The 280,553-nt window shown below is 40.2% G+C and overlaps 5 protein-coding genes and 2 long non-coding RNA genes across 27 annotated transcripts; 4 read left to right on the top strand and 3 right to left on the bottom strand.

The window, feature by feature from the left end:
- Window positions 1-53,572: 53,572 nt before the first annotated feature.
- LOC148219801 (uncharacterized) lies at window positions 53,573-66,863 on the bottom strand. 2 transcript variants are annotated; one of them, XR_015799268.1, is made up of 4 exons: window positions 66,472-66,863; window positions 62,277-62,451; window positions 58,576-58,763; window positions 53,573-57,217 (listed from the first exon to the last, which is right to left on the bottom strand). It is a non-coding gene; the product is annotated as an uncharacterized LOC148219801 (long non-coding RNA). The 2 variants fall into 2 exon arrangements; XR_015799269.1 differs by lacking the exons at window positions 53,573-57,217; window positions 58,576-58,763 and adding an exon at window positions 60,838-61,528.
- A 14,129-nt stretch (window positions 66,864-80,992) lies between these two features.
- Window positions 80,993-92,898, bottom strand: POFUT3 (protein O-fucosyltransferase 3). 3 transcript variants are annotated; one of them, XM_088156582.1, is made up of 6 exons: window positions 92,653-92,812; window positions 92,054-92,116; window positions 90,496-90,702; window positions 89,522-89,807; window positions 83,363-84,198; window positions 80,993-82,073 (listed from the first exon to the last, which is right to left on the bottom strand). In XM_088156582.1, the coding sequence occupies exons 3-6, from the start codon at window positions 90,574-90,576 to the stop codon at window positions 81,849-81,851; spliced, it is 1,428 nt and encodes a 475-aa protein (XP_088012708.1). In that variant the 5' UTR covers window positions 90,577-90,702; window positions 92,054-92,116; window positions 92,653-92,812; the 3' UTR covers window positions 80,993-81,848. The 3 variants fall into 3 exon arrangements, with proteins under 3 accessions (XP_088012708.1, XP_088012709.1, XP_088012707.1); XM_088156583.1 differs by lacking the exon at window positions 92,054-92,116 and having other exon boundaries at window positions 92,653-92,898; XM_088156581.1 differs by lacking the exon at window positions 92,054-92,116 and having other exon boundaries at window positions 90,496-90,699; window positions 92,653-92,898.
- A 3,689-nt stretch (window positions 92,899-96,587) lies between these two features.
- Window positions 96,588-105,882, top strand: FNTA (farnesyltransferase, CAAX box, subunit alpha). Its single transcript, XM_014882402.2, has 9 exons — window positions 96,588-96,756; window positions 97,455-97,540; window positions 98,099-98,213; window positions 99,061-99,165; window positions 99,834-99,960; window positions 100,295-100,443; window positions 102,911-102,973; window positions 103,480-103,651; window positions 105,177-105,882. Exons 1-9 carry the CDS (start codon window positions 96,611-96,613, stop codon window positions 105,306-105,308), a joined length of 1,095 nt encoding a protein of 364 aa, XP_014737888.1. The 5' UTR covers window positions 96,588-96,610; the 3' UTR covers window positions 105,309-105,882.
- A 12,694-nt stretch (window positions 105,883-118,576) lies between these two features.
- On the top strand, window positions 118,577-161,769 carry KCMF1 (potassium channel modulatory factor 1). 4 transcript variants are annotated; one of them, XM_088156631.1, is made up of 9 exons: window positions 119,236-120,264; window positions 121,581-121,718; window positions 126,836-126,932; window positions 140,097-140,264; window positions 147,253-147,392; window positions 153,820-153,921; window positions 157,764-157,938; window positions 159,926-160,208; window positions 161,129-161,769. In XM_088156631.1, exons 4-9 carry the CDS (start codon window positions 140,234-140,236, stop codon window positions 161,388-161,390), a joined length of 993 nt encoding a protein of 330 aa, XP_088012757.1. In that variant the 5' UTR covers window positions 119,236-120,264; window positions 121,581-121,718; window positions 126,836-126,932; window positions 140,097-140,233; the 3' UTR covers window positions 161,391-161,769. The 4 variants fall into 4 exon arrangements, with proteins under 4 accessions (XP_014737880.1, XP_088012759.1, XP_088012760.1 ...); XM_088156633.1 differs by lacking the exons at window positions 119,236-120,264; window positions 121,581-121,718 and adding an exon at window positions 118,644-118,886; XM_088156634.1 differs by lacking the exon at window positions 126,836-126,932 and having other exon boundaries at window positions 119,230-120,264.
- A 3,898-nt stretch (window positions 161,770-165,667) lies between these two features.
- Window positions 165,668-169,183, top strand: LOC148219800 (uncharacterized). Its single transcript, XR_015799517.1, has 3 exons — window positions 165,668-165,946; window positions 166,834-167,046; window positions 167,767-169,183. It is a non-coding gene; the product is annotated as an uncharacterized LOC148219800 (long non-coding RNA).
- Window positions 167,960-252,597, bottom strand: HOOK3 (hook microtubule tethering protein 3). 6 transcript variants are annotated; one of them, XM_014882359.2, is made up of 24 exons: window positions 252,446-252,597; window positions 238,918-239,003; window positions 229,987-230,059; window positions 221,835-221,885; window positions 218,663-218,795; window positions 216,826-216,893; window positions 210,086-210,148; window positions 208,809-208,892; window positions 207,640-207,803; window positions 205,408-205,548; window positions 203,716-203,917; window positions 200,298-200,408; window positions 197,671-197,758; window positions 197,042-197,111; window positions 191,545-191,685; window positions 189,264-189,351; window positions 184,895-184,972; window positions 184,166-184,200; window positions 183,268-183,350; window positions 181,846-181,946; window positions 180,696-180,800; window positions 180,519-180,590; window positions 178,944-179,080; window positions 167,960-170,832 (listed from the first exon to the last, which is right to left on the bottom strand). In XM_014882359.2, the coding sequence occupies exons 1-24, from the start codon at window positions 252,500-252,502 to the stop codon at window positions 170,817-170,819; spliced, it is 2,247 nt and encodes a 748-aa protein (XP_014737845.1). In that variant the 5' UTR covers window positions 252,503-252,597; the 3' UTR covers window positions 167,960-170,816. The 6 variants fall into 6 exon arrangements, with proteins under 6 accessions (XP_014737845.1, XP_088012754.1, XP_014737848.1 ...); XM_088156628.1 differs by lacking the exon at window positions 200,298-200,408; XM_014882362.2 differs by lacking the exon at window positions 184,895-184,972 and having other exon boundaries at window positions 252,446-252,596.
- A 46-nt stretch (window positions 252,598-252,643) lies between these two features.
- Window positions 252,644-277,065, top strand: RNF170 (ring finger protein 170). Of its 10 annotated transcripts, none has more exons than XM_088156621.1 (8): window positions 252,644-252,723; window positions 255,332-255,389; window positions 262,242-262,385; window positions 267,213-267,288; window positions 268,595-268,703; window positions 269,717-269,790; window positions 271,624-271,728; window positions 273,448-277,065. In XM_088156621.1, the coding sequence occupies exons 3-8, from the start codon at window positions 262,249-262,251 to the stop codon at window positions 273,715-273,717; spliced, it is 771 nt and encodes a 256-aa protein (XP_088012747.1). In that variant the 5' UTR covers window positions 252,644-252,723; window positions 255,332-255,389; window positions 262,242-262,248; the 3' UTR covers window positions 273,718-277,065. The 10 variants fall into 10 exon arrangements, with proteins under 10 accessions (XP_088012747.1, XP_088012745.1, XP_088012749.1 ...); XM_088156619.1 differs by having other exon boundaries at window positions 268,592-268,703; window positions 273,448-274,214; XM_088156620.1 differs by lacking the exon at window positions 252,644-252,723 and adding an exon at window positions 254,443-254,590 and having other exon boundaries at window positions 268,592-268,703; window positions 273,448-274,214.
- The last annotated feature ends 3,488 nt before the right edge of the window (window positions 277,066-280,553 follow it).

Below are 280,553 nucleotides of genomic sequence, written 5' to 3'. Positions count from 1 at the left end.
GAGAATAAAGAGACAAGCCCTTCACCTCTGTTCACTAACGTGCCATAGATGAGTTTCCAGTTCGACAAGTATAGCAAGGTGTGGTGCCTGCGAGAGGCAAGCAGTGCAGTACCTTCCTAACAAGAAGTCTCTTAGGCTTGATAATCATGTCAGACTTTTGGTCCCTGAAAAGAGCAAGAATATGTTCTGCCCCAACTTGCCCTGCCATCTCTTTCTACAGATGGGGAGAAGACTCCTGCGAGATGGCAAACAAAATAGCTGCTACAAAATTACATGGTACATAGCCATGAAGAATTAGCCACGGTTACATGTTTGAGAAGATGTAATAGGGTGATGTTTTATTTCCCCCTGTGCGTTGCTGCACAGCATTGCCGTGGACAAACAAGATTTTTCACTCTGAGGAGGCAGAGGGAGATCTTGTTCAGGCTGTTATGTATGTCAGGAAGAAGCTTAATCACCAGTAGGGTTGCTTTCTTGCCTGAGACCATTGCCTTATCTTTTAGGAATCATCAATGTTCCACTTAGGAAATATTTTTGCCTCTAGTGATTTGTATGTGTGTGTTAGCTATCTAGCAAAAGATGGCATGACTAAATAATCCAACAAGTGTTTTATCAGCTTGTGTTTGCTCCCGATTCAAAGACAATGCCCCCCAAACAGTCATTACCCAGGAATGCAGATCTTAGAGCTTTGGCATTAGATTTCACTTAATGGAATTTGCTGCGCAGATAAAACACAAAAAACAGCTAGTCCTGACTCTGAGGACATTTCCTGTGATAACAAACAGTTGACATAGGAAAAAATATAATTTATCCACTGGTTTTTCTGAGGTCAATGATTTAAAAAAACAAAGGGGGTGTTTTGAGGGATTTTTCCTTCATTCAGACAAGCACCCTAGAAGAATGGATTTCAAATTGATGAGGTATTTTATCCTGATTTTCAAGTCATATGAGCTCACTTGTTGCTGGACAAGCTCTAGAGGACTAGCACTAGAAACTGCAGAGGAACTGTGTTGCCATTTCAGCAGCCAGAAGTAACCATGCTTCAGAGGCAGTGCCCTAAGAGCCCTGTGGACCACTAGGTGTGACTGGTATCTGCCCCTGGCCAGGACAGTGGCAATGAGTGTTACACATATTTTAGGTGTCTTAGGAACATCCACAGACATGTTGTTCCCGATGGCTTTCTGGTCTGATGTCTGCCAGGGCAGTCATGGGGAACCTTTCTCTCATACGCCACTGTGCTCTGCCAATCTGGAGATTGAACATGCTGGTGAAAACTCAGGGAAAACTGGAAAAGGCCTTTGACTTTCCATAGTACATTTTCTTTTATACAGGCAGCTGTCTCTGTAAATTTTGCTATCATGTGTTCTTTCCATCCTATGTCAGGGGCCTCTGTCCCTTCCTTCTTGGATTCAGCTGGCTGCAATGGATATGGAAGGGAACTGGGAAGGGTCGTAATGCATTTTAAAACCCTGGCACATTAAAAATTTGTGTGATGTGCAATTGCCTTTATTACTTCCTGGGCAGCCAAGGTTCCAGAAAAACTAACTAAAGCATCAGGCAGAGATCATGTAGTCGGAGAGGTATACTGTCCAGCCGCCAGTCTCTCAAAAGATACAGTCCCTGCTTTTGCCTTCTTCATGCTCCCTCCTCTCATGGCCCTCCTGTCTGCATTTGTGAAGGTTCACCTCTGTTACACCATGGAATGATTTATTTCTTTATGCAAAGCAAAGGCCTGAGCTGTTCCACAGGGCCAGGTAAAGCATAAACTATCTGGCATGGCTCCCTTTGTAGGCAGAGAATCACTCTGCACAGAACAATATGCACACTGGAGTATGAAAAGGAGCATTCTTCTCAGTTCCTGTGTTTTGTTTGTCTCCCTCAATGACTGTCCTGAAATTAAGGAGTGTGATGCATTTGCCATCTCTGGTAAAAAAGAAAACAACACTTCAGCCCTGGAGGGTATTACAAAGAGACACTGAGTGGCTTGACATTTGCTATAAGAAATAGCATAGTACATGTTATTTTCAAGAGTAGATTTCAGTCCCCAGGTGAGGCATTTTTAATAACAGTGTACCTGGATAGGAACAAGCTTTCTCAGGGAGAAAAGAATAGAGGAATAACCCAGTGTTTTGAGCAGGCAGACTTCCCTGTCCTACTCTAAGAGGATGGGTATTGCAAGGGTATGTATTGTAGATACATTTGTAAAGTAAAAGTGTGCTATGGGGTTCCCTGGTTTGTTAAAGCCTCAGAGTCATCTAAGGAAGCCAGCTGGTGGTAGAGAAAACCACTTCCTCCATTTTCAATAATTTTCTGTGTGTTTCTAGAATTCAAGTCTGCCCATCCAGTATCAGAATTCCTGAAGTAAAAGGGAAGATATGGCAAGGGAATTATCAGCCATGAAGGATTACATCATGACTGGCATCTAACAGCATCCAGGAGCCTGTTCCCATCAGGAGCTAGGTAACTGTCCTCTCCAATGCTTTGCACCCATAATAGGCTGACAGTGACAAATGTCACCTGGAGCAGAGCTCTTTCTATTTAACTCACCTTCACAATAACCAAGTACTAAGAAGCACTGCATTCTTGATTCTGGGAACTCTGCAGACTTCCAGCTAGTTCTGGAGTTTGGAGGGCAAACGAAGATGACAGCAGGCAAGAGAGGTTATTTGTAGAGTGAGTTGGAAAATTGATTTGTTCCAACCATAAAGTAGTATGGCTGAGAATAAAAATAGAAACCCTTAGTCAGAAATTTCTGCATTCGCTATCCATACTTACAGCATTTGTTGCAGTGTGGACGTGAGACCTTTGAGAGCACTGAAATTTACTTTTGCTTATCTCCTCTCTGTTCTTAAATATTTTCACTTGTCAAAATTCTTAAGTATCAGAAAATGGATCTTTCAATAAATAACTGCATTCTCAAAAAACACCCTGATCTGATATTCATCAAGAATTGGGATGTAAAAATATGCAGTTTGCTTGCCATCACTCTGTTCTATAATAGTCATTAAAGGTATTCACCAGTATCTCAGAGAATTACATTTCCACATGTTTTGTGAAGGCTAAAACTTGGGTAGATAATCCATTGTAAAAGGGACTGTGATTTAAGTTCACCAGGTGGCCTGTGGGCTGCCTTGTTAGCTTGTGTCACCTGCCCAGCTGGCAGCTGAGGGCCAGCTGAAGGGACAAAACAGTGTATAAGGACAAAATGGGGAAGAGTAGCAGTGCTATGTAGAGTGAAATCCTGTAGAATCTTCTTCAGAGAGTGAACTGGAGTTGTGAAAAAATTGCCTTCATTAGTGTTTCTGCTAGTTTGATAGACTTTCTGAGAGGATTTAAATGCCCCAATTCTCTTTATTCTCTTCTCCAGAATAAGAAAAACAAGTGGACAAATTGCCTTTTCATCTAATTCATTGCTGCTCTGAGTAAACAAATGCAGAAATCCAGCTGTTTCCATTGCCTCTGTGGTCCCAAGCTGAAGGACACGTCTGCAACTCTTTTGGTGGGCAGTGGAGGTGTCACCTTGAATTAGGCACTTGGGACAAAAGACAGAAATATGTATTTCAGCCCAGAAAGGCATTATAAGGTCCTAGCAATATCACAGACTGTGCTTCATTACCCTTTGAGAACTTGAGCGATAACATGCTAAGAATACAAATCTTGCAGGCACACAACTTTTTTTCTCCCAGCCACTAACAGAGTATGATGGAAGAACAGTTAAGTCATCTAGGTCTCTATAAAGGATCAAATCAGCTGAGATTTGCTTGCTCTGTGTTAAAGCTGAAATTGTATTCCCATTGATGCATTTACTAATGACAATTTGCTGCCTCGACTATCAGCTCATCAGTCTCTCATGGACTTTGTCCATAGTTAGTGGTGATCTAAAGCTCCACCACTTCTCAGGAGTTTCCTTAAGCCTGTGATCTGCAATAGCACAGCTGTGGGTTGTTAGGAAAACAAAGATGCTATGGTGCAACTTCCTTCAAAATGCTTGCAGACTCATTTTAGAAGATCTTTCACTGATACTGGGGGCTCGAATTAAAATTATAAGGAGGCTATTTTAACTGTTGATTCCAGCCTTCATTAAATCCGTCTGTCCTTGAATGGATGCAATTAAATCCTTTCTTGACTCCACAAACATAGTACCTGGCAAATGTAGTTACATCTGTGTCTAACAGAATGAAAGAAATACTTAGGTTTGTGAATAAGTTTTGACATTTTTCCTTTGGTTCTTTGACCTTTTCTATATGCAGCCATTGTGCTAATTCAACTAAAATGGACCCTTTGTGCAAATTTGACTGTAAAAACTCTTTCAGTGGTTTTGCTAAATTCCGTGGTTTGCACCTCTAAACAAATCAATTTAAGTTAACCCAGGATAAGCCATTTTCTCTGGGGGAGCTTTTAAAAACATTTTTAGGGCTCTGACAAGTGAATTTCAGTGAGTCAGCTACAGCAATTTAAGGATTTTTAAGACGTTCCTTGATCCTGGTTTTTGCTAATGCTACAACAGAAGTAATCACGCTGGTTCCCTTAGAAGTGCAGGGGAGATGGGTTGTAAGCAGCAGAAGCCAAGCTTCTGCTGCTCATGGGGTGGGAATTACTCTGCTGTGCAGGACCCTGTGCAGGCACTCTCCAAAATACTGCTTTCAGGTTTGCTGTCTGAATTGCCTTTATGGCTTGGCACAACTGGGCCTTCAAAGATTCATTTGTGAAATAGATTCAGCGATCAAAAATGCCATGGAGCTGGAAGAATCTCCACTGGCCCACAGTTTTGGCATTATGTGAATTCATATTGGTTTGATGTGGCTTACTTAGCAGTGTAGTGACGTGAATCAGCCTGAAACTGTCAGCAGGCTCTGTGCCATTTACACAGGCAGCCCAAATTTGCTTTCTGCTTTGCTTCTAAGCATGTCAGAGGGCTTGCTGAAGATGCTAAAGTCCTGAAATGCTAAATCACTATCCAGGTTTGATTCAAAAGTGTTGACCATTTCTTTCAGCAGATAGCCTGTCTCAGGTCCACAAAAAATTGCATGACCTTAGCCTGTAGATAACACCAGAAAATATCACAGAATTACAGAATATGCTGAGTTGGAAGGGACCCACAAGGATCACCAATTCCAACTCCTGGCCTGGCATCTGACCATCCTATCAGTTTCGGCAGGCAGAGTTTCATGGCTAAAAGTGGACAAGGCATATCTGGGCTAGTTCTTGGCTATAGGACTGGTTATGCCATCATCTTAAGGACCTATTGGAAGGAAGGGTCTGGGAAAATTTTGATAAAGTCTCTTCTATCTGATATGAAGATTCAAAGGCTGCCTTATTCCTTTCCTAGGGTATATTCAGTGACATGGGTCATTTGACATCAGACTCAAGAAAGGGCCACTGCAGCACTATTTGTCTCCTAACAGGATGGTGAACTTTGGCTTGCACACTGGATGCCCTCTAAAACAACCACTGTAATGACTGGATATTGGATTTTCTTCCATCTCCTGGCTGGACCTCTCAGTTACATTTGCTATACTCAAGGAATCAACTGGTAGATGATAGCCAGCAGCTGGTGGTTTTTGTTGTTGCTGCATTTTTAATGAGATTATTGTCTACCATAAATGTCCCTTTTGAAACTAGACATGTATGTAAAATCCAGGCTACCAGAGGAGGTGGTAAGTTTCATATTTATCTAGTGTGTCTGTTCCTAGATGATCGTTTACTCCACTTAATTCAAACACAGTAGTTTCTCATTCTTATTTTTCCTTTCCAGACTCCATTTTGAGGTTGGTATGTGATTCAACTAATTTACAATGTGGTCATACCCTAAATGGAGGAATTTTATGGAATTTTATGTCATACTTGTATTTCCTTGTGGAGGAATTGTACCTGTGGAGGAATTAAACCTCTTCATTCTGGTGATACACTCAAACTGTAATATATGTTAGACTTCCTTTTCTTGCTTCATGGATTTGTTTTGCTGTGGGTTTTTTTTAGTAATTTAGTACCTTTTTCTTACAACTTTCCCATCCCACAGGTCTCTCTGGAATAACAGACATTAAGACTTCCTGAATTTCGTGGTACCTGCTAAACAAAATATCCGAAAGTCATTTTTGAGAACAGAGATTGAACTCTGACTTTGTGTGTCTTGTTTACATGGGACTTGGCCTATCCCACGTGTTTACTGGCTGAGAAAGGCACAGCAAGAAATCTGCCTGAGTCTCATGCCTTCCCTTTTTTTCTCCTCTCCAAAACTTAACATACTTCTGCTTTACTTCTTCTTTGGAAACCTTTGTCTGCTGGACTCTCCCCACACTATGGCAAGGGAGGTCACAGGCTGGATGGCATGCTGTCTATAAAAATAGTTCTGTAGGGAGACTGAAGATGTTTGGAGGTGTGGTCTCAAGAGAAGAGCTACAATTCTGGCTTCCAAGGGAGAGAAGGTGATGTCCTGCATTTGCATGAGTCACAGCCCAGAACAGCACCAAAACGAAAAGAAAAACATACGTGCTGCATGACTAGTTTTACATAGTCTGATGAAAACAAGTAAAGAGAAAATAGCTCTTATCTCTCTGGGTTTCCTCTGATACCTTCTTTATTCAATATGTTTATGGTTAGAGAGAGGGCATAGAGGAAACACTATTGATTCCAGCTTAATTCTTAATCACTTTTCACAAGGCCAAGTCTCCAAATGAGGATTTTTCTGGCCATTTTCATCCTGAGTCTTAGCAGTTATGATCATGCTCTAAGAATTTGTGCTATCAGTAAGTCTGCCCCCTCAGAGACTGGTCATGCAGCAAGTCCACACAACTGGGTCATCAGATACCTCAGAGCAAGATGCAGCTGTAGCCCTGTGTACCCTGTCAAGTGCCAATCTAATAAGCTTTTTAAGGCCTTCCGTTTTGGGTACTCCTTTTTAAATTGAATTAATGTCTTTTAGGCTATCAGTCTTTGCATTTAGGTACAGATCCCTTCTGGAGGCCTGGCTTTGATGCAGGAAATTACCATCCCCGTTGTGCAGCTCAAGTGTATTCACTTAGCAGTTTCTCCTGTTTGCTGAGATTATTTTGACTGTTGAACCTCCCTGGCTACAGTTTATGCACTGCCTCTTTCCATTTTGCAAGCTCAATGAAATATAAGCCATGGCTATTTAAAGGCAGAATGAAGTGCTACTGAAGAGATGATGGTCATGTCCAGAGAAGGGCAAAAAAGGTGAATGGTTTAGATACAGCACAAGTCTTATGAGACTGAGGGACAGCTGAAAGAACTTGGGTTGTTTAGCCTGGGGAAAAGGAGGCTCAGAGGAAACCTTATCACTCTCTACAGGTACCAGAAGGGAGGTTACAACATCAGTCTCTAATTCAGAAGCAATAGGACAAGAGGAAATGGCCTCAAGCTGCACTAGTGGAGGTTTAGATTGGATGGTAGGAGAAATTTCTTCTGCAGAAAGATTCTCAAGCATTGGAACAGACTGTGGAGGAGTCACCATCCCTGAAGGTCATTGAAAGACATGCAAATGTGGCACTTAGGGACATGGTTTCAAGGTAGACTTGGCAGTGTTGAGTCAATGGTTGCACTTGATGATATTTAAACATCTTTTCCAACCTTAAGATCCTATAATCACAGAGTCACTTAGGTTGGGAAAGACCTCCAAAATCATTGAGTCCAGCCTTTGACCAATCACTACCTTGTCAACCTGACCACAGCACTGTCTGCCACGTGCAGTCACTTCTTGAATGCCTGCAGGGTTGGTGACTCCACCATGGGTAGTCCATTCCAATGCTTAATAACCCTTTCCATGAAATTCCTTCTGATGTCCAGCCTTACCAGCACATCACTAACAACTTCTTCCTGGATTGCAGGGAGTCTGTCCTGCTCCCTATCCCTGTCTACTCTCAGCTACTACTCCATAGCTGAGGGGACTGGTTGCCCTGGGGATGTCACGTCTTAGTGTTAAAGACCAAGGCAAAGAAGGCATTAAATAGCTCAGTCTTTTCCTTATCCTTAGCTACAATATTCCCCTCTTTGCATCCAAGAAGGGTAGAGATGTCCTTGACCCTCTTTTTGTTGTTGATCTATTATAAAAACACTTTTATAACCTTTCACAGCAGTGGCCAGATTGACTTCTAGTTGAGCTTTTGCCTTTCTAAGTTTTCTCTTTACATGACCAAACAACATCTTTGTACTCTTCCTGTGTTTTCTGCCCCTTCTTTCAAAGGTAATGAACCCTCTTTTTCCATGAGTTCCTGCAAAAGCTTTCTGTTCAGTCAGGCCAGTCTTCCTCCCCAGTGGCTCATGTTTTGGCACATAGAGACAGCCTTTTTCTGTGTCTTTAAGATTTCCTTCTTGAAGTGTGTGCAGGACTCCTCTGTTTATTAAGGACAATATTGTCCTTAATTCTATAATTCTGTAATTCTTAATGCTATAATTCTAAAACTATATTATCCTGAATATATGTAAGTGTGTGTGTATGTGTACAAATTATAGTACTCTGGAATAATACTATAATTCCATGGTCCACCTGATGAAAATTAGCATCAGTTATAAATTCAGGCCAGCTCCAGCCCAACACTGACAACCTTGTAGATTTATGTGAGGATCAAGAACATGCCCCCAGCAGCCTTTTCCATGTCCAGCAGAGACACCAGCCCCACAAACATCACTAGATCCAACTTGTGCTAGCACAAAATTGTTTTTAACATATTGATGGGCTTCATATTATGGGGGTTTATCCTAGAATGTCAAATTTTATAAGCATTCCTTACTCTTTTGCAATTTCTTTCTGTTCTGAGCTTTGCACTTTTTCTTATTGCTCACACCATCAGAAAAAGGGGCCCTTCTATTTCACATTATGGGTTTTTAACACAGATCAAAATTCTGCTTCTACTTTCAAAAGCTGAATTGATTCATGTAATAGACATGCTGCTTTAATGATGGGAAAAGAGTGGAGAGGTAAAGAAGTCTGGTTAAAGAAACATGAAATGGAGGAGTGCTAAAGCAGAAGGTCCAGAATTAATAAGATGAAGTAATGAATTTCAGGCACCCTCGAATAAAGTGTCTTTCAGCTAGGATACCTGGCAATCCAAGGAACGTCATAGCATAGTCAAAACTGAGATGGATGATGTGGAAGATGGATTGTGTGGAGAAGTTAGGGTGATGGAGATGAGGACCACTCTGCTGCAAAAAGAAAAGATCATTCAGTTGTACTGAATTCAAAAATAAGAGAATTGGATGGTTAGGGGGATGGAAGAGGCTGGTGGGGGGGACATATGGAGAGAGGGATATACAAAATATTATTTGTGGGCTGCATGGGCATCTTTTGTTATTAAACATTTCCTAAATTTTGAAAAATGAGAGGCTGTGATTTTATTATTGTAAATTACTTCCTTGACTGTCCACAGTACCCATCCTTAATGTCACTCATGCTTAGCATCTTGGCCTTCTTGATCCCTGTGAGAGGCTACTTGGAACAGAGGCTAGACTATGTTAAAGGAATAAAGTAGATATTTATTAAAAGGCCTTCAAGGACTACACCTTGGGCAGTACAAGAGCCGTGGCTCCACCCAGGATGGACAGCATGTCATGAGTTTTCACATTTTTGTAAGTTTTGGTCCATCCACACATTGGGGTTAATTTGGGTTAATCCAATTACAGCTTCAGGTTATGAAGTCCCATCCTCCCAGTTTACTCTCCTCAATCTGCTGTTGTTTACACTTTTTGGACCTGAAGCTGCAACGGTGTCCTTGGTTCTCAGGCTGGAAAAGGATTGTTTTGTCCAACTAAACTATGAAGAGAACTTGCTAACACTTTATATGAAGTTCAGAGTTACATACTAAAGCAGTACAAAATCTGAAAAATATAAAATCTAAAACTTAAGGCATGATCCTCAATACCTACAACAAGGAGAAATTACTGTAGAACATTGCAAGGCTGCCCTTCTTTTCTATGTCTGTGCAGCATCTGGCACAGTGAGAGGCCATTTCCAAATGCTGCCACTCAGATGATAGCGAGTATGAGATCTGGCAGTTCAGCACAATTTGTTCAAGGTCTTTATATCAGTCTGGTGCTTGTTTAGAAGCAAGGAAAAAATTATGAGAAAACTCTGCTGAAGAATGTGTCAGTCTCAGAAGCGTGTTTCCTGTGAAATGTGTGTCCCTGCAACAGTGCATGTTGACTTTCAGGGATAGTTTGTCCTCAGCAGCTGGAGACAGATTCCTTAGAAACTTCTTTCACTCCTCTTTCATTGCCCTCATCTCTATTCTCCATATAGAGCCAAGTAAGTTAAAGTTCTGCAAGAAGAAAGCTCAGATTCAAAGCAAGTTCTGGCAGCTCAGAAATTCCAAACAGATTTCCCTCTCATGGGATCCATTCCTACTGCTGCTGCACTAAAAAATTTACTTCCCTGGAGTTTGGACATCACACATCATGGTGAGCACGAACTCTAGCATATTCACCTTCAGCCAGCTTTTCTCAGGAAGAAGAGCTCTGCTTATATTTAATCACTCTACATGCGGCAGCCTCTCCACACCCCACTCATTCCCATGGTGCTCCTTTGGCTCCACAAAATTCTTCTGTGATGAATGTGTTAGAGTTGGTATTCAAGATACAGATATCTTAGGCACATATGGATTAACACAGTAAGATAGCCTGTTCTGTTGTCTTCCCATCTACTAACTTTTAACATTAGTTCCGTCTTGTATTTTTACTGTTTACTGAACAAATGTTTCTGCAGACCAACCAACAGTCATACAATAATCTGTTTTTTAGGGAAACTGTAGAATTCACAATTCACCACTTTGCATGCAGCGTTGACACGGCTGTTGCCACAAGGCGACTGCTTTGTATTAAATACCAGAGTTTAATCTACAACTTTTTCTTACATTATTTTTCTTCTTGAGACTTTTTTTCAGCCCTTCTCAACACCATTTGTTTTACTACCGCAACTCAGTGTGCTTGCCATAGTTGATTGCCTCATTAGGCTACTATCCCTTCTAATAGTCATCTGTAAACAAGCTGTGCAACATGCATTTCTGTATAGATCTGCTTAATTTGCAACCTGTATATTGTAAATTCTGACTTTAGTCACTTTCATTTTCCTTTATTTTATCCTGTTCTTTAAGTAGGCAATACATTTTTTTGCTTGTAGTATATCAAAGCTTAGGTTCTCCAAAATCCTGTAGAGAATCATAGAATTTATGAATGCAACAAATACAGTCAAGAAGAGTCCTTAGGTTCTAAGAAAACCTGGATCTTCCTCACAAAGAAATTCAGTGGCTCCCCAAAATAACCCTCACAGATCAATGAAACATTACTTCCTTCCACAAAAACCAAGCACTCTTCTCTTATATGTTGTATCAATTCTATCTTGTAAATTCCATCTTGTATTGCTCAGCATGGACAGCAGAATTTCTAACCTGCACTGCCCACATCTGCCTCCACAGGTCTTTTAAAACATACCTTACTTGCCACCCACCATTCCTCCATTGGGGTTGTACATGGTGGCACTCACACCACAGTAACTGGTGTGGGAATTTCATACTTGGGCTCCTTTTGAAGTTTTGGATGAATGGCATCATTCATAGAGACTTCTTCATTCTTTATTTTAAGAGGTTTTTCTATAGGTTTATTCAGACAGAGATCCTCCAGCATATCCCAAGAGAAAATTAACTGAGAACCTCAGAGAGCACATTCTGAATTAATATAAACATGACAAATGTATTTAGTTTTCTGCTGTGGCCTTATCTTTTCACCTTGACCTCTGGAACCATCTACAACTTTTACACAGCCTATGAAGAGCATCCTTTTCCTGATGAGTGGAGTAAAAAGATATGCCCTTGGCATGTTGCTTCTCCAAGGTTTTTGTCCTGCGTGCTCATAACTGACTAACCAGAAAGATTCTTGTTGTCCTCATTTGGTCCCCATTGGAACTTATTTCCTCTTCCTGATAGCATCTTTTACCCTGTTTAATCCTTAATCAGCCTTTCTCTTTTGAACTGAGTCTTGCATATTTCTTGTGGCCAAGTAGTCACCTGCTGTGACATTTCAGCACTCTATTAATTATCACTCTTCTACCAAGTTTCTGCTACAGTCTGTTTATTAATAGTTTCATTTAAAACTATGTTTTCAGTTTCCACACATTTCTAAGATGACTAATATTTGACAACAATATGTGTGTATATTTATGTATGTGTATGTATGTACATACCTCTATCCTATGATATAATTTCCTATTGCCCAGAATATATCCAGAGAATGGATATCTTTCCAAATGTCTCCTTTCCTTTTCCATGAGCTTCTACTCTATCCTTTTTCTGAGGGTGCAGTTTCTCTCACTTCACCCTTACAGACACAACATTCCAAGGAGTACCTTTGTTTAACTTCATTGTTTTTTCTACTTTTTAATTTTCTGATTTGCTGTTTGACAGATCAGCCCACTTCCATGCTGAATTAGCTGAACACATTCCACTCCAAAAGTCAATCCTTTAAGTGTTTATGATGAAATTGAACGTTTTCCCCTCACACCTTCTTTATGGCATCTACTCAGCTATTCATTAAGGCTCTGCTTTTCCACATCTTTGACTGGCCCTTAATATGCTCCTGAAGGACTTCCAAAGATACTGTCAAAAGCCATAAACTTTACATAAAGAATCTTCTTTCTTACCCACCCCTTTTTCAGCCACAAATGAATGTCTATCACTATCACCTCCTTTCCAGCTGTTCCTAAAAAGCTTGTCTAGACACAGAGAGCAATTTACTACCTTTGCATCATCTGCCAAGCAGGTTTTCACGTGGTCTTCTCCAATATCCTGAGCAGATACTTATACACATGTTATTTATATACAGACACTGTAGTTGCCTGCAACTTACTCTCTGTTGGGATACCTATTATCCTTTGTGCAATGCAATATATGTGCCCTTTCATTTCTCTCCTTTTTCAGTTAGCTGGTAGTTGGATTCATCCTTTTTTCAGGTGCAGAGCACTATTAAAGCTGCATTGGACTGCCCTGACCTGTCCAAGAAATGTCATGATAAACGCCTCTTTCTCACTGAGTTGTTCCAGATCAGTCTCTCGAGTAAGTAGACTGTACATGGGAGCTGGGAAGTGGTCCGCCTGCCCAGCAAGCAGTGACATGAGCCATGAACAGGTACATGTCTTGCCCTCCTCTGCCTTGCAGGCATTCCTGGAGAGGAGAATAAAATTTCTTTGCTACTCTTGCATTAATTTATTCTTTGGTTTAGACAGGTTACTTGGTTTCCACGTGTGGTTGATTTGTCCAAAAGAGTCAGGACAGGCTCTCTGTTACACAGCTGGCTGCGTGTTGGGGCTTGTTTTGGCTACAAATCCTACAAAAACCTACATACACAGACTCTGTGTGCCTCAAATCTTAAAAGTAGATATTCTTCCAAACGTATTTTTTTAGAATGAAAGCCTTTCCTGGATCCTCAGCATGCTTGAAAGGTTCCATTTCAATTGCCTTCTCTCCAAAAAGGACTTATCCACAGCACAAGAAAGCAAATTCTGCCTGCATGAACATCATACCCAGAGTTATGTGCAGCTAAAGACAAATAATTTGTGGGTAAGAGGTACACTGCTCTGCCAGCTCATACATAGCATTCATAAACATTCTGTCCATGAAGGAAGACTGGATGATCTCGAAAGCACTAAGCTGGATAATAACACATTTTCCTCCTAGCATCCTTTTAAAAACAGAGATGTGGGTATAGCCCTGGAACTCTGGCAGTAACTCTGGACACCGGGCATAATGCGCTGCTCCCTAGTGGTAATCAACAACCACTACCAGTAAGATGGCAAGACCCCCTGTAGAACCTGTAAACCTTGTAGGGGTTTGAAGATGTAAAGCACAGCATCTCTGAAATAACGGTAGTATTTTTCATACTTCTATTTTCTTGGACGGCAAACAACTGTGGTAGGAAATAGTAGGGAAAAAACCCACTATGAAATGCTATGTTGTCAGCACCATGGTATACATCAATTCCCCAGGCTGCCAGGGCCAGAATGAATGCACTTTCCCAAATGAATAAGGTTTCCATTTTGTTCTAAAGTACCTCTTGCTTAAAATAAGCAAGGTCTAGGAATCAATAAGTCCTGTTAAATGGATTAAAAATGGACCAAAAAATAGATCTCAGAAGGTAATTGTTCAAGTGGACCAGTGTGTGAATGCAGATGATATTGGTTGTAACCCTGAAGGACGGATTTCAGTCCAAGGGCTGGTCAATATTTTAATCAATAATCTGGAAGGAAACAGGAAAATCATTGCTGATAAAATTTGCAGAAGAAACAGGAATACATAGAATAACGGATGACTAAGGAAGGGTTCCTCAGGGAAATTCAGATTCTGAACTGTGTGCTGCCCGTTATGTAGGCCTTTGTGTTTGGCTAATAGAAAAATCAGTAAGAAGCAGCCTGTGGTGAGAGAAAGGACAGTTTTGGAAAGCAGGGCCTCTGACAGGCTTACATGATGTGTATTTTACGTTAGAGGCTCCAGCTGTAAGGGTTAACACAGTCCCTCTGTACAGGGGCTGTGAACAAGGAGGAGAGACAGGGAGCTGTAGATTGTTGGCTTCAGCTGTGGTGACACCATCCCTACCCACTTTGTTCAGTTTGGTGTCATTGGTATGGAGAGGATGCTGGAGGAGGGCAAAGAGATTAAATGGGACAGCAGAGGGCTCAGAATACAGATGTATAAGTCTTGCAAGGTCTGAAAATGCTGCCTTGAAGTAACAACTTCAGGCACCTTGGTTTATTTAGTGGAAGAAGGATGGAATATTGATCACTTTAAAAGCAGTTGTTTTCATCTTGTGGTTACTGATGCACTGACAAGGAACCATCCAAGGGAACTGTGTACTATTGAAAGTTCAAAATTTGCTGTCCTAAAAATCATCTTTTGTATGGAGAAATGCCCAGGAATATGTAAATTTAAAAGCCTTGAAAAGAGAAGTTTGCAAATAACAAGATAATAATAGTACTGTTTTGTTATTTGCGAACAGTACTAGAGGGAAAAATCCTTCTAAATCCAGGAGCTGCAAAGACAAAAGAGAATGGAAATGGTTGTCAGGTAGAGTACTTGCTGGAGCGGTGGATCATTGTTTCATTGAAAGCTACACATATTCCTGCAGAGTGGGGAATGCTAACTTACCAGCCACAAGTGGCTTGCAGCAGATCAAATGAGGACGGAGGCCTAACAGGGCACGTAACAGGCATAGCATCTCCCTGACTGAGAATTAAAATGCTTCTGGAGCCTGTGCTCTGTGGACTTGCAGAAAGGTCACACTGCGGAAATTTATTTCAGGTACTAGTTTCACTTGACACTAGCAGCTACCACAGATGAGCTACTTCCCATGGAAAGAATTAATTTTTGGGAGGCAAACTCAGAAACAGGGTACAAAGGCACTTCTGATTCCCTGAGAAGTTCTGATCTGTGAAAGGGCATACATGAAAGGTTTTACAGCAATTATTGAAGTGTAAGGTCTATTTCTAATATCAGTTAAAGTCTGAATGGAAGAATTCTTAGCACCCAAAGCTTCTCAACCCAATTTGGTTGCCTGACAAGTATCCTGATCTCAGTGTACCAGATGGCATAGTCTCCTAGAGGGATGGAGCTGTGCGGATGTGATGAAGATAGCTGCAGGTTTCAATTTCAGTCCCAGACTAATTTTCTCTAGTCATTGATGCAAAATATTGATTTTGAGACAGATTTTAAAGTGCTACTAATCCACAGGGGAATGACAGTATATATTTAAATCCCATGTGTTGCTTAGAGCAGTCAAAGGTCTTATATGTAATTAACAGTGTGTTTTTGAATACATTTACTTTCCAGTTCTGTACAGAACAATCTTCAAGATGAGGGATAGAAAAATAAATAAGATAGCAAGAGTGTAGGAATAGAGCATTATGAGAAATGCAATAAACTGCCCCAGATACATAGTCTCAGGTGCAAATGGTGGGTTCCTTCCTTGCTCACTGAACTTAGTGGCTTCACGTCCATTGCATGAGAATGTCAGTTTAAAAGGGGAGAGCTCCAATGTTATAAGGCTTTTGCAGAGTCTTGACTGTTGTGTGGTTCCCTTATTCCAACACCTTTTATGAAAGTTTCCTGGCCACTAGAAGAGCTCAGTGTAGGACTCATTGAGTCCCTCAGTTGGACTTTCCCAAGCAGTATAACTACCAATTCTCATTATCTCTTTTTGGTACTATTCTCCCCTCAGTGCTGTTTTCTTCCTTCGTGCTCTTGCAGGCATGTGGCCCAATCCTTTACAGCAGCCAGCTCTACTTTGGGTAAAGAAGCTCTGATCCTTCATGGTAATTCAGACTCTCCTCTATTTCTTGATTTATTTTTTTGTTTTGTTTTTTTATCTGTTGTAATATTTTGGTGTTAAGTGGAAAAAGTGTGTCAACACAAACCAATACCAAGTGTTTTTGGAGCAAGGAACTCCTAGACCTTGCATTAGGCCTTGAGTTTCTAAGTCTCTTAGGTGTATTGGAAACTAATTGCTAAGTATCTTATTGGAGTTGATTGAAATGTTCTGACTGGACACCTGTCCATACACCGAATGCCTTTTTGATTAGATTGGAACATTCTGCAGGAACGTGAACTTTTTTTTTTTAATTTTTAATGAAAATTATTGAAGTATTTTATTTCTGCCAAGCTGGAGCTTTTGGTATGATGAATTTGGTACACTGGAATAGCATGATGATATGCAAAATGGCAACACTGAGGTGAAGAATTGGAGCCTTTACTGAGGCATTGCATTTTGATACAATTATTTTTGTTACACTTCAAAAATTAATTTTAAAGAGAGGTGGGGGGGGGACAGCTTTGTAGAGAATTGATAAAAGCAAGGCTTATCAAAAAGACATCTTGTGCTTTCAAGCTACCTGTCTTTAAAAAGCTCCAGATTCTGGGCAGCCTGCTCTTCAAATACACCATTATGTACCCTTCCCACATCAGCAGCTGATTTCAGCCACGCTGCCACCTGCCCTACTGGGTGATTTCCCTTCCTTCCAGCAAGAAGCCTCTCCTTGAGACAGGTGTCTTCTCAGGTTCTGCTAAGGATCTGATCCAGATCTGTCTTTATCAGGGGAAATTCAGGGAAAGACTCTCATGACAGATACCCAGGAAAATTTGGCCCTAGGGGGAGGAAAAGGTGTGAAATTCCTGAACAGCCACTTTTCTGCTGAAAATATGGAAAGGAACATTGAAGAGTTTGGATGGGGTGCTGCAGAGGGTGCCAGGATGCACAGGGAATTCCACAGGGAATAGGTGCTGAGTGTGCATCTCCAAGATGAAACCATTGAGACTCATCCTGCAAGGGAAAAAAGCAAGCTGTGCACCCATGGGTATTTACCTGTGCACCCTGGGAGAAGAGGGCAGGTGGTGGAGTCAAAAGGCAGACAACCATAGGCTGATGGGGAATTCCCCTTGCACAAAGACTAATTAAATTTGTGCTGCCATGCAGAGAAGCAGATTTGTCAGTAAGACTTCCGAAAAGGGATTAGATGCCTTAAATGGGTACAATCGGCATTTGTAATTACACTGCTTAGGATAACATTTCTGTGAGGTACTTAGCCTTGTTGTTTGGGGAATATACTGATCTGCAGCAGGGCTTGAGACAGGAGTTCCCTTGTGCTGAGGAGTCTTGCAACAAAAGGAAAATTATACATGTTTTATTGCTTACTCCAAAACATTTGGTTGCCAGCCACTGCTCTAGGCAGTCCCTGGACTAGACTGACCATCAGTATGTGTATGTGTATATGTATGTATATGTGTATGTGTATCTCTGGAGCACTTCTAATGTCGCTTCATTATATTACATTAGTGTGATACAGGCAATTCTGCTCTGCAAAGCTGGAACCTTAGGAAGCACTGCAGTATTAGTGTAGTTTTCTGTTACCCAATCTGTTGTTGGGAAGAAATACAAGGAAATATAAGTAATCTCTGACTTGCTTTCATGGGAGATGTGTTGTTTTCTGGGAGCCCAGATCAAGAGACAGTCCCAAGTCTAGTTAAACCCACTGATTATTACCCACTATTAGTGTGCATTGTGGGTGCTGGTGAAATATATATTGAACAGCAGTCTGGGAAGCACTAGGAGGGACTACAGAGGCCTGGGTACAATGGGGACCACTCCAGAGATAAAGAAAACTGCCTGTATGGGCACACACACAGAGTTATGATTAACAGCTCATTGTCCACCTGGAGACCAATGACCAGTGGTGTCCCTTCAGGATCAGTACTGGGGCCAACACTGCTCAGCATCTCTGTTGGTGACAGGGACAGTGAGATCAAGGGCACCCTCAGCAACTTTTCCACCAACACCAAGCTCTGTGAAATAGTCAACATGCTGGAGAGAAGGAATACCATCCAGAGGGAACTGGACAGGCTGGAGAGGTGGGGCTGTGCAAACCCCATGAAGTTCAACAAGGTCAAGTGCAAGGTCCTGTACCTGAGTTGTGGCAATCCCAGACAGAGCTACAAGTTGAGTGGAAAATTGACAGCAGCCCTGAGGAGAAGGACTTGGGGGTGATGGTTGATGAAAAAGGCAACATGACCCAGCCATGGGCACTCCCAGCCCTGAAAGGCATTGGGATCCTGGGCTGCATCCAAAGCAGTGTGGGCAGCAGGGGAAGGAGGGGATTCTGCCCCTCTGCTCTGCTCTGCTCTGGTGAGACCCCAGCTGGAACCCTGCATCCAGCTCTGGGTTCCTCAGCATAAGAAGGACTTTGGAACTGCTGGAGTGAGTCCAGAGGAGGCCACATTAGTAAGAGGACTGGACCACCTCCCCTATGAAGACAGACTGTGTCTGTTCATCCTGGAGAAGAGAAGGCTGGCTGTATGGAGAACTCATAGCAGCCTCTGAGTATCTGAACAGTCCTACAAGGATGTCAGAGAAGGACACTTTGTCAGAAATTGTAGTGGTAGAACAAGGAGACTAATGGATGCAAACTGACAGAGGGGAAATTTAGGCTAGATGTTTGGAAGAAATTCTTCACCATGAAGGTGTTGAGACACTGGACCAGGTTGCCCAGGAAGGTTGTGGATGCCGACCCCCCCAAGAAGTGTTCAAGGTCAGTGGATAAAGTATTGAGCAACCCAGTCTAATGAAAGATGTCCCTGTCCATGGCAAGGGTGTTGGCACCAGGTGATATTTCAGGTCCGTTCCAATCTAGGTCATGATTACCAAAAAAACAACAAGCATGAGACATGTAGACAAACCTTTGGGTAACGTGAGGCTGTTGGATACCAATTTATCACTGCTTGTACTGAGCAGTGTATCTTTCTGATGTGACATTGGAGGCTTAAATGATTGAAAAGCAACAATGGTTTCTCTCTTTCGACTGTGGAAGAAAATAGCACCTTCAAATAGAAATTAAAGCCTTCAAATATGATGAAGACATAAGCAGCCTTTATGGGCCACCCACTCTGTAACTCATGACTGAAGGGAAAGGTAAATGGAAATGCTTAATCCCAGAAGAGTGACAGAAATAACACTTGGGATTAAACTACAAACTTTTCAGAAGCATGGAGTGGGCCACAGGGGAAATTCTAGAGAAGATCAAGGGGATAAAGACAGTCTTTTATATTGTTTAAACTTCTACACAGGGAAATACAGGATTTCGTTGACTGAATGAACAATGACGCTTAGGTTTGTCCATCTGGGATATGGAAGACAAATGCATAAATTTACAGCATATATGCATTGTACCTCTGGTGATTATACAGTTTATGATGCTGTTCCTTCAAAGTTATGTATGCATTTGTAAGCAGAATCCTGTCAACGATCCCGTTAATCCCAGTGCAATTACTTCTGATTAAAAAATTAAACACAGATGTAAATCTTTTGGAACTCTTCAGCATTAATTCCTGAAGAAGTAAATGGCCAGTATTAAGGAAATGTTTTTTTTCTTTTCTGCGTTCCTAGTATTTTTTCTGCAATCTGAGTTCCAATCACCCCAAAAAGTCAGGTGTGAACTGTCTGATGGCTACCGAATCATGACACTGCTCTGAGAAATTGACAGGTCTTGTACCATGTGGGAGGTTGGACAACCTTAGAATGGAGCACACCTGCACCATGGTTAAGGGCCCTTGGTTTTTTACTCGGAGACATTAAAAAACCTCCAACCATCTCCAAACAGATCATAAGGCATTTTCCCGGGCCATTGAAATCCAAAACATTCAGAGAGAAGTTTTGTTATCCTTGTTACTTTTGTAGGCCCCTGCTATCAGGATGCCTAGTTAAGTGAGCTACATTTCAGGGCTGGAGAATTTTCTCCCACCTGAGGAGTTTAAGAGAGCGTGTGTAAACAATATATATTCACATATGTTTAAACCACCATGACTTATTTTTAGAAAGTATTACTACTGACACTGACATGATAATTACCCTGTTAAGGAGTTTGATACTTTTGGTTTCTTTCTTGGAGGGTCTGGACCTTTGGCTAGGATCTTTGTCTGCTGTGTGAGAACTTCAGCAACTCAAGATGCGCCCTAAGGGCACCAGAGATGGCCTAGAGGACTGAAATATTTGGAAACAGATATGCACATGTAATGAAAAGCTCATGTGTTCACTGAGTGTGTCCCACTGCTCACAAGTGGAATTACCATTGTTCTGGCTTCTGCTCAGGTCTCAGGGTGGTTTGGCAAGACAAATGATCAAGAAAACAAAAGGCCGCAGAGTCAGCTGATGATAGAGGATATCTGTGTAAGAAACGGTAAGATATTGGGGATACTGTGTCAAATGAGTGGTGCAGAAGACTTCAGCAGGAGGGTTATGCTTTAGCTACGGAACATGAAGCCATGGGAACATGGGCTCCATAGTGACAGAGAGTGGTCCATGGTCCAATTACTGCCAGCTGTAACAGCAGTAATTCTACTCACAGTGCTGCCTGTTTATCTCTGACAGAGCATGTGCCCACCCAGAAGAAGACATTAAGGGATTGTAGTCCCTGGCAGGTTTCATCCCCTTTATTGCTGTTCTGGATGACTAATGCAGCACACATACTCTCTCATCAGACAAGTCACTTGATGTCTTCTTTCAGCTCCTGAAGCAGCCACATAGCAGATGGATCTTCCTAGTAAACCTGGCCAGTGATTTCTGAAATCATAGTGTGAAATCTTTGCAAGCAAACATGTATGTAAGTATACAACACTTCACATTTACAGAGTAGCATATCCAGAGCTTGATCCCTCTGGCTCTTGTGATGGCTTTGACTTACACAAACTTCAGTCCACCATCAATAGGGGCATCCGTTGTCTCCTGACCTTTGCATGCTGGTTTCCAAGTAGGCCGTCTTACTTTCATACTGTCTTACTTTCCTCTTCTGCCACAATGACAGAGCTTCTTCTCCCAGCTGTTAAAACCTTTCCTCCAACATGATCTTCTTGCCAGGCATTTCCCTTATGAGATGTGGCTGAGTCATCCAGAGGTCAACTGCTCTGACATATTACTGGAAATGTGACAAGGCAGGGGAGCTCACAACAGCTCCTCCCATTGCTTTTCAGGCCGGCTTAGCTCACCAGAGGCCAATCTCTAGCTGCCTGCAGGACGAAACAGGAGGATTATGTTGGCAATTTGGCACCTAGCACTGAACATATTGGTTTCCCAGTTGCAGGCTGTTTCCTGGAAACCAAATAATCTCTGTGGCCAGCACCATCCCCTATTATTCTTTATTAAGAATTTAGCTCAATGCTTCAAACTGGCCACAGACACATCTCAATTAATTGGCCTCCTCGGTAGATTTGCTGCTCTGATGTAAACAATGAGACTCCCTTGGGACAGCAGAGCTTAACGAGACCAGACTTGCTTTCCAAGAGGAAAGTGCAGAGAGGATGTATGTGTTGAATGACAGAGGGAGCTGCACATAGTGCTGAAGTCTAGCAAGCATGAATGGTGTGTGCTCATCCAACTCACGGCTCACACAAGCACAAAACCGCAGAAGAGCTCCAGGCTCTGGAGAATGGTTGAGGGAAAACATGAATGCCTTGGAAAAGGGCTGCTCCAACACTTGTTGCTGAGCAAAGATACCAGGTCATGATTGCTGGACAATGCAGATGTTTCAGCAAGCAGAAGCCCCTTTTGTTGCTCATGGAATGGCACTTACATATTTTCATCACATCCACATGGCTCTCTGGAAGGTGCAGCCCTGCTGAATGCTGAGACTGCTGTCTCAGCACTATTGCTCCTTAGGTTCACAGGGCAGAGCCAGGGTTGGGATTTCCAGTTTGGGAAGAGCTGTGTCTCCAAGTGTTTAATGCTGCTTGGCATTTCCTTCACACTCATTTCTCCATTCTTGGTCAAGTCCACTGAAACATCCTAAATTTGTCCCTGGGTGACAGACTTCCTTGAAGCTCTCTGCTGTGTACTCATGCATTTCACCTCCTTTTCTGCACTTTTCTCCAAGTGCTTCCACTAGAGCTAGTACAGAGTCTGGCACATTTCCCGAGAAGCACTACTATGCAGCAGCCAGTGATGTCCTAGCCATAGAACACTTTAGAAAACTCCAGCCAGATCAAGAGGGGCCAAAATGTGCCGGAGTCCCTGGCAGCAGAGCAGTATCTTGAAGGCTACGTAGGGCTTAGCCAGGTCTTACCAGGGATGAGTAGCTATGCTCAGATATGTCACAGGGTGTCTGTAGGTGGGGATGCACCAAACCTGCAATCTGTGTAGGCACTTTGAATCATTCTTGCTTAGGGTGATCTCTGGACCAGCCGCAGCTGTTATAGCAGTGGCGTGAATGCTTCTATGATACTCAGACCTACTTCTGCAGCCCAAACAGGACTTTTCTGCAAATTGCTTGATTTATTTTTACTGTTAACATTACCTGAGGAATCACAACGTCTTTGTACAGAACTTGTATTTCAGCAGAAGTGAAACAGACTTTTTTTACATAAATGGAAGTATATTTAAACTGTTCTAAATATTTGTCTTTTTCTAAACAAAAAATATGTACAGAAAATAAAAGCACCACTTTGTTTAGAAAGAATTAACCAAGTTTAACAATTTATCAATAGTTTTCTTGAGAAATAAAACTTTATTCTTAACAACATTGAAAACAGAAAAAGGACAAAAAGACAACAAATTATAGCCATCTTTGTTTCAAAAGACTTTTAAAACATGTCAGTTTCTTAGTTGAGTTGGAGTTCACCATCAGATGTTTAAATCAGAAAACACAACCATACCTTTCCTTAAATGTGAAAATATTGGAAGAAAATTGTTAGATAGAAGAAATAATTGAAAACCTACTGCGTCCTTTGTTTAGAAATCTGTTTGCTGTCTCATAGGCATTTTTTGTCTGACACAGAGAAAGAAACAAGGTGTGTCAAAAATCCGAAAATACTACCGTAAAGACCAAACTACCACTTATAATTCATTACTCAGATGTTGTTTTCCTCTTAGAGATACAGCTTTCTAGGATGTGTCCAAGTGAACTTCATCCCAGTGTCACCATGAAAAGCAGTCACCTCTCTCTTGTCATTGTTCCCTGCTCATTCAGCACTCACTACTCTGCAGACCCCGGAGTTGTGTGATTTGCAAATTCTGCTGCAGTCTCAGAGGTGATGTGACCTGCTGCAAACTGCTGCATTTCCAGCAGATTTGCATACAAATGGCTATGAAACCACATGCTTTCAGTGGTGAAACTGGCTGACCATTTTTTCAGAATGAAATGTGCTACAGGCATATAAAAGCTATGGGCTGATGCAGAGGTAATTGAATGAAGCCTGTGTGCTTTACCGGATGCTGTCCTAAATGAGATAATGGTCCCTACTGACCTTTAAATCTATGAAATGCTGACTCTTGGACTGCTTGATCATGGACTTTTCTGACAGAAATTCTCCTGTTTGGTTTTTAGATTGGACCACAACATAGGATCCAGACATTTTCACACAGAAATACCTGCAACAGGGACACCCTTCAATAAGTTCACAGAACATCACTGGTCTTCTCCAATACTTCTGCTTCTTTTTTAATGTTAAAAACTACTTTTGTTTGGGAGAAGGGGTAGAGCGGTGTAGGTTCTTCAGGAGCAAGTTGCAGATCCTTTTTCAGTTTCTGAATATTGGATGTCCGCTGTGAATTTTTTGTGAAGGGTTGACAGGAGCTATTTTTTTGCCAGAGAAGGAGAGTGTCAGTGCTGTGAGAGTGAAGACACCTCTATAAAATGCAAGGGCTTAGACATATGGCTGGCACACACCAGCAGATCCACAGTAAGTGTGCTGTATTCACTGCTATCTCATGCATTTTTCCCACCTACTTTTTTTGTTGGCATCGAAGCCCCTTCCTGCCAGAGAGCTGTGCAGGTAGAGCAATATTCAAACCTGCTCACCTGCTTGCTGAAGTGAGAATGAGGCAACTACTGTCTAGGAAAATGCTGGAAAAGCTACAACCAGTGGTGTCCTGTATAACCCAGAATTGCCCTCACAGAGGAAACATCAAAGGAGGTAGAAAAAATATCACAGTCAAAAAAACCCTTGAAAACAAGAAAACTTCAGTCCACCAAACATCCAAAAACTGTTCTACCAGGGAGGTTGATTTTGGAAAAAGAAAGCAGAAAATTAAATCAAACTTCTAGCCTCAGTCTCTTGATCATTTAATCAAAATTAATAGTATTGTGACAAAAAGTGTTCAACACATCAGCTTTTTGGCTCCAGAGTGATCCTGGCAGGACTAGAGAAAGGGCAGAATCATGAAATTAAGAAAGGTAAACTGTTGAACTGAGACCATGAATTTACAGTATAGGGAAAAATGTCCTCTCACTCCCTTGTGGAAGAAAAAACTAGTCATTAATTAATATGCTACTTTCATTTCTAAATTTTATAGGAATCTGTCAAGTTAATTGATGTTTTATGAAGAGGGAAGGTGCAATACATGCCCTTTGTAAGTAACCTAAATCCACAGAAATATTCCTCATAATAGATGCACAGAACCATAGAAGGATTGCAAAGTAACTTTTAAAGATCATATAGCTCCAACCTTTGTCATGGGCAGGGATACCTTGCACTAGACCCAGTTTCTCAGGGCCCCATCCAACCTAGTCTTGAACATTTCCAGGGAGGAAGCATCCACAACCACTATGGAAAACTTGTTCAGTGCCTGAGCACCCTCTGAGTAAAGAATTTCTTCCTAGCATCTATCCTAAACTACTCTTTTCAGTTAAGAGCCATTGCCCCTTGTCCTGTCTCTACATGCTCTTATAGTCTTTATTCTTCCTTTCTATAAGCCCCCTTAAGGACCTAGAAGGCTGCAATAATGTCTCCTTGAAGCCTTCTCCAGGTTGAACTGTCCCAGTTCTCTCAGCCTGTCTCCATGAGAGGGGTACTCCAGCTCTACAATCATTTTTGTATCCTCCTCTGGGACTCGCTCCAACGGGTCCACATCTTTCCTGTGCTAAGGACCCCGGAGCTGGACAGAGCACTCCCAATGAGGTCTCACAGGGGCAAAGTAGAGGCAGAAAATCATCCCTCCTTCTACCTGCTGGCCGCTTTTCTTTTGCTGAAGTGAGGATGCAGATGGCTTTCTATGCATGGCTCATGTCCAACCTTTCATCTGCAAGAGCCCCCAAGCACTTCTCAGCAGGGTTGCTTCTCCCACTTTTCACTCCTGTCTGGGATTGCTGAATCAGGTGCAGCACCTGGCACTTGGGCTTGTTGAACTTCATGAAGTTCTCTTGGGCCCAGTTCTCAAGTTCATCCAGGTCCCTCTGGATGGCATCCCATCCTTCTGTTGTGTCAGCTGCACTGTTCAGCTTTGTGTCATCTCCAAACCTGCTGGGGATGCACTCAGTGCCACTGTGTCACTGATGAGGGTATTGAAGAGCATCAGTCCCAGCAAAGAGCCCTGGCAAACATCACTTGTCACCAGCTTGCACATGGACATAGTGCCACATCCATCCAGCCAATTCCTTATCCACTGAATAGTCCATGTATCAAATCCATGTCTCTCCAGTTTGGACATCGGGATGTGATGTGGGACTGTATCAAAATTCTTACAGAAATCTAGGTAGGTAGCATCTGTCACTCTTTCCCTGTTGACCATTGCCATCACTCCAGAGGTCACCAGATTGATTAGACACGCTTTGCCCTTAGTAAAGCTGTGCTGGCTGCCTTGAATCACCCCATCATCTCTTAATGTGCCATAGCATACTTTCTGGGAAGGTCTGCTCCATGATCTTCCCAGGCATAGAGGTGAGGCTTGCCAGTCTGTAGTTCTCCATTGTCCTTTTCCTTCCTTTTTCCCCTTTTTAAAATTAGGAGCAACAATTCACATTCCACATTCACATTCATGGCTGTCATGAGCTTTCAAATATGATGGAGAGTGGTTTGGCAACAACGTGAGCCAGCTCCTCCAGAACCCTATGATGTATCTCATCAGGTCCCAGAGACTTGTGGCTATTTAGCTTCATCAAGTGATCCCGCACCTGCATTTTGCTTACAGTGAAATGGACTTCACTTCCCCACACCTACCCATAGGGTGGGGGTCTTGAAAAAAAGTGGGAAACCTGACTGCCAGTGAAGACTCCGGAAAATAAGTCAATGAGTACCTCCGCCTGCTCAGTATCCATTGTTACCAGGAAATCCTTCTTAAGTATCAGAGGAGTACAGTCTCCTCAGCACTCACAGGTTTTCAGACAAGGTTTCTCTTGGTCCCTCACAGTCTGGGATTGAGAATGGGTCCAGCACAAATGGTGAATGTGGGGATAGAGACAGAATGTCTCTTCTTAAATCTTTTCTGTTCACTCTGATTATTGCAATCTCATCACAAGGCTGGACCAACATACACGTCCTAGACAAGTGAGATAGATTTCCTGAAATGCTGGCATACCTACCAGCCTAAAACATTTTTCTCTGAGGGAAGTCAGGGTTCAAAGTCTCTCTATTGAGGGTATGCAGTGCTTGTATCTCACTGAGATGTTCTCCACCTCCATCTGCTAACTGGGATCTCACAGTTATACTGGAAGAAAGGACAGAGATGAAACCACACAAAGGTGTCCTTTCTCCTAACTTGCATTGCCCAAATCAGTGCTAGGCCTTGTCAGAGGTGAGGAAAATGGTAGGATAGATTTTCTGTACACTGATAATTAGAAGCAGAGACAATTGCTTAGGCAGTTCCATAGATACTATGACTATTGTGCATCTTCTTTAATATCCTTTACGTCTTACTACAGCACTTAAGCACATACCTCACAGGCCTTTCTATTTGTTGTAGCTGTGTAACAGGCTAAGAGATTCAATCATTTTGCCTTAATCTCTTTTCTAGTTATGATGTTTGCTGAATGTAGCAGTTATTCCCTAGATTGTCTCCTTGAATTCAGCCTCATTATTTTATCATTTTGACAATGAACTGCATTTCCCATCTGCCAGCTCCAATTCTCAATATAATCCAAATCCCTTGGAATCTGTTTACGCTGTTCCTTGGTATTTGTTCATCCTCTGCATCATCTGTAAACTCTGAGCTCTCAGCGTTTTGAGCTCTCAGAGTCAGACTGTGCTCTCCATCTAGGGTAAATCTGGATCTTCTCCACTAAGGTCTGTGGAATTACTCCAGAGTGAGCAAACGGAAACTAGAGCTGGATATTGCTTAGGTTTTCAACACCCTCATCCAAGTAATTTTATATTTATATATAGACACATGTTATGAACAACAGATGTCCTAAAACTGACCTTGAGGACATTTTTCATCTATTCTGTTCCTATGCCATTTTTCTAGTCGACACCCATTTTTTCTCAGTCCTGTGTGTTTGTTTGAAGTTAATTCAACATCAATAAACATGTTCTTACTGTTATGAATGAGGTTTTGGCAAAGCGAATATACTTTCAGGTTGTGTTTACACTCTTTTTTCCCTTTAATTTCTTCCATTTTTAAATTCCTTTTTCTCACTTTTCTTTTCTTTACTACAGAGAAAAAGGGTTATTGTGTAGCAGGCCACTAGACATGCCCAGGGAGAGTAGTTTTATTGTGCTCCCTGGAATAAATAATAAAAAACTTGCAAAATGGATGAATGCATGGAGTTTGACACTCCACACCAATGTGAAGCACAAACCTAGTAGAACTGCTGACCTGTCACATAACTCTGCAATTTAGTTTTATGATATTCCCTTTCCTTTCCCACACCTCTGGAACACCAGTGTGCAGCAGAAAGAAAAATACGTTTTGTCTCTATGACTCTTTCCCTTCTGTTCTATTTTTCCCATGCTGGTGAATCTTACTGCTGGTCGTAATTACAATTTCAGCATAAAATCCCAAGGGCAGACCAGACCACACGGGAATAGTATGAAGGCAGATGAAATCTTTTATCAGGACGTTTATGCCAAACATTGCCACACCCTTGAAGGTGTTACATCTCCACCAGATGATTTTCTTGCTTACACCTGTTGCCAAACTACCCTATTCCTCACAGTTTGCTGTTTTGCATTTTACCCCCTCTTTCTGTCGCAGGAGGGATATAGAATCAAGCTTTCCCTCCAGTTTACAGCACCTAGTATTGTCTGACCTGTGGAAACAGAAGTAATGTGATCCTGTAAGTAGAGACTGTTTCATAATGTGCACACACAAGGGAGTTCAAGTGTTTTTGGCATTACCTAACTCCCAAGTACTCAACTTCTACCTCTTATGTTCTCTTGGCAACATGTGGTGCAGTATATATATATATATATATGTATATATGCAGTTTCCTAGGTTTTTAACACAAGAAGATACAAAACTGCCACATGCAAATAAAACAGCCCACCCACGTGATCCATCAGGATTTGAAATATAGGAATCAGCACACACTGCTGGTGATTGGGTTAAAGGTCTAAGGTCACCAGCTAGCTGCTCTGTTGGATGGTTTGGCTTTGCAGACAAGCCTTGGAGAAGACAGGCACCACACTGAATCATAAATCAAACAAGATGGGAGAAGAAGTATGCATTTCATGCATGTTTAAATATATAGGTTTAGGAGATGTGGCTTGAAAGTGAGCCTGAGAAATCACAAATTACATCTCTCCCTACATCATGCTCCACCTGGATCACCAGTGATCCTACTCTTCCACTGGGGTAAAAGAGGTGAGTGGACTCTTGCCTTCCAGTTTAGATGCTGATTCTTCACTCCTTACAATGTTGTAAGAAATACAGGACGAGCACCTCCCACAGGGAGGTTAAATGTGGAATAATCTGAGGATCAGGTAAAGCACCTTGTCTGAAGACAGAAGTTACTTAGAGACAAAAAAGAGAAAAAGTCGTCTATTTCTGTGTCCCACAGAACAGCATAGAGAAAGATCAGAGTAGCATGAAAAGCTGGTGAGTAAAGAGTCACAGAGGAACATGAATATTTTCTCAGCTTCAGGATTAATTTCCTACTCATCTGCAGAAAAAGTTACTGGAGACCTTTAAAGTAATCGTAGCTGAGTTAATGATGATAAAAGGTTCTTCAGAGTGACACAGCAAGTGTTTTCTTGAGGCTTTGCACTCTCTGCCTGGCCTTCCCTTGTCCAAAATACTTCTTCAATAGGGGTTTAAACCCTTATTGAAAGCAGCCAATACTATGGCTCTTATTTCTGCACCACTCCTCAGGAGAGTAGAAACACAAAGACACCTTCTAAATTCTTCAAGTGATAGAGACCCATTAATTACACTGCTAATAGGCTGGATCTCAGGCTCGCCTAGCCCTCAGCCTTCTCTGTGCAAGTACTGGTGGTGAGGAAAATAGCAACAAAAGCATTGTCCCTCTCACTCTCCTGGTGTGAAGCCATTCTATCACCTGGGCATCTTAACTCTCACCAGATCAAGTTCCCATGATGTGCAGAGCTGTTCTACTACCATGAAATGCAATGAAAGTCCAGTATTATCTTCTTTGGTCAATGGCAACCCACTGAATGTAAATAATAACTGACAGTTTTTGCACCTGTATTTCAAACAATGGTTCTACAATAGCATCCAACATCTGTGAAATCTACATACCATGTGCTGGAGAGGAAGGAGCAGAGGGCACAGTGATAATGGGACTCCAATGCATTTTATGCCACAGGAAGGGAAGGATACACCATGTTTTGCCCTTGTCTGGCTTTATCTGTACTCCTTTTCCTCCTGTTTCCTTTCCATTTGTTTTCATAGGATGAGGTATCTCCAGTGTGCAAAGATGATGAAATGGTAGGTGCAGCTCAGAGCTCTAAACTCACTCGATCTGCCTCCAAAAACAGGGCTCAGAAACAGGTTGCTGTGATCTGCCTTGTGCAGCTTCTCCTTACAGGGAGAGCATACTCCCCAGGTTTCCCAGGCTGAGCAACTCAGTTCTGCTGGGGGCCTTATCAGCCCTGCACTCTGAGCCATAACATGTGCAGAGTACCAGTGGAAAAAGCATTCAGAATATGTTTTCTGCAGTGACTGCTGCTGAAGGGGAATTTAGCAAGGTAGGGAGTTGTCGTAGTCCATTGAGCAGCTGCATGGAACCACATCAGACACAAGGCAAAGCCAGAGGACAAAACCAGGTGACACCTTATTCATGCACCTGAAATTATCTCCCCTGTCAAAAAAGCCTCCTGTGAATTTAAGGACTTACTGGGGTTTCTGATAAAACTGTCACCTCTGACTTCAGTAAGTTTGCTTACTGTTTTAATCCAAACATGAAAACAATTGTTGTCATGGCAATTCTAAAGCACCATAAGTAGCAGATATGTGAGGGCAGAGCTTTTGCTGTTGCAAAATGTGCCATGGAGCACCTGCCAAGAAGAGTGGGACTCCACACAAAGTCAAGGAACAAGGAAACCAGAGGTGCTATGTGAGTTTAAAGTTGAAGAGGAGTGATAATTCAACATAGAAACTGGGACAGTCAGTGGAAAGCTGCAAAATGTGCACTCAATTGCAACATCAGCTAGCTGCTGTGAAGAGTGCTTTTTAGTTTGGAAGTCTCTTCCTTTCAATTCCAGCAGCTACCTCTCTGATAGAAGCTTGGAGATTTTTTATTCGCATTAATCAATACATACCATAATTTCCCAGCCATATTGTCTTTTCAGGTTCACATGTAACAAGTTCCACTGCTATGCAGTAATTTTAAAAGGACTTATAGCAATAGCTACCAGAATATATTTAAAATACATTGAATATATATTTTCATTGAAATATATTAATATAGTGAAAAATTACTAGTAGCAGCTTAATTGAAATATTGACAACCTTCCACTTCATCTCATAAATTTGTCAGCAGAATAATCCAGCATTCCCATGAACTTCGTGAAGGATGCTATGCAAGTTGTAATCCTGAACATAAATTTGCAGAGAGCATGCCTATGTACCTTATGGACCTAAGATCAGGAAGAAGCCATGGTTTGATAAAATCAGATCAAAATCATGTCTTTCTCAGGTCTGTACACAGATAGAGTGCTAATTCTCACAATATGTGCAGTCTGATATCTAAAAGTATTAGAGATGCACTAATTTGGTTAAAGCCAGCATAAGGTAATTGTAGTACAGAAGAAGACTTAGGAAAAAAAGCAGAATAATTTATGTCTATTTCAATTCCACATGGTATGGCTTCTCTCACTGGTGTTTGATTTAGAGTCTGTTGAGTTGCCCATTGAGAAAACTAACCTTTAACTTCTTCTATAATAGCTATTCTGGGCTCTTATATTCCCAACAGCAAAATTTATTTCCCACTCTCAGGCCAAAGAAAACTGTTCCAAAGAATGTAGCTGAGACATGCTGATGTCTGCATTCTCTATATGTGCACACACACATATCTGTGCATGCATGTCTATGCATGTTCCTTGCTAAGGACACACTTTTGGTAGCATAACACTGATGCTAAAATCTTAAACTAATGCCACTGTTAACCTCAACAACGTTTCTCCGAATTTATTCCCTTCTAAAAGGAGCAGAATCTCACCCACTCCCTTGACTGATTAGAAATGTCATTGATCCCGATGTCATACCTGGTCTGTGTTTACAGTCCCTGAACTACATAAATTCATCTCACATCATTTTCATATTGAGAGATTTTTGTTAATTTAATTAAAGTTAGTTTTCTTAAATTTGCTGGCGAACGAGTTTTTGGGTTGGATATTTTTAATCTGTATGTGTACTTTTAAAAGATATTTAAAGTCAGATTGTTACTGGTAAAATTGATTTTCATAAAACAATCTATGATATCTACATATTCTACCATAAAATTTGACTGTAAACATTTTGATTGAAACTATTTTTAAGAAACACAAGTTCTGTTCCACTACATCTGTTAAAATTCTGTCTTATTCTGTTTTCTTTTTTTTAAAATTGCCTTCCTGAATAGAGGAGATTATTTATATGTCTAGTTATGTATGTGTACAGTATTTCCTGGGAAAATGCCTTCGGAAATTCATTGATCTAAAAAGGAGTTTCTTTTCCTCCTTAGGAACCTAATTCTCCAAATCAAAACTGCATGCCTGCATTGAGTTACACAAGAATAGTTCTTGTTCTTTAGATCTTCATTGTCAAGCAGAAAGAAGTTTTAATTGAGTTCAGCATGAGCTTAAATAAAAGAAATACAGGAATTACTTTAGAAAAGCAGTGCAGCACCCTCTAGCGTGGACACAATTACATTAGTAAATAACACAGCTTTATGAATACCTGATTAACTTGATGCTGACCCACTAGACAGCCCAATGTCTGATTCAGACTCTGTTACTAAACTTCCCATTGGCCTTGGGTAACTTAGTTCACTTTGTCTCTTTTTCTTCACCTGTAAAAAAACCCCAGAGAAAAATTACCTTTTTTAAAGCACGTTACACTGTCCTAATGGCAAGATCCTCCTGTACAAAAGCAGAACAGTTACCCTAATCATAACCAAATGATGATGGCCAGATTGTCCTCTCTACCTGCAGAAAATGCACTGTGCAGTGCCAGGGCTAGGCGAGCTCTCTTGTGTGGTGCTGCACATCATCCATCAGGAAAGAACTTTGGTTTTTTCACGGTGCGATTTGCACCACCAAAGCCGTGCTTTATGTAGTGGGATCATAGTCTCTACTGTCAGGTTTTCAAAACTCATCAGTAGGGGCACTTCTACCCTTTGGAATGTTTGCTGCACATTGGCTCATGTAGCCTGCAGTACCACTCTCTTACATTAATAGATTCCGTTATTTTGCACCTTATTTGGGGACTTAGTTAAAGGATGGAACTTACTCGGGGAAATTGAGTGAAAAAGAAGAGATTTAGTCCCTGTATGATTATATTTTCTAATGATGTAAATAGATATTCAAAATGTCTGAGCTCTTTACAGAGGCAACGTTAAGCTATAAAAGAGACCATGTGAGGAGCTGATCTTTCACTTCTGCTGTGTATTACCCTTTGTCATTTTTCACCATTCCTGTTGGTGATTACTGAACATAGGTATTTCTAAAAGCTGAAGATTATTATATGTGCCAGAGGAAGAATGTTCCAGCAGTTTTAGTACACTGGAAGTGATGGGAAGGGGTGGGAAAAAAAGATTAGTGTTCAGAACTCTTTCCTTAGAGTGGTCTGCCTGGAGTTTGTCTGGGACTGTGCTCATCCTGCATATATGTGTGATATACTCATACAGGAGTATATATTCTTTTTGAGCCATATTGCCATTTCGATGCATAGCCAGATACATAAATCCCAGGTGGAGTTAGGTAGGATACCTTCCTGTTGACACTGTATTGAGGGGACTGTGTTGCAGGACTGGACCTGCAGTGTAATAACCAAAAACTTCTTTGCTAGAACTTGCTGGGTACAAACCACCAAATTCCGAATGTCTCTGACTCACGTATAAAGTGACAAAATAATAAATTAAGGACCTGTCTAGGCTGGACAAATACAGAGCAGACAAGGAAGCAAGTGCCAACATACTCAGGCTCAGATGTACTGCTGTCATCTCGATAGTTGGTTTTCCCACTTCTTACACTCGTGCAAAAAGACCAGGTCCAGGCCATCCTCTTTCTAGTTAACCATGTATTTTATTATTTTGGGAGGTGGTATCAACCTTTCTTCCTGTTTCCCAGTCAGGTTCTTCTCTCCTTGCAGCCACCAGTTATATCTGTCAAAAGGCCCTTCCCTTCTTCAGTCCTTTTTAGCCCTGTGAGAAAAAAAATTTACCTATCAAAAGTAGACCAGGGAGGATAGCAGCCTTCTTCTGTTTTCACTCTGCAATAAGATCCAAGGCATAAAGTCAGGAGAGAGATGTTTCTTCACCTGCAAAAGACAGGAACTGGAATGTACTAAATCTCCAGGTTTTTCTTAGCAGTACCTCCTGCTTTTGGGTCTGCAGTGATCATACTTCAAATCAGAAATCTGTGGTTTCCAAAAAAGATAGGAAAAGAGACTTTCTCTGTCTTATAACCAGCAGTCTTCAAAGCCAAAATTCAGATTTTCAGCAAGATTAAGTTAACACATGCTGATATCCAACAGGCAGAGAGGAGGAAAAAAATTGTGAAAAGTAGTAAGATTAGAGATGTGCTGTAAGGAGAGAGAACATTCTAGAGGTTCATAAACAATTGGATTTGATACCAGTTACATATTTCTTCTTTGGTTTAAAATCATGTTCTTGGAGCATCAGTTTTACTGGGATCAAATCTTTCAGTGATGAGACCAGTGTTTGGACATCTCTGCACTACTGGCAGAAAAGTGGCCAAAATGTCTTATGCATGTGGCATAGGAGGATACTTTTTTACACATAACCCCTTCCCTTAAGAAATTTTTAACTGTTATTAGCTCTGTCTTCCAGTATCATGCTGCTCAGTATAGCTGCACCTAATTTGTGGATTAGGTCTCCTGATTTACACCATGTGCAGAAAAAAGAGGATGTATGTACTCTCCAGCTGTCATAAAGCTGGATACCATTATTGTTCTGTCTATGTCCATCAGCTGGGATCTTCCTGAGCCCTTCCTGAGCGACATAAGGAGGCTAAGGCCACATATAGTCTAGGATTTAACTAAAGGATTTTATCTCCTTCAAGATAATTGATGTATTTCATAAAGCTAGATGAAGAAAGCTACTTGGACATGACATTGTGCTTATTTCAGCTTCAACAGAAAAGCTTGGCAAGTCCAAGTGACTCTTAGCTAGAATTTTAGGAGGCTCTTACTGCACTATGGCTTTTTAAAGCCAAGGCCATGCATCTAATAGGATGGAAAACAGGTTTTTTTTCTAGTGTAATTGTGGGGACAATGCAGCAGCAGTTAAATGCTGCTCTGTATGCACCAAACAACAGAACTGGGGGAAAAAAAGCTTCAGAGAATCTGAAATTAAACCAACAAAAAGCATATTGAATAGTTGGTAATTCACAGGAGTATTTTTCCTATACAGAGCAAAGTGAATATTTTCCTGTGTTTGCTTCATGATACGCCTAACACAGAGAGGGAAATACCAGGTAGGGATGTGTCTGTGCTTCTGTTGCACAGAACTGAACCACAGATATGTCTAGGTGAATCAAGTCCAGCATGTGCTGTTTCTTTTGCTGATGCAAGGATAATAGCCTGCTAGCTTAGTATGCCTGTGCTTGGATGATGCTTGAGAAAGTTTTCTTCCAGTCTGTGCTCATCTGCTTCTCATACAGCTGTGCCCACATCAGCCCACAGCTGGGTCCCTCTGTGGAGCTTGAGAACCTCAACCAAGAGTTGAGAACTGGGCAGGAGCATCCCAAAGGAGGATGGAGCACAGAAACAGTGATACAATGTTGGACATCACTCCCCTGAGGCAAAGAAATACATACTCTGATGGATGGCAAGACAAGGAAATGTCAGAAATTTCATCATCTGTGCTAGCAGGATTTTCATACATTTCTAGCTTTGAGACACATTTTCGGGAGGACACCAGAGGCTGACCAGATGGCACTGAGGATATGAAACACACACAAGGCAGATGCTTTCAACAGCCCTGATCCTTGTTATGCTCTCAGAGCAGATCTCAGAATGATTCTATGTACTGCTATCACTCAGAGCAAGGGCTGGGATAGTAAGGCACCAGCTGCACCTCTTTTCTGGGTATTCTCCACATTTGGGCTTTTCCACCATCATTTACATCTTGTATGAGCCAGATTCAGAGGGAGATTTCACAATTTTCTGAAAGCTATGTGCTTACTGAACAGCACTGTGTTAGCAGTCTTAAAAAAAGTGCTGTTTCTGATTGTGAGAAACTGGGAAAGTTTCACAGAAACATCTCTTTGGAATGCTGTCAAATCATTTCTCTACCAAAGTTTATCAAATCACCTAGACTGGCAGAACAACATTCCTCATGGTGCTCTCTCAGTGAGATAGGATGTGATATTTGCAAGCTATCTTTCACTGCCGTCCACAGACAGATTACACAGGAAATGCAGAGTGATCAGTAGTAATTGGCATTATTGGTTTTAAAATACTTACAGTTGAAAATCAGAATGAGACCTGATTTCACACACAACATACCCACAGTGGAACCTAAATGAAATTTCAGGAGCAAACTTCATTCTATGCAGTACCTCAGCAATACCCATTACACAGGAGCAATGTGGGAGACAAAGAAGATATCACTATTAAATCACACATGCAAGCACTAACTCATAGTGAAACCATGTAGCTCGTGGGCTGTTCCCAGTGATATAGGTATATCAAGATATTACTGCAAAATTTTCTCCTTGTGATAAACTTGTGTAGGCAAATTCTGTGTTATGGATAGGTGAACTGGTGCAAGATTCTCTTGATTCTTTCACATGTCTAAAATTTCTTCTTAAACTGAAAGCATAAAAGAACGAACAGAGTAGTATCATGAAATGATAAAATGTTCTGCTCTCTGCTCACTCTAGATTTTTCTCACCTACAATTCCATCAATATAATGTTTTAGTACTCTGCAGGTAGCAATTAATCTTTAGTCAACAGGCTCATTTATCACATTAGGTTTCCCAGGAAAGCAGTCCAGATACAGAAGGATCCATTTTACTGTTCATTATTTCCTCACTCAGGCAGGGCTGAGATTTTGGGAGGGTTTAAGAATTTGCTTATATTTCATCAACAGCAAGGAGAAAGTTCTGTCACACCATAAATAGTACCAGCAGCAGAAAATAACACAATACTGACAGCAAGAATTTCCTTATTGAATTAGTTTCTCTCTAGTTTGAGGTGCATTTTGTCAGTTTCATCACCATGTCTACTTGTTCCCTCTCCTTCTCTGATCCACAGAACCACGTTGTTCCATGGGGCTGGAGTCCCTGTGTCTCACCTGAAACATCTGTAGCCTTATGTCTAAACCAGCCACGGCATCTGATGCCTGTCTACCTGGTAGGACAACTCCAGCCTGCAAGTCATCCAAAAGTAAGTTGACTAAGATGAGTGGACTGTGTAGGAGGTGCCTCTCTTTCCTGACCAGTGCAAGCCATATGGAGACAGCACTCAGACTGTTTGATTTATATTTTGGTTGTTATTTTGAAGAGCGAGAGCTCCATGCCTCAGTGAGGTTCTTCCTGCAGCACCTGTCCATGTAGTGCTATGCATAGTGGCAATGCTATGAGATCCCTGCTGGAATTGGGATCCCAGTGTGTCGCACACCCTGCAAATAAATCTGAACCTTTCCTAGAGAGACACATGAAGTGATGGGACAAAAGAAAAGTGCATAGAGGCAAAGTGGTTCCCTGAGATCATACAGCAGGTGAGTGGCAAAGTGTGGAGAAAATAAGGCACCTTTACTCCCAAGTGAATACCACATGCATCAAATCGCACACTTCTTCACTTTAAACTTTTTATTTTTATCTGTCCTTTGGATCAGAAAGGTTGCGCTGTCTTTCTCCAGCTAGAATGTCATCCTAGCAAAGTAAAGTTGGGTTTGACAAAATTAAATAGGGGGGAAAGCATAATTCTGTCTTCTTGGGTGAAAAATAATGTGTGGACTACATTTTTGCCAGAGATGTGCCTGATTCAGATAGGTTTCTGAAGACTGGTCAGTTAGCATGGCATATGTTTTTCTGAACATCACAATCTTTGAGTTATAATAAAAGGAGAGAGAAAAAATTATCAAGACTCTGTGCAAAAGAAGGGACAGGATATGTTTTCCATTAAATTATTTCAGTAGCATCCTGGCTAAGTGAATGGTTTCTTCTTCAGTTATAAACTGGAGAGAGACTTTATTTGGCCAGGTCATCCTTTTTGGTCGTTCTTGTGCTGAGTGTTTTCTGATGCACTTTCTTTAGATTAATTCCTTGATTCCTCCCTGTTTCTCATCTTCAGAGACATGAAGATTTTATTTTTTTTTAAATGTCCCAGCAACACACTAAACTTGCTGCATGGTGTTTCCCAGTCTGATAAGCTCTGAAGACAAGCCAGAGAAAAATGGCTCTGCATTAAAATGCCAGCCTTTGTTCCACTGGAAAAAGAATGTCTAATGCACTGTCAGACAGAGTCTTTATACTAATGATGTCAGCTGTGAAAATTCAGTGCCCACATGCAAAAGCACTTCCTTTCCATGGGGGTATAAGAGTTCAAACTTTGGCATTTCTGCCCTGATGTGTGACCATCTCCCTGAAAGAAGAGATGATTGCTAGGCAAAGAGCCAGACCTCCCTACATGGCAAGGCATGTCTTCCTACACATTCTGGAGATGGGAACTTGGGATCTTGCACCCACGCAACTCCTGCCTCCTGCATACTGAGGCATCTCTGTGCTCTGCCCTTGCCTTGGTGCATCCCAGTCTACAGAAAACTCCCTGCAGCTGGCAAAAGAATTGACGCGGTGACTGTTACCCCTCTTCTCTACTGCTCAGACTGGGAGAGGGGAGAAAGAAGAAGGCTGTGTCTCATTTTCTGAGTTACTACTCTAACATCACTAGTTGCTATGGTGTCCCAGTGACACCTGTGCATGCAGTGACACCTGTACAGGCAGTGACAGCTACAGGGGGCTGTTAGTTCCTGGCTTATCTCAGCTCAGTTTTGGAGCAGAAACTCATCAAGAACAAAACAGTCTAGATGAAGTACTATACTAAAAGAGAAAGGTATAAAGTAGGCACTGATTGAGATAAGAAGACTACAATTTTGCAAGCCCCCTTAGCAGAGCTGTCACCAAGCACTCAAACCTCCCTAACACCTTACTGCTCTATTCTTCACAGCCATAAGCCACCTATCTCTATTTGGAGGGCCAAGTACAGCCATTTGCTGCAGCAGTGAAAAGCTGTCTGTGTATGCTGAGCTGTCTGACTGCTGGGCACTCCTGGCACTGGTGAGCTTGGCTGTTCTGTTCTGGTCCTGGCAGCCTTATATGCTACAGTGGATGCTGAAGGAAATGCAAGCTAATACCCTGAAGAGGAGCAAAATGCTGCCTCGTCACAGACCTTTGATCTCAACCTGTGTTTTATTCACCTCAAAGCTATTTCTGGATTAGATGTGGGCACTGAAGCCTCGCTTTTTAAATTAAACATTCTTCTTTGTCCCTTCTTTTTTTTTTTTTTTTTAAGGAGAGAGACATTTAATTTCTTATATTAATTTCTGCAATAAAGCACACAGTATTTGTTGGATGATTAAAAGCTGTACTGCTCTTTGGCAGACAGTACTGTTCTGTAATTCCAACCTATTCACATCCCTCAGCTCTCCTTTGAAAATGCCAAGATTTCCCTTCCTTGCCAAATGATGAGAGGGATCTGCCAGCTGAGAGGGGGTTTTAAAATAATTGTGAGTACAAAAATGGCAAGTAGAAAAAACTTGTTGGGCAGAAAAACCACCTGTCACTACTGCAGCACCATATATACCCCAGAAGAGCCCTTGCTGGTTTTGGACCTGTTTTAACTGATTCACCTGGTGACTTCTAACGTTCAGCTGTGACACAGTGAAAGCGACACACTACTTCAGCTCTCAGAGTTGCACAAAACAGAGCTTTTTGCAACAGTATTTGGATAAGAGAGTGGTGATGGCATTCTGGGTGGGGCATGATGAATATCATCCATCCTGTAAGGCTCCCCACTAGTGCTGCTCCCCTCAAGGGAGCTAAAAGGTGGCGTAGTACAGACAGCAGTCATGTCAAACAGGTTTCCTGTGGTACACAAAGGTTTGTGACAGTCCCTGTCTGAAGGAAGAAAAAGTATGTCATTTGTCTTATACTTAACCCCCATGGGTTCTGGTTTAACTTTGTCTACGTATTCTTAATCTTTATTGCTACTTTGCTTCCCAAACCTAGCAAGGTTTTCTGATGACCTTCCTGGCTTCAATATTTCCTCTCTAAACATGGAAATACAGCAGGATAGCATCAGGTGTCAGATATGAAGGGCTGTCTCTTCAACAGCCCTCTCTGTGGCATAAACAAAAAAGAATACATCTGTTGTAGACAAAATAGAATGAGTTGCTGGGACACCTCACTCACCCTGACACAGAGCACAAGGACTTTCTACTGAAAAGTGAAAATGAGAGAATGGACAGTGGAAAAAGCTACAGACTAGAACTGTATGCCAGTGGAGACTAACTATCTGATCAGCTGGACCTTTCTCCAAGCATCACATTGTGTGTACCTGGACATCCATCTATTGCAGCAACATCCAACCTACATCCCTTCTCCTGCTCCAGCTTTCAAAAGGGAGGCAGAAAATGGGGGCATCTTATTGGAGTTCCCTTGTCATGCACATGGTGAGGAGAAGGACTTTCCCCTCCACGACCCCAGTAACAGGGTGCTCAGAGGAGAAAAAAAATAGTCTCTCAAAAATCTGAAGTAGGGATCACTACATTCCACATTTCCCTCAGAGACTTGATTGATTTGACTCTCATGGCAGGTGGCAGCAGAGACCTGGCCTTACCAGAAACATGGTTTATCACTCACACTATCAATCTTATGCTTGGTTTATCAGCATTACAGTGCATCCAGATCATCAACCAGCTGGCTGAGGGTAGCCTAAATAAGGGCATCAGCAGGGTCCAAAGCTGTTTTTTAATTTCAATAATGCGATATCTATTTTATAATAAGATGTTTTATTATAAACTTCCTGGTTTCAGACCCCGTTATTACTCTTGTGTACTTAAATAATATTTAACTTCAAGGGTAGTCTCAGTCATCTGCTCCAAATATATTGACATACAAGTAAATATCAAGCAATAAATGCCACTGTCAATGAAAAAAAAAGTGAGAATAAGAGGAATATATCTGCAAACTTGAGATGACAGTCCAGAATAAATGTGAAGAATATATGAGCAGCCATAACAAAAAGATACCAAATGCTTTTTTCTTTATTTCCTCCCCCATCCCACCCTCCAAAAGGCTACATTAAAATAGGCATTTTCTAGCAAAGTGTTTGGGTTTTTCCAGCACACTGGGATCAATACTTCCTCTCCAAATACTTGGAAAATGAGTCACTGATCAAATGTCAGCCACAATTTATTCATTGTGCAATGTTCTAATCTCAATGCAAAGCCTGCACTGTGAATATTTCTGGACTTACTAAGAGCCTATTCTGGTATTCTCCCTCTCTAAATTGCTTTTGTTCTTGAATGTCACCAGAGCATCTTAGTGGACACATGCAGTCAAAGCAGTTTTCTTTAGACAGCCAATTGTTTACTAAATAATTCATCAGCTACACAAAAGCCATAAAAGGGGCAGAAAAGCTCCAGAAAGAAACACCACTTTATGCAAATCAATGTTGCTCATACCCTTCAGTTTCTGGAGGCAAGTGGTGCTTTGCACAGAGCTGGCAGAGCACAGTGTGTTCAGTGCGGGCATACAAGGCAGGCTGGAGGGACACGTTGGTGTTTGCAGCCAAGTGAGTGGCCCAGCTGGTGGTGGGTGAGCCGCAGACCTCCTTGCCACGGGATGGGATATCAGTTGCTAAATGTCGATGTGCTTTCCACATCCCTGGTGGCTCTGCCCCAGCATCCCTTCCCCTCAACACACTTTGCAGAGCTCTCACCCCACTGTCCCACCCCAATTTGTTGCTACAACAGTACAGCACTTCGAAGTTCTGAGGGCAAGGAATCATTTTCTCCCCTGGGGACAGTAAAATGCAAATTTTCTACGGATGATAAGTGCCTTGGTTCCTCTTCCTTGGCCAACTCTCTTTGGCCAGGGTGGAAGAAGTGGAATGAGCTGTGCCAGGAAAAGAGCTTTCCAGGTGAAGAAGTGGAGACTGATTGAAAATCCTCAATGGCTGACAATACTTCCATGTTCTCTCACAAGCTGGACACATCTGGGAACATCTGGTTGTCTGCTTCTGGAAAACCAAGCTGTTCCTTCAGCAATGGAGAGAGCAAAGAACATATTCCAGTGTGTCTCCTGTGTAGGTTCAGTTACACTTTACATAAGCCCTCTCCTCAGCAGGAGAGTGGGTCAAGACTTCTCAACCTCTCTCCTAGGACTGGGTAATGTCATTATTACTGAGATCTCTCCTCCTCTTTAAACTGGGTTGTAACTGACCAACATATTCAAAACATGTTTGAACTGCTGGGACACACACATTGTTACTGCATAACATTCATTTTCTGAAGAAATTGGTCTGAAAATATCTGCTTCTAAGCAAGCAGAATGTGCCTGTCTCCCTTTCTTCACCTTCATGGTCATATCCGGGTGTGCAATTTTTCATTTGGTTTATTTAGTTTGCTACTCTGGATTTAATTTAAAGAATTAGTGTTGCTAAAATTACATACATGGTGATATTTGCTGTAATTTCATTAATAGAATGTGCAATTTTCTGTCGCAAGGGATGAGGATGTGGGAGTGGAGGGAGAGCAAGACCACTCCAAAGATTACCAGTAGTAGAAGTAAACCTGGCTTTGATTTAGCCAGTATCAGCCTGATGTATTTATAGATTTTCAATTACATATATCATAGCAGGCAATACATTCCTAATACTAATTGGAAACTTAAATCACTTCCTTAGTGCTTTTCCTTATCTGTTTCAAGTCTGAGCACTTTTTAAAAAAGAAGAAAAAGAGAGAGAGAGACTAGGTAATGGTTTGTCCCGAAGAAGGAGATACCAATTTTCTGTGCTATTGAATTGCAGAGGTAACAAAGGACTGCCATTCAACACATTAAGGAATTAAATTTGGACTGGCAGTTTGGAATGGATTTTTCTGCAGCACTCAGCATTTTCCTATACCAGGATTTCTTCTGGAACAGCTACCCCTGATGGTGCACTCTACAAAAACAGTTGCTCCAGAGCAGATTAGATTAGTGTATTAGGCCAGCATGAGAACCCCTCATGCACAGGGAGTGAATCACAAATCACTCTTTTTCTTTATGTTAATCCCATAACATTAACCAAATTAATGTCCCTTTGCAGACAAACATTTGTTCTTTGTCAGCACAGGAACATTTGAGGAAATGAATTCAGAATATCTTTGAAAAGGGATTTGTTAAATTCCTCTAAGGCCCTATGACCTCAGTTTAGTTTAATTGGGCATTAATTCGTTTAACTCAATTCTTGTCCTAAGTCAATTAAACTCAGCACAATTGTGACCGTTTTTCTGAAGGAGAATGCCCACACTGTGCTCTCAGCAGCTCTATTACAGCAGTGGAAATGCACGCCTTTTGTTTAATTTGGATCATTTTTCTTCAGTGTGGTGCGCTGACAAGTAGTCCATGATGCCCCAATAAGATCCAAGTCCTCTTGACTTGCAAAGGTCATAAGGATTTGACCTCAGATCTTTGGCTCCTACCCCTGCTACTTGCTATCCACTGCTCCAGCCTTCCTCCCAGTACTGTCTCTAATACCACGGTGCACTTGGGGATGGAGTCAGTAATCATTGTTATTTGTATAGATATTAAACCTCTCTGAGATTGCATATACAGAAAACTCTGTAGGGTTATTTTTGCCCTGGATACATCAGCTTCTGCCATCAGCAGACCCTTTTTGTCCAGGCAGCCCTTTTGCACTGTTTGAGCAGCTAATTGAGTGCTTTGCACAGAAAGGGTCTTGATGGCCTCTTCATGCATCCTTGTTTGCTATAGTTGCACGGCTGATTTTACTACTGTCCACATGTGGCAGGCCACAGAAACAGAACCTTGATTTAGGGAGCCTCTATGAGACTAGGCCATAACAACACAGTAGATGGGAGCCCAAGAGTCAGTAGTAGCTGTAAAAGAATGAAAATGAGCCAAATAACATCACAAAAGGAAAATAGAGGTTTTCCTGTCATTGACGTGAGATATTATAAAAGTGTCTCTCTTTTGAATGCTCAAGAGAAGATACATTTCTTTGCAAGGCACATTTCAACCCTGTAAAATGACCAGGACACAAGGATGTGAGATAGAGAAGTTTTGCAGCTGTGCTGTACTTTGCCTGTGTGACATTTTTGGTGTCCATAAATGCGCATACTCACAAGATAAAGCTGAACCATTGCATGGGGTTTGCAAGGCAAGGTTTTGCTAGTGGAGGAGCTACAGAAGTGGCTCTTGTGAGAATGCTTCCTCTACGTTCAACAGAGGCAGTGCCAGCTGGCTCCAGGATGGAGCTACCACTGGCCAAGGCTGAGCCCATCAGCAGCAGTGGTAGTGCCTCAGGGATAATGTATCTAAGAAGGAAGGGAGATGGGGGAGTGAAACAACTGGGCAACAGCAATTGCAGATGGAGGGAGGACTGAGAGTATGTGAGAGAAACAACCCTGAAGACACAAGGCCAGTGGAGAAGGAGGGGCAGAAAATGTTCCAGGCACCAGAACAGATGTTCCTCTGCAGCCTGGAATAAAGGCCATGGTGAGGCAGCTGTACCCCTGCAGCACATGGGGTCCACAGTAGAGCAGGGATCACCTGCAGTCTGTAGAGAACCCCATGCTGGAGCACATGAAGAAGGAGACTGTGAGCCCCTCAGGAAGCCCACAGTGGAAGAAGATTGCTGGCAGGATTTGCAACCCCACAGAGGACCCATACTGGAGCAATTAATGAAGAACTGCAGCCTGAGGGAAGGGCCTACACTGAAGAAGTTCATGGAAGATTGTGTCCCATGGGAGACACCTCATGCTGGAACAGGCAAGGAGAGTGAGAAGTTCTTCCTCTGAGAAGGAAGGTGCTGCACAAACATTATGAACTGGTCACAGCCACCATCCCTGTGGTGTGGAGGATGTAGAGAATTTGTGAGTTAAGCTGAGCCTGGGAAAATGGGAGGGGTGGGGGGAAGTTTTAAGATTTGGTTTTATTTCTCATTGCACTACTCTGATATGATTGGTAGTAAATTAACCTGATTTCCCCAAGTCTGTTCTGCCCATGACAGTAATAGATGAATGATGTCTCCCTGTCCTTATCTTGACCCTGAGTTTTCCATTATATTTTCTCTCCCCTATCCAGCTGGGGGGGGGGGGGGGGGTGGTTAGAGCTTCTGACAGAACAGCTTTGGTGGGTCCCTGGCATCCATCCACAATCAGCCCACCACTACCCCACTATAAACAGCAGTTCCACAAATGTGGAGAGACACAAAGCACACACGTTACACAGAACAGCTGAGCCAAACAAAGAGTCAGCAGTTAAAATAGCTCCTTTTCTATCTGTTCCCAATGCTTTTTTTCCTTCAGAACCCTGTGGAAGTTTGGCAGCTTTGCAGTAGAGCTAGGAAAACTAGGAGATAAAAGGCAGCATAGGCATTTTGTTAAGAGTTTCATATAAAATTCTCATTAATCAACCAGCAATTCTGCATTTAAAAGTCAGCCAGCAAAATGTCTGCCCTTTTTTTGTCTCAAGATGAAAGACAGAGAATAGTAATACTCTTTCTTCTTTCCAGAAAGGAAATGGGAGGAGGGTTGGCATAGATGCATGCAAGAGAACAGTGGCTGGTGCAATATGTGACAGTGACCTCCACAGAAGTAAAAAAATGTAATTTTCCTGATGTCTGTCAAAGAGAGTAACCAGACCAGCAGCTGTATTGGTAAACAGATCTAAAGAGGGCAAGGTCTTGCATAAACTGGTGACACTCCTATGCTTGCATGGCAGTTTCAAGGCTTGTGTAATTAAAGGGAAGCATATTCTAATGAATATACAACAATGGTAACAATGTCCAGATGGTACCATGCACTTTCGGCTCAGACAAGACAGAGTTTTGCCACTTCAAGCTATCCTGTAGGCATGTCCCTGCCCCTTAGTGTTCTCCATCAGCTTGGTCTTACATGGCATTTGAACATGATCAGCATGTACACAGCAACTCTGTCTGGCTTGTAGATTTCACTGCAAGGTGGAGGGTGCAACAGAATTGGATGGATGGAAATCAATAGAGGATAGCACCAAAAGTCTGGGTATGAATCAGCCTGACAGACATTCAGGAGTTTAAGGAGTATAAAGGATTACATATGGGGGCTCCTCTTGTGTACTTGAGAAGAGGCAATCTGGATATCTACAGACTCTTGAAAGAGCTGAAATATCCTGACCCAGGTTAGCTGCAGCCTGCTTAGGTCTTTAGAAAATTTACCTCTTCCTGCATGTGACACTGTGTGTGTGAAGTGAGCTGGTAACATCTGAGGCGACATGCTGGGAGAATGCAGTCATTCATCAGTCCATTACCTATCACATATAGTTGTCCTGCCAGTCTCACCTGTATTTTCAAGACCGTTTCCCCACTCCTTCCTTGCCTCTGCTGCTTCTCCAGGATCTTGGCTGTTGTTTGCTTTCCTTCTTACAATTTGGTGTTCTCATGCAATTACATATGGTTTTCCTCCAACCATAAAAGATAGTGCCACTTCCAGCACTGAGAATGTCTGAGAAGCAGGAGGCAATAAATAGCAGAGTGCAAAGGTCCCCTTTTCTTAAACTGACAGATCAGAAATTTGAGCTGAATCGAGTTTCTGCCAGGTTTACAAGCAAGGCAATCAGCCCAAGAACAATAATTGCTTTAGATGTGTATCTCCAAAGAACAACAAACCCAAATAAGAAATTATCCCTCTGACAGAGCATATAAGCCCAGGACTCTATAGCAACAAGTTCATTGAGATTCAAGTTGTATTTTCCTCAGTTTACTTTATTCCTGCATTTTGCTACTGCAGATAAATTTCTTCTTCTCAATCAGTGATGACTTTCCCAAGAGCAGATTTAAGATCTCATGGAAAGCCATAAGCACACTTTGAAAATCTGGCCCTTATCAAGCTTATCCTCCCAACATATGCTCACTTGGTTACCTTTGGTGGAAAGTCAACCTGATAGTGCTAAGTCTGAATCTTCAGGGCATATTTTCAGCAATACACCTCTGTGACTTCTCCAGCTGCTGGCAACAGGTAGTCAAGACCACAGGACAGAAGCAACTGAAATCCTGAATGTCGTTTCTGAGTTTGGTCCTTGCAATATGTAGTCTTGAAAGAGTACACTTACACATGTCTATGTGTCCCAGGGCCTATCCAAGGCTGTCTCATCTTGCAGCTGTTCTTCTGAGGGCCCTGCAGAGGGACATGGACAGGTTGGATAGATGGGGCAAAACTCACAACAATATGAATTTTAACGAGTCCAGGTGCCATGTCCTGCCCTTGAGTCACAACAACTTCTGCAGCACTACAGGCTGGGGACAGTGGCTGGACAGTGCCCAGGCAGAAAGGGACCTGGGGGTACTGGTTGGCAGCTGACTGAATATGAGCAGTGTGCCCTGGTGGCCAAGAAGGCCAATGGCATCTTGGCCTGTATCATCAATAGTGTGACCAGCAGGACAAGGGAGGTCATTCTCCCCCTCTACTCAGCATTGGTAAGACCACACCTTGAGTGCTCTGTCCATTTCTGGGCCCCTCAGTTTAGGGAGAGCATTGAGATGCTCAAACGTATCTAGAGGATGGCAACAAGGCCGGTGAAGGGCATGAAACGCAAGCCCTATAGAGGCAACTGAGGCTGTTTAGCCTGGAATAAAGGATGTTCAGAGGAGTCCTTATCACTCTCCACAACTGCCTGAAAGGTGGTTGTAGCCAGTGGGAGTTGGCCTCTTCTCCCAGTCAACAACGAGAGGACACAGTCTTAAGTTGTGCCAGAGGAAGTTTAGGTTAGACATTGGAAAAGATTATTCTCTGGAAGAGTGATTGAGCACTGGAATCATCTGCCCAGGAGGGTGGTGAAGCCACTGCTCCTGGAGGAATTTAAAGAAAGACTGGATGTGGCACTGGATGTGGCACTCAGTGCTGTGGTTTCATGGATGAGGAGGTGTCAGACCATAGATTGGATTTTATGACCTCAAAAGGTTTTTTCCAACCTAGTTCATTTTGTGATTCTGTGATTCTTGACTCTGGGTGTGCTCAAGCCTATACAAAAAAAATGTACTCTGTAGTTAATAGCACATCACACAAGGAGATGTGTTCAAATTCCCAGTTTTCCTGGAGATACCTGAATGTGCAACCTGCCCTGTCCAAGGAGCGTATTTTCCCAACACAGAATCATGAGGGTTGGAAAGGACCTCCCTGATTGAATCCAACCTTTGGCTGAACGCCATGATGTCAACTAAACTCTAGTTCTAAGTGCCACATCCAGTTGTTTCTTGAACACTCCCAGGCATGGTGATTCCTTTACTTTTCTGGGCAGCACATTCCAATGCTTAGCTACCCTTTCAGTGAAGAAATTCAGTGGTGTTTCCAACGTCCAACCTGAACCTCTCCTTGCAGTTTGAGGCCATTTCCTCTTGTTCCATCACTGAGAGGAGAGACTGACCCCACCTGGCTACAACCTCTTTCCAGGTAGCTGTAGAGAATCATAATTCTCCCTTTTCTCCATGATAAACAACCCCAGCTCCTTCAGCTGTTCCTCAAATGACTTTCATCACGACTTAACATCTTCTCTCTGCCTACCTTCATGTGGTTGGTTTAAATTCTGAGTGATATAGGAAGACAGTGTTCTAAACAGTGAGAAAGTGAACAGAAAATGGTATACCATGCCTAGTGTCCCTCCTTCTTACTATGTAATATCCTTATTTCCCCAATCATCCCTTTCCTTCTGAAGGAAAGGTCTCACCTGATTGCAAGGTCAGCAAGAACGTTCTTGCAAGGGTAGCGTAAAAACAACATTTATGACTCCTCAGGAACAGTGCACCTTCCTTGAAGACTTCATGGCATCTCTTACCAACTGATCCCAGCACTCTGTATTCAAGTGTGCTGGATTTCATGAATAATAATCTTAATTACCTACCTATCCTTATCCATCAGAGGCAGTTTGACTCTAAGGCATCCAAAGGAGAGATAAGTTCCCACATTTTCCTCCCTCTACCACTTGTAGCATCTACTATAATGGCCATTCCTCTGCTCTGTACAAAACGATGAATTTTCAAACGTCTGAAGTCATCAGCCCCAAGGAATTCTCCTGGGTTGCGGATTTCCCATTCTCACCACATGTGTTTCAAAAAGAGCTGCCTTGAACTTGTTTTGAACATTCACTCCACATATTTGCAGTGGAAAGATACACTGCAGATGTGAACGCATATTATACATAATAGCTGTATCTGTAGATAGATAGATAGATGGGTATGTATATTAGCATTATTTAGAATTATGTAGATAAATATACATTTTTCTGTATCCTCTTGCCCTTGAACTGAAAGCTGATTGTTATTTTCTGGCAAACCTCTGATTATATTTTTCTCATCTAAATTTTGTCTTCCTAGCTGAAATCTGCATCAATCTCTGAAGATTAATAAAACAAAGAGGCAGTACTGGAGGCTGCTGGAGGATATTTTTCTTTTAAGTTCTGATAAACTTAAGTGCTGGTCATTAATTTTTGTGTCCCAGGGGAGTGCCTGGAGCCTCCAGAATAATTTCATTCCAACAACTTGCATAAAATTTTGCACTGCACTTTGGATCCAAGCCAGGTTGTCAGGATTGTTATTTATTGCAACTAGTAAAAATGATTCTCAGCTGTTATAATTTGGAGACATTAGAATGACTTTGGAGGAGCAGTGCTCATTTGGCTTGGCAGCCCAATGAATACCCTGTAATAAGAACTAACAATGCTGACATATCAGCTACCGTCACAGCAGTTACCAGTGGATTTTTAATTACTCAGGGGAGGAAGGGCAAAAAGGAGAAGGCAGCCTTCTTACAAAGACATTGTGAGTTAACTGCCTGGCTCAAGACTCCGATGTTTTAAGTCTCCACTTTCAAGTGCTTTCATGCTCACACGCTCCCTTTATTTTTTTTCCAGTTTTTCATGTAATCCATTAATCAACCCATAGCCACCTGTATTGATTAAACCCATCTTCCTTCTATGGGGAGCTAAGGCCCTCTTTGGGTCCTAGCAAAGCCAAGAGACAGTTATCCAAGAGAGAAGGTGCAGTCGATGAAGGGGAACAGGGCGTGGTAAGGTGGTGATCCTAACAAGCCGCATCAGCCACCGTTGTTATTAATGGTCATTGGTTTGAGGCTGAGAGGAAACCTGCAGGGGCAGGCTATCATGCCCTGCTGTGCAAATGCTTCAGGCCACCTTAGACTGTCGTCTGACATGAGAACTTATGAAAATTCAATCTCTTCAAGCACATTGTATCTGCTCTACTATAAAACTGCCAAAGGGAAGCAGAAAGCTCTGAAAATTTTTGATAACGTGTCCAGGTTCTTCCCAAGGCAACTGAGTCTTCATCTCAGCCACTGTCTACTTGAAGAAGCAGAACTTAATATTCACACTGTTCCTGGAGAAACACAAGCTAAGGGTTGACCTAAGCTACAACCTTCATCTCCTTGCTTCCTGGAGCATTTGCTTTTAGGATTGTCAGCTGGCAGACTGGCTGGCAGACTCTGAGCACTACCAGTCAACCTACACCTGAGCTGTATGAGCATGAGAGATCGAACTTGTCTTCTTCCTACATGTGCTTAACTCAGATCTAAGTGAAGAAAAGCTGACAACTGTGTCTTTCTAACTGATATGGAATAGGTGGCTGACTCCATGATTTTTCTGTAATGATGTCTCCACATAAAACCTTTCTAGCTGACATAGCTAGGCAATGATGTCATTCTTCCCCTCAAATAAGCAGAGTTCCAAGCTCTTAAAATCAAAGGTAATATCTCCTACTATTCCCCCTGCACTAGATCCCAATATCTTTGCTGACTGCATATTTGTACCCCCTGTTATTTTTGCTTGATTTTTAATGTGTAGCATTTGATTTTATGTTTCCCTATTTATCCTGGCCACCTGAACAATGTGTTAAATAATCACACAGAATCACAGAATATGCTGAGTTGGAAGGATCATCAAGTTCAGCTCCTGGCCCTGCACAGCACCATCTTCAAGAATCACACCATGTGCCTGAGAGCATTGTCTGAACACTACTTGAACTCTGTCAGGCTCATGCTGTGATCACTTCTGTGGAGAGCCTGTTCCAGTGCCCAGCCACACTCTGAGGGAAGAGCCTTTTCCTAATATCCAACCTAAACCTCCCCTGACACAAGTTCAGGCCTTCAGGTCCTGTTGCTGTCACCACAGAGCAGAGATCAGTGCCTGCCCCTCCTCTCTCATTGAAAAGGAAGTTGTACCGGCAGTGAGGTATCCCCTAAGTCTCCTCCAGGCTGAACAGACCAAGTGACCTCAGCTGCTCCTCATAAGGCTTCCCCTCAAGACCCTTCACTTCCCCTGAAGACCTTTCACCATCTTGGCTGCCCTCCTTTGGACACTTTCTAAGAGCTTAATATCTTTCTTATATTGAGGAACCCAAAATTTCACACAACATTCCAGGTGAGACCACAGCAGTGCCGAGCAGTAGAAAACTTGAGGTGGCACACCCCTGCAGAAAGTCAGACATGTTAATATGACAAACTTTTTTGTTCTCTATGGTTTCTGTTGCAGTGGCTGTAAGTTATGGCATTCAGTTTGGCCATTTATTGCTCTTGAAGTCTCTGCGGCCATCGTGGACAAAAGCTTAACTGGGGTAGTAGCTCAATGTGGCTCCACTGACTTCAGTTAAGCAACACAAATTTCTGCATACTGAAATTCTGGTTCTGGATCTTTTTCTCTTTTGCCTTCTCCACAGAATCTCTGTAAGGATGAAGGAGAATGAGATTTTCAAACCTGCTGAAGTGCATGGGGTGATGAGCTCTCATCAACACTAATGGGAGCAAGACAGCAAAAGTCTTATTTGCTTTGCAGATTTAAACTTTAATGTTTCATAAGTTAAATAGATTAGTTCCCATGGTGCAGTTACAGAGTGATCCAGGACCATCTGAAGTCAAGATAGTTTTTCATTGATCAGGCAAGTTCATGACTATCATGAAAAGCTCATCCTAGCTTAATGACTTCTGCAGGTCTTTATGCAGCATCTACAGAGCTGCCTGGCCTCTCACTTACTCTCTCTTTAGTATGAATCTGACATGCTGGGTGCTATAGACCTGACTCAGCAGCTACCAAGTGTTTTATTCTCTTTCTCTTTTTTTAAATGTTAAAAAAACAAACAATTGATTGTAGCTCATGTTTCCACCTTTTATTTCACTCCTTGAGGTCAATACCACTCTTACTGGAAGAGCACATTGCAGAGCCTGCATTTCTCTTCTGGTGTTATTTTTATATACCACTTTTGATCTCAGGGAATCTTTTCATCCTTGCTTCACTGATGTTTAGTTACATTTTAAATGAATGTACTCAGTGAATATGTCCCCACTCTATTCTTAAGCATATGCTGTCTTTGTGGAAAGAGGGGAGGGTAGTGAGGGTGGAGAGAACACAGGTCATGGCAGAAATCAGGATTTGAGGTGAATCTCACATGTGTATTGGCAGAATCATAGGCAGATGAGGAGAAACATAAAAAACTAGTGCATCAAACCATCAGGCTTACAGAGCTTCAGATGGGTAGCAAGTAAATTAACTCCCAAAATCCTAGCTGAGGTTTACCTCTGCTGGTTGAACAAGTACTGTCAGCATGGACCTAGAGATTCCTGTACCAGCTTGTGTTTGTGATCACACATGAAATAATGTCCCATGTGCTTTCCATGTTACTACATAAGTTCAGAACTATGCAGCTTCTTTCCGTATTCTTAGCATTTAAGCAGGCAAATAATAAGAAGGGAAATAAAGTGACAGACCCAGAAAAATCTGAAAAATGCACTCAGAAACACCTAGTGTCACTCTAGTATATTTCTGGTAGAGAAAAATTATCCATTATTCGTTAGACTCAAAAGCAGTCAGACCTCTGTTGGTGTCTCCTCTCTACTGGGCAATGGTGACATTAACCCTAAAGTGAGAGAAATGCTCCTTTAAAGGGCCATGGTCGGGTTTATTACTCATATGAAACAAAACAGATGACACTGCTCTTGGTCTCCAAAAACAATGCACTGTTTCCTGGGGCATCTCCAAGCAGCACAACTGGCAGGCAGAGGGGCCTGCCAAACACAGGCATAAAATGTTCCACCTGTAGCTGGAATCATGGATGTGACATGGTTGGATGTGCATTGGGAGAGGGACAAAGGACCTCTCCACCTCAACTCCAGCAGTCTCAGGGAGGGGCAGCAATTCCTCCCTTGTACCCAGTGCTGGTGGGGGGATGCAAAAGGCCATAGCGACATCAGGCAGCCAGCCAGCCTGCCAAGGGGATGTTCATCTTGTGAAGCTTGGCTCAGCTTTGAGCAGCAAGGAGAAACAGTGTCACCATTTCCCAGAAGTTTAGCTGACAACAGTGGTGATTGCAAATGCTAAGCCAAGTGCTTTTTGTCACATTTTGCTAACAAAGCAGGGGTGAGGTCCTTTCTGTCTGTTGAGATATAAATATCCTAATTAGATCTTTGAAAAAGAAAAAGAAGAAAATCTAAAAGCCTGGAAGGTATTTTATTATTTCTTTTTTATTTTTAGTATTAAAAGTATCACTCAAGTAGTGCTGGCACCAGGATGCATAATCCACTTACCAGGGCAGAAAGGGCTCTGAAGCTGCACCACAAATGCATCATTTGATAACAGTAATGAAAAAGACACCAATCTATATCTGCAAATAGCATTAGAGCTGACTTGGTTTGAGGACCAAAGGAAGCTGATGCTGAATTTATGAGGCTGACATCTCAAACATTTGAGAGCAGTGCTTCTTTCCTCCTCTGTTTTGTTTCATCCTCCCTTACTTTTTTATTTTTAATAACTTGACCCTTTTTTTGGGTCAGCTCTTAGCCCCATAATGAAAGCAATTTAGTCAGGAAAGGTCACAGACTGAAGTGGACCTGCCTTGTCCCAGGGGCTGAGTGGGACCAGCCGGCGCGTGCTCATGCACCCTGCCCTGCAGACCTTGCTCCAGCACTCCATGGTGCACAGGCTTTGGGATGCCCACACCACATCTATCCATGTCTGCAGTGCAGTGCGGGGCTGGAAAGGCTGCAGAGCCACATGGGAGACACCCCATCCATCTAGGGACCAGATAGGATCTTGTCCAATACAGGTGTCCCATCCCATCTGACACAGTCCATCACACAGCTGCTCGAAGGAGCCTCCTAAAGGAGGAGTGAGCTGCTGGAGAAAATATGTGAGATCAGGAGTGAGCAGACATGGTGAAGAGAGAAAACAAATACACTACTGCTGCTGCACAGCACTTCTTTCAGCTAATACCATGTCTCCAGCTGTAGCAGCAAAAAATGCTGCATCAGCAAAAGGTACAAGCTCATTCCCTTACATGAGTTTCTCCAGTTCTTTGTGAGACAGTCTGCTGTCACAACCTCCTATGCCAGCAAGTTCCAAAAAAATCCCTTCCCCTCTGTATATCCTTCTGTATAGAACAGTTTCTTTTCTGTTTTAAACCATCTCCTTGGATCCAGTGTTGCAGGATTTGATGAGCTATGGTTCTACTTTAAGCTTGTGCTCTTCTTTACTGATTTTTCATGTGCCTGTCTCATATCCTTCAGTTCAGTCCCAGACTAATAGCTCCTACCTTTTTAGTGTCCTTTGAAAGTAACTTTTTCATCTCCACAGACATTTTAATTGCTCTTTTCTTTCCATTCTGTGCTTTCTTGGAGACAAGACCTGCATTCTCTGCTCAAAATGCATTAAATTTTCTCATTCCCATCATTATCCAGCATTTTGATGGACATGCTGAATAAACTGGTGATAGCACTTGTTTCTGAAGGACCTTCCACGAAGACCCATCAGGCAAATGGGACAGCACACAGCTTTACAAAACCATGCCTTTTTTCTCAATATACTGTGTTTAGCCATGTGCTCTGTGATTTTATTCTTGCCTGTAGACTTTTATCATCTTCTCAGGAGTGTAAGTCACTTTCTGTTTGGTAGCTCCAGCAGCCACCTGACACCCCTGCTGTTTGCAATGACAGCTTATGCACCTCAGGTAGCAGATCAGTGGGTTCACACCTGAGCTCCCACTCAGTTCTCCAGTGAATGCCATCTGGTCATAGATGTCATTGTTAATATCTTAGTACCCATGGAGCCAAACACTCTTCAGGCTTTCAGGCTCCTGGCATTGATGCAGACTGGCACTTGTAAAATTTGCCCTTGATCTGTCTCCTGGCACACACCAAGCAGCTGGAATTGAAGGTAAGCCATTTTTCAGTGTGACCATGCTCTCGATTTCTCCACTGACGCTTAGACACACCAAGGGTTAGTGAAATCCTCCTTGTAGGCCACGCCAATCTGAGCAAAATGCTTCCTCCCAGCTCAGAGATTACGTACTCCTCTACAACTTTTCTCATTTCCTGTGACAGCAGAAAAGTTCCATTATAATGAGCGACAGCCAATCCTTTCTGCGTGGGTTCCTCTTCTCCAAAAAGGTGTCCTGGATTCTTACCATCTACTTCTTATTAACCTCACCTACCAAAATGTGAGTGTCTAAATTTTTCTGCTGGCTCCTCAGCCCCACACAAGACATGACTTCAGGCAGTGCTAACAGAGAGATCACAGCCTCCAGTCTCCATTTGCAGCACTGAAGTAGTAAAGCTCACCTCCCAAGGCAGAAGTAGCTTAGAGAAACTATGCTTCACAGGCAAGGCCCACTGCTGCAGAGGGGTCTGCCTTATGATCAGTGAGTGTTAGGGATGGCCCAGGTACCCAGGAACCTCCTGATTATTCTTGATCTGACCCTGGCAATGGGGGTCTGGCCTAAAAGATAATCTTTCCATTCAGGTCTTTGCATGTCCAAGCAGATTTCTTCAAGCGTGCTGTAAGACGTGTTGTCGGACGTGTTTGTGACAGCAGCTTGAAGGGCACTTGGAGATTTTTGCACTACGTGAAGGCTCCCAGAAAAATGACTACTGGCCGCTTTAGCACCATAGCTCTTAAATCATGGATCATTTTAACAGGATTTCTAACAAACCGTAGGAGACCACTTTGATCTGAAAGGGGTCAGGCAGTGGAGTAGGACCTAGCTCAATTTGTCTGTTTTAAAGAACACTGGGTGCTGGCAGGACCCTCAAGGCTCTTGAAAAATAATATGGGGACAAAGTAGAGGTAGTTTTTAAGAAAACACACCTAAATATCAAGCCTGACACTTGTGCTTATTTCTGTGAGATCTTTGTTATTCTCTCACAATAAGCTACAGGAGGAAATTTTATGTCCAGAAAGTTGGCTGAGCTGCACATGCTATACAGTGTAGCTAAGGAGCTCCCAGGGTTATGGAGGAAAAGTCATTCAGCAGATTAGTGCTGTAGGGACACAGGAGAGCTGGCAAAAGAAGGTACAACCATGAATAAACAGCAAAAAAAGACTATTCCCAGGAAGGCAAAGCAACTGCATCAGTATTTCTGATTGGCAGATGGAACTGATCTGTTTTACCCTAGGACTTTGTAAGATATGATCTTTTTGATTAATATAGTCTAAAGCTGGGTTGCTTTTTCTTTATTTCTGCTGATTTAGTTTTTTTCTGGTTTGCTAATGGAGAGCTTACTTCTTTTACTAAACTTATGCCAGGTTTTCATGCTAAGCAGCTGCTGACTCTCTTACATGGAGGAGGGCTGCCTGTGGTTCTACACAGTCTTGCAAAAAGCACGAGCTGACCCAACGCTGACTGTGGAGTTACAGAGCTACAAGCTTGAATTCATCAGAGAGGTAGAGGAGAGGTGGAGCTCCTAACAGGAACAGCTAGACATGTGCAAATCAGCTGGAATAAACAGCAGCATTTACTTGCAAGTCCTAAGGTGTTGAGAAAGAAGTAATCTGGTACTTAATTGGTTTTACTAAAAACATGGAAAAGGAATGATCCGTCTCTACAGTACCTGGTATGCAGCAGTTTACTCAGTTACTGTAAGGTGTCAAGAGCTCCAGCTGGTCTCCATCGTTCTCTTGGGAGGAGCTCAATAATAGCATCCATTCATTTATGCTCGTGAAAAGGGATGCAGCGACCCAGACAGAGCTCGCTAAAAAACACACAGATGTCCAGGCATCAGGCTATAAGGAATGCCTAAGCTTTCCACAGGGTTGTAGCAGAGGTAGCAGTTGTGTCAGATGTGGTCAGGTAGATAACCTTCTCAGACTGGTAGCAGAGCTGCAGGATGAAGTAGAAAGGTTAAGGAGTATTACAGCAACAGAAAGGGTGGAACGGAGCTCTGGCCTCCATGACACAGGAGCCACCACCAGAAATAATACCAGATCAAGGGAATCCTCTATCCATCCTTCAGCAGTAGGTAGTAGTTGTAAAGAAAGGAGCAAAAGGAGCATAGTCTGTGCTTGGGGTGCATGCAAAATCCTTCTTCGCCTACCTCACTCCCTCAGTGAGGTGCATCTGCACAAAAATTATGAGCTTTGTACATGGAAGACCGGGCAAAGGATGAAGAGGATGGAAGTTTGGTAACACCAGAGGTGTCACAGCAATTAGAAATACATACTTCCTCATATTACAACAGCTTCCAAGAGGAGTAAAGCAAGGGTTATGGTTGTAGGTGATTCCCTTCCAAATGGGAACAGAGAACCCAATATGCTGACTGGACCCAACCCCAGGAGAGTGTCTGATGGGTTAAGGACATCAGCAGGACACTTCCTAGCCTGGCGAGGCCCCCAGACTACTACTGGTGCAGGACATCTCACCTCCAACAAGAGCTTATCTGTTGTTTGTTTTCTGGTCAGCTCAAACAGGGCAAGCTGTCTTGCAGTGAGTTATTTTGGTTATATATGGGGTTAACACTGGTCTGGCATCTCCCAGCTGCCAATAAACATCACACTGCTAACATGAGATCTGGATAAACTGGATTTCCAGCAAACAGACACCTCCCTTTACAATTATAAAAGTAACACCAAACTTCCATAAAGCAGAAATCTTCTACATGTTTCCCTAGTAATGTGTGGAGTTTCTCCCATGAGTAGAGATGCTTACTTCCCGGTTACTCGCCAGGGGTTAAGTGAAAGGAATCTGTGTACATTATTGTCATTACAGTGGTAAGTTACATTTGACTCTTAATCAATACTCTTTCTTTTGCTGGCTTTAATATAGTTACCTTGATATAATGCACTGTGTTATGTTATGCTGTAATCTACTAGTAGCTCTTTTTAGTTTCATATTGTGTAGTAAGTAAGTCTGATTAAGTCTGTTATCTCTTGTCTATTTAATAAATAATTCATTTCTTAAATAGGCATGATTTGCCAGTCTTAAAACTTGTGGGACAGAGTAATTTCTTATATTTAAACTGCTGCCAAAATCTGAGGCTAAGGCAAGGCTTGTCTGAAGCTCACACTTGTCCCATGATGACTACTCACACTTGTCCCATGATGACTACTCAAAACTGATCTTCCTCATTGGGTCGATGAAGTGGCAACATAGAGTTTGAGGGCAATCAAAAATATCTTTGGGGTCTTGAGACATTTAGTAAGGAAATATGAGACACAAGTTATATTTTCCTCTATACTTACAGTTGAAGGCAGCAGCATTGGATGTGTCCATTAATACAGGGTTCCGCAGCTGGCATCACTTCCAAAATTTTGGTGGTTTTGAAAATCAAAGGCCTGTGTAGCACTAGGCATGATGAGACTCATCCCCACAATTTGTCAGTGAGGGATCCCTGCTCAGGAGCTAGTAGTGCTGATTTGTCCCTGGCAAGCTGTGGGATGAGATGCAAAGGTTAGAGGGACAGGGTGCTAGTGAGAGAGGTCTGCCGGTGACTCTGAGCTGTGAGATACACAACAGCACACTTGCAGTCTTACAGAGACAAGCCAGGGACCCCTGAGGTAACAGAAGCCAACAGGGAAACGCCAAAGAAGTATTTCAAAGGAATTCAGAGGTGTTCCTCTAGGAAGGTGACGTGGCTGACAGACCTGCTGAAGTTCCTCTACACGAATGCACACAGCATTGGGCAGCAAACTGGAATTGCAATTGGAAGCCTCCAACTGGAAAGTTGGTGCTGGAAAGTTGCAACCTTGTTGCCATCACTGAAACTTGGTGGTATGAAACCCGTGACTGGATTGCAACTATCAATGGCTACTACTCTACTGCTCAGAAGAGACAAGAAAGAAAGGAGAGGTGGAGGGATTGCTCTCTACACCGAGAGTTGGATGGAGTGTGAAGAGCCGTCTCTGAAGAACAGCCACGAGCAGGTGGAAAGCTGATCTGTCAGGATCAGAGACCGAGGTAACAATGGGAACCTCATCACTGGTGTCTACTAGAGACTGCCTGATCAAAGTGGACTTTGCAGCCATGAGGAATATGGGTAAAGTGAGGAGCAAATTACACCCTTGAACTTCAGGAAAGCAAACTAACAACTCTTTAAGGATACAGTCAATGGGAACACCTGGGAGACTGCCCCTCCCAGGAACAAGAGAGCAGAACAGAGCTGGCAGATCTTTAAAGACACCTTCCACAGAGTACAAGGAGGGGCAAGACATCCAGCAAAGAAGACAAGAGACTGGGATGGGAGGGAACAGCTGATTAAACTAAAGAGAAAGAAGGCAATCTATAGGCAACAGCCACAAGCATAGATAACCTTGGATAAGTGTAGAGATGACATTTGGATGTACAGGGATGAGCCAAGGCAAAGCTGGAACTGAACCTGGCAAGGGAAGAGAAAAATAAGAGGAAGGGCTTTTACGTGTATAGTAGCCAGAAAAGGAAGGTAAAAGAAGGTGTATCCTCCCTGATGAACAGTGCTGGAAAACTGGTAATAAGGGATGAAGAGAAGGCTGAGGTACTTAGTAACTTTTTTACTTCAGTCTTCAATGGCAGTCTTTTTCCCACAGTTCTTGAGTGGATGAACTGCAAGAGAAGAACTGCGGAAGTCAAGTGCTTCCCACTTGACTCTTAAGTAAAGAGCCCACTCCCACTCTTAAGTAAAGACCAGGCATATGACCACCTGAGGAACCTGAACATACATAAGTCTGTGGGACTCTATGAGGTGCATCCCAGAGTCCTGAGGGAATTGGCTGATGCACTTGCCAAGCCACTCTCCATAGTATTTGGGCTCCAAAGTCCTGGCAGTCAGGGGAAGTCCCAGCTGACTGGTAGAGAGGAAATATTGTACCCATCTTTTAAAAGGGTGGGAAGGAGAACCCTGGCAAGCAGGGACCTCCCAGCCTCACCATGTGCCTGGGAATATCATGGTACAGATCCTTCTAGAAGCTAAGGCACATGGGGACAGGGAGGTGACTCAAGACAGCCAGCACAGCTTCACCAAGGGCAAGTCCTGCCTGACCAACCCAGTGGCCTTGAATGATGGAGTGACCATGTTAGTGGACAAAGGAAGGGCTACACATGTAATTTTTCTGGATTTCTGTAAAGCTCTTCACACCATCCTCCACAACTCTAAATAGCAGAGATTTGGATTTTGTGCGTGGACTGTTCAGTGGATGAGAAATTGGTTGGGTGGTCACATCCAGAGGAACGTGGCCAATGGCTCAGTGTCCTCACGGACACTGATGACAAGTGGCCCTCAGAGGTTCAAATGGGAACCAGCGCTATTTAATATCTTCATTAATGATGCAGAGGAAAGGACTGAGTGCACCCTAAGCAAATTTACAGATTACACCAAGCACAGTACTGTGGTTGACACACCTGAAGGATGGGATGCCATCCAGAGAGACAAGATAGAAAAGAGGACCCATGGGAACCTCATGATTTTTAACATGTGCAAGGTGCTGCACCTGGTCAACCAGAGTCAACACAGGCTGGGGAATAAAGGGATGGAGACCAGACCTGATGAGAAGGGCTTGGGTGTTACGTTGTTTCTGTTGTTTCAGCCCTTGGGCCGCTGGCAGGTGCTGGGTCCCAGACAAAGTCACGACACTGTTAGTTCACTGTAACAAGGCTTAAACTTTTTTATTCACTCGTGAGCAGGCTTAAATAGGCCGCTCAATCTTTCCCAGGCTCACACAGGTGTTGGTTACAATTTCTGTCATTAACTTTCTCGACATTAGCTCTTAAGGTCCAATAGATGAGCTGGAATTTTCACCCAGGTACCTGCCTGCTTAACAGGCTGGCTAGGTTTCAAATCGTATCTTTTAGAAAAGTTGCAATATTCACTGCCACACTTGGGGTGCTGGTGGATGAGAGGCTGGACATGACCCAGCCATGGGCACTCCCAGCCCAGAAAGCCAAGCGTGTCCTGGGCTGCATCCAAAGCAGCGTGGGCAGCAGGGGAGGGAGGGGATTCTGCCCCTCTGCTCTGCTCTGGTAAGACCCCACCCGGAGCCCTGCATCCCAGCACAGGAAGGATATGGAACTGCTGGAGTGAGTCCAGAACAGGGACAACAAGATGATTAGAGGGATGGACCACGTTTCATGTGAAGACAGGCTGAGAGAATTGGGATTGTTCAGCCTGGAAAACAGAAGGCTTAATGGTGACGTAATTGTGGCCTTCCAGTCCCTGAAGGAAGCCTGCAAGAAAAATGGTGAGAGGCTTTTTACAAAGGCATGTTTGTGACAGATCAGTGGGGAATGGCTTCAAACTGAAAGAGTACATTTAGATTAGAGATTGAGAAGAAATTCTTTCAGAGTGGTGACACTGAAACAGAAATTCCCCACAGGAGCTGTGGATGCCTCATTCTGGAAGTGTCTCAAAGACAGGTTGGATGGGGCTCTGAGCAACTTGATCTAGTGAAAGGTGTCCCTGCCCATAGCAAGGGGGTTGAAACTAGATGGTCTTTAAGGTTAATTCCAACCCAAGCCATTCTATGATTCTCTGTACTAAGTTTCTCTTGCTTCCTTTCAATAAACTCATGTTTCATAATCCAAATATGTTGAAGGGAAAAATTAGGTCTCTGGGTACCAAATAAACATTTTCTGTTTAAGTCTGACATTCTTTTAATAAGACCACTAAAATTTAAAAGCAGTTATTGCTGCTGCAGTGAAGTACTGGTGAAAAGTTTCCTATATGTTCTACACGTGACCCTCAGCTGAAGTTAAACTACATGTTTCTGTTCAAGTAAGTGGAGAAATTGCTTTTCTCAGCCTCAGCTGCTGAAAATAACTCACTGCTTTTCTGAAAATGCATGTGTTTTCTCTGCCTGGGAGAAGGAAAGACCATACCACAGAGGAGGTCATGTTTCCTTTCCAAGTGAATGTTCTCGAAAGCTTCACTTAAAAATAAAAATAAACAAAAGAAAACCTGGTGTTCTACCCTTACCTTGTGACTCCAGGAGCTGGGACATTGGCTCACATCTTGTGGCAGTACTGAGCTGGATTATGAACTCCTCATCCATCAGCCCAGGAACAGGTCATGGTAGGCAGTCAGTACCACTTCCCATTTCACATTAAGGTTTCAGATTTTCATTAAGGTTTGGGACAGGAAGGTGAGATCTCTGCCAGAAAAGCACACAGAGGCATATTACTTGTGGGCAGTACAACGAATGTTTCTGGGCTTCAGAGGGCCATAGCCACTGTCTTTACCATGCTGTTGTGGCTGTGTGCCATGGAAATCACCTGCCCTGCAGCAGTTCTAAAGTCCTGCACACTCAGAGCATTTTGATGACTTGGAGCATACTAGGTTTGCCTTATATGGGGACTGCTTCACCTGGAGCATGTCCAGGGCTGTCAGGGGTGACACCACAGAGGGCTCCTCATGGCCAAGCTGCCTCCACATTACATGCCACCATCACTGCTTCATGCTGCTTCCCTTCTGCCATGAGGGCAGCAGCTGGTTATCGCTCAGGTTGCACACGGGCTGGAAGGAAAAACTTATCTGCCTCTCTGGGAGAGCTCATTTGCAGGAAACACCAGTCCTTCCTTCTCTCTACCAGCAGGTAGAAAATATATTGACTTACCTTTTTTTCATTTAGTACATGAAAATATGAGTAATTTCTCTTTATATCAACTTAAGTGAGTCTAGTTTAAAAAACTAGAGCTGATGTTGGAAGAGAAAAGGGAACCCTGAGCCAGTGGAAATCCTTAACTATGCCCTGGGGAAAGGGGTGTTTGAAAGGTGAAGTGAGTTTGGGAGACCAGTCACTTTCAAAAGAACAGAGATAATATTTTCCTCATTCAGGATCATTTATTTGTCTGTTCAGAGCTGAGAACTGGAAGACAAAAGGAAGGGCAGAAAATTTCAATTTTCCTCTTCTAATCTATGAATGTAAGCAAGACGTAAAATGAGATTTATTACTGTTAAAATCTTGAGGGTCATTCTGACCAGGAGCTAAATTCAAATAACTGGCTAAGGATCATATTACTTTTCTTTAACAAATCACTTAGTTTTAAATGTTTGATATGTTTTGATAAACTTTCCCTTTTGCATTATTCACTCTATGAAAATACAAAAGTAAAAAGAAGAAATTAGGTACCATTCTTCACACATACAAAACCCCAGCTAAAATGCTGCTTGGAGGCTAACTAAATCCCAGTTCTCTCCCAGAGGTTTAATCAAGCTCACAAGAACAACTAACCAGGAAAAGCAAATGGGCCTTCATCAGCCTCCAGAACCATAAAGAAAGTATGAACATGTTAAACCTTGCAAATGAATGAATAGCTGTGGGTCTTGAGTGTATCCCTATCTCAGTCAAAAGATCTGCTGGATTTTATCTGCAAATGAGAGTCAGACTTTCTTGGAGGAAAAAAAATGAAAGTCTACACATAGCAAAGTTTTGTAAGCAATAATTTAAACTCAAGCTCTCTGCTTTTTGATTTAAATCATGATTAAACATGATGCTTTAAATCTTCATGATAAATTAATTTCCCCTCTTAGCAGGACTCTCCTTGTTAAACTGAGACATCTAAATTCTCCATCAGAAAGGCTCAGCTATTAGTCAACACAAGTCCTCTTGATGAAGTGGAGCAGGGTGGAAAGTTTATTCCTGCTTTCCCATCCCCCTTTTTTCCATTTAATTCCACTTTCTTCTATTTGTTCTATTATTATCACGGATTCATAGCTTCTTTGTCATAAGGAGTGCCACCTGCAGTTAAAATCATGGCAAGCAGAATAGAGATTGCCCAGAGCATGTGGTAAAGATGTCTATCAAGCAAATGCAGATGGTCATATTTCCCCTGGTTTTCTTTTAGGATCTTTTAGGATGTGTCCATGTGAAACATTCTCCCACTCAGCTTTGCTTTCCAGGCTTCTATTTCATGGTGCTCAGACCAAACAAGACCCAATATATTTGTCCAGATAGACTTGTGGCAGATGATTCCCTGTGTAGCCTCGTTCCTTCCAGAGTTACCCAGCAGGTCCCTGGTGTAGCAGAAGAGAACTACTGCCCCTCAGCTCATGTCATCACTACTTTGCACACCCTTTGTTTGAGCAAAGGCTGTCAGTTCCTTGAGAGCTGGGGAGAAAGCAGACTTGCTTTCTCCAATAGCCACTTCAGCAGTCAAGGGTATCCTGACCCTCTCTGGCTGATTTTGAGCACCACTACACCTGGGCAGAGTCAGCTTACAGCACAACACAATCTGCTTATCTGAGGACCCAGGCCCAGCTGCATGGCAGCAACAAAACCTGCCTCTCCATGGAAGTGGGAATGGCTGCAGTGGCACTCCCATGCCCACACATTCCCTATGTCTCTGGGCATATTGCTAAACCTACAGGAATTTATATTAATGCAATATTGCCATGGGCTTTGAGGGGCCACTGCAGGAAGCCCTTCCCCACCCCAACCCTATTTAGTTGAAACACGGCTCTCCTGAGAACAGGTTCATAAACACTGTGAAGTGTGCTTCACTCATCTTAGGCAATTCTTTTGAATGATTTTATATATACACCTGTTAGAAACCAAATGAGGAGAGAAATGGCAAATTTTTTACTAAAACACTTTTTCCTTCAGTAATCTCTAATGGTCCATTTGTTCATTGTGTTTTATCATGCAGCTTCTGGCATCTTATTTTATTTCTAGAGGGTCCATTATACTGGGGTTTTACCGCTTTTAGGTAACAACTAAGAAAAACCATACGAAGAATCCCCAGTAGATAGCAGGCTTCTTCCATCACACGTATGGCAGCAGACACACAGTAGTAGGGCAGAAGGGTGATTGCCAGTGAGAACTGTGCAGGTGACAATGGCAGACAAGCAACTCCCAGACCCAGTAACTGAATTGATTGTGGTAAAGTGAAACCAATGGTTTTGTCACCAACCAGGACACCATGCAGATGTCAGGGAAGACAGTCCAGAACTTACTGATTTAATGGCACAATCTTATCTTCTGCTGTAGGTAGTATTTTAACACAAATTATAGTTTGGAAATGCTGGATAAGGGTCAGTCGCTTTTCAGTTTGATCCTGGGTGGAATACTAATCTGAATATGAGAACATTAATAATGACCTGAGGGTTCTACTTGTGAGAAGACAAGAAAAGTCACACAACATTAAATGCTTGCAAAACACCACTTACCCATTTTCTTAATTTGTGTAAATAAACTGCATTACTATATACAGATCGCTATTAATTTAGTATTCCTAAATAAAACTACGAATGGGGTATTATTAAAATGGTCAATAAACTGCAGATAACTACTGCTCCAGAGTGAGCTCAGATGTTTGGAAATATGGCCTCTCACAATAGAATGTGTTACTGTGTTGTATGGATTTAATATTTTCATTTTCCTCCTTTTGTGCTTCATGGCTGTCATTGATATTGTCATTTTGCAGCTAGCTTATCATGCTTGCATCCCAAGGAACCTGCAGTGGACTGAAAAGGAATTCGTTGCTATCTCTTGGACCATAATGCTTTTTTGGATGGTAAGGGGAGGGCCACATTCATAGGATTTTGCATGCCACAAGTGCTGTTGAACTCAGTCCTCTGCTGTTCTAGGCAATGCAGAGTAGTGTACATCACAGACAGGACTTGTCTGTGACTGTCTATGCCACATACCCTCCATGTTCCTCAAAAAGGTTCCAGGCACAGCCTACGGGTCATATGGGCTATTTATACGGTCACAGAATACTGCCCTGGATCCAAGAGATACAGCAGCATCAGTTGATCACAAAAACACTGCATTGTACAGAGCAGAAAAAGCATAAATATCTCTCTATAAATCTGTCCTGAAGGGAGAACTGCCTTCTGAATCCAGTCCAAAGTTTTGTATTAGGTATCACTGTGCTGTGCCACAGGCATCCACATCAGTGGAAGGCTCATGCCACGGAAATCTTCTCATGATTATGATCAGTTACAGGAGTGGTGCTGTGGAATGGTGACATTCTTCACATCTGTCTTTTCAAATAGCATTTAAATAACACACAGTTTGGTGTGAATTTGTAAATAAACCATTGAATGGCTCATGAGCTAACAATTCATGCTTTCTTGAACATAACACAATGGCAGTTTTTGCCTTTGTTGTACAAAGAGGATTGTGAAGAGACAACAGTCCATAAATGCAACATAACTGAAAGCAACTCACCTGTGCTCACATTCGCCGGATCTTGCTTCTTCTAGAAATCTGAAGAGTTAACTCACTTCTTGTCCTCACAAGTATTTGGACACATCATTTCCATGACTACCTGTCAGGAGGAAATAAATAGTGCTTTGAGTACTTCCTTCAAAGCATACTAGAGAACACTTGTGTTTTATGCAAACAATCTTGAAGGATTCCCTGGGCTGACAGGGCAGGAACCACAACTGACTATGCCGGAAGATGTTTCTCGTATGAAGACCATGTATTTTAATTTTCCTGCCCAAGATCTCAGCTGAGATACCACCCAAGTGAGGCCTGGTTCCTCTTTCTTTACACCTAGATAAGATGCAGAGCTCATACATTGCTTTAAGAGAGGTTCTCTCTGTTTCAGAAGAGTGCAAGCTACCGAAGTGGCCAACAGCCCCAAGAGGAAGAACCGCGAGGCACATGGCAGCAGGACAGGGGGACACTGCAGTGGGACAGTGCCTGCCCTGCAGTGGGACAGTGCCTGCCCTGCAGAGGGACAGTGCCTGCCCTGCAAAGGGACAGTGCCCGCTCTGCAGTGGACAGTGCCTGCCCTGCAGTGGCACCTGGTGGCCCCGCAGGACACCTACACCCGCGCCAGCAGCACGGGAGAGCGCTTCCCACCCGCGGGGATTTGCCAGGATATTTTTTGCTGCTCGAGTAGCGGGTGGAAGGTGGGGCGGGGGGCAGCAGGGAATGGATGTTGTTAAGTATTGATATTGATTCTGAGGATGCGGTTGGCTGAGGCATCGTGGATGTGAATTCAGGCTAATCCACAGAGGATGTATTGACCGTGAAATGCATCCGCAGGGCTGAGTCAGTCCCGGCATCTCTCAAGGTTATCTTGCCTCATCTGCTACTGCGTGTCTGGGACAACTTTACAGTCAGTCCTGTTGCTGTCTGGGACAATGGGATGTTGCTGCACAGTACATCGTTTTGGGTACCCACAGTTGTCCCTGGTACCTGTGGCAGACTAAAGGACAGACCTATTTGGCCACATTAGGCAGTTCATCCACCCATCCACCCCCGATATCCTCAATGCACCACTGTAGCCATCCAGCTATGTCAGGGCAGATCTCAGGGCTTCCTCTGAAGACAGCAGGACATATCAGAGGACATATCTGCAGGTGAAATCTAAAGTTTGGTCCCTTTACAGAAGTCAGCTTCTCAAAACTGGACTTTTTAAAGTGGCAGAGTATTCAGATAATTCCAGGTGTTGAATTAGTTAGCCTCTTCTCGAAAGACATCCCTAGCAAAGGATACTCCAGCAGGACAACTGTCTGAGACTGCAAAGAGACTGGAAAGAAATGCTGATAAGGATAATGTCCTCTGGCATCGTAGCAGTACATTAGGTCATGAGCAGAGAAAAAGCCCATCAGGAAGCTGAGTGCTTCCATAGAAATGAGAAACCTCTCTCTGATGGCTTTTGCCCGGAGTACAGGTAGGAGTATTTTCAAATAGCAGCTTGTGAAAAGGTACAGAGCACAGTACAGCCTCTGGCTGCTCTCCTCTGAGTATACTTCAAAGGCAAAATACAGCCTAGAAGGATGAAAAGGCAAAGAGTCAAACACACACACACCTTAGTCTGGCTTTAGAGAGCTGTATCTGATTCTCCATAAGTAGAAACATTTCTATTGTCTTGCAGCTTTCTATAGCACCCAAATCATGGCTGCTGCTGCTCCTGTAGTGCTCACCAGCACCTCCTGAGTTGGTTTCTGGCCCTGAAAACTAATTTGTTGCTCTAGAGCCCTAATGTCAGGTTGGAGGCATGCCTTTCGGACAGGTGGGAAAGCGAATGCTGGAACTGCTGAAGCACGTGGTCATAGATACATCCCAGTAACCCCTCGTAAAAAGACTGAGTGGCTCTGTAGTCACCACCATTCTCCCACAATGCCACCCAGCATTCACATTATCTACAATCCTCTGTGTCCTGGAGCTCTCACCAGCTCCTACACTGTGGGCTGGTGTTCCAAGGGTTAACCTTTACCATGTGTTTACATTTATACTACTCTGATGATGTACAGCAACTCCTCAGTAGGATTACATTACACTTAGTGTAAACCCCTTTGTAACGCCTTAGCAGAATAAAAACGATCCAGTGACTCATGTTTCCTTCATGATTGGTTCTCTGTCACCAGGTTATTGGATAAATTTGCTGAGGATGAAGCTTTAATCAGTTTTGATTAGCAACCCTAGAGCAGATGACACAACCCAGGTTGCAACAGCAAAACTAAGTTTTGTATTTGTGTGAATAAAGTAACACTGTATCCAGAGGAGGGGATAGTGCATATACAGTCTCCCACTCAGTGTAGGGATGGGGTAATAGCAATTTCCACCACACCTGAGAGTTTTGAGAGCTCTTCCTACAGTAGCAGGAAAAGTCTAATTGTTCCCTTAAAAAAGAATTCTGAAAAACCCAACAATAATAACAAGTTGTGTAGACATCATCTTCCATCACCTCTGAGCTGGGTAAGCCCCAAAAATATGAGGTTTTGTTCTCAAGTGCTTGCACCTGTTTGCTTCTTTCACACCCTAAAATTAAATTTAGGTTATCTATATAATGGCATTTCCTATCCACCACAAGTAGGGCCCTGTTGGACACATTGATCCAGGAGGCTGAGGAGGGGCAGAACTGGGGGCTATCAATTAAAATGTTTCACAGCAAGAGGACAGAGATTCACTTTTTCTTTGGCCCAGTTCTGGCTGCTTCGGGTGATACTTCAAACTTTGCTTCTTACTTTGAAAGAGTAGAGCCCAGTGACCAAGAAGCACTACTGAGAATGGAGAGGAACCCTCCCTCAGTGACAATGGTTCCAGCAAAGCTGACCTGTTCCCCATGCCTCAATACCTCAAGGGTCTGGGACCAAATTCTCTGTGGCAGAGACTAATTTGAAACTGGAGCAAGGCTGTTCAACCAAACTAAGCTTTGAAGACACAGCCTCAAGCTGCACTAGAAGCAGTTCAGGTTGAAGATTAGGAGTGTTGGGGTTTGAATTTTTCCCTTTTCTTTCTGTGGAATTTTTCCCATTGTTATGCTAAGTATTTTTTGGCTACACCCTAGATAGTAACAGTTTCTCTCAAAGGGGATGGGGAAAAATGGGGAACACCGGAAAAGGAGGGGTGGGACAGGGGCTGCTCTCTGGGGCCCTGGCTCTCTCTTACCCGCCTGGCTCGGAGAAGGAGGGCCGCTAGAAACTCCGCTCTGCCATCCCGACACGGCGGAGCTGCTTTCCTTGGCTGTGGGATCCCACTGCCTCCCTGCTCGGACGCTCCTGCATCTCCTGCCAACCTCAGCATATCCTTTTGGAGCATCGGGATCCGTGAGCAGCGTCTCCCCTCCGCCCTTCCCATGTGGGACACAGGCGCCGTTCAACGCAGCGTCCCTCCAGCCCCGCGGGATCCCCGCATCTCCTCCCTGCTCACCGGGGGCTGGCAGGCAGCGCCAGAGCGGAGACTGCACCGCAGGGGAAAGGTGTCCACAGCCGGAGAACTGCTCACTGGGCTGCCTGCTCTGCTGCTGTTATCTCGCAGTTATTGCTGTTGTGTTTTGTTTCTCTTGTTACATATATATATATATATATATATCAGTAAAGAACTGTTATTCATTCCTACCGCCATATCTTCGCCTGAGAGCCCTTTAATTTCAAAATCATAGTAAAGTGAAGGGGGCGGTTATACTCTCCTTTTCAAAAAAGAGGCCCCTGTCTCTTTTAGTAGAAAGCTGTCTTTCAAACCAAGACAAGGAGGAATTTCTTCACAGGAAGGATGAATAGACCTCAGAATAGGCTGCCCAGGGAGGTGGTGGAGTCATGGCTGAAGGTATTTAAGGAAAGACTGGACATGGCACATGGTGCCATGGTGTGGTTGACAGGGTGGTGTTCAGTCATAGGTGAAACTTTATGAACTCAGAGATCTTTCTCAACTTATTGGTTCTGTGACTGTAAAAGTGCAGTCCCTCTGTCACACTACCCTCTGAGTCACTCAAAACCAAAAGTGACAATCAAGATGTCCCTCTGGTCACTGCCTACTGCCTGGATTCCTGGTCATATTTTGACTGTGGGCTTTGATTTTAGTCATCAGACCAGACCGTCCAATTCTGACATCTCGGACAGGAGAAAAATTTTTCTAAGATTAAGTATTTCAGGGCGATGAAGGGTCCCAGAGTCTAAATCTAATTCCATTATTACTGGGTTTCACTGTGTACTGCTCTCACCCCCAGAATTAATCATCTTGGGTTTCTGTGGTCTTTGTACAAAACACATGGCATGGAGGGAAAGGATGTATTTTTGCTGACTCTGGGAAAATGGTACACAACCAAATGCATTTGTCAGGAACAGGGACTAATAGCTTCAAATGCAAACAACTGTTAGCAGCACATTTTAGTGCATTAATAATTCACATTCCACAGAAAGTTTAATTTATGCAAAGTGAGAGTTTTGTGGTGTAGTTACTAAAGGCACACATGATTCTGGGGATAACAAATCTATAGCGAGCCTGTGACTGCCAGGACTCTTGGTTCCATCACAGTTTTTGCATACAGTTTGCAGTGTTTCTCAGCACGCCAATGTCTCTTACTGAGTCCAGTCACATCCATATTTTAAAAAAGTCTTCTGGGGTTTACCCAGGCTAAAGAAGTACCCAAAATGCCAAAATGTGCACAGCAAAATATTCAGAAAGGTTGCCAACAAAAAGAAAAAAACATATTAATGCCTTCCAGCCTCATGACTCTGAACCAGTAATAACTGATTAATTTTTCTCCAGCTGCTGCATCTCAAGCTGCTGCAGATCCAGCCCTGCTCCAAGGACTCCCACAGCCAGTATCCACTGGATGCCTGAGGATACCCTACCATCCAGTAGACACATGCCATTTTTCCAAAAGGAGATGGCTTCTCTGCTGACAACATACAGCCTTGAAAAGGAGACTGGGAAAGCTCCCAAGCTTTCAGAACTTGCAACAAAAACCATCAAACACAAATCACTTTCCTTAAGCTTCCTCAAACATGCTATATGCAACACATTTTAGTCCTCTGAGCCTACTGCCCCATTCACTCGTCCCAGGCCAGGGAGCCATACAACCACATTTCTGCATACCAAAGAGACCCAGAGCCCAGAAAGGCTGTTCTCTGTTGAAAACTATCAGAAAGGAACATGCAACCTCTTCCCAGACTTGCATCACACCTGGGCTGAAGGATAAAACTTCTGGTTAAGTCTCTTTTGATTGTGCTTTTCCCAGACTCTCATCTAACTCCAGGTTCAGGATGGAGAGCAAATGAAGTTGAAGGAGAAGGTAATTAACTTGGTGTGCCTGTTTAGTTTTGGTATGGAATGGAGAAAGCAAAATTAACTGGGATTCATGGACTTGATGGTGTCCCAACTTAATGTTTCAGGGGAAAAATCCTGGATTTAAAAAGACCAGTTATGCAAATGTTTTTCATTCTACTTTGCCTTGCAACCTTAAGCAGTCTTCAGGTTAGTTTTTTCCTGCAAAATATATGTACATATATTAAACATGATTGATTTCAAGACATTTGATTCATCAGATGCAAAATAATGTCTCCTTCCAAGGCCAGAGAGTAAAGAGATGAGCAAATGTCTGTTGGTTTTTAATAATTGATTCACTAACCCTGAGTTTAGAAGACTAACTAAAAACAAGGTCGGCACATGCAGCTTCAATAACTATGGTTTAAAAACACTTAAGGGGAATGTCAGGACACAGCAGCATATGTCCATACCACCCCACCCTACCTAGCCTTCCATCCCTTGTACTCTGCAGAAAGTACACCTGAGAAGAGTAGTTCACGAGTTCTCTCTTTGCATTAATTACAGAGCCTGGCTTTAACCCTGGTCTGGTTTGTGAACAGTCCCCACGGAGCTGTGCAGCATGGCCCTACAGTGTCAGTCATGCGGGACCTCCCCACCGCCACCTCATGCATACACAGCAGTGACACACTTTTCTACAGAAGCACACCGCCGTCCTCATTGTATTTCATGTCAGGCTGACACCACGCTGCTGACAAAACAGAGCATCACGTGTTCGGCAAATGTGCACTACCAGCACCGAGATCTTTGCTTTTCTTTAATGCCTGCCACAAGCAAGCATTTGTCTTTGTTTCTCCGTAAATGCTGCATGAGGGAGGAAAGCTGGGATTTGGCCTCTGAAGGCCACAATGCACAGTTGTGCGTCCATAGCATAGGATCAAGGTTTGTCTTGCACTGAAATAAACACAGTGAAAGTCCTCCTCATGTTTTTTAATCACTTCTTCAGTCTTCAGCTTGCTGTTCATTTTCTAGGGTAAATACTCCATTGTGCCTTTAATGTATTCCAAGCACACCAATCTCATATGATCTGCTGTGTTAACACTCCCACCCCACCAGGCCCTTCCAAAGTGTCAGCTAGCGTCAACATTAAGGAGATTTTTGAAAAGCTAATAAAATACAAAATTGAACCAATACAGGAAAAGCAGGTCAAGTGACCAGAGTTCAGAGGAGAGAAATTTCAAACCTCAATTCTATGCATACTTGGGATCGAAGTAATGTGGCAAGAGAGCCCCAGCACTGGAGTGCAGCAGGAGGGCACAGAGGAGGCAGAGCACTGTAGGCAAGGGACAGCCCAGCTGCACAGCACTCTGCCATGAGACAGGGCACTGTTAAAGGCTCATGGCTAATGCCCAGGGGGTGGCCAAACACAAGGGGTCATATAGGACATCTGCTGCAGACAACCTCAAAAACAGGTAAAGCAACTCTTAGGAAATTAGAGGAAGCTTCAGGAATGGCAGAGTGTTGGGGGTTGAATTGTTCCCTTCTCTTTCGGTGAAATTTTTCCCATTGTTATGCTAAGTATTTGTGGCTACACCTTAGTAGCAATAGTTTTCTCTTGCAGGGGGGTGGGGGATAGGGGAGACCGGAAAAGGAAAAGTAGGACAGGGGCCTGGGGTCTCATTCTCTCACTCGCTCATGGAGTCGGAGGAAGACAGCCAGGGCCCCAATCTAGCATCTTCCCTGCCATCCCAGTGCCAGGAGCCACATTCCCTGCCACTGGACATTGCTCTGCTGCTCTCCCACTTCACCCTGCTACCTCCGGACACTCTGCCGAGCACCACGACCGGCACCGTGAGGGGGGAGTCACTTTCCCCATCCCTCTCACCCCTGGGCCGCTGCCGCCATCACCCAGCCCTCTTCAACTGCGCGGGACCTGCCCTGCCCCCACAGCACCGGGAACTGAGCGCAGGGAGAGAGGGCCTTGGCCAAAGGGACTGGAACTGAGCTACACTGTTCTGTTCTGTTGTCAATTTTTATAGCTGTTGTTGTTTCTGCTATTTTGCCTTGTTAGATATCAGTAAAGAACTGTTATTCCTATCCCCATATCTCCTGCCTGACAGCCTCTGATTTGAAACTAAAATAATTAAAAGGGAGGGGGTTGCACTCTGCATCTCAGGAAAGGGGTTCTTGCCTTTCCTTAGACCATACCTGTCTTTCAAACCAAGAGAGATTTTGGTGCCCAATGTGGGGCATTGCCTGAGGGCATTGAGAGAAGGATAGAAAAGGGCATAACAGTTCTTGAATTACCCAAGCTTGTGGTAGGTGACACCATGCTGTCCAGCTTACCCTGGATTGGCCTCCATGTGGTCACTGCTATATCTCTCCCATTTGCAAGCCCTTTTTTAAACATGAGTCTCATAACCAAGGTTACTGTGGCTATTATCCGGTTCATTTTGTGGGTTGATCAGTTGAGGAATTAATGGATTTTTAATTTTCTCTGGAAAATGGCCACATGGATTCAGAGCTATTGCACTCTAAGTGTGTGTTTCTGGAGCTACTTCAATAATGGTATTTACTGTGAAGAAGAGACAGCAGGTGAAATTTTCTCCCAACCCTTTACACGGATTTTGAAGTTCACCCCACCAGTCTTCAAGGGGTTCAAATCCGCTCTAAATGCTAATGACATTATACTGTGGCTAGTGTTGCTGATATCCCTGTTAAACCTGTTCTATCTAACAATTCAGAGATAAGGGGAGATTAACTTGGATAACAACCCTGATATCTACCCCAGGAAACAGTGATGCTGCCCCAGAGCCCGATCCTGTCCAAGAGACTAGGAAAGTTACCCCAGAGCCTGATCCTGTCCCAGAGACTAGGGATGTTACCCCAGAGCCTGACCCTGTTCCAGAGACTAGGGATATTAACCCAGAGTTTGACCCTACCCCACAGCCCACCTCGGAAAGGAACCACCCAGAATGGGTGGGGGTGCTAGCAAAGGAGATACGTGAGATGGGCCAGATGCTGAAGGAGTACCTCTCCCCAGCTGGTGAGAAACCCTCCCCCTGCCTTAAAGAGGGAGACTCTGATGGTGCAGCAGTGGGACCCACAGATGTTACATCTGTCCAGGTTCCAGCTGAACTGCAAGGGCACTCACAGCCAGCAGCAGTTGCCCCTGTGGAAACTAGGAAGTCTAAGATGAAAACAAGGCACCTAGATAATAAGGGTCAGGAAGGGGGCCCCTCACAACCAGCAGGGGAGCCAGAAGTTGAGATCATCACCGAGTCCCTGTCATACGAGTGTCTCCGTAACCTGCGAAAAGACATTGTACGACGGGGCCATGAGGCTTTTACAACCTGGTTACTGCGGGTCTGGGACCTTATGGGTACAGGTGTGCAACTGGATGGTACCGAGGCAAGGAATTTGGGAGCCTTGACCCAGGACTCAGGTGTGGACCAGGTATTTGTAAGGGAGCCAGGCCTCCTTTCCCTTTGGGAGTGACTTTTAATGAGTGTGAGAGAGAGATTTGTCCACAGGGAAAGAATGCAGGAGCACCACCAGAGACTGAATTGGAATACCCTTGAGGAAGGGATCCAACAGCTGAGAGAAGTGGCAGTACTGGAGGTGCTCTTTGGGAGGGATGGACAGCATGACAATGACCCTGACAAGGTCAGATGCACAGGGCAGAGGTTGTGGAATCTGGCAAACCTGGGCCCATCTCAATATACCCCCTTTATTGCAATGATTGATGCTGATACCAACCAAGTGACAGTGGGTTCTGTTGCCAACAGGCTCAGGAATTATCAGAGTATGATGGCTGGCCCAGTGCAGGCTCATGTCTCTGCTGTGGTTAAGGACCTCAGAGAGGAGTTTAAGGAGGAGGTGAAGGAGATAAGGGAAGAGGTGAGGAAGATCAGTGCAGCACCAGTGAGAGTCATGGACCCCAAAAGTAGAGCCCAACGCCCCCAGCTAGGGAGAGAGGGTACACCCCACGTGTTGACCTGTGGTTTTTTTCTACGTGACCACGGGGAAGACATGAGAAGGTGGGATGGGAAACCCACTTCTGTCCTGGCAGCACGGGTGCGCCAACTCAGGGAGGGGAACACCAACAGAGGGAACTCCACTAAAGTGAGGGTAGCCTCAGCCTCCCATGGAGGTGCAGGGTATTACAGAAGGGAGGATGATCTGTCAGATCCCCTTGAAGGAACCTCCAGTATGTATGCCCAGGGCTAGAGGGGCCTTGCCTCGAGCCAGGTAGAGGCACGGGAAAATCAGATCTTTTGGACGGTGTGGATCCGATAGCCTGGCACATCAGAGCCACAGGAACACAGAGCATTGGTTGACACTGGTTCACAATGTACATTAATACCATCGGGACATGTCGGGGAGGAACCTGTTTCAATTGCTGGGGTTATGGGGGGACCTCAGGAATTGACTTTGCTGGAGGCTGAGGTGAGCCTGACTGGGAAAGAGTGGCAGAAACATCCAGTTGTGACTGGCCCAGAGGCACCATGTATCCTAGGCATAGACTTCCTCAGGAACGGCTATTACAAAGACCTAAAGGGACTCAGGTGGGCTTTTGGAATAGCTGCTGTGGCAGCAGAGGGCATTAAGCAGTTGAACACCCTGCCTGGGCTATCAGAAAACCCATCTGCAGTGGGACTCCTCAGGGTGAAAGAGCAACAGGTGCCAATTGCTACCTTGACAGTGCACCACCGGCAGTACCGGACGAATCGAGATGCCGTGATCCCCATCCACAAGATGATCCGTGAGCTGGAGAGCCAAGGGGTGGTCAGCAAAACCCACTCACCCTTCAACAGCCCCATCTGGCCTGTGCGTAAATCTGAAGGAGAATGGAGATTGACAGTGGACTATCATGCATTGAATGAAATGACTCCACCACTGAGCGCTGCCGTGCCGGACATGCTGGAACTGCAGTACGAGCTGGAGTCCAAGGCAGCAAAGTGGTACGCCACCATTGACATCGCCAATGCATTCTTCTCCATTCCTCTGGCAGCAGAGTGCAGGCCTCAGTTTGCTTTCACATGGAGGGGTGTGCAGTACACCTGGAACCGACTGCCCTAGGGGTGGAAACACAGCCCCACCATCTGGCATGGATTGATCCAGGCTACACTGGAGAAGGGTGGAGGTCCAGAACATCTGCAGTACATTGATGACATCATTGTGTGGGGGGATACGGCAATGGAAGTATTTCAGAAAGGAGAAAAGATCATTCAGATTCTGCTGGGAGCTGGCTTTGCCATTAAAAAGAGCAAAGTCAAAGGGCCTTCCCAAGAGATCCAGTTCCTGGGAGTAAAGTGGCAAGATGGACAGCACCAGATTCCCAGTGAGGTCATCAATAAGATCACTGCAATATCTCCACCAACCAGCAAGAAGGAAACACAAGCTTTCCTAGGTGCCATAGGTTTTTGGAGGATGCACATTCCTGAGTACAGCCAGATTGTGAGCCCTCTTTACCTGGTCACCCGCAAGAACGATTTCCACTGGGGCCCTGAGCAGCAGCAAGCCTTTGCCCAGATCAAGCAGGAGATTGCTCATGCGGTAGCCCTTGGCCCAGTCAGGACGGGACCAGATGTGAAGAACGTGCTCTACTCTGCAGCCGGAAACCATGGTCTGTCCTGGAGCCTTTGGCAGAAGGTGCCTGGTGAGATGCGAGGCCGACCACTGGGATTCTGGAGCAGAAGCTACAGAGGGTCTGAGGCCAACTACACTCCAACAAAGAAGGAGATCTTGGCCGCCTAAGAAGGGGTCCAAGCTGCCTCAGAGGTGGTTGGCACGGAAACACAACTCCTCCTGGCACCCTGACTGCCAGTGCTGGGGTGGATGCTTAAAGGAAAGGTTCCCTCAACCCACCGTGCCACTGACGCCACATGGAGTAAATGGATTGCCCTCATCACGCAACGCGCCCGTATTGGAAACCCGAATCGCCCTGGGATTTTGGAGATAATTACCAACTGGCTGGAAGGGGAAGACTTTGGTCTGGCCGACGAAGAGGAACAGGAACAAGTGACCTGGACCGAAGAAGCCCCACCATATAACCAACTGCCAGCAGATGAAACAAGCTATGCTCTTTTCACTGATGGTTCCTGCTGCATCGTGGGGATGAACCGGAGGTGGAAAGCAGCCGTATGGAGCCCCACACGACAGGTCGCACAAGCTACCGAAGGAGAAGGTGGATCCAGTCAACTTGCTGAACTCAAAGCTGTTCAGCTGGCCCTGGACATTGCTGAAAGAGAGAAGTGGCCAAAGCTCTACCTTTACACTGATTCATGGATGGTAGCCAATGCTCTGTGGGGTTGGCTGGAAAGGTGGAAAAAGGTTGACTGGCAACGTAGGGGAAAACCAATCTGGGCTGCTGATGAATGGAAAGACATTGTCACGCGGTAGAGAAGGTGCCTGTGAAAGTCCGTCACGTAGATGCCCATGTCCCCAAGAGTCGGGCTAATGAGGAACACCGACACAATGAGCAGGTAGATCAGGCGGCACAGGTAGAGGTGTCGAAGATAGATTTAGACTGGCAGCACAAGGGAGAGTTGTTCCTGGCTCGATGGGCCCATGATGCCTCAGGCCACCAGGGCAGAGATGCCACCTATAAGTGGGCACGAGACCGAGGGGTGGATCTAACCATGGACAGTATTTCTCAGGTTATCCATGACTGTGAGACGTGTGCTGCCATCAAGCAAGCCAAGCGGGTGAAGCCCCTCTGGTATAGGGGGCGATGGGCCAAATATAAGTATGGAGAGGCCTGGCAGATTGACTACATCACACTGCCCCAGACACGCCAAGGCAAGCGCTATGTACTGACCATGGGGGAAGCCACCACTGGATGGTTGGAGACCTACCCTGTGTCTCATGCCACTGCTCGGAACACCATCCTGGGACTGGAAAAACAAGTTCTTTGGAGGCATGGTACTCCTGAGAGAATTGAGTCAGACAATGGGACTCATTTCAAGAACAGCCTTATAAACACCTGGGCTAGACAACACAGGTGTACCATATCCCCTACCACGCACCAGCTGCAGTTGAACGGTGCAATGGCCTGCTTAAAACCACCTTGAAGGCACTGGGTGGGGGAACTTTCAAGAACTGGGAGATTAATCTACCAAAGGCCACCTGGTTAGTGAACACCCAAGGTTTCACTAACTGAGCAGGCCCTGCCCAATCTGAGCCCTTGGGAATATCAGATGGAGATAAGGTTCCAGTGGTACACATGAGAAGTATGCTAGGAAAAACTGTTTGGGTGAATCCTGCCTCCAGCAAAGACAATCCCATCCAGGGAGTTGTATTTGCTCAGGGACCAGGTTGCACCTGGTGGGTGATGCAAAAGGATGGAGAGACCAGATGCATACCCCAAGGAGACCTTGTTTTAGGGTGAAATACCTCTGGTACTGTGCCTGTATCTTTAACTGCATGTATGTATATATAATGTAACAGTTTAATTTGATATAGCATATTAGTATGGGAAAAATTCAGGGGTGGGTAATGTTGGGGGTTGAATTGTTCCCTTTTCTTTCTGTGGAATTTCTCCCATTGTTATTGTATTTGTGGCTACACCTTAGTAACTATAATGTTCTCTCGAAGAGGGGTGGGTAGATGGGGGAGACCAGAAAAGGAAAGGTGGGACAGGGGTCTGGGGTGGGCTCTCGCTCTCGCTTGGCTTGTGGAGTGGAAGGAGGACAGCCCGTGCTCCGATCTAGCATCTCCCCTGCCATCCCAGCGCCAAGATTCACACTCCCTGCCACTGGACATTGCTCTGCTGCTCTCCCACTTCACCCTGCTACCTCCGGACACTCTGCCGAGCACCACGACCGACACCGTGAGGGGGGAGTCGCTCCCCCATCCCTCTCACCCCTGGGCCGCTGCCGCCATCACCCAGCCCTCTTCAACTGCGCGGGACCTGCCCTGCCCCCACAGCACCGGGAACTGAGCGCAGGGAGAGAGGGCCTTGGCCAAAGGGACTGGAACTGAGCTACACTGTTCTGTTCTGTTGTCAATTTTTATAGCTGTTGTTGTTTCTGCTATTTTGCCTTGTTAGATATCAGTAAAGAACTGTTATTCCTATCCCCATATCTCCTGCCTGACAGCCTCTGATTTGAAACTAAAATAATTAAAAGGGAGGGGGTTGCACTCTGCATCTCGCCTTTCCTTAGAAAAAACCTGTCTTTCAAACCAAGACACACAGCTTGAAATTTTTGCCAAGAGGACAGCAGAACATCCCAAACCAAAAAAAAATATAACGATAACAGAAAGTAGTTAGTCCTTCATGTTTCTGTATCATGCTAGGAAGTGAAACAGAGGTTCACGACAGCAGTTGGACATTCAGCAGTTTCCATTGCAAATGTTTTGGCGTTTATGTCCAGCTTTCAGTCCTGATCTAGGGAACCCTGTAAGTCCAGTATAAGTCACTTTCCTGAAGAGCTTCATTTGTGGAGCCTAAACATCATTTGCACTGCAGACCACTGGAGAAAGTGTTTCAGATATGCCCAAAAGATGCTGTGTGTCACACTAGCAAAACACTAGTCGTGAGAAATTTCAGTGGGAATATTTTGCTTAATGAAAACTAAATATATTCTCATAGAAACAATGACTGATACTAATGACCAGTACTCTGCTGTTCATGGCCACAAAACTCATCTTTCCTTTGACAGTTTTAAAACTAATTAAAAATTCACCAGCTATTGTTGAGGAAATTTCTGGTGAGGAAACTTTTCCAAGAGAAGTAAATCTTGCAGCCGAATTTCTTGGTGCAAATGCTATTATGTCCTTCTCCATTGCCACTATTTGGCTACCTCTTCACAAACAGCCAGGCATTTGGCAGAAATTTTAAAATAGCCAAGTGTAAGGAACAATTCCATGGAAATTATCACACAGGTGAAAATCTGCCTTTCTAGCAATGTGAAGAACCCTGGATTAGTAATTCCATTTGCCTGTGACATCATACATGGCCCTGTGTATGAATGAGTGTCACTCATCTGAATGGCTCCAGTTACTGCTATTTTGCAGATCCTGTGAAAGTTGACTCCTCCACAGATTGAGGTTAAAAGAATTTGGGAAGAAAACTGCAACAGTCTAAATACCAGGGCAAAGGTGTGTCTTTTGGCAAGTGATGACTAAGATCATCAAGTTTGAGTCTCTGTCAGATTAAGTAATTTGAGATTTTGTGTGTTATAACATGAAGGCTGCCTACTTCTCCTTGGGCCTACTGAAGACTTCACCACCAATGGACTCTGTATTATTCCTGCCATTTTAATAATCTAATTTCATGTTTATACATGATACAAATACTATCATCAGAATACAAAGGCATCATCAGAAAGGCAAGAAGATAAGTCAGATCGAAGCCAACCCTATTTCTGGGGAGTAGAGATACTCATGTGCTCTGCTTATTTTTAGCAAAAGATGGTGGGTAAATCTGAACTAGCACGTTTTTCATTCAATCTGTTCTTGGACACTAACAGATGGTGCTTCCTCGTGCCAACCACTAATGTACATTACATTGGCACTCAGTGTCAGGACACAAAGCCCGCCAAGTCCCTGCTTAAATCTGCTGATGCCAGGAAATTTGATAATAAACAGCTAGCTAGGGACACAGTCCCAAGCTTTTAGTCTACCTCCAAAGCAGCAGAAAAGCTGTACCTGTGCAATGGTGACAGCTGCTCTGCACCTTGTGGCTATCAATACAGCAAAGGAGGGCTCTGGGAAAAAGCAGTCTTGAGACCAAGCAGGTTTGCATCTAAAGATGGAGGGAGAGCCATCTGCTTCAGGGTAATTAGCTGTGTGCTTAAATCTGGGCTTTACTAATCCTGACAACCAGGGTCTTAATGTTCAAACATTTGAACAAATAACAATTAATATAAATCATTCTAAATAGAAATACATGCATATATATGTGCATATATTACCTGGTAGAATGATTTTACTGTTTAGCATTTCTTACTGCTCCTTGAGCACTGAACATACTAAATTCAGTCTCAAGGGTCTACTTCCCATGGCTACTAATACTAAATGATAAGGTCACCCACAAAAGAAAGTTCCACAGAACTCCTCTGAGGAGCTCACTCTGTTTTACAGGTCCATTGTGTTTATTCTTTGAATACAAGCATCCAGAATTCTTCAGCTGTAAAATTCTTGTTTCTTTCCACCAGATGCCTCAGTGCCAAGGCTTCTTTCTTGGATTGCTCAAAGCTTGGTATCCACATCTTTTGGAGAGAAATCCAGCCAGGGTTTGAGGATGAGAACCAGAATGCCTCTGGTTTGGGGCAGCTCAGATGATTAACCTGAGCCTCCCACCTCTGGGGCATCCATCCCTGGCAATGAAGACAAAAAAAGGGGTTATTCAGGGATCCAGGCAAACGGAGAAGAAAAGGGCTACACCATTAGTAAACTGTCAAATCAGGTCAGTTACACTTTCCTTTCTGCTGCAGGCTCTACCCATGTCCCTGTAGAAGGCCTCCTCTAAGTGTCTGGGACAAGATCACTCATGCTGACGAGTCATGCTAAGTCTCAGATAAGGTTTGGCTGCAAATGAGCAGCACCAGCCTACACAAAATGAAATTATAAGGCAAGGAGTTATATTTTCATCATTATATTCTGTTTTCATCTTAAATATGCACACACTTACTGAGATTCTTTTTCTAAGGGAAAAAAAGCAAGATATGAATCTGGCCAGGAGAGTAGACAGTCTTCATAATTTTATTGACTAGAGAGCCACAAAAGCATGGGGAAGGAATATCTGCACCTATCTATTCTCTACCTTTCCAAGGTTGTATTCCTAACTCAAAGAGAGGACATATGTCCAGATTTCCACCAGTCTCACACAGCAAAGTCTGGTTAATGTAATGCCTGCCAGTTTATAATTCTCATCACTTCAGCTCACCTTAATAACGTCAGAAGTTTTCTCTGTCTCCCTTCTACTGGCTGACTATTTAATGTATTGTTCAGCTGGTGATCAGCTAAAATACAGCTTCTCACAAACACACAGCCTGGCTTAATAATGGTTTAAGTTTTTAGTCACCAAATGTGGCTGCAGACAATGGCATATTGTCACTACAGGCTGAATGTACCAACATATATATAGAACCTGACAGTCATAGAGTTCTTAAAACAGATCAAAAGACAGGGATTTCTAGTTCAGTTCCCTATTCCAAACAGGTGTAATCATATCTAATTGCCTAGGGAAAAATTGAGTTCGGTCTTAAAATATCTCCAAGGATAGAGATCCCACCAACTTTCTGGGCAACTTCTTTCCAAATGCTCCAGGTCATCTGAAGAAGGTCAACATCTTAGGCTACTTTCTGCAACATGAAAAAAATCTCCTCCCTGAACAACTCAAGCCTTTGGCTGAAAATGACCACCAGCTCAGTGGTCAATGTCATGTGCTCACACACTGCACTGCAGCATTATGAGGAGCACATGCTCTGGTCGTGCACCTGCACCTTCTGCCAGCACCTGTTTACATGACAATGTACAACTCAATGGCATGGAATAGCGTGGCTGTCAGCTAGCTGGAAGTCTGGTAACCAAACTTCCTGGGACAAATCTGACCCTAGTGCCATTTTAAAGCCTCTCTGAGACACAAACACAAATTCACACATACCTTTTCTTTCCGTCTGATGTTTTCCCACACTCTGTTACAAACCATGCACTCAAAAGTGTCAATGTAATTGTCCTGGGTGGTATCTTGCACTCCCCACTTGCGTTCCTTCATTGCTCTAATCAGTCTTGGGTTGGAAATGTCCCCTTTCAGTTTCCATTGTAGGTAGGACTCATATTCTTCATCATTTCTATCCAGTGTTTTGATATAGCGGGCCAGATCCCGAGGGTGTGAAAAACTGGATACCAGGATTGCACTCTTGTTACTAGGAAGCCAGTCTACAATGCTGGGAGACCCAAAGTACACTGGCACCACTCCCAACTTCAGTGGCCGCCAGAGTTTTTCAGTGATGTAATCTTCACAAACAGCATTTTCAAAAGCAAGAATGAACTTATACTGTGCCAGTATTTTTAAAAAGTTTCCATCATCCATGGCAGCTGGATTTCTGAGATGCTGAGGAAGGTCTCTATTATGCAAACACTCCCCATAAGAGTCTACTTCAATGTGGCACATCAGCTCACGCACATAGCTGTCCCGGTCAGAAGGGGGGTTGCAGTCAGACTGCACGTACACAAGTGGTGCAAGCCTTCTCCTCAGGCTGTTTTTCATTCTCAGTGGAATCATGAACCTCAATGACTTCAGGACCTCTACACCCTCAAGGTACTGAGTGGTCAGTGGCAGGTGAGAGTGACGGCTAAATGTCGCAGTGTGGTTAAATAAGGTGATGGTTGCTTCGTGGAAGAGTTTGTAGTTGTTTTTTGGTGACTCTTCATGGAAAAGAGCCCAGTCATGATATTCTTTACGAGGGAGAGGTAAACTGTCTATACTGAAGTCAGTACCTAAGCAAACAGAGCAAAAAAAGCAAACAGTGTTCATCCTGCTCTTACCTGTCATGTGACACTAACTAGAATGACACAGAAGTCTAATTTTAATTTAGTATCAGCTCTACAACCATCACATTTCTGACACTATAAGGCAGTTATTTCAAAGAATGCAATTAATGCTAAGGCACAACAGCATTACAGATATAGCTGAATTTCACAGCAGAGGAATCTAGAAAAGTGGGATCAGTAGTTAATATTAGAAGTGGTTTCTTTTCATGTCATATTAGTTTAAAGGCCTCTAATTTCAAAGGATCACTAAGAATTTCATATTTTAATGCACTGAAATGAGACTAGTAAGATGTTTAATAATCCCCTGGTTCTCTAAATAGGGGAACAGATGGTATTTCCTCTGTGATTTGAGGAAAATGGTTACAGCAGAACTCAATTAGTTTCTAGTAATAAAACAACCAAAAGGATGCTGAAATCCTGGACATGATTAAGGTGAAAAAAATAATTACTTCAAGTCTTGAAAAGACATTGTACTGTAGAGACTTAGGAAAACCAAGCTATTAACTTTTCAAAAAGAAAATTAAGAGGTGATGTATCACAGCTGTCTACCAGATACATAAAGAAGTAGTTTCTGGCAGAAGACAGCTCCTCAAAGTAATGCCAATAGTAGAAGAAGAATCATGCTAAACTCTAAAAACAGTTAACTGCAGAAATGGGGAAAACTGTGGTAGAAGCCTTAGGACAAACCCAGATAACTTTTCTCCAAGGCTAAGTAAGTTGAAAGTACCAGGACACTAACGCAACCCTTGCTCTCCCTTCACTACTACTGCACTATACTCTTACGACCAGCCTTACTGCACATTACATGCAAACTTACCCCTTTTCTGTCAAGGTACTTCCTCACTGTCTTAGAACTGTATCTGTTTTTTACTTAAGTAAAGGCACTGATGATACAAAACTTTTAGCCAATATTGTCAAGCAAGAGAGGTTCAAAAACTGAAACTAACACTGAAGAGCTGGTTTAGAAAACATCACCAATTCTTATCCTCAGATAAACTACTGTCTGTAGCAACCTAACCTTTATGTAGCAAACTCCACGGCTGATTGCATCTAGGAGAATTGGGAATATAATGTCTTAAACAAGTTGTGTTCAAACCAACTAAGGGGAATGGCTGGTAAGCAGCAGATTCTGTAGAGGCAGGATAATGCTTTCTCCATGCCAACTTCCCTCTTTCACCCTAAGACAGAGGTGCACAGTCACAAGAAACAGGGTCAAACAGTGGTCATTTCTCTACAGGGGGCTATGGACCACAAAAACCACAGGGAACCCCAAGTCTTATCAGGAACTCTCCATCAGAAGACTGCACATGCCTTGTACTGTTGCATCAGACACAAAAAATTCCCACCCTGGAAAGGGATCTTAGGTTTTCCCATGCCAATTTAAACGCGTATAAACCAGCACATTCCTTGTTTTGCAGCCCCCACCCTCAATGAATGAAGACTGCAACCTATACTACTATCATGGACATCAACATTGCAATGATCAAGAATCATCACTGGATCCATCAGAGGTGGTATTTTTCCTCTTCACTATCTACTTCCTTCCTGTTATGCCTTCATCCTCTTTCTCTCTTTCTTCTCCTTACATATTTTTTTCATGAGATTTTTATACTTCTATATGAAAGAATCAGAGGAGACTCATACCTCCTTTCCACTGCAATGAAATAGTTTTGAAATAAACCTGGCTGATATATACGCACCAGTCATTCAGAGTTGTTTCACTCTAATTCACCCAAGGGATCTAGTAACAGGAACCTCAGTTACCATCCCTCAGAGGTGGGTCATAACACCATTTCACTCACACTTACAACTTTTCATTCTCCATCCTACCCCCGATCTCAAACCACTGATGGCAAAAAGAAGGAGGTGCTAGCAGAAGTCTTACACAGAATACTGATCTAAAAACTAAGATAAAAAGAAGATTTAAGAAAAATGCCCCGGTCCTTGCAGCTGTATGAGCCTGCCAAATTGATTCCAGGACGACCTTATAAAACTAATATGAGACTTCGTTACTGCAGCAGAGATAGAAGTCAGCTGACAGTAATATAAAAACCTCCTCTACAGCAAGATCCTTCAGGAGCATCAGGTGGAGTTTCTTAAGGCCACCAAACATCAACCTGCTGTTTTCTACTCAGGTCCTAAGTCCTCAGCACTAAAAAGATGAAAGGCTATGCCACTCCATGAAAAATGCTATTTGCTTCTTCTGTTTTTGACATGTTATCTTTTTTGATGTGTTACTTTGTGACAGAAGAAGATGACGAAAACTGAAAGTGAATAAAATTCTCCTGGAGAAATTCATAAAGTCTATCTGGCTTTGAAAACACTTTGTTCTAAGTGATGCCAAGAAGAGAAATAACAGTGCATACCTACAATAATGAAATGCTGTGGATCGAAATCACAGCACTGCAGCTCAATCTCTTACAAGGGTGCTCCCTCCTTCAGGTAGTATTGCAGAGAAAAGGGGATGGAAACACAGGCAAGAATGAGAAAAGACAAAAAGGCAACATATAAAACCAAACTAGGAGACAGTGAACTCAGGCAATGAGAGACTTAAAGAAAAATGCACTGTAAAATCACAGAATCTCAGAATCATTTAGGCTGGAAAAGACCTCCAAGATCAAGTCCAACCTTTGACAAATCACCACGTTGTCAACTAGACCACAGCATTTAATGCCATGACCAGTGGTTTCTTGAACAACCCCAGGGATGGTGACTCCATTATCACCCTGGGCAATCCATTCCAATATTTAACAACCCTTTCCATGAAAAGTTTTCTCCTGATCTCCAACCTGAACCTTCCCTGGTCTAGCTTGAGGCTGTCTCCTCTCATCCTGTCACTGGTTGCCTGGGAGAAGATGCCAACCCTCACCTGGCTACAGCTGCTTGTCAGGGAGTTGTAGACAGTGCTAAGGTCACCCCTGAGCCTCCTTTTCTCCAGGCTGAACAACCCCAGCTCCCTCAGCCACTCCTCTTTGGACTTTCTCTCCAAACCCTTCCCCAGCTTTGATGCCCTTCTCCAGACACGCTCCAGTACCTCAATGTCTTTCTTGAAATAAGGGGCCCAAAACTGGACACAGTACAGATCAGAGCACATCAGAATAACTGAATTTAATACAACACTTAAATCAATCTCAGTCCAGCAAGAAGACAAGAAGGATTAATGGGAAGATAACATCAGCATACTCCCACCCTACGAGATGAAGGAAATAAGGATGTAGATGATGGAATAAAAAAAGCACCATGAGATTAGAATTATGAGCAATTTAATTTCCTCACTATTAATCTGGAAAACTTAAGATCTGCAGAAGACAAAGATACATGCTTCTAGGAGGAAGTTACGCATTTTAGAAGACATCTTTCATTCAGAAATCATACTCCAAGGACGTAATGCTCCTATACAGAACAGCTGGACTTCCTCCTCTCTTAGAAACAACACCTCTGAGGCTCCGACAGACCCAGCTCACACTGACTCAGTCACACTGGCAGCTCATGCTATCTATGAATTGTGTGACACTACAAAGGTGGAGTTGGGAATCCCTCCCAAAAGTAAAGTCTAGCAAGGGGATGCCATATCTCATTTTATAGCAGAATATGGTGACACTTGACAAAGTTATCACCTACACTGAGGGGCTCCCCAGGCCAGGACAGTGAGTTGGGATAAGCTGCAGAAAAACTGGTGTTCCTAACAAAGCAGTAGTGCTGGAAAACATCTACACCCTGTATTTTTGTACATTGCTTTCCTTAATGTTTGGATCATTCTTCTCTTGACTAGCTTACTGACTAAGTACTGGAGAAATAACTGCATTTTCTTTGGAAGGTGAAACTGTGCTATGATCCAGCCTTAGCATGGAAATTCAGATATTCAAGTTTTCATTCAGCAGGCTCTTTAGAGGGAAAATCTGTAAAAGTAAAATACACCTTTTTGCAGACTCACAGCTCACTGCATCGTGGCAGGGGGGAGAGAGGGAGAGAAAGAGAGAATGAGAGAAAAACTCTCTGTTTTGGCATTGTGAGATCATTTACTGTGGTTTAAAAATAAGTAATAATTTTGCATATTTTGACACTTGTCTTTACAAATTTCATAGCCAGCATCACTAGAAAAAGAAAAGAAAGGAGGAGGAGTCTTATTACAGGGAGTCTTATTCCCAGCAATTTTTAAAAATATGAGAGCAAACTATGTCCACAAGCCTGCTAAAAATGAAAAGTAACAATCCTTCTAATGCTGAAAAAGACAAATGAAATTACTACCAGAAACCAAAACCACCAGAGTTTACAGCTTTCCAGTGATGCAATCCAGCTTCTTTGTTTATAATTGGGTCAGCTTCTCATTCCTTTGCTGTTATTCCTTTGCTTTCATGCTTAACCACTATATTATCTGACAAAGATGACCTACTTGGAGATGTAAAAAGATTAGTGATGAGAAGGTTTTTTTCACTGCTAACAGTCAAGTTTAAGGCCCTTCTTTCCTGTATTTTTAGTTCACCTGCATTCGGATTGAGTGAATGAGATTCAGTATCCTGATTTATTTTATTTCCAGACAAAAGATCTGAACATACCAGCCACAGAAAAGCATTTGAATCCAGTTTTCCACCTAAAACTCAGGTTTTCTTTCAAAAACAACTGCGTGGGGAAAAAGAACAAAGTTGATGAAGTAATGTCTACCTTTAAATGATGCATCTTTCATGTTTTGTAGACTCACAGTGTATGTAATGGGAAGTCTCTGGCAGAGCCAGAGCAGCTCAGAACGTTGCACTAGCTGCTGCTCTCTATATGGAATCAATAGGTTTCTTTCACTACTTTTCATTTAGAGTCTGCTAGCAATTTCTTGGCACATGAGGCAGGGGAGTTGCAGTGTTACCAGAGAGCACATTATTTTTAGATAAAAGACTTGCACAAGTGCAACAAAGGCCTTGCAGAACCTCTGCTAGGGGTGACAAGCCAGAAAACTGGAAAAAGTTGGCTTGATCTCAGACTGTCTTTAAATGCCTTGGCAATGACACGAAATTTTGTTTTCTCCCATGAACAGGGAGCACATGTGATTGGAAAGCAGCACAAGACAAGGCATCAGTCATACCACAGATGTGCATGGTCACTTTTCAGAGTACTTTTACAGAACACTCGTAATGGTATTCAGCACCAGGCAAAATTTAGCCCAATGAGCTGCCTAAATTTCCTGTTCTAGTCATTGCCACCTAGAATATTTAATCTCTGTAGGAAAAGAACTAAGTTGGAGGAAAAGCTACTTCTTTAAAAGCAAATAGATTCTTACCGTAGAACAGAAATGCTCTTGTCATCTGATTGTGCTGGTAGGTTTTGTTTATAGTAAAGAAGCAAATGTCCTCTCCACACTGACTGAATCTCCCTGTCTCTCCAGTCAGAGGAGACCACCAGAGCAGAACAGGATAGTGATTTACATCAGATTCTGTCTTGAAGCTGCTGTGAAATTCCTGCTTCTTAAAGTGAAAAGCATGTCTCTCCCCAGGCTTTACTGGGCTGCTGTGTAAACTGGAGATTATTGACACCTCATTCTCTGAATTGCCCAGTTCGGTGATAACCTTCAGGGAAACAAACACATATATCACAACATGTCACTGTCATTAGCCAGGACATCTGCTTGCAAGCCAGAATTTAAGTATCAAGCATTAAGTCGGCATGTTATGTTTCTGTCATTCAAATTGGATGCATTTCACTGACAGTAGACATCAGATCATCTTAGTCAGAACACCAAAAGCTTTAATCCAAAATTGTAAGGAGAAGGCAGGAAGTACATTTCTGTACTGAGATATGAACACATCACGTGTGACTTATCAACACAATTTCTGATTTATCCTTGGAAAATGCACAGGACAGAGAACAGCCCTTCAGTAGCCAGGTTTCTACTGAAAATAAGCTGACAACAAACCCATAGTTTCCCATGGATCCAGCCTTGCCCCCCAGCCTAATGATTTCAGCCATATGAAAAGAGGAGGCAATGCTGGATAGAGACAACACAACAAGGCATGGTTATGTTGCAACATTCCTGGGAAACTCCTTCAGGAGCTGAGGATGTATACAAGAAAGGTATTCTCTGGGTTACGTTACTTCCAGAGCCAGCTATCACCACAAGGCCAACTCTGCTAACAGAGTAACTCCTGGTGAAGCACAGACTAGTATGGAAAATCTCTGTCACCTCTCTCATGTGACAGAGCTCTGTCCTGCTTCGGCAGCAATCTAATACATACCCCCACCCCCTTGCTCCTGTACCTGGACTGTCAGCACAAGGAAAAAGGCAGCTGCAAAGCAGAAGCAAGATGCCCAAAGTATCTTCCTCCTCATCCTAATCATGCTGCACTACCAGGCCCACCAGAGCAGTTACATCTAGGCATTAGGAAGGTCAGCTTGTCCAAAGTCTTCACTCTTTGCTGCTGGGCTTTCCCACTTTATCCTTATTGTTCTTCATGGTGACTGCTGCTGAAAAAGAGTAGAGCATCAACACAGACAGCTCCTTCAAAGCTCAGTGGTTAGTTTCATGTGCTTTCTGTGCGTGTCAGAGTCACAGTTTCAGACAGGTATCCAGAATGCAGCCTGCACAAGACAGCACTCTCGCTCACAAAGCCCTGGGCACCTATTCTCTCTGTAGTCATCTTGGACATCCTCTTATCCTTGTAGTCATGTAAGGAATGCCGATGATACTGGCTCAGTACAGTGTAAGGAGGGCCACTGCTTCCATGAGTTTCAGATGTCAAGCTGTGCTGCATTTCAGCAGACTCACAAATAGGGAAGCAATGAAAGATTTTTCTTCCCTGGGCAATCTCTAAAAATGGTTCTGGAAAAGGCACACATCTACCTGGCCTTGGATTTACTACACTTCAGTCTTCTGGGACTTCTCTTCACAAGCATAAAGAATGCCCACGGAATATGTTCTGTGGCCAATGCATAGAGAAAGTAACCGCACAATACACACACAAACTCTGTCCACACCTAAACCCAGTTAAATTTAACAAGTTTCCCATCCCAAGTAATCTGTACCTGTGTTGGTCTGCCTCTCTTCAAATAACTTTCCCTTCCCAATCGCTTTTTTTAGCTTTCAGAGAACCTTACTGGTTTTTGCATGATGGATGTTTCTATACAAAAATCCCAACTCCTGGCAACCGGAGAAGTTGCAAAATTCCAGCCACGTCTTGAAAAATAAAAATAAAGAATGGTAGAAAGATAGGACTCACTCCACACAGAGAAGTAAAGTTTGAAAATGTGGGTGTTCTGAAAGCTCAGAAAGCAGAAACACATGCACAAAATGTTTAATAAATTGCTACTTTAGAGCTCCTCTCTTTCAGAGATATGACTATGAAATTTATGCTGCTTTTCCTGCCAGCTTTCCCCCCATCTTAATCCCAATCACAAAGTTCTAAAGCCCTCACAAAGAGGGATGGATCCCAAACCTACTGCTTGCTATAGTACTATCACGGTGGTGCTGACAGCTAAAGGGAGAAAAATTATTCTTTTTCTGCTCCTACTGACACATGAGTTCATCCCTTTCCCTCGAACATCAAAAAGGCCTCTTTAGCAAAAGCTGACATGAAACCCTGCTGTGCAATTCTGCTCTGCACAGGCCAGCTGCTTTTGAAGGTCTGTGTGGGTGTGAAAGTGCATGGCTGCCAGTTAAGCACTTCTCAGATCAGGCAGGATTTTCCATAAAGCCTCTGCACCTTCTGTGCCTCCTGCAGTACAGCCAAAAAAGGGGCGCCAGGAGGGGAAGGGGATGAATTCTGCCGACTGCTGCGTTGGCACACCTGAAGCTGGACAGTATTTTTACATATCTTACCAGGCCAGTGCAGGGCAAAAGTAAGATTCTGATGATCCACTGAATACCTCCTTAACCTCTGCCCTGGTAAAAGAGTAGTAGTGATCACCACATTTTTAGGTTCTAGAAGGGGAACTGCCCACAGTATGGATGTGCTGCACCTACTGACCCAAGGTATCACACTGAGCCATGGCTTCATTTTTGCATCTGCAGTGCCCAACGTGCAATACTTCTGCTCAGCACTGCGGTGCGCCCTTGGACTGGGCCAGGCAAGGCTCCGTCCCGCCCCGGCTCCACTGGCAAGGATGACCTTGCAACGCTTTCCCACCTCTGTCAGGCTGAGCGGAGGCCCTGAGGGAAGAAGGATAAATCACCACCCCAGGCTGCCCTGCAGGAGCAGCACCTCCCTGCAAATCCTTCCAAACTTCCTGCCAGCTCCCCCGCCGCCTCTCCTTCCAGCTCTGTGTCGCCGCAATTCTCTGGGCTCAGCATCGCAGCCAGGCCTTTTCCTGCTCCCCGAAAAGCTGCCACTTCCCGAGTCTCTGAGCAGCCCGCAGCCCCGGCCCTACTCCCGCCATGGGTCGGGCATCCTCCGGCCGGGCGCCCGCCGCCGTACTCACCCCGAGAAACTCGCTCCCGCCTCACCGCCGCCGTCCCCCTCCGGCCGGGTCTGAGGGGGTTTGGGGTGTTTTGCTGCTTTTTTTTAACTTTCAGTTAGCGCACCCCTGGGAGCGCGGGGGGCCGGCGGGCGCGGGGCGGGGGCGGTGCGAACGCGCTCTCCCTCCGCCCAGCCGCGGGGCGGGGGAAGGGGTCGGCTCTGCCCGGCTTCCCGAGGCCTGCACGGGGAACGCGGAGGAGTAATTGCTGTGAGAGCGCCATCGCTTCCACGCCGCCCGACTGCTCTTCTGCAAACCCCCACTGCAAGACCTCACCCAGTTCCCAAAAATAAATCCGCCCCTGGCACTGATTCTTATAGCGGTTTGCATAATAGCGCGCTTTGCGGTTTTGCGGGAGGGTTTTTACAACAGTGCTGGTGCTGTCCTGACGGAGACTTTACATTGACTGCATGAAGCCAACGGGCAGTCAGAAATGCGTCACGGCAGCTGGGAAGCCCCGAGGAGCTGGGAGAGCGCTCGCGGAGGGAACGCGTCCCTCGTCCCTCCGGCGCGGGGCTGCGGCAGGTATCCCGCAGCTGAGACAGTGCCTTGCCGAGGCATCCCTACGGCAGTGTGTACCGACCAGGGAACGGTCCTGTCTGCCCGCTCGGGGCTTCCTGAAGCTGGGAAACACTCTTGCTCTTTTCAGATGTTTACTCGAAAAGCCTGGTTCTGCTAGCTCAGAGCAGAGACCGTACTTAACCCACCTGATACAGATTTAGGAACCACCCATAATTGTAGATGTAATTTGTACATCGCATACGTACACATTTGTATTAACACAGAAATACCTGATACCTACACACTTCTCCATAGATACTTACAATTATATACAAACAGTTGGAAGTGCGGTATCTGCCGTTTCAGACATTGCAGGCAGGGGTGGTTGCAAGGGGCTGATTACCTGAGGGAGTGGAGGGAGGAAGAATTCCAGAGGAGGCAGAGGGGACACCTGGGACACCTGTGCCTCAGCTGAACTGCATGACTGATGAATACTGTAGAAATGCTATGCACACAGCTCATCTCCTTACTCTGGGCATGTAATGCCGGCAGCCTTCATGAGAGGATCAGAAGGGTACCCGGCAGGTAACCTGAATCCATCTCTCTGCAGCAGTGTCCATGACCCTTGCCACACTGTCCCCCTTTCCACTACAGCTATTCTTGCCAGTAGCCCCTTTGGAGCAACACCCACCTCTTATTGCACATACTGCACCAGAGAGCTCCAATTTCTCTCTGAACTATCAGTCTCCTCCTGAGATGAAAACTAGCAACTAACAGTACAATGCTGGGACATGCAGATTTACTGATGCTTCAGTCTTTGTTCAGTGATTAATCCCAGCTCTTGTCCTATTTGTTGCTTCCTCACAAAGGTTTTAGCTGCTGGAGTCATATTTTTAAGTAGAAGCTTTTAGGCTGGGTTTTAATATTATCTTTGAAGTGTGTTTACAGATATTCAACCTGGAAACATGAAGGATCTCCACTCACTTTAAGTCATGAGGGATGCAGCAAGAATCTCCAAGTATTATTTTGCAAAGCAGATTCATGCAAAAGCAGAATCCTGCTTTTTCAGGCCTAATTCAGAGTGCCTAGAGTCTGCGAGGACTGAAGTAAGCATGGCACAATGAGTGTGTAGTTGAGTAAATTAAATTGAGTGGTTGGAAATGGATCAGAGACCTGTTATGGTTTATGGAAGGACTTCCTGTGATCCCACTGGGTTTGGATCTAGTCCGTAATTTTAAACTTAGTTATATTCCTGGCTTTCACATTTCCTCAGTTGGTAGACTCCTAAATTGTGCTCATGAGGACAAAATGTAATTGTAAAATGCTTCCGCTTCCTTCAACCGGCTTGACTTTTCTCAGTTACTGTCCCTCAAACCTTTAAAAGCAGTCCACAGCCACAATTACCCACAGTTTCAGACTGAAAAAGCGAGTCCTGAGGGATAGCTGAATGATCTGCTGTCCGTCCCATGCCATAAGCAAGATGTTCCTGAACCAGCTCTATCCAGTGACTGGCATCAGAGAGGCTCATTTTTGTTTCTTGTCCTGTTATGCCACTCAGAGGAAATAAGCTTTTATTGCAGGATCTGGCTTGTCTGTAATACATGTTAAATAGATGGTAAAGATGATACAAGCATAAGCAATGGCAGGGCCAGATTACCACATATGAATGCTGGATGAAAACGGCCCAAAAAACCCACAAATGTTGCTCAAATAGCAGAGCTAATAAACCAGATTTCTTAAAGATCTGTGTCTCATGGTGCCCCCTGTCCACGGAGAGCCGTTGGTATCTAACAAACTCACAATGCAACTTGTCTTTCCATGGGTCAGGAACAGCAGCTTTTATTTCTGCTCTCTTACAAACAGGATTTACTGCATTTGAGGTTTCTCTCATTCATATGTACACATTTCCACTGATCTCTTTTTAATACACTTTGTTTCTTTTTATGCCTGTCTTTGTTCTTCCTCTCTTTTTTTTTATTATTCTGCGTTTCAGAACATTTTTCTTTCACTTAGGTCCTGCTGGATATCCTCTCTGTCTCTAGATATGCCCATTTCCTTTCTGTTGTATTCACAGTCCTGTTATTCACAGTAGTCTTTCAGTAGATTTCTCTGGCTTTTAGTATATATTTTATATTTATATTATTTATATTTATTATTCATACGTTATTTATATGTATTTATATAATTTTTATATTTATTTAGTATATATTTTAGTATATATATTATATATTCTTACATATATTTAGTTTATATTAGTAGTCCATATTACTGCAACACCCAAAAGCAGCAACCACACTATGGACTCCAAAGAGTCACTGTACAAACATCCTGGCAGGAACAAATGAAATCGTTCCTGCCAGGATGAAATCAGAATAAAATAGGGCAGAAGAAAAGGGAGGGAGATAAGGAAAGCACAGAGTCCAAGTGACTTCCCAAAGGAGACAAAGGTGCTTAGTGACACAAGAACCACATGTGAGCCCGATTCTTCCTTGTCCTGGATCTTGTGTCTCGGTTTGTGGCTGTGGCACCTTTCTTCTTTCCACAAAATCACTGCAAAATATGTGATGCACACGACCGCTCTTTCAACCTGAGCAGCTCAAAATTAAAGACTTTAACCATTTCCCATCTCCCTGAGGATACGGTACAGACGCAGATGTATGCACAGCCCTTGCTACTGCACATGCTCCGCCTGTCTTTAATCCTCTCCACGCTGCTGCATCTCAAAATGTCCCAGATTACAAATCCTACACTGGACCAGCTGTTCTCTCTAAGGACTGTCTTCAGTTCAGCTACTTTGTCCTGCTGACCATCACCACATCAGGGGATCACAGAATCATTTAGGTTGGAAAACACCTCTAAAATCATCACGTCCCACTATGCTGGTTGCATGAAAACATCTGGCCAGCCAGACCATGGCCCAGTCTACCCTAGGCAGTCCATTTCAATGCCTAATCACCTTTTCTGTCACGCAATTCCTCCTGATGTCCACCCTGAACCTCTCCTGGAGCAGTTTGAGACTGTGTCTCCGGTTGCCTGGGAGAAGAGGCAGATTCCCACACGGCTACAGCCCCCTTTCAGGCAGCTGAAGAATGACACGGTCACCCCTGAGCCTCCTTTTCTCCAGGCAAACCATCCCCAGCTCCTGCTGGGCCGGCTGCCTTCTCCAATTTCACCCACTGTTTCAAACCTTCTCCAGTTTCACCTGGAGTGGCCAGATTCCTCTGCCTTGTCCTGTCAGATGGCCTGAACCTAAGATGGAGCCACGCCTGTTTTTCCTTCCCTGTGTGACCTCTCCGTGAGGCGGGAGCTCCCGGGCCCGCAGCCGCCGTGCGGGACGCGCCACACGCGCCCTCCGCGCCAGGGGCGGCGCTGCGGAGCCGCCTTGGTGGTGCAGCGGGGGCCCGGAAGGGGCGGTGGAGCGATGGCGGCGGACGGGAGGGTGGTGGCGGCGGCGGAGCTGCAGCCGGAGGGGGACGCGGAGGGAGGCAGCAGCGAGCCGGAGGGCGGCTTCGGGCAGCTGCTGGAGGAGGAGGAGGACGGGGAAGATGCCGGCTATGTGCTGTACAGGTATGGCCCCTCGGGGCCGAGCCGGACCCTCGCGTCGCCTCACGTCAGGGAGTGGGGGGCGCGAAGTGGCGGAGCTGGGGCCGGAGGAGTGGGGAGCTCCTGGGAGGGGCAGGAATACCTTTCACTAAATCAGGTTGCTCGAGGCATTATCCAACATGGCCTTGAACCCTGCCAGAGCTGGTGATACATCTTCTCTGGGCAACCTGGTCCAGTGTCTCACTACCCGTACAGTCAAAGAATTTCTTTCTAATGTCTAACCTAAACTTCCCATCTCTCAGTTTGTACCCGTTACTCCTTGTCCCATCGTGGCAGTTTCTGAAGGAAAATCCCTGTCCAGCTTCCTCGTAGGCCCTTTAAATACTGGAAGGCCGCTCTGAGGTCTCCACAAAGCCTTCTATTCTCCAAGCTGGACAGCCCCAGCTTTCTGAGTTTGTCTTTGTAAGGGTGCTCCAGTCCTCTTTTCAACGTCGTGGCCCTGCTCTGGACTTGCTCCAACAGTTCCATGTCCTTCTTAATTGTAGGACACCTTCACTTATTTATATGCCAGTCTGTGTTACAGACAATAACATAGGTAAAATAGCAGGGACTGTTCAGAGCAAGGATGTGTTACTGAGCACAGGTTTGTGGGTGTGATGGTTTGCATATGTGCACATTGTGCTTATTAGAAGCATTGAAAACACAAAAACTTGTATTTACAGGGACAGGAAGGAATGGGCTGATATTGAACCTGTTCCTCAAAATGATGGGCCAAATCCTGTTGTTCAGATCATCTACAGTGAAAAATGTAAGTCTTAGATATATTCTGCCCTTAGCTGTTGTTGAAACAAGTCTTCATGTTTTGGATAACATTTTCTAGGGCGATACTGTGAAGAAATTAATTTAATTAATTGTATTGTGGTGCTTGTGTGTGGTGTGTTCACCAAGCATCTCTGAAGCTAAATCTTCACCTGAGATGTTAATAGCCAAGCTTCTCCTTTAAAATCCTATGGCTTTAAAGGTAATATAGTGGACAGTGTGGTTCCTGTCACAAAGGCATTCCCAGCCCACAAGTGGAAGCAAAAACATGAAGCTCTTGCAGCTGGTGAAGTAGTGTGAGTAAGCAGCACGGACCATTTATGGTTGTTTTGGCTGTTCCTCTGATGATGGATTTCTGACATACTTGTGCAGCTTTGTGGTGTGCTGACATCATGCATAGGTCTCAGTTGAAAATCCTGTTAGATCAATAGGTATCTATTGTTTTACAGAGGTGTATTTAGAGCACAGAAAATAGGAAGCAAGTTCAAAGGATCATTGACCTTACCCCCTATTCAGGCCATTGGCTAAAATGCTATTCTCTATTTAGTCCGAGATGTCTATGATTACTTCCGGGCTGTTCTGCAGCGGGATGAGAGAAGCGAAAGAGCTTTCAAGTTAACAGCAGATGCCATTGAGTTAAATGCTGCAAACTACACAGTATGGTATGTAGTAATTTTGGGATTATTTCTGTTGTCATTTGACTGCCTACCTTTTAAATCTTTAATGTTTTATTCGTTGAATCAAGGCATGCCTAGTTGAATTTACATAGAGGAGTAGTGTAGCTTTCCAGTGAGCTTCCAAAGAAAGCCTTTGTTCAGTCTTTCCCATGCCTCATTTTGATTCAGTGATTTTCATTTATTTGGCTTTAAGGATATTATCAGTCAAGTTCAGGGTTAGCCACAAAAAGGACTTAGTTCTGTTTAAAATTAGGCCACTTACCTGATAATGTGTCCATAGCAAAATGCTGAAGATGCCCTCAGTTCATTTCAAGAAGAGGCATAAAAATCATGATGGCAAATAATTTGTAGTGCATTTTAAAAAATCTGCCAGGTGACTGTATTACATACTGTGTAGGTAATAAATAAACAGTGAATTTCTGATATTCAGAGTAGGGCCTTTTAACTCACAAAGGCCAGCAAGTACCTCTTGTACATCTACATTCCACTAATTTCCATAAAATCAGAAGGTTGACATTGTTTCAAGCACGGGAGTCTTCGTTTATGTGACAGGAAACTAGCGTGGATACACGTTAATTTGAATTTAATTGTTACAGCCTTAGATAATGTACTGTTGCAACCAGCCATATTCTAGTTCTCCACTGTTTGATAATTGAATGTCCTTTAACATAACTAGATATGCGGTTAAGGATTTTGCATTTGTTTTAGCTTTTTGCATTGTTTTTAGCTCAATATAATTTACAAGAACTGTGAAGAAAGATGATTCTGTGTTCTTCTCTGTGAATTTTAGGGAATTCCTTTTGCAGTGTTCAAATGCTTGACTTTTATATAGGCATTTCCGGAGAGTCCTCCTGCAGTCTTTGGGAAAGGATCTGCATGAGGAACTTAAGTACATTACAGCTATCATTGAAGATCAGCCAAAGAACTACCAAGTCTGGTAAAATCATGCATTCTTTTCTGTTCTTACTGTTTTTGCAGATAATATTAGTTTTGTAAATTGTCCAGTTGTGGTGGAGGACTTAAATTGAGTTGCATATCATATCAAAGCTTCTTTCAGATATTTGTTCTAAGCATACGATTATGACGTGCTAAGCAGGTCTTGTTTTCTTGTTAAATTCAATTTTTAGACTGGCAAAATAAGTCTGACAGGTTAAAAAAATAAAAATAAAAGCTTGTGCAGAGGCAACCAAGAAGACAAATAGAAATAGTATTTTTTTCTTTAATTGTGTTTTGGAATTTCCCTGCCTTTTGTTGTTTTTTTCCAAAATGACTGGGAATAGGCAAAAAAGCAGAAGAAATTATGGAGAACTAGAAAACTTTACTCTGCTGAAGGCTTTGACCATGAGTGTGGAAGTATGTTGTTTCAGGTGAACATTACTTGTCTAAAATGAGATGATTGGCCATTGTGTTATGTGTGGTTAGAATTTTTTATACTATAAATTTGCATCATGCATTTCTCAGCGCCTAGTGAAATGTTCTGGTATGCTTCATTTGAAGTATTTAATTAGTGAGGTTTTTTTCTTAAGTGGTGCACTTGCTATAAGCTGCTTTCATATAGACTACACACTCACAAAAAACTTTAGACTTTTTTCCTCTCATCATTAGGCATCACAGACGAGTGTTGGTTGAATGGCTGCAGGATCCATCCCGAGAGCTGGAATTCATAGCTGACATTCTTAATCAAGATGCCAAAAACTACCACGCCTGGCAACACAGACAATGGGTTATTCAGGTATTGTATCCACAGAACTCTTGATTCTTTAAAAAACCTGCATTTTAAATATGTGGCAGAGGTTAGCTATAAACTTGCCTTTTAGGAAATGAGTTTAAAAAATTGTGTTGTTGTCTACTTACTGTTGTGTGTGTGAATTTAATGATGAGCTAATACCATTGTGTACCACTGAATGTGTAGCATGTTTCTAGTTCACCCGTACTTATTTTCCTTCAAGCTTTCTGTTGATTTCTTCAAAAAAGGCTCTATTTGATGTTCAGGCAACTTAGGAACAAGAATGCATTTAAGAAAATAAAAAATTTTGATTGTGATACTCTCTCTTCCCTTTCTGTAGGAGTTCAAATTATGGGACAATGAACTGGACTATGTAGACCAGCTTTTGAGAGAAGATGTGAGAAACAACTCTGTTTGGAACCAACGGTACTTTGTCATTTTCAACACCACTGGCTATGATGACCCCGCAGTCCTAGACAGAGAAGTCCGGTTAGTAATGCTCTTCAGGCTCACACTAAACAGTCTCCATTATATGAAAGCAATGGAATACTTTCACAGTCCCCATGGGCTTTGTTTCCTGATTTTTATTCACTTCTGAAGCAAGCTCCGCTTACCCTGGGCAGGCTACTATCCTGAGTCTATTTTCTTGACCTGCTGTTTATTGTGCAAACAAAACTTTGGGGGTTATGGTGAACTAGCTGTAGTGGGACAAGCTGCAGAAAATCTGTGACACTTTTGTGCTATTCATTAGTATTCTACTCCTAGAAAGTTTGAGAAGAGAGGCATTCTTCAGCTCTGGTGCCTGGAGCACCTCCTACCCCTTTCTTCGTCACTGACCTTAGTGTCTGCAGCGTTGTTCCTCTTGCGTGTTCTCACTCTGCTCTTCTCTGGCAACAAATAAAACTGTGCAACCACCTTTGTTTTTCTCCCTTAAATATATTACCACAGAGGCATTACCATCATTTCCAATAGGCCAGCCTTAGCCAATGGCACATCCGTCTTTGGATCCACCAGGGACTAGCTCTGATGGAAATTGGAAGAAGCTTCTGACAGCTTCTCCCAGAAGCCACCCCTGTAGTCCCCCCCCAGTCCCACTGCTACCAGAAAACAGGCCATGCAAACCCAATACAGTAACATGGATATGGATTGTAGGAAGAGGAGTTGCTTTTGTGAGGAATTTGATGCAGCTGGAAAAAGAAAGCTTTCAGGAGTATGTGGTTGGCACAGAGAGAACTACCTCCGTGAGATGGCTAGTTTTCAGGAAAAAGCGTTTCGTGCTCACTGTTTCTAGGTTGCATGTTTGTAACTGAAGAGAAACTGGGCAAGAGAAGCTTCTTCATATGATTTTCACATCTCAGACTGTGATTAGGGTTGATGGTTATGCGAAGATACTTGTCAAAAGTGAAGAAGAAATTAAAGTATTGTGATTTTTTTATAGAGTTATTTTTCAGAAGAAAGATTGAATCTCTGAATAGATCCTTTGGTACATTGTTCATAGAGGATCCTAGCCCTCACCATCTTCCATGGCTATCTTTTCAATCTTCTAGAAGTTTTATTTCTCTTCCAGTTTATTACCTTCCTGTAGAGCAGTGAACCTAAAACATTTCCATGACTTAGACTTGGATAACTTCTTCTCTCCAGAGTTTAGATTGTACATCCTCCTGTGATCTTCTCAAGATACTTTGGTACCATCTTAAGAACCAGACTGGCTAAGATTAAGACTTCCTAGATGGTGTTATAGAACTGCTTGTTGGTTTATAAACTCGGACATTGTAATAGTGACAGCAGAATGTTAAAAAAGAGTTACAATTGCGGGTATTTTTTGTAGTGCTCCTGATATAACTTCATCAGTATCTGCAGCCTCTGAAAATCATTGGAATGCCTGGTTATTCTGGGAAAAGCCAGAAGATAAATCTGTTTTGTGTAGATGAAATGTGGCTTTGTATCTCTATCGAAGGTGCCTTTTGTTGCTTTGCTTTTACAGCAGTTGCCTCACTGCTGCTTTTAAAGAAATGCTGCAGAAGGCTGTGTGAGCTGAAAGCTCAAGCTCTGCCATTCTGTGGGTTTAGTTGAGTGCAGCCTCATGAAAAAAGTTCTGCAAATAGATACAGAACATATAACTTGCAGTCCTATTAAGAGAGCTCAGTTACTCTGGCCATTTTCAGCGCTTTGCCATTTCTGAGCATCAAGATACAAGTTTCTCCCCAGCATACCGGTGATACCTAGAGAGGCTACCTGGAACGGAGGCTAGACAGTGTTAAAGGAATAAAGTAGATATTTATTAAAAGGCCTTCAAAGGATACACCTTGGGCAGTACAAGAGCCATGGCTCCACCCAAGACGGACAACTGGTCACGAGTTTTCACACTTTCATAAGTTTTGGTCCATTTACACATTGGGGTTAATCCAATTACAGCTTCAGGTTATGAAGTCCCATCCTCCCAGTTTACTCTCTTCAATCTGCTGTTGTTTACACTTTTTGGACCTGAAGCTGCAACGGTGTCCTTGGTTCTCAGGCTGGAAAAGGATTGTTTTGTCCAACTAAACTGTGAAGAGAACTTGCTAACACTTTATATGAAGTTCAGAGTTACATACTAATGCGGTACAGAATCTGGAAAATATGAAAGCTAAAATTTAAGAGACCGGGAGAGTGTACTATGTTGTTTCTCAGTGTTTTTGCTAATAACTTTGAGAACTGATTTGTTATTTTACAAAGTCCAGCAAATTAAACACTTAAATCTTAAAACATGATATCTGCCTTAAAACAGGTGTCTTTGAGACTCCTGGTGATTATATTGTGAGACATTTTTGATCTACCCAGGTAAGATGATCTGCAGAAAGAGTGAAGTATAGGCTAAAGAGATGCATTTGGAAACTTCTAAGCACATTCAGGTAATTCGTAACTGCATTGTTTACTCGTTGCATTCGCATTCGTGACCTATTATTTTTTCTTGCAGGTACACTCTTGAGATGATCACAGCAGTGCCACATAATGAGAGTGCTTGGAACTACTTAAAAGGGTGAGGTGTATTTCTCCATGAGGCAAAGAGAATATCTGTGGAAGGTGTCTGATGCCTACTTCTGAATTGAAAAGAACTTGCTGCTTTTTGTTATAGTGTAGTGTGCTTAAGTAGGCAGGCAAATACTGTCATGAGGTGTTATTATATTCTAACCTAATTTCTCTGTAACTTTTCACTAAGCTTCTGGCCCTGTAGTTCTTGTGGAAGGACTACAGGTACTTCTCATGCTTTCAGAAACTTGACCTGTAATGTTAGTGTGTTAATAAGCATAGATAGGAAATAACAAGCATACTTTCAGTCTAATTTCTGTTCAGTTGAACAAAAACTATACCAGCTTACTACAACACGAGGATGTACTAGTGCTTCATGCTGCTTACTTCCTGACTTAATTGCATTTGCAGCCTGATTTCAAAACTAATCTCCTAAGTAAAGGAATCATAACAAAAATGCAATTATTCACACCAGATTTCCCGTTGTTATGTCAAGCCTATTAACCTCTCTTCTAGGATTCTACAGGATCGTGGTCTTTCTAAATATCCAAATTTGCTGGAAGAACTGTTGAATTTACAGCCCAGTCACAGTTCACCTTATCTGATTGCCTTTCTTGTGGACATATATGAAGATATGCTAGAAAACCAGTGTGATAACAAGGAAGAAACACTGAACAAGGCATTGGAGGTATGTTTTGAGAGCCTGTTTTTTTTTCTCAGGGATGCTGTCTATTCCTGTCTGATTTTATAGCTTGGCAAAATGAGATTGATTTTCATAAATAGAACAGATTACTTGTTAATCAAGAGAGGTCTATGAAGAGTTTGATACAGAAACCAGACAATCACAAGGATCTCGTTAATTTAAATATAAAAGATAACTTGCCAGTTATGAAATGACTCTTAAATTCTCTTCACCTGGTAGTGAAGGAAGGTCTCTAATACTACCTCCAGAAGAAAAAAGGTGTTTGAGCAATTGAGTTTTCAATGTTAACTTTGTAGCATTAACTTACTCTCTTCTCTGTAGGTTAATGAATTTTTCTCAGAATACTCATGTCCAAACAACCTCCATTGTGTTCCGTTGGCCCTTCTTAGCTCTTTCTAAGGAAGTTGACAGAATTAACTTGTGGCCAGAAGGCACTGGGCTATCAGTAAGAAATGTCAGGCACCACTTCCTACAGGGCATAAATTACTTCTGGCAATGTTGTGTATCTCCCAGAGCTTCATACTTGGCTGCTCCTTTGTGCAGTAGTGTACTAAGGCTTTGTAATGCCGTTTTTACAAGAACACTTCCCATTCACTGTGGGACTGACTGGAACTTGATGTAATTAGAGATGCAGTTTTGCCCGGAGTCTTTGTGTTCCAACATTGTTCTTTCCCAGCACTTTTCCATTGTTGTGTTCCAGGACCAGACTGTAAATTAAAGTGCAGTTGTACCTCCCAGATTCATGTCCCCTTTATACTATTTCACTGATTTTGACTTCTCTATTTAGGGTTTAAAACTCTTAATTTCTTAACTCCATTTCACTGAGTAAGGTAATGTCATCTGCATAATAAAAGGGAATTTACTAAAACATTTCTAGTATTCATACTGTGTAAAATTTATACAGCTTGTCCTCTGAGTAGTATTGACTTCTGTGCTGCTTACCCAGGCAAAAATTTTAAAAATCTCAAACATGTAGAAATATCTGCACCAACTCTTAATATAGCATGAGTGAAGGTTACTGACTTGCATGGAGAACCTTTTTGAGACAGTCTGCTGAGGAAAAAAACAGAAATAAAAGATCTCCTGTCAGTCCATCAAGATTACTGAAGATTTGAGAGCGGGATGATCCTCCAGTATTTGGAATTAAGTGGTTTACACCTGTTGGATGACTAAAAGACATTCAAGGTTCTCAGGAAGTATACTATGCTCTACTACAGGGTGCATAAGGCTGGCATGGATGATGAGTGGTTGGCATGGAAATGAGTCAAAGGGAAAACCCTACAACTGAAATGGGGCTGGAGGGATTTTTGTGCAGTGCCAGATTGGTTGGCAACCCAACTGGGGTTGTCATCAGTTTGATGACATTAAAGAGTTATAAATGCCATGAATAAAATGTTGCACGGAAACATATTTCTAATACTATCTGAAATACATGTTGTGTACATTTTAGAGTTAAGGATTCTGTAAGCTTCTTGGTTTAACACTGCAGTCTCTCATTTTTCTTTTGCAGTTGTGTGAAATTCTGGCTAAAGAAAAAGACACCATCCGAAAAGAGTACTGGAGATACATTGGAAGGTCCCTTAAGAGCAAGCACAGTTCAGGCACTGAACAGAGCAGCACACTGACGGATAAAGAGCAGTAACTGAAGGTGGAAGAAAACAGTGTTAAGCTTTCAAGCTGTTCTAAAGCTGTACTAATTAGGGTCATCAACAAGTTTGAAGTCCATTTGTAGGTATTGCAATGAAAGAGAAATGCAGACTGCTGTATAGTCCTGAGTTGCTGCTGCTACTGGTCATAGCTCTAGGTGCAGTCAAGAAATGTACTAAGGCGTAATTATTGAAATGTACCAAGTAAAGGTTTCAGTTCCTAACTAAAAATACATAAAGCTCTACCTATTATATTGGCAGTGCTCAGTTAACAGTTGGCCTTGATCTTAGAGGTTTCTTCCAACAGAAGTTGCTCTATGATTCTGTGAAGTACTAAAATAATTTCTCATGACCTGGCCTACCCACTTGTGGTTCCTAACACTCTCATCAGATGCTGCAGTACTGACTGCAGGTAACTTAGCTATAAGGGGATATAAAGTAACCTGGTTAGTGCAAGTAGGCACTGCAGCTGCCGCCTTATGTGGGAGCAGCTGTGTGTCACTGTCAGCCTATGCTGTTGTATGCAACTAACACCAAGTGTAATTTTGTAATAAAAATAGATCAATAATAGCATTTGTCTGAATTTTTTAAATGTGTTACTTTTGGTCCTTGTAAGTGCATAGTTTGTTCTTTTCAGATACTAATAGAGATAAAATATCTCCTTGTATAAATATTGGATTCTATTTCATTGAGATGTCTTTTGCACTGGAGTATTCTTATCCCAGAAACTTCCAGTACACTTGATATATTCAGTGGAGCCCTGAATTCTTACCTGCCCAGACAGGAAAAATGCTTTGAGGATCCTGGGGGATGTGTATACCTGCACCAGAAAAGGGCATCTACCCTGTTTTCAGTAAATGGTTATTGTAAACTGTGTTCTTATGGAGTGCTTGCCTTATATGAAATATTTTATTGGAAACGATCATAGAGGGAACAAACAAATGCTGGTGTTTATTCCATAATATGCAGTCTTTCTGACACGAAACATTAAAAGTTGTTACTGTGATTAAACAATAGTGGAGATTATTTTTTAACACTTGAAATTCTTTAATTCAATGCACTCTTGAAATTTGAAACAACTGACAAGAAGTGGAATTGATATACAGAAGCTATATAATTTTGTAGTGGTTTTTCTGCTTTCTCAGCAGTAGAGAAAACATTTTTGTAGTGACACATGAGCATTCAAAATAGACATGGACTTCAAACTTTTGGAGATTGGTTAACGTGGGGAGTTCTTTTTTTTCTTTTTTTTTTTTACATGTTTGGGGTTTTTTTTACCACATTTGAAAATCCAATACAAAGCAAAAAGTGTGTTTCTGCCCCTATGAGTTGTTCCTAATTTAAACTGTACTAAATCTGGAGTACTGAACAGCCAGGGTGTTCAAGGGCTTCAGGACAAAGTAATGTATCTGCCACTATCAGTCAAGAAAGCTCAGAAACAGTCAAATGCAATCCTTAAAATAAACATCATCAATGAAGAGGGAACAAAATTTTTCTTCTGCGTATGGTGTTAATGAATTCCTGTATCTTTCACAAAATTCAGAGGACACTTGGAATAAAGCAGAGTATTCTTTATAGACACTAGCATAAATTTCAGCAATAAGGCATCACAAGGTAAGATTGATGAAGAGTGTCCACAGGGACAGTGTATTTTGGAATGTAATCTCAATCACTTGTGGGCTGAGGCAAGAGCTTAGATTTAGCCATATAGACTTCCTAGTGGTGAGAATAGGTGGGATTCCTCTGACAAAACCTTTTTTGGGGATATGGTCAACTTACAGCCTTATCAGTCTTGAAAATTATGTCTAGAAGGAATAAGTAAAATTCTAACATAGTTGGTAGGGTTTTATACTGGTTATGCAAGTATAGTGGTACATGGAAAGATAATACCACTTCCGAGCTCCATTTACCAATAAGTAATCAGATACATATTCTTAATGGAAAAAATACCTTCTCTTATAAAAAAAAATATATATATATTTATAAATATAAATAATATATATATATTTATAAATACACTTATAAAAAATACCTTCTCTGTAACTGAAAAAATCACGTAAATCCCAAGAAAAAAAATATGCTGGACCTTGGAGTTCTGCTTAAACAACAGGAACCAAAAAAAGCCATTCTGTTGTAACAGAAATGTTTCTTCTTTCAAATGTTTATATTTACTATTGTTCGGGTCGCAAGGAAGCTTTCAAATTCACTTGCAAAGGCGTCTCAGTTTTGTGCTGGTCAACCATACACAGAAATACTCAGCTGTCAGAGCTGGAAAAATGGCTGCAAGGTTGCAAGTGCAACTATCAAACCTCGAATTTTAATGCATCTGAGACAAAATGTTTCTGGTGGAAGAAGGAGCTTGGCAAAATGTATGACCTGCAGAGAAAAGAGTCTTAGAGGAAGTTAGAGATGACTTTACCTGTAGGCATTGGTACTGACTACCTTTGACCAGGGCAAACATCACAGTTGTTTGTCCCAATAGGTTCATCTGTACAAGAAAATTTACTGTTGTTATTGTTGTGTGTAATGATGTGACTCTTGTGTACAATTTTATTACTGAAGAGCTGTGCCTAAATGGAAAACTACTGATACAACTGTCTCTTGTAAATCCGTGTAACTGGAACATTCAGTGGAGCATGGAGCATTAGTAAAGTGTGAAATCATATCCTATGCTTGCTTTCATCAGAGGCTGATATTCTTTCCTGGTGCAACTCTGTCTTACTAAGTCATTATTGACTTCTACCTTTTAGATTTTGCAACTTAGCTGGCAAAACAGTGTGCAAGTCCTTCCTAATCTATTCAGTACAAAACCACCTCTGCTAGCACAAAGTGCTTCTATCAGATGCTATCTGAGTGGTGCCATTCAGCTGGACTTTCTGTAGGGGCACTATTCTCCAGTAAGGAAGCAGGGAGGTTTCTAATCACTCCCTCCATATGAAACACTTTCGTCGAAGTGCTAGCTGCCAGTTGATGCAGTACTATGGTGATGAGGGACTTAGAGAGGGATGGGACACCCAAAACTGAGGGTGCACACACTTACTTAGGTTTCTCTTAAGTATGTGCCATGATGAGCTACTAGAAGCTTCAGCAAAATTAGCTAAAAACCCCACCTCAGGATGCCTTGATGCCTACATCATCTGTCTAATGAAACTGCCTGGGGCTAGGACTGTGCTCCGTGAGGTGCATCACCATCACTGTCTCTGAAGAAGCACTGAAAACCTACATAAGTTTTCAGCCTTAGTGGATTAGAATCGTTGCTGTATCCTGCTGTTGCTGCTGTCGCCTAGCCGAGAAGGTGGACACTGGCCACTAGATGACACTGTGACAAGCACCCCCAAGTCCATCGGCGCCACAGATGTGCATGAAAAGCAGCGCCGTCACACCGTGAGACATCACTACTTTCACACCTGCTAATTAAACACGGAAGGGCAGCTGCCTGGTAATTCAATACATAGCGCCACACAAGCATCAAGCACAAATATTCTGGGAGGGGCCAAATGGTCATCTTCATATTGGTGTTAATTGGAGAGCAATTTCTCTTTAACAGAAATGATGCCTCCTCTGGACTGGACACCTTTTACAGATTTGGACACTGTTTAGACTTGGTGTTCTAAAAATAGTGCTGTGACAAAACCCCTCTGCTCAGGATTTGGGGTTTGTGGCCAGTTTACATCTTTTGGAGATATGCCTCTAATCAGAAAAGGCATGTATGCTATATTCGTATGCCTTCACAAGCTGGAAAGTTTTGGTCCCCTAGAGCCAGCCTTGTTATGATGAATTTCTCTGGTCCCTCTGTAATGAAATGCAGGCCATTGCTGGTTGTTTCTGGGAATACAGATTGAAGGACAAGATGACCTGCTCCTGCTTCTTGGAACTCAGGGAAGGACTTGGGCCAAACTGAGGTAGTCAAGCATGCTGTTGCAGATCTGAAAGCAGTTTCCTTGCTTTCTGGTAAGCAGGAAAACTTTGCTAAAGAAGGTCAAAGAAAGACTTCTCTTTCTCATGCACTGGTTTGTCAAAACTGAGTCTTGTGGGTTGTCACCACAGTGCAGGGATTTTAAGTGAATGAAGAGATGCCCTGTGTCACTTCAGCCAAGCCAGCCTGAGCACTCAGAGTGACTCAGAGTGACTTGGTGCAGCTGCTTGCTGTGTGTGTATGCACTGAGCTCCCAGGACATGCTACCATTACCACCTCCCACGGGTATGCTCTGGCATCTCTGTCCACATCTGAAACAGTTGGGTGACAGGTGTAATGCTGCTGTCACAGTACTGCTCATGAGCAGTGATCTTGCGACTGCAGAAGACGTCTTGCTGTATTTGGACTTCTCATTCTTTTGGGTTTGGGTTGTCTTGGGAAGGTCTATTTGGTTATTTACTTCATTGGTTTTTCTGATGTTCCCTGACTGTTGTCCAAGTCATTTCTCCAACAGATGCAAAACCAGCTGAGTAAGTGCTTGTGCTGCTACAAAGAAGTTTCAGGGGGCGGAAAAGGGAAAAATGCAACTGTGTTTGTATCCTGGATGTACATTCCCTCTGCTCCCTCTTCTGCCACAGCCTGCCTACCAGGATAAGAAGGTGGCAGGTAGATAACCTTCTTTTCTTTCCAGGTGCTTGCACATATCTGCCCCTGCTCCAGCTTGCAGACACACAATGAATATGACTTTTATTTCCCATTTTACTGAAGGACAGTGAGAGCACACTTTATACACCTTTATACAATAGCATATGGTGCTCACTGGCTTTGCTGGCTGCCTCTTGCACTAAAAGTTTCTCTGCTGCAAAGTGAGTCCAATTTGCAGTTTGCAGGCACCTACAGAGCAGGTGTGGAGGGCTCCTGAGCACTGTTCCAGCACTCTGATACTGGTTGAGTGGTACTGCCAATCATCTTGCTAACTTGTTTGAGGTCTAATCTGCAAACCTTCTGCATTGAGCTGAAGGGTACAATAAAAAGGAGAGAGTGTTATTTACATGGACAACTGAAAACCAGAAACACCTGGTTTTAGAAACACATTTTCAAACTATTAATTTTCAAATTATTCCTTAACTGAAAAATTTAAAACTCATAAAGTGAGAATAGAAAGCTGCTTGGCTTCTAACATTTAGAGGGAAAATATGTGAGGAGATATGCCTTAGGCAAGACCTAGTTTACTGCTAGAAGGCATGTCTGGATAAAACCCCAAAAGCTGGATGAGATCTGTTTGTCATTTAGCAGTGCCCCACACATAGCTATGTTGCATTTGGAGCTTAAATTTCCTCTAGTTTCATTGCATGAGGAAGGGGAAAATGAAGGATGACTGGGAAAGGGCAAGCCAAAATCACTAGTCATGCATCACTAACAACAGCTAAGAATATTACAGCAAATTATTTCGGTATAGATGCCTGCTGCAAAACCAGACAGAGCCACCTGGCACACACAGCAATTTTGTGCATTTCAAATAAGAGCAGTCTTTTCCCTCCAGGTTAACTGTATTGACTTTCTCATTTATTTTTTCAAGTGCTAATACACTGTCAGTTACTTGCTTGTCTGAGCCATGCAGGCTAAAATTTCTAGGGAGAGAAGAAAACTATGAAATATAACCCATTTTACTGTGGGATTGGTATTCAGCAGCCCAAAACAAGGCCCACATAAACCTGGGTTTTGTATCCCACAATGCCACCTTTCAGCTGTCACTTTATCGTACAGACTTTTTACAGTAGAAATGGCATGTCCTCGTGTTTGAAAACTCCTGGTGTACATAGAAATGCCCCTTATTCCAACAAGTGCTAGTAGTCTCTTTGACACTGTGGGAGCTTCAATCTGCTTTCTGTTCCTCAGCACTGTGCCTGCAAAGCAAACACAGGCAGTGCAGACAAACGCTTCCCTAGGCATTGCCATGCTGCACTTAACCTGGGTAGTCCTGGAGTTAATGAGATTTTGCAGTGAGTTCCAGAGCACCCCTTGCTCACAAGCATCCTCATGGAAAAGGAGCCAGCCATGAAGGCCCCTTGCAACCTCCTCAAGTCTGAGGCCAGTTTTGGAGACTGGCATTGTATCACCTCATCATAGCATCTCACACATCATATGATTCCAGCAGGTGAGTTGAGAAGTCTAGGCATAAGGTACCAATCTTGAATTATACTGAAATAGAGGTGTACAGATCCAGAGATTAACCAAGTTTTGCAAAGAGTAGCTTGTCTCCTATATGTCAGTATCCAATGCTTATAAAAACAGGCACAGAGCTGCACTCAGAAAGGTCAAATAGAACCACTCAATTATTTGAATTCCCTTTGAATAAGGGAATTCCTTATGAATAAGTGTACGCGTTGATTTGAAAGAGAGGAGGGATAAAAAGAGAAGAAAAGGGCCAAAAAAACCCAGAGGGTAATGAAAACTAAGCTCATAGCTTGAACCAGTATTGCAGCATGACTCCAAGAAATACATACACAAAACACATCTGGGCAGCAGAGGAATTTTTATGGTGATATGAGCAGATAATGTTTTAATTGCTTCCTCCTGTTTACAGAAAAAAGGCTTTGTAAGTACAGACGATACATCCCTGATATCTCCTCCTTGCGGGAACAGTGCTTGGGACACTGTGTTTCTGATTCACACGGACTGAAGTCAAAATAGCAACATTTGTGATTATCAAGTAGTGGATTATTGTTTTGTTCAGCACTAACCTCCAAGGAATGGGAAAAAATTATTTCAAGAAAGGATAAATTATTTTCTTCTTTGTCCTCTTCTAACAGAGAGCAAAGCTGGAATCTGAAGAATTTTTGAAAGCCATTTCTATTTCCTAGTGTGCTATGACTTTAGGTCCTGTAAGAATAGTGGGCCTACTGGAACCATGCCATTACAAGGATATGTGGTCAGTTTGGAGTATTTTTGTAAGAGGACAAAATTATTTGATTAATTTTCAGTGTTCTTTTGGCTCAATTTTTCATAAAGCTTTGGTCGGAAAAGTCAAAGGGAAGGAGTTAGCTGGGGCACTTTAAACTTTATATCAACATCTGGTATCTTAACCAGCATCAAAAACTGACTGCAGAGAAGATGAAAGTTCTCAGTAGTGAAGGACCAATCTCGGGTAACCCCTGAATGCAGACTCCAAAATGGAGGAAATAAACAAGGCAATTCCTCATTTTGCTGAAGTCCAGACACACTTACTGATAGAAGGAAAAGAGCAGCAGTATATTAGAATTCTGTGCAGCACCTGCTCACACGTGTCTGGCTGTGTACAAGTACCCATCACTTAACCTCTTAACACCACCTGTCTGACTCGCAAAAAGATTCTGGGATCATGCAAAATCTGTTACAGAGGGCTTGGGAGTGACAGTGATTTCAGGGTATGTGCAGGGTGAATATGGGGATGCCACTCATGATATGATGATTTTTTGCCTTTTCTTTTATATGCCTTTAATATACCTTTCATGTATCCTCACTGCTCTTAACCTGCATATTTGTAATTCCTTAAATCTGATAATTTACTGTAGTCCTGGTATTCTGTTAGGCCAGAAAACCAAACATCCCAGAGGCCTTGAAAACAGAAGCTAGAAAGCCCTACATTATCTCGAGAAACCAAGGTCCTCTTTAAAACACATCTTGTAAACTAGGATTAAGCCCATCCAGGGAGGGATTCTTCAGGATGGGATGGTATCCCACTATTCATTCAAGCCTCTCATTAGGGTACCTTTATTAGATATGCTAATATGAAAAGTCTACAAAATTGTGTATGCAATCTATCGGGAGTGTACATTTTGGCATGCTCCACCTTGGCAAAATGTTGCACCATAAAAATCATTATTAAATAACAAGAAAAAAAACCTTTATCCCTTAACCGTGTATGGCTCTCAATTTTAAGACCAGAAAAAAAGGCATCACCACAGCTAAGGCAAGAAGACAGATGTGACATTTACTCCTGTACTGTATGTCTGAAAAAAATGAAACAGCTTTTGCAACTGCTGGTTGCCAGTAAAGTACGGACATAGCAGTATAGCGTTTCCATTGCACATCCTAGTGGTGTCCAGCATTCAAAATGAGTATTTCTAATAAAGGTTTAAACTGACTATGAGCATCTTATAGTATATTTAGTTGTGCTTAGCACAGCACAGCTCTAAGGCCAAATGCAGTTTTCATGAGAGGAAAAAAATCTGCTAAAAATTCAAGTCCACTCTCATCCAGTGAGATGCTTGTATTCCATTGCAAAAGCTCCAAACGGGACTCACTAAGCAAAGCCACCTGATGATCCTGATTCCTAGAGTTTCACTTGTGCAGTTCCTCAGTGCTTCGGACATTTTAAGATTGATTGTAGCATAAACAGGCCTGGGAACATGAAAGAATTCAGGTCAGAAGAAGTATTTATGCAGAAATACTATTTCCTAGAATCCAGCCATACGAATCCCAAGATCCTTGTGTTTTCTGGACCATTATCATGGCAAACCAGGCATCCTTGGCATAGAAAGTAAAACAGAAGGTAAGAAGAAGTTAAGTTATTTTGGGTCTTTCCTCATAAATTAGAAAGCAGCAAGACTGTCTTTCTGTTTGATTTTAAAAGCTTTATTTACGTATCATACTGAGCACAGCCAGTAAGCAAGTCTGCATCATGTTGAACCACTACTGAGCAAAAGGAGGCAGAAAAACAGCAGAAAAGGAAATCTAATGGAAGGCCCTGACATGAACAAATCCAATATTTGACTGTGCACTGTATGCATCATCAGTTCCATATGTGTCTACTGATGAGCAAGCAACTGATATATGTGAGTCTTGTAGTGTTTTAGTTCCAAGTGTGAGCCAGAACCACCAAACCTGCAAGGAGCTACTGTGGCATGTGTGGGTTGTCCAGCCTTGGTAATGACATGTTCAAGCAAGTAAAGCATTTCTCAAATGGATGAAGCCTATTAGGAATAGCACTGAAACAAGTTAAAAACACAGTCTCAGCATGCTTTCAGTAGTTTACAAAAAATTTGAGGACATTAATGGCAATTAAGTGTCTCCTAATGTAACAGATCTAACACTCAGGAGTTATGCTTTAGGATGTCACTGTTAAATTCGAAGTTCAGTGACTAGTGTTCAGTGGTCAAACTTCTCCTGGTCTGTTCCAGACAACTTTTTTACAATGGCAGAGAAAGGAACTGCATGAAGCCACACAACCATGTCTTCCCTATCTCAGAGGATTTTATGACTCTCAGAGACAAATTTTATCATATTATTATTATTATATGTTGGGAAAATTCATCAGTTTTTCTGTTTATCACTGTGGCTTATCCAGTGGCCTAATTAGCAGTGAGAACTGGGTCTCTAATTCCTTGTCTGGTCCTGACCTTGAATGACTTTGAGTAATAAAATTTTTATTTCTCAGCTTGCTTTTATCCATGAGGGAGATACTAATGTTGAATTTTTTTCCTTGTGGCTTTAAGGGAAGTATCACCTATGAATTCTTCTTTCAGGAGAGAAAGACTAAGACAGCCAATTATAGTAGGCTTCTTACTTGCAGACAGAAATATTCATCCACACTAAAATTTAATAAACCTAACTAAAATCTTTCTTTCTCATTCTGCCTGTGGAATAACAGCATATGGGTTTGAGAAACAGTATTGTCCAAAGTAGGACAGTATAGGCTATTAATTATCAAGATAGTGCTAAGAAAATAATATTTTCTACTGGTAGCCATGACCTTGTAAAGGACATTCCAACTCTGTTATGTACCTCTTTGCACATACGCACAGAGTTGCCACATCCTAATCACTGAGAGCCTGGTTATCTTATATTTGCACTATTTGCTATATTTGCAGAGAAGACAATCAGCAAAATTCCCACTGAAGGTGTTTTTTACATACTGCTGCACATGCAGGCATATTCTAATGTAATTCCAAAAGTACCAAGGCGTTTATCTATACTATGTCCTTGGGTATGGATACAGGCCTTAAGGCAAGAAAACGGGAAATAATAACAGGATTACAGTTTTAATTTTGGACTTCAAGCCTACAAAGATGGAGAAGACATCACAGAAGAGGTACCATGTGCTTTCAAGGGATATCCGTCTGAGTAACGCTTAATAGAGGAAAGTTTATTGAACTGTTTCTTAACTGAAGTGTGGAGAAAAAAAGATGATTGGATCAAGGACTTTCATGATTAAGCCCAGAATCTTCCAGGTCCCAATGAAATATCTGGCATGCAGTCTGTATTTTATCAGATGCAGGGGGAGAAGCTCCTGTGGGAGGTCACTCTTGTGTAACGGGATAAAACCTAGCACAGCCAAAACAGCATTGTAGTGCTCAGAGTGACGAAAGTTATTTTCAGCAGGAGCCACAGTCTATTACAGAAATGAAATATCTCTAGTCAGCCGAGTTAGTAAGCTAGCTTGCTCTTCTAGGGACTGAAAGGGAGCAACTGGTGGTCTGTATTTTGCATCTGGGTGAAACAATTGCCATTTGTATTTAAAATTGTTGGTGACAAAATAAAGTAGTAAAACACATCTTACTCACTGCTCCAGTCTGTGCATGCACTGTTCCTGTGAAATGCTGGCAGGATAGGTACAGCTTTGACACTAGAACTAGAGTGGTGACAAACACTCCAATACATGCTTTCATACTTTGGTAGTATTATGACAGCTGCAAGGTGCTCTTCAGATTCTTTTCATCAGTCCTCGGCAGCCAAAAAAATGGGCTGGAGGCGCGTCTCCAAGTCCTGTTCTACCCCAGGACCGTCTCTGGGTGTGGCACCCCAGACGAGCCCCCAGTGTCGTAATGAACGAGGCCAGAGCTTTTAGCTGAAAGCCACCCGGTCGTTTGAAACAGAGTAAAAACTTTTTTGTAAAAGAGGCACTCGTTTATTAAAGAGAGCTGTAGAAAACGGACGACCCGAGATTAGCCCGAGTTCCCTCGCAGCAAGCCGGAGAAACGATACAAATGTGTCGAAGCCCCGACACACCCGGCTCGCTCGGAAACGAGCTCCTCAGGAGCGAAGCGAGGAGGAGCCTGACAGCCCCTTTTATAACCCCCTTGGGTCCAGGATTGGTGGGGTTTGGATCCTCGTGATAACTGGTCCGGTTTTGGGGCTTTCATTGGCCTTTAACACGGTTCATTCCTGTCCAACCATTCTCTCGGGGCATCGAGTGATTGGACAGCTCCTTCTACCCATCTCGTCTTGTGGCGCTGATGTCACTGCACTGACGTCACCCTCAAGGTGTTACCACGCCCCTCGGGAACAACCCCCACGCCATCCTGGACTCCTTTAAACTTTTAACAAACATTAATTTGACTTTTTGTAACATTTTAACTAACTTCAAACGCAATAAACTCTTCATAAAGCCACAACAGGGCAACAATTAACTTAGAAAATTAACAACCTTAACTTGCAACAAACTAACCAAATTTTACCCTTAACAGTGACAAACACTCCAAGACTTGCTTTCATACTTTGGTAGTATTATGACAGCTGCCAGGTGCTCTTCAGATTCTTTTCATCTTTGGTGTACTTCTTACAAACTTTTTGCATGGTCATTGACCGTCCACCTGCTTTCACAAACAATTAAGTAATTTGCCCCCGTCAAAATGTTCCTCAAAACGATCTCTATTTTCCCAAGTTTATCCAATTCACGATTATTGCTTGCTGCCACTGAAAATGCCCACAACCTACTGGAATTTTAGAGTTTTAGATCCAGGTTATGTTCTCAGTACGCACTGTTTATGAAACTGCATGTAGCTGAAGGAATGTGGAAGTGAACCAGGTGGTCAGAAACCAGGAACACCTTTGTACCAGGAACAAAGAGTGCACATGTATGTAAGGTGTCAAGTAGAGGCTGTATAATGCAATTGGCACGGGAGTGAGGTGGTGCCAGGAATGAGGCTGGCACTTACTCTTTTGAACACCTGTTTCACTCCTGATGGCTTTCCCAGCACCTTAATACTTAAGCTGCTTTGGTGTAGACTCTTACAGCCTTTGAAACAGACTGAGAAAGTATTTCACCAACATATATCTTTAAGAATTGTAGGGCTGAGGCAGACATATGGGAGCTGTGGAGAAAGACAGCGGAGAAGACAGAGGTGTTGGATTGGCAAAGGGAAAAGATGAAGGAATGCCACAAGCACAGTAGATGGAAAACACAGAGAAAACGAAAGCAGGTGGGTGAAGGTGAGAAGTATGGTGCTATTATTATGGAGGTAATCTAGGGAAAGGCCAGGAAGTCATGGTAAGAAAGGCAGAAACAAAATGCATTATATATGTGCCCTGTGCATCTGAACCAGGGAAGGAACATGGCCATGTTGCAGGTCTTTCAAGGCTGTTTCAAGACTGGCCTGCTTCTGTGAAGTGGCAGGAAGCCAATAATGGCAGGATGAAAAGTTCTCGTGGTGTGCACACACCAAGGCACTTATCCGGAGTAGAGGGCCTTGAGGGGAAGCCATATGAGGTCCCTGGGTCTGTTCAGCCTTGAGGAGACTGAGGGGAGACCTCATTGGAGTCTACAACTTCCTCGTGGGGGGAAGAAGAGGGGCAGACACTGATCTCTATATCTGTGATGACCAGAGACGAAGACATAGAATAAAGTTGTGTCAGGGGAGGTTTAGGCTGGACATTAGAGAGAGGCTCTTCACCAGAGGGTGGTTGGGCACTGGAACAGGCTCCCCAGGCAAGTGGTCACAGCACCAAGCCCGAGAGAGTTCAAGCACTGGAAAACGCTCTTAGGCACATGGTATCATTCATGGGGCTGTCCTATGCAGGGCGAGGAGTATGACTTGACGATCCTTGTGAGTCCCTTCCAACTCAAGCTATTCTGTGATTCTGTGAGTGGGACAACACATGGCACTCCGTGGGCATACTCTTTACAAAATTAGAGTTTAACTGAAGGACAGTTCTGGCAGTCCTCTGCAGGCCTGACAAAGGCGGAACGCGGAAAAAAACCCACGAAGGAAATACTCCAGCCTTGTGCCTGGAGTCGCAGCTCCCCAAATCTGGCAGAATTGGTAACACCATCAATGACGGAACACCGGCTCAGGGCATGCGCCCAGCCGCTCTTTCTCCGCTCCTTTTACATAAAAAAAAGCTGATTAATGCGTGTCCTTCGGGTCACGCCGGTGCTGGGTTCCGCTACCTCGAAAGCTTCCCTGCCCCAGGCAGAGCCCGCCCTGGCCCGGCAGCCCGCGCGGGAGGGCCGCCGCCCTGCCGGGTAGTTTCCTCTTCCTCTAGCAGCGCGGCCGGGGCGGGAGGAGGAAAGGGAAGGGGCAGGGGCCGGGGCCGGGAAGGCTCCAGCGCGGCCGCCGCCGTCGCTGGTGCGGCAGGGGCGGAGCGGCGCGGGAGGCGGCGCCAGCGGCCGGCGGGGCCCGGAGTCACCGTGTCACGGCGCCCGGGAAGCCGTTGCCGCCGGATCCGCCCCCCGCAGGGCGAGCGAGGAGGCAGGAGGAGAAGGAGGAGGAGGGAGGCCGGCCGGCTCCTCGCCGCCTCTTGTGTTTTCGCCCCCTTCCCGGCCCAGCCCCGGCCCCTCTCCTCTCGCACCTGGGCGGCGGCGGGGGGCGAGGCCGCAGCGGCGCCCGAGCTGCCCGCGGGAGCCCCGGGACGGGCCTGGGCCGCCGTCTCTGGACTAGGATGTCCCGACATGAAGGTGAGCGGCGCGAGGCGCCCAGGCCGCTCCCGGCGGCGGCGGCGGGGCCCGGCCCGGCGGCCTTGGGGGCCGATCATCATCATGGCGCCGCCGGGAGCGGGGCCCGGGGCCCGGCGGCGGAAGGAAGGAGAGGCCCCGTCGGGCGGGCCGCGCTCTGCAGTGTCATAGCAGGGGAGGCCGGTACGGCCCGTTCGCCGCGCGGCCTCCGCCGGGCGGGGCCGGGGCCGCAGGTACGGCTGGCGGGGGGGCCGAGCCGCCCCGCTTCTCCGCCCGAAGGACGGGCGGAGCGAGGTGCGGCGCCCCCGGCAGGCCCGGCCGCCGTGGGTGGGCGGTGGCGCGGGGCGGCCCTGCCGACGTGTCGGCCGCCGCCGCGGCGGGTCCGGCCGCGCTCCGCGCACCAGGGCCCCCCTGGGTGCCGGGGAAGCGGGGCCCGGGGCAGAAGTGTGCCGGCAGCCTGCCTGGCCCTGACGAGGGATGGCTTGTGTTCTGGCGGACTGGGGATCTGCCCGTTTTCCCTCGGTTTTGCCTTGCGGCCGAGGAGGCCGATGCTGGTGTAGTACTGGCATGTTTTGAGGCCGCCGGAGAAACGTGTTCTGTGTGCTTGCCTCTGGTCCCGTTGTGTTTACCGCCGTGGATGAGTTCAGTGGGTAGTTAGTCAGAAGGAGCAGGCTGGAGGAAGAGATGGAAGCTAAGAAAGGAATTTGTGCTGGAAGAAATGGGAGTATGAAACCAGGAGAGAAAGTTGCTCGTTTTCTCTGTGCTTGTTTACAAGCGGGTGAAGTGTTCGGACTAGTACTCTAAAACTAGGGGTTGTCATCTGAAAGGGTGACTTTCTGCCATTTTAGGAACTTATCTTAGGAACTTCTCTTATCTCTCTTATCTAATTTGTTACTTATATGTTTCATCTAATCTTAAAACAGTTTGACGGAAACATTATAGGAGAATTCAATATTTGTGGCTCATACTGCTGGCTTCTAGTTAGTAGCTTGATCTTAGGCAGTGTTGTATATGTGATGGGGTTTTGGTATGTGTCGCAGTATTTTGCAGATTTGTTTGTGCGAGTACGTGTGTATCTCTGTCAAAGAATTCTCTTCCCTGAATCCACTAACTTCTTTTGGTTGTTTACTTGTTAAAGTTAAAACTTAGTAAGACTACTGATTGTTCTCACCTTCCTCCCCTCCACTTTAATGTTTTCCCGGGAGGGTAGAGATGGATTTCTTAATGGTTAAAGATACAGCTTTTAACTGAAATGAAATGATCATTGATCACAAAGTTGCTGTTGGTGCATGTGTCCATAATACTCTCTTCAATGTGCAATAGAGGAATACAGGCTTTTCTAACTTGAACAGATCAAAATTATGGAAGTTTTATTATAGTGGTAAGTGATATATGTTGTTCCGTAGTGGTTTTCAGTGACAAGTGCATGGACTGTTATAAAAAGTGGTGATGTGTATTAAAAGACGTTCGAACTCTTTTTGTTAAAATAGAATTTGAAAGTAGGTTTTCATGTGTGTTTCTTATGAAGACTATAGCATGAATTTTCCTTTTAGTTGTTAGCTATTTGTACTAGGGAAAATTGCATTTCCTGTCTTTGATATTTGTTGGTATTTTTAGAAGGAGTGACTGTTAATGAAACTGGGCTTAATATTCTCTTTCCAAAGCAGATTCATTTAGACATACCTAGTTAGAAAAAAAGAGATAATTGCCTAATTAATTACCTAATTGGTAAGTGAGTGTGAGTTTTGGTAGTTTTAGATCCTGGATGTAGACTTCTCAGGTGTGTGAACAAACAATGCATTCCTGAAACCATGAGAGCACTGTGAGATTAAAAATTACATCTACCACTGTATCCTTGTGATTTCTTTTTGTTTTTTTTAAAGCTAGTCTGTCTCTTAATTTCTCAATGATTCTCCTCCTACTTCACACATCAGGTGTGTTCGTTTAGGCAACTTTAGTTACAGGGATAGAATAACACATATTAGTATGGGAGAGATGGTTTTCCAACTTTATGGAGAAGAGGCTGCCTTGGAAGAACATGGTATAGGGAAAAAACAGGCTTTAATCTTGTTTACGTGAATTTTTTTTCCTGTGTATTTTCTTTAAAATGGTCTGTGCGCAAAGTTACGAACAAGATTTATTGGTATTTCTTGACAGAATTGGGATACTGTACCAGTTTTATGGTGGAAAAGTGTGCATCTGGGTGTGTAAATGCTGGAGAAGTTAGAATTCTAAAGGCTTGGGACTTTAAGTAGGCTGTAAAGCATCTGATGGAGATTTATACTTACTTTCCATTGCGTTTTCTTGACTTCTTTGGTATTATAATCTGTACCAAACAATTTTTTGGGGTATTTTGGTTAGTTGGTTTTGTTGTTTTTTTTTAAAGTGAGATTTTGTTATCCTTCGCAAAAAGTTTCACCATAGTCTGCCTGCCTTTTCACTGTGCTCTCATTTCACACATGAGGTCTGGACTCCTGTTCCTCCCAAATCCAGGAAAAGAGACACTAACTAGAATGTGAATTAGTGTTGCTTTTTTTGATGTGTTTATTCAGTGTTTAAGAGACTTCCTTGGTAATGCTGTCAAGAGTTAAGTATTTATCTCTCAGTATTGCTAGGCTCTTCTAATTTTTTCAAAACCATTTTTGTTCGGTGATTTGGTGTTAAGAGGCTAGCTGTTCTTTGCCTTTGGTTTTGTAGAATGCAACATGAGGTCATTCCCTGGTCTTGGATTTCATGTTGTTCCCCTCATAGGAGCAATATGCTGTGTTTCTCTGGGTTAGCCCCTCTGTGGAAGAATATGTGGTGGTGTAGTATTTGGCATCCTACAAGGAACAGGTAGGTAATTTTTTTGTTGTGCTCTGTAAAGTTTACCAGAAGATACTTTGCTTATTACAGGTTATGTCTTTTTGTGAACATGTGTCTGGCAATGATTCTCTTATTTGGCAGTAGACACCACCCAGGACAGCAGAAAAATCCAGAATTGCACCTTCCAGGAATATCATTACAGGACCATTTTTGCAACTTGTTTTGTGGAACTAGGTCGCAACAGCATTAACTGGCCTGGGTTCAGATTCCCTACAGCTGGCATCTCCAGAGGGCTCTCAGTTCCGTATCACCTGCATCACTTAGTTTTCCATCTCCATGCTCTGCGCCCCACTCCCAGACCCAGTTCCATCCTCTTCTGCTTGTTCTCACTAAAGGAGGTAGTCTTTAAGTTTCAAAGACCTGTCAGCAGTGCAAGTGCTGGTCCCCATTTGTCAGCATTTCTCGTGAATCAGCAAAGGTCTGCAGTTAGTCTTAGTCTCACATGAAGTAAATTATGAATGGATGGTGGTGACACAGCTAGGAAGGGAGAGCAGTGACTGTCAGGACCATGTGACCTTTCCAAATGTTCTCCTCTGGCTTTGAGATCCTTTTAGTGGAGGAAGCCAGTGTTTCAGTGCTTCTTTTCTTTGTGTGTATACACAAATTGTTGCATAGGGATACTGAAATCAAGTGTTTGTTTATTTGGAGTAGAAAGGTAAATAACCAAATCTTGATAAAGAAATGCATCTTCATCTTTTAAATTCAAGAAATCGTAGTTACAGTTGAACATATACCAACCACTTCAAAACCATTAGGATAAGGGTAATGTTAGCTCTAGTCCTCTAGCTGTACAATGAAAAGATTGGGAGTCTGGGTTGATGATGTTTTCTGTAAGGTCACAATACAAAACATGAAACTTAGTCAGAAACAAACTTTTTGAAAACACTAATAGCAAGGGTAATTTCTGCCCATTGTAGTGATGCAATAGCTGTGTTGTACTTGAGCTGCAGAAGGGTATTACGAACTCCTATCACAATGCTTAGCCAGTTGATGCATTACTTAATACTTCGTATGGTGTCAATTTTAAAGGTGCCACACAAAATGCAGAATTAATGTATTTTTGCATGTAAAACTTCTCTAATTCGCTTAACAAGACTACATTTTTTTCATACAAAGTACTCAAGATACAGTGTTGGTGAAGTGTGGCATGCAGTAATGAAATGTGCGTCTGTGAGACCAGTTACAACTTGCTGCCTTCCAGTACTTACTTTGCTTGCATCTTCTCCAGACAAGAAGTTTGCTATTTCACAATACAGAATAATAGCAAATTCTTTCATGTGTAGCTGCCACTGAGATGTATTTTGTAGGAAGTAATCCAGATTAAGTTGTACATGTAATACAAAACAGTGAGGAATTTTGAATTGGTATTTGAGTCTGCCAAAGCATTTTCTAACTGTAAATGCAAAGTGTTTTGTACTCTTGTTGGTTTTACTCTATGGTAGCATATTAATCCATCTAATTACTGATTGTAGTGCAGTATCTGAAAATGAGTTGTTAGTGTGACAACTTGACTAGTGAGAGCTGTGTTTAGGCACAAAAAATGTTAACATTAAATGTGAACAGTGCAGATATGATTGGAAATATTTGAACACAGTCATTTTCTTTTTTATTAAACTTGTTTGATTTCAGTAGGAAACTGAATCATCATTTAATGATAAAAAGAGCTGGAGACAGAATTAATATTTTAACTGGCAAAATACGTACTGGCTTGATGGAAGCTAGGTTTTAAAAAAGGGTTCTAACTCTGGTTTAGGAAACGGTGAACCAAACTATTGGTGTTCCTGCGGAGTCTGAACGAGGTCTTCCAAAAACGTTTGTAAAGGGAGATCATTTTTTCTCTCGGGTCTTTATAAAATGTAATGACACCATCATGGGAAAAGGGAGAAGAATAGATTTAAGTTATCAATGTTGAAAGGCTGATATCCTATATCTTGAGTAGGAAAGCTGAAAAAGAACTGTGATACTTCCAACATTATTGGGTGGGGGAGAAGAGAAAAGACAAACGGTGAAAAAGCTCTCTTCCAAATATTAATTTGAAGAAGAAGGGATTCAGGGCAAATTTATAGAGCCATGAAAATAGCTTGAGTGGTACTGGACAAATAAAATTCATACATGTTAAATAAAAGGAAGAAAGTTTTTCAAATACTTTTGGATATTTACATTACTGATAGCATTTGAGGGAGAGTTGTTGGTGTCACTGTTCATTGTTGTATTTTCCTTGTTATGTTACTTCAGTTATTCTCAAATACAAGACCAAAGCAGTGACCAATACAAAAAGTGTTAATACATTCAAGAAACTGCTGGACACAGCAGCGTATTTGAAGAATGTTGCTCACGAATTGGGATGTACCAGAGACAGGTTGCAGAGACAGCAATAATTCAACTTCGTTTGAGTATCTTTATTTTGTAAACAGTTGCATATTATCTACTCCCACACCTCCCTGCATTCTTTAGGATGTGCAGGAGGGTTCTCTATATTAGACCACCTCAATGTTTGGGAGTGTACAGCAGATGAGCAGATAGAGACATTACAGAAAGAAAGGATGGCCAAGGTGTTGACAGTCAAGTTTTGCTGTGGAAAGTTGGATCAACTGTCTTGTCCTCTACTGCAGTCTCTGTGAACTGCTAGGTAAGTTACTTTACCAAGAATTCACCGGTAGTAGTTCCTTATGAAGACCTGGTGTGGAATTTTGGGATCTGAGCATTCACACCTGCAACTACATTAACTGAGCAATGGACTTTGAAGAAACACTTAGTTGTAGAAAAGAAAGAATTCTTAAAAATCCATCCTTTGGCATCTCAGATTGGGTGACTGAGTTCAGTGGACTTAAGAGTTTTATTCTTTACAAGTTGTGGTTTCTCTCTGTTTCAAGAGAAGTGAGATCTTGCTTAGAAGTGTTATTAAAATTAATTCAATGATATTTGGGCTGCGCTGAAATGCTGTTGATAAAATGCTTGTAGAGAGAAGGCAGTGAGAAAATTCATAGCTAGTGCAAATTTCTTTGAACTGTGAGATAACTAAGGGCTCAGGCTGACCAGGAAGGACAAAACAAATAGGGGCTTTCTTGTTTGTTCACTGAACATCACACGCTGGTGCACTGAGTAAGGTAGTATTTTTTAAGAAAGGAATATAATTATGTTAGATGACATCAGATGTATTCTCACCATGAATTGATGCTAGGGATACGTACATTTAATGTGAATAAGGTAGTGAGCTTTAATGGGTTTTGTTCCTGGAATCATTTGGGCGAAATCCTCCACATGTAATGTGTTCTTCCCCTCTACAGGATTTACAACAGATGAGCAGATTTGGTAGCTGTAGGGTCTGAAAATGGAGACATAGTGAAGAAGGGGTATACAAAACTTTAGCTATAGGCAGAAATGTTGCTCACTCATACAGAAACAGCATTATAAAGATACTGTGAGCAGTTCAGAAAACTCAAGCAGAGTGCTGTTAGTGGCTCAGGATGTAAGGATGTGTGAGAGGGAATTACTACATGGACAAAACCTGGAAGGGTATTTGCCTCAGTCTGATAGAGAATCTGAAAGAAAGGCATCACTGCATTAAAGGTAATCTGTGATCTCACTTTTCAAATACAAGAAGTTCATTAGTTCAAGGTGAGGAATAAAATTGAACTGCTTTTTGTACATTGTGTGATGAGATTATGGAGAATTTTTTTCCTGATTGTTCTTGAAGCTACCTCATACCCAGATTTAACAGTTAAAGCTTTGAATTTTATCCTAAACTTTCTGCTCTGGGTATTTTAACTACTTCCGATTCAAATGTGTCTGTCAAGAATCTTAAATCTTAGTTCCCTTTCCCTTGAGCATCACTTGAGTTTCTGGTTTGAACTTACTCCAACAGTTTTCTGTATATCTACTCCCAATGGTTATCCACATTTTTTTCTCAGTGTAGCATTTTGACACGATAAAGTAAGAGCATTTGAAATTCAGTGTGAGGCATAGAGGCAAGCTCATTGGTTTCACTGTTTCAGAAGATAGGTATAAACCCAACGTTTCAGTTCATATCTACTTGTAAAGTTGTGTGGTTTATTTATTGTCATTTACTAAGCTTAGAAGTGAGTTCTGTGCCAAGTATAAATTTTGAGGTGGCATCACAGGAGCCTTGAAATTGGGTATCAGAGATGTGTGCAGGTAATGGCTTTTCTTCTACCGCTTCAAGTTATTTGTTCTAGTTTAGAATTAATTTTTAAGTATGACTGGAAGTCATCACTGGAGCCTCTGACATGTTAGGAAAAAATTATTCCACCCCTCCTGCCTGGTTTGTTCTGAGATGTAGTTTGAATAACTTGATATGGGGAGGATGGATGGATTTACTTGATGGAACTTTAATTTTCTTTTGTCCTAATATTTAAATATTTGTAAAAAATTTTAGGTGTAGTCTGTGATTTGCTTTTTATGAGTGCTCTTTTTATTGCTCATTTGTCACACTATAGTGAATTTCATATTTGTGTTACTTCTTTCTGTTGTGATTGCTTTATTTGGAGGTTCTAGGAGACTGTCTCTAAAAGTTACCCCATTTTCACTTGGAGACCTGAGTACAACTTTTTTGTTGCAATAAACTTGGAACCTGGACACAAGAGTCTGTGGTGTTTCTCCCATGTGCACATGGGTTATCAGGTGTAGATTCTGTCTTGCCAGTAGGCAGTCAGCAAAGTCTCCTACAGGTAGAAATTAGTGGTCTTGTACTCGTTGCAGTGAGTTTTGTAGATGTAAGTCCATTCTTCTAAATTTTTTACTCATCAGGACGTTTCACTAGCATATATTGTTTGCAGCTATCACTTTGCATTACATCCCCATATTACTTAAAATTTGTCTTTAATTTCCCATTTTTTCAAAATACTATTGAATTACTTAAATTTTGTCTTTAATTTCCCATTTTTATGAAAATACTATTGATCCTGTTCTGCATTTGATTTGTATCATCCCACTGTCACCACTGATGAAATTCAGATGAAGAAAATTATTAATAAAAGGTTTTTAAAAAATATACTGCAAAAGGAAGATGAAACAACGGATAAAGTTCTAAAAAAAATTATAACTGCATTTTTTTTTTCTTACCTCAGGTCAAATTTGGTCTTTCCCCTTCTGCCACTTCCTGGTGCCAGATTCTTTTTGGGAGGCAATGTTTCTTGTCTTGACTGACAAGAGGTGCTGTCTCTGGTAGGATAAATTATCTTTGCTTTCTTTCTTTTTGTCTTTGATCTCTTATCCTTTACCCTCTTACTTTGTTGTCACTATTCTCTCTTCCCCTTGCTATGCTCTCCCTCTCCTGCTTTTCTCCTTTGAGTGCTCTGGGGTGGGATTTTCAACAACCCTTTGGGAAGCTGTAGACACCTGTTGGGTATAAGGGTAATAGAAATTTAATGCCTGCCTCTGTAAGCCTCTTTGAAAAGCAGAGCTCTGGTGTTTCTTGGTGCACAACTTGCCCTCGCTTATTTCAGAAAAAAGCTTTTAGAGGTTTTAGACAACCAGACACAGAGATGGATTTGTGGTTTGGTTTTGTTTGTTGGCAGATGAGATGAGGTACCTTTAATAGTGCAAGTTTTACTAGGTTATGGCTGATGTATTCTTTAATTATTTCTTGAGCAGAATCATTGTTTACAATCAGTAACAGCTGATCCCTTGTGTAAATGCTATTTACTATTAGCTTGTTGACACTAAAACAGCCAGTATTCTTGACTGAAGGTGCTTTCTAGTGGCTCCTTCTATGAGACTGTATTTACTCTAAAAATTTGAAAGGATAAGGTGAAATCTATATATAAACAGTGTAGAAATCACCATAAATTAATGTGCCAGATAAAAATAATAATATTGATATTAGGGTTGTAATTTTAAACTAATCTCCAGAACAGTTTTTAGACCAGCAGTGTTGCTTTCCAGATACTTGATGGTATGGGAGGAACTTCATGCAGCTTCTGGATATAAACACCTGGATATGTGCCTAGAACAACATTAGAATTATGTAGCAGATGAATAGCAGCATCCTGTAGGTGCCTGGTTGGAGAGCAGTGCTGTGAGCTGTTAAACGGGTGATATTCTGTGTACTTGATAGGTATCTCAAGTATCCTAGCTCCAGCAGCAATAGATCATGCATGATTTTCAAGGTCACAAATGCTTAGTATATAGTCCTGTAAGGACCTCTCGTGTGATTGTCAGTAACTTCTTTATCTCGAAATAAATGATTCTTGTAAGAATCGACATTCGGTTTTATTGGAAATATGTTTTTGCATATTTATCTCTGTATGTGTATTAGCTTTACATGCTCAGAAATTGTTGTTCACCTGGAATGAATTTCAAACTGCTGTGAGTCTTGATTGTAAACCCCTGTCAGTTGGACTTTATTTCATAATAGAATAAATTAACTCTGAAGAAATCTGTGGTTTGTGCACAAAGGCCTCTCAGGATACTAGCACATCACTTCTATTCAACAAAGCAAATGTTTGAATTATTGCATATTTATATATGCTTTTAATGTAGGCAGGAATGCTGAGATGTGCCTAACACAAATGGTGTTTAGTGTGCAGCTGTTACATGTATTTCAGCATGCAAGCTGATGTGTGGGTTATCTTTGCAAGTGGAAAATCTCTGTAGTGAGAAGTAGTTTATGATCCACCGATGAAGTGGGTCTGTGAGAGGAACTTTACCAAGACTAATAGTGCTGGAACAAAGGTCACATCTGGACTGACATAATTGTGCCACTGCAGCTTCCAAAGTTTCCTCTATCTTTACTTCCTGAGAGTAGATAAGGCCACTAACTTCAGCCCCTGAGTTATTGCTAGTGTTACTTTTTACGTGACCAAAGTAGATCCTTTGAATTAGTTGTGGGAAGGGAGGTAAGTTTGGGAAAGAGATTTCAAGGATGCCCTTGAAGAAAGACATCTAATTTCACAAAAGTAAGCTGTAGAGAATTCCTTTTTCAGTCTAGGTGTGCATTAGATAGTTCAGGTGATTTTTATTCCATACTTGTTTCCTGCTATCATTTGTACTGATCTGATAAGATGAAAATGTCAGTAAGTGTTGTTTGATCTCTGACTGTGCAGATGGAAGTCAGTTTCTTCTACTGTTGACTATGACCTGTTAATTGCATTAATTAGATACCTTGCAGGTTTAAGAAGATGGAGTAGAAACTGCAGAGTGTCTTGACTCAGGAGAAGGTCAGACGCATTTTCCAGCTCTCTTCTCCCTTGGTTATCTTCAAGTTTAGAAAATTCCAAAGACAAATAAAAGCCTATTTGCCTTCCTGAATTCAGAAAGAATGGATATTGTGATTTGCAGGTATCTTTTCCAAGGTTGTTTGCCAGAAGGCCTGTGAAATGCCAGACAGGATCTGACAACATACAGTGTTCCTTATTCTGAAAGAGATATGCGGTGAGGAGAGAAAACAGCTTGAGATTTTGCTATAGAAGTATGGCTTTGTAAATGAAGATATACAGGTAAAGATTCATTAGAATATGAACTTCTCTGTATAGTATAGATAATTGAATAATTGACTATTATTAGTGAAATTTGTACTAGTAGAGGTTGCTGTTTGTTGCTATGTTCCTGTACTGTTGCAGATTGCTGTCTGAAGTTTATTTAGAAGCAGAGAATCTGCAAGATACAAACTCTCAGGTTTCTCTCATGTCACATTAAAAAAATAAGTATAAATGGAGGATATTAATAAGTTTTGGATTATTTTGTAGTTTGTTAGAATATTATCCAGCTCTTAAGTATTGGAGCCAAAGATTGAGAGGTATCAGTCTTACTGTGCCTCAAAGCTCAGTTAGTACTTTGTTCCTGGAGGCATTAGGAATTAAAGGAAAATGACCAGAAAGTGAAGGAATGGACTGTTGGGTGTTGCACGCCAGAATACATTTATTTAGCCAAGACTGAAGTACTTCAAGGTGATAATTGAATGAAGAAATGGAAGGGATATCAAGCTTATACCCAACCTTAGTTTACAGTCATGTGTAGACTAGGAGACTTGATATATTTGTGGTTGCATATTTGACATGCAGATCACATCAAACTACAGAATCCAACACAGGGTGCAGTGAAGCAGTCTTAAAAAACAATGTACATGTTTAAATAAGGTAGTAATTGCAGAAGATACGAGTTCAAGGATGAGTGATTTTGCTCTTAAACATTTGAGAACTTGAAAAAGTTCAGCTGTTTAGTGGATGAAAACCACTTTTCTGTGTGGAATTCAAGCAGTGTCCAGCTGGCAGTGGAGAACAGAGCTTATAAGTTAGTCTGAAAATGTGAAGGAACACCTTATGCTTCCAAGGGGCAGAAATTGAGGTAAAACAGCTAAAATACCTCTCATATGCCCACCTTCATTATCTGGGTTTTCCCCGCTAGTATCTTTGTATTATGGATTTTTTTTTCTAATAGTTTGTCTTAAAACTTTTCAATGAAGATCTATCAGATTTGATTGTTACACTTAATTTTTTTAATCGCTAAAATACTGTTTCATGCATTTTGTAACTGTAGCATGGCAGCTGAGCCTATAGTAAGTAGTAAGACCTAAAGGATGTTTGAACATCCCTCTCCTTTTTTCTTAAACCATGAAGTGAGGTAAGTTTTATCTATTTTGATAAAATGCTGTATTATTGATACCTGGTTTATTTTGTGGTTCAGCAAATAAAGTTAAACATCTGAGTCTTGTTTGAGAAAATTAGCTAATTACATTAAAAATACTTAAGTACTGAAGACTTTTGAGCTGTGATCTACAAATTGGTGATGGGTTTTAGTGTTTAGTGGTAGATCAGAAGCTCTTTAGAAAAAATATGTGACATAATTGTTATTTTCAAATAGAGTGGTTAGTAAGTTATTCTTAAAAGTCAGTTGGATACATGTGAGATAATCAGGACTATTGGGGAAATGTCCCAGAACATCATACTTTGGTTCTTTATGCATGTACTGTTTAAGGGGACAAGAAAAACAAAATTATAGGTAATAAAGCTCAGTGAAACTCTTCCTGATGAGAAAAACAAGGGGAAAGGTAAGGCTGGCAAATGGTTGTGCTGCCAATACAGGGAACATATGAGCAAAATATAAGGAGCCCTGTTGAGAAGAGCTTGAGGATGCTGGTGGATGAGAGGCTGGACATGATCTGAGAGCCCAGAAAGCCAGTTGTATCCTGAGCTGCATCCAAAGCCGTGTGGGCAGCAGGGGAGGGAGGGGATTCTGCCCCTCTGCTCTGCTCTGGTGAGATCCCAGCTGGAACCCTGCAGCCAGCTCTGGGGTCCCTGCACAGGAGGGACATGGAACTGCTGGAGGGAGTCCAGAGGAGGCCACCAGGTTGATCAGAGGGATGGAGCACCTCTCCTGTGAGGAAACACTGACAGAACTGGAATTGTTCAGACTGGAAAAGAGAAGGCTTTAGGGGTACCTTAAATGTAGCCTTCAGTACCTGAATGGAGACTACAAGAAAGTTGTGGAGGGACTTTTTACAAGGTAGAGTGACTTCAAACTGAAAGTGGATGGGTTTAGATTAGATGTTTGAAAAAATTATTTTGAATATGATGAGGCACTAGAACAGGTTGCCCAGAGAAGCTGTGGATGCCTTATTTAAGGCCAGTTTAGACAGGGCTTGAAGCAACCTGGTCTAGTGAAAGATGTCCCTGCCCACAGAAGGGATGTTGGATCTAGGTGATCTTTAAGGCCCTTTCCAACCCTATTCTGTGATTGTTCGAATTAGGAAAGAAGTCTGTGCCATAAAGAATTTGAAAAAAGAGGAGGAAGGAATGGAATAAACTCAGAGCCTGATGGAAGTAGACATGAAACCTTTTTTGCTTCAGATTACTATATTTCCCACAGTGCTCTTCTGGTATAGCCTTCCTATCATAAGCAGTTCTAGTTTCTGGAGACATGTTGTCAACCTGAGATGCAGTTCTGTGTAACATAGAGTGGGAGAAAATGTCCCCAAGGCAGTCTGTTTATGCTCAGAGTAAGAAAAATGCTTTGACAAAGCCCAAGATAGACTATTGCAACTACTTAAATGAATAAATTGAAGGATTCCAACCTCCTATTTCACCTCTGTGTTGTGTTCAGAGTGACTTAATTCTTTTTACAAGTTACTTGACCTCTTGTGGTGTTAAGGAAAGATAAATTCCTTTTATGATAATGTGATGCTATTCAAAGTGGTGATTTTGAAGGTAGTCTTTAAGTTTGAAGGTGTTTTTGTGCTCATCTCTATGACCTGAGTTGGCTGGGAGGAATCTAGGTGTGACTGCCTTGTGTTAGGCATTGATGCTTTCTTTAATGACAAGAAGAACCACCTGCTTTTATTTCCCTTCCTCTTCCAGCTGCTTTCTAGATGTATTTTCATGACCTGAAAAGTGTGTATTTCCAGACCACATGGTGCAGGTCTTTTAAGTCTGAGCTATTATGAAACATGTAATCACAGAATGTTACTACTGAAGCTGGAGCACTTGCTGCATGCAGACTTCTTCTGTGTTTCACTTCCAGCTCTTTGGTTTCTTAGCCAGTATTGCATACTTTCTGCATTGTTACCTGCGGTAAATCATGCCTTTTCCCCATCCCACAGTGTGGGAAAAGCTTGCCATGTTTGCCTATTTGGGTAATGTTTAAAAGGATCAGGAGTGAATTTAATAGTGCAAAAGGAAGTAAAGCTGAGTGTGTATTCCTTAGAGCAATGTCGAAGGTGTACCTAAATAGTTAATTTCACTAAGCTTCTCTTAGCCTCTACCAAGTGTTGTGGGATTTTTTTTCTTACCTGTCTGGAACAGTGGCTCATATTAAAATCGTTCTTCAAGCATGTTTGCTCCTCTGTTCAACTGGTCTGTATTACTCAGTTGTCTTCCAAGCCTCATAGGACATGTGTCTTAGTCTTTTTGTGTCTCTTTTTTATGCCGCTCTTAAATAACAGCAGTCCAAAATGCACAAAGGTTTATTTTCTGAGCATACTGTTTCTTAATGTTTTTAGGGGTCAACAGAGAAGCACCAGTTATTTTGTTTAATTTCTTTTTGGTATTTTAGTCTTCTTCATTCATGTCTCTTACACCTGTAAAACTCATTTGTGTTTGATGGACTTTCCTCTGGCCCAATTCTTTTAGCTGGTGCTTGCCTGAGCAGTGTATTTCTGTTGTCTCATCCTGAAGCAAACTCAGGAACATGGTCCTGTCCTATTTGGTGAGAAATTTTGCTACTGATTTTACTAGATTGAGGATGTAGCTTAGTGCTGTTACTGTTATTTTCTTGTCCTAGAGTTATTGGTAGCTTTCTCATTTTAAGCATTTTTCTGTTAATAGGGTTCACATGCTGTTTGCCATTTTCCAGATTAACAGAGTTGTTAAATACAATCATGTCTGGTGCCAGTTCCTTTGTTGCCACACTACAAACTTCCAGTGCTCCATTGCTATCTTTTTATTTTTAATATATTTGCAGTATTTCAGCAGGTTTTTGTTGTGTTGATTTTGATGGTCAAATTAAATTATATTAATTGAATGATAAGAGACGTGAGATAATATGAAATAGGAAATCCAGATTGGCTTGATCAGAAATCCTGCATGATTCTGGCACAGAGTTGGGCATGTTTTGCAAGTGCTAACTAATTGCTTGTTCCTGATGCCCAAGATGACTGAAACTGTTGTGTGTATAACTTACACAACCTGGCATGTGAAAGCAAAAATGGAAAAACTTCTTTTTGCAGCAGGCTGGCTGATGCACATGGTTCAAGGCTGAAACTTGCTGGGCCAGGTGTACTGTTGGATTCTTTGTTTTTACAACAGGAAAATGGTTGTCCTGCTGTCCTCAGTACTACTGAGGCAGTGCCTCGAGTACTGTGTTCAGTTGTCTCTTCACTTTAAGAAGGACATTGAGGTGCTGGCATGTGTCCAGAAGAGGGCAACAAGGCTGCAGAAGGTCCAGAAAATACGGAATGGCTGAGGGAGCTGGATTTGTTTAGTCTTGAGGAGGCTCAGAGGAGACCTGATCACTCTCTACAACTACCTGAAGGGGGTGTGTGTCCTCTCATGCAGTGAGAGGACAAGAGGAAATGGCCTGCTGCTAAGACAGGGAAGATTCAGATTAGATACCAGAAAAAGAAATTTTAGGGTAGTCAAGAATTGGAATAGTTTGCCCAGGGGGCTAGGGGAACCAGGTATCCAAGATGCAGCTGGATCTGGTGCTGGCTGACATGGTTTAGTTGTTAAAGGATTACAGTGGTATTGCTGGGTGGACAGTTGGATTTGATGACTTGTAAAGGTCTTTTCCAACCTTGATGATTCTGTGATTCTAAGTATCAGGCACTGTGCAAGTGGGCTTCATGAAGATTGTTGACAACAGAGAGGTGAGCAGATTCAGGTGTCTGTTTCTAGTCCAGAGAGAAAGGAGGAGTGCAGTGAAGAAAACCAAATCCTTTTCTTTTGTAGGCCCGATTCCCTCACTTTCATCCTCCCTTTTTTTTTTTTTTTTTTTTTTTTTTTCATTTCCAAGTCTACAACATCTCTGGCTGCGACTTTAGTCCTGCTAGTTCTTTTTAGTCTGGTTACTTCTTCCACTTTGCTGTAAGAAGATCCTGCATGTTCAGCCATGTTGAACACGGGCTGTTTGAGGGAACAGAGTTTTTTTTGTTATTTCAAAGGTATAATGTTTGAATTTTCTGTTCAGTACTTGTAGCTGCAAGGGTGATGAAGTAGATTCTATATGTTGCAGGCATCTTTAATGTTTATTTTCTCAGTTTGCTTTAGTAAACATGAGGAAAAGTAAACAAAAATGACCATCCTATGATTTGGTTGATTTTTCTGGTGAAATGCTCACAGAAACAGCAGAAGTTATCAAACTACCTCTCAAACTAGGCAGTAGTCTGCATTAAAAAATGAATTTACTAAAGTAAGAAACAATTGGCATTTCTTCTTTATTAAGTATCAAGTGGCATGTGTTTTCCTGTCTTCAGTCTTAGAAACAACTGAGCTGCTTAAATAGAATGTCTTAAGGTTTGGACTTGCCGTGTAGCAGATAGACTACAGATGAGATAGTTAATGTCAAGCAAATTTATTTAAAACAGAACAAACCCAGAACAATCCTTTAAAAAGACATTTTACACTGAAACATATCAGATGCATTTTAAAAGTAGTGTTATGTATGATCTTCTGAATATATAAATAAGATGCAGTATACAGGTTGCAGCCTTTTGTACCACAAAAGAGGCAGCAAAACTTTTTCATTTTCACTTGCATGCTTAAGTTGGGGTTTTAAAAGGTAGAAACCTTAAAGTTTGTCCAGTCCCTTGCAACTGAGTGGTACTCTTGCATGTAATACCTTTAGTCTTTAGAACGGTGAGCCCTTTCAGTATTTCATGTAAGTTTGAAACAAATGCTTAAGTAGGTGGCATTTTCTTTCTGGAGAAGAAACCATTGATAGGCTAATTTAGTATTTGTGTTGTGCATTAAAGAAATACAGTGATTCTCACTCCGAGCACTAATGAACAAAAAAGAGTACCGGAATTGGCTGGAAGGTTGGGTTGTGGATATTCAGCAGCTGATAGGAATGCTAAATGCTGATAACCACCCATGAAACTAATGTATTCCAGTGTGTTGCTAAGAGAAAGGAATTTAATTCTCAGGAAGGCAGAATGACTAAATATTGCTATCTGGAACTAATGGTTGTTTTCACTGTTTGAGTACTTCAGATATTGGCATCATATGTGTTTATAATGTTTTCTAGTGACTAGTATTTTCTTTGAAATTTCTAAAAAATTAAACAATATATTCAAAGTATTGATAAAGTTCAAGGCTTTATGTTGAGGCTGGAACCTATTTCAGTGTCTCTGTATTACTCATCTTTGACCATATGCTCCTTACAAGAAAAAAAATGCTGAGTTTTCTACAGTTTCTCAGGGATTTTTTTGTCTGGGTCCAATTATTTGGTTTCTAATATCATTATTATTATTTTGATTGCCCTTAGTTTTGAGGACACTAACTAGGGGAGAAAACCTTTGCTTTTTTTTACGTCTGTCTATCCAAGGCAGTAATGACTTGGGACATTACAGACACTTTCATTGATATTACCTCATAACTTTGCTTGCAATTGTAAATACAAATTGATCCTGATGTATATAGTATTTGAACCATACGATTTTTTCAGTGTTTTTCTCGCAATTATGTAATCAGACTATGCGCTCTCTTTGGTGTACCTATTAAACCCAGGACGAGTTACATTCATTTTAGTTAATTTATAGCAAAACCAGTTCAGATCAAATTATGTTTGGCTATCAGGATTAAAATATGAATGGTGTTGAGAAGGAACATATTTTTGACTTTTTTTTCTATAATCCCTCAATGAACCATTCAACATGCTACATGTAAAATGCTGAAGTAATTCACCTGGATGAAAGATGTGAGCTTGATATAAATGTAGTAAGACTTCTGTAGTGAAGGGTAAAACATACTTTATTAAAGGGACTGTTAGGTATGACCTGACTCAAGTCACTCAGTGTGAAGGTAGAGAGACTGAGAGTTGATACAGCAAGGGAGTACTTCCGAAGAAACTTTTAGAGCCTAATGTTTGATAGTTTAAGGTGAACCAAAGTTCTTTAGGCTGTTAGCACAATGCTGTCCTCTGGTGGAATGGTGTAGCATTAAAAGAGCATTTTACACTGATCAGAAGGATTTTAATTAGATGTGATCTCTGTTACGCAGTGTATGTTATATAGCAGTATCAAAATAGAACAAAATTTGAGGATGCCTCCAATATAATCTATGATGTAATGTAATCTGTAGCAAAAATGGATATTTCTTACTCTTACCATTCCAAGCCAATATTTTCCATAAGATGAATCAGAAGCTCTCATTGAACAGCAAGTTGTTGGGGGTTAAAAGGATTTCATTCTGTGATTCTTTCAGAAATTGATAGTAACAGTTCTTGCAAGTCAGAAGCGTATCTGAATAGCTGTCATAGATTGTTCATGCTTTTCTTTAGACTGGTTCTGTGCTTTTGTTCCCTGCTTTAAAGTGAGCTTCTCCAGAATGTGTTTTTTTGTTTTGGTTTGGTTTTTTTTTCACAAAACCAGTGATTAATGTGGATACATGCTGTTTAGTCTGACAGTCTTGAATCTGTTACATACCTGCCATACTTGGAAATGTAAGGTAAATGCAGGGAAATATGGATAGACACATACTGAAAGACATGCTATGCTAAATAAAATGTTATATCTGGGGATTTGAGGTTTGTGCAGAATGAACTTTTGGAATTTAAGTTTATGTAAAGATTAAAGTGTAAAAGATAAAAATCAAAAGCTTTTGTTATAGGAGAAAGAATAAGGTAGGAGGAAATTATTTGTTTTTTTTTCAGTTTCTAGATCGCATGTTGGATAGGTAGTCAAGATTTTGGCAGCCAAGTTTTAGGCTTGTAGAAGAACAGGAGCAACTGTCAAGCCTGACTTTACTCAGACTGTTATAAAAAGTGAAAAATAAGTAATATAATTTCTGGAAAAGAGAGCCTGCTGGGTTCAAGGGGAGGTCTGGGGATTTTACAATGTGTTTAACTCCTAGATTTCAAGGTAATATTTACCCTTTTGCAGTTTTCATTCTCTGCTACAGATAAGGATTTAAATGTAACCTGGTACATCCCTTGCTCCCAGCCTATTCCTGGAGTGGAGGATGAGGTGGTTATTGTAAAATACCGACTTTGAGAGGTCTAGAAAGAAGGCTGTCTATAGAACATTCCTATTCTCTTGGTCTGACTTCACCAGCCATAGGGATGTGTTATGCTAATATTAGTTTTTTTCTGTTTGAAGCAGATTTTAGATAGTCTAATAATTGATCATAAGTAACAAAGTTGTCTGTTTTTTGAAGACCTGGTAGATTCTCACTACAAATGTTCTAAAGTTTTAAATACCAATATTGTTCTGGTTTATGTTTATGGCTGAATTCCCCCAAAGTTAATGTCACATCATATATGGAGACTGCAATTTGTAATAATGTGGAGAAGTATTGACATTAAGAAAACATGTAAATGAGAGCTTTTTAAAAATGTCTGGTTTTAAGTAGGAATTATGTAAATGTTTGAGAGAACACATTACAGGAGTTTGTTGCAAAGAGGCTTACATCTGCATTAAATCAGTTGTTCCAAGCTTAAATGGAAAGAGTGGGAAAAATACTACTTTCTGGAGAAGCATGGGTTAGTACTTTAGTTGGGAAGCTGTTTGTGTCTGACATAGGTTAAACTAATCTGCTTATTTCAGTGTGATGTCTAACTTGCTGATCAGCTGTTTTCTAGAAAGTTTAGTAGGCAACAAAAAGACTTGCAGTGCTGCCAGTAGCTGCTAAGTGTTGTGTGTACAGCATCCATTGTTGGGGAGATCTGCTTGCTGCATATGTAGAATTTTGCGGGTCTCTGTGTGGAAGGAAAAAAGCAAACAAACCAACTGAAGGAGTGAAATTCAGACTACAGGGTTAGCAAGCAAAGTGATGCCTGGAAAGGCTGACCTGAACAGAGACTAGACAGAGCAAAAGGAATAAAGTAAGTATTTCTTGAAAGGATACACCTTGGACAGTGCAAGAGCCTGGCCAGAGCTGCACTCAAGTCGAATCCAAGATGCATTCTGGTCATGAGTTTTAACTTTTATAAGTTTTGGTTCATCCACATATTGGGGTCAGTTGTCCAACCACAGCTCGAGGTTATGAAGTCTCAACCCCTTGGCTTGCCCCTTTCGCTTTGCCCTTGTTCATGTTTTTTGGGTAACGGGTGTCCTTGATTCTCTAGCTAGGGAGGGAATGTTTTGTCTGACTGTGAAGAGAACTTACTAACACATAACATGAAGTTTCAGAGTTACATACCAAGCAGCAGAGAGTCTGAAAAATATAAAAGCTAAAACCCAAGGCATCACAAGTGCTCTCAGAAATTAGCCTGCTGTCAGTGTCTAAATCATCAGTTTGTTAAAAATCGTTCTGATATTTATGGATGAAACTTGAGAGAAAAGAAAGTTAAGTGAGAAAGACCTTTTTTTTTCCTCTTTTAAGCTAACCAAACCAATTTTGAAGGTAGTAACATCCTCAAAACATAGTTCAGCTATTAACAGAGATTCTGAAGGTACTTTCTTCTGATATGCTGTTCCATGTAGAGCGGTGCTTGCAGAATACATGAGCACTGAGGTGAATAAAAAATAGATTCAGTATTCACGTAAGCACCATGCTTAGATATTAGAAGCTATTAGTGCCTCAAGCTGTCCCGGGAGGTGAAGAAACTAAAGGCAAAAGTGACAAAATTATTTTGCTCACTGTTTCTTTAAATGAAATGATGCAATTGTTTGAACAAGTCAGGGAGATTCAAAAGAAATTGTTTATTGATGTGTTTCTGAATTACTTGTGGTAAAGCTTATGTTAGATGCTACAGAGTGGAGTAGTAAAAAAAGTGCAAAAAATGTGCAAAAATATTTTGTAACTCACACTAGTCCTCTGACAACTAGGCTTAGAAAAAATAGAGATACGGCTAATGTGACCTTTTTGTTCTGGCAATTTACTCTAAAATTGTCTGTGCTTTTACCAAACTATGAAGAATAAATCTTAAGTGATGCCAAAAGAAGGTGTTGATTCAAATCCTGCCTTGGTTGTACACACTGGTTTATTTTGTGAAAGCCCTTAATTTGCTCCTGCAATTGAAAGATGTTTGTGTTAGCCTTCCCAGGTTACAAGATTATGTCACTTCTGCACTGACTAGGCAACCCAGAGAGAACTGAAACCATACAGAGAAAAATGAAAACTTCTTGAAGCTATAAAGCCTTTCTCCAGTGTGGCTACTTTACATTGCAAAGAATGAGCTTAAGGGAGAAATAGAATGGAGAAAACCGATGCAGGCTAAATTAAGAAAACGTGGGAAAAGGTCCTCATTTCTATACCACATGAAACGTCTGGCTATAGTGTTACTCTGAATTAAAATGTTAGGAAGTGTTGAATTAAAGCTGGAAAGCTAGTACATTTTTGGCAGTGATTGATTTGGTTGTTGTTTTTTTTTTCCTCTCAATCAGCCATTATACCAGTTTACCTTAAAAGTGGCACAATTCCTGACTGGGACAGTGAAAATACCAGTCAATAGTAAGAGGTAAAGGTGTCTATAGGAAGATGCAGCCAAAGAGCTTTTAAAACCTAGCCTGTTATTATTTCAGGTGTTTGAGTCTGCTTTACTTCAAGAAGTCAAGATCCTAATTTTGGGAGACTGGTGTCTTTTAAAGACATAGATGGATTTAAAAATTGAGTCTTGTGTCAGCTGAACATGACGTGGTTGGCTCTGTTTAGTTATTGAGATGCAATAGCAACAAATCTGCCTTGTAAAAAATAAGTGTATTTGTTGCTGTCTTAAAGCAATTTTATTTGTTTACAGGTGTCAGCTGTGATGCATGTTTAAAAGGAAATTTTCGAGGTCGCCGGTACAAGTGTTTAATTTGCTACGATTACGATCTGTGTGCAACTTGTTATGAAAGTGGTGCAACGACAACAAGGCATACAACTGACCATCCAATGCAGTGCATACTAACAAGAGTAGATTTTGGTAAGTGAAAATTTCAAACTCCAGTAATTTGTTGCTATACTGTGTCCACAAACATAATGCCAATTATCATGTTTCTAATTATTAATCACTTACCCCATTAGTGCACTAAAAATAAGCTCTTGAGTTCTAACAAGCAGGCATGTTTTGTTTGATAAAAGAACTGATTTTTTTTTTTTTAACTGCTGCATATGTATTGCTGATTTTGTTGCTTTGGTCTGATTACAGCAGATTATCAGATAATAAATATACTTAATCACAGTGACTACTGTTAAAAGTGCCACAGTCTACAGGCACAAAAAAAATCTTGGTGACATTTTATAGAAGGTCGTTCATTTCTGGTTTTTGTGAGACTGTAAGTACAGGACAGGTAAAGTGATGGGCTGCAATGAGTATGAGAGATTAGGGGTAAGGACTAGCATGTAGTCTTTTTGGAATTCCTTTGTCAGTCTCCTAATCCAAGAGTTATTTCTAACTGTAAAGCCTTGTCAGTATTTAAAATAAATAATAATTGTTCTTGTGTCCTGTCCAGCTTGTTGTTTCTGTTGCCTTGTAGTTGAAACTTGTGAGAAATCATTTTGTGAAATCTATTGCTCTGTGATGTTGTTGATGCTGTACATATATTTTCTTTTGATGTCAAACACACGGGACTAGTATTTCAGTATTTTTTCCTAGTGACTGCAGCACTAATCTTCATTTTTTGAATCCTTTAAATATGATGATTTCTCAAAAGCTAATAAAAGAAGTCCTAACTTCTTTACCTTTTTGATTAAAACAAAAGTAAAATTTATATACTTCACTGGTCTAAAGTTTAGAGAATAGCTACGTATGGAAACATGCAGTTAAAACAACCTTTATATGAAGTTGCCTTCAATTTTCGTTTGATTCTCAGGGCTACTCTTGCCCTGACACTGCCTGGTCATAACTTCAGAAATCCAGATCATGGGAGTCTGTGGTTTCAAGGAAATAACTTAGTGTATTATCAAAAATACATGCCCCTATTTTAACTTAACATGTTTTTCGTCAGGCTTTTCTTTTTTCCTCTGTGTACAGTATTGGGGATGAAGGTCCCTGTTTCAAATGCACGGTTGAAACTTCTTAACCTGTTAGCAACAGTTATTTTTGGATATTAAACATGGGCTAATAAGACAGTATTGCTGTAAGTACTAAATACTAATCACAGGGGTAAGAAAACTGAAACATACTAACGTTAAATGTCAGAGATTTCTGTGTACTGCAATAAGAACTTCCTCTAAACTATGCTTTTTTTTAAAAAATGCCTATAGTTAGAAACTTGAGAATGACTTAGAAATATGTTTTGTTTCTTGCAACTTGGTTACTTCTCCTTTGGAAGTCTTTGATAAATGTACCTTTGGCTTAATGCTTTTTATTGTGTGCATGTTGTAGAGACACAGAGGGGTTATTTTTTGCTATTTAAGTATGCATGAAGAAGGTTCACAATGAAGTATTTAGATAGGTAATAGGATTTGAAGGGCAACTTCTATTTTGCTTAGTGTATATGCTGTTTATTCTCTAAATGAGAATAAGAAAACAAGGTCTGTAAATTTCATATGACTTGATATCCAAGCATTATTCCCACAGAACTAGTATAAGGGAAGAAAATACTGCAGTTCAGCTCTACAGTAATTTATTGGTTTGATTAACTGTGCAGAACAATTAATATCACCAAACTGTGAGCCACAGCAAAGTCTGATGGTACTGAATTACTACTGACCTTGTAAGCTTATAGAGTGGAGAATGACTTGAGAAAATTAATAAACGACATATTCCTTAGAGTTCAGGAAGATCTGTGATATCATTCATAAAATGTTTTGATTTTAGAGTTCCATGTAGAATACACATAAAGGTGTATACGTTACAGTATTGTACAGATGCTTAAAGAAACTGGTGACTTTTCAAAGGACCTTGTGTGGCTAAGGAGTGACTTTGAGGAACGTGCAAAAAATTAGATACTAAGAAATGTTAAGTTTAATTAGAAAACCAATAATAAATGGTAGAAGTAGTCTAAAATTACCTGAATCAGGGTTGTTAGGATAGTTGTATTAGTGGATATTAATTTCTGAGATAAAAATAATCACAAGGGTAAAATTGGCAGCTAAGTGATACTGTTCTAGTTTATTCCCAGCCAGCAGCCAAGCCCCACACAGCTACTTGCTCACTCCCCACCAGTGGAATCAGGGAGAGAACTGGAAGGGTAAAAGCTGAAAACTCCTGTCTTGAGACAAAGACAGTTTTAATAGGGTAAGCAAAAACAGTGCACACAAGCAAAGCAAAACAAGGAATTCATTCAGTGCTTCCCACCAGCAGGCAGGTAGTCAGATAGCTCTGGAGAACAGGGCTCCATCATGCCTAATGGTGTCTTGGGAAGACAAAAAAACATCACTGCAAATGTTACCTCTTCCTCCTTCTTCCCCCCTTTACATACTTTATATCCTGAGCATGGTATCATATGGTCCAGAATCTCCCTTTGGTCTCTTGGGGTGACCTGTTCTGGCTATGTCAATTTCCCATGCTTCCCAACTTCCTCGCTATTGTAGCAGTGCAAAAAGCAGAAAAGGCCTTGGCTCTGTGTAAACCCTGCTCAGCAGTAACAAAAGCATCTTGCTATTATCAGTTCTGCGTTCAACAGAAATCCAAAAGATAGCCTTGTACTTCACACTGTGAAGAAAATTAACTCTATACTATCTGAAAGCAGCACAAGCACAGAACTAATAAAGTCTTCAGTAGTTTGCTGGTGATGTGGGAAGTCCAATGAAAGGACAGTGTTTGTAATGTATGACAATATGAGTGGGGAATTTTCTTAAGGAAGGAAGATGTTACTAGAAACACAAATTGGAAGGCTGTTAGTGTAACTAGGTGTGTGAATTGTAGTTTACTTGGCTACTGATAAACTTCAATGCTTTCATCTGTAGACAGGTTTGTTTCAAAGGTATGAAAATATTTTAAAAGCAGTAAACTTGCAGGTTTTGCTTATGATAAAGAGGAAGGTGGACAGCTAGTGAAAAAATGAGTATTTTTCAAGGAAAAGGAAGCAGAGTGGAAAATCCTTCTGTCGCAAAACTGATCCGAGCACTTCAGAGGAAGTCACTGTCATTTTTCTAATTTTAAAAGTGCACATGGAGATCAGCAAGTCATTTGCCCAAAATCTATCTGCTGCTGATAATAAAGACCCTGAACCATTAAATCTCACACCACTCTGGCCAGCACTGTTTAGACATGGGTGTCTGTGGAGTTCACTTCAGTACTCTGCCTGAAGCTGCAGCCAAGTTGTTTGTGGTGGACAGCTGACAACATGGATGATCCTTTCAGCATAGAAAAAGTCGCATATTGTTTACCTCCATCAAAGCTATGATCAGTTTTTAGAGTTCCTAGATACAGAAATAATGTTGCAGAATATACTGCAAGAAGATGGACTTTTCCAGGTACTCTGAAAGAGCTTTTGTTGTCAGCTTGACACATTTTGATTTCTTTTTTTCCCTTGCGATACAGACTAGTATAGGAGTAGTATGAGAACACTGAAAATGAGTAAAAAGCTCTAGTGTTTTCTGGTTGTGTATGTTCACTCTTGCACCATCTGGTTGCCATATTTATCTTTCAGGAGTTAGTATATAACCTATGTATATTAATTTTGAAGTGAGATGGGATCCAGAACAATGACAGGGCTATTGTTCCTCAGCCCCCACAAGAGACACTGGAAAAAGTACTTCAACACACACCAAGAGTGATATGCTGCTGTAAGAGGGACAGACCTTAAAATAAAGTATGAAGTCTCGTATGTAATGAGAAGTGGCCTTTAAAGCACAAATCCAATTTGTTTATTTAGAGGGGTCAAAGAGTAGAATTGTAATAGGTCTGTGCAAAGAACAGGAATGTGCTTACCAAGCAGCCACTGTACTTTTGTGGTCTTTGTAGATCAATTTGTCAGGACAATGGAGAAGTTCACAGCAAATTTCCTAGTTTCCTTTTACTTAAAAAAGCATTTTAAACTGTTAGGATGCTTTAGGGTCTAAGCATGTGGGTTGCCCATTACCACATCATTTTAAAGTGGCTATGCTGACAAATAAAGTAATACAAATTGTTAGTAGGATTCTCTGCCAAAATCCTATCATGTTACTTTGATCGAAGTACAGAACCTACCTTGGTTCAGAAGTGCCTTCACTTGTCAACTAAGTTGCTTGTGTGACAGAAGATCCTGCCACTCTTTGTGCCCAATTCCTAGGCAGAGGGTATCAATTAAATAATGGGTACATGATAATGTGTAGTGTGAGGTTGAGTAGATTCACCAGAATGCAGCTTGAGAGTTTTGTGGGTTTTTTGGTTTAGTTTTCTTTTTCACACACTAGAACAAGGTATGTATGCGGAAAGTGTACCATGCTAAGTCTGAGCATCGTATTTAGTTTGGAACAGGACTCTGGAGCAGCTTTGAGGGTAATACGGCTGCTTGATAAGTGATACAAGAACATATATACTTTGTTTTGTTAAATAGTGTGTTGTCACCATTTGGTTTCTTCAAACATTGAAGGAGTTTAAATAAATACACTGCAACTCATGTCATACCAACATTTTTATCTATATGTATAGATCACATTGAAATTACATTAACTTATATGAAGAAAAGTAAAACTAAAATTCTATACTGCTGTGTACCCTTGTAAAGAATTATGTCTTAACAAAAAGTAAAAACTGTTAGAAAATGTAGTCCTGATCAGATGTCTATTTGAAAGATTGATTTTTATCTAAGGAATTCTGTAATACTTCTGTTTCGTCACTAACCTTCTACCAATTTTAATAATGTGCTAGTTAGATTTTAATATTAAATATACATATAACTTTTGTAGCCATAGATGGATAAAAAAGCAAAGCTACTGATAGTTTTGGTTGCATTTTCACATTTGATTCAGGTTGTTTCTTGGAGTTTTTTTCCCCACCAAGGAAAAGCTATAATATCTAAACACTATTGTGCTTGAAAACTGACTTCATAAACTACTGTTGAGTCCTCATCAGACAGTGTTCTGATCCTTCTCCTCCTTTGCATTCTTCCCCTAATTCATAAGGAATATGGGTCACAAATCTTATCCTAGAGGGATGCAACTGAATCTGGTTTTACTTTTTTACTAAATACTTTTACTTGTCTTTCTAAGCATCTTGAACAGAGGGCTTTAGAGGTCTAGAGGAGTTTGAAGAACTATGGACTCCTGCTTTTGTCTTTGAAATGAACCAAAATTTTAATATCTGACAGATTGCTTTGTGGTCAGAAGAGGCAATTCTTCTATCATGGGCACATCACATTTTAAACTCACAGATTTGTAAATGAAAAGACTAACACAATTGTAGGTTGCTTCATTTCTGCAGCCGTGGAGGCATGGTATTTTCGTTTTTTCCCATATTGCCTCTAATTCTTAGTTAACTTCATTAGCAAAGGACCCCTTGGTAGTCAAGGACATGACTGTTCATTATTTTAGGATTTTTTTATGTGCTTGTAGAAATAAACAGATGGAGAAATACCCATTCAGTACCTCCAATGCTAAAATCAGAGATAAATATTCATGAGACCATTTGATTACCAACCTTATTTTTTTTTAACTTAGATTTTAATTTAAAGGAAACTTTATCTGGTGATCTGTATTTCTCTTCTTTCAGAAGAGATTTTGATAGTAAGAGTGATTAAAGTTGAAGAGAAAAAATGAAGGGAGGTATAAACTTAGAAAGGAAAAATATCTACATTTGCCAGCTTTAACTTCTGCACATTTTCTAATACTTCTTTTTCCAGATTAAGGCATATTTATTTCGCATTCTCATGTATGCTTGATGTATATTACAAGAAGGATGTGGAAGGAGGTGTGAGTGGGAGAGCATGCTGGAGGTATAATCAGGAGGTTGCAAAGAGCTCCAATTTTTATTTTATTAGCGAATATTTTGTATTCTTTGAAAACAGCGAACAACACGGGATTGGGCAGTCTTGTCAAACCTCCCCCCTCTGTGATAGAACTGTGTGTACTTCTAAAATTCTTGGTATCTGGATTGAGCTAACAGTGTATCTAAGGGAAAGATACCTCTCTGTGCATGCTTATCTATTTACAGCTCTCTCCAGATGGGTTGTGACTCTGGGGCTCTGGGCGCTTTGCTCAGCTGTGAAGTTGGAGTTGCCATTGTTGCCTTACTTGAAAGTACATTCATTCATTCTCAGTGAGTTTTATAGGTAGAGGTTTTTAAGCAGTCTGATATTTAAGAGGTTCCTTGTTTGGTTGGTTTTTTAATTGTGTGTTGTGTTTTTTAATATTGATGTGAATGAGAAGCTTATTCATGTTTCCTGTAACATACAAAATACCTGCAGAGAATGAGAGATAATAGGATTCTCTTCTTGTATGATTTGATAAATTTTCATCTTAAGTTTGGGGAACTTCTGTGTTAGCAACTTAAAAGTGCCAGCTTTTCATCAGTGGTGCAGAAGTGCTCACATTCAACACACTTAAAAGTTGAAGCCCACGTGTAACAGATACCCAGATTTCTTTTTCACTATCCAACTTTTATGTTACATATATGAGATACTTCTGAAACTACTTAGTCACCAAGGACATCTAAATTTTGATCTAAATTTGAGGTTTTGTCTAGAGTTTAGCTTCTGAAATTTCATCTTATAATAGAAAAATACCATAGTTGACCCTCTCTGTGGGATAAGAACAGTGGTGGAAAAGTGAAAGTTTGGCAGTATCAGCAGCATCATGATGGAAGTCTTTTTTTCCTAGTAAATATTGGAAAACTAAGTTATATGTGCTAATGAAAATGAAACTCAGTCTGATTTTTCTTCATCAGTAACTGAACCCCTCCTGAATATATCCATTTCAATGAAAAAAAAATAATAGATTTAGCAGGGAATACAATGAAGAACATTTATATACAGGTTGATGTGAACAAAATTAATGGTGATACTGCTTTAAAGTAACTTTTATTTAATCTCTTCCTGTTTCAGACTTGTACTATGGTGGGGAAGCTTTCTCTGTAGAGCAGCCACAGTCTTTCACTTGTCCTTATTGTGGGAAAATGGGGTATACGGAAACATCTCTTCAAGAACATGTTACTTCTGAGCATGCAGAAACATCAACAGAAGTGGTAAGAAGCCTCAGAATTTACATTCGTAGTGGAAATGCATTTTAAATGGTCTCATTTCTGAAAATTTGTCTTCCTGTTCTTTCTTGAAGCATGTATTCATTTAAATGCTTTGTCAGAAGAGAAAGTATCTATACTTAGAATAACACCCAAATTCCTCTATGATTTATGGATATCATAATATAAGCTTGCTTCCTTATTTTAGAGTTTTTGCTTGTCCTGATACAAAGGCTGCCGTGTTTATGAGATTCTTATACTGTCAGACAAAATTTAGAAAGTTCTCACAGTTACTCTGTCTAGCTGTATCTCCTTTTTCATAATTAGTATGCAGTTGTTCTTCAAGCTTACAGCTATGCCGATCTTTTGTAACTGTAAGAGAGAGAGACATGCAGATAGTTTGTTTTCTAATAGCTTTTTTAATGGACCTCTTATTTTATGCAGTGGAATTCTGTAATTGTTTTAAAACTATTCCACTCAGAGCAGGGGGTTTTCCCCCATCCCTAACCATTAGGACAGTAAATGTGGTTTAATATGCACTTCTTAAACAAGTTTTAACACAAATACTTTAATTGGAGATGTATCTTGATAAACCTTAGGAGTAGGAGAAACTGGGTTAGCAGTTCAGCAGAATGACATGGAGGCTGCTGTTCTGTGGTTAATCCTAGACCCCTAGGAAAAAAGCAATGCTTGCATTGCTCATCACTAACACATTGTGTGAAATTAGTTGTAAATCGGTTCTCTATTCTAGTCTTCCAGTTTTCTTAATTTTCAAATAATTCTGTGGAAGAAAATGAATGACTCTTGGAACCTAATAAGGACCTTGGGTGAAGGGGTGATATGGAATGGTGTTTGTTCACCTTTTTGGGACTCAAAGGGGTTACAAGCTTTCTTAAAAGCACAGGAAGTGTTTGCTTCACCATCAGTTGGACCGTGGTATATAATATAACTTGGTGACACATTGCAATTTTACAGTTTCTCTGAGTTTTTCTTAAACTTTGCAACTTTCAAACATAGCATCAACCGTTGAAAGTTCTGCATTTAGATTACTTTGTTGCTTGATATTGCAGTTCCGATTTGCACCACTTGATGTCAGTGATACGTTCCTAGCACTGAGTGTTCACAGATCCTGGGCTGTTAAACTTGACATGCCCTTGTTTGCAATTGTGACTTCCAGAACTCCACACATAAAGCCTGAATTTGTGATTCTTCACAGCTGCTACTGTGGTGAATCCTGAAAGAATTATATGTGTACAAAAAATTAAAAATCGCACAAAACTTTCTTTTTATGCATCAGTCTGCAACACTATTACATCATTATTGCAAACAATTATGAAGGACAATCTTTTAATCCTTGAATACGTTTGTTACTGTTTGTAACAGAATCTGGCATTTGTGGTAAATGTTTAGTGTGCATGCACATAAAGTTTTTTGGGTACTGTACCCTTACTGGGATGGCGAACGGCTAAAAGACTAGTAAAGAGGAAAATATTATGGATTCTAAATGTTTGTGGTTATAGGCTTTCAGACAATTATTTATGTTTACATACTGAGCTTCTTGTTGTTTGAATATCTCCTTCCAAAGATGTGCTTTATTTTAGACATGTATTTTTAGGGATGTAAGGGAACTTTACAGGGACAGAATAATTTTTATTGGCTTTTCACCCCCATTTTTTCAAAGAATAAGCAAAAAAAATTCATCTGTTAAATTTTACCATTTTTATATTCAAAGTGGTGCAGATAAGTTTGCTTTCCTCTGATTTTTCTCACGTATAGGCATTGATAAGTACAGCTGTGTTAGGTATCTGCAGGCAGGAATCACATGCTGAATGTGATTGAGAGGGACCTCTGGGGGTCATCTTGAGCAGGTCCACGTACAGTTGGTTGCTCAGGATTGTGTCCAGACAGTTCCTTAATAGTGACTCCACAGTTAACTCTCTGATTAACTTGTACCAGTGGTCAGTGATCCTCACAGTTAAAAATGTTTCCATGTTTTCTAATGTTTATAAGGAAGCTCCTGTGTTTGAATTTGTGCCTACTGTATCTCATCCTGTCACTGCATGGCTCTATCGTCCTTTTAGGTTCCTTTCAGGTATTCATAGACATTCCTGAGATCCATCCCCGTTTACCCTGCCCTTCTCCAGGCTGAACAGTTCCATCTTTCTCAGCCTTTCCTCCATTCCTCTGTGTAACCTTTTACTGAGCTCTTTTCAGTGTGTCCATGTGTGGAGCTGAGAACTGGACACTAATGCTGGCTGAAGGCAAAAGAATACAACTCTCAACCTGCTGGCAGCTCTCTGTTCAACGTAGCCCAGAACACCACTGGCTTCTTTGCTGCAAGAGCACACTGTTGGCCCGTGGTCCACCAGGACCCCAGGTCCTTTCCTGCAAAGCTGTTCCATATCACTGGCCTCCAGTATATGCTGGTTCCTGGGGATATTTCTGCCCAGGTGCAAGACTTTGTACTTCCCCTTCCTGTTGTCTGATTTCTTCAGATTTTTAAGGTTGCTCTAAATATCAGCATATCTAAATATGTAATCAGCAGAATTCCCACTGATCACCACCCTCTGAGCCCATCCACTGAGACAGTTGTCACTCTACCTTACCCTCTGCTTATCCCGCCTGAGCATCAACAACTTATCTTTGAGCACCCTGTGAGAGGCAGTGTCAGTGGTCTTACTTGAAGTCCAGGGAGAAAATTTCTCCTACTATTTAGTCATCTGGCAGGCCAGACACTTCTGCATTGAAGTTTAGGAAGCTAGTCAAGCATGTCTTCCTCTTTGTGAAGCCAGTGCTGACTACTGTTGATGATTTTCTTGTCTTTAATAGTCCCTAAAAATAGTTAACAGTAGTTTCCTCACTTTGCCAGGGATCAAAGCAAGATGACCAGCCTGTAGTTCTCTGTCTTCCTCATACTTGCCTGTCTTTTAAGATAGGAGTGAAATTTGCTTTACTTCTGTCCTCAGGCACGTCTCCCAGTCACCATGATTGTTCAGAGGTTGAAAGGAAGCTCACAATGGCACCTGCCAGCTCCCTCAGCACCTCTTGGTGCATCACACCCATCACAGCCTGTGGGTTTAAGTATTCTAGTTCACATAAGTATTCCGCAGAGTGATCCTCTTCCAGCAGGGGAATGTACTCCAGACTTTACCCCTGCTCTCTGGGGCCTGGAGTTGCTAAAAACCAGTCTTGCCAGTAAAGACCATAGCAAAGAAGGTATTCAGTACTTCAGCCTCTTCTGTGTCCTGTATAACTCAGCTTCATCTATTTTGAGCAATGGGCCCATATTTTCCTTAGTTATCTTTATTTTCTATGTACTTCTAGAAGATCTTCTCTTACCTTGGACATTACTTGCCAATTCAGTTCCATTTGGACTTTAGCTTTGCTTACATTGCCCTGTGACACTCAGATAATTCTTATGGTAGGCTACACTATGGCTTCCCCTAGGAGGGTAACCTCTGTATGTTTTTGTGTTTGAGTTTGCCCAGGAGTGTCTTGATCATCCATGTAGGCCTCCTGGCATTTTTGTCTGACTTCATATTCATTGGGTTGGAGAACTCTCGAGTTTGGGCGGGAGTGACCTTTCAATATTAACAGGCTTTCTCGGGGCCCCTTTACTCTCCAGGTTCATACATAATGGGACTCCTTCAAGCAGATATTTTAAGAGGCCGAAGTTTGCTTTGCTGAGGTCCAGGGTCATGAGCTTGTTTTTCTTCTTCCCTGCCCTCAGGATCTCAAACTGCACTAGTCAAGGTCACTACAGCCATGACTTTCTTTGACCCTCACATCTTAACTGAGCCCCTCCTTGTTGGTGATGATGAAGTCCCATATACCACCTCTCCTCGTGTGCTCCTTTGTCACTTGGAAGAGGAAGTTACCCTGAGTGCACGCCAGGAGCCTCTTGGATTGCAGTTATGCTGTGTTGCTGCTCCAACTCATACTGGAGTGGTTGAAGACCTCCATGAGGATCAAATCTTGCAAGTGTGAGGCAGCTGCTCCATGACTCTAGAGGGCCTGATCTGTTTATTCACCATGGTCAGGTGGCCTATAGTAGACAACCCTTTGCCTGTTCTCTTCTTAATTCATAACATGTAAGATCTCCATCAGGTCTTCTTCCATCTTCCATCTAGACTGTGCTTTTAATGCACCCCAGCTGCTCTCTCACTTAAAGGGCAAGGCTCCCTTCCTGTTCAAAGAGCCTTCTTCCTCTTCTAAAGAACCAGTATTTCTTCAGCTATATAATGTCCAGGGACAATGGTTAGAGTTAGTTGCAAGGCAGAAGAATCTGAGAATCAGTATGATGGTTGTTTTGTTGGTGTTGAGGTTTCAGGTTAGTTGGAGTGGTCTAGATAAAATGCAGTGTTCAACTATAAGTCCCTTAGCACTGTAAATAAAAAAGAGGTTTAGGAGACTTTGTAAAATACCGTCTCTTCAGTCTTGTTTCATAACAGAGATGGAAATACTCTGCTATTACATTGCACTGCAGCAGCTTTCTCACCTTCAGGAAGGCAGTAACTAGGCTTCTTGTAGATGAATGGCAGGCATTAGGTTGTTACTGGGATGATAAAACTGGGGAGAGCTTTTTTTTGCGTTAATGAAATGGACAGTGAGACAGTCTCTATGTCCCTGTTCATCTTCTAAGATCCCAGTGACTCTTGTTGGTTATGGAAGTGCTGTCACTTAAAGTGCTTACTTTGTATGTAAATGGGGAAGTAGTGGTAATACAAGCGCAGTTCTGGAAACTGGCAGATGTTTTGTGAGTGGATTGACTTAGGACTTTAGAGTCATCATTCAGGGTTGCATGGTGATTTCTTAATACAAATGCTTACAAATGCAAGAGAAAGTTCTGACAACATTTGCCTTTTGTCTGCACCATTTGTTCATGCATGTCATAATTAGCAATGATTTTTAGCTGTGTCATGCTTAATCAGTGATCCAGCAGTCTTTGTTGTGATTCTGTCAGAGTTTATGCTTAACTAATGTTTGTGCATAACAATACTAGAGTAACTGCCCCTAGTCAAGAGTTCTTGAAAATGTAGTTGATATTTAGGATTAGGGTTGGGATACTTTGATTCCTTCTAACTCAACATTTATTATAACCTTTTCTTAACTGATGTTTTTCTGAGGTCTGAGTATATTCACAAATATGTGCAGTTAATAACACCTTTATCATGTTAACAAAAATCTCTCTGGTGATCTCCTGCATTCAGGAGTGGGTTTTTCTTCTTATGTTGGATTTCTGCTTCCTCACAGTAGCTTGATTGCTTTGAAAGTATTGTATTCTCTTGGTATGAGAAGATTAAGCAGCTGTAATTAAGTTTAGAGCATTCAGAACCATCTATCCAATACACATCCATTTCTATATCTCTACAGGCTAGCTATATGATATGTTAGCATAGCTGAGTATTTATTATATTATATTGTGATAAGATGTGCCCTGTAGTACACTTGCTTGGCTTCTGTAGTGGTGAAAAAGCTGTGGAGATAAATGCTGAACACTGAAAATAAGAGGGAAAGAGTTGTAGCAAAAGGCTTTTAAAATGCCTGGTTTTCTTTTTAGAACTGGCCACTAAAATCAAAGTGGAATTAGATGCAGCAGTTCCTGTCAAGAGCAGCTGAGATTTTACGGTAAACTTGTTTCAAGACTTTGCTCTCACCTCCATGAGAGTTCAACAGATGTGTGCTCTTTTATACAGGTGTTCTTAATGCTCATGTAGATCTTTTGAGATCTACTTTCAATAGCTTAAGTATACACATGAAGAAATGAAAGAAAAATGGAAGATGCTGTTTGTGGAGTCATTCAAAGAACAAGACATAATTATGGCAATAGTAGTGGTAATGTTTGCTTGCTTAGTTAACTGTACTTTGGTTTAAAAAGCAAAACAAACAAAACCTACCAAACAAAAACTGTCAAGTGGGGAAGAAAGAAACCCAAAACCAAAAAGAGACCTCAGAACCTGCTCTCAAAATACTGTTGTGGAAACAGGTGTGGAGATCAGCCCTTCTTTGCCAAACCTGCAGCACCTGGGTGGGATGGTCTCAGCCTGATACTTAGCAAATATGGGCAGTTCCATTCTGATTTGTCTGCTGGGATGAGTGTCAAGCAGGCAAATAGCATTCCTGTGTGATTCGACTCTACTGTCTATGGGAGAATTGGCATGCAAAAATACTAACTTTCAAGACACTACAAATTGATTTTGAGAATCCTAGCTCTGGTTTTCATGGTATTCTGAAATTCATAAAGTAAAAGATGACTTAAATTAATGTCTGTGCTTCAGTAATTTTTCTGAGTTTACTGAATATGTTGATATCCAGGTATTTGTGAATACAAAATGTGATTTTAAAGCATAAGAGCCAATGTCTGATGATTGACTTGATACAAGTTCTGTTTCTTTTAATATTTATAAAGTTTTTCCTTGCTGTGTCATTTCAGATTTGTCCAATATGTGCAGCATTACCTGGAGGGGATCCGAATCACGTAACAGATGACTTTGCAGCTCATCTTACACTGGAACACAGAGCTCCTAGAGATTTAATATCCTTTCCAATTTGCGACAGAGAGGCTAGACTGTTTCACCTAGTAGTCATGGTGACTTTGTTTGATTTTTATAGTCAAAGGGTCATATTCTGAATTTCCTGGAACTTGGGTTGCTAAAGATGTATGTGTCAAAAATAAAAAGGTTCATCTGCTAGTTTAAAAATTGAAGTGTAATTGTCAGACTGCACAGACGTACAGGTATACCTGAGAGTGTTTTTTGCTCTAACAGCAGAAACATTTAAAGGATTTTGACATACAGAGTTTTTTTCTACCTACACTGTGTTTTGTTCTGCCTCGTGATTACTCTTGGTGCTAAGATTCAGTGCTGTAGGTATTTTTAATATAAAGATGATTCAAGCATAGCTGCTTGTAACAGGATTGTAAACTTTCTTAATTACTTAAAACACAATCTTTTAATAATATAATTTCATAGTGTTAAGGACATTTTGTAATACAGAACTCAGAAAACCTTCAGATTTTCTGGGGACAAGGATGTTTGTTGTCCTTCAGTTACATTAGCAGCCAGTTATGGACATTTCTCTATGCTTGATGGCTGAAGAGCTTCAACTGTTGGGATTTTTTCATCCTTGTTACAGGAATACTTGTCTCCTTTTAAAATTTTTTTCCTCCCTAGGATTAACTGATACAATATCTTTTTGTCTGGGCTTTTTATTTAATGACATGCAAGCTATGTAGCATCCCTACAGTAAGTAATCTCTGAATTAATCTCTGAATTATTCCTTTGTGTCTCATTTAAACAAACAGAAAAAAGAGTGCTTTATAACTTTGATAGTGGCTCTTTTGTTCAGAGATTTATAAAAAGGAACAATTAAGCTCCAGCAGTTGGGAAAAAAAATCCAAACCCTATCAAATAGAGTTAATTACACTAATAGAAAGGAAAGAGCATTTGAAATGATGGTTCCACTTCAGTTATGATTGCATTTGATTGCATTTAAGTTTGTTAGTATTAACATGATCTAAGGTCAGGACAGACTAAATGCACAGGTTAATTACTGTGCAAAAACTGGATCAGTGTAAAGGAGTTTGGGTGTAAATTGTCTCTGTGAAAGGTGAATGATGAAAAAGTGATACAAAAACTGGTAAAGTTTTTGTAAAAGCAAACTTTTGTCGAAAAAAGATGGATGAAAGCAGTTACCTGTACTTGCCTTTCTCAGGGACAGGAGTAGAGCTCTCAGCACTCAGGAGGAGCAGGGGGCTGAACACGGTGGCTCTGGCCATGAGAGCTTGATCCCGGGCATCCTTGTAGTCCTCGGTGGCCAGGAGTCATGCAGTCATCCCTTTCTGGAGGAGGTGGGATAAGATTGATGAGGAGAGGATATCTGCAACTGGATCTTTCCTGGCCTTTGGTCAGTTTTGAAATGTCGCTTGCTGTGATGTATATGATAGCTGATGTAGTTTGTGTCATTTTAGTTCTGCTCATTGTACCAGCTGTGAGATTTTCATACTACCTGCCTAATTAGGCTTTTTCTAACAAGAATTGCATAACTACATTGCAATATGCCAGAGTTCTAACTGTGGTCTTCTAACATTGGCTTAGCTGTAAGGCAGGAAGTTTAAATTTTCCCAGCTACAGAATGAAATTAATTTCTTGCTAAAATGCACAAGATACTTGATTAGAATTCAGGCTACTACTGCATTTTTACTCCTGTAGTACCATATGACCATTGGATGACTTTTACTTAGGGAATATTTGAGCCAGAAAAGACAATCTTTTTTTCAAATAGAGAGTAAGGTTTCGGTATCAGTCATCTCAAAATGGATCTGTTTTGGGAATACAATGCCAAAAGATAATGCCTGTAGAATTTCCTGCTTGTACTCTATTGTGTTGGTGTATAGTGCTATCAAATCTCCAAAACCTGGTAAGAAGTATCTTGATGTGACTGACATTGGACTCTACATCATATCTAGCAACAGGGAGATCTAAGGTAGGAAAAAAGGAAGAGAAGATGCCCTTTTTCACTCAGGGTCTGAAATAAGTGTAGGAAATAAGAACCATCACTCTCTGATACACCATTATATTGCTGAATATGAAGTGTACAGGAATAATGTCCTGTAATTACCTTTATGTACAAAAAGGAGATAGAGAAGGCTTTTGGCTTGCATTTTCTAGAGTAAAATTTTATTTTGCTGTTTGAGATAAGCTTTTACTGTTAGATCTGCTACAGTTCTGAGGGGTGGCCTTATCCATCAGCTATAAATTAGACATGTTTGGTTAATTTTGTTTTTTTTTTTTTTCCTAAAGTTGTCCCAAAACACTGCATGCATTTCTTACTACAAGCCTTGTTCAGCTATTGCAAGGTATGTCATTTATTCCTATAGTCTATGGACAACTCTTTAAAACCCAGTTTCTTTGTTTAGCAGGAAAGTACCTGAAAATTAATTAAATGCATCTTTTCAGCATTAATGATACAAATAGTTCTCACATGATTATTCAGTTTAAATGTTTATCACAAGGTAAGGTTTGCGAAGGTAAGGTTTTCTTACTCTATCATAGCTGGTAAGACTCAAGTGCATGCTTAGCTGGTATTTGAAGAACAACACTTACCTCAAAACACTTTAAAAAGTCTATTGGAAAAGTTAGCCCAGAGCCCTGTGTCTACTTAAAAAATCCCCAGATACTGTCCTGTTCTAACATGTTTAGTTATAAAAAGCTTGCCAAACTACACAGGGTCTATAATCCATCTAATATAGCAACTCATCTCCAGGAGCATGCAAAATTGGCACACTCAGAGGTGCAAGATGCTCTGTACTAAGCAAAGTGTGTTCTGTGCTGGGGAGGTTCTCCTCTTACACCCTAGATGTTAAGTTCTACACTGTAGCATAACTAACAGTTTTAAAAGAAGCAAACGTTCTGTAAAGTCTTCTTGTAATGGCCAGAAGCTCTCTCTTGCCTTGGGAAGTCAAGTCGTTCTTTCAGTCCTAAGTTCTTGACCTCCATGACGTCATGAGGTTCTGCCTCGTAAATGTGATTTATGAAAAGTGCATTGGACGCTCCCTTACACAGAAATTGATACCATATGAGTGGTAACCATACTATTATGGAAATAAAAAATATAGGAGATAGAGATCTAAGATAATTCTAGTAACACTAAAGTAAAATATTAAAGCCTATGCTATTTCATTTTTCACCAGTGAGTCATACTAGTGATTTTGAAGAAGAAGCCTTATCTGGGCTGTCTCGGAGGAATAAATGTTAGCAAATTTATGACAAAAAGAATCTTTAAATTTGTTAATTGCTTCAAAGTGTATATGAGAACCTATAAAGTATTCTTTATGTGAAGAGTGACAAAATACAAGCATCTGATGGGGGAAGTGGAAGGAAAATAGAAAATGAAAAGCATCATTGTCATAACTGGAATTAGTTCTTTGGCTGTAAGAAGAAAGGTGAAACAAAGGGGTGTAATAGGTCTGCTGAATACTCCAGAAACCTACAGTTTCGTAAGGACTGAAGTGAAGAAATCTCTTGGATAAAAGCATGAAGTACAGAAGTCAAAAGCAATTTGGTAATTATTCTGGTTGGTTTTGACACTTAATGTAAGAATTGGAAAGGGAGAACAGAAATTCCTGCCTCAGTAGTAAGCTTGGCTGAGCATGGATTTGTGTGGATCTTCATAGAAGAATTTGATTAAAAAAAAAACCCTACCAGATCAGTAAGTCTGATTCTGTTGCATAGCTACCATATACCTTAGCTTTGCTTCTGTATTTAAATCATTACTTTATGAGTCAAGTTCGCCTGAGTATATGACCCATCAAATGTCCTTTAATGGTCATTTAACACTCAATGCCAAACAGTCCTGTTTCCTTAACTTCTTGGCTACGATGAATCCAGTGGCGTTCGGCATGTACGTAGGATGTTCCACCCAGGCCGGGGTTTGGGAGGCCCCCGTGCTCGTAGATCAAACATGCACTTTACTACCAGTTCCCCTGGTGGGCTTTCGTCTTCTCAGAGTTCGTATTCTCCAAGCAATAGAGAAGCCATGGATCCTATAGCTGGTAAGAGCTGTAACCCAAATTTTATCCCACTAGCCTCCATCCACAGAGAAAGGAGACTGCAAGGTGACAGTAGCTGCCCTGCTCTGTCGTGCTGTGAAGCTGCACGTACAGGCACAGCATCCCACAGGGCAGGTGAAGAAGGAAAGATTGTTCTTACTGTCAACATCAGAAAATAATTAGGCTGTTTCTTTAGGATTTCCAGAAATAACTTGTTTGTGCTATTTTTAGCTTTGATGTGAAAATAACTCTTTTTTACAAGGAAGAAAAAAGAGGCAGTGAAGACAGTTTTGAAAACAAATCTGGTTTTATCTACAGAGAAATCTAAGCATTTTAGACCATTCCATGGTCTTTGTCCATACCAGTATGTCAGGGAAACCTCAGAGTGTCTGCCACAAATCCACCTTTACTTCAGATGCAAATGAGGCATGGTGCTCAAACTGGAGTTTGCTACTCTCAGTCTGTAACTTCATCAGGGGGAGGTAGCCAGCCATTTGGCTTAATAAGGCACTGACCCTGGAAGGGGAGCTGTGGATCCAATGCTTCCTTAATCATGGTCCCCTTTGCCTGCCTTCTGCTGTGTGACCTGATATAACTCATTAAATTAGCTGTGAAGAAGTAGTCCATTAAGAGAAAAAAACAAGTTAAGTGGGGTCACAAGGCTGAAGTTTGTTTTCAGCCTTGCAGGACCTTCCCACTTAGCAGCATTAAATGTGGGATAAAATGTCGTTTTTCTGCATCTTTTGTGTTTTGGTGAAAGATGGTATTCCTGTGTTTAGAGCACACTGAGATGATGTCCATCTTGTTCCAGGACTGTTTTGAGTTCACATTTCTTTCCAAAATACTGCTTCCCATTATTCCAAGCTTTAGCTTACAGTGAGAATAAATATATCTTAATCTTGCCTGTGAGTTTAACATGTGTGCCTTTTTACAGAAGTAATAAGTCGGAAAAACCACAGTAATTTTTCTATTTAAAGTTTACAGCACTAGTTACTTTTCTTAAAAATTTTTTTCTGCCTGTGGCATTCTCTAGTAATTAAAATTTAGTTAATTTTGGTGCTGCTATCAGTGTTGGTGAAAATTACTTGACCTCTCTAGTTCATATTTTGATTTGTTCCTTCAAAAACAGCTTGCTTTAGAATGATTACATTTTGTTAATACAATGGAAGAAAAGTTGTCATGACCTATGTAGTAACTTTGTAATGTAGAGGAGAGGGGCAGAAGCAGGATTGTCCCGTTTCCTCTGCCATTGCATCAACTGCAGCAGGTATCTGAGATAAGAAGTACCTTCTGCACAGAGCACAGAAGAGATTCTGCAGTAATGCACCGAGCAATAACTCGCTGCTAATATTTATTTTTAAGAAAACTTTGTGGATAAAAATTTGCAAGGAACATTCCATCTTTCTGAATTGGAAGACCTCATAACAGAGGAGGTTTTTAATTGCTAGGCTTTCTCCATGCTTGTGGCAGGTGTAAAAATTCATACAGAATGCTTTTGAAGTAAAGCAGTGATTTAATATGTTTTCTTAACTAAATTTCTTTTACTGAATGTTTGAAGCAATGGTACAGTATTTCTTTCTTTGCTGCAGCACTGGCTTCCCTCTGGGATAACTGGGAAGATGAAACTGGTGTTTTGAGGGAACACTTGTTGAAAGAGGAAAGAAGTCACAATCCACAGCCAAAATAAAGAATTTTGACTTGAAGTTTCAGAGAATGGCTGCAGAGGACATCTTCTGCCAGGCCTACCTGTAGATTGACTCTGCTGTCATTTTTGAGACTTTAAACCTTGTCTTGTTATTTGGACTAAATCTGCATAAATTAGTCTTAATCTTTATGGGCATCAATCTTCACAGTCTTCTCTGGGCACAGTTGGGTTTTGATGTTAGTTGAAAAAAATTGAATTGGTGGACTGGAATTCAGAATGTATTTATTCTGCTGTGTAATGCTCATTTAAGACGTTAAGTCACAGAAGCTTTCTCTTCTCTGGCAGAGCTTTTATCCCAGCTATCAGGTGTGAGGCGTTCTGCAGGAGGACAGCTCAACTCCTCTGGCCCTTCTGCTTCTCAGTTACAGCAGCTGCAGATGCAACTGCAGTTGGAACGACAACATGCACAGGCAGCAAGACAGCAACTGGAGACTGCACGCAATGCAACCAGACGCACCAACACGATCAATGTCAACACCACTATGACACAATCTACAACAACAACCAACACATCTAACACAGAAAACAGTCAGCAGACTATCCAGAATTCCCAATTCCTTCTGACAAGGTAATTTGTTCAGCTTATTTACTTGTATTTAACTCCTATAATTTCTGTTTACCTTAGTTCTAGAAGAGATACAGAGCTTTGTGAAGCTTGTATGCTTGGAGTCAGGCACATGTCTAGGATGGCATTGATTAATAGAATACTTACCTAGTTTAGAAATTATACTTAGACCACAGGATTGTTTAAAGGAGGATTCACCTCGTGTTATCTCAGTTCTTCTAGAACACTGACTACTGACCTGAAATAAAAATATTTTCCTCATCTCCCTTGCCACACCCTCTGCTAACATACTTATGTTTGTCTGGTATTGTGCAAGAGTGTGGTAATTTTAACAGCTCCTGTGCCTGAATTTGAGTCAAATGGATTTTTCTCTAAGTTCAAAATAATGCCATGTGAGATCTTTTAATTAGAAGTTCGCTTGAGAACCTTAATCAAAGTACCCACAAGTGACACAGACTGTGACTTTCAGAGTTGGAATGAGCAGTTTCCTAGCTGCTATCAGGCATGCAGTGTACCTTAGGAGAGTGGAATTACATTCAGTAATTAATTCAGTAGTGCTTTACGTGTGCAGTGATGTGTTTTGTAGCCATTGTGAACTTAGTAGTTGATATGGAAACAAAGAAGGCATGTAATTCCATGTCCAGGAAATGGCACCAGCCCTCCTAAAAGACTCCTTGAATAGCAGGAAACCTTGTAAACAGTTTTTGATGTCCCCCTAACTTTGGGCTCCACTGCAAATGCTGTCGCAGCAGCAGAGAATGGGCGGGTTGTTAAATGCATGCCTGTTGTGCTGGATGTGTTGAAGGGCAGGTGGGAGTGTTCTGAAGGAGCAGTTTCTGGGCGCGTCTCAGCCTGTGGGTGGTGTCACCAGTGAAATGGGCGTTCAGCAGCTCTGTGTCTTCTCTTCCCCTGCTGCTGCACAGGTTGAATGATCCGAAGATGTCAGAAGCAGAGCGTCAGTCAATGGAGAGCGAACGGGCAGACTGCAGCCTGTTTGTTCAGGAGCTTCTACTGTCCACCTTGATGCAGGAAGAAAGTTCCTCCTCAGATGAGGATGAGCGGGGGGAGATTGCAGATTTTGGTGCTATGGGCTGTGTAGATATTATGCCTCTAGATGTTGCTTTAGAAAACCTAAATTTAAAAGAGAGTAATAAAGGAAATGAGCCTCCTCCACCTCCTCTTTGATGACATCCCACTTTGCAGACAATGTCCTCTGTGCTGTATTTGCCAATGAAAGTGGACAACAACTATCTTGGGTTTGTTTTGGTGATTGTAATTTCAGGTCTGTCACTCTTGTTACATTGTGTACATTCAAAAGAAAGAGAGAAAAGATATATATGATAATCATTTCCACTTAACTAATTTTTACTTCTAGCAGGTAATGTAGGTTGCAGTGCAGAGCAGAAGGCTCTGTGTCCTGTACCTTGACATGCAAAAGGCTCTCCTAATACTCCACATTCAAACTGAAGAGGAAAAAAAAAAAAAAAAGAAAAATCTCTAATGAAGCTGCTGTGTGTATTTATGAATATTAATGAATAAAAACTGCTTGGATGGTTTACCTTAACTACTGCATGACGTTTTTTGCAGCGTGCATGAGTTTTAGTGACCTTGTCATTTAAAAAACTTAAATACAAGGAGTAAAACTATAAAACACAAAACTTTCCCATTATTCAAAGGTTACGTGATGAAAAAGGTTAGCGCTGAGTAGCAGTTTGTGGCCACAAAGTAGCTTTTTAATAAAGTGTGACAGAATGACATCTTCATGTGCTGTTCCTGCACAGGATGGGAACTCTGGAGTGGGATACATTGTCCTTACCGGGGTGTGGCGTTTTGTTGAATGTGACCATTATGTTGCCCTCTCAGCCCTTGCCTCTCCTATGTGGAGTTAAACTTCATTTTATGCATTTGTAGGAGACACAACAGTAAGGCCACTGCTGGAAGCTACTGCAAGGGGCTTTTGTGTGCCCCAAAATCAAATGATGTTCACTTTTGTTTAAAGTTTTTCTTTGTTGTGGTTGTTAAAATTTTTTAATTGTTAAGTATGTTTTATTCAGGTGTAGACAATTCATATATTCACTGTGTTTCTTAAAAAAAAAAGTTAATCTGGATCCTATTGTCTTAGTTTAAAAGCCTTTCACAGCCTCAATCATATTTTGAGTTATTTATGTATTTGCTTCATAGTTTGCAGAGACCTGACAGTATCAGGAGAGCTTGAGGATTTGGATTCCCAGACTGTTAGTATAGTACAAGAAATTCTTAATGCTAACTTCAGCACCTTTTATTTATTGTTTCTTTTGGTTATTTTTGCTGGTATAAAAAAAGCTGGAAAAAAAGCCTTTTAGTTGAATCATGCCACCTACATGCCTATACTGTTAATCCTACTGGTTTGGAAAAAAAGGAGTATGGTGTTCTTGTGCATAGAAATTTATAATAGCCCCAAAGCCAGGACAGAAGGGGTATTTTGGTTTTTGGGTTTTTTTTTTGTTTGGTGGGGGTTTTTTTTGTGGGGTGGGTGTTTTGTTCTGTTTTATTTTGGGGTTTGTTTTGTTTGGTTTTGGGTTTTGGTTTTGTTGGGTTTTTTTTGTTTGTTTGTTTTTGGGGTTTGTTTTTTTTTTTGGTTTGTTGTTTTGGTTTTTTTTATTAAGGGGCTTTTTTGGTTGGTTGGTTGGTTGGGTTTTTTTGGTGGGTTTTTTTGAATGTGAAGTTAGAATATAAAAACAAAAGTGCACACAGCTTCTGATGAAAACTTAAACTAGGCTTATATCATAATGATGTCTTTCCAGATCTCTCACCTCACCCCCTCTCTCTTTCTCTGTATCCTCTCATCTCAGCAGCATTGTAGAGTAAATTGTAATGAATTGGACACCATGTGGTGTTCTCAGCAGAACTGTGACATGTATGCTAATCCAAAATAACAGCAGGAAAAAAGCTGACCCCACAAACTGAAGTTTAAGTTCCTTTCTCTCTCTCTCTCTTTTTTTTTTTTTTTTCTTTTTTTTTTTTTGTCTCTGCAACAGAAAACTTTACCTGCAGCCTCTGGTTACCCCCAGTTACCCCCAGTAGGGGACTTTTTTTATTGATTGTTGAAGACTTTAAAAAATTTTTCAAGCTGTAGTTTTTCAAACACATCTTCTGCACATTACAATAAGAGACACACAGTTCAATAAAGCATTTTCAAGACTGTTGTTCAGTTGATTTTCTTTGGTTCCAATGTATTTTCCAGACAGTTTTGTTCCAGAAATTTTTGCATCTGCCTTTAGTTCTAACTCTATCTTCCAACACAAACTCAGCGTTGTGTAGACAGCCTTGGGTGGTTTATATAAATATGTTTTAAAACCAAATGCTTTGGCAGGTGATGAAGGACATAATCCTCAGCTCTTCACAGGTAGGTGAATTGAAGACTGAATAGACCAAGATGTGTTTATTTAAAACAGGTGTTTTGTGTTGCTTAAGGCTGATCTCTTATATTGCCCAAATTCTAGACACCACCACACTTGCTTGGAAGGGCATGCAAACCAGTGCTACCCATGTTTGTTTAGAGACTGAATAGATAATGGCTTGGATTTAAAAGTGCCCTTGGATATCATATTAATTTGTACAAAACAGTGGTTTGGGAGGCTGTTTGACCTTTTTTTTTTCTTTCTATTTTAGGTTTAAAAATAACATTAAATGGCTACTAGGAAGGTATTCTGGTAATCTGTAAAGTCCTATTTGCAGGCAAGTGGTTTTCCTTCTCAGAGTAAGCTTAGCCCATATAGCATTTTTGGGGTCTTTCCAAAACGTTTCAGGGTGCTTTGAGCTGCAGTGACTACAGCCTCCATCAACTTTAAAGGGGAATCCCACAGCTGGTTATGGCCTTTTCCATGTGAGGAAAAAAATCATGAAACAACAAAAAACCCACCCCAAGACCACATCCCAGCTCTCAACATGGACAACTCCCTGGCAGGAAGCCTTAGTACTCCGTGCTCACACAGTTCCTGGCGTGCAGGGACACCTGTCTTGTGACCGGGTGGTCAAGGTCATGTTCAAAGGCATTGCAAAAGACTTGTGCTGTAAATTTGTAGAAGCATGACAATGTTCTCTTGCAAGGTTTGCTCTGTTACCACATAGATAAAGCACACAAAGGAGAACTGGATTAGAGTGAATCTGGAGTGACACACAACAGAGACTGGGGCTACGAAAGGGTGAGGATGGAGAATGTAAGGGTGCAGAGGGGGAAGGGAGACCCTCCCACTGAGTCACAAGGTTCACAATGGGCCCCTTGCCAAACTTACCCTTGGAATTGCTCAGTGCTCTATCTCTAAAGGATTTGGCAGCACTTAAATACTGACTGATTTAACTCTTACAGAATGATTCCTTAAGATTTACCATAACCACAACAGTAATTTAATTTTAAATCTAAGATGACAGCACTGATGCTACACTTGCTATGACATGTTGAAGTCAGTTTTCACACATGCACACAGAGACATGTGCGTATTCAAATATTCATGTCTGTGTGCATATGTACAAAGCAGCTGTTTAAAGCTCCCCCATAGTTCAGGGAAATGCACACATTGGTTGCCTTTGCATCTCTCAGCCTCCAGGAGGGGGAACCAGCCCAGGCCCCACGGTCAGTTTTTGACGAAGCTCCTTGGAGTTCTCAAGGGAGGTGCTGGCACAGCCACTGGGAACATGGCACCTGAAGGGCCTCCCGTGGCACCCCCTTTGACAGGGTTGTGAGATGCCTGGCTTTACTCTTCCATCAGCTTCCATCCTGGAGTCAGACGAGGTCAGTAATTTCCCTCTAAAGTCCAGTAACAATAATTCTATTTCACTACAGCTGTGATTCACACAAAAATACTTTCCAAGGCTATTCTTTACAAAGCAGAAGTTAGTTAGGCAACACATTCCTAATAACAGGGAATGTTACTGATAAGTTGAAGACGCCATTAACTGTGCACGTGCAGTGGGGAGAGGTGTGCACCGACACATGCTCCTGAGTAGTGTGTGCTCTGTGTGTGTGTGTGCTGGGTGTGTGTGTGCTCTGTGTGTGTGTGTGCTCTGTGTGTGTGTGTGCTGGGTGTGTGTGTGTGCTGTGTGTGTGTGTGTGTGCTGTGTGTGTGTGTGTGCTGTGTGTGTGTGTGTGCTCTGTGTGTGTGTGTGCTGGGTGTGTGTGCTGTGTGTGTGTGTGTGCTCTGTGTGTGTGTGTGCTGTGTGTGTGTGTGTGCTGTGTGTGTGTGTGCTGTGTGTGTGTGTGTGCTGTGTGTGTGTGTGTGCTGTGTGTGTGCTCTGTGTGTGTGTGTGCTGGGTGTGTGTGCTGTGTGTGTGTGTGTGCTCTGTGTGTGTGTGTGCTGTGTGTGTGTGTGTGCTCTGTGTGTGTGTGTGCTGTGTGTGTGTGTGCTGTGTGTGCTCTGTGTGTGTGTGTGCTGTGTGTGTGCTCTGTGTCTGTGTGTGCTGGGTGTGTGTGCTGGGTGTGTGTGTGTGCTCTGTGTGTGTGTGTGCTCTGTGTGTGCTCTGTATTTGTGCTGTGTGTGTGTGTGTGCTGTGTGCTCTGTCCCTGTGCAGTGTGAGTGTGCCGTTTGTGTGTGTTCTGTGATGTGCTGTCCTATCAGGCAGCAACCCCCATGCATATCGCTGGTGCTGCTCCAGAGCGTGCCGTATCCTTTCCTGTCCGCTCAGCGCCGGTGTGCCAGGTTCCATTCTGGTGAGGGCTGCCAGGGAGTCGTTGTTGGGGATGGTGCAGACAGAAAGGCATTCAGGTATTCCACTATTTTGTATGTTAAAGTGGTAGGGAAAATAGTTGAAACTGTGAAGTCCCTGCCAAGCTTTTTAGAATATCGGTGTGGTCTGTAACTTCTGATCTGCTTTAATAAGAGGTCTCTGTTGATTTTTGGAATCTTTTTAATGTTTGTGTAAAAGACAAAGAAAGGCTCTTGCACATGGTGGTATGATAAGCAGTGAAAAAGCATCCAGCTCGTGTTTTACTTGTAATTGCTTTGATCAATTCCCTAGCACTGACAGTTGGGGGAACTTCCATTCTCTCCCCTTCACTCAGGTTGTGTTTCCATCTTGGCATAGAGTTTGCTCCCTGTTACGTTTGTGGACAGCATAGTTTGGCGCAGAAACCAAACTGTATCTAGATATGTGCACGGCTGCAGCTTTGAAACACTTGTCTGGTGTGAAGGACAAAAGACCATTTCCTGCTACCAACAGGAAGTCTCAGGAGGCAGAAAGGCTTCACGGCCTCCTGGGGCTCTCAGACTTAAACCAGGGAAGCAGTGTGTGCATTCATTGTGTGAACATTTTCCAGTTACATCACTTTATCTGCTTTTCCCTGGCATAGCTGTCCTTCACTTCTGGTCAGCCTGCTTTGCCACATGGGTGCTGTGCTGTTTGGAGGCTGTTTAATTGTTTTACCTCCTAAGGAAGAGGAAAGGGTCTTGAGACAGGCTGGTGGGCACGAATATTTATTTACAGCGTTTATTATACTTCATGTGCACAGTATACAGGTGCTCAAAAAGAGTAGGAAAGGGGAACTGTAGGAGGAAACTGTGCAGCTGCTGGAGTGTGCTTCCACCACACTTTTTAACTCAGCACTGGCTGTCACATCCTGCAGCATCTAACGCAACATAAACTTGTGTCACAGTGCCAAAAGCAGGGCCCTGCAGCTGTGGGGTGTGGAGAAGAGGTACCACCAGAAGAGAACCTGCAAAGCTGCATCCTCCCTGCTGGGCCAGCACCTGTGGAGGAGCAACATGGAGCAGGGGGCCAGTGGCACAATTCCCCCAGTACCACGTGGAGTCTAAGTCATGGCCTTGAAGGAGCTGTCAGGGAGCAGAGCAGAGAACGAGCTGTGGAGGTTAGTATGAGGGATACCAATGTGGGTCTCAGCACACTGCGAGGTGGGAGAGCTGGGAAAGGAAAAAGATGTATAGCAAAAGTTAGGAGAGGTTAAGAGTGAGGGAAACAATAGGGCAGGGAATGATGGTCAGAGGCAGGAAACACTACAGTCATGCCAAAGATGAAGAGGAGTGACAGGTGGGCAGGAGGAGGGCAGAGGACCACAGTGAATTACAAACAGCTAGAAGTGAGGTTCTGGCAGCTTTCCTGCTTCCACCGTCCACTGCCTGTGAAGCAGGAGGAAGCAGGCCACAACCTCTGGGGCTCTCCTGCCCTTCCCAGACAGCAAACACTTCACCCCAGTCTGCCCTCAGCCTCACAAGCTCTCCAGTCACTATCAGGCTGGCAGCATTGCCACCAGGGCACCCTCCCCTTTCTGATCCTATTCCTTTTACAGAGCAGCCCCTGAAAGGCTGTGCCAGGGTCCCTGCACATCATTCTTAATCCCAGCATCCCACACAACATTCATGGGCTCAGTATCTCTGGTGAGCTGTTGCCTTCTCTTTCCCATTTGCCCATTCTGACCCAGGCCTCCTTCTACCCCTGATGCCAGAGCTGGTCATCAGTGCAGGATTGAAGGACCGTTGTTTCTGCACACAGTAGCAGTGCCTCTTTACTCCATTTTTGGTGACATCTGTTGGGAAGCTTCCATTGGCAAAGGAAAATGTTCTTATTTCAGTCATTTAGGCTTCACCCTCGGAGAAACAAACCATGACAGGCACCTCAGGCAGCCAGAGGAGATGTGTCCCAGCAGAAGTGAGGATGTTGTGCTTTCTGACGCACTGGTGCTCCCCACCTGCCACTCATCGTCCTCTGCAGAGCCCCAGGAAATGCAGTTCACAACCAAGTACCAAATAAAGGAGACACAAGCATTTATGTTTTATATAAGCGTTTATTTACAACTTGTTTAACAACTGTACACTCTTCTATCACCTTGGAAGCATTAGTGTATTTGATTGGGAAAAAATATTAAACTTTTTGATTCCAATTATCATTAATGAGGTTTTTTTGTCTATATACAGGTATGTATATTAATATTGCTACCATAACAATCTGGTAGTTACACAATTTGTAGATGAACTGAAATGGGAAATTAATGTTTTGACACTCTAAGAATTCATTCTTTTACAGAAAATATATCACTGGCAACTTCACAAACAGTTATTACTTTGATAATTGATCAACATTTAATTCAGGACTGTCAAACAAGCTGCTATTAAGAAGGTAAGAGAGTTTTCTAGGCAGCACAAATGAAGTTAGTATATCAGAGACATGCTGGAGATCAGCTCTGAGTTGAGAGCTCACAACCACTTCATGACAGAGATGCCAGGCTAATCAAAGTAGCCAGTTCCTTGACTGGCTCCACCTGGCATCTCTCTGTTGCATTAATAAACAACTTTTGTCAAGCTAAACACACTTACATACAAATGTCATCAAGGCTCAAGAACAACTGATACTTAGTCTCTAATCTGCACAGACCACTTAGAGAAATGAGGTACTGCTCGGCATCACTTTGGGACACTTGTGGTGGCAGGTGCACAAAAAAAGCAATCCCCTCCTGCCTAGCACAGTGCCCTGATTTCAGGGATCCTGCACCCAGCCTGGCTTGGGGCAGGGTGTGGTCCCTGCCGAAGCAGCACTTGCAAATGAAAAACATGCCTTTAACACTCAACTAAAAGAAGTTTTACTAGTAACGCTTGCCTTGACACATAACAAGGGATCAATGGCTAGGACCTGGAAAGACACAAATCCTTCAGCTCTCTGCTGGACTCAGTCTGATGAAATGCTGCTGCCTCTGCTGCACGAGTACTTGACTCATGCAGTAATTACCAAACCCCAGATCCTGGCTGCAGGTCACGTCAGACTTCACTGTCCCTGGCCCTTGTGGACCAAGACATATATCCCCATCTGAAGCCTTTACGGACACCTGTCAGCCAGAGCACCTGGTAGCCTCAGTACCTGATACAGTATCCAGAAGGGAAAACAACCGCAGCTCTCACTGGGATCCTAGTTTTATCCTTCACTCTGCTGCCTGGCCTGCTTGGAGCCCATTCTTACTGCCCATCCCTTTGCCAGGCGGCGCAGGCCACCTCTCTCTGGTGGGGCACACGTCTGTCCTTTCTCCATGTCATTCTGCACAAGGCCACGGACACCGTGGGATCAGGATCCCTGAGGACTGGACACAAGCGGGCGTCTCGGCGCGTGGGGCGTGGCTCTGTCCGAGCCCACCCGACGGGCCAGAGACACGGCAGGCACTGTGTGTGTGACCAGGAGCGACTGCAGAGACAAGCGGACACAACGCTTCTTCAGCGTGGGGGCGCCCCCACGGCAAACAGGGCTGGAGGCTCTTCTACTGCTCAAATAAACAAAACTATTCCTGGAGGCAGCAGAGTTCATAGCAATATTTCTGCCAGGATTAAGGCCCAGGTGAGCAAGAAACGGGGTTTCTCTGTAACTGGATTTAAATCAAACCGCTTAAGGTACTCGGCATTCAGACTTTTCAGTTTTTCCAGCAAATCCTATGGCTTGAAAGCCCCTTTCCCTGTTTGTTACGTACTAACTCTTATACAATATAAACCCCTTAACTTACAACACTACAGCACTCCCTCGTCTTCTGAATCTTGCCAGTACTGGATGTCCAATACAAAACAAAGATACAGTAGTACAAATGTGCAGATATTTAGGAATATTAAATAAGCAGCTTTTTAAATTAATATAGGCAGTACAAAGCATTTTGAGTTACACTGTCTACATATGGCAAATCTTATAGCTAAACTTCAAAATACAAAGAAACAGCCAAGCTAGTGCAATTGGAAATTAAATAGCTAAGACTGTGACAGGAGAAAGAAAAAAGAAAGGAAAAAAATAGTACAGATGAAACATAAACGATCCAAATTATAAACTGGCAAGGACAGTCTGCATAATACTGAAAGTGTAGATGACTTTCATACTTATCTCCATTCATGGTCTTTCCTCAGATTGTTTTAACAATTTTACACAGATTGGAAAAAATGTTTCTGAAAGAAACCAACAACACTCAAATGTAGAGAGAAAAATACAACAGCCACAAACTACTGTGTATATACATATTAAGGAAGCAGGCAGTGCCTGTGAACAAAATACCACCCGGTAGTTTGCCTGGCTCGGAGATAATCAGATGAAACTTGCTTGGTTTTCTAAGGAAGATGGGATCGCCAAGCAGCAATTTCTCCTGGTAAAACACCTCCTTCGCTTTACTTTATTTGTTTAAAGATTCAAAATGGATCCTTTAAGGGTGCAGGTGCTTTGAAATTTTAACAAAATTTCCAACCAAAAGGCCTTTTTTGGGAACTCATTAAGACTAGATTTTTATAGTTCGGTATATGAAAATGTTGCAGGAAGTCTGTGTGTTAATACTGTTAATCAGAATTAAATAAAGTGGACAGGTGGAAGTAAGATGGAGAGCTGACAGTGCTCTGTCAGTTTGCAGAACGCCTCCTGTTGAGTTGTGAATAGAGGATTTCTTCTCTTCTAGCCTCATAGGAGACTTTTTGTGAAGAGAAAGAGTAAGTGGAAGTGGGAAATGGGAAAGCCACTCCCCAGGATGGTAAGCTTCTCTGCAAGTAGATCCCCCTTTGAAATCAGATGGCCATGAGTCTTAAGTGTAGAACTGGTTAAGTTTTGGTTATGCAGTCTGGACAGAAAAGCAAGTCATGCACTGAACAGTCCCTGTTATAATAATGCTGCAGGTCATGCAACCACATCACTGCAAATAAAAGAATAAAGAAGAAAGTTAAAAAGCAGATAACATATTATCGTTGAAAAAAACCCAAACAAAACAGAGAACAGAACAGGTCTTTTTAAAAGCAGTTTAGTAAGGCCACTTAAGAGTTGTGCAAATTCACGGGGAAAACACTTTTGCCAAGCAACTGTTTAAATTAACAGGAAGGTTACAGGCCAATAATTGGAAAAAGCAACAAAATAGCCTTGGCCAATATCTAAATTTAGCTGTAATTAAACTTTACACACTTCTGAATAAAATTCTTCAGGGCACCATTCTTAACTAATAAAGCTATGGCACGTAAGTTTACACAGCAATAAGCAAGTCTCAGGCATTCCTGCTGTCTGTGAGTACAACTGTTAAAGCAAGATAAAGTGAAAGGTGCCCACCCAATTCTGCATGTGTTTACATGCTAAAAGATAACCAGAGTCATGACAACACTCCTGAGCTCTGAGCACCACTGAAGGCATTTAAGTTTCATCAGAGCTCATCCTGTGGTGCATGAGGCTCAGCATCACTGCCCCATTGCACTGGCAACTTCTATCCCTTGCAGGCAAATACAGGTTTGAATTGCCAGAAAATGATATGTGTTCTTGTTAAAGTAAGCCGAGTCAGAGTCACCGAGCAGTTAAGAGAGCACTCCATAAAGCTACAGAAGGGAATCTAAGTTTGGAAGAGAATCGGAGACGCTGGCACAGTTCTCCGTCCTCACTGATGCACCCTTTTTCTGGGCCAGTGTAACTGGAATGGAATGCTTTACTGACACAGCTACGGTGCTTCCACTTTGCCCAAGTAACACACATCTCCCTACACTGCACTGGCATAGCATTAATGGGCATTTTTGTTTTCATATTGCAAAGAGTAAATTGGCTTCACCAGACTGAAATTAGAGCCTGTTTCCCCACTTCCTTCTCCCTTGTATTGCACTGGTCAAAAATGATTCTAAGAATGCTTCTTGTGATGGGACAATCCAGGTTAAATAGATAAAAAAGAGAAGAATTTATGCTACATATCCTGTAGCTTGTGTATCCCTCTTTTTTTCCTTCTCATTCATCCACCCAGAACACTAACCAGAATTGAAAAACTAATAGAAACACAGAGACACATATCAAATGGAATAAAAAAAACTTAACACATTCAACACATTCAAAGATCTTGAGGGTGTGTATTTTAAGCAATCATTGTCTTTTAAGCTTGCTTGGCACTGCTTGGTGCATAAAGTTACACAGTTCAGGATTAACATGAAGATCACTGTAGTTATTCCATAAAAAAAAAAAGTGCAAGCTACATAAGCATGTACCTATTCTATCATGTATAAATGAATATAATCTACTCCTTTAGTCTAAGCTGGCTATTATTTAGCTCAAAGTTACTATTTAGTAGAACTTCAAGTGTCCTTCAAGTGTACGTTGCACATACACAGAAGTGACGCTTCAGGCTTCTCTCTGAGTCAATAGTACTTCTGAGAGGTCTTGTAAACTCAGGACATGGTATTATCTTTCAAGGACGTAAAAATTCATTTGTTACTGCTCTTTACTGACTAGAAATTCTTACCATGTTCTAAAAATAGTTGTCTGTTAATTTCTCTATTTTAAAGCCACTTGTTGAGGCAGTAACACATAGAAAAAAACAGAGATGCAAGATGTGAGTAAATTCACTGAGCATAACCTGTCACTGCATCTGCAGCATCTTTAGAAGGAGACAGTTTATGCACAGACAATGTGTCTAGGGAGGAGTGACAAAGAGCATACAAAGCAGGTTATAAATTTTTAAAATTGTGGCTTTATAATGTAATACTTATAAATATTCCAAGACTTTATTGATACTGGTAAACAAAAACTTTAAAATCTCTCTCAAAACCACTGATGCCTCCAGGAAATAAGTTTACTCTCCAGCTTGCTAACCTTTTGTGGCTGTGAACAATAACCTCTGCTTTACAATATTTTAAATTATATAACTGATGTTATATTCAAATCCAAATCAAAAGTCTGATGGTCTCATTACAACTATTTTATAACTCCATAAATACTACACCACTGGGAATTTTCTCTTAAAATTTCATTCACTTTCATGATCAGTCTAACACTATCTAACAGTAACAACTGGACTTTATGCTAACTCTTTTCAAGTTAGGTATAATCATTAGGTATTCAATTTCCATTTCCAGAACTACTCTATACCTGTGCAAGTACTCGCTTTTGCAGTGTTTCAGATTTGTGCCATGCTACAGCAGTTAGCAGCTCTTCAAAGTGCTGACAAATGTCTGCTTTTTTAACAATTAAAACAACCATGTTCCTCCTTCTGAAATCACCTCATCTGATTGCAAAGGACCTCTCTAATGCAAAGCAATGAATAAAGTCAGCACCAGGAAGAAAAGGCTGCCCAACTTACCTGTATTTCCCTCTACTAACAGTATTTTTATTGTTGTATGGATCAGACTCTGAGATCCACAACAGCAAGATAGCCACAAGACATTTTTATTTGACAAATGGAATCTGTTTCCAGTCTGGAAATTACTGAAAATATGACTGACCATATGCAAAGGGGACTAAAGGATATGCAGTTTTCCAAACAACTTTACATGTGCAGCAAACAGCAGCAAACTCCTGATTTACCACTAGAGCCAACTAATGCAGAAATATACTTCAAGATAGTCCTGTACTAACTTAGCAAGGCCTAAAGGTGTAGGTGGAATCTGGACTACAGTGAAGCTGACAGCAGCACCATCCCGCAGCAGAAGAGGACTTAAATTACTGCAGTCAGCACAAGTTCCTACTGACTGACTACAATCTGACACCAGGACAATTTATCTGGGAAGCTGTCTTGGCTACTCTGTCAGGTGCTGTTTCAATGCCCCAAGGGACAGGATGATTTGTCAAGTTTCCTAGAGCCCCCCAATCAACATTCATTCATTGCCTAATTCAATGAGCTAATGCATTTTAAAAATTAACTTTACATCCCAAAAACTTAATGAAGACACAAAAATATGATCAAAGCAAAAACAGCTTTAAGGATGAAGCTAGCTAAGTCTTCAGCACCTCCAAATGGTATAATGGAGATGGAAGCAGAGTCAAAATTTACAGGGTTTCACTGTACCAGATACAAGAAGTCTGAGGTTGCGGTGGTTGATAATTACAGATTTGCCTTATACATGGGTAAAATCTCTAACAGTTACTCAATTAAAAATAAAATTTAATTAAAAAGATGAAAACCTAGCTCAATAAGCTCAGGTTCTTCACCTTTTTTAAATGAAAACCAAAATGCAAAATGGTGAAAGAATGCTCTTCTGATTTTTGTACTGACTAGTTACTTGCATCAGCCTCCCCATTTTCAAGCCAAAGAAATCCCACCTTATTTTTAGTTATAGCCTGCAGGATCACTGACAAACTTCTGCTACTTTTCTGGACTTCCACAGGGAAGAAAGACCACAGGAATAAGATAATCCAATCAGCCATACCAGGATAGGTTCTTGATTCCTTAAGAGCGACAAACTGGAGGCATGGCTAGGATCCTACCTAGAATATGACATTTGCTCCAAAAAACCTCATCACTTGGAAGTATATCCTGATAAATCCTTTCAGCTATTTATTTATGCAATGCCAGGTAAGGGAAATGCCTGCTTAATTTGGTTAGGAGATATTGAAGCTTATCAATACAATCTTACTGCAAAATATATAATCCACATTCTACCTAAAACACATGTGCAAAAACCCATTAGAAGTCAGTATTGCATAGCTGACTAAGTGCAAAAATACCTCCCTCATCAATCCTTGCAAAAAGTCATTATGTTGGGTAAGAATAAAAAATCTCTATACAATAAGTAAAACTGAAATATTGTTTTACTTCGTAAGGAAAAGGAAAGTTGGCCACATTCAGGATAGTCTTTCTCCAGATCACTAACTAGAAGAAAATCAAGTGGTGACATTAAAATATCTTACAACTACCAAATCTACAGAAAATGCCAACACATCAGGACAATTAAACCCTCGCATAATCATTCAAGAAACTGTTAAGTGTGCAGTCTCAAAAACTACAGAAGACAGGAAAAGCAAAATCTACTTGCACATGTCGAAATACCAAGGACTTTAAAATTGACAAAAAGCTTTTAAATTTTTTCAACAGCTTACACATACCACTTCCTATTTGAGATCATAATAAAACAGTAATAGGAATATTCAGTGTTCATTCTTTCATACACATATAAAAATGTCAGTGCTCCTTCTAAAACAGAGAGCCACAAAAAACTTGCAGAAACATTACTGCTAATGCAAGTGACACCTGAACAGCACAAGACTGCCATTTGATTATTTCCAAACAAAATTAAAGGCATCTTGTAGCCATTTTATATTTATATCATTCTGCAATACACAAAGTCATATATTCCAGACATGTATTTACCTTTGCACTGTGGATGGAATACACAATTTAAATTAGATTACTTCAGTTTCACTTAGAAAATACAAGTTATGATCCAAGTGGTTATGTGCTGCTATGAAGAAAACAGTGAACTTGAATTTCTTTTTTCTGTAATGTCCCATCAGCTATGCTAAAAATTCAACTCTCCACAGAAGTACATGAACTGGACTGCACATGTGAACACATCCTTTTAGGTCAGAAACTAAGCTTCAGCTCTAAACTATGAAAATATTTATCCATTTATCTGTTTTCTTTTATTTGGATCGATTAAAATCTGTCAGAGAGATTATTCTGGCAGATCCTCAGCACAGTGCCCAGAAAAATACTCTAATGAACTCCTCAACTGTTTTATCTCTGACCTGGAGAACCTTTTCTCTTTAAGCTCCATTGTAGGGTTTTTTCTCTGTAGTGTATCAGGACAGGATATAGCACTGGCTTAATAATTACCACTACAAAATTTTGATGTAAAAAGTCTTTCTTGTCTCAGGGGAAAGAAGTATTCCTAAAAACTTCTCAGAATTGTCTAATGTATTGAGAGAATTCTGTTCCATAGGTTGGGGGTTCTGCTTACATTCTTTTATTACTCAAGGTAATACAAATAGAACATACACTGGTAACTCCCCTATATATGTGTTTATGTCCGGGAGTCACAGTCTGAGCTCCTTCTTTTTCTTAATATACACTGCTTACAAAGATACATAACAAGCAAGCAAAATAATGAAAGTGAAGCCTTTGAATGAAGAAGCTGTTCTTGTGAAAGACAAGGTTCAGTGATGTTCACTGCTTGCATTCATCCACACACAAAGATTAAGAATGGATGTATGCAGCAAATTAAAGAAGCAAAGCACTGAAGAATAAAGAACTGAACTCCTCTTAATTACTAATAGAAGACATAACAAATGACTTACTAGAACTACACAGCAACCGAGTATATTTCTGTACGACTGTAGTAGATTTTATATTCAACACGAATTCTGGGAAATACCAGAATTTCTGCAAGTTTGTAAATTCTCAAAGAAAATTGATTGTTCACTTGCATAACAATTACTATGAGCAACAGTAAAGCTCAGATTTAATATGAGTTTTGTGTTGCTCTTTGATGCTATGTAATGCTCCTATCTATTTTTGAAGAGAACTATAGAAAACACTTCAGTGTCTTCAAGGGAAAAGGAAAGACAGAATCACAAAGAAGAAGAAAAAAGCCAACAACCACCAAGAAGCAAAAGAAGCTATGAGAGACTAGAAAGTAAAAGCATAAGACAAGGCTTCCAACCAGCATCTGTTCATCTCCTAACCCTCAGGGGCATTAGCCTGTCATCAAAACTTTTGAGACAAAACAGTAAAACAAATATTAACATAATAAAAGCAATTACGTTTATTCTATTGTGCTGATTGTGTTCAAGTTCTTTTAGACCTACACCTAATTAACAGCAATTAAGTAATTAAATTAATTGACAAAATTAACTGATGAAACTTCCCATTATGGTTCCATCCCTTTCTTTCACAAATAGCCCTTGGCAGCTTAGTAACAGAAGAAGTTAGCTAGATTAAAATGAAAATGAAAACGTAGCTTTAGGTATTCTTAAGTTCTTGCTCTGGGTGATACAAAATGCTGTAACCTCAAACAGGAACATCTAATTTCCTCAGAGAAGTGGCCTTGCTCCTGTTCACATATAGCATGTGGTAAAGAGTTCTTCAAGTTATTAAAATCGATTGCACAACAAGATCAGAAGAAGATATCCCACACAAACTGTAATCGTCTAGATAATTACAGATAACATTTTGTATACAGAGCATTTTGTATCTCAATAAGAGACAGCAGATTGAGTATATCACCTCACTGAGCTACAGAAATTATCCATAACTTTCTTTGCATTGTTAACTTTCTGCACACAAGAAACTTGCAATGTCTCATCTAATTTTTGTAAGCACAGCCCATACCAGTCATACACTGCATAAGTACAGAAAATCGTTAGAAAACTATTTCTTCCCAAATGTGAGGAATAAAAGACAAAACTGTAAGTAGAATTCAACATCTGTTTTATGGGGGGCAGGGGCGTAACTGGAACTGAAAATATTTTTCAGACACATGCTGAATGCATTTCTCAGCCCAGATTAAAACAGATGATGTACTTGAGGATAAAACAACAGTACCTAAAAACGTCAATCACTTGTTTATTACCCTTTAATCTAGGTGTGCTTGTTTTAATTATCCATTGCTCATTCTACCCATGTTTTGACTTAAAACATACATTCAGATGATTGATAAAGGCTAGTATCTTTTCTCTAAGGGGATTGATGCAAAAATAAATGTCTCCACTTAGAAGGGCATTAAAATCAGATGAAAGAATAAATTTATAAACCAACCGCACGTGCATTAGAGTCCAAATAGTCTCAAAATACAAATCTAAATTTAAAATCAGTCTCCAAATTTAAAAGTGAATCACAACAAGTTGTATGAATATGAAACTTCCAGCCAATGCTCAGGTTCTCTGTGTCTGTATGTGTCCATCAATTCTTTGACAAAAATGATAGGGAATGCATAGAACTGATCAGGGAAAAAAGCGCAACTTTGTAGGAACAGAACCTAAACAGGAGGAGCCTCCATCCACTGATCAACATGAAAGCACTGCAACAATTAATCAGCTGTACACTAAAAAGGCAGTACAACAAATCACAGCCAGTTTCCAACAAAGTCAGCAATAAACTCACCTGAAGGCACTGGTACCATTAGTAAGGCAACTGATACAATTATACCCTGAATCAATATATTAAAAGCAAGTCTTTTAGTGGGGAATGATAACTGGAATACATTAACAATATTAACTGGGGCCTTGATCAATTACGTATTGTTCATCCATAATCATAAAATTTTAAAACAAATGTCCTTTTAAAATGGATGATAGAGTAGCAGATTAGCACATGCTAAATACTTCTCCACCTATGTAGAATATGTATTTAAGCATACACTTGACAAAGAAGAATGGAATAACCATTTGAAAATATTTATCTCTACTAGCAAAAGAGGCAACACCAGTTGATAAAGAAAAACCTGGAAAAAGATCATCCTGCTTCCCTAAATGCCAAGAATAAGAGTAAACTTTGCACTTAGGAGATTAAAAATAACCCCAAATCTTTCTTTTTTTGCATTGATGAGTTTTTTTAGTATGAAATATATTTCACAATAATATTATAATCCAACTTTGCATTTCTGTAATGAGATTTCAGCACTTTTCTGAAGCAACAGGATAGGAGTTGAAATAAAAAGCTAATTCCCTTTGAACAAAAACAGTCTTAAAAAGCATAACAACCCTTACAGGCACAGAAGTAGCAACTGTGATAAGAAATCTACATTGTTATAAGGTCCACATGAGGTTTTTTCTAAGAGACCAGGCTTCATACAAATAAGACTGTTATTATACAGCACTCCTCCAGATGTTTCCACAATTTTGGCACATTCAGAAAATGCAGAGAGAAATTAACTCCAAAAAAATAAGAGCAAAGGGCATTACAGAGCAACGAGAAAGCAAAATAAAACCCTTTCCTGAACTGTTAAATAATAGCAGTAACAAGGGAGAAAGAGAAAGGATGCTGGTTTATTTTCCTTGAATGTTTTCACTTGCAATAGAAGTGGCCTGGATCACAGGGCAGTTTTCTTTCTAAGGGCAAGGCTTCTCTACCTTGCTGTTGCTGGCTGGACATGACCAGGGTAAGATCTCCTTGTGCTCGTGGCTTGCCTTTGTCTAGCCAGGAAGGACTGTCCTGAGCCTGTACTCGCCAGTCTGTCTTCTGCTGCTTTTTTATGCAGAGTCATCCCCTATGGACAAAAAGAAATTCTCAGTGAATACCAATAAAAACCACTGAACATCTTTATTATTTTGTTCATTATTTCAGCCTCCACACTGACTAAACTATTTTGAATTCCATACACAAAGCATCATATTTTCAAGGACAAAAGTAAGATATTCTTCCTAATACTTTGTATGGAACTCTTCCCCTTCCCTGCAATCATTCTCTAGGTTTAGAGTAACCACCTAAGAACTCAATACGTGCTTCTCATGGCAACTGGACAATTCTTTTCAAAAGGGCTCCCCCCAGTTCCTGGCTTCTTTCAGGATGTTGACCTAGAAACGCACTTTTCTTCTGAATCCCATGTGGAAACACTAGTTCATATGTCAGAATCACATCTTGGGAGACAGTATGTTCTCATCAGGCAAAAACACAATAAGGAAATTAAGGAAGCTTTGGTGGGTTGTACCATTGTGTATAAAAGCAGAGACTAATTAAAGAATGATACAGACAAAGCTATCAGTGACCATCTTCATGTTCATGATAGATCACTGAACTGTGGGTCTTACCTCAGGCTTGTCTTCTACTTGTTAGTGGGACTAATGTCGTAAAATGGGCCAAGGACACTTGTCACTTGAAAATACGTTCAACATATAAACAGTTCAAACAGTCTGCTTGAGTTTAGATTTGCTATTCATGAACGCAAGAAGGATGCAGAATAGCAAGAAGAAAACTCTTCCAAAGGAATACAGAGAGGAGGAAATTTGAATTCTATGGTGGAGCAGAATGAAACACTAAAGTTAGAGATGTCCAGAGCAGATGTCAAGTTACAGATGAAGAGCAGTTTCAAAGCAACCAATCTGCCAAAGGGAAGTCTTGAAAACATCTGATGCGGCTGACAACTCCCCTGGCACACAGGCCCAGCAAAAGCTGTAAGGCTGCACAGACCCTATCTTCTATCCAAATTTATTCTTTGAAAAATTTAAGGGAGGGTCTTGCCAATGCTCTCACTCTTCGTATGGGGCTAAATTTGTACCCAACTTAAAGGTACCATTTCTCAGAGCACTTCAACTGAATTGCAAGTAAGATGAATTGCTTGGATTGTGCTCTTCATTAGAAACAACTGGAAGAGAGAGTGGTGAATCAAAATAAATTTGAGCACCAGAATTGTTTAAGTGAAGGGCTGGGATTACAAAATAGTGATCTGAACCACTTCTGATTTTAAAACTTGAAAATTACAAACTTCTTTTTTTATTTTCCACAGGGTTATTATAGGAAAACACTCTAACATAAACATAACCTAAGATTACTAAAAAGTATTTGCTTCTGTGTTTTTGTGCTGGAAAACGCTTTTCAAAAATACTGTAAATAAAAAATGCTGTTATAAACATGCCAGAAACAAACAGTACTAACAGCTTCTTTCCTTTTTTTTTTCTTTTGAATTAAAAGGTTTGTGAGATTCTTACCATGTTGTACCAGGCACTAACGATAAATTTCTCCTCCATTTCTCTTTGACTTTTAGTTTTCTCATATTCTTTCTATAAAACAAAAAAATCCATATATTTAAAGCCGAAGTATAATAGAAGTATTTGTCTCCAACTAAAAAACAATGAGTTTTTACCACAAAACACAAGGATTACTACCTCCAGGGAATGAAACATTCTGTCCCGCTCCTGCAACTGATTTTTCAGTGCCTGAATCTCAGGAGCAGCACCCTGGTTCTGTTTAGGATCTAATGTGCGGATGACCTGTAAGACAAATCAGTTTGGTTTTTTTTAATTTCTGTAAAAGCAATCTTGTTAAGGAATTAAAACCTTTGAAGTCAGATTAAGAAATTAAAAAAAAAAAAAGTTACTTAAAATACGTCTACCTCTCTCATCAGCTGTGACAGACCATCTGAACAGGGGCCCTTTTATATAGGACTGGGAAAAAAACCCTACTGACGAGAAAATGCGATACCTAAAAGTATCAGTATCCCAGACTCCTAACTCAGGCTACATTACCTTGGGGCCATGGTGACACAACTTCTATAAGTTTTCTCTCCTTATAGTTATGATTTTCCTGTCTGTCAGTTTCTCCTGCTTGAGGAAGGACTGCTTCTATCCTTCTGGATACTTGCCATGATTCACCTACCTGGGGTATCCGATGCTGTAACTTCTAGGTAGCTCTGTTAAGCCAAGAAGCACTCTCTGGCACATGCATAATTGTTATGGTACTAAAAAAACGAAGGGACACCTGGTACACTTGTATGTGTCATCCAAGAGTGCTAGCAAACAGAGCTAAACCAAGAAGAAATCCAGCAAAACACTTGAATTATTAAGCCTTTAAAAGCAAATGTCTTGAAACTCTTTAACAACCTCTGGCTATACAGAAATAGACTTCTCATCTTTTATTCTTCTACGTATTTCAGAGTTGTGTCCAGATGCTGAAATAAAACAATATCCCCAGTACTTAAGTATTAGTCACCTTCTTGACAGATGCATATATTAAGCAATAGACAAAACAGAATGCTGAACACCATCAGAGAAATCTAACAATTATTGAAGGTGATCCAGTCAAAAAGATAACTTTACTGCAAAAAAGCATCAATAAGAGTCTCAAAAATGGGGTAAGCTTCTGCAAAATTAATATACATTAAATACTGAAACAATAAGATGATAATCAATGGAGCTTCCTTCTCTTTAACTTAGTAGTATGTATACAGATACCTCCTTCATTTTTATTCCCACAGAGTGGACACGTAGTACAGTCTCTCTCAGACAGGGATAATTAATGTGGAAGATATCTACTTACACTTTTGGCCTTTTCCAAATACTTTTTGTATCGTTCTTCCATTTGCTTCATTTCCTCCTCCTTTTTCCGTAGAGCTTCTTGTAATTCCTCAATTTTAAGTGCTTTATGTCAGACGATGCACACATAAGAAAATAACATAGTTATGTATGAATATTTTCATGTTTTACAACAGAGACTTAAGACACAGCGGAAATATATTTCAGTTAAAAAAGCTGGCATAAGAAACCTGATGTGGCAGATATCACAGATTTAATTACTGTACAGCTCAGAAATACATTAAAAAGATATACTCCTATAAAATCTCATGAAATGGATTATTTGGGACGTAATCTTGCTTTTTCAAATTATGACAAAGAGAAATAAAATCATAACACAATCATGTCACTAAACACATTTAGAAAATGGGTTTACTAATGACTTACAGCTACTATAATATCTTGGCATGTAATATAGGCAAATATAATTTTTCCTGTTTTATGTAAGAGGAATAATTCCTAAGAGGCACAACTCCTGCTTAAATTTACTAAACTGTAACATGAATATACCAAGTTTAATTTCTCCCTCACATTTTCTTAAGCAGCAATCAAGATCAGTAGGACAATTTAATTGCACAGATTTTTCCTGTGTTGGTGTAAGAATACGTCAAGCCACTATTACTTCTGCTTCTACACAACTTCTCAGATTTCAGAAAACAAAATTATATTTCTTCCTCTGTCTCACTATGAATAAAATAATTTCTCACTATGAATAAAATAATTTTACCACAAACCAGAAAAGCTGCCATCAGTTAGTCTTTTGCCTTGTGCTAGAATAACTAGTATTTTGAAAAATCCAGACTATCTCCCTCATAACTCCTCTGGGAGAAACATAGCAATAACGTGATAAAAATCAGCTAGATGCTGGGTTCTGTATACCCTCTGAGCAATATGACGTATATCCTATATTCTCTTTCACCAGTAATGGAAAGTTTGCTCAAATTATAACACATTTTTGAAAACACATTGAGGGAATATACACTGGAAGTAAAAATGAGTCGGTGACAACAGCAAGGATCTTCTAAATTAGGGTCTTATGAGACATGACAGCTCTGGACAGCTGAGGTTCAATGGCAGGTATTGCAGTGAGCTGGTACTTCTCTGGCCAATGTCATTGGGTTTGGGAGTAGATGATCTTTAAGGTTCATTCTAACCTCTTAGCATTCTATGATTTCTTACTACAGTGTTTCTAAAATGTGATTCCCATGTACTTAAAGTGTTAAAAGCAACATTTTGGTTACCCTAGTTTCCAGAGAAATTAATTACATACATGTCACTCCATTAAAAATGTACATTTTGCTTACCTGACACCTGTTTTAGGTATTACAATTAAAGACGTTGCACATGAAATAATTTACAAAGAAAAGAAATGGACTGCACAACTCACAACTGTTGTTGCATCTTGGTTCCAAATCTTCAATAATAGCTCGTTTCTTCTGTAGCTCATTGTTAGCTTCATGGAGCTTCTCACTGTTAGAAACCACAGAAGCACATATTGTTTCCCCAGTAGTATTACTGCGCTTGACATGAGCACTAAGCAGTACAGAAAATCCTCAGAGAGAGTATTTCTAAGGGCATGATTGATTTTTTGATTTTTTTTTTCTGTGGAGCATGAGGACAAGTGAGAGTATCACTGTAGAAATATTGGTTAGATAAGATGAAAAACATCATTCTGTATGGAGAACTGCAACAACAAACAGTTCCTTAGTCAGTAACTGTACTTAATTTAGAACTTAAGAGTTAATTGTACAATAAAGAACTAACATGAATACTCATAACTGATATTACACTGAGGAAAGAGTGGCTAAACCCAAAGGCAACAGAAACTTCTTTTTTGCAAAACAGTCAAAAAACAAATACTCTTTTAGGGAAGTAAAAGATGTGCAGAAATAGCACAATAAAATGATAGCACTTCCTAAAGTATTACCTTCTATGCCATAATGTATATCAAAGAGTAAACAAATTAATTTTGTTCATATTACCATGCTTTTCTCAGAAAAAAAAATTACTTAGTCCTCTTGAGGAAAGATTTCCATAATGTTAAGCCAAGTTTTCTACCCAACACAAAATGACGATTCCCTCATCATTGTTATTTTCACGAAAATGGTCTTCTCCGGAAAAATAAAAGAATCTGAACAGCATATTCCCAAATATTCCTGTGTTATCTAATCTCTCTTAGTTGTATATTTTCCAGATCCATGATTAATGACTGTCTGCCTTCCTCATTATATGGAAAAACGGATAATTTCAAACTGCAAACAAAATAGGCAAGCAAAAATACTTACAGATGTTCTTCAAGTTTCTTTTTCAGAAGAACTGACTAAAATAGAAAGTTAAATGTTTTATTTTAATGTATTGTGAAACTTTAACATATTAAAAAAATATTTTAAAACATGCAATTTTGACATTCTAACCAAAATCCAACTTTTTTACTTCAACTTTAGATCACAACTGTAAAGCCTCTGTGGTAGCAACCTTTCTCTTCACAGCTGTGTGACTTTACTAAAATTAGAACCCTTTAGAACTTTACAAATATTTTCCCAGGAACTAGATCAATAAAAGTAAGATCCATAAATGACAGAATTCTAAGGCAGTTGTTTTAATTTGTTCAGTACTTTGTATTGGAAAGTGCAGCAAAATTTGCAAGAAGAGCTCTCCTACCAATATTGCATTTCAACTTGCATGAAGACATAGCAAATTAGTTTAAGTAAATTCCCATCCCCACAGAAACTAGGAGGAGTAGAGTATTTCTAACTGCAGTGTAGCAAAAAAGTCACCTTTTTTGTGTTTCTTTATTCATTACAGATATATAAAAATCACCGTACAACTTACAGTGTTCCACTTTCTGGTTAAATCACATTTAAATAAGCTCTTCAAATAAAAACTTTGAAGTAATTTTTAAATTTTAAACTCACTTCATACACAGTGAGTATCTTTTGAAAGGAAAAAAACCCAAATCCAATAAATGTCTATGAACTGAAAGTAGTGTTAAGTAAATAGAAAGCCATACTCACAATAGCCTTGAGCAGAAGCCCATGCCAAGAAACAGAGATGACATTAGTATAAAGCAAAACAGCAGCCAACAGAAGAAACTATTTAGAAAGTCATGAACAGAAAAAGTTAAAGCTATGTATTTTTCACCTATGTGCAATTTTTTCCTCTGTTCTCATGAGCAATTTCATCTTGTAACATTTTCTAAAACATGTCACTAAACCCAAAAATATAAAGATAAAAAAGAAGCATATTTACAAATCATTGTGTTTAAATCAGAATTCCAAAGGAAAGCAACTGCTATTTTGGAAAGTAATTTTAAACCAAAAATCATACAACTAACAAAACCAAGGAAAATAGCCATTCTGTTGGGCTACAACCAGAATTAAGAGATGCAGGTGGTTTTGTGGTGTGATGCTGAATTGTGTTATTGCCAAAGTGACTGAATACAAAGCAAATGTAGAATATTTAAATGTGCAACTGCCTTTTTAGCTTGCATTTATATAGTATTTAACTACAAGGGAAGGTTAGCATGTGACTGATGGTCCACAGTACCATCAAAATGTAACATAAAATCACCAACAAAATTACTTCATTGTTTTTTCTCCAATGTTCTCTCAACAAAGACTTAGTCACCTTGCTAACAGAAAAATATTACTGTGTGCACTCAAAAAGCTTTTTTAGTTTGGTTATACTTCAAAATACTGTCTTTGATCACATTCTTGGGGCGTGTTTTTTCATTATTACGAAAGAGATTTTCTTATTGCATCACAAGAAAGGTGGGGAGCCATAAAAACAAGTCAAGATGGCTTTACTGACTTCACAGTCAGAAATTGGCAGCAGCTAAAGATCTGCAGGTTTTGACCATCTGGCTTTATTCCTTCTCTCTGAACAACTGCAGAAACACCACCTTTTCTGTAATAAAATATATTTGTATGCATCTTTATCAGTCACAAATCATGTGAACAGTCTCCATCACTTATACCAAATCATTTAGGGGACTACCATCTGGCTGGGACAAGAAAGGGAAAAAGTTGGAAGCAGTGCCCATTTCCCTAAGGTAACAAAATCAAAATCACCTCAGCTTTTTTTTTTTTGCATCCTTGTATTGCACTTGGGTTTATCTTGAAACAGACGCAGCTACTAGTCAACACTGATTCCACTGGTGTATTATTTACCTGCATTATTGAGGGAGTAACCCCTCTCCCAGCTAGATAGATCATGTTTTCACAAGCAAAAAACTAATTGTGATAAACAGCCTAAACAATTAATAGAAGCAGAAATTAGTTTACCCACATTAATTCACCCAAGACACGTGATTAGGAAAGAGACTAAAATACTCAATATGCCATTCTAGGCACCCAAAGATCCTGTATATAGATAAATTCAAACAGATCACTCTAAAAATGGGCAAACGTTACTTCTGGGATTTTTGCAGTATCAATAAGCTTTAAAGACTCATACAAATCTAAAATGTAATTACTGTAATTGTTCTCTTAAATGAGTTTCCTAAACACTACAGAAATGGAAGTTTTTTTGCTTGAAGTTCCTTTCATCCTTAAACAAGTCAAAAGAACAAGTCTGTCCCCCTTTGCAGGGCAGAATTCGGTTTCATTTTAGATGCTAAGGTTAGGGGCAGATGGCTAGGTTCTGGCCTGAGGTTAAGCTAACTTAGTGGAGTGTGGGAAACTGTGGGTCATTACTTCAGAAGACTGCTGGATGAGATTAGTAACACTGTGGGGTGATGAAAGTCATAAAACAGCACCATGATGGATGGTCAGATTCCAAGGATGCTGAAAGTAATTACAGAATGGTTTGGGTTGGAAAGGACTTCCAAAGATCACATAGTCCAACCCCCTGCAACAAGCAGGGACACCTTCAACTACATCAGGTTGCTCAGAGCCCTGTCCAACCCAGTCTTGAATATTCCATGGACAAGGAATCCACAACTTCCCTGGGCAACTTGTTCCAGTGCCTTACCAAATGAAAAAGTGGCTGAACTTCATGGGTAACTGAAGAGGTAACAGAATTCTGGGGACGTTTTAGGGAAATGTTGTATCGGTAACAGCATGTAAGGCCAAGACTGTATATATTACATTATGAAAAACATTAGATGTGGGATGGATTTAACAAGTGAAGCAGAAGTAACTAAAGGCAGGGTGTTTATATAGGAAGGAATTAGGGCAGAGAACAGGAGAATAAGGATGACAAAAGACAGTGATAAGACATGCATATTATGTAGTTGAAGCTGTTCAGGTAACTGTTGAGTAGACCCACATGACTACTGCATTCTGGAGGAAAATAAATCAAACCTATTCTGAGCACACCAGAAATATCTGAGTTGATTCCGTAGTCTGAAAGATATGGGCAAAGAGCCTTTGCCTGGCTAACAAGGTAACACAAGGGATGGACGAATCATGCATCCTGACAGAATGCGTCAGTGCCCGTTACAGGCCCAACTGCACAGCTGCCTTCCATTGCACCTCAGCGATAAATCGAAAGTGCTTGTCCTTGTGGACATTTGCACACAGCATGTAACACTGCAAGGACACTTGCCTACTGGGTTAGGATACTGTATCTTTTTGGGCATGTCTAAAAATAACTTCAGCTTTAAAACCAAACAAAACTTAGAAGAAAAAAAGGTCAAAACAAACAAACAAACAAACAAACCAACCAAAAAACCCCCCAAACAAACAAACAAAAAACCCAACAACAACAACAAAAAGCAAACCTGAGCTCTCACCATACATTTCCGGACTGAATTAAATAAAGTGTCAATTTTCTGGATTGAGCACATTTACAGTATAAGCACATAAAAATACGAATTTCTGTGCATTGTTGCAGAAAAATAGCAAAACACAAGAAATGAACTAAAAATTGTTTACTGGTGAACTGTAAGCTGTTTTCCATATGTTTCTGAAGAATCACTCTTCTTTTGTATGGCTATACTACAGGTAACTCAGGTAGTCTCAGCATAACTTCAATCTATTTGAGCAGCTGGGTTTAACTTTAGAGGTTTGCTCTGCTTTACAAGGGAGATTGCATGAGAAGATCACAATGTCAGAGGTTCTTGTATCCTCAACACTTTCCAGAGTCTACACTCGCTCTTTAGCTTCCTTAACAGTAAATGAAATCCTACAGATTTAACTCAGCAAAACAGGCCATGGAATCAGTGCCCATAAATCACCACTGCTATGGTCAGACCAACACAGAAGCCATGAGTGCAGACACACCCTAAATTACTGCCCCAACCAGAGCCTCAAAATGGACACAATTGCAGTAAATAAAGCTAAACACAATTTTACAGGGATCACTTACAATACTCAGTATCTGAGAAAAATTATTTTATATTCTTGTTCACCCTGAAAATATTTTGGCCAGTAATCAAGACAACAAAGAACATCTCAGAATAGACCTATTTTAACGTGCATCCTAAAACACATTCTAAGTTACTCAGGATAATAATCTTGTTGGGAATCAACTGGGTGTTTAACATTCATATAGTTTATTCTGAAAATTAAAAGACTAAACTAAATTTAACACAATTTCAAATTAACATAAGCATCTAATAAAAAACTTTCACTATTTTATATACGTTAGTTAAAACGAACCCACAAAAACAGCACATTACAGTTTGTTGCCAATTAGCAACATGATACACTGAGATTGTGAGCATATCATGCATGTACAGTCCAACAAATTGCTGCTTTCAAGAAAGTTCTAGAGCTTCTTTTTTGAAATACAGGGGATAATAAACAATTTTTGAGTGGAAGACTGAAAGTTGTTTTCCACACTAACTCAGTTACAGTGTGTCTTACATTTAAAATAAAGTTAACTCTGTATACAGAAACAGAAAATGCTGCATTGTGTTGAGGGCCTAATTATTTGACTTATTTGACTTTTTTTTTTAGTTTTGGTCTAGCTGGCATTTTTCATTCTGAAATACATTTACATGAAGAATTATAGACCTTCCAGTGACTGGAAAGGCCTTAACTTTCATTAAGAAAACTAAACCCAAAACAACTTCAGATGCTTTATTCACGGAGAATCAACATTTCCTCAATTCCCTGCAAAGCCCTCTATTCTAAATAAGTAATATTAACGCTGAGTTTTCTATTGCAACAGACATAATTATTTAAATAAAACATGTGTGACACCTTCTCTACATAGGATGGTTTTCTATAGGTTATCTATAGATGGTTATCTATTGGATATCTTACATCCTAGTTAGAGATGCACAATTTATTGGTAAGACCATACAAGTAAATACACAAAACTATTAGAAATCTCAGCTTGTATAATTCTTTTACTTTTTTTTTCTTTTTACAAAAGGGTGAAAGTTTCAAAAATGGCAACTACTCGAATGTAAGTTTGATGTACATTTCTACTTACATCTTCAGCTTTTGAACCTTGATCCTGCAAAGATTTTTGTAGTTCCTCAACCTGGGACTGTACTTCCAGAAGTCTCTGATTTACCAATCTAGGAAAGAGACAATATTTGTTTTTCAGAAAAAAAAACAACTGAAAAACGAACTCTTAGATTTTTAGTGTCCAGTGTTTTCAGATTGTCTACAAAAAAGAAATGCAATACTGTAAATTGCTCACAAAAAAATAAAGCAGTAGTTAGATCTTACAGCAGTTCCAGAGATAACATCCAGATGTTCATCCAGAACATTTTCATATTACTTGAGAACAACATAAAGGCACGCATAAATCAGCTCTATATACATGAAAGACTGACTTTTACCAGTCAGTGTGAGAGCCGCTAGCTTATGCTTTTACACCATTACAAAACCCTATAAACCTGTAGGTTGGAAGGGATGTCCACAGGTTTCCTAGATCCAACCTCCTCCTTAAAGCAGGTGCATTTAGAGAAGATTGCTGGGAACCATATCCAGTACCAGGTTTGAATACTTGCAAGGACAGAGGTCTGTCTAACAGTCTCTTTGGGCTTCTCTTCTAGAGCTTGGACCCATATTCTCTATTTTGTCTGTTGCCTCTTGTCCTTCCACTACTAATCTCTTGAGGACAGCCCAAATTTGTCTTCTTTCTAACTTCCCATCAGGCAGATGCAGTTCACAGTACACTCTCCTCTATGTCACCTTTCCTTTGGCCTGGACAAACCCAGTTCTCAAGTTTTATCCCACCTATCATACATTCCAGTGTTGCTCACTTCACCAGTATTCTGCTGCACTTCTACACATCCACATCTCTCTGGTACACGGGAATCCAAAATTAAATGCTCTGTCCAGATGTGATATCATAAGTACTGGTGAGAGGTGAACAATCACTTTCCCAGACTGACTGCCTGCACCTAAGTGAGGACAGTCCAGACCACAGTAAACTGCAAGGTCTCCACATAACACATCCTCCTTTGCCACCCAGGAGGACTCCAGGGTTTTTGCAGCAGAGCTGCTCCATAGCCGGGGACAGGGGTCCCATCAGTTCATTTCTCTGGACTGTTGAGCTCTTTTGAATAACAGCTTTCCCTTTCAAGACATCTTGAAGTGCTACCATTCTCAAACTTGCTAAGAGTGTAGCCCCTCTCATTAGTAAAGTTGTTAATAAAAGTGATGAACAACGCTGATGACTGAGGAACTGGTTGCCAGTTGGGTTTCATTTCACTGACAATACCACTTTAAGCATAGCTGTCTGATCACTGTCCAATCAATTTTTTTTGCTCACTTTATTGTCCATTTACTTAGTTTATATCTAGCCATTCTGTACATAAGGATACCATGGGACACTTCAGCAAAGGCTTTCCTAAAGATAAGTACCATCCACTGTTTCACCCTTCTTCACATGTGCTGTCATCTCATTGTCAAGACAACTAGATTAGTTAGACATGATTTGCTCTGAAGAAATTCATGCTGACATTTGCCAATTACTTTCCCATCCCTCATGTAGCTGGAAATAGGTTCCAGATCGACTTGCTTTGTGAAATTTCTGGAAAGCAAGCTGTGGCTGACCAATCTCTGTAGGTCCTCATGCTCTTTTTCTTGCCTTTCCTGAAGGTGAGTGCAGTATTTACCTTTTTTCAGGCTTCAGGCACCTCCCCCAGTTGAAGGGGAAGATAGGGGAAGATTAGATAAAGAACAGATTCAAAGCTTAGATAGAAAGCAGCCTCGCATCACTATCAGCCAAATACTGTGGCATGCTTTGATGCGCTCTCTCTGGTCCCACAGGTATCTGTATGCTGATTGGCTCAATCCAGCAGGGTCAGCTAGAGAAGGCTGCCAAGGAACATGTCCTGCTAAGTTTTAAATATCTACAAGGATGGAGACAACCTCTCTGAGTAACATACTCCAGTGTTCAGCAACCCTTACAGTGAGAAAAAAAACCACGTTTTTGCATTTAGATGAAATATAATGTGTTTTAAGCTCTGCTCACAGCCTCTTGCCCTGTTACTGAATATAACTGACAAGAGTCTGTCTCCACCTTCTTTAGACCCTCTCATCATACACTTTGATAAGATACATTGATAAGATCTAATCTAAGCCTTCACTTTCCTAGGCTACATTAGTCTTTATCCCTCAGACTTTAGTCATACAAAAGACTCTGCAGTCCTGTAATCACATCGCTGTGATCTTTCACAGACTGATTCCATTAAATCCATGTCTTTCCTCTCCAGCCTGTAGAAAAGTCAGCTAAAGTAGAGGACAAGATTTCTTACCTGTTTTCTGTCTCCAGTTCATTCTTCCGTAAGTTTGCATCATCAAGAAGGCTCTGCAACAAGGCAATCTTCTCATTGTCAGAACCTTCTTGGTTCAATTTTAACATCTTGTTCTCATGCTGAAGGCGGATGAGTTTCTCCCTAAACACATAGAACACGATTTTGTGAAAGAAAAAAAAAGAAAAAAAGAAAAAAAATATAAGACAATGTCTATAAGAAACAGTTTACCATAGGAAGTAAAATAATAACATAAATATAATCTTTTTAAGGGAGATGCTGAAACAACAATCATGTCTTCAAACCTTCAAATACAAATCCAGTTTAAGGAGTTGTAACTGCAGAATGCAGAACACATGGAAATTACCTCAGTGCCCCCATCAGATCTCAGAGTACAGCTCAACAGATTTACAGGCAGAAGAGAGAATGCAAAACTTAATGCCAAGTGTGAAGGAAGATTGTAATCTCAGCTGTCACTGAACTACTACACAAACTTGAGCAAGTCACTTCAACCTTTAGTCTGTTTACAGAGAATCACAAAATGATTTGTGTTGAAAAGACTCTTAAGATCATCAAGATGCAACATAAACCCAGCACTGCCAAATCCACCACAGAACCATACCACTTAAGCACCACATCAACACATCTTTTAAAAACCACCAGGGATGACAACTCAATCATTTCCCTAGGTGCAATGCCTGATAACCCCTTCTAGTGAAGAAATGATTCCTAATATCCAATCTAAACCTCTCCAGCACAGCTTCAAGAAAAAAGACTTTTTGTTTAGTTTGAATTTCCCGGTTAATGTACTAATAAATGTCAGAGTTTAGGTTTGCCAATTTTAATTGACTTATTTTCTGCTGTGAGATAGAATTAGGAGCAAAAGCAAAGCAGGCCTAAAACTTAAAAGGGTAAAAAGAAAAACTTTATCAACAGCACAAAGAAAATAATAAATTCAGAATAAGATCTTTAGACCACTTCTTCTCACTTTCTGCACTTTCGTAACAACAACATATGGAAACACTTCAGTCAGTTTTTAACTTAATTAACTGTTTTCAGTTTACTTTTGGGAGAGGAGTTTTAGGGTTATGGGGATTTTTTTTCCAAGAGAAAAAGAACAGTTCTTTTGTGACTTTACTTTTCACGAACAGCAGTTGCTCAGGAATTTGTAACTGTGAAACTTTTCTTATTTTCATAGCTTTCCTAGAGCTGTGTTTGTGGGCTATGTCAAACTTACGGGGTATTACTTTTAAGTATGAGCTGTTTAAAATCAAAACTTCTCTTTATTTCTCTTTTCTCTATTCATACCTTATTCCCAGGAATAGAGATTTCTGTTTTTCTTTTGGGTAAAGGATTTTCCCAACACTTTAACCCCCTCTTATGTTTTTTCTACAGTTTATAGGAATTTTTAGTGTAGTACAGTTCACTATCATAGCTTACAAAAGCATTTTGCAGCTAACTTTTACGGCATTTCTTTATTCTTTTTTCATTAAAAAACTTAGCTCTTGTTTCACTGACTTTGGTGTATTTTGTTTGTTTGGTTTTTTTTTTTACTCAAGGGAGGATTGAAAGTTTGTAAGTCTTATCTGAGCATTAAAAGGGTTAAAATCTCACACAGAAGTTTCAGAGGCTGGGCCAGGCCATGCTAGAACTCTTTTAGGCTCTCAGGCCACTCAGGCCGCGCTGGGGGAGAGGGGGCCGGACGAAAACTGCAAAGTCCAGCCAGGGAACAAAACGGAGACAAGCCTCTGGCTCCAGGGCTGCCCTCCGGCGTGACCACAGCGAGCTGCAGCCGCGGGCCAGGGCTCTTCCTTTCCTTTGTGAAAAGGCTTCGCCAAAACGGGCCCGCCTGGGCGGCTGGGCCCGGCACGGCGGCTCCGGAGCGGCGGTGGGGTAAGGCCCTGCCGAGCCGCGGCCACGCTGGGAAAGAATAGAGAGCTAAAACCTTAGCAATGGGTCTCTCCTCCTCCTGGCTATCAAGGCCCTGGTTAAAAACGGGGCCCAGCGGCCTCCTGAGCCCACCCCTTGCCCGGCCCGGGCCGCATAAAAAAGGGCCCAGGCCAGGTTGGTGTTATCTTGTGAGAAGCTGGAAATAAAAAGGAGTTTTTCCCAGCGTTTACCTACTTTAAAAATGTAAATTCATGGAAGGAACTAACTTCTCCAATTAGCTTTTCAAGCTGTCAACAACCAAACAGCTTCCAATCAGTCCCATCAATTCACAGAAAAAGTTCTCATGAAGAAAAACTTCTAAGTGTGCCCTCTCCCTAGGTGCCTTCAATGCATAACGAGCACAAAGACCAACCCCCACCTCGTTACAACCGCCTTTCAGGTCGTTGTAAAGAACGATAAGGTCACCCCTGAGCCTCCTTTCCCCAGGATAAACCTCCTGCTCCTCATAGGATTTCACTCTCTAGGCCCTTCTCCTGCTCTACTGTGCTTCTCCCAGCCCCTCAATCTCTTTCCTGTAGTGAGAGGGCGCAAAACTGGACACAGAACTTGAGGTGTGGCCTCACCAGTGCCAAGTACAGGGGGACAATTCCTACCCTGGTCCTGCTGGCCACTCTAGTGCCGATACCGGCCAGGATGCCATTGGCCTTCTTGGCCACCTGGGCACTCAATGGTTCATGTTCAGCTGCTGTCAACCAACACCACCAAATCCACACCAGAACAACAGGTACTATCCAAAGGGACCTGGATAAACTGAAGAAGTGGGGCCATGAAACCTCATGAGGTTCAACAAGGCCAAGTGTAAAGTCCTGCACTTCCCCTACGGCAATCCCTGGTATCAGCACAGGCTGGGGATGAAGAGATGGAGAGCAGCCCTGTGAGAAGGACTTGGGGGTGTTGGGTGACAGGCCAGACATGACCCAGCCATGGGCACTCCCAGCCCAGAAAGGCAATGGGATCCTGGGCTGCAGCCAAAGCAGCGTGGGAAGCAGGGGAGGGAGGGGATTCTGCCCCTCTGCTCAGACCCCAGCTGGCACCCTGCATCCAGCTCTGGGGTCTCAGCACCGGAAGTATGTCAACTAATTGAAGTGAGTCCAGAGGAAGCCTAAGATGATCACAGGGATGGAGCACCCCTACTATGAAAATAGACGGAGAGAGTGGGGTTATAGATCAGACTCCATGGATACCTTAGAGCAGCCTTACTGTACCAGAAAGGAACCAACAAGGGAGCTGGAGAGGGATCTTTTACAAGGGCATGGAGACACAAGAGAAAGGAGAGTTGTGTTAAACTGAAAAAGGGTGCCTTAGATTAGATATTAAACAGAAATTATTTACTTTGAGGGTTTGGAGGCAATGGCAAAGGGAGTTCTGGATGCCCCATATCTGACAGTGTTCCAGGCAAGGCTGGATGGGGATCTGAGCAGCCTTGGTCTACTGGAAGGTGTCCTTGCCCACAGCAATGGAGGTGGAACAAGATGATCTTTAAGGCCCCTTCTAAACCAAGCTGTTATGTGACTCTAGGATTACTTCCCACTGTGCATCTTTTTAGACACTCTTCTTCAAGCCTGTAGCACTGTACAGGTTGTTGTGACCCAAGGGCAGGACCTAGCCCTTGGCCATGTTGAACTTCATACAACTGCCCTCTGCCCACTGATACGACCTGTTACGATTCATCTGCAGAGCCTTCCAACCCTCCAGCAGATCAACACTGTCCTGAATAACCCAGAATGTTATTGTATTCCACATCTATCTGCCCAAAATTGTTACTCTGTTCCTGCAGCTGGAAAACAGAATGGCAGAGCCTGTGGAGGTACCCCAGGCTCTTTAAAAGTTGAAGCACTCAGGCAGAGTTACCCTCTGTCTACTTGACTTCCCTCTTGCTTCTTTCTTGCCTCTACTTGCTACAGTAGCAAGTCGAGAAGCTCTACTGAGCAATCAAAAGTGTTTCAGAGTTAATTTTGCAACACCTGTCTGCAGCTACTCCTCCAGTGGATCCCACCCATCCCCATGGACTTGCAGGGGTGTAAGTAGCATACAGCTGTTTCCTCCTGTATTGCAGAGGCTTTATTCAGCTTCTTGCATCTGTCTTCTAGATCAGTGGTCTTACTATCAAAGAAGGCAAAGAAGGCTTTAGTTAGATCAACCTTTTCTTTGTCCTTTACCAGTATGGTTCTCCTTGCAATCAATAAGGGATTGAGTTTCTCCTTAACCCTCATTTAACTGTGAATGTATTTACAGAAACATTTTTTATTGCCTTTTATTGCCAGCAGCCAGAATAAGATCTAGCTGGGCTTTGGCCCATCTAATTTTCTCCCTGCATACTGGCAGAACATCTCTTTAGTCCTCCTGAGTGGCTTTGTCCCTTCTTCCAAACATGATACGATCTTTTTTATCCTGGGTTCTGGCCAAAGCTCTCTGTGCAGCCAAGCCAGTCTTCCTGATGGCTCACCATTTGGTACAGGATCCTGCTTCTGCACCTTAACAGTTTCTTCTTGCCCTCCTGGACTCCTTTGCCCTTTAGGACTGACTTACTAGCAACTCTGCCAACCAGACCCTCAAAAAGGCCAAAGTGGAAGTCCAAAGTGGAGGTTCTGTTGGACTCTTTCCTTAATTCTCTGTGAATCAAAAATTCTCTCATTCAGTGGTTGCTGTGCCCAATACGGCCTCTGATCATCACATCATCCATTAGTCCTTTCCTGTTCACAGTGAGTCCACATCTTCCTTCCCTAGTTGGATTGCTCAGCAGCTGTGTTACGAAGTTACCTTCCACACAGTTCAAGAATCTCCTAGACTGATTCCTTTCTGCTGTGCTGAATTTGCAGCAGACATCTGGGAAGTTGAAGTCCTCCATAAGAAGAAAGGCCAGCAATCTCAAGACCTCTCCCAGCTAATTATAGTAGTATATAGTATAACTGCATCCTAGACAAGTGGTCTATAACACATCCACTAAAATATCTGCCCTGTGGCCTTCCCCTTAATTCTTACTCATAAATGCCCAACTCTTTTGGCACCATCATCAGGCTCCGGACAATCAAAACAGGGCAACAACAAGAGCCTTTTTCTAATATCCAACCTAAGCCTTCCTCGACACAAATTCATACCATTCCCTTGGGTCCTGTCACTGGTCACAACAGAGAAGAGATGATTGTCTGCCACTCCTCTTCCTCTTGTGAGGAAGGTGGAGAACGCCATAAGATCAAGCTGAGGTCATTTGATCTGCTCAGTCTCCTCCTCTCCAGGCTGAACAGATCAAGTGACCTCAGCTACTCATCATATAGTTTCCCCTCAAGGCCCTTCAGCATTCTTGTGACCCTCATTTGGATCTTAATAGCCTTATGTTCTTCTCATACTGTGGCATCCAAAACTGCACACAGGACTCTGCCCCAGCTCACAGCAGAGTGGGACAATCTTCCCCCTTGCCCGGCTGGTGATGCTGTGCCTGACGCACCCCAGGACAGGGTTGGCCCCCTGGCTGCCAGGACACTGCTGACTCATGTTCAGCTTGCCATTGACCATTGTAGAAGTTAGTAAAACAAAGCATGCATTAGCTTACTTTATTTCAGGAGTAATGATTTCTGCTGCTAAACTGTCTGAAGGCTCTTGTCTTCCCAGAGGCATCAATCCTGAGTAAGGAAAAGCACACCACTTACATTTTTACATGACAAGAAATAAACACTGTTCTAGAAGTTTCAGACTACTGCTGGACAATGTAAAATGACACAAAGTCAGGCTACAGCAAGACTGACAGACAAGCATCATTTCATTTGGTGAACCATTATGCCTGATTTTATCCATTCTGAAGAAATAATGTTGCAGTTTATTTTCTGCTCCTTATCTTATCTAAGAACTACAAAGGTACACAAGATTACACATATAAATGAACTATAACACAGGAAACATCATAAGAAAATATCTCTCTAAATAAAACTATGTAACTACATAGAAATCAAATCTACATGATAAAAACATCCCTCTGGAGAGGAGACTAACATTTCTGATTGACTGAAATACCATTTGAAGCTTTTGCTTGCTTACGAAGCTATGAATAGTTGAAGTTTTTCACTGCTGATTTTAGAAGAGCTTAAAATTATTCTGTGCTAGACAAAAGCACATTCAATACTCTATAGAAAACTCCTGTGCACTTTAGAAAAGAGGCCTTTAATCTCCTTATTTGTTCTTTACCTGTAGTGGTGAGTTGACCCTCCTGAGCTTGTACACATCTAAGTTCTTCAATAGTTTCTTTCAAAGAATCCCTTTCTGTTCTTAATCTCTGAATAATTGGAAAGAGAATGAATATCAATCTTGGGAGTACAAATTCATCTCTAACAGCCTTCAAAAGTCAAAAAATAATTTAATGCATCTCTAAAAATTATTTTCAAATGAAGTTATCTCAGTCTATTTCATAACAGAATAAATTTAAGTATTATACATTCCACAGGAACACAGGATCTTTTTTGGGGAAAAGTGTTGCTCATCTTATTGGACTAAGAATAGCAGGGGTCTAAGCTTACAAAATCAAGACATTAGTGACAGAAGGTTCTGGTACCAAGTAGTAAACAGTATCCACTGGGGCCAATCAGCTGTTTTACTTTTCCTTTCATTGGGGCTGATTCCAAGAGAAATGGAAGTCAATTGAGAGACCATAGATTTTTCACTCACCATGAATCCAAGATTCAACCAGGAGTGAAATAACGAGCAGGTAAATACAGAGTGAACAAAACAAACATACAAACAAACTGCTTTTACTTCATTTTGTCTTTCACCAGTGAAAGGATGAGCGGCATTTCCATATTGCATTTCTCCTGTGTGTCAGCTGGCCTTGTCTTTCACCAGCATCTTGGCTATGAAAGAAAACTAGTTGTTTAAGACTTAGTCCAAAGAGAACTGAAGAACAAACTGCCTTGGAATCCAAACATATGTGCTATTCAGTAGCATCAGGCAAATACTCTTTAAATTTGGTACTGGTACCCTTCTGGCAAAAAAAATGAGATAACACCAAGATTTTGTCCAGAAGGTTGCCAAGAGTCAAAAAACAAAAAAGGAAAGAAATTGGCTACTATGTAGAGATCCAAGTTGTAGTTTGCTCCAAAATCAGACATGTTCAATATTACTAAATGGTCCAGAATACACTTTGTCTCTGTGTAGATATGGAGTTGGGCTGGCTGGTACCATTTCATTTTTGTAACAGTTGATTGCCAAATGCCAGAATATTTTAGTGACTAGAAAAAGCTCTAGGGCTTCACTGGTACGAGCAGCTCAATAATTACCTTAGACCTTATCACAGAGGTAAAATTCCAAGCTACTTCGAGGAAGATATCAAACACTACCATGCTTTGCCAGAACATAAGGAAAAGGATAAAATCAATTTCAGTAACTATTTCCAAAATATAACTGACAAGATACCACTACGTAGTTTGTGATCTGTGGTGGGCTGCTTTACTGGTACATATTGACAACAGAGAACAAACGGAGTAGGTAATATGGACAGTGAATCACTAAACTCATGTGATGAGGGACTTCTAGCTGTAATTTACTTCTCACAGGTGCATATCCATTCAAGAGAATTTACTTAAAAACAATATCCACCTCAAAAAAAAATGCTATTTGCCAGGGGTAAAACAGAAAACTACATGACAATGGCCTGCAATTCAGATCCTTTGTGCAAGATGAAATGGTCCACTGAGCCATGAATAAGCCACAGAAACAACTTTAGCATTGTTCAACATAAAAGAAATGGAAAAAATATTAAAAATAAAAAGCAGGAAAGAAAGCCAAAGCACAATACCAAGTTATTACGAGCATTCCAGACTGATTTGAAGGGCAGATGAAAGTGATATGAAGGTCAAGTGTCCACTAGAGTTTGAAAATTCAATAAAAAATGGAAATCAATGACCTATGAATATAAAGTGACTGAAAACTTTCAGTTCAAATGATATTTAAGTGCTGGGCTTGGAAATCTTGGAAATAACTGGACATGAAATATGACTATTGAGAAAAAAGCCTTCAGAGTCTCTGACAGTTGGATCAATGGGCTTTTAATTAAAACATGCCTAAGAAACTGCTAGCTTCAACTGCTGACCTTGATTTTAGGTACCTTGATTTGAGGCACTTGCATATACATTCCTAAGAAACATGCTGAAATTAACTGTTGAGAAATGACAGTGTGTAAGAGAAGTCTGAAGGATCAGTCTCGGAAAGAGAGGGCAGAGCAATTAACTGCAGAATCACTAGTAGCAAATGACACAAGAGGAAGGGGACAGATTGGTATCTACTCTTGTTCCACACTGGCAGGACAAGATAGGTCAACAAGGAGCTGTCATAAAAGGTGAGATCGCCACAAAGGACATTTCCCTCTGCACAACTACTAAGCCTCTTGCTACACTAGTGATGACTCAACAAAGAGAAGCACATTGATGGTATCTCAAAGAATGCTTTAGGAAAAAAAAAGCAACAGGAATTCAATTCTAGAATGACACTGCAGAAACCCTGTTGTAAACAGCTTTTCAGAATACATAATAATTACCCTCGGTTTTTATTAACTTTATCATGGGAAATGGTCAGGAAACAACTTCTGATGCCAAATATGAAGGCTTTTCCTCTTAAAAATGGGTTTCATATGTTTTTGTACAGTCACTTTATTCCATGCTGTACAATTCTTAGGTTTAAAAAATATCTTGTACACAAGCATTAGAAAATTTTAGAAGAAAAAAGACAGCCTAATTTAAAAAGACAGCTAACCATTTCTCTGTGTTATAAAGAATACAAAGTTGCTATTGTTACTAACAAAAAAATAACACCTTGGCACTTACATCTTTTTCTTTTTGGAGGCTGTCTACTTTTTCTTTCAGTCGTTTGCATTCATAATCTAATTTATCAGCTTTCTTGGATTCTTCAGATAACCTGTTTTGTAGTTCAACTGCCTGTGAGAACAAGAATCAATAATGTGTCTGCAAATGTTCAAACAAAATACACAAGACAAAGTAGCCAATTACAATGCATCACAAGTCATGTTGTAAAACAAGTGAAATAGTTACTTATAGGACATGCTAAAAATTTCTTTCATCAGTTGTTCTGTGTTTCAGCAAAATAAAAAGCATTCAAATATTAGGTCTTAGTGCAAGCAAAAGATTGAAAAAAAGTGAAGCATTTTCAGTACATCTAAAACAAGAATTTAAGCTCAAGCAAGGTTTACAAAAAAAAAGCTATGTAATTCTAGGGACCAAAAAGCTTAGGAACAGCAGAAAAATCTATCTGCATTCTGAAAAGCCTAGTAAAAAGAAAAGAGACTGAAGAAAGCAAATTATCTATACCTTTTCTTAACTTTATTTCATAAGCCTCACTCAGAATTCAACTAGTAGTTAATTCAGCCAGGTAAAATTCCCTAACCTGAGATGTCTTAATAATTTTTAATAAACTAACATAAAGATTCAGCCACAGGCTCCAAACAGTTTTCTTTATTTCAGTGAGAAACACACATGTATACTTTTCAACTACAGATCAGTAAAGAGCTCTTAAAATTAAGTGAGCAGAAATCTGAAAGCCAAGCATAACAGAAGGTAAATCAGTGAAGTCTTCCCTTTCCAAAACTTTCAGCCTTTACTAGCAAAGATTCATTCCCAGAACACTAGTAAAGCTCATAATGCAGAGAGCACAGAAGCAAATAAGCTAAATAAAGACTGACCTGCAAATACAAAAGCTGAATGAAGACGCAGCTAAAGATCTACAGCTTCTTCTGAAGTAATTTATAAGAAGGCTTTTTCATGGCTTTTAGATTACAAAGGAAATGATTAAACCAGTAGCTATATCTACATCAGGATTTCCCAGTGGCTCTAGCGGCCTTTTATTTTCAATGCATGCAACTATAGCAAAATAACTACAAGGCCTAAAATATGCATAGTCTTAAGTCTTAGAGAAGGACTTTGCTGCTGTTGTTCCTAAATTAAAGGCTGCAAAACCAGCACAGGCCTGAATTTTCTGAGATTTAAGAAATGAACATGTTCGACATGAAAATATTTCATTTTTCAGATGTGACATCTATCACTGGGGCTATCAGAATAACTGCAGGTATAACAAAAATACTGCAGGCCTTCAGCAGTGACAGTGCCACCACTTGCAAAGTATGAGTATTTTCACCTCAAATGGAAACAAATGCATTTATGTTTGCAATCAATCATGCTAAGGTAATGGTATGTAGAAAAACACTGCAGAAAATAAATTTGTCTTGAATTAGGACTTGTGAGTGTATAGAAAAAAATACAGTTTCATGGTAATGCAGAAGATTGAAAAAAAATTTAACTGCCATCACATTTACTAAGCATTATCTGTGTGAGGAATGAGTAAAGCAGGAATTTTGCAACAAAGAAAAGCAAGACATACTATTAACTATGTATCAGAATGCACATGCACAAAGGGGCTGAATTAAAATTACAAAAAAAATTATCCTGCAGTTTTCACATTCTAATTATTTATGCTGAAATAAAGTTTCTTAGAAAAGGCTTGTGCTTGCTCTCAGAAGAGTAAAAACAGAACACCACCACTCAATGTCACCTTACAGAGACTGCTCTGTGCAGGGAAGATGCAATTTCCTTGCAGATTACTACAGGAATTTGAATCAAACACTTTCATCTGCATAGCACAATGATTCTAAGCCAAAGAAATAACTCTCCAACGGCGTCCTCATGAGTGGGGTTGGATCCTTCAAACACCAGACAAGACATATTCCATTACAGGAGCATGCTAGTACTCAGCAGTGATGTAACATCACAAGCCTTATATCTGGCTTATTTCTGATAGCATAATATCTAGGATTCCCAGAAAAATAATTTTGTGGCTTATGAGTCACATGCAGGTCTCAAAAGGAGTCCAGTCTTACAGACACTGAGGACAAACACAGAGTGTTCATTTTGAGACACCATAATTAGGTGAAGAAAACATATCTGTCACAGGACACCTGAGGTTTATTCCAGTCCCAGCCAGTAAACAGTTTTGCATCAAACAAGCTCCTCATACAGGAAATCCTACCCATTAAATAGAAGGAAGAAAAGGAATACTTTAGCAGCGCAAATGATGGGATTGGCCCTTTCAAAATCCTTTTGGTTTGTGAAAAAAGGAGAATCAAAGGCAGATGTTGAGATTACACAACAATATCACATGCTCAGCTGTTTAATGGAGTAAAATATTGGGTTGCCAGTAAACCTGATACTACTCATGTGTGGAAGGCCACTCCTTTCTACATTTACTTTTCTCTTTGCTTCCTTGGACATTTTTTCTTGTCCAAGTTCTTTTTTTTTACAGTAAAATACTTTGGTCTGTATTTAAAATTTGCCCACATAGGCTGAAACGACTTGTTTTAAACACCGAGATGGCCAAGTGCAGAGAAAAAAATCTATCCAGACTTGGGGAGACACATTGCTCCTGGGCTTTCAATACTCTTAGTGCTTGTTTCTATACTTCATTCTGCAATAAGCTGACATACATGAACCCTGTGCTGTTATCATTTGATCAGGCAGAAATATAGAGCAGAAATTACTACTTTAATAAACCATGATCTGTCTAGCCCTGTAAAAAGAATACCAAAATGATATTACATCCCTGTAGTATAGAAGCAGAAAGAAGATTAAGCACATCCTCCACCTTTACAGAAACAGCATCACATGGCACTTGGATAAGCAGGAGGACGAACAGGTGCCTTTCACTCCACAGAGTGTGTTGGTGACACATTTTGTAATCCACTAGGTGCATATAAATAATAAGAATGATATGCGTCCTTCTCTCTTCTTAAGTGTAAAAGTTCAGATACATCCGACAAACTAGAACATTAAAAAAAGGGGTGATTTAACCACAGGAAAAACTTACCTCAGCTGTGGTGTGTTCCTCACTTCTGGAAAATTGCAAGTGAAAAGTAGATACTTTTTCTGACAGGACAGCCTCTAATTCAAGCCCCACTACTGAATATGAATTTGGAATCATTTTAGAAAAAACAGATAACATCTGTTGGATCTTTAAATGCGAGAAACACTGCTTTTTTGACAAAGTAACAAACTTATAGTAATGACAAGAACTGCAGGAAAGGAGGACAAATGTAGCAAGCACCTACAAAACATGGAAGCCTTCTACACAGGAGTTGTTTTTTTCATAGCTTTTTTTTATTTTGAGATATTAGCCATGTTATGAAGAAAAGTGCTGAACAATACAGAGTACTACTGCATTGATGATGCCTGTCCTCACCTGTCTCTTGTATGTTTCCAGCTGACTGCGTGCTGCGTTGGCCTTCCTTAGTTCTTCCTCCAAGCTCACGGTATTTTGCATATACATCGTATTCTTCTCTTCCAGAAGCTTCACTTGCCGCCGCAAATCACCCAGGTCTTCCAATTTCTTTTTGTATGACTCTACCTGGCTTTCTAATTTGGCTACTTTATCAGAAGAATGCCTGAAGGGACAGATTTATAACAAATTTGAACTCTGAAAACTAACAAAACTAACAGAATTTAAAACGCTTCCTGTTTTCTCTTAATGCAAAGACATTCTCAGACATCATGGGGAGGGCAATAAAGCAATCATATCCTCCTGTTACTAATGTTTTCACTTCTAAATGGACTGTTTTCTTCCCATAACTATTTCTCAAAACCAGGAGCTGCTGCTGAAGGCTCTTTTAGACCCTATACCCCCTCCTAATACAACTTTCTTATCTGTTTCCAACCTTAAAATAATAGCTAAAACAACCTCATTCCCACCCATTTCCTTTCAATTCTACATTATTTTCTGTCCTAAATTTTTCAAGGGTAAAGAAAAGTTTCTGCCATTCAATTCATTTTAATGATAACCAGGAATAAAATCATAAAGATCCCTCTGTTAGACAAATTGTACTTGGTGACACGGAAGTACCATAACAGTTTGGAACTTGATTCCTTTACAAAAAAAAAAAAAAAAAAAAAAAAAAGGAAAAAAGAAAAAGAAACACCAGGTTTCAGCTTTTCAGAGTTTTATCAATCCTCCTGCTGCACTGCCAAGATTACAATGGACCTCACGTCCCCAGTGACCTCTGCTACTGCTACTGTTCCCAGTTTCATTTTAGAATGAACCAATTCACACATCTAATTTTCTCTGAAATCGAGGGAATCTCCCACTGAATTAATGCGTTGGTTTATGGGACACTGAGGCAAGCCAGCTCTGTTTAATCCTCAGTGAGGTGCAGGGTGTATCTCTTGGGACAAGAAATTGCTCTTTGAAGCCATGCCACCCACATAGTTTATGCAGCTGGATGCATATCCTTATATTAATGACAGAAGGGATAAAGACAGATGGCTTTGGTAGAAGGCTGCTGGTGAATCAGGAATGGCAGTATTAAATAAGCCTTGCTGGAGAGAATGGGTAACTGTCCTGAATAACCCAAGGCAATAGATGCCAATACTGAAGGAATATGCTCCATAGTAAAACTGCCTGCCCCACCCTATAAATCCCTAGTATTATCAAATCAAAAAATAGTTTTCATTGCTAAAATCCAGTGGGAATGAGAGCTGCATGACAATATTACATGATAAACCAAACGCACCACCGTAAGTCCAAGCAATGCAAACCCAGGAAAGGAAACGGCCTAGTTTCCTGATGAGAACAGATGCCTAGGACATAATGAAGGTGAATACTGCATACTCAAAGAGACCAGTAAGTGCCCTGTTATAATCATACGTTGGTGCAGAATTATTAAGTTTACCAAGAGTTAATGATTAGATACAAAATAAGCAACTATTTTACTCAAGCAGGACTGTGTGCTGGTCAGTGTACCTAAACTAGAGGATCCAAAGAATCTTGGCATTAAAAGTGTTTAATACTTAAATTATTTAAACAAAAGAGAATGCAGATTAAGTACACAAATCATACAGATTAAAAGGCAGTAGATAAAATTAGTGGAATAAAATCTACCTGAGTACATCTATCTCATCCTTCAAAGACTGAGCCTCTTCTGCCAGTGTAGTAAGCTCTTCTGTTTGTTGCCTCAATTCTGCAATTTCCTTCTCCAGCTCCTCACAGCGTATTCGATAGTCATCTTTGGCAGCTTCTAATCTGTAGGAATTGAAAAGAAACCACAGGAAATAATTTCTCATCCTGAGCCACAGTTACCTTTCTGCACCATCATCTCCTCTAAGAACACATGACATGGCCTCCTGCTGCAGTGAAGGAAAACAACAACCCAATGTGCTTATTCAAAATGTAAAAGTAAATTGGCTTTATCAATGCCCCCAATTAATATCAGTCTTTCTGTTTGAAAATTCACAAGGTAATATATGTTCTCATAAAGACAAAACCTGAGGTTTCTTTCTATAACAGCAGTTTTTCACAAGGGAAGCTCAAGGAGAAATTTTAATCTTTCTTCATCTTTGGACATCCAGAGTTTGAACATGTCACCTTTATTCTAAGATTCTGTTCAGCTGTACAACTCATCTACCTCCAACAATATTGACCTGATTGTTAAATGTTATAAATGCCATAGACCTCTCATTGAAGGGGCTTTATTTAATAACTCATAATGAACCTGTGCATGCCCAGTACATCTGGAGAACCAGGCTATCTAGTTAGCAAATAAAGAACTCTGACCAAAGTTGCCGAACTTCTTGCACACACTGTGCATAGGCAAAGTGCTATTGACTTGGCAGTGAATAAAGAGAATAATAGAAACTTTTTCAAACAGAGAAGTACACAACCCGGAACAGAAAGTTCTACTGGGATTTTGTTCTGAAATTAAAGCTAAAACAACCCAGGATATGAGATAAGGGTATGAGGAAAAAGAAAAGTCAAGGAGTCCAAAAAAGAATGCCCAAGAATGGAGGCAAGAGAAAATCTCTAAGGCACCCAGAAACCAGAAACAATGAAGATTTGGATCCTGACAGACCAGAACAGTCAAAGAACAAATATGCAAGACTAGGAGGAAAAGCAGTGTACCGCACTAGGCACCAGGTAAGCTGTGCGTATGTCCTGCTTGACTGGGTAGAGTTGGAAGCAATTACCATTAGAAGCCACATAATATGAAGACTGGGGAAGGATGTAATGGAGACTGGGAATGAGTCTCACATATGAAAACCGTTTAGAATGACCTTCAGAACCCAAAACTACAGTAAAAGGCAGTGCAGATATTGAATATGGGGACAAAATCTGTTCGAACAGTAATTGATACCAGACTCAAGTAGGAATCACTGCAGAGCATGGAGATGAATCAGAAGAGATAAAAGGGGATATTATAATTATTTTATTCCTTTACACGGTAGACGTATAAAAAGAAGAAATCCAGACACTAGTTGCTGTGAAAGAGAAACACCAAATGTTTTTCAAGGAACTGATGGGAGATGATATGTCAGAATAAGCAGGAAAGAGGCTTAGCAAAAGGAATTGAAAAAATGGTAAAACGGACAAAAAAAAGGAAAGTAATGTGGCATATATTGTAAGAATTGGAAAAAGATCATGAGAAGAAGACAGAAAAAGAAAAACTGGCATTGTAAAGAAAGAAATACCATAATTTCACTCACAAAGGAGAGGGAAAGACGGCAAAGAGAATGAAAAGGTTATGGTGAAGTGAACCAGCTTTCTTCAGCAGAATAGGCTTACACAGCCTGAAAGCAACAATCAAGACGACCAGGAAGGATCTTTAAAGAGGAACTGTATTTTCTACATAAATTGCAGAACTCATACATATATGATCTCCATCTTTCATCATCTGAAATTTGTTTTCAAGTTCAGAGGAGAACATGTTTTGCTATGTAATATGGTGACATCAGCAGTACAGCCTGTGGCAAACTTTCATCTAGGAATTACTAGACTTTAAAAATACAATCAGAAAAATTTGCATAAAGGAAAATATGCTACTTTTCATTCTCACTGATATATGGGTGAAATATGGGTGAAATGACCAAACCCAAACAATCAAAGTAACTCACAGCAGAGTGACATATTAAGCACTTCAGCACTAAGAAACTGTGCTTTTTTTAATGCTAGAACTTGTAAAGAGTGAAATTATAATGTATACATCACTTTAAAAACTGTACTACTATGGTTATACACCATCCATTATAGTAATTCACATTGTCAGCAGAACCAGAAGTATTTGAATCGCCTCTATTGCCAGCTACAAACAAACAACCTAAACAAGTGTAGCTTTTCTACCTGAATGTTTCCTCTTGGAGCTGTTCTAATTGTGTCTGCAGCTGCAGGTGTCTACGACCTGCAGGACTGTTAGGATCTTCAATGGAATCAGATTGATTTAAACGTTCCATCAAAATCTGGTTCTCGGCAAGCAGGCTGCTCTTCTCCTCTTGGAGGGCTGCAACCTGTTGTAACAAAAGTATGAACTGGAATAATTAACCTACCCAGGAACAGAAAGTAGCATTTATTCATGTTCATAATGAAGCAACGACCCCACAAAGAGAAATATTCAGGCCTCATAAACCACATTTCACAAGAACACACTGTATCATTTAATTGGTATTCAATTGCTACGCGATGTAACCAACATTTTGCAACATTAGGGGCAGAATTACAACTCCGGAAACATAATTATTCTTTCAGATATTTCACACAAGCACTTAAAGAAAAAGTCTGTTATGACAGAATATAATTTCATTGTAATAAAAACTGCATACTTTCCCTACAAACAAATAAAACTAGCTCTCCACAGTAAAGGCCATCTGCAAGCAGGCCTGAAATAGGAACACAGTCCTGAAGACAGCTCAGTTTCCACTGACACTGTAAAAACAGGTAGTAGTGCAAAGAACCCAAAGTGCTCCAAGACCTGAAACATGGGTTCATACATTAACCACGAAGAATGAAGATCAGCTTCATTAATTCCAACAGTTACTGAACTATAAGAAACCTGAATTGATATTTCAAAGAAGGGTTGCAATAGCAATGCCTTTCAGGGCTCCCCCTTCACACTCCTCATGTCTTCCAGATCAGTACTGATTTATTTACAGTAAGACTTAGTCTAAACCCATACACGTTTAATGGTCTACAGCAACATCTGACTGGGATTTAACTATTAACTGGAACTGTTAGATCACCAGAACTTTTATTAGTTCTCTATGGTAAAATTTTACCACACAGCTCAAATCCTTCCTAAGTGAATGAAGTTTTGCTACCATGAATCATAACGCTGGTAACATGATAACAGGATAAGAAAACAATTACATTCCTTCTGCTAGCACAACTGAAAACAAAACAACTACTCTGTCATTTTCTAAAAATTATGTTTCAATACACTAGTACTTATTTTCAGCCATGTACTGCTTAACACATTGTTTCTCCACTTCAAAATTGATACTAAGTAGCAAACTTACCTGCATATCTAACTCATGACATCTCTGGGCAATTTCTTCTTTTGTTGCAAGTGCTTCATTTAATTCTTCTGTAGTTTTCTTCAGCTACCATAAACAAGAAATGTTAACATTTTCAACCCTCTCTTTGATCCATTAAAAATATTCTGAACTACATGTCTGTAAAATAATTTTTACATTTACGTGATTTTTTTTTTAAGTGAGCAATTCTGCTCATACAAAGAAAAGAAGAAGCAGATGTGAATAGTGTTTATGTGTATCAGTAAAAAGCAAATGTACCTAAAAGTAGTTTTTGCTCTTACATTAGAATTATCACATCTACTCTATAAATTGAGTCAAAAACTCTAGGAGAAATTAGATCTGAAGAAATCACCAAATCTCTACACTGAAAAAAACTGTCAACACCACTTTTCTTTACAGACACAAAGACTGCATAATTTCAATTTTCAATCTACATGTGAAATACAGAAAGGACTGGAAGGTGGAATACAGGGAATGGACAATTAGGGCAAAATCCCTCTAGTCACTGGAAGCTACTTGTAGTGCACAATAAACTATTATGTGATAGAGTAGCCTACCCTTCCAAAAAGGAACACTGAACCTTATAAGCACTGGGAAATATTCTGATGCCTCCCTTCAAAGGCTTAATGCTTAAAGATATGTATCTCACTGGTTTGCAAATGAATGCAGTTAAGATAACAAAGAAAACATAGCTACAAGAAAAGTGGTCTGATAAAACAGGTGCATGCATGCTATGTATACAGATACAGATATATCTGTACTATTTCATATGATTAAGTTTAAATGGGCTTTCTCAAACAGTATCATTATACCTTGCATTTGCAAGTTTATTTCTTATAGGCCTGTTTATATACAAAGACTTAATTTCGTCTGCAAGAATTTACATATTTCTTCAGAGAAAGCATAATGGATGAATACAGTGAGCACCACTGTACTATTCTTCTTCTCAATTGGAAAAAAATTCTGAGGCAGTATGATAGTGTTAAGCATGAGGATAAACTAGTAAAAAAAATCCGGTTTGTATATTTTTTAGATATATCAGACTGAGAAGGATTTGAAAACCTCTCTTCTATTTTGCAGCAACTTTTCTATATCCTTTAAATGCACAATAGCAGCAAAACTCAATTTATAAAGCAAAAGGACTTGAAATACTAAAATCCACAACATCTTTTAATGATTAAAAAAGAAAAAGACAGAGGTCTTATTATGGCCCCTGACGTGCTTTGATTGAAGGAAAAGAAACATCTAATCTTAGATACCTGCCGATCAAGGTCAACGTAAGCATCATTTCCAACAGAGACTGGAGACTCTTTACTCATCAACTGCAATTAGATTACACTGGATTAGAAAAAGCGAAGTTTTATTTTTATATTAAAGCCTAAGTTTCAATGAAATACCAAGCTGATTTTCACTTCTGGGAGCTTTAATCTGAATTAAATTGAAAGTTTTTAACTTCATTTTTATACATGACATATTCAGAAGCAATAAAGAACAATAAATCTTCAAAATTTGTAATATTTAAAGTTCTATAAAAGAAACCTTACATCATCTCTTCGTCTTTTGACAATGCACATTCTTTGTCTATGATAAGCCTACAGAACATCCCACTAAAATCTTTATTGCAGTGGCATTGGAATGATAGTAGATATCAACACATCATGCAAGACCTATCTTTAATTTTCCTCTGTTAGTGAGTGGCTTTTTCATATTTCCATTACCTGGACTGATTTATTTATCTCATTCAACCCCAGGACATATCTATCTCAACTACTAGTACAAAACAAAGGTGATAAAAATTCTGTTCTGGAGTTGTCTGTGATTTTCAACCTTAAAAAGTAATTCTGTACAGTGCATTCCTGAAATGAGTATTACAATTCCTTGTGTACTATTTCAGTGCAGGAATAGCTGATAGTGGTTTTGGCCTAGAATATTAAAAAAAAAAACCAACAAAAAAAACAAACAAAACAAAAAAAAAAAAACAAAAACAAAACAAAAAAAAACAACTCCAGCCAAACTCTCAACACAAACCCTCAAGTCCTACAAAACCAACTGAAGTATTTATAAAAAGAAAGAAAAAACTGATAAATAAGTTTTCTTATAGTAACCTAATGATCAGTGGCACTGGTTGGTAAAAGTGAAACCAAATGCAGCAAAAGTTCTAGCTTAGCAACCTTCTCCCACACAGCTCAAGCAAACATAATAAGGTTTACTAAAAGTTTTAAGACAAAAACAGGAGGAGTATTGCAAATTATAAATACACTGTAACTAATTCAAGAGGCATCATTACACAACTGGTGGTTTCTGTCCAAACAAGAATATTCTAGGAGCCCTCCAATGATGCAATTCATAAAAGTTACAATTAAAAAGGCCCTATCCTAACCAAAATCAGGACAAGATTTCTTCCCTGGAATCTCCTGTCTAGCCTGGTAACTCTCAAGAGAGACAGTATTTCCTTTATTCCTTCTAGAAATCAGTGCTTTTGTACTGTTTTCCTTAGCAAGGTCTTTTGGGATACACTGCACAGAGCCTTCACTTCTCAGTCCTGTTTATATCACTGTGCACAAGTGAAAAATCTGTTTAACATTTACATAATTCAAATACTTACACTTATATTTCTCTCACTTTCCCCATTTCCTTAATTAGGATTTAGCTGCATAATTTAGATTAATCTATTTCTCCTCAGCAGTCCTCCTCAGACCCTGACAATATTTGCCAAATCTCTTCCATTTTCTTTTACATCTCTATAATAACAAACTACTCCACGAAGAAGCATTCAGTGGGCTTGATGCCCACACTCTGCAAGAATAATTAGGAAGTCCCAAGCCTCAGAGCTGTCCCCTGAAAAACGAAACCGTATCTTTTTCATTGCCATATATAATGGTATTACAAACTTGTCTTCAATTTAGGAACCTGTATTCTAAGCTGATTATCATTTAAACAAAACCTCCCACTCCCTCCCTGCTCTGTGATGTTCATACACACTTGGAATACTGCATTTCACCAGCTTTTCCAGATGGCTAACAGGGATATCCCGTATTAGCCAAATACTGAACTCCTCTCACTATTTCATATTCCACAATGCTGTTCACAAACACACTTGAGACACATGTAATCACACACACACAGGTAAGTCCCACGAGCTAAGTCAGTGTTTTTCAACAGGAAGGTCCCCTGCCTGCAAAGGTGTACAACAACATGTCCCTAACAACCACCACTCCTTCCAGGCCCTAACACAACTTCCTCTTTGAAAAACCAGCTCAACAGGCCTGTCCAAGACTTAAGAGTAAAAGGAATACAACTGACCACATAACCCACTAGAGGCCACTGTGGTGTCATTGCTTTCTATTATTAGCCATGCCATTTCTCCCAAAACATCCTGTCCTTGAGAACTCTTAGCAGAAATGTCCAGAAAAAAGGACATTATCTGGAATAGGATGAAGTACTGGAGATATATAGTCTTGGTGTACCATGAACGCACACACTGCATGTGTGAATTTCACTCCATGGAGGGTACATTAAGAATGTCATGGGGAAATGTGAATGAGGTACCACGGGCAAGAGCCACAGATACATGTGCAGATGTATCTCACAGGACTCAGTGCAGTAGAAAGCACCTTGCAATTGGATGGTCTGTGGTATGTACAGTGGAAAAGCTGAAGGCGAAATTTATGGGATTGTTTTGTGTCCAGCAACACAATCAGACAAAGAACGAGATTGCTAGACAACTAAAAAGGAACACAGGAATCCAACTTCTGGTCATCAGTTAACAATAAAATAATTTTAAGAAGTGAGATGTAACAGTCGAATTATCATGGCAAAGGAATGCTTCCATCTTTTCCCTACATATCTCCCCACATATTGTAAATATTTTATGCAAGAAAATGTCTTGGCCACGCTCTGCTTCAGGACTGCCTGTACACAGCTTCTCCCCACTGAGAAGCAAAAACTTTACCATAAATAGCACAGCCAATAGAGCATACAACTCCACTCACCTACCCAAACTTCTCTCTCTTCAGTAAGATCTTTTGAAAATTTCAAGAAAACTTTTACTGAATGCTATGTTTTAAGATCCCATACAGATAGGTATATCAACTTGAAACACATACTACACTTTCCATCCACCTAAAAAATATAAGATAAGAGGTTCACCCAGTTTCCCCTATTCTTGGCTTTGTTTCTGGTCAATCAGCATTCTCTGATATTACTGAAATTTAGAGTTGCAAAATGCTCATTTAATCAGTTACCTGCTCAATGCCACATCGACTCTTTCTGCATTATTTATTACTAATCATACAATACTAGTAGGTTGTTAATAATTTTAAAGCAAATTTCCATATTGATTTCTTCTATGTATTTCCTTTACTTAAAAGCTCGGAGTCAGAAAAGTTCATGAAATACTGACGTAATTTCAGAGCTTCATATGCAACCTGCAGCCGTGATATTAGAGTATGCAGTCTTGGGAGGTATGGATCAACGGCAATACTTTTGAGTTTAGAGGGGCAAACTTCATTTCAATTATATTTCGAATGAGTCAAGATAATAAAAAGCAGAAGGAAATGGCCTTCTCGTTTTCCCTTGACATCTGTAAGTTTTCTTCAGAACCAGCCTACAAAGGGAATAAAGGTTTACCTTCACAGTTTTGCAGCACTGGAACTGATTTTCAATTCCAAACTCATTATTTAGTCTAAGAATAGTATAATCAACTATTTTCACACATATCTTTAAAGGAGGATATGTGCAGAGATTATAAAAAGAAAAAATACTAAAAATGTGCTTGCAAATAGAAGCAATTGCATTAGGCCTCTACAGGAGAAAGAAAAGCCTGCTTAAGAGCTTCCCAGAGTGAAATAAATTAACAACTAGCATTTACAGGCTTGTTCTTTTTCTGGTTTATTTTGCATAGAAGTGAGTCTGGATTTTAAATGGTGCAATTATCGGGACAACATGACAATTCTTACAGTTATTTGTGTAGTTTTGTAAGAAGTAGCTGTCATTCCCTGTTAATCCTTTACATCTATATTTTTTCATGCTCATAGCTTCGGTATGATATATTACATAATACCTGTAGGTCTGCTAATCCTCTATAATTAAAACCTTCACTTTTTAACTGCTTTGACTGTAAAATGTGAACAAGCTGTGTTGTCATGGATACATGAAGATTAGGGAAGGGGTAAAACTATCACAAAACCTGCATGCATGAATAACCTGAATTATGAAAGCTTTTTTCCCCTGCACATGATTTTGCAAACACAGTTGCTCTATTTAGTCGATGATTTTAAAATCCAAAACACTTGCTTTATCTGAAATGCTTCTTGTACATTTAATAATACTGTATAAGCTCACGTAAGTGCCCACAAAGCATTATCAAAACCTAGCTTCTGTACTCACGTTCTTTTTCTTTCTTAGAACATCTTTATGTTAGTTTTTAAGAGTCATGGCTATATTTGACACTGCATATCCTTTAAAGCAGCTGGACTTTCTTCTTCCTCCATTTGATACCCACTCTACCTCCACTCTATCTATTGATAGACCAAATAAAATACTTTTATATCATTTCCTAACTTTTCAAAAAATTATTTTACTTCAGACAAGATAAATCTTTAAACAATCAGGACAAAATAGAGGAGAGAAAAAACCCACAAAATCAAAAAGTAGAAGTAACACCATTGGTGTTATTCTCAACTTGACCTGTATAGAGAGCTGCTAAGTGATCCAATTTAGAGATGTTCTAAACAGCAAAGGCAAACAATTTATTTACCTCAGCTACCACCTTCATCAACAATGAACTTAGGCATATTTTAAACACTTAAATAAGTGAAGAAAAGAAATTATGAAGAACCACAAGTTAATAAAAAATTAAATAACTGAATAAAACTTAGCATATAAAATGCTGCTTCTTCCATTGAAACATCAGCTTCTTCATAAAAAAAAAAAAAAAAAGAGAAAACTTGTTCTACTGTGCCTCATGAAATAATTCCATGAGTAAGATGATTTACCATAACCAAAGAAGCATCAAAAGATTTGTATGTGCTCAGCTGAAACAGAAAAATGAATTACATAATACACCAGTAAAGCTAAGAGAGGTCTTCTGACATACCTACTTTTGAAAACTACCTGCAATGTCAAATGCTTTGAAATGTTTGGATTAGGCGACATACCAACTTTTCAAATATCCATATATAGCTAATTTCCTTCATATTGCTTTTTCTAAGTCACTTGAATTCTAAGAGCTGCTGTGAGTCTAAGAAATAGAAAAACCTCCTTACAAAATCTCAGAAACTTTCACCCCTTTAAAGACTCTTCCCTTATCAATCTGTGCTGGCTATGACCTAACTCCCAGAATAACCTCCATAATTTTGCCAGCCACTGAAGTGAGACAGGCCTCAAACTGATAGCGTCGTCCTTCTTTCTCTTCTTGAAAACTGGAATAATATTTGCTAGCTTCCATCTGACTGGGACCTCTCCAAACTCCAAGTCCATTGAAAAATAATGGGAGAGAAGCCTTGTCTCAAAGTCTGAGACACCTTCCCGCCTCTTCATTAAGCACTTGACATACTCCTCATTTGGTCCTGAAATGCCTTCAATTTCTAAGCAGCTTGGCAAGTAGCATTAAAATGACTTAAAACTGTGCCAGTAGCTGAATAGTAAGCTTTCTGATTCACTGAATTTTAAAAATCTGTTCCAGAAGAACATACTGTTACCCTGTGATTTCTTCCTACTTCTGCTCATCATGTCAGAAAAAGGGCACAAACACTGAAGAAGTTCAAAGTTTACCCATCAAATGCTGAATATTGTTGGCTGCTTCAAGTCTAACTATTTTATCAAATAAAGGAGACCTTTATAAAAATCAAATAGATTTTCAACATAAGGAAGATGAAAGAAGGTTTTCTATTTCAAGGTGGTGCAAAAGACAGCGATGCTGCAATTTGGGTTTAATAAAAAACACTAGAAAAATCCACCAAAACACGCATATTACAGTTACAAAGCTTACAAAAAAGTAAAATATACCAAAACTCCAGCAAACTGGTGCTTGGCAGCACTGACTGGAAGATGATTTAGACAATGATTCTTTTGATGCTCATTTCAAAAATCCTCTCTGCTATGTTATAGACAGCAGTCCACACACAAACAACAGAATGTATGACTGTAGGGATACAGCACTGCTCAAACTGATGACTGTGGACAGATTACCCTGTAGGCTCACTGACATTTCTTGCTCTATGCAGACATTACAGAGATGAGAAACTGCTCTAAAGCTCAATGCGGAGTTTAGTGTCTCTTGTTCAGGTTCAGAAGAAACGGAATTACTTGTGGTTTCCTGTCTTCCCTAGGGAGTGGCATGCCTTGCAGTAAACACCTATAGACCGATGGGCATTTCTCTTATAGGCACTTTGGACTTCTTTTAAGTCATAGGGGGATTTCAGTGGCTAACACTGTGGTTTTGATTTACCAAAGAACAGCACTTCTACAAAATGCACTGCAGTATACTCACTGACTTGCATTATTCATATATGTTCATGTTACATATCGTTACCCCACTCATAACACTACAGCTGACAAAACAACACTGTTACCCAATTCTCTCTTTTCACTTGTCTACTAAATTAAAAAAATAAAATTAACAGTTTATGAAATTTTGCAGTTTCAAGGTACAAATTTTGACAAAATTACACAGTAATTGGTTATCCATGTAAAATCTATCTAGTGCACTTCAGGATTCACAGGGTGGGAAAAGAAAAGGAAAGGGAACCCAGTATCAAAAATATCTAGAAGTTTCAGTCTTCTAGATTTAAAGAAAAGTGGGATATTAAACCAGAGTTCCTTGACATGAAGCAAGACTTTTTTAAGGAAAAATAAGCTATTTTCCACCGTAAAATGGCAAAATCTATGCCCCTTATTTTCTTTACTTCCAACTAAGCTTTTCCTAAGTAGGAAAAGGCATACTACTGCAAAATAATGAAAGACTGAACTTCTACACACTATGGGCATCCCAACATACCTCCTGAATGGCTGTCATGACAACATGTTGAACTGATTCTTCCATCATCATTATGGTCTGGATGTACTCTGAAAATAAAAGCATTCTGAAATGTCAATGCTGAAACTCAAGTCATAGAGGTAAGATCAGAAGCTGCATCCTCCCTAAAAAATGACTAGATGCCATGGGTGACAACCCAACAAATTCAACAAGATTATATCACAAGCCTGTTCAGACACAAATCCAGGCTTCTTTGAATTCTACAACAATGAAAAAGCTTTTTTCCTCCCCTGTCATTTCACACTTCTGAAACAACTACTTTTATCCTTTTCTCACTTTGTTCCCAAACTGTCAGGTTCTTGAAGTAAATGATCCATGCATAGGTGGTCCTTTTCTGTAAGTGTAACAATAACAGCCTGCCTTTCTACAGAATTCTCATTTCAAACCATTTTCACGTTCATTTTTGGTGTTTGTTCTTATTTTTGTACTACATCACAAATTAAGTCCCCTCCACTTTTAAAGTTCTCAGCTATGAATACATGTGAGTATAAGGGACACAAGAATAAGATGTATATCCCACTTGAAAATGACAAATAGTCATCAAAAGATAATTTTATATAAAGTAGAGATGACAAGAGATTTGATAAACCAGAGCTATTTATGTACTTGTGGAAAAACATTACTTCAATTTTAATTAATAGAATGACCAGACCATTTCCTGGTTAAGAGAACAGAAGTAATTTCAGAAGGAGAAACTAAAGTGATTTAGTCACCTAAGAAAATTGTAAAGGGGAAACTAGCTGTAAAATTAAGATGCACCAAGCAAGAGGAAGACAAAAGGCCTGAAATCTTGGCAGCCATCAAACTCAAAATGAGCTAAATCTGGAAGACACACGTATTTGATGCAACTGTAACATAAATACAGTAAAAAAAGTCTTCTTTTCCAACACATCTATTTTTCCCACACATGACTACGTTTCCTGTTCCAAGTATTTAGAATAAACATTTGCATTTGCCATTACCTTAATCTGGCTTGAATTAAGTGTAATTTAAGGTATCGGGGTAATAATAAAGAGCCTGAACCCAAGGCAAATTTAGAACATGAGATGAACCACACTTTAACAATCATCTCCATTGTCCATCACATCCTCTCTGGCATCTCCAAGAAAGATGAATGGGTCTCTATGGTACTTGTGCATGTCAGAATTAGTCAGTGTCATGGAGCAGAGAGGCGGGAGTCTCCTTAAGGGACTGCTGAAGTGGGATTCAAGTATCTTGCAACGGGCCTGAAATGACTTTTTGGATCACCTTGTCGTGCTCCATCTTCAGCTGTTGCCTAAAAGGGCATGGTTGCCAGCATTATTTTTTCCTATTTGCCAATGCCCCGGAAACATCTCAGAAACTACAGTACCCCACATCACACCAGACTTATCTTCAGACCAAGCACCAGTCATACTGACGGCTTTGGGCCATGTAGTAAGATGATGCCTGGAATGTATCTCTGCAATCAAAAGTCATGCTGAATAATGCAATAATTACTCTTTTCCATTCTTAACTATCCTGATCTACCTCATAAATGGCTAAAAGGTGTGCCCAAGAACTTTTTCTCTGTAGACTGATTTTTCAGCTCAGCAAAGCAAAACTGAAAATATGGATGTTGGAAGTAAATTCAATTCTGGTCTGAGTCTCCAAAAGTAGTGAAGCTTACGCTAAAAAACAGTTACTATCTATACAACAAAATAATGTCATCATTATAAAAAAAAATCCCAATCTGTTTCTGACAGAAATCCAAGAAATATAATTTTTCACCTTAGTAGTTGTACAATAACTAAGAACACATGTTTTCGAAATTTATTACCTTGCTTCTGTTCACAGTTCACAGCACATCCCAAAATAAGCTGAAGCATTCTCCCAAGCTCCGCAGCATCAGCATGCTCTCCAATCAGGTTAACATCAGGAAGAGTGAAGTCATTTATTTGCTGCCCTAGAATCTGCATAAAGACAAAGTACTACATGGTTGTATCACTGCACATATACATATCCATTTATTTCATACAAAGACGATTCAGAACCAATAACAGCAATTCACTCGTACTTTACCACAGTTTTGAATACACCTTCAAAACAAACTAAATTGCCTAACATCCCACTACAAAACCATACTATTTGTTACAAATGATATTTGTGAAAAGACAAACACGACTGTCTCAAATCACAAGCAACTATTAGATAAAGACTTATCCAGTGTTACCCAGAATCTAAGATTCTCTCTCTTCAGATAAGAAAGCTAACAAAAGCAGGCCTCCACATGGGTAATTAATTTTTATAAAGAATTCCATTAAAAACATCCAACTAAAAACACCTCCTGTAGCAGAAGATATTGCACACAAATCTGGCATTTCTTAAAACTACAAAGTCAGAAAATTAAAATGTTTCACCTATATAGTACATATATCTAACACCAACAGGTGACAAGTACAAGACAGCAATAAAACTCAGATCATTAGACCTCATACTTTTAGCAAATATAAGGAAATCTGGCAAGTCTTACAGCTAAGAAAGCTGTTCCATGGAAGAAGATCTGAGGTAGTAGTACAATGATATGTAATTAAACAGCCCACATGCAGAAAGAAAGAAAGAAAAAACCCCGCAAAACAAAAGCCCATGTGACTCGCAATTAGTGTTATCTGATTTATCATTAAAGACATTAAGGATTAATGACTGTCAGGAGAAGGAACTAGACAATTCTGCTAAATTGCTCTTTACTGAACAGAGGGTTGAAAACATGAATATGAAATTTGGAATTAAACACATCTCTGACACATTAATTGCAGATAGAAACTAACTTCTTAAACAGAGTGCAATAAGGAAACAATGACTGTATGGAGGGAATCAGTCATGTGTTTTTGCTGCATGCTCCTTTTTGTGCAATTCCCAAGAAAAACAGAAATCAGGTTAAGGCATTTACAAAAAACATAGCATATAGGAAGAATACAAAGAAAACAAGCCATTCTAACGTTTACTAGTGTTAGGCTTTGTGGAAGTGTTGTGGTTTTGTTCTGCGCACGTATGTAATGTTTTGTGTTGAGGAATGGTAGGATTTTAAGCAGTTTCCTCAAAGAATTAACTTCAATACTACTAAAAATCTCTGTATACTTTAAAGGACCCAGATTCACTCTTGTTGGATAAGACTTCCTATAGGTCAAAAGAATTCTGTGAATGCATCAACCACAATAGAAAATATTACCATTGTATACAGACTGAAGTAGTAGAAAATACAATATTTTTAAATTCTGATATGCATTTATATATTGATCTGTAGTTCCTGAATTTCTTTCAAATACAATGCTGGGTTTAAGTTAGCAATACTACAGTGACTTCATAGTCACTGGCAATAAAACTCCTGTTGAGGAAAGCTGAGGGGAAGAGGTAAATTGGCAGGCACTAGGAATAAACCAAGGATGTGAAGGTGTGAACAGAATTTGAAATGAACAGGAGAAAAAAATGAATTTTAAAAAAATGAACCAAAAAAACCCATCAAAAGCCCTGAAAGAAATATGAAAATTAAGGATAAACTCTACAATAACGGTCTTGAGATGAAAAAGAGCGTTTAACCCATTTTCAAAAGACAAAAATATTATACATTTACAAAAAAAAATTTAGAAGTTTCAGTTCCAGAGCAGCAGAGGTCTGCAGCAAGATAAACTGAAGCAGAACAAAGCATGAAAGCTATAGATAATTAACTCAGGCTTGTTGTTCTTCTATACTTTAATGGACAAAGATAGCATTTGGACAAATTTGGCATTTTTACTGATTGTTCCTCTGAACGTGATATAGATTTCTGAATTTTTGAGGATTCAAAGGCTTTTAGCTACATCAGGTAAAATCCACATATCAATAATTTCGTAGCTGGGGAGGACATAACATTGAGGAAAACATAAGCAGAATTCATTAGTAGAATCCAGATTTCCTCCACTATCACCCCCAGCATTGCCTCGGTAGGAAAAATACCAACCTAAACCAAAATCCTGTCAGATTTATAAATGTGCATTACCTTTACAGAAATTAAGCAACTTGAAACCACTCAGAACTTGCCTAATAGTAAAGCCTTTACACCAGAGACTTAATCATCATACATACTAACCAACCAAAAAGAATCTTGCATCACTCAGTCTTAGTAATATTAATTTTCCAAAACAAAAACCTGATCTGTTTCTTTTTAGTGTTTCCAGTCATGAGCAGCTTGCTTAATCATCAGTTTTCAACATTTATTTAAACATGGATACCTAATCACTTACTGAAGATGACCACCTAAGAATAAATTTTTCTTTCTGAAATATTTCAATTTATTAAGAAATAACCTAATCTCTAGAGTATTTATGAGAAGACACCATTTTGAAACAAGTAATGTCTAGAACATGCATACTCTGGATTTTGTGCTGCTGCCTGTACAGATTAATTTGTCTCAAACATCACTGAAAGCATATTTCAGCTGATAAATCATCACTGAAAGAAAAAATATTGTCTCGTCTGGAGTAATTAAGTACTGAGTTTGCTCAAAATAAAAGAGAATGACAAGAGCTGAGTCCAATACCCCTGAATTAAAATATTTAATTTAAAATCTTAATGTGGGGAGAGACTAGAAATGGTCTTTACTCACTCTCCTCAAGAGAAAAATTGGGAAAAACGCACATTTCAGCTGCAGAGGCGGAAGGAAAAAAATCAGACATAAGTACATTACAGTACATCAGACACAAAGCCCACCATCAGAACACAGTCAGAAGAGCCATCTAATCTTAACATGAGAAAATTTGCATATGAGGCTTCCCTGGAACCCCTGAGTAAAGCAGGTGAGAAGTTTTAAAGAAGGCCAAGACTAGGGAATAGGCCATGGCATCACTATATACGCCAAAATGTTTGCAAGAAAATGTCAGAACTTAACCTGCAGAATACAGTTTATCTTCAACAGGTTAACTGAAATACGTAACTCAAAAGGCAAGTGGATGCGGATTAGTTCAAATGGTTCTTACCTCATGGTTGTAATCCAGTATTCCTTTTAAAATTTTCTTCAGGTTGCTTACCTATTTGACAAGGAGGAGGAAATACAATAAATACAGGGAATATTTTACAGAGAATTGATCATAAAGTGGGTAATCACAGAAGAATCACACAAAAGAAGGATATAATTACATCTATTTACCCGCAGCTAAATTTCGAATCATGAAAGTTTATCAAAGAGGCCCTTATGATCAGACTTCCAGATGTAATCACGAATCTTTATTAATTCACAGAACCGATTTAAATTTATGAAAAATGTAACATTGTCTTGGATAGGCAATAAATCAGGTCCTACAGCAATGAATGTTTTTAGATATTTGTTTCTCTTACGATTATCTTTGCATCCAGAAGTTGAAACATTCTTTTCCTCCTTCCTTCTCTTGAAGTATCCTAGTACTCTACTGTCTGCACAGATAAACCTCTTCTTCCAAACCAAAACCAGCTACTGCTCAATATCATCTTTTATTCCTAACCCATATAACTTTAATTTGTTATTTTTCTCATTAATTATTCCTCTTAGCTCTTTCATTTTTGTCCTTGTCATTCTCCCTCCTCCCCCTTCCCTGTTTTTATAAATAAACGTCTGTCTTACAGTATCTGGCAAAATTCACATTTCTCTGTGATGACTTCACTGCTATACAAAGGTAGCTTCTGTTCACTCACATAACCAATGGCACCAGTTAAGTATCTCGTACTATACAGAATGTATGCCACATATCTCTAGTACTGACTATTGCTCCCTTCCCAGCAAAAATCCATTTGCATCAAGTCTCTGAAAATACTGTGTTTAAAATTATAAAAATGCCCGTGGGTCTCACAGGTGAAATTCAGACAAAAAAAAAGAATCTTTGCTGAAAGTAACTGCTAGAGATTACCACCAATTACTGTTCAAATATTTTAAGAAAAGAATTTAGACAATAGAAGCAGTGCACTATTTCCTGGGACAGAGGAGTGGCTAAGGGGAGCTGGAGGTGTTTAGCCTGGAGAAAAGGAGGCTCAGGGGTAACCTTATCACTCTTTACAACTCCCTGAAAGGAGTGTGTAGCCAGGTCAGCCTCTTCTCCGAGGTAACAAGAGATGGGATAAGAGAAAATGGCCTCAAGTTTTGCCAGAAGGAGTTTAGACTGGGTATCAGGAAACATCCCTTTATCAGAAAGGGTTATCAAGCATCATAACAGGCTACCCAGGATATGACTGAGTCACCTTCCCTGTGGTGTGCAAAGAGCTGTGTAGATATGGTACATTGGAACATGACTTACTGGTAGACTTGACAGTTTATGGTTGTATTCTATGATCTTAGGGATCTTCACCAATCCAAATGATTGTTTAAACTGAAGTTTAAACAGGATCTGCAAAGACTAAAACTGATAGAAACAGGATTCAGAAAGTCCTTGCTGACCACAGCAGCCATAGGAGCAAACTGTGGAACTGCAATGAAGGGAGAGCAAAACCTCTCAAAGTTGTAATTGTCTTTGAAACCCTCAAGAAATTTTATACTCTTGACTGCATTCCAGAAATACCCAGTTAGAAGATTCTGTCCACTTACAGAAGTTATTTATCTTTCAAATGACCTGATGGTTGCGATACTGAAATTCAGGAACAAACTCAACACTTCAAACAAAATGAGGTGATGAAAGTAACTTCCAAACTCAAGAGAGAAACAGGATGCATACACTAAGAGACTTTTGCCAAGAAAACCAAAGTGGTCACAAGCTAATTATCTGACTCATATCAATCTACTCCCTTTTGGAAACAAGTGCCAGAAGTTGATGCCTTATTAAGATATAGGAATATTCTGACTGTCTCCATAATCGCTAATCTTAAATCATACAAGAAACAAAAATTCATTTTGACCTTAAAAGTGGGTCCAAAACAAAGGGACATCAAATACCCTGACAACCTAGAATGAGAACTGGAGATGCCATATTATAGCATGTATATGAGAACATTTACTGTCTCTCCCATAACAGCGTAATAGGCAGTTTACACCTTCTACACCAAAGCACATACTTTTTCTGTACTATTACACACAACACAGCATGGTTCTGTAAGAGTTGCAACTATTTCCTAGGTGTCTGCCCAACGGCAACCAAGACCACCACTCAAAGGCAATGCACAACCATAACCAAAGTCCACAACAGATGTAAGAATTTATAGAGATTAAGAAATTTTATTTTTATGTCAAATCACCACAAAGAATACCACACTGATTGGAACATTATTTTCAAACTTGATTAATTACAATCTTCTGGTTTATAATTTACCTGAGTCTGCTGCAGAAAGAGCCACAGAAACGCAAGGGCCATGCTGCTGAATTTAAGTCCAGTTTATCGATGAGAACATTGTGAGGAACCTTGAACTTGAACATAATCCCAAAAAAAGGAGAAATCAAATGGAAACCTGTGAAATACTTCTTTTCCTCTCTCCTTGCAAGTATTTTTAAATTAAAATCCCTTAAACACAAAGAGCCACCTTCCTCCAAGTAATCTTTATAGCACTTAGAGTGAGGTAGCAGAACAAAATCAGTATTGATCAAAATTCATCATGAAAACGAGCTTATAGGGCAGCATCCTTGAAATAAGAGAACTGCAAACTGAAAAACAAATCTTCACAGTCCTATTTCATCCCACTGTCAATCAACAGTACCAGGGTAGCTTGTTTTCAAGAATTAACTGTACCATCTTTGTATCTGGCACACAATCAGACAATTGTGAGGTTAAAGTAGCTTCTTTATAGACTTCTTTTAAGACTAAGACTGACTTAAACTTAACCATGATATTCAGTATTACTCAGACAGCTCTCGATTCTTTTCTAACTTGCATGCAGTGAATAAACCTAGATGGTTTTACTGCCCCTGGCAGAAAGAGGATCATCATAGGGAAACTACAACTAATATTTTATACTTTGAAATTGAACTGAGTAGTTCCAGCAACATTTATGAGGTCAAAGTATATGAAAGGAAGACCTCAAGCAGCTGAATGAAAATGAACAACAGCCCAAGAAAGTGTTAGAGACAACCAGTTAGATCAGAATTCTAAGTCACAGCAGGTGATGGCTGTTCAGAATTACTTTTCGCTTTCTTAAGCACATAGGAAAACCTAACTGTAGGTAACAAAGACCATTAAATTATGTAATGTCAGAACATAGCAGACAAACTTGCCAATAAAGATTATGACTATAAAGTACTAAATTATCATTCGAATGTTGGTCCATGACCACGTGGGATGCCAACTTGCTTGCATCAGCAACCTGAGTGATTCCTTCCCCATAAAAATATACACTCTACCCTTCCAATGCCTTTTAACATTCCTTCCCTGCAGCCATACTTCTGCTGGAAAAGATGCGAAGTTTACTGGGGTAAAAGAAGCGGTAACTATGTTTTATTTCACCTTATAAATTTGTTGCAATTCACAGTAGACGGACTATTAAGTATTTCTAGACAAACTTCTGTTCATTTTCAATCTCTTTACCATCTGGCTTTTCTGTTTTACCTTCCCAATGTATTATGAATGACAGGATATCTGCATCCACAAAAGCAACCTGAATATTCTCACTCCTTTGAACATCTACATTTCACTAATACTCACACCAGAGTTGTGTGGGTGTTCTCTACGCTAAATTAGCATTACCTCTCTCTTAACAGCATTTTGGCTGTAGTATAGCACTACATGCTAAGCATACAGTGCACAGTATGAGACTGACCCTTATTACACAGCATTAACCTGATAAACTGACTGGAATGAAAGCAAAGATGATGTGATCTGCCAACACCAGAAGACTTCATGGTTGCTTGTTTTTACTCCTATTTTTCTTTTACTCTCACTTGTCATATAAAATCTTTATTTAATTAAAATTTACTTACTGTTTCCAATCTCAGCGTTGTAACGGCAGTCTGTCTAGGTTTCTGTTTTTACTAATACAGTTGTGCAACAAAGATGAAGCCAATGATACGGCAATAAAAAATGCCCTTAAGCTTGTGATTGTTGACAAAAAGAGTGCATGGGTTATCTAACTTCTTGGTTCTTCTCCAACATTATGACACCCAGTCTCCAAATTTGCATTACCCTTGTATTACAGGTATGACTGAAACCCTGTTTGTGCTGAAGCCTCTGTGCAAATTGGCTTTTCTTTTTTTAATTTCAGATCTTGAATAACCTCTGGAAATGTTTCTAGAGAACATTTTCAAGTGGTGTGGAAACTCTTAACCAATAAGCTTTGGCCAGCTCATTAAGGTACATTTTTATCCATTTGCAGTTAATAGTTGGGGTGAGAGGTGGGTGGGCATGGGGTCGTGGGTGGGTGTGTGCATGCACACCAAGAAGGGGAGGGAGCATGTGTGTGCACTGTTTGTATCACTCTCACAGTCATCTCGTTACTGATTTAAACTCTATTTTGCAGGAGCAGGTGTCATCACTGATTACAGATGGAACCTAAAGGAAGATTTGGTAGTGAAGGCTCACAAGACTAACACAGCTTGCTACTATAAACATCAATAAAACTGTACTTTAAATCGATGATGCACTCTGAATGCCAAAACGAAAATTTCAGAAGAAAAAGTCAGAAATCAAGCTGAACAATGTGTTTCCTTTCCTTCCTAAGTTTTCCACACCAAATCGAAGAGGATGGCGGGGAAAGGGGGACAATTTTATGCCATCCCTCAGACAGCTAACAGTTTATTCTGTAATTGCCAAAATTGATATGCATGCATCAAATCAGCAACTTTTTTCTTGATTAGGGAATTTCATTCCTGCAAAATTTCGGCAAATTATTTTCTAAGCTGCTTTTCATTTTCAGTATAGGTTTTATGTTCAAGATGTCATCTTCCTATGTTGTATACAATTTAAATCTGGACTATAAAGAAGACTATATAGATTATATGTTCATTGTACACGAGGAAGGAGTTAATATCTTTGCCTTTTTTTTTTTTTTTGTAAACCACCAAAAAACTGCAGGTAAGGCAGCAGTGAAAAGTTTTTTTGTTGCCCAAGGAAAAACACAAACTATTATGTACGTTGATGTATGCTATGAGCATTAAATTTTAACCTGAAGAAATAACATTTCTCCACTAAATACAGTAGACAAAGATCTGGTCAGCTCTAAGAATCAGAATGCTTGGTTCCTACTTCGCAAGCTCCTCAAGTTTTAGCATTTTCCTTTCTTCTCTCCTGTGCATTGCTCAATTTCTCAAGTCTGGCAACTTGCCCTGAAACCAAGAATTTAAAAACATCCTTATGAGGTTTGTTGGTTTTTGGTTCTTTTTAATGGTACAGCAATAGCAAAAGCATTGCAGTTATCAGAAAACAAAATACTATAAAAACCAAACTAATCAAATCCATGCCTCCCCCTTCCCCCTCACCACAAAAATAAAAAATCTCGCCTTATGCTCTTGCTTCTTCTCCACACAGGACAACACACAATTTAAAATTAACCATCACATCACCTATTACCTTCTCCCAGGTAACAAGTGACAAGACAAGAAGAAACAGCCTGAAGTGACATCAGGTAAGTTTTAGTTTAAGTATTAGTGAAAGATTTTCACAGAAAGGGTTGTAGAGCATTGGAACAGACTGCCTAGCAAAATCGTAGTCATCATCCATGAAAATGGTCAATATGATACAGCATTTGGTGACATAACAAGTTGTTGTGAACAGTGGTGGTGGTAGGTTGACAGCTGGACTCAAAAGTCTTTCCCAACTTTAACAACTGTACTTCTATGAACAGTGTATACCAGACCTACACTAAACTCTACCATCCCTCCCAACCACTGTTTCACAAAACTTCCTACACTTTACATTTTAGATTTTTTTATGTATTTCCCCTACTAGACTGGCTCCTTTATGTGGTTCATAATACCAAGAGCTTGTACAAGAGGTGACTGTTATATCAGATGGCATCAGAGGCAGAGATCGACCATGTTTAGCAACAAGAAAACAATGCAGCTCATTAGCACAACATTTGAGATAATCCAATTATCACTTGTCATGGCACTTCTTAAAGTATGAAGGGAATGCTATATTCTAGAGTCATGCAAGTATGATGCCCACATCTTAAATCTAGTAACCTCCTTTCTAAAAGGAGGTTGTAGAGACATGAGGGTCAGTCTCTTCTCTCAGTTAGCAAGTGACAGGACAAGAAGAAATGGCCTCAAGTTGTACCAGGGGAAGTTAAAATTTGATATTATGAAAAAATTCTTCACCAAAGGCTTTGTCAAACATTGGAACAGGCTGTCCAGAGAAGTAGCTGAGTTACTGTCCATGGAAGTGTTTAGAAGAAGTGTAGGTTTGGAGCTTAGTGACATGGTCTAGTGTGGACTTGGCAGAGTTGATCTTAAGTCTTTTCCAAGGTGAACAATTCTACGAATAGAAATGCACAGACTGAAGTGCTCCTACAAGCCAGACTTTAAATGAAAGATTGGATGGTAGACATTTGGAAAACTAGACTACCAATAATGTTTACTGACATATAAAGAACAGTTGGCAAAGTATAGGATTACTTTCCTGATTAAAAAACAAAGTATCACACTTGTGCCTTTTAGTATTCTTCATGGAAAGGGAAGTGGTGTATAAAAATGCATACAAAAAGGAGAACTATACATATTTCTTAAACAAAACAAAAAAATCAGTCTTTAGTTCTTGTTTAAGAAACTGAAATTTGACCTGATGCTTTGCCAGCCTCAGTCACATTTGGAAGTTACTAGACTGCTCAGCTTCTTTTTTTTTCACACCTGCTAAGCTTTTTACATCTGCCAAAATGGTGGGAGACATAAAAATAAAATATTTATTCCTCAAACTCCATATGACAGCTATAGAAGCTGCTGCTCCACATTCAATCAGCTCAAATTCTTTTATAATGAACAGTTCTCAGTTTGTTATCCTCCACATTTAACAGACAAGACTTAAGTATTTCTTAGGAAAAACCCCTCCAAAAATTTACAGAAAAGTAAGACCTTATATCCAGCTGTTCAACGGCAATTCCATACAATTCTCTGCAAAGTTCTTTTATATTAAGTGCTCTACATGCAGCAGATGTCAAAAGTGTCCTAACGTTTTTTAGGGACCATGTCTTTTATTCATGGCAGGCAATATATTCTCATCAGTGTATCCTCACTTTAGCTGGCAGCCCTAGTAGACAAGACATTCTAAAGCATTCCAAACTTCACAGAGCTGGTCAGACAGCAGAAACCATGCTGATACGTTTCCTGGCCAAGTCAAAACATAAACAGCAGCAGTGCACTCCATCTTTGTCTCGGGCAGTGTGTCCCTGCAATTCAGAAAGTGGTGTAGACAAGCCTGTAAATACTAGAGCATTTAACAGTTGTAGGCCTTCCCCAGATGCTCAGAATACGCTTTGGTGGCTAGAATAAAATGGTTTTGCAAGAAACGAGAACTAACAGTAAATTCATAACTATTCTTCTTCCTCCAAATTACGTGGGCTGAAAATAGAAATTTAGAAAATAATTCTCTGAACAAAACTAGTCAGAAACTACACTAATATCTGCATGTGAGACTGTGTTCTTCAGATTCTAAAGTAAAATGTTCCTCATTCATACCTCTCGTAAATTCTATTTTCTTCTCTTCAGGTTTGCAGAGAAGTGCTAGAATGCCAAGTGATAAAAATGACCCAGCAAACAGACTGGTTAAAAACCATGCTGAGTAGAAACACAGAAAAAACGTTACTTCCTCCCTTAAAACTCAGTAGTTCTGCAGAGCTGGCAAGGTAAAAGGAAGCAACACTTGGCCATTTTTCTTTAAATATATTGTTTATTATGTTCCTATTTTTTATGCAAGTGCTTCCCAAAAAAGATATTTTTTCAAAAGCTGCTTTCACACTGCATTAAAAAAAATCTCTCATTCAACATTTGAAAAACAAGAGGTTACTGATACATAGCATTTATTTTAATGCTTTCCTTTTAAATCATTAAAACCTGCTTACAAATTCAAGATGTCTTTGCTAAAACTGTGCAGGACAATACAACATAAAAACAAGTGAGTGTAATTTAAATGGTCTAAAATTCAAAATGCCGCCTATGAAGCAAAATCCTAATTCAGAAATGCTAGAATATTTAGACACAATATTGTATTAAGAACTGAAATACAGATTCACAGACAAAAGTAAGTCAAATACCTTTAGCCTCCAATTATCTCCTACTTCTGTTTTGATTCTGTTCAGCCAATTTTCATCAAAGTAAGCTGGATCACTGAAAGATAAAAAGCGTATTCATTAAAAACACATAATAGAAATTGTGAGTACACATTAGTCATTAAGCTCCTATCTCAGGTTTGAGTTAATTTAAATTACTACTTCTTATATCTGACACATTGCCTGAATATAGTAGTTCAGAATCCTGTTACTACTCACTTTTCTAAGATCTAGCACCCTGTTGACAGCACAGCTTCATTTGTGTGCCATTAGCAGCTTATGCTTTTGAGGAAGCTTCTCTGTATTTTGAATGCATTTTGTCAGTTTTCCCTCTCTAAGTCCTGCCTCTTAATTTCTCCTCTGGTGCTGCAGCAATATTTACTTGCATTTCTTAAGTGTTAAAAATCATTACTTTTCCATATATTATGGATCCCTACCATTGTATGCTGCTTACAACTATTCAACTCCTGAAATAAAAAGCCTGAAACTGAACAATACATATGCTGTCTTGATATAGCAAAATGAGCTAGGAAGCATCAGTCAAGTTTTTATGACTAAGAACAGACTTCACTATTTCATCTACCAAACACTATCAGTTCTTGAAATTCTCTTTTCACAGTAACCCTACACAAATCTTTTTGTAAACACCATTCCTCAGAAGTTCTTCTATCCTCTGCACTTTTGACACGGCAATCAAGAAAAAGAAGAGAGAACTCCTACTGCTTGCAGAGTGTACTTCTATTTCTATGGACTTCTCCCTACTCATTTTTCTCCAAGCATTTTTCACAAGCTGCTTCTTCAAGACACCTCCTGAGATTCTCTCTCCTGATGCCAAGCTCAAAGATCCTCTAAAAGGCTAACATTTTCTACTGCTCAGTTTAGTCAAAATTTCCCTTTATCATAGAGAATTTTGAAAATGCTATAATCAGAATTAAGGAGAAAGAATGTACTACATATAACTGGTTTTAAAGGAGCAGGAAACATAAGGAAGGGCTCATATTTCATTCAATATATGAAGTTAATACAGTCAGAGTAAAAGAAAACACCTTTCTATTGTTAGCAAAATGCTCTTAAGAATTTGTGTTACAGTTTCAGGTGAAGTACTCTTATTTTCTGGATTACACAGCTGCATTCACCTTTGATTACTATTAGATTTACTGCTGCACCTTCTACACATAGAAGAGTTCTGGACTGAGCTCTTTTTTTAAGGGCAAGATGCCATGAGATCTTTTGGCAAAACTTCAAGAGAAATCTGAATATGCCTGGAGATTCAAATAACATCCATATCATATATACTGTAAACCAGCTATTACATCAGTACTTTTATTAGAGTACAACTTTGCAGCCACACTTTGCATCTGATGCACATGCTGTATTCCATCTTGTCCACGGTGTCTTCACAATGCATCAAGGTCTGCAAGCTGTATTACAAATAAAATACACAGCAATGGAGGAAGATCACAAACAGCAATGTTTCTCTACTGACACATTTTCATTGCTATTTTTGCACACTTTGTTACAGACTCTAGTGAAGATTACAGCACATTTCGTTTCCCTTGACATGGCATCCGCAAACATATATCTGGAAGAACAGCTTTAATTACTAGTTAAGTTGATGACTCCAAATTACTTCCATTCAAGAACAGTACAGTTCTAGCACAGATGACAGAATCTTAAATTACGAAACAGAAAAAGCAATGTCTCATCCAGACTATCATCAGTTTTTGAAATATATGTTTTCAAATAGCTTTCAAATGGCCTCTCTGCCACAAGAAGACAAGTAAACCTAAGAATGACATTGATTCAAGTATATATAAGATCTCTGACATATGAAGAAAGTTCACATTCAGCTTTTACATGAAAAAAATACCTCTACTTGCAAAAAGCCTTAATTAAAAAGTCTTCATTTGCCTAATTTCCACTCAATCATAACAAAATCATCTGGACACTAATGAAAAGAATCCCATTTTAGGTATGGGGTTCAAAAAACACACTGATGACTGTCAAAAGAGTCTTCTGGGAATTGCCAACACACAGATAAGCTTGCTTAATAACAGACTCACAATTATAAAGTATTTACACAGCTGAGAGAGAAAGCAGGTATGACCTGTGCTTCCCCATCAAAAAACCCCAACAGGACTTCCTTAAGGATTGTACCTTATTATTTTAAAGGTTGTTTTTAAAGCCTGCCCACTAACATCTTCAGCTGCTTCAAGGTTGCAGTGTCATGAATATATCAAACCTTGACATACCATTTTTCATGGTAAATAATGGTTCTAAGAAACAACATGGATAAGTATAAACAACACCCCACAAGCAAAATTATATTTGACTGATATTGCATATCCAGTTTTCAATAATAACAGCACCAATAAGGGCATCATCTGAGGAACAGTAAGAAGATTTTAGAGTTAGGTCCAACTCACTTCATTCTGGAAGCCTGAAATTCAGCAGAAACTAAGCAGCTTTTCTCATCTACTACTGTAATAGAAGTAACACGTGGACAAGCAACTGTCTCTTTCAGTTGTGATCAAAGTCATAGGCTACCTAAATCCTTATATATGTCATCAGACATACTTAAGGAAGGTCCCTGAGAAATAAATCTAAACTCAGTGCAGTAGCTTTCTTTCTCAGATCCCATTTGTTGTTTTATTGGTATGTATACAAACCTTATGGAAGCATCCAAGGGTCCAGCAGCTGATAAGCAATCCAGTTGAAATCAATACCACGTAACAGTGGTCAAAATAGCACAAAAAATTCTTTCTAGAGAACCTTTATACAGGCTACACAATAAGTAATAGCACACTGCAAAAACACTTTGCCAGGAATACAATAAGCAGAAGAGCAACGAGTTGGGTATCAACACCAGTCAAATCTAAAACGATCATCCTTTCTTTAACCTAAATCACCTACCATTATAATTTTCTTTCTCTTCAAAAGTGTAATTAAAGTTCATTACCAACAGCAACGCTCTCTCTATGTAACATGTATGTAAACTGCTGGAAGTCAAACTTGAAATAAAAGCTTTTCCACAAGAACTTCTAAGCATACTTTTAAAAGGGAGCTTCCAGATGTTAGGTAATTCACAGCCTTTGCTGCAAACAAGTCTCCCTTTGCTGTATTTTTGGGGATCAAGTTTAAATCAAATTCAGAGTCCTTTAACCACCTTAGGCCATTTCATTTGCAAACAATAGCATTCTTCCTACAGTGTTTGAAAAAGCATCACCTAATCAAATATGAAAATGTGTGGCTAAGAAGTGAGCAGCTAAACTATCAGAAAATTGATAGTTTAGTTGGAGCATCTTCATTACCACAAGATGACTAGTACATGAACTAAGTATTTTGAGTTCACTAAGTTTCTGAGCATAGATCCAAACACACAATCTCTAGCATTGGAAAACTTTCAGGTTTAGAAAGGTATTTGTGTATCAGTTGATTGCTGCCTACTATCTCAGTAGTACTGCAGATAAACAGGACTTTTCTTCAGAGCACAAGATACTTATGCAGTTGTTAATGCTCTGTCGCTTCATGTGATGTTTTCAGTGCTCATTTATACCATCTCCATCTTATTTTATATGCAAATTTTCCCTTATTTAAGCAATCATCTCTCTGCATCACAGATGCCAAGAGACAGAAATACTCTTCTGAAGAAAACCAACCCACAGAGCATGTAGTGTAACTCATGATTATTACTCATTTTAACAGTGGTACAGTAAGCTGCTTCAAAAACTTGTAATATACAAAATCACGGCTTTTATGTTTTGCATGTGTCAAAACATACACAGTGTGTTGCAACGTATAATATAACAAATGAATAATTCATTGAGAGGGGCACAATGCACAGATAACAAAAGGAAAAATATACCATTTCTTACATTTACCAAGGCCAGTGTAACAGAAGAAGAAAGAATTAAAACAAGAGGGACACCTGGTATTAAACAGTCTCCAGACTGGGATGAAAGGAAAATTTTAAAATGTATTATAAAACAAGAAATTGTACTATTCTAGGGATATCAGTAGACAGTGAAAACATAAGTAACATCAGTGCAAGCTACACAAAAAAAAAAAAGGATGTGATTCAGAAGCAAGCTATGGCACCTCTACCAGCACAAGCCACACAATTTTAGGCCAACAATCTACTAATAAAAAAACCTAAACATTTTCTTTTGCTTCCAGTCTTTACTCCTAGAGTACAACATTCATTAAAATAATCAATACTGAGTATGTACAGGCATTTTATTTCATTATACTTCACATCAATCCTAGTCAGAGGGACTAATGCTAGTCAGAAGGATCACCACATCTGATAAGAAACAATCTTACAGAATAACACACAGAATATAAGCTAAAGCATAGGCTGAATTTCTTCCAAGATAATACAGTTAGCACTAGAGAATTACATTCAATGCTACTTTAAGCTGAAATTCAAAGATAAAGTTTTAATGCCACAAAGGATGAAAATATCCTTTGGGAATTTACCAACACCTGTTTTTTAATAGCTGAGACTGTAAGTAAAACATTCATGCTTGGTTACATAAAACACATTTTTGCAATTTACTATCACGGACTACAGCAAAAGTGAAAAGTTTTTGAAGGTGACAGTAATTTCCTCTGCAGCTTTTCTTCTCACAGCTTCTTCCAGCAGTTTTGGTAAAGAAAATTCTGCTATATTTGTTGTGATGTCTGGAATTTACCTACAAATGGGCTGCTACTGTGAATGCAAAAATATTGAGAATGATGTACGAAAAATTAAGAACCATAGAAGAAACTGTCAGTCCCTTCCACTTGGCACAGCTGTTTTTTATCAGCTGATGAGCAAGCAATGTTCTTCCTCTTCTCTTTCCTCCTTTCTTTCTTTTTCTGACCATAAATCCTACAGTTCTGTTTTGGACAAATTTTATGTAGGTCTAAAACAACTAATTCCCTGAGCTAGGGATCTCTCAAAAACAGTTCCTCATGATGACTACATCTCCTATCTTCATAAGTACCAGTGGACTCTTGCTATGAAGGTAGATGTAAGGAAGAAAAATAGAAATAATAGAGTTCACTATTAAACCTTCAAGTTTTTTGGAAGAAATGCTATCATCACTCCTCTCTCTGGAAATATATCCAGGTCACTGGAACATCCCAACGCCTTTAAATTTTCATCAATGCTCTTCTTTACTGGATATATTAATCTGCTCTTTCAGCTATTTTTTAAACATTAATTTACTACAGTAAAATCCTGATGCACATGAAGTTGCCAGACTTCCTCTCCTTACCTTTACCTAATTAACGTCCCCTCTCATTGTTATTAGGCTCAAAGAACACATTCAAAAGAACCTTTAACAGGAAGCACCTATACTACGAAACACCCACAATTCAAGGAACAAAAATTACAAAAATAGTCATTTATCCTTAAATGCCATGAATGGCATTTAAGTTGTGTCAGCAGTCAAAACAACACTTTTATCCGTTGAAGACTTTTTGAGAGATCTTTATGTCAAAGACAACTATGCAAGTTTTCACTGCAAATGATATATCTGCAGTGACCTGGTGCTTTCAGGCTTGCTCTTTGCTATTAAACAACACTGCATGACTTTTCCAAATAACCTTAAGCATGCAGCTGTCTTCCTGCAAAAATTGCCTTCTACATGATTATCTTTCTTGGGACAGAGTGGGAACCCATGCTGCTAACACAAAAAGAAAAAAAAGGAAAAAAGCCTGCTCTAGACTTGCTTCGTATTGTTGAGCATGCCCTGACTCCCAGCAAAGTAGTCTTCCTGTTGTATCTCTTCAAAGGACCAAAAGGAGGATTTCACTGCTGGTGTTGAATTTGGTTTTGTTTTCAAGAAAGATTATTTTAAATGGCTTTGTCAACATGCTCCTGATCAGTTTTCTAGTCAGCTATACAAATGCTGATCCCTGTATTTGATCTATATTCCAAATTCATGTCCAGGGGAAAAAAAAAAAGTTTGGCTATTCTACAATCCTTGGTTTCTACTTCAAAAATCAATTAGACCAACCTTCTGTTACACTTCTTATCTTATACTACTTATCTTCTGTTTATTATGTTTTACAAAGAAAAACAAAAAAGCGGTATTTTCTCTCAAAGATTGTTCATGTTATCATTCCTGTCGTACAGTCCAAGGTCAGACTTCTGCTGCTCTTCAAAGTTTATCTCAAAAGGAATGCAGACAAGATTTAGCAATACTGTTGCCAAATTTCAGCATGAGAATATGGCTGTTCATTACATAAGTATGCAAAATGTTAAACCTGAAGCACACTATCATAAAGTAACATAGTTGAATACTAATTTTGGCATGTTCAAATTATTACATAAAGAAAATTATAAATTTTTTGGGTGATCGTTATATATTTTAAAATCATGCTACAGAAATGCAGTATTTGTGTTGTGTATTTATTTTAAAAGTATCAGTTCATCAGCTGAAAACAGTATCTCAGAACCACATGCTAAAATGTCAGGCTTGAAATATTTGACTATATTGAGATTTCCCTTTTCCCCTCATTATTCTTCCTATGAACTGGCTTCTCCTTCTCTCACTAGGAGGAAGGCTCCTCCTCCTGAGAATCTGAAACTACAGAACAGACTCAGTGCCCTCATAGCAGTTACAGCCCTAGGACTGTGTCAAACAATTCATCTGTGTTCAGTAAAACTGAGCCACACAACAGCACAAGAGGGAAGTGCTTAAACTAGCACAGGATGGAGGACCCTCATCTTCTGACTGACATCATCCAAGAAGGGCTCTTGCTTGCTAGGGGTTTGATTTCCTGGCATTGTTGAAAGACTGCTGAAGCTTGTCCAGCCCTTACATTATTACTCCTTCTGCTCTTCCACCCGGGCATGAGCTGTACAGCTCGGGAAATCTGCAAAGTGCCAAGTGTGATCATGCAGCTTTGGAAATTATGGTCAAGGCTCAAGTGGTGTTCTCCCCTGTTGCCCTGCTGCAGCTATTGAAGAGGAGGTTTGAGCAGCAGACAGATCCCACAGGTCAACAAACAGCTGTGATATAGTGTTGGCAACAAAGTTTGGTTACGATAACCTTTAAATCCTTTTGAAAGTAAGGACTGCTTGAAAGAGATTGGATCCACCAGACTATGGTGGGCAGACACCTCTTCACAAACAGGCTGGCCAAGGTGGTAAGAACAGTTTTACACAAGGAACAACAGAAAAAACAAACAATAGGTGACAAAGTAGAGGACTCTCTTGAAGAACTGGACTCTGTTGAACAACTAGGGGTGAGGAATGATATGAATAAGATACCTTGGAGCCAACGAAACAGGTCTGGGTAAAGTGGGATCATCCCAAGCATATGCACATAAATACAGAAAGGCCTAAAGAAGAACACTCTGGGGAAAGCTTCATTCATTTGGAATCAGAAAAACTGGATGCATACGTGGAGTGCTTGGGCACTGAGGCATGCAGTATGGAGAACAAATAGGAAGAATAAGGTCACAGTCTCACTGGGATCATGAAGTTGTGGTATGATGGCTGACATGCCAAGGCTGCTGCCATGAACATATACAGGCTCTTCTGGAAAAACAAGCTGAGAAGGCAGTGACAGAGAGACACTCTTCCTGCAACAGACCAGAGGGAATGCATGAGCTCTGTCTAAGGATGGATATGAGCCAGCTGAGAGATTACTGGCCAGAGTGACTAAGAAGATCAACATGGGTGACACAGGCTATAAACTGCCTGATCAGGATGACATCTTCATAGAAGAACTGATGAAGCATGACGGGGCTAACTGGATAGCAAGGTGGGCTGAAAAATAGCTGAAATGCTAGGCTCAAAGATTTCAGAAGCATAAAATCCAGCCGGAGGCCAGTTCACAAGCAGCATATCCAAGGGGTCAGTACTATAAAACGTCTTAAATAGAAATCTAGATGATGGGACAGAGGGCAATTTTTCATATAATAAAAAAATGGAAGCAGTATTTGATATACCTGATAGCTGCATTGCCATTTAGGAGAAATTCAACAAGCTGGAAAAACAAGCTGAGAGGAACCTTACACATTTCAGAAAAGCTAAGTGCAAACAAACCCTATTGACCAGTATATACTGAGGGCCAGCTGGTTGGAAAACAGCTTTGCAGACAAGAAACTAGGCAGAAACCACGTGCAACACACTCCAGCAATGTGTCCTTGCAGCAAAAAAGGCCAACAACAATGTGAGCTGTATTGAGAAGATCGCTGCCAGCAGGCCAAGGGAGGTACTGCTCAGATCTGTTAAAACCAGATCTGATTTGCTGCATCCAAGACTCCTCAGTAAGAGAGACACCTGGACATACATGAAATTAAGCAAAGGGCAATTAAGATGATCATCAGACTGAAGTTTCTGTCAAATGAGGTGAGACTGAGTGAGCTGTGTTTGTTTAGCCTCAAGAAGAGAAGGCTCAGTAGGATCTTACCAATCCTGTGTAAAAATAACCCGATGGTTCCTTCTTCTTTATACCCTCACATAATCTCAGTGGTGTCAGGTGAACAGACAAGGGTAGTGGAAACAAACTTAAAAATACTTGCAACTGCAAACAACTAAATTGACGGTTCCATTCAGTTTATCATTGAAGCCTTATTACATTTATACAAATTAATTTTAATTTTTCAGGGCCAATTACCTTACTGAAATCACTGATTTCAATTTTAAGTGTGAATCTGTAAGTTTAGTTTTAATTCAGCTTACTTTCCAGTAAGTTCACTTGCATAAACTCTTCTCTCAAACAAAACTTTTTGTTTTTCATTTAAGATATTTATCTGTAAACTACAGAGAAGAAATCACTAGTCATGTTCCAGTTTAAAGTACTGTTAAAGCTACATCCTTAGGGAATTCCAGCCACAGTAAAACACATGGAAATATATTTTAAAAGTACAGTAAAAAACCTCTATATTTAATTCATTACATAAATAATTACTTACATTTTTTGAAGAACCTGGGCCATCACAACCCCACTCGTTAAATCTTCCACGGTCTGGCATGGTGCCTCTACATTAAATGTTTGAATCTGTGGGAGAAAGGAAAAAGTTACCTTTGTTTCCTCCAATGTCAAGGAATTTTCAAAAGCTTGAAAAAGACCGCTACCAAATAGAATAAACTCCACACATTTAGTGTACATGTTACGTTTAAAAAGTTTATATTTAATAGCCATCAAAGAAACGAACAGAGCTCAGTATCCTTGTTTTCTCAATAAACTACTATAGAAACCAGTATTGCATTCTCCAAAAGGAAACTTTTTACTGCATTTTCTACTTTCTGAAAATCATCAGAGCATTCAAGTACTTCCATATATTCATGTGTATATATTCAAGTACACCCTCTCAATCAACAAAGAAACTCAGTTTTTAGAAGGAACACTGATCACACAGGACGCTCATCAGCTCCCCACAAAGATGAAATGTAGATTGACATACATATTCCAAACTTGAGTATTTCCTACAAGCAGATGGAAGAACACAATGCTGCTAAACCCTAATTGGTCTGTACACTACTAGAATTTTGAATATTTCATGCTACTGTATTAACACAGTGACAGGTACCACAGTCCAGAGCAAAAATCTTTCCTTCCTTGCTCTCTTGGTGAGAAGAATCAGTCCACTTCAGGACAATCTTTTTAACTGGTTTAAGTTATTTGACAATTGACTTTAAAGTAACATTGTTTTTAAACGACATAAATGAGTTTGCAACAATCATTTTGATGGTAATTTGCAGGGTATCTGCCTAGTGCTCTCTGCTACTATCCTCCTCCTAGGGGAAGCTTGGGTATATTTGTAGAAAGCACTACTCATGCATACAAGGGATAAGACAGTCTGCAAGAGCACTTGCAGTTCAGAGTACAGAAATGTAAGATACATTAATTATTTTTTCTGAACATAATGTACAACCATTCATGCTTTAGTGGAATTTGAAAGAGTATCCGTGGTTAGCCATTTCCCAATAAATACCCTTCATATGTGTGTATTACAATCAAAGGCAATTCATATTGCAGTGGGAAATTTTGAAGGTCTTTCTCTGAGAAGGCTGTCAAAAAGTCAAGTGCACAATAGCCAGATTCTCCTCACACCTTCGGAATAGTTATAAGCATTCTTGGTCATGTAAGTTACAATAAGTCATGTAAACACTCTAGCAATGCCATTTAACATTAATTTGGAGTGCAGGCACCCAGGTGAATTTTCCCTTTTTTTTCCTTTATTCTGGAGAAAAAAACTAACACTCAACTAGGAAAAAAAAGCAATTACATCCATGAAGAGTCAAAAAATTGAGCTCTCAGAGCATGTTTCCTGATCAAGTTCAAGTGTGACCAGTCAATAGTAACGAATTATGTCCATGTCCCAAAAGCAAACCAATAAATTACAGAACGGCATATAAAACAGACAGAAGTGACTTCTGATTCAGATTTTCTTACAGCATGGTCTGAGGTACTTAAAAAACCCCTACAGCTGCTTCTCCAGAAAATCAAGAAGCCATCACAGATTGTCAGAACACTAGGTGAAAATCAGAGTGAGTGGGTGATGAAAAAAACCCATGCATGAAAACACAATTTAACAGGATATAACACTGAATTGCTATTTTGCCAGAAAATTGAATTTACCAGTAGTCTGTGATTTGCAGCAACCCTGTTGAAGGAATAAAGATACAGCTCTGAGTCCCCAGCTCAGGAAACAAGAAATAATACTTTACAGCTACAACAAAAAGGATTGCAATGGCATTATGGATGCTTATGCTTGAAGAAGTTCAAGATGCTAAGATAAAATTATCAAGCATAGACAATGAAAATGTTTTTTCTAATTTTGCATATTATAGGTTTAAATAATGAAAATTGAAATCACTGTACTGCACAAGAGTCAAATCAAAAAATCACTTAAGAACTATACTGTTACAGTTTTTTAGAAGTAGACAATGTTAAATGTTCTTTGCAAATAAGCAACATAATTAGGGTCTTCAGAGTGCAAACTAACTAGGATATTTTGTAATTTGATATATGAAACACTTCTTTGACTAAATAAAAGCATATGTAGATGATAGCACTACAGTGATGGTCAAAGAAAGATGACTAAGCCTATTTCCAAACACAGAAAAACAAGATGCACATTCTCTGTTGCTTTGTGTATAATTTTATCATCATACTTCCCCAAAACTTTACATAGAATAAAGGTCAAAATTGTCATTAAGATTCAGGTAACCTATCTGAACTCGTTCTTCCTCACATAGACACACATGCAAGATTGCCATTGAGGAAAATAATGTTTTTCATAGTTAGAGATACAAGAACAGAAAGAAAGACTTAAACTAATGTTACTTTCATCTTCATACACATTTAAATTTTATAATAAATGTCTTTGCTTTTATATTTCAATTGTGTCAAATTTATGCTGCAAAACATTTATAAAAATCTTTAAAAATAAAGAACTATATGCTTTTCATATCCTTCAGAGATATGAAAGTAACAAATTTTCTTCAAAAAACCTTAACAAAATAGCTTTTCAAATTTACATCAAGGTTAAACTCCTATACCATTGCCAGGTCTACAATATGCTAAACTCGTCTAGGAAAGTAAGAGTTCATTTTATAGGAGGGAGAAAATTATAGGAATGTGGCAAATGATAAGAATGTTGCAAGACACAGAGTTCCAGCTATTGAGACAAAGAAGCAAATTTTTGCGTGTGTGCCTCTAAACAGCTATTCAGTAACAGCTGTTAAAACACTGCTCTTCCTGTGCATTGTGATGTATCTCCTTGTGAAAGACTTCTCTCCCTTCCTCCAGGAACTGCTCCTCTGCTCCTAATTCTCGAGTGCCTGCAATGCAGTCCTCATTGTGAGTTCCACAACACTGAAAATGAATTCGTGTTTGCTGTTGTGATTATTGGAGTTCTTTCCCCAGTTCTTAAACCGATGTATGGAGCCTGTACATCATGTCTGTGGGTACACAACAATCAAGATCAAGGCCAAGTGCTGCACCTGAGCTGGGGCAACCCCCCTTTGAACACAGGCTAGGTGATGAACAGATCAAGACCAGCCCTGAAGAGAAGGAGTTGGGAGTGCTGGTGGATGAGAGGCTGAACATCAGTCAGAAACATGCATGGCCAGCAGGTTAAGGGAGGTGATTTCCCCCCCTCTACTCCTCTCTCGTGAGACCTCACCACTCTTAGTACTATGTCCAGCTCTAGGGTCCTTCGTACAAGGAAGACACAGACATATTGGAGCAGGCCCTGAGTAGGGCCTTCTTCCTATGAGGAACGGCTGGAGAGCTGGGGTTGTTCAGCCTGGAGAAGAGAAGGCTTCAGGGAGACCTCACTGTGGCCTTTCAGTACTTAAAGGGAGGATGGACACACTTTTTAATAGGCCCTGTAGCAACGAGAAAAGCAGTAACTGTTTTAAATTGAAAAATCATATATTCAGACTAGATAAGGAAGAATTATTCTATGATGAGGGTGGTGGAACACTGGACGAGAGAAGAGGTAGACCCCATCCCCAGTAAGGTTGGGCTAGGCTCTGCACAACCTGATCTAGCTGCAGATGTTCCTACCCAAAGCCAAGGGGTTGGACTACTTGACATTTAAAGGTCCCTGACAACAGAAAGTATTCTATGATCCTATCACACAAGACTCTGAGGAAAAGAAAGGGAAAAACCCCAGCCACTTGGGTCTATCACTAGGTCTAGCAGGCCTTCACATCTTCCATCAACTATTATGCAATGAGAGAAAAGGTTTCTTTCTGATATATATCTCTGATCCACATGGACATGAATAGCCAATTCTTATACAAACCTTAGAATAAGAATTAACAGGTGACTGTTACAATGCAAAGGAGGCTATCACTGGGGACTAAATAATTGCTTCAGAAAGACAATACCTTAGAAAATATGAGTTACAGTTCCCGATGACATACATGACTAGTGAGGATTTGTTAGCTGCTAGGGATAGGATGCAAAAACATATTGAATGAAAAATACTTTTGATATGAAGGTCAGTGAACTGGACAAACACTCAATTGTCAAAGACAGTAGGTGAAAACCAGGATAAAAACGTGACAGGGAATCCTGCATCCCATGAAACCTGATGAGAAAAAAAAAAAAGAAGTAAAAAACAAAGCAAAGCAAACTAATTCCACCTCAAAGACAAAAAAAATTTAAATGACCTCTTAACACTAAGGGATAATGAAAGATTTGCTCTTTGCACAGTGATTATATATATAGCTTGTTTTCTATTAATGATGCAGTTATGTAATAAACCTTCTAAGTTTCTTCTGTAATAATACCTGAAATTGTCATTAGTGGTTCTTAGCAGATAAAATACTGTGTGACTGGTTACCTTAAGCATGAACACAACAAACAGTAACACCCAGTTTCTAACTTATCCAAGCAAAGCACTCCCCAGTCACTGCTGGAGGATAAACTGAGCATAGGTCCACAAATCATGACCAACCTGCTTGTTTCTGTCAGTTTTGGCACTCTCTTTCCCTCTACTTATCACTATCATTATTATTAACAGTTATTATTATTATTAGCATATTTAGCACTGTTATATTCATTATTAGTACTATTCTATATTTATTTCTAGCCTATTATTAATATTATTATTATTGTTGTGTTATTTTAATGATTAAATTTTACTTATGTAAACCTGCTAGGTTTTGTGATCCTTAATTCCCAGCAAGGGTTAAACCATGACACTACGACTTTAGAATTATTTATCCACTATTTTCCTGTGTTTTTGGAACTGACTATGCAAGCTTACAGCTGGTTGCTATGCAGAGCCAAGAGCAACGCCATGCTACTACAAAAGAAACAAATCAGAGAGACAAGACAGAGAGAAAGTGGCTGTGAAAGGAGACCAGAAAGGAACCAGCCTCACTGGGTTGGATGCAGAGAGCATACTGGCAGAGAAGAATAAGGTGGGTTGGATACTTTAGTCCTTTTACATTAATCCTCTATTACCTACAATATCTGCAATATAACTAAAACAACATTTACTCAGCTTCATGCCTGGAGGAAACCAGGATATCAATTCTTTTCACAACAGCGAGATAATTAAGTGATAACACACAGTAGTTCTTCCTCAGATGTAAAATTATTGTATTGAGACAGTCCTTTCAAATTAGAAATGAATTCCCATTCTAAAAGCCTCTTTTCCTTTTGGATAACCTTAAGGTTCCTTTGCCCATTTTTCTCCTCACAAATGGAGGACTGCTGCTGCTGCTATCTTCTGTCTGCATAGTCATGGCATAAGCTGTTTTTTCATGCTTTTCAAGACAACAACAGACTGCATGAAATAAACAATAGGGAAACATATTTTCTAGTAAGCAACAGCTTTATTCCAAGATTTGAATTTGTGAATGTTGCCACTGATTTTCAGGTTGTCAAGACTTTCATTACTACAATCTCAAAAGTTACTTGGCAGTCCAACTGTAAGGTTAGCCACTGAATTAGCTCAACAATGAAATGACAAGGTTCCTACATTACTGGCTAAGATGGGGATTCTTTTGGGGAAGGACTTGAATCTTAATTTTTTATTAATTTGCCTCTCATTTTATGTATATCGTGTTTAACCACAAATATGTGAATGGGTTAAAGCCATAAAATATATCGATCAAAGTACTTTATTCAAAGTGACACTCTTTCAGATATTAAATATTTCCTTTGCAGAAACACAATGCAGAAAGCAGAAGACACACCTTGACTAAAGCTTACTTACTAAATGACTTCAGAGATGAGAGAGCCACGACAGCACAAAACAGTTACTACTGCACTGTCTTGGCATTGCCACTAAATTGCTGCCAACAGACGTGTTCAAGTATGATAAATTATTAAAATACAACAAACAGAATCTCAAGTCTGAATGCTTTTAGGTTTAACCACTTCAGAAACATTAATGAGAGGATAAGCCAACCTACCAATTCCTGTTGTGAAAATGAACGTATTCCTATTTTCAGTTGAAAGCCAGACGAGCCAACTGGAGAAAAAGAATTCTAAACACTATTTGTAATGAAGATAAAATGAAGATATACAATACATAATAGGAAGACCTAAAGCAGCACCATAAACCAACAGTTCTTTCCAAGCCTTCATCTATCTCATCATGTTTTATTTAAAAGTAGTATATATCAGTCAATACTTTCTCTTTTCAAACTACAAGATAAAAAAAATTGTCAAACATTAAATCAATGGACCCACATTTCTAGGATACCTACGTTCACACTTCACCAAGCACCAATGAATTTTAGAAAGCTTCAGAAGTGCCTTTTAAGACTAGAAGTATCTTACGGAAAAAATCCAATCCAAAACACAAATCGTAGGATTTCCAGGAACCAGCAGCTTCCTCCACTAATCAGACAGCAAAAAAATTCCAGCTCTATGCCCAGAAGAAACAAAATAACACACTTATAATGATGTCATATTAAACACAGAAGTAGGATATCTTCTACCTTCAGCACTCTGACTCACCTAGAAGCCTAGATGGCAATCCAGCCCATAGAATTGGGACACATGAAGTTTCACCAAAGAAGGATAATGAAACTTCTATGAAAGTAGGTGTTCAATGCAAATACAAATAGCAGAAGAGTGCTCAATGAACAAAAGAGTGAAATTATTTTTATTCTGAATGAAGATGGCTAGACTACTAGAAGCCTGAACAACATCATGCAAATGTGCCCAAATGGATCCATACTAAAATAAAGAACAGGCAACAAGACTTAGCATTTATGTGAGGGCACAGGGCCAAGTAAAGTCAATTAACTTCCTGACTACTGGCTAGCTAGAGAAACTTTCCAAATTTATACATATTTCTAATCTTACTTAAACAAAAACAAAACAAACAAACAAAAAACCAAACAAAAAGCAAACAGACCAAAAATACACTAAAAAACCAATAAGCAGTAAACAACAGATTCTAGCTTTCCCCTTGCAAAATACAGAAGAATAACAGTTATTTAAAGCCTGCACTTCCAAGCCTTGCAGCTGTAACTCAGATGAGAAACAGACTCTATTGACAGGTAAAAAATAGAGTTCTCTTCCCCAAAAGCACAGAAGATGAATACAAGAACACTAAGTTCTACTGAAATATCATCTGCACAAACTTTCTGATAAGTGTGGAAACACAGGCTTTCACAGGATCACATGAGTAAGAAAAATTTTGCAGCTAAAAGATAGGATTAAGAGAAAGCTGGCACTAAGTTTTCACCAGGTTAAGAAACTTCAGACTTAACAGATATATAGTACACCACTAAAACTGGCATATCTTGCACTTCCAGTCTTTCCTTTTCCTTATTTATATTTCAACAATTACTCGAACTTCACTGAATTCTGTACAGAATGAGGCTTTTCAGAGGCTGACCAAATTCCATGATTTCTTAAAAAAAGGCAGTAGCCACCATGTAACAGGCAGCCATCCTTTGACATTGTCCACAAAACAAAATCATTAACCCTGCCAGAGTGATCAAGTCATGCTGCGCTTTTCTTCCTAGCCATAAAAGGGACAGTAGAATTAATAAAACCAAAACCAAACACGCACACAAAAACCACACAAAAATAAACCAAGAAACAAAAAACGACACAAATTCTGTTGCAGTTAATCACACACTTCTTTCTACTTATTCCTACACTGAAGTGAAACTATGGATACCTTGCTGCCATGGCAAATAAGTTCCCCCAAAGATTTACCTCACATAATCGTGAAATGTAGAAAAGCTGTAATTCGTTTAATACTTTGCAACACTGCAGTGAATAAATTACAGATGCTCATTTCCCTGTTGTCCCCAAAACATAAATCATGTGGGGTTAAATATGCATTACTTGTTTAAGTATCTTAGCTTAAAATGGGAGGTCCACAAAGGATACAAAGCACTACACTTCCAGGATGACACACGTTTGCAAAGAAGCTTGCAGCTAAATGGCATGAAAGAGCCCTAGGAATTCCAGGGCTAAAGCACATTATCATCAGATTTACAATGCACCTTCTTGTGCAATACTTGCTCCACTACCTGCACCACTTCAAAAACATTTCCTGTGTGCCTCCTTGAAATGCTCCCATCCCTTTGTGGCCCCAGCTAGTCCTCTGAAACAACTCCAGCTTTGTATCCATTCGGAAGTTTCTGCCTGCCACAGGCAGGAGTGGAGTCGCTGGCTGGACTCTCCCACGCTTAACCTTAGAGAGCTTTTTCCTTCACCGAAACCCTTCTCCTTTCGATGCTGCCTCTTTGTTCTCTGCCCTGAATGAGCAGTACTAAGGAACTTACAGGAGGGAATGATTTAAGTCACGTATGGCAAAGGCAGACAGAAGAACAATACAAGCATACTCTGCAGGGCAGGAAATCACAACCAGTGGTTAAGTGAAAGAGTTAATCTCTCTCCCTTTCCGGTATGGCAGGACCCACCAGGCTGTTGTCGACAAAAGCCGCAAGGACACTGCTACTCTTTTTCCCTCATTTCCAACCATGCATTCCTGCTGTAACCTTGTGCTAGTGTTAGTTGCCATGTGGCAAATAACCTCGCTGTTGTTTGGGGGTTTTTTTAAGCAATCACTAGGACTTGCAAATTAAATTGATTAAACAACCCTAGATTTAGGTTCTGAAGCTGGGCATTTAACAAACCGAATTTAGGCACAGACCTTTCTAAACGACCACACTAAAGAGTCAGCCAAGAAAGGAGAGAGCAGCAAGTGCAATTGTGTAGTAGGAGAGAGAGGAGAGGCCCACGGCTCAACTTCAATGTCTGCAATTGCTGTAAAGAAGTCAAATACATTGCAGCAAAGATTTCTAATGGTCCAGGAAGAACAGAATGACAGAATATTATCTCAAAGTTTACAAGCCCCAAAGTGTCACAATTAAGACAGGCAGTTGTGCAAAATTCAGTTTGACTTCATATCTTTGAAACAGCTGTGTTTAAGTATTTCAGAGAATACAGAAACAGGTTTCTCTCCACACCTCCCACTTTGAGATTAACAAGCTAACAGAAAAGTTGTTTCCTTTACACTCTAAGGTTCACAGTTCCTGGCAGCAAAGTCTGTTTCTTCTCCAAGCAACATCTCTCAACCCCTCACCAAAATATGAGGGGGCAGAATTGGGAGCTGAAATTGAGCAGATAATAAATTACATTGAAATGTTTTTTTTTCTTCAGAGAACTACTGTAAATGTACAGTATAGTTGTATAGAACAACTCTTCAGGAAGGAGAAAATAGAAAAAAACCCCCAGCATTTAGGACGAGAATGAAAATCTAACAGCGTCAAAATGCACACTTGATGAATAATGCCTGCACCTCCAAATTCTGAGTTCAGTCTATCTTTCTCAGATTGACTTAAAAGATGGGGAGGATGGCAAGAAACATATACAAACCATACCCTATTACCTTTAATTATTGTACTCCTATGTTATCAGCCTATCACTCGTACTTCAATATAATCTTGAAGAGAAGCTCCTGTTTCTCCTGCTTGACTTCTCGGCAATATATTAAAATAATCTCTACTACCCAATAATAGTGCTAGACACTCTAGCTCCTTCAAACACGGTGAATGTTACACAGAATATCATAGTCAGATAACTATCCCTTTAAAAGCTGGAGCAACAGATTCATTACTCTCTTAGTGAGAGGTCATCGAATATTAAAAAAGGTTGCTCAGCCTACTGGTCTTTCATATTAGTTACATGGGCTGTGATCTGCCAGGTTCCTCAGGCCATATTCCATGAATGCTGACAAGCTCAAGTTGTTTTTGCCCTCTGAACAGCAACACATTGTATTCAAAGAGAATAGTTTTCTTGATTCACTGTCATCAGCAGCACAACCAGCCACTCCTGAAATATGTTTTTTTCAAGAGGTAAGACATGCTTATGCAACCATATTATCCTAAGAAAATGAAACTCTACAACTTTGTGGTCAGTGGCTAAAGGAGTGGAAGAAGAAACAATGTAAACAGGCATAGCTGAGAAGAGTACTTAAAAACACAAAGATACAAGGATCGAGAACAGCATAATCTAAAAATAATATAACTGGACAACAGGGAAAAACAGCCTCCCTAGTAAATTCCTCCAGTAATTTTCTATTGCAGTGCCTATCAAGCATTTGCAAGCAGCCTTTTTGAGGAATCTATTTCAGTAGTTGGTCACATGGCCTCTATATTTCTTACCACCACAGAAAAATCCTTACAATTGGGGATACACCACGACACAGAAAACAGAGATACACTGTACTGAGGAGATTTTTCAGTCAAAAAGGGGGAGAAGTCAAAGGATTCATATCACATAAATGACCAAAGTGCTTATAAAATGGAGGATGTTGAAACAGGAACCGTGCAGTGTTTAGAAAGCTCTCACTTATCACAAGAAGTTTTTAACAGAAACTTTGTTTGGCCTTGAGGATTGGAAAAGAAAGCAAACAGGCAAGATGCAGCCTGGTGGAGGCAGCACATCTTAAAATAAGAGATATTTATCATAATGAAAGAAAGTTCATGACATCTCCACATCAACTTACTACTTACAACCACTTACCAGCAACCTCTCTGAAGAATCCTCCTGTTTACATACCAATGCTAAACAATCTTTTCAGTATCATATCTTAGCTGTATGCTAGAAAAGAAAACTTCTCAGGTTACATACCAAAAGCCTGTAGCCACCACAATGATTTCAGACACGTTAAAGTGCAACTGGCACAGGCACATTTGACAGCTCTCCACATTTTATTAAATGCCTCACCTGTGTATCTAAGTTGAGAGTGCTCCTGACACTACACACACACACACCCCAAACCGAACACCAAAAACGTATGTGCTCATATGTGAACCAGTCTTAACTTCTCAACAGAAGTTGTCAATCTCTGTTAGATATGCTGAAACAACTTTAGTATTATTGCAGGTGTACCTCACAGTCACCTTTTTCTAAACTGCCTTGACTGAACTGCATCTTGGATAACAATCCTACAGTGTGTAGGATAGTCTCAGAGGAGGTTTGTGGGAGATTTTTGGTAGAGCAACAGTTCTACAATTACAGTAGGTTGCAAACACTGCTAAAGTGCAAATATCAATTTTGAGGGACCAGTACTTGGCCTCTAGTCCTTTGTGCAGTTTTGCACAAGTTGCCACTACTGCGCCTGTTTCAAAATAACATCATGGTCACCTGCTAAAGTGGTAGGAAGAGAAAGCTCACCCAGGTGTTTAAAATCCTGAACAAAAATTATTTAGTGATGACACTGCCAAGAGAGGAGAAAAATAGACAAGAATTACAACCCGAACTAAAGCCTAACAACAGAAACGGGTATTGGCAAAATATTAAAAAATAAACCAAAACATATTCAGAGGTCAGCTTGCTCCAGCTTAAACACAGCAGAAGAGCAATCATAGGCATGAAAGTTAAAAGGCCTAAGTGATATTCTCCTTAATTAAAATCATGAGTTGGCAAAGGGAGGAGCACTTTCTTCTCATCCTATATCCATCTGAACAAACATTCAGTTTAGACCAAACAGGTTCTCAGACTTGCAGAAAGCCTTATCTATTCAAAACACAGACAAACCAGTTCAAGCACTTCTGTATGAATGTTAAGCAAGCAACCTGGGAAGCTGAACCAGTTCTAACGAGCAGACAGCTTCTCTGCCATAATGGGAAATGACTGACCTTCTCAGATGTGCCTAAACTGTTATTAAGACAGCTCTACCCTCCTATCTAAATGAACGGTTTCCCAAGAATCATTATGGGACTTGAGAGAAAGCCAAGCAACAAAAGCATCTTCTTTACACACAGTCAGTTCCACTGAGAAACAAAAAACTTCACTGCCTCTTCTGCAAGTTTCATGTATCCTGGAATAAAGTCACCTTTCTCCATTTTTTAAATTGAGTCTGTTTCAAAGCCACATTCCCACATATATGATGAAACTGTAAAAATAACCCATAACTTCATACATTCGTCTCAGAATCAAGCTGAATCATTTGAATATTTTTTAAGATGATTTACTATTTCTGCTAACCAAAAGAGATGCAGCTAGTCTCCTCATTAGGTCAGTATCTGAGAAGTGCAAAGGGCCCATTACTACAGACAGGACCAGGCTGCACTGGGTACGTATAGCTTCACAAGTGCAGATTATAAAGACTGAGCCTCTCACTCAGCTTTTCTTTGCCAGTATTAACACACATCGACTTCCTCAAGACAGCATGGAAAGCTAAAAGCAAGACAACTGGCCAAAACTTGTCAATAGCAAAGATGGAAAAGTTGGCAGGAATGTGAAGGAAAGAGAAACTAGCTGACTTATTCCAGAGCTGTATGAGGCACTTCCCCAAGAACTTCTTCCCCAAAATTGCTCCCTTCTATACTTTCCAGGCCACTTGCTCACCTCTAACAATAAATTCATTTCTATTACTCGTCCTTTTTGACTTTCATTGAGAAATGTGACCTGTTATTCCCCAGGAACTTATTCATCACCATCAGAGCTTCAGTCAGCTCTGACTTCTCATGGAAAAAATTTCTGAAAATTTCTGTTTCGATTCAACAATCAGCTGTATTGCACTGTTTCATATTCTAGGTAATTACTTGGCAATTTTGAGTATAGAGGGGGGAAAAAACTCAAACCAGCCCCAAATCAAAATCCAGTGGTTTCAAACAACTGACCAATAACTCAGCTACTACAGAAATACAAGTTCCATGTCTGTGTCTAGTCATTGCTCAGATTACAGGTAGCTGCAAACCCAGGTTTAATGGCCCCTACATTTTGGCTGGTTTTTGAGTGACAGCATAACAAGACATTTTTGGAAAAAAGCTGCAAACAACGAAGTGCTATGAAGTAATTTTTATCATAAGATCATAGAATCATACAATGGTTAGGCCTGGAAAACCATCTGGTTCCAACCCCCCTGCCATGAGCAGGGACATCTTCAGCTAGACCAGGTTGCTCAGAGCCCCATCCAATTCGGCCTTGAACATTTCCAGGGATAAATATATCACCTCTTAAGTTGATACTGTAAAATCCTCGACCTCATCAGTGATTTCTGTCTCTTGAGAGTTAAGCACCGCTTAAAAACAGAGAAAAACAATCATGCGGAAATGCAAGTTTTTGATCAGAAAGGCGGCCTTGCTGGTCAGAGAACGACGGGCGGGTGCGAACAGCGGGGTACTGACATGCCGACAGCACAGCAGGGACAAGGACCAGAGCCACGGTCTGCAGCTCGCCCGCCCAGCCCGGGCGCACCTGGGGGCGCTCCCGCGCCGGCCCCCCGGCCCTTTGTTCCCCCGCTGCAGGGGCAGCGTTCAGGCGGAGCACGGCCCTGCCCAAGCACCCCCGGAGCGCCAAGATAGGGCATAAACAAACCAAGGCCGCGCCGCCGGGGCGCCGCCGGGGCTCCGCCGACCCCGGCCCGGGCGCGGTGCGGGCCGCGGGGCCTCTATCGCCGGTGCGAAGCCGCGGCGGGGCGGGAGCCGCCCGGCGCCGCGGCCCTGAGGTGCGGCCCAGCTCGGTGCGGGCGGGCAGCGCGCACTCACCCAGGTGAGCAGGCTCTCGCCGAGCTCGGCGCGCTCCAGACTCTCCACGTTGAACATGGCGGGGCTGCGGGGCCGCGACGGGGTCGGTACCGCCGGTCCCGCCCCGCCCCGTCCCGGGCCGGGCGGTGGCGCCGACACGTCACCGCGCCCTGACGGACCGGCCGCGCGCGCCTGCGCCCGGCGGCGGCGGGGCGGGGCGGGGCGGGGGACGCGGCGCGACCCGGCGCCGTCAGGGGGACGGGGCGGGGCCGCGGGGCCGGCGGCGAGCGGCGGCTGAGGTACCGCGGGGGCACGGGCGGGCCCGACCGGAGCCGGCTGTCCGCCCCTCACAGCCGGCCGGCCGTCGAGGGGCTGGGGAGGGTGAGGGAGGCGCGAACCCTCCGTTTCATGGCCGCCGAGGCACCTCGTATGCCGCCGGGCCCTCGGGTAGGAAGGGTGTGCAGCCCTTCCCCGGCTCCGTGTATGTGCATGTGCATGTGTATGTGTATGTGTGTGCCCTGGCACGGAGGAACTGGTTTAGAGAGTGTCCAGTGGGGCTGGGAGCGTGGGTTTGTGAGTAAAGTGTACTATACCACAGACGTTATCAATGTTGGTAATGTGTAATGTGGCTTGCCTTCTGGATGGAATGCCCCCTACGAGGTTTTTCTCTCTTTTTGGAGTAGAAAATGACCTTTCACCCGCAGACGTTCTTCTGTTAGTGAAAGAAGCCGCTCCTACAAGGTTTTCCTCCTTTTGGGGGTAGGAAATGACCCTGCACCCACAGACATGTTATAGTCTTAGTATCTAGTGTGGCTTGGCTTGTTTATGGAGCAGCCTTAACTACCTTCTCCTCTGTTTTTGGAGAAGATAACGACGTTAACTTCCTTTCAACAAAGCTCTGCTGTAGTAAATTTAATGAACAGGCAACCTGCCAGCATCTGAAGGGGGTCTGCAAGGAAGCCAGAGAGAGACTCTTCGTTAAGAACTGTAGTGATAAGGAGTAAGGGGTTCAAACTTAAAGAAGGGAAATTTAGGCTAGATAGCAGGAAGGCATTTTTTTACTGTCAGTGGCGTTGAGATGCTGGATAAAGTTGTCCAGGGGGGTTTTGGATGCCACAACCCTGGCACTATTAAAAACCAATTTGGATAAGACTTGAGCAGCCTGGTCTAATGAGAGATGTCCCTGTCTATGGCATGGGGATGTTGGGACTAGATGATCTTTAAGGTTCTTTCCAATCTCTTAACATTCTTTGATTCCATAAATTACTTGCTTAGCACTAGCTGCAAGTAGTGACTAGGAAGAAGGGTAATTAGATATTGGAATGGGCTCCCCAGGAAGGTGATGGAGTGACAATGGGTGGAGTGAACAATGGGTGGTCAAGGAAAGACTGGACTTGACACTTGGTGTCATGGTGTGAGTGACAGGGTGGTGTTCAGTCTTAGATTGGGCTTGATGATCTCAGTGGTCTTTTCCAGCTTAATTGGTTCTGTTCGATCCTTCAGGTTATTCAGTTAATTTTTTATCTCAAAGATAAGGAGTCTGTCTGTGGCCAGAGTGCTCCTGCATCCTTGCCATGCCCCAGCCAGAGGAGCTCTCTATTATGCTGCAAATGGGTCACTTGAGGAGTTCAAGTAACTCTTTTCTCAGTAGTGTGTTGGATTTTGGACTACTTGAAGTTTGCAATGAGAGTGTGTGGCATCATGATAAGTTCTGTAGTTTCCTATCTGTTAACAATGTGCCTGACATTCAACAACATGGAGTAGCAAGCACAGGACACTGATAACAGTGGAGGGTTATATAAACAGGAAGGGCCACAGATGCGGAAACTCACTATTTTCCCCTGTTTTTTCAGAGTTTTTCCATTTCATAAATTAGTAGCATGGACAAAATCTGAGTGCTCCCTGTAAGTCAGCTTCTTTTGAACTGGAGAGTGTTGTAGAAGCTATGAAAATTTTCAGGTTTTCCCAGGAAAGTACTTTCTCACTGATCTCATTGTATAATCCACTGTATAAGTTATAGATCAACTCTTCATTTGAAGATAACTTTCAGTTTCGGAATGAATTTAAAGTCTTAGAAAACTGCACAACTACCAGCTTCCCGTTCCAAGTTTTGATGTGTGCTTTATGCAACATGCTTGGTGTCTTCAACAAGCAATGCTTTCACAGGTACATTGCATTGTTTAAGGTTTTCTGTCACACCTTCCTCTGTGACTCATTTCCCACTCTGCTTTGCCTATTGCCACAAGTGTAGCTTGTATTTTGTTGACACAAACAAATACAGTCATGCTTTTTTACCTTGCTATCTATTTTATATATGAGGTTGTATATGGAAGTAGTGCTTTCTACAGTAAGGAATTCTTGGGCGCTTTTCCTAGGAGAGATCTGAAGCCTCTTCATGATTGGCTGAAGTATTACCATATTCCAGTAAACATTATTATAACGAAGTGACAATGTTCTCTTTTTCTTCCTATCTGACCAGGAAAGTCAGTTATCCAAGCTGAAGGCATTAGCAAGCTCTTTCTCAGGCTCCTATCTGCATATGAATTCAGTTTGTTTAGAACTCTATACCTTTCACTATGTTTTGGCCTTATGAAGTGGTGGGAGACTTTGTTGGGAATTGTTTTACACAAGTCATACATCATCCAGGCAGATACTCAGAATAGTAATGCTAGATCGGCCGTTGAATTTGTCTTTTTACTTCAAGCCATACACATGGTTTTGGGCTCAGGAGAAAAATTATTGGAGACGCTTTGTTTTCCTGGTGGAATGGTATATTAATTTTTGATTATTTTCTCTCACAGCCTTGCACTTGTTGTTTGCAGTGCATTACTTTTAACTTGCAAAGCATGATTCCGTCAGAAAAAGTAGAATATCTATTTTCTTTCTTCTTTTTTTTTTCCTCTTTAGGGAAAAATGTGCCTCAGAGACTGCTGACCTCAGACCTTGCAGAGACCTGCTTTATCAGGCAAGTGCCTCAGTTGGTTAGCTCGTAAGCTATATTCGACAAAATCATTATTTGCCTACTGAAATTGCCCTCTCCTCTCTATTGGCAAGATTGTTCAGGCCTTTTCCTTTCTCTTTTGCAAAGAGTATGCATATACTTAAATGTAGTCCTGAAAGCAAAGGTGATTTATAGCGAGCATATAACTGGATATTATACACCTCAGTTTGGCTGTATTTCTTGTACCAGCTGTACTGATTTGTAAACCCAAAGCTGATGCAAACTCATAATAATGATGCATTAACAGACTGCATGAAATTCTAGTAGGATAGTTCCAAGTCAGTTTTAACAGCCTTGTCACAGAATGTATCTCACCAATTTATACGTTGCTATATTAGATTTTTTAAAAAATCTGTTAGTAAATGTGCCCTTTGGATTTTCTCCTACTGATTTCTATAATATAGGGAGATACTTAATAGTAGAGATTGTTATGTGGTGCTTTATTCAAGCAAGACTGTGCTCACAAAAATGAAAAGCTAATAAATCCTGTTTCCTCAGAAACACTTTTTCTAAGAAAAAACATCAATCATTTCCATTATTTCTGTTTTATAATGTTATATTTGCCTACACTGCTTCTTTGAAGTCCAACTTTACTACACTAAGGAACCTGGATAAAATATATCACCTCAGGATTTAGCTAGTTTATGATTTAGGCTAGTAAATTCATAGAGTCTTCTACACTTCCACTGTTCATCATGTGTAGTTCACGCCTGCTGTTGTTAATTGTTTCTGAATACAGTCTGGGGATATCTTTGGACTCTTTAAGAAAGAGAGCATAAATACCTGTAGGATCCATTTTGCTGAGTCAAATCCATTCACAAAGTCTATTCACGTTGTCAACCACAGAGAAGGGCCTGAAGCAGGAAGTAATTAGATAGCTTCTGATGAGACAGGTCTCAATTTTTGCCCTACATATAAGAATTTTATTTTATTTTGGGAATTTTTGCCTGTTTCTATCTTAAATTAAATATGCTAAATTTATGCTTATAGATATTTCAATATAAGCTAATATATGTTCTGGGGTGGATTACAGAATAAATATGCTCTGTTTCATTATGTTTAAATTTTTAAAAGTTGGTTTATGTTATCTAAAACAGGTCAATCTTATTAGAAACTTTCTGATACAAGTGAAACCAATTTTTTTGTTTGTTTCTCTTATATGAAGGAAAATTTTGAGGGGTTAAAGCCTTTTTGTTGTTAAGAAAGCATGACCTGTGGTATTTAACTAGTTGGATATGAATTAGCTTATCCTGGAAAAAAAACTTTACAAATTAAGCATCTTTTTCAAAGGGCAGGGGTGCTTTTGCTGATCAAAGGCAGCAGGCAAAAGGAATTGTAGGTTCTGGCTTGCACACTAGCCCACCGTCACTGTCTTAACTTTATAACTTTTTTCAAGGTCTGATGGTGGCTGCCAATACTGCATCAAGAGGAAAACACTCAAAACTGAAGTTAATGAAACCCCAATATTCCATTTTTCTTATCCAGTTCACTCCCAGCCTATCCCATAAAGGACACATTGTTATCTAAATTACCTTTCAAATGTTGAGCAAGTTGTACCATGCTCACAAAGTCAATACAGTAAGGTTAATAACATGTATTTCGCTGGTTGCTTCTCAGACATCAAGAGAGCCTCTTGTTTCTTTTTCACTGTGCTTGCACATTCCTTTGGTAGTGGCTCCTAAAAATCTCTGTGATTTTGAGAGTATATTATCATATGGCACTTTCCTCATAAACTCAGAAAAGTTCAAATACTAGAGAAAATTATGGGGGAAATTCTGATTTTGGATAGCAGTTTAACATATCATGGTAAAGACTGGATTGTTTTCGTGTCATTATGAGTCATGGCATAGGGTATTGTTGTAGCTGTGCTTTATGTTGAACATTGAAAGGCCTAATAATACTTTTCAGATCTGAAAGATTAAGAAATAGTACATCCACACTAGTGTATGCCTTCATTCCCTCACATTTCAATGTTATTGGTGTGAATTTCCAAGAATAAAAGTTCTACTTGCTGTATTGCTCATTATAAAAAAGTTCTACTTTTTTTGCTTGTATCTGCAGGAATAACCACAGAGGGAAAATGTAGCTTCTAAAAGATCTGTAGATTCTTATTTAAAATGTAAAAAAATTAGTGTCACTTTCTGTCAATGATCACTCTGAGAAAAACTGATAATAAACAAGATGATTTTCTGTACAGATGATTAATTACTGAGAGATTTACAAATAAAACTGTATGATTTTACAAACAGTAAATTGCATTACTTTCTATTGCAAAACCTTTTGTACACAATTTATTCTGAGGTTGTTTACACTCTAGCCATCAAGAGCCCTCACAGAGATAAACCTGATCTCAGTCTACTGGGATGCAATGTCACACTGTAACTTAGCTAGCCTTAATGGAATGGAGGAGTAACTTTTTGTATTTTCCCCCTTTTCTTGTGTTATTTTACTTGAAGCAAGTGCCAGTAGTCTGAAGATTAGATGAAAGAAAGCTGGAATTTAAGATTTAGGCTTTGGTGGTGCTGTTTTTAATGTAGGGAAAAGGCCTAGCATTTTTGTCAGTTTTTAGAAGTTTGTGGTTGATATTTTTAACATTCTGAAGTTAATTGTATAAATTCCAGTTTTGATGTGAGTATTATGAGATGTTGCTTGGTTTTCATCCTCTCATTGGAACACAGGGTAGAGTTATGCTTGCATTTAAGAAAGCCATCCATGTGAAATGGTTGAAAAGAGAAAAAGTATTGAGTATGACCAGAAATAGTTTCTCAGAACTTAATCTATTTTCAATTACTGCCTTTTTTCCTGAAGTAATCTTATGCAGTTGGTACTTTCCTCAGAGCTAGTGTAGACAGGAATTAATTTATTATACTGAAGAATAGATTCAGAGCAAAAAAATTCAACCCTTCTTTGCGATTATAAAAAGAAACAAGGCGACATAAACCTACAGAAAAGAAGGAAGGAAGGAAGGAAGGAAAGAAAGAAAGAAAGAAAGAAAGAAAGAAAGAAAGAAAGAAAGAAAGAAAGAAAGAAAGAAAGAAAGAAAGAAAGAAAGAAAGAAAGAAAGAAAGAAAGAAAGAAAGAAAGAAAGAGAAAAACTTTAAAGTAATTTAATGTCTGAAAAGCTTGTGATGTAGAATCCAGATCTGAAAATAGTTATATGTGGAAAAAGTTGATGAAATGTTATTATTTTTTCATAACCAGAGGAATATAATGGATCAATGGATGGAATTTAGTATGAACCATAGCAACTGGCTCTTGCATCAAATTATTCACAGTGACTATTTAGGAGTGATTAAATATGTGATAAGTTCTGGTTCTGGAAGGTTTCTCTGGCACACACTTGGTCTGTATGAAGGCTGGCTGTCTCTGCCGTGTAATGAGTCTTCATTACATGATTTAAGAGTAAATCTCCTGCAGCTTGCTTCTTAGTTGCACCAGCTGAAAGAGCACCACTTGCTGAACACATGCACTGTGAGGTGAGATTTCTTAAAAGCTATTTTTAGTTATCTAGCCTATCATTCATTCAAACCACTGCAGATCACTCTTTGGCTGTTGTGGTTGCACTTGAAGAAACATGCAAGCCTCCAGTTCTGGGTATTTTGTTTGAGAACATTCAAGATAGCCTTGGAATCAGAAAATTTCTTCCTCCTTCAGTCAGACATTTTTTCTATTAGTGTATTTTAACATTTTCATTGTAGACATTGCTTTTTTAACATGCTATCTCAGAGACAGGAGGAGGAGATTGTAACTGAGGCATGAATTCAGGGAAAGTATATATTGGTTCTTTCGAAGTGATACCCTTCTGTTTTGTAGAACCTAGTCTACACAAGTCTTGTCAGCTCTTCTGTGCAATGATCTGATTCAGAAAAAGTGCTGGAAGTGATAAGAAAAATATACACAGCATTTGTTGGCTGTCCAGAAACAAAAAGTAAATTAAAATATGAACAACATGAGCATTAAGCATTGATAGTTTGTCTTCTCTAGAATTCAGTGATAGAAGCAGTTGAGAGTGAGACTGAAGCAGAGATTCCACTGCCTCTCTATATAGTCTTTGCAGAATTGATACATAAGTGAAGTATCTCAGGGTGTTAATGTGGAGGGAAAGACACTGCAAAAATTTCTCTGGGACACTATGCTTATGCCAGGAAGGTTCTTGGGAAAGTCATATATGTTTCAAAGTGAAGGGCTGAAGTAGATAAATATAACTAGCATTATGTGCAAGAAGGAAGAGAAGGTGAGGATCTGTGTATTTAGTTCTGATGTTCTGATGCTAACTTTGGCACCTTAGTTTGGTGTTTCAAGAAAGGTGGGTGAGGAAATGAAGGCAAGCAGATTCAGTGAGTGCTATTAATGGTAGGCAGATAAGAATTTTGAGTGTTGTTGCAAGGAACATACAGAGATGGAAGAGCTGGAGTTGTCTTAAGGCTGTTCACGGAAACTGATTTAAATTGGTGTGATATTGATAATTCGTGTGTTATTTTCAAAGTGCATCAATCAAGCAGTAACAGAGGAAGTTAAGGTATTAGTGTAAGAAACACTTGCCTTCCAAAGGTACAGTTAAATCATCTGTATGTCTCTGACACAATAGGTATTTCTGAAAAAAAAAAAAAAAACAGACAAAAACCTGTGTAATACTTATTGGGATGTAGTTGGCATATTGGTATATTCTAACGACTGATGTGGAACAGTGGAGGAATTATACCAGTTCCTCGGCATTTACTTCTGGTTTTCTTCTGAGTGGTCAACACAGAAAAAACAGTGGGACAGAGTAAAAATAAGTTGACTGATAATGATACTTAAGGAGAAAAAACATAGGAATAGAAGATACCAGCATGCAGTTGTGGAAAATGGCTGCCTCACAATGACACAGTGTAAGAAAGAGAAGCTTGGTCAGGACTGGATATGTATACAAAGAAATTAAGTATTAAATTAAGCAGGCAGGTGATGTTGAGCTAGGGAGGCATCACGGCACACCTACCAGTCCGGATCCTCAGCACCAGGGAACCACTGCTCAGAAAAATTTCACATCAAAACCTCTTGACTTTAGTATAGGAATGTAATTGTGTAACTTGCTATGGAGAGAAATGCTCCAACTCCTTGTGTAGGCCCGTATTCCTTTGTAAGACTTTTCACAAAGATATTTATTCATTAGTATATGTGAAACGTGTGTAAACGTTGACCTACTTTTAACATGCCTGTTTATGAGTCACTGGTGTTCCACCTTTGAAAGAAGTTACTCTTTCCAAATACTGTGACACAGTTGCTTGTTAAAAGCTATAATTAGCAATAAAATTACTATAGTTTCAGAAATAATAGTCTCAGTTCAGATTGACACACTTAGGATAACTTAGTTTATTGTTTCACTTCATATATGGTTCATTATTCCGTTTTAGTTTTCACAGTGAATGCCCAAAAATATGACAACAATTAGTGAAATCTCCCCTTGTTCTCCACGAGTTTGTTCTGCTCTTATGGTACTTAATTATACCACTTAACACTTTTTAACAATACTCTTAGAATGTATCAGCTTCTCCTGTATTGTTGCTACAGAAGGTGGCTCCTATAAGTGTAAGGAAGCTTGAAAAAAGCTTTGCGGCTTATACTAGAAAAAATGTGGAGGGTGAGCGTAGCTGTCTTAGGGAAAAGATGATCCTTTTTTATTAGCAATAGATTGACATGTTGAAATCTTGCCAGGGTAGTCATTACAGATATCCACTAAAATCCTGATGGTTTGTATTCCATTTCAGTTTTGCAATTAATTCAAGGCCAGAGGGTGTTTAGTGATATTTGCTAGACAGCAAGGTTTAAATAAAAAATGACACATGAGCTGTGAGGTGTAGTGAAACACTGATTTGGCTTGCAAGCTGGACCAGGAAACAGAGAAAAAGATACAAGTCTTACCTGCCTTCAGAAACCAATACTGGGATTTTATTGCAGCTTCATGAAGATACTTCAATTGTGTGTGGATAGAGCTTCGGTATGACTTTTCATGTCATTTGAGAGACTTAGTTGCACCCTTCTGATTTCATAATATTCACAGCTGTAGTTCATTTCACTTCCTGATTGCAACAGCAATGATTCAGCAATAGGTTGGAAACCACTTTATGTTGCATGTCTCTAGCTGTAGGTTAGTGCTGTAGGATAATAAACGTTAGTCTTAATCACTGATGGCTAAAAATGTGAAACAAACATAAAACAAGTGGTCTAACTAGGGAATCCTGATACTGTTTTTCTGTCAAGTTTTCCGCATGTTTCTAACTAAAGGAAAACAGAAAACAGAATGCACAGAAAACATTAAGGAAGTTTAAAATGTATCCTGTGTATCCAAATAAGCATTTAAAACTAAAATCAATTGTTGTTATTTCCTTCACATAAGTGAGGAAAGTTAAGTTTCTGTGTTGGCTTAACCTACCAGGAATGATGTGGTGTGTGATAGCTAAAATTCTTGATAGTTATCTTGGTAAAAATCATTAATTTTTTTTTCAGTAAATTCTCCTTAGAATATGGCCAGTTCAGTAATGACCTATTCCTGTGCAATTTATCTTATAAAGATTTCCAGGTAAACTATCTGACGATTTTTTTTTTCAGACTTTAAATCATAACACAGTTGTTTAAGATTTGTTTGCTACTGCCTAAGACCTCAATAGCAAACTCTGTGTTTGGTAAAAATGGATACATTGCTTCCTTTTTTACCACTCTTTTCTCTCAACAATGACTATTCTGTTTACATATTGTTTAATGTAAACAATTAACTGTGTTTAAAATGTCTGTGCACATATGTTTTAATATATGTATATATTTCCTTTTGCATTTTAGAGCTGTGATGGCCAGTCACCAAGCAGAAGTTCAGAGTTTGAAGCTAGATAATGATTCAGTTATAGAAGGAGTAAGTGACCAGGTACTGGTGGCAGTTGTGCTCAGTTTCACTTTCATTGCTGCTCTGGTATATACGCTTTTAAGGTGAGAATGTGTTGACAGGAATTATTAATTTTTTATAAAAATTCTAACTTCCTTGACAACTTTGTGCATTGGTACATAAAAACAGTGATTTTGTTACAGTAAGGAAGTGATTGTTTGATTGCTTACTATGTTTAACTAATTGCTGGCACAGCTAGAATCAAAAGTGGAGTTTAACTCTTCCTTATCTTCAGATAATCAAACTGCATAGTGTTCATCATTCCTTAAGATTGAAAATGGTTAAATTCACAGTATGTATGGCTGCTGTGTTGTATTTGGTTACAAAGTACAGATTTGGAAACGACTCCAAGATTAAAATGATATATTCCTCCAGTTAATGTTCTCTCTGCAGTCTCCATCCGAGAAAACAAACAAAAACCAACCCAAATCCAAATAAATTCACTCATTTTTTTTTTTCAAATAAGCATGCTGTAAAACACTAGACTTCAATATACATTCCATACAGGAAAGTGTTAAGTTCAGAATTCAATAACTTTAATGATCAAGTCATCAAAGCTTATTTTCATTTCAGAGTTTTTCTTTGCATCCTAAGAAATATCTTAGCCTATGTGTTTTGGGGAAATGAGTCTGAGCTTCAGACTGGCTTATCGTCTTTTATTTTATTTTACTTATTTTATTTTATGGATGTGTGCAAACTTCTGAACACAGAACAGTTTTCAAAACCAAGGGAACTCAGTTTTAGTGACACAGTAGCATCATGGAACTTACTGGAGAGGATATGTCTATGTGAGAAATATTGCTGAGGTAGAGTTACTTGAGAGCAAGCTACAAAATAAACTATAGGTGGGAAAACTTGATTGGACTGCAAGGCAGTGCTGCTGTTCAGGACCAGATCACAAAGGAGTCTTAAGAAGTACGTTCACTTCACCTTGCCCTTTTTTTCCCACATCTGTTTCAGTTACTCAGATTGTTTTAAGAATGCCTGCTTTTCATCTGCTCTGTTATGATTTTTCTGCCCTCCGTATTGACATTTTTGGCAGTTGTGACTTGAATTTTTAGTGTTTAGTTTGAAACGTAACACTTTATTTTTGAACTCTAGAAAGTCAAGTAAGAAATATTAAAGAAAAAGTGAGTGGAACAAGAGTCTGCCGTTGGCAAGAGTAGCAGGAGTTCAGTCAGAATTAAGTTCAGAGAGATGATGCATCAATTATGAAGAGTTACTTAGGGAGGAAGGTAAGGCTAGTTATTGAGTGCTTCTGCAGTAATGAGGTAGGTAAAAAGCTTGACTGTGAATCCTGTTACATACCTTGATGGCTTATTTTCTGGAGGGGCAAACAAACTGAAAACACAGAACTTCCAGACTTTGCATGTCTGCACTGTATAATTTGTGGCCAGTGACAGGACTTGAGGAAACTCATGAAGTTGTCAGAGGAGATTTAGGTTAGATAACAAAAAAAAGTTTTCACCCAGAAGATGGTTGAACATTGGAATAGGCTCCCCAGGGAAGTCTCAGCACCAGCCTGACAGAGTTGAAGATGTCTTAGGCATATGTGTCTTGAGGTGTCCATGTAGAGCCAGGAGTTGAACTCAATGATCCTGATGTGTCCCTTCCAAATCAGCATGTTCTGTGACTGTGATGCTATGACTGATAACTGAAAGAAAGTCTTACCAGTATCCTCTTAGCTCCCTGCTCAGCCTTCTGGTACTTTTTGAAATTGTCTATATTCAGCAGCACTCTTCATCTATCTCCTTTGTATTGTTGCCATCAAAATCTGCACAGTATGCTAGAAAACCTGTACAGTACAAAATTATAGTACTTTTAATTTATTTAGCACTAAGGGGGAAGTGAGGGAGAAAAAGAGTATTTTTCTTCTCTAGTTACCTTAGACAGTATAGTGGTCTTTGTGTTCCTTATATGGTGTTCATTACCCCACATATTTTCTTTGCCTTTCTTGCTTCTGTAGCAACAGAACTGAAATACTTAAGCTGGGTAGGAACAGGTCACGGGTAAGTATACAGGAGAGAAAGCTTACGGTAATGAATAGTTGCAGGAGCTGAATAAAAAGGGAAATGAGGAGCAAGGAGTATATGTTGCAGTAGATTTTAAGGGGCAGAAGCAGAATACGGAGAGACCTGTTAAGGGATATAATTGTTTTGCTTGTTTCCAGGTGAACGAACTCAATAAAGCATCACATCAAGGCTTCATTCATGCTTTTGGTGGAGAAACTTACAAGGATAATTAACATATGTAACAAGTTGCAGATGTGTAGTTCAGGCACTATATGATACTTTTGTGAAGCCTGTGTGCTTTTGAGTTATAAATTTTGATAAAATGAGGTCAGATTTTTTTTCCATCATCTTTTGAACTGCTGACAAGGTTGTCACGTTACAAATTAAATTGTGAAAATTTCATGTATTCAGCAAATTAAAGGAAGCCTGACCCTTTAATTTCCTACAAGAGATTTGTCCTAGATGACTTACCTCTTCCATGTATATGGGTCTACAGGTTTAGATCTCTTTAATCTCATTTTTCTATCCATCATATGGTTTGATTAAAAGATCAAGTCACTATTTTTAGCAGAAGTGAGATCTTAGTCATTGGAAATTGAGAGTGTCCATCACTGCACAGTGATGCACCAGTCCCCTTAAGTACTGTCCCTTTCTTTTCTTGTGTGAGACTGCACACTGCAGTCTTCTTCCTTCCAATAATAATGGTTTGGTGGGGCCTCTATGCTACATAATACAATTTTTCCTCATCATGGGACCTTTTTCCTCAAGTTTTGACGTGCTAGCAGTCAGAAATGAGGAAACAAAAGGTTTTTGCATCTAACTTTATTTCTTTCTGGCTGGTGTTTGATAATGCCTTTAATTACATGGCACCATATTGGTTTTAATTTATTTCAGTTATCTTCTCACACTAAGTGCATGACAGAAGTTATGAATTTGATATGTCTTGAGCTCTGCCTATCCCTTCCTGAATATCCATGGTTTTCAGCTACCTCACCACCTTATGCATAAGTGACAGTACATGCTGTCAGCTCTGCAAATGCTCTCATGATTCCATCATAGTATGTGATACCAGGGTAAGGTCATATAAATGAACACTTTCAGTAGCAAATTTGCAATTAGTTGTTTATGGACAAATCAGAATCAATTGTCTTACAATTCACACCTTCCGCTTGTGTGTGTATCAAATTGAACTTTGATATACATCAAACATTCTGGCAAACTGAAGATGTGAAATATATTAATTTTGTAGCTTTTAAACAGAAAAATTCTTCTATACATATATAATATGTTGTATTACAGACAGCATCCACAAAATCTGATTAATGGTATGTAAGAAGGGATTTAATATAGGGTTTCGTATAACTTTCATATGTCACCCACATTTGGTATTAAATAAATTTTCTTTTTACAGAGAGCCATGTAAATATTAACATGGGAAATATAGGACTTGTCTATTTATCTTTGAAGAAAGAATGAAGCAGACAAAAAGATATAGCAATAATGCAATATTATGATTGCCCACGTTAACTGAAGGACAATATTGCAGAAGCTTCTAGAGCCATTGGGGAAATTATATAACTGCAACCAAAAAATGTCCTAAACGTTCAGCCAATCTAGCCTTCATCTCTGACAGAGGATCAGCTTACCTCAATATCCCTGGAAGGATATTGCAATATTGCAACCTGGTTTTTGATTTAACTTTTAGTCAGGGATGGATCAAAATAACCTGAGGTAATCCTGTCTGATTTTGTAAGCTATGCAGTAGAAACGTGTTTCCATAAGCCTTAGATAACCGTGGGAAATAATGGCTCATATTTTAGAATTAAATACTTATCCTGTCCCCTTTTCACTCCATGAACAGTCTTATATATATACTGACATTTCTTAAGTCTTTCTCTAATGTTTAAAAAATGTGGGCAGTAGTTCTTATTATCTTCTGAACTTCCTCCAACTTCTCTATGTTTCTCTGCATTTAGCCCAAAATGGAGAACAGAATCCAGCTGAGACCTCAAGAATGCTGAGCAGTATCATCTTTCAAGTCCACATGAATTAATGAAGCATAAAAATTCACATTTTTAATATGCTGTTGACTCATATTTATTGTAACTTAACATCTCTGATTGTTGTCAGCATATTTTTAATTTCAATTCTGTCCCATCGTGCTTTTGAATTTAAAATTTGTAATCTATCCATCCTTCTTTTTTCAGTGTGTCCCTTCCCAATGATTCCTCTTGGCATATCTAATCTGTAGTTTGCTTGTCTGTAGAATTGTTCATTTTTTAAAACAGTGATTTTTAAAGAGTGGTTTCTTTTTTTTTAATCCAGTCTGCTGATAGTTACGTAAATTCAATATTCTAAATGTAAGTTGGTCTACCCTTTCTTATGCAAATTTCATGTAGCAGATAAAATTGAAGTAATTAGGAGGTTTCAACTCTATGACTTAGGCAGTGAGTGAAAAATCAGTAATTTATGAGTAGATAAACAAATAAGAAACTAGCAGTGGAGACAAAAATGAAAAATATTTATGCGTGTTTAATAAAAAGGCTTTCAAGCAGCTTCATTTTTTGTAGGTTCATGGCTTAATTTTTTTCTCAGATTCAAATCTAATTTTAACATGATTTAATGATTAATTGTGGATTCTCTGAAAAATTTTGCTGTTGTACAGCTGTAAGTGTCCAAAGTAACTTTACGATCCAGAATAAATTCCTGTTTCCTTAATCATTTATCGTCCTTTAAAATCATTCATAGCAGGAAAGAATGATTTTTTTGCCCTTTGTTCAAGTTTAATATTTGTTTCAGTGAGTTATTTTTCAGTGTTGGATCACAGGGTTTTTTAATTGCTTGTATTTCCTTTCACAGAAATGAACATCAGAACATACATCCAGAAAATCAAGAGCTAGTGCGAGCTCTTCGTCAGCAGCTTCAAACTGATCAGGTGCTGTACTAAGTGTTGGCAACATTCAGCTCTCTGATGTGGGGTACTGTAGGTTTCTCTGAGGTTCTGGAAGACGATGATCTTGAGAGTTGTGGGAGCTTACTTACTGTACAGAGGCGTCCTTGAAATCCATCAAGTAATGAGATAATGTAGCCTTTTTTTTTTTTGGTAGATGCGTTAAGTAATTAAAACTAAATTTTGGCTGGTTCTTTTTTCAAAGTTTTTGCCACAAGGTGGAGTATGTTAGATTATGCTGTGTGCTTCCTGGAATGTCCCTGGGAATTTAAGTGTAAAGGAAAGGAAATCTGGAGTACAGCTTGCTGAGACAGGACAAGGGTTAGATGTTTGGGACTGATAAACAGTATGTAGCAGAACAATGGCACAGCAGCAAGAGCCAGGCAACAGGGTGACAGAGCAGAACTTTTTAGCAGTCACAGGACAGAGAGTCCTGAAAGAAGCTGGAGTGAGATGGGATGTAAGGAAGCAATTCTTTACTGTAAGAGTGGTGAGGCACAGGAACAGGCTGCCCAGAATAGTTATGGATGCCCCATCCCTGGAAATGTTCAGGGCAGGGTTGGAAGGGTCTCTGAGCAGCCTGGTCTAGTGGAAGGTGTCCCTACCTATGGCAGGACAATTATAACTTAGTGATCTTTAAAGGCCCTTCCAGCTTAGACCATTCAATGATTCTCGGACTACATCCAGTTTGTAGAGGTAGAGTCTAGGTCATACTTGTAGAGAATATTGAGAATTGTCTTTCATCATGATACTTCTTGAAATAACGACAGTGCATATTTATGTGGAAGACAAATATTACAAAATGGGGAGAAAAACTGTTTCATGACAGTGACATACACAAGCTGCTATCTGTGTTTGGGCTTGGAAACACTAAATGCTGCAGCTGGTAAGCAACACAGTTCAATTACCAGGCTCTGGACAGAACTACTCAGAATAATGAAGTAACAATATAGGTCTGATTTTGTCATTCATGCTCCAGCATGAGTGCAACCTGACTCAGTGTGAAGGACCAAGGAGGTTCTTTCTTTGTGGTCTTTAACTGGTTTGAAGTAGACAGTTCTTTAATAGATGAAGGGAAAATAATGGTCCTATCACAAGAACTTGCTTATTGAATCAATGCATTTAAGTATGTTTGATTTTTATATGTAAGTAGAGTTCTCATTTCACATTGTTCTGTGTTTGACCATTCATTACAGTGAATGAATACCAATTTATTATTGTTTTTTAGAACTCAGTAGACTTATATAAAATAGTGTCTCTAACGTTTTGCATTTTCCTGCTGTTCTAGCAGGATGCTTCTGCTGGTGATCGGCATCGCTTCTATACAGATATGTCGTGTCCAGTCTGTTTGCAACAGGCTACATTTCCTATAGAAACAAACTGTGGACATCTCTTCTGTGGTAAGCAAGAAGAGTCAAAGATTAAACTAGAACAGAAATACAAACTTTTCGCACTAGCTCAGGCATCCTTATTCAAGACTTTATTTGCTTTTAACTGTTTATCATTGTGTCTGCAAAATAAATAATTTTTTATAAATAGTTGAGAAAATACATTTATGAATAAACAGTCACTTTAAGAGTGTACTGTACTGTTTCTATGCAATCAGGAATTAAACTGGTTAAATTTAGAATGTCAAAGAGTACAGTTGTTTCCAGTTTAGTAAAAAACTGAAGAGGTTGAAGGACATTTGGATATGTACGATTTCAAAAAAAACGTACTGGTTTAGAAAGAATAAAATGCTCTTTATCTCACAGAATTTTTTTCTTAGAAGTCCTGCAGAATTATGAGTAAGTGCACAGTTTATTGAAGTGTTTGGTTTTGTGTTTTTTTGAGGCTATGTTTATATACAGAAATCCTATGTCGCATTCTGCTTCCTCTCCTTCAGGTTCCCAGTAGGACTCTCACTTCGTTTGTCTAGTTTTATAAAGTATATAGTGCATATCATGCCTAGCTGTTTAAATTAAAAAACAAGCAAGTTTGGACAACAGATAAAGTACTCACGTTTTTATATTTGTCTTCATCTGTTGAAACTGATGATGATAAAGCCAAGCTTTAAGGATAAATTTTACGTCTCTTGATATTTTTGTGACTTCTAAATTTTAAACTGGTAAAAATTTTAATTATTTGCTTCATCACTTAATGATTAAAAATTTGTTGTGTTTTCAGGAAATAATGCCTTAAAATTACTGATTTAGTTGAACCTATTCAGGATTTTCCTCATTAATAGCATTGAATTTAAATATGTTAGTTCTTGATCTCTTCAGTGAATGCTGTACACAAAATTACTTCAGAAGATGTAGATTTAACCTAAGTGCTTGTACTTTTTGTTGTTTCCCTTGGTGTGTAACATATTATTTCAGGTGATGCGTTTTTCATCTCAGGAGTTTAAATGTGCATACCTTGCCTTCACCAGGTTCCTGCATTATTGCCTACTGGAGGTATGGCTCATGGCTGGGTGCCATCCGCTGTCCAATCTGCAGACAGACGGTAATATTTTAAGTCGTCATGGACCTGTCAGTTTGGCTGTCTAGGATAGCCTGCCACAAGGCATTTACATGTGAGCTGCAATAGTGAGGCTGGCAGATAAAGAAGTCTGAGAAACTGACAAAATATAGAGGGGTATGTGAGACCGGAATGGTGGTCACTCAGTTTTTCCAGACTTTCTGCTTTGACAAATGGCTCAAAAATTCAGATTGTTCCTGCAACTCAAATATAAATGAACTGTGCTGATAACTCAGGTGTTTTTCTGTGAAGAGTTTATGGAAGCAGAAAATTGTGAGATTTTAACTATGATTCTTTCATGCTTTCTGTTCAGGATGTTATTTAACTTGCTTTACCAGAACTTGCATCTGAAAGGTCTGGCTGTTGTGGTAGACAGCAGCACGCTACTGGTTCCTGAGAAATACCCTCTCCCTTCTCTCTGTCCCTACCAAAAGACCTATCCATGTCAATTTCTTATTTTGACCCTATTTTTAACTTGTATGTATTATTAATTTCATCTTTGTAGAGCAAGCATTAACTTACTTCCTACGCAACTTACTTACATTGTCAGTTTGAAATATGTTCTTGCAACTCATTAAGGCTTAGGGTCTCTGAGTCTGATAGTGTACGTTTTAACAAAAGTACATCTTTATTTTAGCAGTGCACAAACTACTGGTAACTTCTAATTAATTATATAACTCATGCCCTTGCCCCCTCCATTATGTCCTGCTTTGATTGTTTGTATCAGCAGGACAAATGACTGTAAGAAGACAGCTGAAGGAAAGAAAAATAGGTGTGACTGGAGGAAGAATGAATAGGTTTTGAGTGTAGCTAGTGAGGAAAAAGACACAAATAATAAAGGTGCAGAAGGAAAAGGGGAAAATAAGTGATTTTTTTAGTGTCTTTCCTTATATATATTTTCATTTCCCTTACTGTGAGTAACAGGTGTATTAGGTGGCACTGTTTGCATGGTTATGTATTCGTTCTCACCCTGGTTTATAAATGGGGAAGGAAAGATGCATACATGAACATGAACCATACAAGAGGTTTGTGCCAGGACCAGAAGTTGAATGTAGATCTGCTCATGCTCTCCATCCTAAAAGTGACTACCACGCAGATTTATATTTAGTCGTCAGGTACAGAGGAAGCTTTTAAAGATTCTAATATTTCCTTCCCTGTTTCCTATGATAATCTGCATTTTATACCTGTATGTTGCTTCCAAATAGAAGTCAAGTTTCCAGCAACTCCTATGCAGAAGGATAACATGCAGAAGGTCATGTTCACATGTATGTTATTTTTCTACATTGCATGAAAGTTAACCCAAGAACAGAGCAAAATTCTCTGTCCTTATGAAAGAGCTGAAGGTTAATAACTTTTTCTGTTAATTCATCTCGGTATGAAGATCCATGTGCAAAACTGTAACTTTTGCTGACTGTTTCTTGTCATGCAAAACAATTCTAAATATAGAAAAATAATTGATTGCTTTATTTGATTTTCAGTTTAGGAAACCAAATTAGATTAATTTGGTAAATTAACTTTGTTTTCCAAATCATGTGTCCCACTTATGAAACATAAAGCATTTAGATGCTTAGAAAAAAGCCTCTCTTAAAAGGAAAGTTATTTTGTGCTTTTTTTAACAATCTCTTTAAAAATTAATATTCTGTAAGGAGCTGTAAGCAATTAATTAGTTAAAATTCAATAGCAGTATCCGTGCTAGTATTTTTCAGTTTATTCTCCTATTAACTATTCAACTAAACAAAAGATGGGTTTTTTGTGTACTTAACTGAAGATGACTGTTTTACAGTTGCACATGTGAAATAATCTCCCTGCTGTGCCTAGGTAACACTATTCTTACCACTCTTTGGTGAAGATCAGCAGGGTGCAGCCCAAGTGTTTCAAGATGTTAATGATTACAATCGAAGATTCTCAGGACAGCCCAGATCAGTAAGTTTTGGGTACATTTGGGTGGAAGTCGGTGATGTCAGGCGAGTTTGAAAGCAATTTTCTGATAGTTTTGTTTTATCCCCTTCTTTTTTTTTTTTCATTCCCTGGGATATGGATTTTCTCTTCTTGATGCATAGGGCCTAGGCAACTTTTCTTTAGGAAATTCATGTTGAAATGGTTAGGTCAAACCCAAGATCTTAAAATTATTTATTTGTCATTTATGAAAATGTGCGGAAACTTGCTTTTTTGTTGTGAGAATCTAATAAGTCTTGATTTTTCTCAAGTGTTCATGTGTTAAGTTGGTTTTGAGATATGAGTCATTATTTCAAAGGATCAGTAATTAGTCAGTAAAAATACTTAATGAAATACATGACCTGCATGGAAGAATATTCACTTCATTGATCTCTTTACACTGATTAGAAGAATCTGAAGTTCTGCTCTGTGCCCTTCTCCTCAGACAGTTATAAGCTGTCTTGATTTTTAAATTTTTCCCCTAGATTATATTATAGTTTTTATTCTCCTCTCCAAGTGAAGAAAACCAGATTTTTTTCCTGTAAATAGCTAAGAAGTGTGATCAAAGTTCTACACATCTTAGAAAGTCAGCCTTGTGAGCCCATCTCCTGTGTGCATGTCCTGCTTTGCAAGGTGAAATGGAGACACATGCCTATTAATAACCTCCCTGCTTGTCTTCATTAGTAATGGGATTTCGATATAGCAAGAAGACATTAGCAAGAAAAATGTACAGTACAAAGAGACAGAAGAGGGAGGGGTATTTTTCTAAACCACAAAATGTACCGGTTTTGTCCAAAAAAGATTGAAACTACCTTTCCGGCTCCATTGGACCTCTCTGCGAGCTGTGTCCAGTCCCAGTAACTTGTCTGAGGTCATGCCAGAAATCTGCACTAAAGCCCTAATTGGACTAGATAAATTGTCTTTGATTTATACACAGTGCTGCCACATATAAAATTTCATTCTCAAAAACGTTCTCAGCTATGGCAATAACTCATTTTAATGGAGTTAAACTGCTCTATGTAGCAACTGTGTAACGTAGAAGGGAACCAGTATAAAAAATGTTTTGAAGTTCACCCCTCTCTTCTAGTTTCTACAAAAAACCTGAATATTTTCTATTAAGCTGACTCTTGCTAAGCTGGTAGAATCATAGTAGCAAAATGGAAAGGAGCCAGGAATAGATTAATTTAAAGGTTCTTTAGTTTACTTTGAAGCTTCATCCATCCTTTGGAAATTTGTGTGAATCACTGATTATACACCAGGAGAGGGGGTGTTGTGTTTCTGAAAAAACTGTAATCCCCACACTTATGCTACTTTACCTATTAGATTTTCTCTTGTAATCCTTGTTTTCTTGCATTCTGATCAATATTTTACTCCAGTTAACCTCTTTGCTGTTTCTCACTTTCCCAGTCATTTGTTTTCCTCTACTATTCATTGTTTTTCCTTCATAATAGATGCAGATATATTTTCCAGTGATGTATATTAAGTGCATGCTTTTCATTGTAGAGTAACACAGTTTGACTATTTCTTGAAAATGTATGTATTCTAAATCTGACTTTCTACCCAGTAAAACTAAACTCATGAACTTTCCCCGGATTTTGTTTTAATATCTATAAACTAAGAGATTCTAAGATGTAGTAGTAGAAATTTCAGTTTAGCATGGATGAGTTGCTAAAGCAGAATACTAACTTTTGGGTTCTTTCTTTATAGATTATGGAAAGAATTATGGATCTCCCCACTTTATTGCGACATGCTTTCAGGGAGATGTTTTCTGTAGGGGGCCTCTTCTGGATGTTTCGCATCAGAATATTCCTCTGCTTGATTGGAGCCTTGCTGTACCTGGCTTCACCTCTGGATTTTCTTCCTGAAGCTTTGTTTGGAATTCTGGGGTTCTTGGATGATTTCTTTGTAATTTTTCTTCTGCTGATATATATCTCTATCATGTACAGAGAAGTGGTAACACAGCGTCTAAATAGATGAAATGGACAAAAGTGACCTAAAAGCAAAGTCAGTTGTGGAATGTTTTAAAAAGAAAACTATGATGTAAGTATGATATAGCAAAGATGCCTGCTTTATCATCTGTATGATTTCAACAATTTCTTAGTTGGTTATGTTATACAAACATAAAGGGTTAGTATATGGTGATGCTTAACTGGAATCTTTAATTTATGCATTACATATGCTTCATAAGGATGAGGTTAGTTTTATAATGTTGTAATAAACCTCTTTCATCTACTTCCACCTGAGGAACAGCTGCGTGTAATGAAAGCAGGAAACACTTTTTTGGTGTGCTGTGGTTTGTAAAAAAAGAATTCTAGCAAAGTACTTCAAACAATAAGCCTGTTTTTGCATAATCTAGATGTGTAAGAAAATTCAGAAATTCTTCACAGTATAGTTATCATGGCTAAATTGTTTGATGTCTTCCTGTTGTGGGCTAAGTTTTTTTGAAATAAAAGTCGCTTTGTCTGTCTCTGGAAGAAGAAGCCCAAGGATCGCATTACAGTTATCACTCAGCAGTTTGCTGTTGTCCACATGCTTCAGAAGAATAAGGATAATACCTTGGTATTGCCTGAACTGCACTATGTACAGTTGCATGCAATTTGTACCATTTTATTTTTATATTTGGGAATATAAACACAGTATCTGCTTACATTGAGAAATCAGTATTATGCACGTCACTCGTTAGTGCTCTATTTTTTTAAGGGAGAGCATGGTTTTTCTCTTCAGACTTTTTAATTTGGTAAGTATATATCTTAGAAGCAGAGGTTGTGTGCTGCTTTGGGTCAATGCAGTATGTCTGAAATGCAGCTTTGCATTTCTGTAGATGCATTTGGCCAATTGGAGAGGACACTCAAATTTCAAATAGTGGTTTAAAAAAAGAAGACAGAACTGGATGTTTACACTACATGTACAGATACTTGTATGTGTACAGTGTAGATGTTTACCCAAATATACATTCTGCAATATATGTGTACTAAACAACATAGATATTGGGATGATTTTCAGTTGGAGTTTTCTTGGTTGGTTGGTTGGTTGGTTGGTTGGTTGGTTGGTTGATTTGGGTGTTGAAAGAAGAGGTTCTGAATTACATTGAAAAATAGTCTGTGATAAAGGACCACAAAAAAATCTTGAAAGTGTTTTCAAAAATACCAGGGTATTAATTATCCTTAAAGCTTTTTCATGTTGAATTTGAGCGTAGGCTATCATAGCTATACAAGTAATTTGAAAATTCTTTTATTTTGAGCAATGATTGCCACTATAAAGGTCCAGGATATGACAGATCATTGTACTTTTTAGCTAGAGGAATCATAATTGCAATTTAACTTCCTAAGTACTTGAAAGACAGTGAATTAATAGGTAATTCTTTGTGTGTTTACGTATAAGGAATGAAAGGGACCTTTTCACCGCTTCTGTGTTTTCCCCTTGCAGGTGTCTTTCCACAGTTTCTAGCACTTCAGGCATGTTCAGGAAGATGATAGAACTGAAACCTCAGGTGTCAGTCATTGAGGGTGCAGATTGTCCTTCAGGGTCAGTGTTCTAAATGACATTCATTTAAAACTAAATTCGCTGATTCTTCATTTGAAAATTTAGTTTTAGAAATCCAAGGACATTTTCCAAATGAACTGGAAAGCTAAACTTTTTTTGTTGCTGTTTGTAAGAGATGGGCAAGAAGAGAAAAGGGAAGTGAAGCAAGGTTTGGAGGAAGAGAGCTAGAGAGAAAAAGACATTTTCGGAAGCAAATGCTAGCTTAACTTTTCTTGAGCATCTTGGTTGAGCTTTTCCCATTGTGTTGGCATTGCTAATGTATGATGATGTTTTAGTGGCTACCTCAGTTAAAACTTTTTAAGGTATTATTGAGTAAGGGTGAGATATTCATGAGCTGTTAGGTGCATTTACAAAGCAAGATAGTAGTGTAGGATGTTATGTAAGACAGGATTTCACAGTTTTCGTGTACGTAGTTTTTTTGTTTTGGGGTTTTCTTTCCCAAGAAATCTAGCTGAAAACAAACCTCAAAAATTCTTTTTTAATTGAGTAAATTTAACACCCTCTTGTCTCCTGGAGTTTAAGTTGTAGGTCAGCTTAGAGAAGAGTGTGAACTGCTCTTGTAGCGTAATAGGAGTTTGTTCATGGAATTTGTTGACCTAGTACCTCATCCATACTTTTATCCTATGATTATGGTTTTTCCATGACTCTCTAAATCCAGAGTGGATATAGAGGCACTTGAAGCTGCTTACTGACTGGTTTTCTTTGAATTTCCCAATTCTATGTGCTACTTTGAAGTACTTTGAAGGTGGAAATTCCCTATCCCTTATAATAGGATCCTGTGTATCTGAAATCATACACAAACCACATCTGAAAGACTATATGAAGTTTACCCATGTTCTTTTTCTTCAGTACATTTCTGATAGCCAGAAGGGTGTCACTCAGATGCATCTGCTTACTTTTGAGTACTGATTAACATTGTAATCATAAATTCAACACATTAAAAGCTTGACAGAATTAGGACTGTTCTTCTCAGTGATATGCGTGCTTGCTTGTGGATATTCTTTTTTGGTCCTGCAAGCCAATGATAAACAGTATTATGACTTGTTCAGGCCTTTTTGTGTAATGCAAAGATGCATCTGTCCTGCAACATCTGGCTGCTGCTCCTTTCCACAAATCTGAAATATCTATAAGTTAGCTATCTTGGGTACTTAGATTGAGCTTAACCTAAGCTCTAGAAATCCCAAGAAGCTGGAGAATAAAATATGAGCATGTAGTATTCCTGAACTGTGTGCTACCAAGTTGTTCTGGCAGCAATGTGAAAGGTAAGGGTTTGGCCTGAACACTGGCTTCAGAATGTGGAGGAAATATGCGATGCTGTGTGCAGAGTGACTGAAAGATCGCTGTGGTTTTGTATCCTGAGATGGGGCAGGCATGTCACTAAGGGGGGGAAATTTTAGAAAGGAAAACTATAGCAGGAAGATGTATGGGGATAAAACACAGTTCTTGAAAGATCACATGGGCACCGAAAGCTATGTGAAATATTTGATTGTTTTAGCAATATTAACAAAGAGGAAAACAAAAATTATACTTAATAGCTCTTGCAAAATAACTTGTAGCATCTTGAGGCCTAATGACCATCGCTGTATAGAGCGATCCATTTCTGTGCTGTTTGTGTGTCACACCATTGATGTCTGTGAGGATCAGGCAGAACGGTGTGGTTTGGGGATACAATTTTGCTGTAAGTTTCATAGAACTGTAGCAGTATGTTACACTAGATTTTTAAGACAAAAGAATTTAAAACTACTTGTTACTTTTAATGATAATAAATTGCTGTTAAAGAGATTCACTTGAATTATTTTATTTTATTGACAATCTGGATGCAATATTGTTTTATTTGCCCTTTTTCCACTTCCATGCATTAAAGTTGTAAGTGTGGCATCCCACCCTTGAGAAGAAGGGAATACTTAAGATTTGTAAATGCTCATGGTCAAAAGGAATGACAAAAGTCAGAGGGTCCACAAAAACTCACAAAGTTCTATTAGTAAATTACATACTTGGAAATTGGTGTAAGTTAGGACCTGATTCCTCTATGAACACATGGCAGTGGGTTTTGAACAGAGGGGTGGGGTGAAAGGGGAGAGAGAAAGACAGAAATAAATTAAAGAGAAGGAGAAAAAGAGGGAGAAAGGAAAAGAGAGATCACCAGTCCTAGTTCCAGCATCAGTCCACCCAGAGTGCCCTGGGGATGCTGGGCTTGGTTGGAATAACTATTGTAAATAAATCTTCCCATCTTGGAGATAAGTTTTTCACTTTCTATGCAAATTACCAATCCTGTGCAGCCCATTCCTCTAGACCTTTCTGGAAATAGGTCTGAAGGCTTTGGGGATCTCTGCTGGTCTCGATTCCCTATTACAGTCCCTGCCCACTTCTCAGCCTCATCCCTGTGCTTGTGCTGTGTTGTGCTCATCTCCAGGAGCCAGAACAAGGACGTTTGTCCCAGAGATGTGCTGCTCTACTTCCTTATGGCCTCTCCTCCAGCCACATCCCGTTCTTTCTCAGTGTATTATTACCAACAATTCTTGGCTGTTATCACCAACAGTCCATGGTTGGCTCCACAGCTGTCTGGCCATTGGTGTTTGAGGCGTACACATGAGTCCTCGTCTTCTAGGATTCTACAGGCAGTAATTTTTCTGCAGTTGTGATCTATTTTTGTCTTGGTGTCTGTGGTCAGGATGTTTAGACATAACTCAGGGGTTTTTTTGTCTTTATGATTGCCATAATAAAGATTACAAAATTTCCAAGATCTTAGTCCCAAAAGCAAAAATTATACATCAGATGTCCTTCCCTAAGCAGTCCAACCAGTTCAATCAGATCCATGAACACTAAGCTTTCAGGCTGCCAAACCAGTCCAGATGATTAGTTAGCACCTTCACATAACAATCCTCGAGCAAACAAAAGCATAAAGCCAGGTGTATGAGAATGTAAGCAAACAGAAAATAGTCTCTGTAAGTTTACAAGAAGGATGAAGACTGGACTTGGAAGAACTGGATGTGACTCTGTGCTGCAGTCCTTAATTTCTTCTAAGAAAATTAAATTCTTAATTCATATCATGAAAGGGCCCTGGGCATCAGGAAGACATCCATTCTGCTAAGGAATGTCTAACAAATCATAGCTGGGAAGTCCAGTGCCAAGTTGAGCCAAGTCAACTTTGTTAACTTTGTAGCCTGCTTTGGTACACAGTTCCAGTGTTTAGGGAAAAATGTGTAATTGCATAATTGGTAAGATGCTATTAAATCAGGTTGAAAGTTTGATAAATATATGCTACACTTGTCCTTACACCTGATGCCCTTGTGCTTGCCATGGAAAGCTCAGCTAAACACTTGAAAGTTCCTCAGCCAAGGCTGCGATAGGACATAGATTTTTTTTTTTAGGAGGTCTGTTATTCAGTTGCAGTTTTGGGTGGATTTTCTGCTTCCAGCTGTCAGCCAAACAGAAAACTACCTATTAGTCATCCATAGTGACAGCTACATGGGCATTTGTTCCATGGAGGCAGAGCAGTCGGTCTTACTATCCCTGTTTCTTTGAGACAGTGTGTCCTAGTAGTTGCCTTCTTCCCTGTTGTGTGTTTTTAAACTGGGGAAGAAGCTGCTGAATTTCATGATTCATTCAACTTAGGGACCTATAGAGGTTTAAAGTAGAGATAGGTCTCAAGGTCCTGCTTCCATGTGGACAGCACATCATTAGACATTGTGGTAAGTAGTGGTGCTTTATATAAGTTGGGGATTTTCTTTCATTCAGGACATGAGAAGCCTATCCAAATAATAAATAATTAATACTGCAAAACCAGGAAAAAAAGCAGGAGTTTAGAGTTGAATTTTATATTCCACAGCTTAGATTCAGCTTTTTGATGTGTCACTGTTTTGTACCATGCTGCCTTATGTGAGATGTTTGTCACCTCGGCATCCAAAGTCTATCATAGGTACATTCTGTTTGTGTCTAAGTTATCTCAGATCTTACCATGGGGATTTTTATCGCAACCTTCACGTCAAATGTTAGGGCTGCTGTATTGAACAGGTGAAATCAAAGGGTATGGAAGGTTGGGGGTAACAAAAATGGTCCTCCTAAAGTAAATTTCTAATTGTGTAATATACTCTCATTGGTACTGTATGACCTTGTATGAGGACATCCAAATATCTTGTCTCTCTTTGTTTATGCTAATGGTAGATGTAAGGCACAAGCATTATGACAAGAATATAAAATAAATGCAGAAATAAAGGTTGAAGAAACTGGTATTTTGACTATAGGATAGACTGAGGAAGATACGAGTCTTTATTCATGTTTAAACAGGACTGTATTTCCTGTATTAGATATGACTGGAGAAATGCATATGGCTGGAGTTTGAATGATAGCAAATGAGACTTAGACTGGAACAAATTTGCCAAAGTGAATGGAGAGGGGATTTTGTGTTGTGTAGCCTCTCCTGGCAGGCCTCTGAAAGCAGTCCAACACCTGTAGGAACTGTTTTTTGCACAGCTACTCCTGCCCGAGGAAAGGGTAGCACCATGAAAAGGTGCCTGCTTTCAAGGCAGTTTGTTTGGGCTTTAATAGATGTGAGACCACGAAAGCTTGATCTGACCAAGTCTTTATTGCTCATGGTGTTTCTTACACACATTACCTGTATGCATCAGCTGGTAGATCTGACCAGCTTACCTTTTCCCCAGGAATTTTGCTAAATAGCAGTGTCTAAAATCCATAGCATAACAATATTTCAGGACACCTTAATGATTATTTACTATAATATTCCATTTTATTGGCAAAACTCCTTGTTTGTCCAGTATTTTCCAAGTAGAGGACTGTTCCTCATGATTAACAGATGATTAATTGATGGGAGAAAAGGAGAGAGGAAAGGAACATAATTGATAATATTGAGTCTATTGCTCATTGCTGGCAGGTAACTAATGAGAAACCACGGGTGTATCAGGTATTAGGAGTAACTTGGCTAGAATATGTTTCATGCAAAGCTGTTCAGCTTCACACTAGCATATGCTGTGCTTCACAGTCAATAATTATTTTCTACCTCTTCACCCTTTTATTTTCATTCTGGAAACTCATTTCTTCTTTTACCAAGATGGGGATGCAGCAAAACCTGAAAATAATCCACACTTTATACAGGGTGGTCAAGTCCTACTGGGTAAACCATCTTTTTCAAGGACAGGCTCCCTATCATTCCACGGGATGTGTCCTTGCTCTCCAGAGCAGAAGATCACATTTTTGTCCTTCTTGCCTTCTTCACTATCTAGTTGCCAGGGCTTGGTGCTGTCTGATGTGGT

The sequence above is a fragment of the Sturnus vulgaris genome, chromosome Z, assembly GCF_052056855.1.
Source record: "Sturnus vulgaris isolate bStuVul1 chromosome Z, bStuVul1.hap1, whole genome shotgun sequence".
Taxonomy (NCBI): domain Eukaryota; kingdom Metazoa; phylum Chordata; class Aves; order Passeriformes; family Sturnidae; genus Sturnus; species Sturnus vulgaris.
The sequence above is the reverse complement of the archived record's forward strand: the minus strand, read 5'-3'. Positions and strand labels throughout refer to the sequence as shown.

Bases quoted from the DNA above. Each gene is read 5' to 3' on its own strand.
- POFUT3 (XM_088156583.1), bottom strand. From the start codon at position 90,576: ATGATTAGGATGAGGAGGAAGATACTTTGGGCATCTTGCTTCTGCTTT. The intron at 89,808-90,495 runs GTACAGGAGCAA...GTTTCCCTGAAG, and splicing joins TCCTTGTGCTGACAGTCCAG to GTTATCACCGAACTGGGCAA. The intron at 84,199-89,521 runs GTAAGAATCTAT...CTGTTTGCTTAG, and splicing joins AAGAGCATTTCTGTTCTACG to GTACTGACTTCAGTATAGAC.
- FNTA (XM_014882402.2), top strand. From the start codon at position 96,611: ATGGCGGCGGACGGGAGGGTGGTGGCGGCGGCGGAGCTGCAGCCGGAG. The intron at 99,961-100,294 runs GTATTGTATCCA...CCCTTTCTGTAG, and splicing joins ACAGACAATGGGTTATTCAG to GAGTTCAAATTATGGGACAA. The intron at 100,444-102,910 runs GTTAGTAATGCT...TTTTTCTTGCAG, and splicing joins GTCCTAGACAGAGAAGTCCG to GTACACTCTTGAGATGATCA.
- KCMF1 (XM_014882394.2), top strand. The intron at 140,265-147,252 runs GTAAGTGAAAAT...TTCCTGTTTCAG, and splicing joins ACTAACAAGAGTAGATTTTG to ACTTGTACTATGGTGGGGAA. The intron at 157,939-159,925 runs GTAAGAGCTGTA...CTTCTCTGGCAG, and splicing joins AGCCATGGATCCTATAGCTG to AGCTTTTATCCCAGCTATCA.
- HOOK3 (XM_014882359.2), bottom strand. From the start codon at position 252,502: ATGTTCAACGTGGAGAGTCTGGAGCGCGCCGAGCTCGGCGAGAGCCTG. The intron at 200,409-203,715 runs GTGAGGACAGGC...TTGTTCTCACAG, and splicing joins TGGAAACATACAAGAGACAG to GCAGTTGAACTACAAAACAG. The intron at 180,591-180,695 runs GTAGTAATCCTT...TTTGTTTTATAG, and splicing joins GAATGTTTCATTCCCTGGAG to AAAGAATATGAGAAAACTAA.
- RNF170 (XM_088156616.1), top strand. From the start codon at position 261,929: ATGGCCAGTTCAGTAATGACCTATTCCTGTGCAATTTATCTTATAAAG. The intron at 269,791-271,623 runs GTAATATTTTAA...TGCTGTGCCTAG, and splicing joins GTCCAATCTGCAGACAGACG to GTAACACTATTCTTACCACT. The intron at 271,729-273,447 runs GTAAGTTTTGGG...CTTTCTTTATAG, and splicing joins TCTCAGGACAGCCCAGATCA to ATTATGGAAAGAATTATGGA.